Below are 220638 nucleotides of genomic sequence, written 5' to 3'. Positions count from 1 at the left end.
AAATATTCGACTAATACAGGAAAAACGTTTTCGCTGATTAGCTTCTCTTCTGTAAACTGAAAAACATTTTAATGAATTTCATATTAAAGCAAGATTCAACAATCTTGTTCAGCCAAAAAAAGTGAAATAGTTTGAATTTTCTGAATTCAAAATAATTTTTAAGGATTTCATCTCTTTTTTCAAAAACTATTTTTTTTTTGCAAAAATAATATAATTTGCAAAGAAATCGAAATTTTTATTCAAAATGAGAACAGAAAACAAAAAAATGTGGCATTTTTTAACGGAATTTTTCACGGGAATCATCCCCCCCACTTAATCAAATATCGTTGAAATTAAACAGGACTTAATTTGAGAAAATTTATAAATTTCAAGAGTTTCACGCCGTCCGCGAAATCATCAAAATTCACCAACCCTATATTGGTAATAGAGCAAGGGTATTCTGTGTGTGTGTGTGTGTGCAACCAACCAAACGGGACCACGCGGCCGCTTCTTACAAATTGAGTTGTTTCCATGTAATTTTAGATCTACATATCTATACATGCAAATAACTCGCATAGGGACGTGGCGTTACATCGTGCTGCCACCTGGTTTTTTTAAGCGCAAGAGTGGAAAAGTGCTGAGTCATCGTCTAAAAATAGACGGCGTCCTATCTCGCCCAGCAAAATGAAGTCGATAAAGTAGTCGGTTTCGATGAGAAAAAGTGGAAAACGTGGTCAAAAAATAGCGACGCCATCCCCCTATGATTCACGTCTGTTTATACACTGAAACCCCGATGTTTTGACACCAACTGTTGTCAAACGAACGGGGTCACTTTTTAGGTTGGCACCCTCTTTACACAGAGCTCACACTTACTACCAAACGTTTGGTTTGATAGTAAATGTGATTCCCGTGTAAAAAATGACAACTTTTCAGTTTGACTTTTTCAAACCAACGGGGTACAAACTAAAAAAGTGTTAGACGAAAAAGTGACCAACCACCGGGAGTTGAGTGTATGTTGATTAACTCTTCAAAATAACCATTGACAACAATCACCTTCTTCTCAAACACTTTTCTTTCAACATCCGAAAAAAATATCACACATTTGCTTCAATATGAAAAACATCCCGATTTATTGATTGAATTAACACTTTCTCGACAAACAGTCTGACGTCGGGATTCATCTTACAAACCTTACAAGACTACTTCAGCTTATCAGTAACTTAAATAGACCATATTTACACAACGAGCTGCCTCGAACTTCGAAAACAACCCCCACAAAAAAATTAGCACTTCCCCTAGTTCTGGACACCTCGGTCAAAGATGCATCTTGGAGATACACATGCCCTGGGCCGACTTCTTGAACACGTCCGCCAGCTCCATAATCTCCTCCTGGGTCATCGCACTTTGCTTCCGCTTCTTGAACAGCTCATTGTAGTTCAGCTCCAGCTCATCCAGATCGTCATCCGAATCGTCCGAGTCACCACTTCCCGCTTCGTCATCCTCCAAGCTATCGCATCGGGTCATAATCCGGCGCTTCTCGTCCTCCGACAGCATCATCTGGTGCAGGGACTTTTTGTGGCACACCATCTGACTGCTCTCCAGGTTGTACGGATCCACGCGATGGGTCAGTATAAAGTGGCAGTGCAGGTCGTCCTCGTTCATGAACGCTTCGTTGCAAAAGCCGCACCGGAACCGGATCGAGTGGTAGTGTTTGATCCGGTTGTGCGTCATCAGGATCTCGAACGTCGAATACCGCAGCGAGCACAGGTCGCACACGAACTGGATCGAGTCGTTGAATATCTGAGGGTTGGAGGGTTGGACAAGGTTAGTTACGTGTGGGATCAACCCGCTAGTACAAGTCACTACCTCAATTTCCGACATTTTTTGCGCCAACTTAATCAACTTTCTATGAACTTTTAAAGCTTTACTGAAATGTGTCGTCTAACCGTTAAGCGATTCGACCGTCAACTGGTTTCGCTGCACGATCGGTGATTCCGAGGAAAACTTTCATGTCTGATATCAGGCTCATTAGCACCAGTTCGCGAAAAGCTGCGATCCAATCAAATCGCCTTTTTTCGATGCATATTTATATCTCAAACATGTACTGGTCACCTACTGAAGTTCAAGTCAATGCTGGAATATTCCTCCATGATCGCTATCGATCAATATTTGATCAGCTCAAACTCTCTTTACATCGACTGACGGCAGCAAAAAGGTTAAAAATAACCATTCTATTTATAACCTCAAAATCGAACGATCCACTTCCATTCAGTTGACCAAACCAATTATCTTTCATCAATTAACCCACACTCCTCAGTCACAAAATTTACATCACAGCCCTGTGATTTGTGCGGAATCGTCATCAGAGTGTTTTTGTTGTCGCAAGTAATTTGAGCGCTGCAAAATGGCTGTAAACTTTGCGAAAAGAATATCAACCCGCCAGTTTGATCCACGAGGGCGAGATATCGGAGTTGATATCGGGTTTAAGACGATTGGAATAACATGTTGTTGTTGTCATCCGCCGGGGACTTTTGACCCAGTTGATTGTCCCACAAGACGAGCCTTGAAAATGCTGTTTGCAGAGAATTTGCGTCAATTGGGATGGGATGAGATTTTGGCGAAATAATAAATATTTTTATTGGGAAATGCGTCATTAAGTCGGAGAATTTAGCAAAATGATGCTATGAAAATTTTACGCAAAATACAAATTCAAAAAAAATTGCCACATTTGAATATTTGAAAGTGTTTGAAAAAACTGTGAACAAAAAGCATCATAAAAAGCAAAATCTTTTTTTGTGTTCAATTGATTCTGCCCCAACATGAAAAGAAAAAATATAATGACGAACTTTTTCAAACTATTACCCAATTATGATTTTTTTTCGATTCTGATGCATTTCCTATAAAACCAGTCCTCCTATCCAAAATGACAACGTGTCTTTCGATAAACAATTCTATGGTAATGACTTTTTCAACGTGAAAAATGTACACACTAATCGAAAAATTAACGCACAATTTACCCGACGCCGTGCCTTCTGATCAACGTAGACATAGGAAGAGCTTATAAAATCACAAAACAAATAATGTAATCTTAATTAAAGCACAAAAAATATCAATTTCTCAACACGAAACATGAATAATTCTGCAAGGCAAGCGCACTGCCCCACCGTCTACAATCGACTCTAAAAAATTTAAGAAATGAAAATAATAGAAAAAATCTCGGAAACAATATTTAAAAAAAATCGCATAAATTTAAAAAAATCTATGGAATTATAATAAAAAATTGTATCTATAAAATAAATGCAAGAAATTTAAAAAATCGAGGCAAAAAGAAATAAAAAAAAATCAGAACAATATTACAATCGTGAAGACTTCCATCATTGTCATGATTTTTCGTTCAAAGATAGAAATTGAAAGAAATTGAAACAAATTGAAAGAAATTAAAAGAAATTGAAAGAAATTGAAAGAAATTGAAAGAAATTGAAAGAAATTGAAAGAAATTGAAAGAAATTGAAAGAAATTGAAAGAAATTGAAAAAAATTGAAAGAAATTGAAAGAAATTGAAAGAAATTGAAAGAAATTGAAAGAAATTCAAAGAAATTCAAAGAATATCAAAGAAATTGAAAGAAATTGAATGAAATTGAAAGCAATTTAGATAAATGCAAAGAAATTCAAAGAAATACAAAGAAAATCAAAGAATATCAAAGAAATTCAAAGAAATTCAAAAAAATTCAAAGAAATTCAAAGAAATTCAAAAAAAAATCAAAGAAATTCAAAAAAACTAAAAGAAATTCAAAAAAATTCAAAGAAATTCAAAGAAATTCAAAGAAATTCAAAGAAATTCAAAGAAATTCAAAGAAATTCAAAGAAATTCAAAAAAAATTCAAAGAAATTCAAAAAAACTAAAAGAAATTCAAAAAAATTCAAAGAAATTCAAAGAAATTCAAAGAAATTCAAAGAAATTCAAAGAAATTCAAAGAAATTGAAAAAAAGAGAGAAATTGAAAGAAATTGAAAGAAATTGAAAGAAATTGAAAAAAAGAGAGAAATTGAAAGAAATTGAAAGAAATTGAAAGAAATTGAAAGAAATTGAAAGAAATTGAAAGAAATTGAAAGAAATTGAAAGAAATTGAAAGAAATTGAAAGAAACAGAAGAAATTGAAAGAAATTCAAAGAAATTCAAAGAAATTCAAAGAAATTCAAAGAAATTCAAAGAAATTCAAAGAAATTCAAAGAAATTCAAAGAAATTCAAAGAAATTCAAAGAAATTCAAAGAAATTCAAAGAAATTCAAAGAAATTCAAAGAAATTCAAAGAAATTCAAAGAAATTCAAAGAAATTCAAAGAAATTCAAAGAAATTCAAAGAAATTCAAAGAAATTCAAAGAAATTCAAAGAAATTCAAAGAAATTCAAAGAAATTCAAAGAAATTCAAAGAAATTCAAAGAAATTCAAAGAAATTCAAAGAAATTCAAAGAAATTCAAAGAAATTCAAAGAAATTCAAAGAAATTCAAAGAAATTCAAAGAAATTCAAAGAAATTCAAAGAAATTCAAAGAAATTCAAAGAATTTCAAAGAAATTTAAAGAAATTCAAAGAAATTCAAAGAAATTCAAAGAAATTCAAAGAAATTCAAAGAAACTGAAAGAAATTGAACGAAATTGAAATTGAATTTTTCTGGGGGGTACCAAAAGTTGCGTATTTTAATTACGAAAATTTTGTTATTGAAAGAAATTGAAAGAAATTGAAAGAAATTGAAAGAAACAGAAGAAATTGAAAGAAATTGAAAGAAATTGAAAAAAAGAGAGAAATTGAAAGAAATTGAAAGAAATTGAAAGAAATTGAAAGAAATTGAAAGAAATTGAAAGAAATTGAAAGAAATTGAAAGAAATTGAAAGAAATTGAAAGAAACAGAAGAAATTGAAAGAAATTGAAAGATACAGAAGAAATTGAAAGAAATTGAAAGAAATTCAAAAAAATTTAAAGAAATTGAAAGAAATTAAAAAAAATTTAAAGAAATTGAAAGAAATTGAAAGAAATTGAAAGAAATTAAAAGAAATTGAAAGAAATTGAAGGAAATTGAAAGAAATTGAAAGAAACTGAAAGAAATTGAACGAAATTGAAATTGAATTTTTCTGGGGGGTACCAAAAGTTGCGTATTTTAATTACGAAAATTTTGTTATTGAAAGAAATTGAAAGAAACAGAAGAAATTGAAAGAAATTGAAAGAAATTGAAAAAAAGAGAGAAATTGAAAGAAATTGAAAGAAATTGAAAGAAATTGAAAAAAAGAGAGAAATTGAAAGAAATTGAAAAAAATTGAAAGAAATTGAAAGAAATTGAAAGAAATTGAAAGAAATTGAAAGAAACAGAAGAAATTGAAAGAAATTCAAAGAAATTCAAAGAAATTCAAAGAATTTCAAAGAAATTCAAAGAAATTCAAAGAAATTCAAAGAAATTCAAAGAAATTCAAAGAAATTCAAAGAAATTCAAAGAAATTCAAAGAAATTCAAAGAAATTCAAAGAAATTCAAAGAAATTCAAAGAAATTCAAAGAAATTCAAAGAAATTCAAAGAAATTCAAAGAAAATCAAATAAATTCAAAGAAATTCAAAGAAATTCAAAGAAATTCAAAGAAATTCAAAGAAATTCAAAGAAATTCAAAGAAATTCAAAGAAATTCAAAGAAATTCAAAGAAATTCAAAGAATTTCAAAGAAATTTAAAAAAATTCAAAGAAATTCAAAGAAATTCAAAGAAATTCAAAGAAATTCAAAGAAATTCAAAGAAATTCAAAGAAATTCAAAGAAATTCAAAGAAATTCAAAGAAATTCAAAGAAATTCAAAGAAATTCAAAGAAATTCAAAGAAATTCAAAGAAATTCAATAAAAATTTAAAGAAATTGAGAGAAATTAAAAAAAATTTAAAGAAATTGAAAGAAATTGAAAGAAATTTAAAGAAATTGAAAGAAATTGAAAGAAATTTAAAGAAATTGAAAGAAATTGAAAGAAATTGAAAGAAATTAAAAGAAATTGAAAGATATTGAAACAAAAATTAAAAAAAATGAAAGAAATTGAAAAAAATTGAAAGAAATTGAAAGAAATTGAAAGAAATTGAAAGAAATTGAAAGAAATTGAAAGAAATTGAAAGAAATTGAAAGAAATTAAAAGAAATTGAAAGAAATTGATGGAAATTGAAAGAAATTGAAAGAAACTGAAAGAAATTGAACGAAATTGAAATTGAATTTTTCTGGGGGGTACCAAAAGTTGCGTATTTTAATTACGAAAATTTTGTTATTGAAAGAAATTGAAAGAAATTGAAAGAAATTGAAAGAAACAGAAGAAATTGAAAGAAATTGAAAGAAATTGAAAAAAAGAGAGAAATTGAAAGAAATTGAAAGAAATTGAAAGAAATTGAAAGAAACAGAAGAAATTGAAAGAAATTAAAAGAAATTGAAAGAAATTAAAAGAAATTGAAAGAAATTGAAGGAAATTGAAAGAAATTGAAAGAAACTGAAAGAAATTGAACGAAATTGAAATTGAATTTTTCTGGGGGGTACCAAAAGTTGCGTATTTTAATTACGAAAATTTTGTTATTGAAAGAAATTGAAAGAAACAGAAGAAATTGAAAGAAATTGAAAGAAATTGAAAAAAAGAGAGAAATTGAAAGAAATTGAAAGAAATTGAAAGAAATTGAAAGAAATTGAAAGAAACAGAAGAAATTGAAAGAAATTCAAAGAAATTCAAAGAAATTCAAAGAATTTCAAAGAAATTCAAAGAAATTCAAAGAAATTCAAAGAAATTCAAAGAAATTCAAAGAAATTCAAAGAAATTCAAAGAAATTCAAAGAAATTCAAAGAAATTCAAAGAAATTCAAAGAAATTCAAAGAAATTCAAAGAAATTCAAAGAAATTCAAAGAAATTCAAATAAATTCAAAGAAATTCAAAGAAATTCAAAGAAATTCAAAGAAATTCAAAGAAATTCAAAGAAATTCAAAGAAATTCAAAGAAATTCAAAGAAATTCAAAGAAATTCAAAGAAATTCAAAGAATTTCAAAGAAATTTAAAAAAATTCAAAGAAATTCAAAGAAATTCAAAGAAATTCAAAGAAATTCAAAGAAATTCAAAGAAATTCAAAGAAATTCAAAGAAATTCAAAGAAATTCAAAGAAATTCAAAGAAATTCAAAGAAATTCAAAGAAATTCAAAGAAATTCAAAGAAATTCAAAGAAATTCAAAGAAATTCAAAGAAATTCAAAGAAATTCAAAGAAATTCAAAGAAATTCAATAAAAATTTAAAGAAATTGAGAGAAATTAAAAAAAATTTAAAGAAATTGAAAGAAATTGAAAGAAATTTAAAGAAATTGAAAGAAATTGAAAGAAATTTAAAGAAATTGAAAGAAATTGAAAGAAATTGAAAGAAATTAAAAGAAATTGAAAGATATTGAAACAAAAATTAAAAAAAATGAAAGAAATTGAAAAAAATTGAAAGAAATTGAAAGAAATTGAAAGAAATTGAAAGAAATTGAAAGAAATTGAAAGAAATTGAAAGAAATTAAAAGAAATTGAAAGAAATTGATGGAAATTGAAAGAAATTGAAAGAAACTGAAAGAAATTGAACGAAATTGAAATTGAATTTTTCTGGGGGGTACCAAAAGTTGCGTATTTTAATTACGAAAATTTTGTTATTGAAAGAAATTGAAAGAAATTGAAAGAAATTGAAAGAAACAGAAGAAATTGAAAGAAATTGAAAGAAATTGAAAAAAAGAGAGAAATTGAAAGAAATTGAAAGAAATTGAAAGAAATTGAAAGAAACAGAAGAAATTGAAAGAAATTAAAAGAAATTGAAAAAAAGAGAGAAATTGAAAGAAATTGAAAGAAATTGAAAGAAATTGAAAGAAATTGAAAGAAATTGAAAGAAATTGAAAGAAATAAAAAAAAGAAAGAAATTGAAAGAAATTGAAAAAAAATAAAAGAAATTGAAAAAAAATTAAAGAAGTTGATAGAAATTTAAGGATGTTATTTTTTTTTAATCAAATAAATTTAAGAAAAATGAAAGAAATTTAAAGAAATTGTTCAAAAATATAACCTAAAATTTATTAAAAAAGGCCAGCATATTTCATATAAGCATAAGACATCTTGGAAATTCACTATTTCACTGTATCGACTATATTCTTTGGGAGCGTTCTTTTATTACGTAACGCAAAATTTGGGCTTTTTGACCCCTCTCCCCCCCTTCGTAACAAATCGTAACAGATGAGCGACCCCCCCTACCCCCCTGTTACGCGTAACGCAAGGTCTTTTTTGCATTTTTTAAGAATTGTTATATGAAAATTTTGCGTTACGTAACAGAATTTTTCAGCACTCCCCCCCCCTCCCCCTATTTTCGTAACATTTCGTAACAGACACCGACATCCCCTCCCCCCCCCTAACTGCGTTACGTAATAAAAGAACGCTCCCTTTTGGGAATTGAATTTCTGAGGCATATCACCCATATCACACAATCTTTTCTGTTGGTGATTGCCGAAAACATAAACATAAATTTTATCATTTTTAAATCAAATATTTGCTTGATATTAAAAAGCTCTTATTTCTAAAAAAAATAAGGTTGCCTGCGGATGGAGACTACTTTTTTTTTGTTTATTTTAAAAGTAGAAATTTCAAAAAAAAATCGGGGTCTGAATAAAGAAAATAAACATATCAACATATAATCTATTCTACAAAAGTATCAGTTGGACTAAGTGTAAAGAACTGCAAAGTTCATGTAAAAAATCTTGATTTTTCATAAATGCATCCATTTAGATAAACTTTTTGCGCGCCATCTACACGTCATCACGCGAACCCGTACACTCGAGTATCACTTCTTTCGCATCACCCTGTTCTTCTGACAGCCTGCTGTTCGTCGTTCAGCACCACCCTCCGGCAATGTTTTTGTTTTCCTCCCTCGAACCGGCTGACAGCTAGAAATTTGTGACATAACGCGTGCGGGCGCAGAAAAACATGCGAAATTCGGTTCAGCAATTTTAATTTGCAAGTTTTTCAAAGAAATCAAGTGAATTAACCAGTGCTCTACGATGAACAACCTGTGCCGTTCGGTGTCCAAGCTGCCCGCCCATCCGGCGTTCCGGATCGCGACCGGAAAGCGCCTCTTTGCAACGCAAACTGTCCGCCGCCAAAGCACCTCGACGGAATCGAAGGAGAAAATCGTCATTCCGGCGCGAATCGAACGCGGTCCGACGGACATCCTGAACGCCCTGTCCAGCACCGTGGGTTACGATCCGACGGCACCGCACTACAAGTACCACGACGACCCGTACCTGATGCCGATGTCGAACGTGGGCAAGAAGACGTTCGCGATGGCCCAGGAGGCGGGCCGGAAGGCGGCCCGCTGGATCCGGCAGGAGAATGCGAAGCTGTTTCGGGTAATTGAGTCTTTGTTGTTTTGATTTCAAGAGGATGAAGGGGAATTTATTATTTCAGCACCAAGAAGCGGACCCGCCAATACCGGCGTTTGCTCCGACGATGGTTTACACCGAGGAGAGTCAGGTCGAGGAAACGGACCTGCGTCGGTTGATTGAGAACGTAGAGGTGCAGGACGCCATCCTGGTGTACAACCTGTTGAAAAAGAACAACATCGAGGTTGGACAGGAGTTGAAGCAATCGCTGCTGGAGTTGGTTTGCTTCTTCAACCACGAGGAATCGCTGGAGGAGGAGTACATCGAGGAGCGTTGGTTCCGGCAGGGCGTTACGGAGAAGGGACGCCAACGCAAGACGTGGAAGGATTTTGAGCTGGCCGAGCAGCTGTTCCACGAGGTGGAGGAGAAGCGGCCGGAGCATTATTGCGTGCTGATTCGGGGGATGGCCAAGTATTATCAGGTAATTGACAAGTGATTTACTTAAATTTGCCAAGGTTATACTTATATTCTGATTTAAAGAAAATAATTGAAGTCATCTATTCATGAAAGTAGTTTATATTTTTTTTATTTGACTCGGATTGTTATTTTCAGTACAAATATTACTCGAAAAAATTGTTTTTCCATAATTTTTGTAATGGTTCTAAATAATTATTTAAAAAAAATACGCTATTGCAGATGCTGAATCATTTCTAAAAACCATTTGTGATATTTTTTAAAATTTTCATGCTAAACCTCAAAACATAAAATAATAAATTAGTAGGATGAATCGACTGTGGAACCAGAAATATAACATAGGAGCAATTCTCTACGAAATCGGTCTCATTTTTGAATTTTAATTTTGGTATTTTTTAATACGGCTGAAACTTTTTATGGTGCCTTCGGTATGCCCAAAGAAGCCATTTTGCATCATTAGTTTGCCCATATAAGTTTCCGTACAAATTTGGCAGCTGTCCATAGAAAATGATGCATGAAAATTCAAAAATCTGTATCTTTTGAAGGATTTTTTTTATCGATTTGGTGTCTTCGGCAAAATTGTAGGTATGGATAAAGACTACACTGAAAAAAATGATACACGGTAATAAAAATATTGGTTATTTTTAGTTTCACTTTTTGTCACTTAAACTTGATTTGCAAAAAAAAAAACACTATTTTTTTTATGATATGTTTTAGGTGACATTTTATGATTTTATAAATATTTTTTCAAATGTGAATAACTGCGATTATTTTCAAAAAAGTTACCTGAAAATGGGTATAATTTACACTTAATCAAAATTTCATTAAAGTTCTTTTTGATTGCAAATTCGATCGAAAAATACAGTTGAAAATTTTTTGCGACCAATATTTCGATTTTTTGAAAAAATCAGTATTGATTTTTTGCACACTGGAAATTTCTGAAATGTTGGCATTTGAACATTTGAACCTAAAACATATCAAAAAATTAAAAATAGTGTTTTTTTGCAAATCAAGTTTTAGTGACAAAAATTGAAATTAAAAATCACCTTTTTTTACCGTGTATCATTTTTTTCAGTGTAGTCGTATCCATACCTACAACTTTGCCGAAGGCAACAAATCGATCACAAAATTCCTACAAAAGATACAGATATTTGAATTTTTATGAATCATTTTTGTATGGACAGCTACCAAATTTGTTTGGACAAACTAATGATGCAAAATGGCTTCTTTGAGCATACTGAAGGCACCAAAAAAGTTTCAGCCGGATTGAAAAATACAAAAAAATCGAATGATCGAAATCTCAGAGAATTGCTCCAAGTCAAGAATATTTCCTGAGAGTGTAAAGATTTTAATTCAGAATTTAATAGAAAGTCTTTTAAAACAACTGCTATTTTTAAAAGCATGGGAAAAATCTTTAGCGTTCAAAAAATGATCTTCTAGCGATCTTCTTCTTCTTCTCATGTCCATTCGACCTTTAATTTTTTTAGCAAATCTTCAAGTTATTTAAATAAATATTAGCAAACTGGCAAATTCAAGTTAAAAAAATTATGACACATTTAACATTAAAAAAAAACCTTGTTCCTTTCTCAACGTGTTGAGAATTCAGAATTCTAAGTAAAAAAATAATACATGATTAAAATTTTCATAACTTCCGAGTTAAACTGTTTTTTTTTTTTTTACTTTAATTTTAAATTTATAAGAAACATCGTATTATCTTGGAAAGAATATATTCAGAGTGTATCAAGCTTGATCGTAACTTCCACTGGCAAAAAACGCACTTTAATACAAATAATCACTTTTAGGTGGGTACATAGTAAAACAAAAATGGAGCTTTTCTTGGTTTTAAATTATTTCGTTCATCTGAAAATTAAGTTATACAAACTTTCTCGAAAAAAAAAAAGATTTTGTCTAATATTTATAAAAGGTAAATTATTCAACATTACCTACTTCTTTTTGAAATGTTAGAGTCGATTTGAAAAAATCAGAAAATATGAATAATTTTTCTTTATTTAACTTTCGACGTCAATAGACAAAACACTTTGTGATTTAGTTTTAAGCTTTTCTGTTTCTATCCTTTTCCTAAGCAAATTTAGAAGTTTATTTTTTTTTATTTTTCCTTCTCTTGAATAATTCACTGTTAGAATATCCAATTACGTCAAAATGAACTACAGTACAAATCAAAGTTGAAAGGAATTCCAGAACTCTAATAGGGGAAATAAACCCATTTTAAGCCTGATAAGCGGTCTTGTTTGAATGATGTTGGATAATCTGGCGTGTTCCTTGAAATTCAGTAAAACCAAGTACACCAACGAGTAGAGCAACTTTTTGTGAACATTTCTGTTTATTTTCACTTTTATTAAAAGTTATGCTATTCCTTTTACAAGCATTTTAAATAAATATTTCAAAAACGCATTCTAATCAGTCGAGTGCATTGGGCAACGCCCATTTTTCTATTTTAAGCTTAGTTCTTTTTTTCTTCCGAGTCTGCTTCGTGCTGCCAAAATTGATGAAATTTTGAGCGAACACACACGAAAAGTAGCATTTATAGAGAAAGTTTCCTGGCAACACCACAAGCGCTGCTGGTGGTGTTGGTGGCCACCCTTTGTTCTTTATTTGCCTTCGCTTCTCGCTCGGTTTTCTTCAGCCTTCGATTGGAATGGATGGTCAAAATTGAAACGTCAAAAGACTTAGCGCGTTTGTTTTTTGATGGCGCTTGCTAATTATTTACATGTTTCGGGATTATTTTTTAAGTGAGTGACTAACTAATGGGCAAAAGAACATGTTGCCGGTAGTTGGAAGCAATTTTATATCTTAAGCGCTTTGAAATCGTTAGCGCAAGTGAAAAGATATTGATGGCGACTTTCGTTAGGCAGTTAACCTCTGATCTTGCGTGTGGATGTGTGTGCCACCAAAATGATGAGAAATTGTGCATTAAATTTGATCTTTTTGGCCATTAAGTGGCATACATTTGCGTGCTTACTCAAGGCGGTGCTGTTGCTGGTATGTTTACAGCCTAAATAGTATTTTTGGAGCTTTAATCGAGCATCAAACTCTCCATATGACGAAGATAGGTGTTTGATTAGAAAGGGTATATTTCCCCTAGGTTATAAGAAGTACGGAATTGTGAATTGATTATTTACTAATAAAATTAATTGAATGGAATTCTTTTTTTTAACATTGAAAATACGGCTCAGTTGTTCACTTCTATTACGGACTTCAGCTTAGTCTTCATACAGACATTATAAATTGCCTAAATCGGATCTGTGATGCATTATCTGTGGTTATGATTTAGATCTCTTTTTAAGAAATAATATAGACTAAAATCTTCAGAAGCTTTTTAGAATGACTTAAACTAACGTTTCCACTTTCTTTGTTGACAATTAACTTATATTGTTTTGATTCACTAATTCCATTCTCGATGTTTTAAGTAAATGAATATTTGGACTTAAATGAATAATTGAACATTTTGGACTAATGAATATCACACAACTGTGCATTTATTCTAGAGTCAGATCCATACAGCGTCAGTGTTTATTTGGTCGAAGTGTACTAATTCATTGGCAGATCTGATTCTAGTTGTAATGTACGACAAGACTACTGACGGACGTGACAGGACGAGGGCCCAGTTTAGAGGTTTCAACATCAACGATGTGCGGCTGGACCACCCTCCCAAAAAAAAAAAAAAAAAATTCATTGCCTCCTTTTGCGGTGTACTGTTTCCGTCATTTCGTCAATACTTCGCTGCGGTAGAACAAATAATGACGGCTTGTAAATAGTTTTAAGACAAACCTTCAAAAACTACAGAGACAGATCGGGAATAAGAAGTCGTTTGTTTGATGTCCCAAGAGGAAAAGAGACACGACTCGTGGTTGCAACTTTATTTATACTTTTTTTTTCTTTTGTTGGTATTGGTGCGTTTTGATACGATTTTTAGTGGACACGCGAAACAGAAGTTTTTTTTTCTAAGTCAGGTTTTCTTGATTCGTTCAATAGCCAGTGGATTTTGACAGTTATTTGACGGTCAACACAGCCTACTTTAATTTTCAATAAAAATCGTTTCTTTCTCATGACATTTTCAGGTCGAAAAAGCGTGGGCCCTGTACCAGGAGACGATCGAGAAGAAGGTCCTGCTGGACACGACCACGTTCAACAGCCTGCTGCAGATCGCTTCGTTCCTGAAGGAAAGCTACGACATGCGGTGGGATCTGGTGTGCGAGGTGCTGACCACGATGAAGAACCAGGGACTGCGGCCGAACGTGGGCACGTTGAACGCGGTGCTGCAGACCATCACCACGATTGGCGGGTACAACCATCCGCGGAGTTACGCGCTGAAGACGCTGGCGGAGTTCAAGAAGCTGGGGGTTGAGCCTTCGCTCGCGAGTTGGTACTACATGTTGGCGATCTTCTGTCGCGAGCGGGGACCGACGAGTCACATTCTGCACGATATCATGAACGAAATTGAGGGGAAGGAGTTTGGGATTGTTGATCCGAAGGATACGTTCTTCTTCGTGACGGCCATGGACGTCTGCCGGAACCATCTGCACGACAAGGACTTGGCGAAGAGGGTCAACAAGTTGCTTCACCACAAGGACAACTACAACCTGATTGGAGATTCGTACAAGGAATCAATCTACTATCGTCACTTCTTCATGGTTCTGTGCAGCACGGAACCGCTGGAAACCTTCATGGAAACGTACCACCTGCTCGTCCCGAACGTCTACATTCCGGAACCGTCCGTCATCGAAGAAATCCTCAAATCCATCGACGTCAACTGCGCCATCGAGCACGTCCCCCTCCTCTGGTCCCACATGATCCAATTCGACCACACAAACCGCGAGAACCTCCTTCTCCTCCTGCTCCAAATCATGATCACCAACCCCCCGAAAACCCCCGACCTCGTCCAAAAGTTCACCGCCATCGCCTGGGACATGTACACCCGCCTCGAGGAACAATCCGCCCTGGCCGGAACGCGCAACCAAAAGTCGTCGGTCGCCCTCTCCGGAGCCCTGCTCGGCGACATCCTCCTCCTGGTCTGCCGCGGTCGCGAAGAGTTCGAAAAGGCGCAAACCATCTTCGAGAAGCTCAACACCGAGCAGAACTCGATCGTCGGCGATCCCAAGGTCGAAGCGATGCGATCGTTCATCCAGTTCTGCATCGACGAGCGCAAGCCCAGCCTGGCGATCGGGGCGCTGCAGTACTGTGCCGAGAACGGGTTCCCCGAGAGTGCCGAGCTGGGCCGGAACATTGTGCGGTCGCTCACGCTGGACGAGGTGCATTTGGGGAAGATTAAGCGGTTGGTCGGGGCGGAGGTGCTGAAGCCGGTGGAGGAAGTGGCGAAGTAAGTTGGGATTTGAGAGTTGTAATTAGTGGAAAATAAATGAAAACTTCAAATTGCGTCTTATTTTACCCGAAAAAAAAAAAGAAATCCAAGTTGGAGATGCGGGGCATCGATCCCCGTACCTCTCACATGCTAAGCGAGCGCTCTACCATCTGAGCTACATCCCCATAAAATTTTGAAATTGTATCGCACCATCTGATCGTAGAATTAACGTATGTAACGAAAGCATTTAACAAAAAGCACACGCCCAACGTGAGGCTCGAACCCACGACCCTGAGATTAAGAGTCTCATGGTCTACCGACTGAGCTAGCCGGGCAGTTGTGAATGAAAGTAGTTGATCTGATTTTATGAAGCGTACATGATTTTATTTCCAAATTTTCTTAGAATTTCTGTAGATATACTTTTAAAATACATCATGAGAAAAATTAACAAAGCGATATTTTTTTAAAATTTTCAACAGCTTTTTTCATGTGTTTTTATGTTTATTTGGATTAATAATCATTCCAATTTTTTCTCTTCCCGCCATCAGACCCCTAATGTTGATTCATCAATGTTCAATTACAAGTTCTGAATAGAGCAAGGTTCAATCGAAAGTTTTGCAAAACAATTTGTCAGCATAGTAAAAATACAAAAAATGGGTAGGAAATTTATAAAATCCTGTCCAATATACGTGCTCTATTCTTCTTGTTAACTTATTGAACAACATTTGACGAAATTAATCAAATATTTGAATTATCAACTGAATTTGCATTTATTGGCTTTCAAAATCAAAATGAGACTCGCCCCCGGGTGGACTCGAACCACCAACCTTTCGGTTAACAGCCGAACGCGCTAACCGATTGCGGCACGAAGGCGGATGCTTGAAAAATGTTAATTTGTGTCAACATTATTTGTTTCTATAACACTGATACTTCAAAAAACTTCTGAAAAAAAATCTTTACTAGTTAGCAGAGCGTAGTTTCGATCCACGGACCTCTGGGTTATGGGCCCAGCACGCTTCCACTGCGCCACTCTGCTCACATTGGATGAAGTTAGCTTATGAGAATTTTTTGACTTGTCAAAAATCGGTATAATTTCCACTAAACACCGTCAATCGATGAATTGAATTAGGTCAGCGATCTTTTTTTAATTAGTTTTGCCGGTTTTGACTTAAAACAATAAAACGTTTTCCTCATGATCTACAAAAAGAGCTTGCTTCCTAACTTGTGTTTAAGCTACATACAATTACTTCAAAATTAAAAAAAATGCGTTTTGGAAGCTTTGATAAAGATGAGCTGAAAATTTAATATTTTATTTTTTTTTTCATTGGAAAAATTTGTGTGTTTTGAATCATTTTTCAGATTTTTTATATATGCAATGTTAAATGCATGGAACAGATTTCTTCATCAGAGTTCTTGAAAACCATTTTTCTTATTTGATCAATTTCTTATTGGAAGTCATTCAATAGTATAAAGCCGTGACTTTCATCCTTTTTTCGATCGATTCCAATCTAGGATTTTTTTAAATGGGTACTCGCCGAGTTTTTTCTATACGAATAATCCAACCAAATAAATGAATTAATGCAAACAATTTTGTAATTATATGCTGTACTTGTTAAATATTTCTATTTTTTGAAAGCATTTGTATGAATTTTCAAATATTTTATCAATTAGCCTTTGTAATATTTTTTGAAATATATTTGATCCCTCTGTTCTAATAATACTGGTATACCACCCACCCACCCAAAGTTATAGTCCGAGGGGATAGTCCTCCCGAAAAAAAACGTGAGGAAAGTTCTATTTTGCGTGAGTAAAGACCTCTCGCGTGTTCATTCGTTCATTGAAACAGTTCATCCTATGAGTGGCTCATATGGACAAATGACCGCCACTTAGTTACCGAACCATGGTGGCCCATACGGCAAAGGCACGGTTCAACAAGCCGAAGGTCTTGGGTTCGAGTCTCGGTACCGGTACTTTTTTTTGATAGATGAACTTTTTTTGAAAATGAACCCATGAGTAAAGTACTATCGGTAATTTCGAGATTTATCCTCTCCGTCCGCACACAGTACCATTTTACTACCGAACCGTGCTCTTTATCCTCTCGTATGCCGATGCCCAGTTCTGGGTGTAGCAAATATTTAAGAAATTAAAGCCGCATTAATCTTTTATAACATTAAAAAATAAAATAAACAAGAAAACATAAAACAATTGAAAAAACAATCAAAATGATAGAAAAGTGTAGTCAAATGCACAGGAATATTTAAAAAAATAAACTCAATAAAAGATTCCAAGTTTTTGACATCATTGCAATATACACTGAAAAAATCCAACATAGCAAAATTAAATGTTTTTTCACGTGAGTCACTCCAAAAACCAACACGATAACTTCACGTGCTTTTCATTTGAATCTCACGTGCTTTACATGTCAAATTAATGTGAAAATCATTCAGCTCCAGCTGATCGTTCACAAAAAAGAATTCATTCATTATTCGGATGATGTTCACGTGAGATTCAAATGATTTTCACTTAGATTTGCCCCAATCCGCTTGTCCTTTGGTGTTGAAGTGAAAATCACGTGAGATTGAAATGAATTTCACTTTGATTTGCCCCATTTGACTTTTCCTTTGATTGCGAAGTGAAAAACACGTGAGACTCAAATGTACACCCAAAACTGGCAGCGCTAGTCCGAGAGAATGATGGTCTCGAGTCGAGAGAATAGTGGTACCATTCACGGACGCAGAGAACAAAGCTCGAGATGGGCGATAGAACTATTCTCTCAAGGTTCATTTGCAAAAAAAGTTCATCCGTCAAACAAAAAACCAAAAGTGTCGACAACGGGAATCGAACCAGAGACCTTTGACAAACCAATCCAATGACTTAGCTGCCTCGGCAACCACAGCTTGGTGACCAAGGAGAAGTCAGAAGTCGATGTATGACACTTGTTGGAGATTTATTGATTCAACTAACGAATGAACTCATTTGTTATGATGGTGTGAGTTGGTACCATTATTCTATCGATTTTGGCACTGATCCCTCAATAACTTTTGAGAGAACGATTATCTCGACTGTGAATTTTGGGTGTATTTATAAGCCAAGCATTGGAAATTCATATGAGATTTCACGTCAGATCAACGTGTTTTTCATTTGAAATGACAGGTTCGCGCCATGATTTGATTTAAGTGCATTGCACATGAAATTCACATGCTAAGCCGTATGGGGCAGATTCACATGTAAAACATGTGATATTGCTGTGTGCCTTTCTTTCAGTGTAACAAAAGAATGTTAAATGTAGAGAAACTTTAAACAAAAAATGCTGAAAATATGTACATAACATTATGTGCTAAAAATCATTATTTTGTATGGTTCAAATTTTGATTGAAAGCATCATTTGTTAAATAAGCTTAGTCATGTCCACAGAATTTTTGTTGTCGTATGACAATTGTACCTTCAAAGTGTATGAAATGAAATTGAACTTAAATATCTGATAAATTTTACTTACTTTTAAACTTTTAAGATAACCTCGGTTTTAATTCTTGGAAGCGTTGCACCGTACATCTTCGTCATTGAGAATGTTTAAAGAGAAGATCCTCATAAAAGCACTTCCAAGAAGATATTTTTTAACCTTTCCCTTTCCAACAGCAGCAGTTGCCTACCAACCTGCCAAATTCAAATCTGCTTCCCATACTCAAGCTCATTCGCTCAATTCGCGACGGTCCTTCGACTTTTATGGCCCCCTCTCGAAGATCTCGTCCTGGCCATGGGTAGGTATCCGAAATTATGTTTGTTTGTTCAGCGGCAGCAGCAACCCCGGGAGAGAGTGATCGTCACCATGAATGGATGTTCGGTTGGGAAAAACCCCCATTCACCAGAGTGGGCACGCCCCTCGGTACTTGAGATTTCAATTCCGATCGATACCTGGCGCTGGTTCAACGGTTGTGTTTTACCGGGCCAGGTAGGGGCTCGGGATGATAAAAAGTATCGGGGATTGTTGAAACAATGTCATTCATTCATCAATCGTACAAGGTAACACTCAGTTTAGAAGCGAAGGACAGCCAAAAAATGGGAGCAAGCGGTAGTCACGTGGAGAAGTTGATCGCGCGAAGTGTGGAGTTCGATCCGATGTCCTCGTGTTGTCTTCCGACAAAGCACTGCAAGACGGCACAGCACCAGAGCCAAAAGTTTCTCGCGAGGATCAGCCGGATCAAGCAGTTGGACGAGAGTTGTCACATGGAGAAGAAGATATTGAAGCAGAACAAGAACGTCCCGATTGGACGGAGTTCGAGTCCGACCAGGAAGGAGACGTGTTATCACTGTGAGCATCACCATCGGGAACGATGCTGTCTGTACGTCGAAGAGAGCGAATCCTCCGAAGATCTCCTAGTCTACCCACGCTGGAAGAGCTACCTCGAGCACACCGACATCATCCCGGGAGAGTACGACCTGCTCCCAGAAGCCGTTTCAGCCGGAACAACCCCAAACTGGTTCCCAACCGCAACCACCACGATCACCCCAGCGATCCCAACGCACCTCGCAACCCTCCAAAAGACCAACGATTCCCGGCGTTCCCTCCCATCCCTCGATCACAGCCCCTCCCAAGTGTTCTACTATCTAACGGTCCTGGACGAGCTGGACAACGATCTGGAAGTGCCGGCCGAGCAACGCCCAACCCCGTACCAGCTGTACATGCAGCAGCAGCAAATCCATGGCGTTGATGGACAGTTTCCCCACGTGGTCATCTGGACGCCACCAGCGGGGAAGACCTCTACGCCAAGGAAGGTGGCGATCAGGACGAGTCCGGAGACCGTTACGGCAAGTCCGGTGCAACGGGTGGCGCCACCGCCGGTTCTGAGGTCGCTGAAGCCGAAGCAGCTGAATGTGGTTAAATCGTACAAGAGGGTTGGACAGTGATGGGGATGCTACGGGAGAGTAAATGTAAATAGTTCAGGGATTCGGGGTTCAACTCAGAAGATCAATTGGGAATATTTTAAGCTTTCAGAAAGTGTTATTTATTGCTAGCATTTAAAAACTATTTATTCTAAACTAATAAACAAAAAAATAATCAAATGACTACTGGTTTTAATTTTTATTTGACGTGATCAAAACAAAAGAAATCACTCAAGCCAAGATCTAAAGATAACAACTTTTCCGGAAAATGCAAGACGAGTTTTGGTTACCGACCTGTTGTAAACACAAAACTGCAATCAATCATGGTCACGCACTGAAAAAAAAAATAGTTCTCGAAATCGTGAACAAGCGTTCATGAAAATCGAAACCATGAATAAAGTGTTCAAATTGCATAGTACGTTTTCCAACAGTCTAATTTCCTCAAAGCTTGGGATTTTTCAACTTCAACTTCAACTTCAACAAACTGTCCGAACCCAAAGAAATAAAAAAAAATATGTTTTTTTTTTTTCAGAGAATTGTGTACTGGAATGCAGAAATGGCTATCAGGACTTATTTAAAATAATTTTCGTTTGACTAAAAAGCCATTTTGCACTAAAAGTCAATCTACATTTATAATTTTGGCAGCTGTTCACACAAAAACGCTATGTATTTATTCAATACTTCGGGTTAAACGGGGTGACTTTGATAGCCGGGGTGACTTTGATAGGTTTGCATTTTTTCCGCAAAATGAAGAATACAATTAAAAAACGTAAGGAATGGTATGAAATCATACTGACCGTGGTAGAGAAGTGTTCAAAGTACCTCAAAAAGAACTCTTCATTAAATTTTGAAAAGTTCAAAAAGTCAGTTTACTAGAGTTAAGAATATGTTGATGAAAGTCGTTATTTTAAACTTCTCAAAGTGTCATGATTTTTTCAATGAAAACGATTTTGAATCGGAAAACGGAATGCATTTACGGATTCTTTGGACAATTTTCCACTAGGAGAAGGTTAAATAAGTTTGTAAATAATAAATAATATGTGTTTTTGAAATACAATTAAAAAAATCTCCAAATTTATAGGCAATTTCAGTTGAACAAATTTCATGTAAAATATGAAAACTTGTGATTCGTGCTTCGAATTCAGTATAAAATGCTATATAAATCGATGGTTTCATAAACAAAACTGGTTTTAACAAATTTCAGGCAAAATTCCAACTTTATAGCAATTTTACCTAAAATTTATATGTATTTTGTTTAAAAGTTTATAAACTTAGTTAACTAAATATAAACATTGATTTTTTCTTTAAAACTATATCAGCTACTTTAGTGATGGTAAATTTAACGTACAAATAATGTTTGAACATCTAAAATATGATTTTACCAAGAAAAACTATTGATAGTCATATTCACCCCTGAATTTAAACTAAGAATTTTTAACGTAACTATTTTTCTGAACACTGTTGAACAAACTATGTTTTCCAAAATAGTGCATGGACTTTGTGTGGCCTACCCCAGTACATGTTTAAAAAATAATAATCTCGAGAAAACCCTTAACTGTTAGAATATTCCAAAAAAATTAAAAAAGTATAAAAATTGAAATAACGAGCCACGGTATCAACATTTGAATGAAAAAAGTGTTTTAAAATGCATTATACACCTGTCCAGTTGTTTTGCCATCATTAGTTTCCAAAATATCTTAGTATTGACGAAAATTTTATTTTTTGCGAAAAATAAAATTTTTGCGGTGCTGTACATTGGAATTTCATAAAAATTCAAAACATTTTTAAACTAGCCCAAACATGCTAAATATGATTATCAATGCAGAAAAATGCATTTTAGATTGTTTTCAGTTGATTAGACTTCTATTTTCATGGAAATTTTTAAGTTTTCTGGAAAAATATTTTTTTTGCCCACTGATTTTTCAGACCAATGTTGAAGGGAGGGGGGGGGGGGGCGACATAAACTTTGAAAAATATATGCAACGGCCCAATGAAAAAAAAAGACTTAAACAAATTTTACTTTATCTGATTCTGACTACCAATACCACATTTCAATGGAAAATTTGAATGTATTCTCTAATTAAAAAACCTGGTTTGCTAGAGATATAAATATAATGATGCTCAACTGAAAAAAAATCCAAGCCTGGAGGCTTCAGTCTTTTACAAACGTAGTTTTCCCGAACTATTCATTTACAATAATGTTAGAATAATTAGAATAACGTTCTTATCGAGAAAAAATAACATGGGTCATTCCATCTCAACTGTGCACGAAAAAATGCAAATTTGAAAATTACCCTCTCCGATCCTGCTCAAATTTGGCAGAGCTGTTGATACTATCAAAACATGCAAGACTCCCAAATTTCATCCAAATCGGACCACCCCCTCCATTTTTGTACCTCCCCAAAAAATCGACTTTTTGGCGATTTTTGACCAAACCTCCTAGTTTCAAACGGCGATAGCTCAGGACCACAAATCTTAGAAGGTCGGTCTTAGACTCAATTTTGAAGGAAATTGGACGTAGAATCCATTTCCGTGATCAAAATTTTGATTAATTTATTTTTTCTACCTGTATTGCGCAATTGAAAACTTTAAACGGCCGTATCTCAAAACACCCCATGTTATTTTTTTTTATTTGACCTCACCATCGTGTTCCCCGGCCAATTTTACATAAGAATCACTTATCGACAGAAATGAATATGTTTCGTTCCAGAGATATCGAATTTTAAAGTTTTGGGTTTTCGAGATTACCTACATCAGCTTCATTTGCCGCATCTGCTAGAAGCACACAGGCGGGCTGATCAATAACTGCTACCTGGTGTTCTGGGAGATGATTGATTTAATTTATTTTTTAAATTTTACGCAAATATTTATTCAAATGGCAAACATTCTCGTATGTTTGGCAGCTTAAGTCCTCGCTCCTAGTTTCGTCCAATTTACTCATTTTCACTATTTAGACAACAAATTTTGTTCATATTAAATCAATTTTGATCCATTTGATTAAAAGATGATTTTACATTTAATCAAAAAAAAAAAAACTTTATACGTGAGGACAGCAGTTGTATTGTGTTCGGAGGGTGTCGAAATCATCGCATCTAAATTTGGGGAATTAGCCGCTTTGCAGCAGATCAAACTTTGTGATTTTCTTACATTTTTCAGTTTTATACTTTCCAGAAATCCTTTTTCTACTCCTTGTGATCGTCCTTCATTAGAGTACAACGTATCAACAAATTTTATTCATTTTAATTCATATTTTTTACTCAATAAAGTATCGTGCACTTATTGTTCAGTGTTACTAACAAGATTAATTGCATTTTCCTGCTCGCTCCGTCGGAATCCAATTCTGCCCTTTACTGTGTGTCGTTATTGCTCTGTCCTATGGGTTAGCACAGAAATTCACTTCATTTTTTTTGTGAGCAGATACACATTCGCGATTAAACTTCAGTTTCCTACAGTGTTATACAGTTAATTTTTGCCCAATTTGGTAAAAATTATTTATGATGAAATATCATTTCAATAAATGGCCAGGTAGTAGTTATTGAGCAGCCCACCTGTGTGCTTCTAGCAGATGCAGCGAATGAAGCTCATGTAGGCAATCTCGAAAACACACAACTTTAAAATTCGATATCTCTGGAACGAAACATATTCATTTCTGTCGATAAGTGATTCTTATGTAAAATTGGCCAGGAAACACGATGGTGAGGTCAAATTAAAAAAAATAACATGGGGTGTTTTGAGATACGGCCGTTTGAAGTTTTCAATTGCGCAACACAGGTAGAAAAAATAAATTAATCAATATTATCGCAATACAGGTAGAAAAAAAATCAAATTAATGATCACGGAAATGGATTCTACGTCCAATTTCCTTCAAAATTGAGTCTAAGACCGACCTTCTAAGATTTGTGGTTCCTGAGCTATCGCCGTTTGCAACTAGGAGGTTTGGTCAAAAATCGCCAAAAAGTCGATTTTTTGGGGAGGTACAAAAATGGAGGGGGTGGTCCGATCTGGATGAAATTTGGGATTCTTGCATGTTTTGATAGTATCAACAGCTCTGCCAAATTTGAGCAGGCTCGGAGAACGTAATTTTCAAATGCTGTTCCGCTTCAGATGGAATGACCCATATTGATTTCATTCATTTGAAATTTATAGTTTTTTTTTTATTTTCCCGTTTTATCTGCAGAATTCCCAGGTTTTCCCTGTTTCCTCCCGGTGGAATCAAATTCCGTACTTTTTCCAGGTTTTCCTGTTTTTCCCGAAGTGGCCACCTTGTCAAGGGGTAATATTGGTTCCTGATCACGAATCCGAGGATCTCGGACAGATTCAAAATTCTGAATAAACGAATTTTTATCGAAAAATAATGCACAAAAATAGTTTTAAAACCTCTGCCTGTCTTTTTATACTAATGTAAAAACCCTGGGGCAAGTCATTAGAATAGAAATTTCTTAAATTTATCGAATCTGTAATAACCCAGAAGGATATTGCAGGAAAGCAGACAATTACAAAACAATCGTGAAGTTCTCAAGCAACCCCTTTATGTTTATGCATCAACATTAGCCTGTCCCATTTTGAGGTCATGTCGAGGAATTTCAGGTGCTCACTTCTTAAATGATAGATTATGGTGTCAGGAACAATGTTTTCTTAGACAAGAAAAAATAATAAAATACTTTCTCGCACCCCCTAGTCAATTTGCTGAAAAAAGTCACATTTTTGAACAAATTTTCTAAATTCCCTTGGAAACAATACAAAAACTGTTTCGATCTGGTGTGTATTATCTTCAAACGATAGGTTTTTGTCCATAGATTAAGATGCAGATCAATATTGAACCAAAACATAAGTTTTTGGACTCTCCCAGGCGGATTCATGTCGCATTTTTTCGAAACTTTTTTCAGAAATTCTCATTTAATTTAGGGTAGCCTATTTTTCCCAGTAAAACCAATATATGCAACTTGTAGGAAATTTCATGGCAAACATTTTTCCCTCTGAGAAAATGCAATTTCGACACTCCAGAGCCGAGATATTTGAGTTTTAGTGAGAAAAAAAGTGCCAATTTTCAAAATTTCTCAGAATTCAGAAGCAAGGCTTACTAATTACACGATGTTGCAAGCATGTGTCGCAAAGGTCAGGGTATGCTTTCTTATAGTAATTTTGGCCACTGAATCCGAATCTGAAATCAAATTTCTTGTAAACAGTGATGTTTTGGAGCTACACCCTTTTGGAATTTTATTTGCCTGTTTAAATCGCTGCAATTTAAATTGCTTGCAAGTTCGGTCATACTTTTCTCGGTTTTCGTTCCACTTTGATTGATATTTTACTCACAGAGCTGTTTAATGTTTTTTACGTTTCGAAGTTTCGAAAAAATGCGATTTTTTCGACATAAATCCGCCTGGGAGAGTCCAAAAACTTATGTTTTGGTTCAATATTGATAGTGCATCTTAATCTATGGACAAAAACCTATCGTTTGAAGATAATACACACCAGATCGAAACAGTTTTTGTATTGTTTCCAAGCGAATTAAGAAAATTTGTTCAAAAAAGTGACTTTTTTCAGTAAATCGACTAGGGGGTGCGAGAAAGTATTTTATTATTTTTTCTTGTCTAAGAAAACATTGTTCCTGACACCATAATCTATCATTTAAGAAGTGAGCACCTGAAATTCCTCGACATGACCTCAAAATGGGACAGGCTAATCAACATACATAGAACATTTTTTTACTCTATTGAATCACCTTGTAAACTTACAAAAAAACAGGAAATTTAAAAATAAAAAAAATGTATCGATTTGAAACAATGACCTTTGCTTGGTTATTGAAAATTCTTAAACAATATTCAATTTCCCTTCTAATGACATGTCCCACATTTTTTTTTTACAGTTGAGTAACTATCCGAATAGATTAGATTAAGTAATCAGCCGTCCAATTTTACATAAAAGTTCATTTGACACCAAATTTTAGGCTGCAAATTACAGAAAAACGCGTGTTTTACAGTGTTCAAAAATTCAAGGAGTCGAACCGCCGTTCCGTTACCAGATATCGGATAATGTGCCTAGGATTTGTGATCTGGAATCATTTAAAAATAAGATTGATTTAATTATCATCAAACTTTCAATCATCAACCAACAACCCACTCTACCTATCCAACTGGCACCATCCGCCTGTCCCTGGGAAACGCCCAACACAAAAAGTTACTTCCTAAAATTCCCAGCCAGGAAAACCGGAAGATCCTTCAAGTTTGTTTAGTTTTCGGCTGCCGTCATTAACGAGACTCGGCCTAATCCTTTCGAGTGACGCCACCCTTTCCCATGCTTCCTAGAGTAGAGCAGCGAAACTATCTGTAGCTACTTTTATTGCCCACTCCCCCCCCTTCGGAGCTCAAGTCTTGTGAAAACAAACCGCAAACCCGGCGACTCCGGTTGTCAATGAACAGATGGCGGGGAAATCCCCGCGAACGTCTCATTCAGAACGGGGAAAATCACCGGGGTCTGGTTTGGGTTTGTTGTTGTCTCCAGGCATTTCGCCAGGTGGGCTGCTAGAAACGCAAACGCCTGCGCGTCCTACTGGCGGGGAAGAAAACTGGGCATTCAATGTTGTACCTGGCGCTGATGTTGTGGTTTTGAGTTATTGTGAGAGGATAGTTTTGAGATTGAACATTAGTCTTTGATTAAGTTTGAGACGAGAAGGATAAGGTTAGTTAAGATATAGGGGCGGGTGAGGAGACTTGATCAAAGTGTAAATTTGGAAGGTGTAATTCTAGAAGGTTGAATATTACCTCTTTTATGATGTAATTTTACCTCAATTTAGACTGAAAATGCGACATTATACCAGAACAGTGGTAAAATTACACATTTTCAGAAGTAAAATTACACTTTTTTCTTACATAAAAGATGTACCCCTTTCCAGATGTAATATTACCATGATTTTTTTCTGTGTACCACAGTTACCAAAATCAAATTAACAATGCAACTCTTGTTAGCATATCCGGTAACTCTATGTTTTCGAATGCATTGAAATGTTTCCAAAATCGTCAACAAATTGATGATTTTGGAAACATTTCAATGTTTACGAATTCGAAAACATAGAATTACCGGATATGCTTACAGGATTTCTTTCCGTGTAGCCTGTATCTCGTCAGCATGTGGGTAAAAAAAGCTTGTTCCAGAAAGTTGTGCGAAATTGACTCAAACTCATCGTGGAAAAATGTTCGGATTAAGTTACACAATTTTTTTTTTAAATTTCTGCAAACAATTACGCATGAATTCGACGCCAACATTTCAAAAAGCATCATGTACAAACCTTGCGTTTTGAGAAAAACGCATTTGAATGTTGAGCATCATTTTTCAATTCCCATTTTAAAATAAAAGCAAAAAATGATGTTCTAATGATAACACACGATGAAAAACGTTGCTTTTATTGATATTTGATCATCCATATTCAATAAAACATTATTTCCGTCATTATATTTAAGAAAAACAAACATAACTTCTTTTGAATTCACCAACGTCTATATCACCCTTTGTTATGATTCGTTTTTCTTCGTCGAATGTACATGACGCCTTTTGCCAGTGCAGGGGAAGTTTTGTTATGATTCGCTTTTCGTCGGCAAATGTACATGGCGTCTTTTTCATTATGCTTTTTTTCGTCACGAGATTCATGTAGTCTTTTATTTGACAGGTTGACAGGGCTATATAAACAGGCACTGGTGATGCCAGAGATTTTGTTTATGTTACTTTATTTAAAATCATTATTAAACTGACTTTACTGAAGTAACTTTTGCTCAATTTTGGTGGAGAGGTAGCTTATTATGAGTACTTTCAGAATATGCAATAACCCAGAAAGTGTCAAAATGTACATGATGTCTTTTGAAATGTTGCCGTCGAATTGTTTGATAAATCTATCAACTACAAAACCCTCACGCATTTGATGTGGATAATTCTTTACCAACTAACACGAAATCGGGAAAAGTTGCCCCGACACCTCTTCGATTTGCGTAAAACATTGTTCAAAGGGGTAACTTTTGTCCCTGATCACGAATCCGAGGTCCGTTTTTTTTATATCTCGTGACGGAGGGGCGGTACAACCCCTTCAATTTATGAAATGCGAAAAATACATGTTATTCAATAATTTGCAGCTTGAAATAGTGATGAGATGGAAATTTTGTGGCGTCAAAAGGTTTTTGGAAATTTTGAAACAGGTCATTTTAAATGAAATTTAATGTTCTTTTCAAATCTGCAATAACCCAGAAGTTTAATTTTTTTCAACTTTTTCCATTTTAAAATTTTATGTTTTTTTCTAACTTTGCAGGGTTATTTTTTTGAGTAACAATGTTCTAAAAAATTAAAGAGAACATAATCACAAAAATTTCGATATAAAAACATAAGGGATTTGCTTGTAAACATCAAGAGTTATGACGATTTTACGAAAAAAAAGTTTAGGATTAATCAGATTATTTTACAGTCGACTCTGTTTAGATATTGAAGGGACCGTCTAGAGCGGGAGGTTTAAAAATAAAGGACGAAAAAAATGAAACATGCTCCTAAAGGTACTGAAAAATAATTGGCAGAAGGAGTTTTATTGATATCGAAAAGATCAACAACCATCTGTACCACTGAAAGTAGGTTTATTACAATAAGTCTTAAATAATTTTAGTTTTCCATAAGTAAAGTCTTAGGGAAAAAGTAAGTCTTTTTTGTGTCACATTTCATTCCGAAGCCATATTTAGTTGCGGCCTAATATTTTTGTTTTTTTTTAATGTAAATTGAAGACCAATTCTTGAGAAATAAAATTTTGGGTAAAAGTACTACATTTAAACAGTAATTTTGAATGGATATATATATATATATATATATATATATATATATATATATATATATATATATATATATATATATATATATATATATATATATATATATATATATATATATATATATATATATATATATATAATATATATATATATATATATATATATATATATATATATATATATATATATATATATATATATATATATAACAAAATTACACCGAAATAAAAAAAGGACAATTTCAAGTTTTTTTTTTTCATTTGGGTGTAAAAAATATCACATGATTATAGTTACACCCAGGATTAAAAAATCATGAAAAATCTGGCAGACGAAAATCTTACAATTAAACTAAAACTGGGAAGCGGGATATAATTTTTTTTTTCAAAAGTTTGTTGAAATTAAGTTGTTGATGTATTGGCCTCAAAAACGTTGAATATAACATTTTCATCCAAATAAACATTTAACAAATTTGTCTATTTTTTTTATTGAACTAATTCATTTAGATCAAAAAGTAGTTCAAATTTGGTAGAAGATTTTTAATTTGGCAAAATCTGCCAATATCTGGCACAGAAAATGTTGAATCCTTGTTCCGGTTGACACTAAAAAAAATGACTCTCCCAGATTTATTTTTCCACCAGGCAACCTTGGGTACACTCCGTACTCTACGATATGTAATGTATTTAAAGAGTGTCTTATTTTGAATTAAGTTTAGAAACATACATCATCTTTATTATTTTTTTGAATATATTTATTTTAAAATGTTTTTCATATTTTTTTTTTGATTTCTTTAATCCTTTTAAACTGCATATTTTGATGCTTTTTTTGCATTTGGGTAATTCTCTACCAACTCACACGAAATCGGGAAAAGTTGCCCCGACCCCTCTTCGATTTGCGTGAAACTTTGTCCTAAGGGGTAACTTTTGTCCCTGATCACGAATCCGAGGTCCGTTTTTTGATATCTCGTGACGGAGGGGCGGTACGACCCCTTCCATTTTTGAACATGCGAAAAAAGAGGTGTTTTTCAATAATTTGTAGCCTGAGATAGAAATTTGGTGTCAAAGGGACTTTTATGTAAAATTAGACGCCCGATTTGATGGCATACTCAGAATTCCGAAAAAACGTATTTTTCATCGAAAAAAACACAAAAAAAGTTTTAAAAATTCTCCCATTTTCCGTTACTTGACTGTAAAAAATTTTGGAACATGTCATTTTATGGGAAATTTAATGTACTTTTCGAATCTACATTGACCCAGAAGGGTCATTTTTTCATTTAGAACAACATTTTTCATTTTAAAATTTCGTGTTTTTTCTAACTTTGCAGGGTTATTTTTTAGAGTGTAACAATGTTCTACAAAGTTGTAGAACAGACAATTACAAAAATTTTGAGAAAGTTGGTCGTCATCGATCATGGCCGTTCATGGTCACCCGCGACAGACACGGACGACGAAACAAAGAGAAACGCAAAAAGTTACTTTTTCAAAACTTTTTTTCGTAAAATCGCGATAACTCGTGATGTTTATAAGCAAACCCCTTATGTCTATATATCAAAATATTGGTAATTGTCTGCTCTACAACTTTGTAGAACATTGTTACACTCTAAAAAATAACCCTGCAAAGTTAGAAAAAACACGAAATTTTAAAATGAAAAATTTTGTTCTAAATGAAAAAATGACCCTTCTGGGTCAATGTAGATTCGAAAAGTACATTAAATTTCCCATAAAATGACATGTTCCAATATTTTTTAAAGATTGGAATTTTATGCTGGAGATAAATGTTTAAGAAGTTTTTGAATTGATTTACGTGGTATTTTTTAATTTATAAATAGGCCAGGTTTCAAAACTAAAACTATCTCATTTTGTTAATATTACAGGTCAATTTTACCGAGATGATTACCTAATACTGTATTCACTTAGCAACGACATCGTCACCAGAAAGTGCGAACCTGTATGAAATACTGTACCTCCGACGGCTAACTCTTCTGAATACAGGTAGACAACGGTCACCCCGACTCGTAACTGTTCGTGGGCAGGTACATCGCGGTACTATAAAAGCGCACTTTTCCGTTCCAAAATCACCAGTCAAACAAATCGTCCGGTTCAAGTAGCTCGTGCGCATCAAAAACTCTTCTCAAACCATGGGAATAATCCAAACTCGTGACGAAATTCCGTACAACGGACTTCCGGCGCATCGTATGTACGACAGCTGCGTATCGGCGAACGAGGCTTCGTTGATCTTGAAGGAAGCGTCGTATCACGAGGGAATGCCGAACGAATATCCGAGGACGCGACTGTCCCGTTCGCTGAAGAAGACTTGCCGCAGAGATCACACCCTGAACAACACAGCCGTCAACGAGTCGTTCAGCAAGGGCGCCTTTTCCGGAGTGATCGAGCAAGCCGAGGAGGAGTTCTTCATGGAGCAGCTGCTGTTCCGGGTGAGAAAGTATCGCCCGATGGGAAGGAAGTCATCGCCAACGAGGAGAAGGTGCTTCCACTGCGATCATGGACATGCCGCCAAGTGCTGTCTGTACATTGGAGATCGATACGCCGACAAGGATGGTTACGCCCAGTGGAAGCATCACCTGGAGAAAGACCCAATCAGGCTGGGAAGGTTCCCCCGGATTCCGGAAGCGGTTTCGGGAGCAGCAACGCCGATCTGGTTCCCACGGGACTCACCCCGAACCTGGGATGGAATCCGGCGAAGACTCGTCGAGCAGAACAAACCAGCTCCGGCGTTGTCACTTCGGAGGTTCTTCTTCCCCCTGCTGATTCCGGGAAGTCGCGAACGAGTGCTGAACAGATTGATCAAGAAGGCAACCCCGCGTCAGCGGTACTTCAAGAAGCTGCGCGATCAACGAAGGAAGGACGCCTACAAGCCGGTGCTGGTGGTGAGGACGGACAAGGCAAGGATTGAATCGGAGGAGGATGTTTGTGCTCTGGCTGGTGATGATGGGGAGCAAGAACAGTCGGTGTTGGAACCGACTGTGAAGGAGGGAATCGCGTTGATTTTGCAGGCCGTTGAAGTGTTTCAAACGGTGCCTTCTTGAAGGAATGCTGAGATTTGAAATTTGTGTTATTGAACTGACGAAAACGTTTGCACGCACTTGAATTGATATGCGGTTTGAGCTTCGACTTTGATGAAAAAATAATCAAGAAATATTACCAAAAATTGATTTATCAATATTCATTCTTTGGCGAGTGTTTGGAATATAATTTTAAACCAACTTTTGTACTTTTTTGCTTTGCAAAATAAAGATGAAAATTATTTTGACAACTTAAACGCGAATTTATTCAAATTTATGACACTACTCAAGGATTTAATCAGATTCCATCACCAGATGACTTTTTTAAAATGAAAAATTTCAACAAACTATTTTTTGCCTTAAAAAAAAACTTGGCAGTGTTTCGATGTTTTTGAAATAACAATGTTTTAAATTACCCTTTTTGAGATATACAAAAAACGTGTTATAAAGCCACCTAGAAGCGATTATTTTTGTGTAAACATAACTTTTGAACCAGTAGAAGTCATGACCATGCTTGACCACATCGAAAATCTTATTTTCTTTTAACTAATTTCATATCTATAAGGTTTAAACATTTATGGAGAGATTGTGTCATTCTATATAAAGCGATTTTAAGTTGAGTAATGCTTCAGAATTTATGTATCTCAACAAATTTCAAACTGATAACAAATGAAATAGAACAGATTAAAATTTGTCAGAAGTAAATAATATAAAATTCAATAAAATTCAATAAAATCTAACAAGAGAGGCAAAGTTTTTCTTAAAAAATTGCTGATTTTTTTAACAATCGCAAAATGTTTAGTCAGTACCTACCTGTTTTCGATTTGTAACAATTGGAAATGCCGACCTCTTTACAATAATTAAAAATCCTAATAATTACCGTAATAATTATTGTCTTGAAAGGTTTATCAAATCAAAGCATAACCCTAAGTATTTCATTATAATCTCGGTCCATAAGCAATTCACTAAGATTTCGATCATTTGATTTTTTGTGGTATTTTTTAAATCTGGCTGAAACTTTTTTGGTGTCTTCGGTTTGCCCAAAGAAGCCGTTTTGCATCATTAGTTTGCCCATATAATTTCCATACAAATTTGGCAGCACAAAAATGATATTTAAAAATTCAAAAATTTGTATCTTTTGAAGGAATTTTTTGATTAAGTGTTTTCATATTTAAACATTAAAAATCGGACCGTTAGTTGCTGAGATATCGACATTAGAAAATGGTGGGTTGTTTGGGTGAGACTTAAAAAACATAAATTTTCCTCTCTTTAAATCTTTGCATGGCAATATTTTAGCAACTAAAGGTCGTATCAACAAAGTTCAAAAAGATTTTTCTCATCTTTTCAAAAAAAAAAAAAAAATTGTCAAAAGTGGGCAAACAACTTTTTGATTGCAAATTCGATTCTACATCGAAAAATTAAGTTGAAAATTTTTTGCGACCAATACTATGATTTTTTGAAAAAATCAATATTAATTCAAAAAATCATAACTCGGTCAAAAATTTTTTGCACATTCTGGAAATTTCTGAAAAGTTGGCATTAGATGTCCCCTAAAACATATGAGCAATTCTTTACGAAATCGGTCTTTTTTCTTCAGTTTTAATTTTTGTATTTTTTAATCGGACTGAAACTTTTTAGGTGCCTTTGGTTTGCCCAAAGAAGCCATTTTGAATCATTAGTTTGTCCATATACAAATACAAATACAAATTTGGCAGCTGTCCATACAAAAATGATATATGAAAATTCAAAAATCTGTATCTTCTGAAAGAATTTTATGATCGATTTGGTGTCTTCGGCAAAGTTGTAGGTATAGATATCGACTACACTAAAAAAAATGATACACTGTTAAAAAATTTTTGGTGATTTTTTATTTTACTTTTTGTCACTTAAACTTGATTTGCAAAAACCATTATTTTTTATTTTATTTTTATTTTTTGATATGTTTTAGAGGACATCAAATGCCAACTTTTCAAAAATTTCCAGATTGTGCAAAAAATCTTTGAGCGAGTTATGAATTTTTGAATCAACACTGATTTTTTCAAAAAAATCGAAATATTGGTCACATAAATTTTCAACTTTATTTTTCGATGTAAATCACATTTGCAATCAAAAACGACCTTAGTGAAATTTAGATAAAGTGCACCGTTTTCAAGTTTAATCCATTTTAAGGTGACTTTTTTGAAAATAGTCGCAGTTTTTCATTTTTTAAATTTAGTGCCCATGTTTGCCCACATTTGAAAAAAATATTTTTGAAAAGCTGAGAAAATTCTCTACATTTTGCTTTTTTGAACTTTGTTGATACGACCCTTAGTTGCTGAGATATTGCCATGCAAAGGTTTAAAAACAGGAAAATTGATGTTTTCTAAGTCTCACCCAAACAACCCACCATTTTCTAATGTCGATATCTCAGCAACTAATGGTCCGATTTTCAATGTTAAAGTATGAAACAAAAATATGAAACATATGAAAATATTTTCCGATCTTTTCAAAGTTTTTGAACCAAGACTAACATTTTAAAATGGCGTAATATTGAATATTTGGCCCTTTTGAAATGTTAGTGTTGATTTAAAAAAAAATATTGTTTTTAAAAAGATCGAAAAATTTCACGAATGTTTCATATTTTAACATTGAAAATCGGACCATTAGTTGCTAAGATATCGACATTAGAAAATGGTGGGTTGTTTGGGTGAGACTTAGAAAACATCAATTTTCCTGTTTTTTAACCTTTGCATGGCAATATCTTAGCAACTAAGGGTCGTATCAACAAAGTTCAAAAAAGCAAAATATAGAAAATTTTCTCAGCTTTTCAATTTTTTTTTCATAGGTGGGCAAACATGTGCACTGAATTTAAAAAATGAAAAACTGCGACTATTTTCAAAAAAGTCACCAAAAAATGGATTTAACTTGAAAACGGTGCACTTCATCAAAATTTCACTAAAGTACTTTTTGATTGCAAAATCATTTTTACATCGAAAAATGAAGTTGAAAAATTTTTGCGACCAATTTTTCGATTTTTTGAAAAAATCAGTATTGATTCAAAAATTCATAACTCGCTCAAAGATTGACATTTGATGTCCTCTAAAACATATCAAAAAACAAACAAAAAATTAAAAATAGAGTTTTTTTGCAAATCATGTTTTAATGACAAAAAGTTAAATAAAAAATCATCAAAATTTTTTTACCGCGTATAATTTTTTTCAGTGTAGTCCATATCCATACCTACAACTTTGCCGAAGTCACCAAATCGATCAAAAAATTCCTTCAAAAGATACAGATTATTGAATTTTCATACATCATTTTTGTATGGCCAGCTGCCAAATTTGTATGGAAAATTATATGAACAAACTGGTTTCTTTGGGCATACCGAAGGCACCAAAAAAATTTCAGACGGATTAAAAAATACAAAAATTAAAATTAAAAGAAAAAGACCGATTTCGTAGAGAATTGCTCCCATTACACTGCTGCTCTAATCTAGTCCGTCCCAAATGTAAAAACAGCAAGCCGAGAAAACGCAAGACAAATTTGTCCCACCCATAAGGCTACGTGTAAGGATTTCACGAAAAAGTAAAATTTGCTACGGTTTTCTGGAATAAACTACTAAATTTTATATGTTTTTTTCTGATTGTTCACATTAACTCAAAATTGACGAAATTACATATGGGACGGTCTTGATTTGAGCGGCAGTACATCAAACAAACCTCGAATTTTCCATGAAGTATCCAAAAAGAGTAGAAAACATTCGTTTCCGAGAAGAAAGTTGAATAATTACCGAGAGTTGAGATACTTCATTTCCATAGAGCTACTGGCCGACTACAAACAATCTGCACACCCAGAAGAGTCCTCAACGGACAACAAATCCAGGCCAATAAACTCAAACCTTGGACCCGGTGGAATAAGCATCGCCATCATCATCGTTAAACCATGAAAAGCAACTGAGCTTCACTTCCTACTCCAAGCGAAAGTTTATCTGATGGAAAGGATTTCTGCAGATTCCGATTCATTCCGGCGTGGTTGGATATTCCATTTGAAATAGGCCAACTTAAGGGAAGGGTGAAGGGTCAGAGGTCCATTTAGGAGTGCTTTTCTCGTTTTGCCTTCTCATTTGGTAGCTAGAAGGAGATGCTGCTGTTTGAAAATGATGAGGTTTTCCAAGAGCTACACCATCGAAAATGTAAAACCTGGCGATAGAAATAATACAGACCAGAAAAAAAGTTAATTAATGCTAATGGCAGGCCCTTTTAAACGGATGTAAAATATGTTTTTTCGTACTTTTTGTGTTGGGAAAGGGCTCTTCCAAAGGACGAGATGGTCGTGTTTTAGATGGATTTGTAACGATAACAGACAAGAGGGAGGTGACTTAGGGGACAACAATTTCGGATCAAAGTGGACAACTCAATGGAGTTTAAACAGCTGGCATGGCAAGATGCCATCATTTTAAAAATCTCTGAGTTACAATTACTTAGAACTTAGAAGGAATGGCCAATTAAAATCAAAACAAAAAAAAAGTTCTTCTAAAAAAGTCATATAAATCTTTGTTTCATTCAATTCCAACAAATTAAAAAAATACTATGAAAACACTATTCAAAAAGCAAAGGCTCATCTCCCACCTGACGTTGTAATTAAAAAGCACAAACATTCCACCCTTTCCCCTCCCCTTTCTATCCCCCACCAACTTGGATAATATTTTTAATATTTTCACTTTTGAAAGCGCTTTTTTCGCGCAAAATAATAAGCGCATCCCAGCATAAAACGCTTTCATTGTGCATAATTAAATGGCCGCGCGAGTCGAGCTTCGCTTGCAATCTGCTTATGTGAGCCAATTTTCACAAACGCGCACCAAAGTAATAATAATATGTGTGTGCTAAAGGGATAAAAGCAACAGAAAAAAAGAAACCCCTATGATTTTCCACTCATTTTCCCGCGGCAGCAAAAAACAACCTGATGAGTTACCGAGTGCGAATTAAATTGATAAAAACCCGCGCAGAAATGGTGCCATTAATCAGCGGACACGAGAAAAATATTAATTAATTGCAATGTGGAATTTTTGCAACTCAAAACATTTTGAGAGAATGTTTTGCGAATAAATCCATCACTGACCAAACCGACAAAATTCCTGAGCGTCGCATGTGCGTGTGTAATTGGTGGTCAATTCCCAGCAGGTCAATTACAATTTAAACTCAGGTAGACCCCCTTCTGGTAAACATGGTCGTTACGCGATGCTTTTAAGCCAACACAAGGGGGTGAGCAAATAAGCAGAATCGATTTATTGCCCACGCGCGCGACAAGCGTGGGACATCGAGATGGATCAAATTAGGTGAATAGCTGTGATTCTGGATAAAAAACCTTTTTTTAAACCGATACCTACTGCTGAATCTTGTCAAATTTAAATTCCGAATCATTCAAAATTTAAACTTCAAAATAACATTGGTTTATTTATTTATTTTCAGAAAGTTGAACTGTTTGATTTATGTAAATTTGCCAAACTATTTTTAAACAGCAAGTAAAGGTTTTCAACTGTTTTTTTCTTCTTAGTGATTTATCTGATAAATAAAAAAAAAACAAAATCAAATTTACAAAATTCAAGACAAATGAAGATTGACTCAAAATCTTTGAGCATGCACAAAATAAAAAAAAAATGATTTAATATGCAGTAACATATTTTTAAATATTTTTTAATAAAGAAGACAAAAAATTAAAAAAAATACACGATACATAACAATACAACAAAGCTGTTAAACATGTGAAGTTAAGATTTTGGAATTATCGAATGTTATAATGATAAATTATTTGAAAATTATTTAAAAAAAATTTAAATAACGTTTGCAGTACTCCTTTGATTCTTTCTTGAAGCATCAAGCAATCGTTATTTTTAATCAATTCAGTTGAGCTTAGTTATAAAGTACAATATTAAAGTAGTTTGGACAGCATTTATTTAAAAAAAATTGGGATGAGTGTATTTTCATTAGAGTTGGAATTTATTAAACACAACATGGAAAGAAATCAACGATTTTTTTAGAGATTGTTTTTTTCATGATGAATTCAGATTTCCATTTTTTTATTTCATTGGAGTTAACTGAATGGTAATATTTTTTTTTTATTTTATTCGATATTTAATCTCAATCAAAATTTATACAAATAGTTAACAATTCTATGATTTTTTTTATAAAAATTTAATACTACTCAAAATATATTTGACAATTCAATGAAAATATGTTTGATTCAATGAGGGCTTGATGGAAAACAGTTAACAAGTTGTTCGGCCAGGGGCCGACTCCGCGGGGGCCAGAACCACCAACTCACCGATTCCTTCCAGCAGCAGACGAAGCGGACGACCAGCGGACCAGAGTTCGGGCGGTATAAATGAAACACCGGATTCGAGTGCTCCGAGAGGCGACTTGCCTGCTCGGAGGCTTAAGTAGAAAGAGAACGATTTATTTCACTAAACTTAAAACGTAACATTTGTTCTTAAATCTAAGCACTAATCTTCTTCAATCACAGATCGTAAATAAACAAATGTCAAATCTACCCTACGTTGTGTTTGTGTATCAGTGTGGTGACATTTGGTAATTCACCACACTGCTTTGGCGAGGGGCACTTGTTTACACTGAACTAGAGGAGTTAAGGTGGAGTGGCCAATGGTTGGCTGCAACACAAGTGTATTATTAATTGTTTGAAAATCAAAAATCGGAACTACAAATCGAAGATCGACGCAACACTCTATGAAAAAAATTATGAAGTTATCAAAAATTTCAAAATTTCTGACAGTAGCATGACTGTTTCAATGTATAACGTATTTAGTGCTTAAATCTGAATTCTAGTTTTATCCTCCACCTCCTCGACCTCAAGGGACAAATACTTTAAATAAAATTTGTATTAGCCTTAGGTCAAAATTTTTCCAAAAATTCAGGGAGCAAAAAAAAATTGACTTAAATTGGAATTTTAATTGAAAAAGCTTGTAAAATCGGTTGAAAACAATTGGGAATACACTGTACAACACTTAGTTAAGGAGGTATTAGACTACGACAGCGATTCTCATCGGGGGTGCCGGGCCTACTCGACTGTCAAACGCCAAAAAAGTGCGTGTCTTGTCTAGCTTGTTGTTTGTTTGTTTGTTTGTTTGTCATAGTCTAATACCTCCTTTATGCGTTACAATTTAATTGGAACTTTTTTATATTTTATAACTTTTTAAATTTTGGAACCACAGATCGGGAAATGACGTATAAGTTCAAGGAATTTATATTTCAAAAATTTATGAATATTTTGCCATTTTTGATAGAAGCATAACTGTAATGATGAATAAAGTTTCACATCTCCTCTCGTTTTGGTTATGGGCAAATTGATAATACACTCAAACCCCGATGGTTTGACACCAACTGTTGTCAAACGAACGGGGTCACTTTTTAGTTTGACGCCCCTTTTACACGGAGTTCACACACACTGCCAAAGGGTTGTTTTGATAGTGTGAGTGAGTGCCGTGTAAAAAGTGACAGTTCGTCACTTTTTAGTTTGACTTTGTCAAACCAACGGGGTACAAACTAAAAAGTGTCAAACGAAAAAGTGACCAACCACTGGAGGTTGAGTGTATTGATGAAAATTTCAAACCAAGGACGCACTAAAAAAAATATAGTTATTCTTCTTCTATAAAATTTCAAAATATCTTTGAAAGCATAAATATTTTAGTTTAGAAGTTTCTAAAGAAAATTAAGTGGAAAAAGGTAGGAATATAAAAGTACCAAAAATATCCTCAGATTTAAAGTCATTCTCAGCAGAACAAAAATGGTTTTGGTAACAACAATAATTTTGCTGAAATTAAAAAAAAATGAAAGCCAAGCATTCTTGGAAGTTTTTAATTACTTTAACTCAATTTTATATTATTTTTTTGAAGTTAATAAAATAAGTAGAATAAAAATTTAACTGTGATTTTTTTTTCAAATGAAACACTCAAAGTAACCTTACTAATGGTACATTTGACGTTACCAATGAACTTTAAGAAACACAGTGACTATTTAAATTGACTCGGTTTTAACATAATGATTTTTAACGAGACTATTTTTAGGCGTCATCCATAAAGCACGCACGCTCTTAGAGGGGGAGGGGGGGTTACCGTAGGTGTGACAAGATGTGACGAAGGGGGGAGGGGGGTTTGCGAGACTGTGACGTCACGCTAGGTTTTTTTTATGATTGCATAATATTAATTCGAAATGTACACAATTAAATTAAATCCTCTTTTCTAAAATTGTTTGCTTACTATTATTTAGAAGTATCACATTATAATTGATTATATAGTCACATTTTTTTTATTCAGCTGGAACTTCAATATTTTGCAAATTCTTGCTCGATAAAAATAAATGCTTTGAAAGCAGGGTGTTCATAAGAAAACTGCTATAAATGGTTTGAACTTATTAGATACAAAGCTGTGAAAAACAGTTTTCAAGATTTTTTAATACTTGAATGTTATACCAGGTCTTCTAATGTTTAAAAGATACAAAACTGTTATATTATATCGAAATGTTTATTCTAAAAAATGAATAATTTGACACCTTATTTTTTTCATATTGAAATTGACAAAAATACACAAAAAGATATAAAAACTATAAAAAATCCCATCGAAAACAAGGGAGGGGGGGTCTTGCAAAATGTGACGTATTTTTTGAAGGGGGGGTTCAACCTTGCGTGACAAAGTGTGACATAGGGGGGAGAGGGGGGGGTTGGTTAATTTTGGCCGGTTGCGTGACATACTTTATGGATGACGCCTTAAAGCACTAATGAACAAAACTATTTTGAAATCACATACCTTTCCCCTACTAGAAAAAGTCTCCCATCCAGAACCGATCAAAGCTAACAGGTCCTTCGGATCAATTAATTAAGCACAAAATGCCTCCCCTACCTCGTCACACCCAAGCGCCGCATCTCCCTTCCTCTTTTTGTAACAGGACAAAATTTGCTCGTTAAATTGATTGTAATTAATTGTGTTTGAACAGGTACAAGGACCGCGTCCTTGTTTCAAATTGTAGCCTAGGTACTCTCGATTGAAACAAGCACAAAAAATAAAAAGGTTTACAGAAAAGGATTTCCATCAATTGATAATTCGTGCGGTTGCCGAGGCAATGGGGCTTGTCGATTCTCCGTGTGGACAAAAAGTGAACATTCGCTCGTTCAATTATGTGTGTGTGTTTTGTATGTGTGACTGAATTTTCCACTCTGGTGGGGGAATTACAAATTGAATAGATTTGTTAGTTCACGTGGTAGGTCCATGTTATCGGTGGCTTTACAATAACCGCTCACACACTCACGCGTGCAGCTTCTAGTTTCATTGATTGAGGGACATCGGGAGATATGCATGGAGGACATTTTAATTAAAAACAAACTGAATGGATTCGAACTGGTCAGCGGTGGACGTTGTGAAAAGGTCAGCTTGTTTGGTTCAATTTGTTCAAATAATGACTAATTTACGTTCCAGCTAACGATTACTTTACATTTTTAAAATAAGGAGTAGGAGAAACAAACAAAAGACAAAAAAGAATATGACAAAAATGACAAAAATGACAAAAATGACAAAAATGACAAAAATGACAAAAATGACAAAAATGACAAAAATGACAAAAATGACAAAAATGACAAAAATGACAAAAATGACAAAAATGACAAAAATGACAAAAATGACAAAAATGACAAAAATGACAAAAATGACAAAAATGACAAAAATGACAAAAATGACAAAAATGACAAAAATGACAAAAATGACAAAAATGACAAAAATGACAAAAATGACAAAAATGACAAAAATGACAAAAATGACAAAAATGACAAAAATGACAAAAATGACAAAAATGACAAAAATGACAAAAATGACAAAAATGACAAAAATGACAAAAATGACAAAAATGACAAAAATGACAAAAATGACAAAAATGACAAAAATGACAAAAATGACAAAAATGACAAAAATGACAAAAATGACAAAAATGACAAAAATGACAAAAATGACAAAAATGACAAAAATGACAAAAATGACAAAAATGACAAAAATGACAAAAATGACAAAAATGACAAAAATGACAAAAATGACAAAAATGACAAAAATGACAAAAATGACAAAAATGACAAAAATGACAAAAATGACAAAAATGACAAAAATGACAAAAATGACAAAAATGACAAAAATGACAAAAATGACAAAAATGACAAAAATGACAAAAATGACAAAAATGACAAAAATGACAAAAATGACAAAAATGACAAAAATGACAAAAATGACAAAAATGACAAAAATGACAAAAATGACAAAAATGACAAAAATGACAAAAATGACAAAAATGACAAAAATGACAAAAATGACAAAAATGACAAAAATGACAAAAATGACAAAAATGACAAAAATGACAAAAATGACAAAAATGACAAAAATGACAAAAATGACAAAAATGACAAAAATGACAAAAATGACAAAAATGACAAAAATGACAAAAATGACAAAAATGACAAAAATGACAAAAATGACAAAAATGACAAAAATGACAAAAATGACAAAAATGACAAAAATGACAAAAATGACAAAAATGACAAAAATGACAAAAATGACAAAAATGACAAAAATGACAAAAATGACAAAAATGACAAAAATGACAAAAATGACAAAAATGACAAAAATGACAAAAATGACAAAAATGACAAAAATGACAAAAATGACAAAAATGACAAAAATGACAAAAATGACAAAAATGACAAAAATGACAAAAATGACAAAAATGACAAAAATGACAAAAATGACAAAAATGACAAAAATGACAAAAATGACAAAAATGACAAAAATGACAAAAATGACAAAAATGACAAAAATGACAAAAATGACAAAAATGACAAAAATGACAAAAATGACAAAAATGACAAAAATGACAAAAATGACAAAAATGACAAAAATGACAAAAATGACAAAAATGACAAAAATGACAAAAATGACAAAAATGACAAAAATGACAAAAATGACAAAAATGACAAAAATGACAAAAATGACAAAAATGACAAAAATGACAAAAATGACAAAAATGACAAAAATGAAAACGATAAACGATACCAACGTTAAAAAAGAAAAAGCGATTAAACGATAAAAACGATAAAAACGATAAAAACGATAAAAACGATTAAAACGATTAAAACGATAAATACGATAAAAACGATAAAAACGATAAAAACGATGAAAACGATAAAAACGATAAAAACGATTAAAACGATAAAAACGATAAAAACGATGAAAACGTTAATCAGCACGAAAACAGAAAATTATTTGCAGCTATAAAATATTCATTCAATTTTATTACAATTTTTAATGTACAATGCAATTCATTTTTAATAAAATTTCAAAATTTTCTTTGATGTTTTCAATAAATTTGTTTCCTACAATATTGTCTCCACGTGACCAAAAAAAGTAACAAAATAAAACCCAAAACTCTAGCAGGATGTCAACTCCACTTTTCCATCCTTATGCACTTGACAGCTATGTTTTTCCTCCTCTCCAAACTTAAAACGAACTGGAGCACCCACTTATGAGTCACAGCGAGAGAAAGAGAACGCGCGCGGCACACTTTTCCCACTTTGAAGCTAAACCCGGACCGTCGGCGACAAAGATGACGAGAGGAGAAGTGTTTGAAGCAGCATCCAGGAAATTGAATTGAGGAAATTTTCATCCTTTTGCGCTTCGTGGCAATTCTTCCCTTATGGCAGCCACCCCACCACGGATTTTCCTCCCATTCATGCTGCTTGAGGAAATTCAAGTGTTATTTATAGAAGTGGATGGTTTTGAGGGTTCTCAATTATTGATTACAAAATTGAGAAATTTTGTGTTTTAAAAATATTGACATTATTAATTTGGTATACATTTTGGAAAAATATATTCAATATTGTTAGAAACATTAAAATTCTAAAAAAATAACGCAATTCTCTATGGAAAACTCGATTTTTTTTAGTCTCCGTCTATTCTATGTGACAACATTTCACACTGCTTCCATATCCTGTGCAGCAAGATGATGGGCTGGAAGTGACTCGAATGACACATATCGTCATTTTCCCGTGGTGCTTGTTTATCTATTTTTGTCGAGTGGGGAAGTTCTCTTTGCGAGGGATGTGTTTGCCCTTGGGACAGAATTCACAGAGTTTTTTTAATGCTTTTGAAGTGCTGCTCATTTTTTTTCTTCTAGGAATTGCTCTTTTTTAGACTTGAATCTTGAATCTTGAATCTTGAATCTTGAATCTTGAATCTTGAATCTTGAATCTTGAATCTTGAATCTTGAATCTTGAATCTTGAATCTTGAATCTTGAATGTTATTACTTCTTACTTCTTACTTCTTACTTCTTACTTCTTACTTCTTACTTCTTACTTCTTACTTCTTACTTCTTACTTATTACTTCTTACTTCTTACTTCTTACTTCTTACTTCTTACTTCTTACTTCTTACTTCTTACTTCTTACTCCATCCAACAAAGCTGTTTTTTTCTTGAATGAAATTTCCATCTCTCCAAATTCTCTAAAATTTACCAACTCTCTCAGAGAAAATTTTCACCGGCATTTTCACTTCTCCCCAATGTAAACAGAGCCCAAAAACCGGCAAAAACCAGCCGTCACGATTTGTTTTGGCGGCCAAAGGAACATCTGTTTTCCCAAAACTGCTCAAACATTTACATCAAAACATTAGAAAACCCAGAGAGGGAGAGAGCAAAACTCGGGAAAACCACGTGCTTTTTCGGCTTTCCGTCGCGTGAGAGTCGGAAAACTCAGAGAGAGTTGCCATGGAAAACGTCTCCCCCCGCTTTGGAAGGGAAGATTAAATTTCAGCTGCGGGAAATTAGTTTCGTTAGTCTGTTGGCGGACGTGGTCTCGGACGGATCTCGGGTGGAGAAAACTCATCCGCAAAAGTTGGTGGATAATTGGGCCTGCCGGAGGAGAGTCGGGGAGTGTGTTTTGAAATAACGAGACGGAAAAGAGCACGCTTATCAGCGCTGAACCGAAACCGGAGTGACGGGAAAATTTGAAGATTGGACGCACGCGTTCGTGGGAAATGTGGTTCACAGGCTCGGAGTGAGATGTGTTTGTGGGCAGATTAGATGGTGTTATTTTTAACGTTCAGGTGGGAAGTGTTTGCAGAGAGCTTGTGAGTGTTTTATTTTTTTCCTGCGGTGGAAGAGAACTTTTTCGAGGAAAACAAACTGTGGAATGAAGGACTTCCAGGTAGGTTTGAACGAATAGACAGTTTCTTTGAAGGTGGATATTTGCATTTGAGTATATTGAATATTGGTTTTCACGGAAGATGGTTGTTGTTTTCAATCGTTATTCTTTTATTTCTTGAAAATATGATTCCTTTTGGGTGATGATTTGTTTATCACTTAGAGCTTTAATTCTAAATTATTTTAGGTATTGAAATCAATTCAAGGACATTTTCTTCAAAACATTGGAGGAGAGGAATTTAAAATTGCGATTTAATTTCGTCAAGGAATTTTAAGCAACATGTTGGGCATTGGTCATGCAAAAATGATATGTGAATGCTTAAAACAATATATCTTGAAATTGTTATATCTGACCAATGCCTTTGGCAAAAACTAAACGCAAGCAACGCAACTACGCGACTTTCACAAATATTTTACAATTTAGTAACTGTCAGTGGTCATTGGTTTGGGGTGAAATGAAACAGCTTTGAAAATGTTTTGGAAATCTATTTAAATGCATTTCCACTTTTCAAATTCTCTGATACCATTTTAAATGTTATATTTACTAAGAATTTACGAGGGTTATCTTTTTTTACCACTAGTTACCCGTCCAAGTAACATTTTTTTTCCAGGAGTTCTACAAGAGCTCTTCAAGATAGCTACAGCATAGCAGTTTGGACCGCGGTAGGATAAAATTCTGTTCAAAACATCTTCAGGAGTTTGGAAGAGTACTTGAAGAGAGTTTTATCCTACCGCGGTTCAAACTGCTATGCTGTAGCTATCTTGAAGAGCTCTTGTAGAACTCCTGGAAAAAAATGTTACTTGGGCGCACTGCTCTTTGGGTCAGGTCGCAAAAATGAGGATCTTTGGTGTCTTTAGAAGAGGTTGCAACTAGAAAGGAGCAACTTTTGGTCACAATTAGGGTGATTTTGAAAATCTACTTTTCAGGAAAATGTTTGATAAATTTACATAGAAACTCAACATATGAACAAAAACGATATTTTGATACCTTGGCTCAATTTTGAGCGCAGATTCAGATTCAACGGGCAAAATTACAAGAAAAAATATATCGTTGGACAATTTTTTAATTTTGTTAGGGTGGTCCCACACACTTTTCCCTTGTAAATTTGACAGTTTCAAATGAAGATATCTGAAGTTTAAATAAAAATAACCCTGAGATCGTGTAGTGTTTGCATTGCTTGATCTCCCTTTTGAATGCAACCAAAGCACAGTGGGAAAAAAGGGCCCAAAAAATTACCGCAACATGATTTCGCGCAAACCATCGATTGCTATACACCAAAAGCTTCGTTTTTGCACCAGGAACAATAATCCGATGAAAAATCGCACTGCACGGACCGGTGGCCGGAGTAGAGGACACCGGAATATCCGGATTTTTGGAAAAAGTGTCAGATTTATCAAATTGTGAACTGATAAGCTTTCTTCTACCATAAATAGTGATGCAAAACAATCCTAGAATAATATTAAATACCATAGGACCCATCGGAACCGGTTCCACCGATCTCCGGTGGCCACATCCGGAACCGCATTAGGAAACAGTGTTAACCAGTCATGCGACGTATCAAACTTCTTGATTTTGGATGGAGAGTATCCTTAAAATGTATTTTTGCCTCCAGTGACCGGTTCCCAGGTTCTCCTGTGGCCACATCCGAAGATCATATTTGACAAATTCCTGAAACCACTCTTGCGACATATCAAACTTCATGTTTTTAAAAGAGGAGTGTATAACTCATATCCCCATCCAAAATCAAGAAGTTTGATACGTCGCATGACTGGTTAACACTGTTTCCTAATGCGGTTCCGGATGTGGCCAGCGGAGATCGGTGGAACCGGTTCCAATGGGTCCTATGGTATTTAATATTATTCTAGGATTGTTTTGCATCACTATTTATGGTAGAAGAAAGCTTATCAGTTCACATTTTGATAAATCCGGCACTTTTTCCAAAAATCCGGATCTTCCGGTGTCCTCTACTCCGGCCACCGGTCCGTGCAGTGCGATTTTTCATCGGATTATTGTTCCTGGTGCAAAAACGAAGCTTTTGGTGTATAGAAATCGATGGTTTGCGCGAAATCATGTTGCGGTAATTTTTTGGGCCCTTTTTTCCCACTGTGCAAAGGCTTAAAATTTGGCCTGCGCTTTTGGAGGTATTTAAGTTTTAAATTTGAAACTTTTTACTTTTAATTGAGTGAAATTTTTAACCTTAAGTCCCCCATAACTTTTCAAATAAAAATTAGTGTGTCTAAAATGCCCCGAAAATCACTATTCTCTAAAACTTAACCCTGTATTGCTACGGTGAAAAAAAAAACGAGTTTTTGAAGGTTTGCTCAGTGCTTTCTCATAATTTGGCCGTAGAAAGGGTGGATTGCGAGATAAAATGTTTACGTCTTAGACAAAGTTGCTTGGATTGGCAGGCCCAACAACTTTCTAGAAGTCAAAAATCACAAAAATATGTCAAAAGTCAATTTTTCAAAACCACCCTAATCGAGAACCACCATAATTTTCAAACAAACCAAAAGTTGTCTCTTTCCATCTGGACCACTTTGTACTGAAACGGTAATAATAATTGAGAAAGATTCGTTTTGCTGATTTTTAAAATTACTCTTTGTCTCTAAAAAAATGATTTCCGAAAAAGGCGATTTTATGTTTTTATTTGTTTTAGTTCAGAAAGGTTTAACATTATTGACCAAGTAATGTTTTTTTTTAAAGAGTTAATTTTCATAAAAATCTTATAAAAGTTATATTTTTTGGATTGTATGAATATTTGTAAAGTACTTTAGAGAATTTTTTAAATAAATTTTATCAAAATGAGCAAAAATTCTCAAATTTTATATTTTTTTATAATTTAAAATCGGACCATTAGTACTCAAGAAAACGGTGATCAAAAAACAAGTGCAAATTTGACAACACTGAGATAATCATTTTTTTCCTATATTCGTTGCATGGCCATATCCCAGCTACAAAAGGCCGTATTAACAAAGTTCATAAAACCAAAATTGTGGGAATTTTCTAAACTTTTTGATAATATTTATTTCAAAAATGGGCAAACATGGGCAAACAAATGCTATATCTGGAAAATTTTGCTATTTATCAAAATTTCACGGAAGTACTTTTTCATTGCAAATTAGGAAAAAAACAATGTTTGTATTTTTTTTATCAATTTTTTTGGTCAAAGATGCCAATTAGAGCGTCCAATTTCCTGCCCCGGGAATTCCCGAAATTCAAGCGGAAGTATATATTTTCTTAACTCTTTGGTACATTTTTTTTTAGTTTACAAAAAAATAGTGAAATAACTCAATTCAATTTACTGTTCATATTGAACTTATTAGTTCATCTGAAAATTTCGTGTCAAGGTTTATTTTAGATGATATCAATTTCTGAAGCATTCACAACTGGGAATATATATTGTTTACTTGCTTCTTTTTTTGCTATTAAAATGTGTTTTACCGAAGTCATTTATTAGGCTGAATCATAAAAAAATCATTAATATATTACTCAAAAATAAAAACATATTTCTAAAGCTTACTCCAAATATTTGAAAACTTTGAGTTTTGATTGCAAAAAAAATAATTTCAAGTGAAAAAGCAGATTTTTAAGGTAAATTCAATGTTTATCCAGTTGGATTTGTTCTTGAAAAAATATTATGTTTTTTGCATTTAAACTCAATTATCAATATTATTCTTTATCATAGAGACACATTTCAAAGCAATTTTATGGTTTTAGATTCATAGATTCAAACCACCGAAAACACTGTAATTAAAAAATAATACCTACTTCGCAACAAATAAATACTAATCATAAGTATTTGATATTTAGTACGAATTTGGATTTAAAGAATTTAGAAAATTTATATATTTTCTTGAAGTTGTATTTTTTAACAGGCAGTCAATGTATCAATTGATTCTCACACTTATTTTGTTTCTAGTTTCTGTTCTATAAAATTGTGTTGCAAAATATTAACTAGAACCAGGATCAAAAAAATTTTCAATATATTTCAAATTTCCCAGGAATTCCTGGGATTTTTCGGGAAATTTGTTGAAAATTTCCCGATTCCCGGGAATTTTGTAACCCCGGGAAATTGGACGCTCTAATGCCGAATTTAGGTCCCCAGAAACAAAAAATAATAATAAATGTAACATTGAAATAAATTCAATAAGGAAGAGTTTTAAAATTTTAATCAAAAGTTCTTTAAAAATTCATTTAACACTAGTACAATTGGTTTGCAATCATAAGTTTCAATAAAATCTAAATTTATATGAAATGTTTAAAAAATACATTTTCGAAAATTCACAGATTGAAAATATTTTTAAGCGAGCTTAAACATGTAACAAATGATTCTAAATGCAGGGAAATGCACTTTAAATTGTTTTCAGCTGATTGAATCCATAATTTGGTTAAAATTTTAATTATTCTGAAAAAAATATGTCGCTTTGTAAATATATTTTGATTTTAGTTATGACCGATTCTTTCGTGACGGGACAACGTTTGTACGCATTTATTTTAAGTTTTTTTGCTGATAACTTTAAAATCTGTGGAAAAAGGTACCAATATTTATACAAATTTGGAAAGTACATTAAATTTCCAATAAGATTCACTCCAGCAAACATTTAAAAACACAAAGTTTGAGTCAAGAGAGATACAAATGTAGCGTGACGGGACAACATCGTACAATTGGATCATTTTGATTTTTATTCACAAAAGTGAAGAACTCTGCTCTCCTAGTAAGTTTTTGAAAAAACCTTTTTCTACAGTTGTTACTAAAATGAAAAACGAAGATTTTGCTTCCTGGATCACCCAATTTGGTCAAATTTTGTTGAATTGACAGGTACTTCTTTTCGTGACGGGACAACGCAGATATTTTGCAAAAGAGGGTTTTGCTCGCGTTGTCCCGTCACGAAATGAAGCAATTGTGAAAATCTCTACTGACAAGTCAACTTTAACTAATTTGGGGTCGCTGAGCTGGAATATGACTCCTAGAATACTTCAAAGTATTCAGGGAATGTGCAATCCAAGATGGCGGCCAATATGGCGGTGCTAGAATATTCGATATTTTATAAAGAAATGTAACCGGAAATGAACAGATCAAATTCAACTAAGGGTTGCTGAACTCGAATATGAGCCATAGAATATTCCAAAATACTCAGGGAATGTACAATCCAAGATGGCGGCCAATATGGCGAAGCTAGAAAATTTGATTCTTTTTTCAGATGTATAACAGGCAATCAACGGGTCAAATATAATTAATTTGGGGTCGCTGAACTTGAATATGAGCCATAGAATACTCCAAAATACTCAGGGAATGTGCAATCCAAGATGGCGGCCAATATGGCGAAGCTAGAAAATTTAATTGAATTTATTATGCCGCACAGACTGTTCTAATGACTTTAGAATATTCTAAGGCTTATATTCGAGTTCAGCATCCCCAAATTAATTAAATTTGACCTGTTGACAGCCTGTTACATTTCTGTATAAAAATGTCCAATATTCTAGGTTCGCCATCTTGGCCGCCATCTTGAACTTCACATTTCCCGAATACTTTGAAGTATTCAAGAGGTCAGTGATCCCAAATTAGTTAAATTTGACTAGTTGATTAAACTTAAAAATCCTTTTATAGTGGTTTTTCCATTAAGTCGCCATATTAGACGCCATCTTGAATATCTCGCTTCCCTTTGAGATTTAGGAAAATCAACAGGCAAATTTGGATTCTGGAGGGTCGATTTAGTCTAGATCGATCAAAAACTGACCTGTTACACAATTTGCTTCTAGACACGAAAAATGAGCACCTTTTTTGAATTCGTGCCTTGACCAAAAAATTGGCGTGACGGGACAACGCAAACTTGCGTCAGTCGTAACTCTGGTTCCTTTTGACCAATTTTCGATTTTTAATAAGCATTTTAAAGGGTTTTTCGAGTACGAAGAGAATCCAAAATATGATGCAAATCCGATTTCACGAACCATTGCAAACTAAACAATTGTAATTTTTCGTGACGGGACAACGCTTCCATATACCCCCTTTTTAAATGTCCTGTATAATTTTATTCCTACAGAATCTGCTTTTGTCAATAAGAGGGCTTATAAAAGAGTCATTTTACTATAAAATTCCGTTATGAATGATTAAATATCTGCATTCCATCCATTAATTTGAGCAATTATTTAAAAAAGTTGGGAAAATTAAAAATTTCCAGCGTTCATACACTTTACAACTTCTGCTCACAGATATGTTTAGAATAGGAACTTTGGTGTGGAAATATGTTTTTTGTGTAGTTCAAATAGTTGGAAAGCATGGAAAATTATTAGAATCATCCAAAGTTCAACTTGAAAAAATGACTGCTTGGTAAACAAGTGCTAAGAATTGGTCTTATGATTAATCTAGAAATATTTTTTTTAAATAGTTGTTGATGATTTCAGGTAAAAATTTGCAATAAAATATATACAGCACTGAAACTCACAATTGAATTGATGTTAGATGGAACGAGCACATTTTATTAAAATTGATGGCTTTCGAGCTCAAAAATATTTGTGCACAACCAACAAATCACGGTTTAGGCATTCCAATATCATGATTGCACGCTGCCATCCTGAAATCTCCAGCAGCTTTCCATTTCCAATAACGCAAAAATTTCATTGAAATTCATATCTGATAACAGAGTGGTGCACCCCGATGTTTGTGGTTCACATCGTTTTTGAAGCCCAAACCACAGCGCTTGCTTTCGAGCTCACAAAATTGGGTCCACCTCTTTTTAACTGTGGCTGAACTATGTGCTGGAGCCCATACACATCAATCAAAGCACATATCATGCGATGGAATCAAACCAATTTCCTGACGTAAACGAGGTTGCAATAGTGTTCAATCAAGTTTATTTTAGAAACTTTTTATGTCATTCAAAATATCGGGTTTCATCAAAAGTTTAAACATTTATCTAAATTTATTTAACATTTCTTGAAAGATTTAATTGAGATATTATCAAATAATATCAGTAAAACATATTTTCCCAAGCCTTTTCCTAGGAAATGCAATCAACGCCGTAGCACCCCTTTGATAACATAAATTGTCCCGGTTCTTGCTTCCCAGGGGTAACTAATGACCCCAACCGGGTCCTCCCGCTTCCCTGATATCAGAGCCAGAGAACAACAAATCACCAACATTTAATAATTCGTAACCGAGATCCCGCCAATATTGTGCTGCGACCCTGGGATGCAAATGATATCACGCAGCTTCCCCACCAGCAATTGATGCCCGTCCTGGAGTCCTGGAAGTTGTGAAAACATACCACAGGATGGTGTTAGGGGAAGTTGTGGTATTTTATACATAATTCCCATTTTTTTCTGAAATTTAATTTTCAACACAATGTACAAAAACAAAACTAATTTGAAAACTTGAAAAAATATCAAACTTCACCTCAGCATCCCCTTAAACCCGGTTCCAATCGGAAGGTCACACCACTCTCTAACCTACAGCTGCCCTCGCAACCCGGTGGAGTCGAGGTTCCGGTCGATATGGCAACAATAAATTTACTTTCTCTAATGAAATGGAACTGATATACTGGAAATTACTTTTTAAAGTGGTGTGTGCAGAGACCATCCCGGCTGAACGCTGAAGTTGGAGAGTTGGAGTTCACTACTGCACTGACTGTGAAACTTTGCATGTGCGCGTTTTTGCCCCTCACGGAAAAGGGCCCTTGATTGGCTTTGGCCGATGAATGATGATGGGCGAAACGGGGGATGGTAATCGGTGAAGGGATGGTGCTGGGAAAAGTTCGCGCGTTTTCCTGGTCGTTTGGGGGCGCAGCCACACGATGGAAATTGGCTATCGAGTTGAGTCCGTTCAGTCCATCGTTGAAGGTTGGACATGAGCTGGGAGGAATGATCGGACGGTGTGGTAAAAGGATGATTTACTATGAAACTGGAATCATTTTTTGTTATTATTTGAGTTTCTATTTTTTGCAGACAATTTTCTAAAATGCTCTTCCACTTTATAACAAACATTTTTTTCCAGGAGATATAATAAATATTACAAAAAAAAAAACTTTGGGAAAAAGCGAAATTTACACAAGAAAGCTATCAAGTCCAGAACCTTAATTTCAAAATCAATTTCAAACCTCGAGTTTTTATGAACAGTTTAAATTGCAAGAAATCAGCACGAAGAGAGTACCAATGGCAAATCCATTCATCGATTTATATTTTTTAATTGATAAGTCTTTTGGAAAAATAACTTTAAAGCGAGAATAATTCCTCCAAAAAATCGATGACTGTGATAATTTTTCAAATGAGAATATGTTTTCATCCACTTGACATAATATTTAGTTAGTTCATAAATAATCAAGCAGTTGATAGATTAGCCTTGTACAATCATTTTGTGTAAAATTTTGAAGAAAGCATTGTTTTTCGCAACTTTCAGCACTATCTAAGCATTACCTTACTTTAAATTAATTGAAAGTTTTTCAAAATGAACTGAGTTTTTAATATTTTTTACTTACATTTTTAGTTAAAATTTGTATTTGTTTAGGCCGATGCAAATATTTAAAAAAGTTTTTGTCCCTCGGCCCTGGCCAAGGTCAAGGGGGGGGGGGGGGGGGCAAAAAAATAAAAAAAATATAAAAATTTAAATAACAAGCCAAAGTCTTCACATTTAAATGAAAAAAGTGTTTTAAAATGCATTTTACACTAGTTCAGTTGTTTTGCAATCATTAATTTTCAAAAAATCTAAGATCTGACAAAAACAAGAATTGTATCGAAAAAAAAGATTTTGCATCGAAAATTTTCAAAAATCTTAAGATTTTTTAACAAACCCAAACATGCTTAAAATGATTTTAAACGCAGGAGAATGTATTTTAATTTGATTTCAGCTGGTTGCACTTGAATTTTCATTGAAATTTTGAAGTTTATTGCAAAAATATTTTTTTGCCCCCTGATTTTACGGGCCAATTTTGAAGGGGGGGGGGGTGACAAAAACTTTTAAAAATATTTGTACCAGCCTTATTGTTAAAACATCAAATTTATAGAATGCGAGTAAGTTGATGTTGAAAATGTGTTAAAAATTTATTCTTTTAGAATGTACCGTAAAACGGGGATAGACATTGAAAGGTTGACATTTAAATTTGAACCGAATGAACGAAACCATACTCAGCTTTTTAAAGAAACTCATGAAGAAAATTGCATCAAATTTTGAAAAGTTTTCAAAAATTGCTAACCTAAAACAAATGATTTTTTTCATTTATTTGTTAAAATATATTAAAGTTACCGATTAATTATAACTAAACAAGATCAACTTTGTTTTTCAATGCCTATTATAAGTTCGTTATACTTATGTCCTAAAAAATCTTTGCTTTAGTTCTGTTCTATAGAAAATTTTATGTTCAAAACAATCTTACGTGACTTAAAAAATACAAGAAAAAAACAACATTGAACAAATGATGAATTTATTCTGTAGCTGATTGAAAAATAATTTGAAATAAAGTTTCAAAAGTATTTTTTAAAAAGTCGTTATTTCATTTCAATGTTTTTTTGCATTTTTCACGTTCCGAGAATTTCTTTTGAAAATTGGTGTTTTGATGTTATTTTGGTTAAAATTGCAATCTAGAATTTTATCTAGCAATCTACGCCTTCTACGACTAAATTTAAAGAAAACATTCAAGCAAACCTTCAAAAATCAGTTTTATGAACATAGCAATCAGGGTTAAGTTTTAGAGATAAGTGATGTTCGAGGCAATTTCAGTCGAGACGAAAAGTAGCATTTATAGAGAAAATTCTCTGGCATCACTGGCTCACTCCAACAGGCGCTGCACCAGCATGTTTGTGGTGTTGGTGGCCACCCTTTGTTCTTTATTTGCCTTCGCTTCTCGCTGGGTTTTCTTCAGCCTCCGATTGGAATGGGTAGTCAAAATTGAAACGTCAAAAGACTTAACGCGTTTGTTTTTTTGATGGCGCTTGCTAATTATTTACATGTTTTGGGATTATTTTTCAAGTGAGTGACTAACTAATGTGCAAAAGAACATGTTGCCGGTAGATGGAAGCAATTTTATATCTTAAGCGTTTTGAAATCGTTAGCGCAAGTGAAAAGATATTGATGGCGATTTTCGTTAAGCAGTTAACCTCTCATCTTGCGTGTGGATGTGTGTGCCACCAAAATGATGAGAAATGGCCTCGCAAAATAGAAATTATGATCAAAAGTGCATTAAATTTGATCTTTTTGGCCAGTAAATGGCATAAATTTGCGTGCTTACTTGAGACGATGCTGTTGCTGGTAAGTTTATAGCCTAAATAGTATTTTTGGAGCTTTAATCGAGCATCAATCTCTTCATATGACGAAGATAGGTGTTTGATTAGAAAGGGTATATTTCCCCTAGCACTATAAACGCTGAAAAAAAACCCAGGGATATTTTTCTTCAAACTTGAGATATCTTCATAAGGAAATGTCCAAGGGAAATTTGAAATCTGTCCAACTATATGTTTTTCCATGTAATTTAATTTTGCGATCTGGACCACTGTGCAATGTCCTCGGGGATTTAAATAACAGTTTTCAACGAAACTTAATTTTAAAGCTATAGAGTTTTGACTCGACTCGATCGGAAAAAAATATCTTCAGATAATCGAATCTGCTTAAAAATGCTTTTCGTTGTCTTATTTTTGATTGTCAAGCCTAAATATAACCTCAAAACAAGATATTTTAAAATCTAGGATGACGGCCAAAATGGCCGTGATTAAATATTGATAAAATGATTTTTTTATTGTAATAGACAATCAACCATTCAAATTTGACTAAAATCTGACCACAAAACTAAAATTTGATGCTTACACTAAGAAAATAAAAACTAAACATTGTTCATGATTCCATTATTCGAAGTCCCATACAAACCTACGGATTGAAACTTCGGAACTTTTGATAAGAAACTCCGTTCTCAAGATAATGCTTTTGTATGGGTTGCTGTCAAATATGTTTCAAAACGTGTTTTCATAGTGTAATAATTTTAGTAAATATCGTATTTTTCCAAGGTTTTTAAATTTTGTCAATATTTATTTTTGAAAATTATTTTTGTTTTTGCCTTTTTTACTGCTTATTTTTCAAGACCACACAGATTAATAACAGACAAAGAACTTAAAATAAATTGGCCTCACTTTTTCCTTTTCAAAATTATACTTTTTGCATGAACAGTACACTTCTTTTGTTTTGTTTGTTTTTTTAATGTCGTTTAGGCTGAAGAAAATAAAGTAAAATTAAATTATTCAACAGTCTTAAAAATATTTAAAGTAAAATTCGGCGTGTTTGCAATAGCCTTATCATACGTCCATTTGGTTTGGACATAGTTATTTTAAAAATGAGTTAAATTTTTGTTTTTTAAAAGTTGAAGAATGATGAAGCAGATGACGTTTTTTTTTTTAAATTTTCAACATATTTAATTAGCCTTAAATAATTTGTTAGCTATGAAGTGTAATTTTTTGTCGAAAAATATGTTGGACTTTATTTCTTTTTATGACGTTTTTGTGATAATGTTTCTATGACATTTACAAACATTACTGATACCAAAAAAATCTCCCATTTCTCCACCGCCTATCAAACCAATCTCGCACGAGAGTCGTGAAGCCTTCGTTCAACTTCGAACTGGTCTTCACCGGCCAAGTATTCATTTCATGAAGCCCCTCTACATTCCACCGATGTATCTGTACCTACTGCAGTAGCAGCCGGCAGCAACAGGAGCATCGAATCAATCAATTCTCACCCCAAATGGTTCGGTTTCCGCTGCCCTCACGTGGGGTTGATGTGTTTTTCGTTTTGGATGCAAATTGACTGGCTTCTGTGGAAGAAGGTTGGGGCAGTATTGACTTGTTGAGCTTCCTCGCAGTTGGTGAAGGTGTTTTAGGAATTTTTCAAGTTGAAATCGGAAATTTTAGAAATTTTTGTTGGAGGCGTATCTAGGACACTACCCGGTAATCACAAGTAATAACGGGATTGAAAAGTGTCACACAGCTGTTAGGTGCAATGAAAACGTGACATTCTGGCCTCGAGGCAGCAGCGCTGCCACCACGTGGAAGCGGGAATTTTGGAGGAAACTATTTTGCACTGCTTCCGAAATGGCAGAGCTGAAACTTTGCCTCTCAACTGAACCGTACGATACACAGGACCCCGAGATAAAACATGGTGAGACATTCCGAAATTACTTCTGCAATCCAGAAATGTCGTTCTGAACCGCCCTCCTCCCCCCGAAAAAAAAAACCTCGAGCTGGAACAGAAACGTTTGGCACTGAGGTTTTTCGGGTGGTGCTGGTTGAACCCACTCACACACACACACAAACGAAAGGACGAACCCATTCATTCATATTACATTCATTCATTTCGGGGAAAGCTCTTCCATCATATGAATAAATTTCCGTAATGACTGCACATGTGCAACGAGGACCAAGTCTTCGAAATGGTGGTGCAGCAGCTGCACTTTTGACAGTCAGACCCGTTCCGAAATATTTTTGCAGGAATTCAAGGCTTCTACTCCCTTTTCCCTTCTGGAGCCATCACCGGAAGGATGGTGGAACGTTTAGCTTGGAGGGAAATCTGGATACGGAGTACCGTACCTTCAAAGCAGCCACACAGTGCACACATGTGATGATGAATTAAAATTTTAATAGATGTCACACAGATAATAATTACTGCTACGGGTGAGAGACATAGACAGAGTGAGACTGCTGGATTTGGAGCTGCAGTTTTGTGTCCTCGGGGTGATGTTTTCCGGGGGATTGCGATGCAGGTTTTGTGTGCACTGGAAATAAAAGATAGAGAATAGCTTTTTGATGTGTTTCAATAAATAATAAAATTAATGAACAAGAAAAAATAATGTTCTTGTTTAATTCTGCATTTTTTTAAGGATAAAACTTTCGATTCCTATTGACTATACAGTATTTTTTTGCATCTTCGATTCCGTTCATACAAGTCATCCTTCATATAAATTGTAGAGCTGTGATATGATAAAAATCGATAATCTATACCTTGAGCAGGGATTTTATGACTGTCTGGTGACACCAGAGATCACAGATGTACACAGCTTAAAAAGTAGTAATCCAGCTGCGTGTAAAAGGCCTGGGTGTAAAATAAATATTGCATTATTTTATGCAGTTTTATGTGATTTTACACCCTGAAATATGTAGCCCATCAGTATGGGAAACCTACTTGACCGAAATGTCAAGCTCATATATGCATCATCGGTCTGATGGCCGAGTGGGCAACGGCGCCAGTCCTTACTGTTGGTGCAGGGTTTGAATCCCGTCGGTTGCAACTTTTTTTTGTGTTTGCAAAAATTGTACATGCAGTGTGTAATATTTAGTGTTTATTTTGACAAAGGTGATGTGCATGCTTTTGCATGCGATTTTACCATCGGATTTTTTGCTGTGTAGACTGTGGTAAGAAGTATAACGAAAAAATAGATACCCTTTAAAATAAAATTACTGAATTTCATAGTTTTTTTTTTATCACAAAATAGTAGTTTATGCAACAAGTGATTTTTCGGAAAAGTCATTTTGCAAAGTTGAACAAATTTAAAGAGTGGTAAACATATCATATAAGTTCTAAAAATTTTCTCGCTATTATTTTGCGATTGTTTCACCAACTCAAGTATCACTCTTAAAAACAAGTGCTGAAAAGTTGAACTTTTTAGGACTCAAATAAGAGCTATTATTAAGCTAACTCTTTAAAAAATAATGAACTGTACAGCACAAAACCTTAAATTTTTGCTAGATCAAATCACAGCAACTTTAATCAAATCAACAATTTTCAAAAATAGGAAGTGGTTGAGAAATTTTGTATAGTTTGATAATTTTCAAATTTTACCTTTATTATTTTTAACAAAAAAATTACAAAAATTAGTTTCCTTTGCAAATTTCATTTTATAATTAAAAATGTGTTTGGTTTTTGAGTATTTTTATTTTTCCAGGATTTTATTTTATTTTCAAATATTCATTTACAAGAAACAATTCGTTCATTATACATTTTGAGTCTAAAGTTCCCAATTTTTGTGTACCAAACAAATCTTAGAGTGAAAAGTTTGTCGAAAATTTACTATTGGGTTCAACATTTTTTAAAGTCTTACAATTTCTTAGTATCCATAGTACTGATAGTGATGTTATTTTCAAAGCAAATATTGAATTAAATTTTTAAGCGTTGAACTTTCTTTCAGAATTGTAATAAAAAATATGGTATAAATAGTTTAAGTCAATGTTTTTTTTAAAATTATTTACTTGAAGAATAAATCAAGTTGTTTTTAATTTAGATTTGTTTTTCAGAGTATTGTCTACACAGTAAAAAAATCATGGTAGTGTTACATCTGGGAAGGGGTACATCTTTTATGTCAGAAAAAATGTGTAGTTTTATCTCTGAAAATGTGTAATTTTACCACTTTTCTGTTGTAATGCCACTTTTCTAAGTCTAAATTGAAGTAAAATTACAAAATTAAAGAGGTAATATTCAACCTTCCAAAATTACGCCTTCCAAATTTTCATGATATGATGATGATATTTTGAAATATTTTTCATTTCTGTTTTCAATTGTAATAGGTTTTATTTCAATGAGTCTTAAAGGAGCCCAATTTTATTTTATTTAAATAAAGGTTCAACGATAGAATAAATAATGGAATGGCATGTTTTCGATGATATACATATACAACGTAATATGAAAGTTGTTAACGACGATGAAAAGCGGTGAGTAAACGCAAATGTTGGTTTTAATGTAATTTTTTTTCGAAAGATGTTCATTTTTCTGCATTTTAAATGTAATTCATGATGGAAAACTATTTCCACATAATATTATTTCTATAAAGATCTTCAAAAAATCAAACCATTTTAGTTTTTATGCTTTGCTGATCGGACTGCAGGTTGATGAGGCACTCAAAGTTTCAATTTTGTGAAAAATGAGTTTTTCCAAGTGTCCGCTAGTTAGCGCTATTTTTTTGTACTTGGAAACTAATGTGAATACAAAGAATTCTGCTAAAACGCTCAACCAAACCACAATGGAAACTAATGGTTCGGTTTTCAATGAAAAAAATATATATAAATTAATAATAATTTATTTAAAAATTATCTGCTTGTTTTACCTACATCGACGTAGAAATTGAATGGTTTCAAAAAAAAAGTGTTTCAAACTCTTTGCACAAAAATAAATAAATATTAATGGTAAGGCCGTTGCAAATATTTCTCAAAGTTTATGTCACCTTTACCCGACCAGACGGAAATAACTTGGGAATAACATTTTCTGATATTTGAAAATACTAGGCCAATAACATTGTATGTTATTTATAACAAGATTTGTTATTCGCCGTTATGATTTTTTTGTTATTGGATTGTTAACAGACTAATAACATTTTTAGTTATTCTTCGAACAAATCTTTTTTATTATTTTTTGTTATTTTAACAACTAATCCGATCATCCCAATAACAGTTGGAGTTATTCTTCCATAACAAAAAATGTTATTCCCAAGTTGTTTTGGCTTTCATGATAACATAACTGTTATTAAACTCTTATGCAAAAATGGATTTTTCAAGAAGAATCCATAACATGTTTTGTTATTTTAACAGTATTTGTTATTGAAATGGCATGAATTCTGTTATTTCCGTCCGCCCGGGTAAGGCATCCCTTTTCCCTTTTGTACATGTAGGACCTCCTACATTTGAAATCACTGAACAGCGAAAGCTACAATATTTCATGAATAAATGAAAGTTGCTAGTATTTAAAATTGAGGTGAAAAGTCATCGATTGTGATTGGACACTCAATAATATTTTTACTGTACAAAAAAAAAACTGAATAAATATAAATTAAAAGTTTATGTCGCCTCCCTCTTTAAAGTCGGTCTGAATAATCGGGAATGAAAAAATATATTTTTTCGAAAAACTTCAAAAATTTAATGAAATCAAAGTTTAATCAATCGATAACCAGTTAAAATGCATTTTCCTGCGTTTAAAATCATATTTAGCATGTTTGAACTCCTTTGAAGACATTTTAAATTTTCATGAAATACCAATGTACAGTCCCACGAAAAGTATTTTTTTCGAGAAATGCATCAATATTTTGAAAACTAATGATTAGAAAGCAACTGGACGCGTGTAAAATGCATTTTAAAATATTTTTTTTTTCATCCAAATGTTGAAACCTAGGCTTGTAACGGCTAAATGCCGAAAAAAATGATTTTTAAAAATTTCTTTAACTTGAAAACGGTGTATTATAAAATTTTGAAGTATTTTTTGCCTAAATTACCCGGGCAGACGGTAATAACAAAATCCATGCCATTTCAATAACAAATACTGTTAAAATAACAGAATGTGTTATGGAATTTTCTTGAAAACCCCATTTTTGCTTAAGAGTTTAATAACAGTTTATGTTATCATAACAAAAATTGTTAACGGTCTGATATTGGTTGAAAGCCAAAACAACTTTGGAATAACATTTTTTGTTATGGAAGAATACCTCCAACTGTTATTGGGATGATCGGATTAGTTGTTAAAATAACAAAAAATAATGACAAAGATTTGTTCGAAGAATAACTAAAAAGGTTATTAGTCTGTTATCACAATAACAATCCAATAACAAAAAAATCATAACGAAGAATAACAAATCCTGTTATAAATAACGTAAAATGTTATTGGCTTAGTACATTCAAATATCAAAAAATGTTATTCCCAAGTTATTTCCGTCTACTCGGGTAGTGATAATTCAAAAAAATAATTTCGTTTGTATTATGCTACTCAAAATTCTAGTGCAATAAAAACCTGTTTAAGTTCCCCTTAACATATATAAACAATCATAGAATTTTTTTTTTGGGAATTTAGCTTTTGTGATTAAAGGGTTGATTAAAAAAAATTGAGACTATTTTTTCCGTGTACTAATTTCAGTCATAATCTACAACTTTGCGGAAGACACCAAATCGATCGGATAATTCCTTCTAGTATTACAATGTTTGAAACATTCACATGCTCGTTTTGTTGGCTTCTTAAGACAAAACAAATGCATAGAGAATATTTTACCTGGAAAAAAATCAAGAAAAATAAGATTTGTGAAAATAAGACAATTTTTTTCTAATTTTTCACTATTAAATGTTGGACAAAATTTCAGTTCTAGAATTGTTTGTTTATAATTAAGTCAAAATCATTTTGAACTTTAACCATTTTATTTACTGTAATCAAGTTAATAAATTTTGAATTAAGCCTCTTCTCAAAAAATATTTTCCCAAAAAAGTACTTAGCTAGCAATCTGAACATAGACATATGTACCCTCCCTGCAAAGGCTTATGCATTGATCTCAGTTGAAAGTTTCTCCAAATTTCTGAATTGACAATGTTGCATCCTGGAGCAGAACTGTTTAATTGTAATAAAACACTGATTGAATTGAATTGAATAACACAACTAATAGAAATAAAAAAATCTAGGGTTAATAATTGTTAACATCGATTGCAATATGATTTCAATTTAAAAAAAAAAAAATGTAGAAATCATAAATTTCCGTCGTTTTTCAAAATAGTTTCTTTTTCAAGTGATCTTTTATTTTGCTTCAGAAATAAATATCAATTTTGAAATTAATTGTTTCAAATGCATTAGAATCAATAAAAACAGAGAAAATATTTTTTTTCAGTCATAGTTTTTTGTTTCAGTGTTCTTCTATTCTGCCACATTCAGCATCGGATTACCTAAATCTGGTGCCTTTATCCGAATGAGTTTCTGCACAGCGAGTTCATTCTGTATATCACCCAGCCAGATTGGTCGTAATCATTCCAAAAATCCCAAACGAACAAACGATGGTCTTCCACCGAAAAATGTTTGCCCCGCAAAACCAGGTGACAGATAGGATCTTCAAATTAGAAGCCCGGGATATTCGTCCGAGCTCTAATTGAAACCTGCACTGACAGCGCACACACCCACACAGTTGCTGTTGGTCCTTTTTCTGTCCATGTTTTGGGTGGGTGGAATCTGCCAAACCATCGGAGCACATTATGTTAATTGAAACAGTAGCAAAACACAGAGCCGCATCGGTTGGGCTAGAGCAAAAAGTGGGAAAATTTGCCCTCGTTGATCCACATGCGATAGTGGCCGGGGGAATGCACCTCCAGAGTCACAATCGCAATCGGAGAGGAAAAGCCCGAGTGTTTAGCCAGATCAAACATTTGTAATCTCGGGGACGTTTCATTAGGATTTTTGGGGTTTTAAATGGTCGGCTCTGGAAATGGAGAGAGAGAGAAAGAACTGTTTCCATTCATTTGTGTATCCGCTTTGATGGAAATTGTCGTTTGAGTTTGGAAAATTTTCAGTTCGAGATAAAGAGTAGGTGGGTGGAGGATTTTAAATGAGACTTTTTGGGAACATCATCATCGGATTTGGGATGATGGTTCAGTGATTAGAGTGGATTTGGTTCTGGTCACAGAATTGACTTTTTTTAACTTGATAGTTTGAGAACTTATTGAAATTGCTTCCATTTAGTCATAGTTTTAGCATTAAATTTGATAATTTTTTTAACATTGCAGTTTGGAAAATAATTAATTTGTCTTATTTTTTAATTTTTTCAAAGAATTTTGCAACTGAAATTTGTAGGAAATAAGTATTTTCGAATAAATTAAAATTTATGCATAAAATAATTATTCACATTGCGAACATAACAGAACCTTTAACAAAAGAGATTTGCATTTAAAATAAATTGTTCAAAGACTTTCCAAAATTTTAGGGAAATACTTATGTTTTAGAATAGAAAAAAGGTTGTTCTTGAAAATTATAGTCAATAATGATTAGTTATGATTTTTTTTATGTATTTCTGATTAATATTTAGATTCAATAAATGTACTTTAAAAATACTGATTCCAACATTTTTTCAAATTTCAAATTTTGCTTAGCATCACCATGTATTATTGAAGCAATATTCCAAAAAATCGATAGAAAACCATTAAAGCGTATCAAATGAACCCCTTTTAAAGCCACCACCCAGTTAAGACGCTCATAAACCCACAAACACAATAACGATATTGCTAGAGGGCAGGGAAAAGGCGAACCCCCTCCCCCCTTATTCTCAGCCCAAAGATCCTTACCGCAATCAATCATTATCGCTCAAAGTCTGCTTGTCTGCTGATGGCTGCCTCAACAGAAACGGAGTATTCTCGGAGGCTACACAAACACTGGAGCTGTATTTACAGTTGAGCTTACCAGCCCCAGTCGTGAGCTTCGTGGCACTTTCTCCACGTTCTTCGGATCCTGATGTACAATCAAATTTTACCATAGGCAAAAACTCGTCCCCCTTCCCCCACCCCCACAATCAGCTTTTTTCGGGGGGTCTCTCGATAAAATATGATATACCCAGGGAGGAGGACTCCGCTGAATGGGAAATAATAATCCCTTCTTTATGAAGCGCGCAAAACCAACCTTTCGAAAAACCTCAATGAGACACACGACGAGTCGACTTTTCTATGATGGAAAGGAAAAAAAAAAGAAGGAAAAAGCTTTCTCGCGCTCAACCGGAGGCCTCGGAGGCTTCACAGACGGTTTGTCACATCATCATCATTCAAACGCGCTGGGGATGTGACGGATGCCATCTTGGCCCCGGCGATTACGTGGAGCCTGGTGTCCTTTGCTCCAGCGTTGAGGGATATATTATAGAGGAATTCTCTGAAGAACGAGAAAATAAAAAAAATACTTTAGAGTATTTTTTATCTAGATAAAACTTTTTATGACAAGAAAAAATGAAATTTTTTGGGAAATCTTAAGAGATACTGGCTTAATTTTTTAGGTAAACATAAGTAACTGTGCTAATTTTGAACCAAATCGGTTAAGGTGTAAGGGTCATTGAAGTTTGCATGAAAAAATTCGCAAAAATGTATGGAGATAAGCCATAAATAAAAAAAATCCACAATTGGCGTTAAATGTGTCAGATCTATGTCAAGTATGAGATTCCTACTTAAAATTTAATGACAAACAACTTTATCGAAGACCGCAAATCGATCCGAGGTAACCCTGGCGAGTTTTAAGCGATATTGCATGAAACTTTTTTTTTCGTCAACTTTAGATCGTTACCCTTAAACCTTAACCGATTTGGCTTAAAATTTGCAAAGCTCCTTTTTTGCCTAAGGAATCGAGTTAGAAGATATTCCTGATAGCGATTTAAAAAAGGGGCAAAAGGGCAATATTCAAAAATCATGGGGATGGATTTTCTGATTGATTTGGTGTCTACTGCAAATTCAGAACATTTAAGAAAAAAATGTTACACTTTAAAAAACAATACAAATACAATACAAATTTTCAAACAATACAAATTTTTAATTGGATTTTCACAAAACATAAGATTACCTAAAATTACTTCATTTTTATTCTCATTTTTGGAAATGATTTATTAAGATGACAAAAAATGGCATCTTTTGAGCGATGGCAAAAGTTAATCATAATGTATATGGCATTTTTGCCACTTTTTTAAATTATGATTTTGAAAACGTTAAAATACGGGAAAAATATTGGAGCAAACTGGTCCGACTAAAGCTTTTCAATATTTCAATACAATAAAAAAATGCAACTCATCTCAAACAACAAAGTTTCTTAAAAAATCTTGAAAATGCATCTTTTTTAAATTTAATTGCATTTTAACTAACAGGAAAATTGAATAAGAATGAATCATTCTTTTCCGTGTTCGAATAGAAATTGGGTTGAATATATTGTAAACAAGACAATTTTTTTAACGTCGTTTTTTCAGAGTATATCTTTCGAATGTAACTTAAAAAAATGCAATCACTTATTTTAACCAAAATTTTTAGATTCGTTTTCTTTAATGGATGGAATATAAATAGGGCTAGTGATTTTTCGCGGCAAAAAAAACACAAAAATTCGTGGCACACAAAATACACGAACAAATGTTTTTTCTAAGCACTATTTTGAACCGAAAACTGTCTTAAAAAGTAAGTAGTTGTTTAAGATACAAAATCACCTGACATAAAATATTTTTAATTGAAAAAAGACGTTTTGAATTACTTTTGGGAAATTTTGAAGAATTTCCGTCAGTTGAACTTATGATTAAGCTATTTAAGGTTTATTGAGATTTAAAAAAAAACAATTTCAGCAATAGAGAAATTTTCAGTATTTTAATAAAGTTTCGGCAATAAAATTGCTTGTAAATTTGATTCCAATATGTATTTGAAACAAATTGAAAAAAAAATCACAGTCAAAATATTTTTGTGTGTTTCCATGTTCCATATTCACCGTTATCTTTATACATTTTTCAAAGATTAAACATACAATAAGCTGGTGTTGAAAAATGTTATTTTACAATCTTTTTGGAACTCTGTGCAGTATAAAAATTTGGCTGGAAATGTTCAATCATTTAAATTTTGTAGAATATTGTAATGAACAGTATCATAAAAAAAATCTAAATCTGCGTGCAATATTTTTTTATTATTTGAAAACTTATTCCAATGTGCTTGTGAAGTGGTTGAATTTAAAAAATAAAGCTTAAATGCACGGAGAAGCGATATATCAATGCATAAACTTATTTAATTTTTTGTTTCAGGTATCAGATTTTTGCGATTGTTAGTGCATTCCAACGCAATGATGCACCTTAAAATTTAATGTTCAAGACGACCATGGGCGATTTCTGGGTAACCTTTGGAAGAAAAAATAGTCATCGCTAATTTTTAAAATGTCCTATAAAAAAATCTCAGCTTTAAATTGTACATAAATGCATTATTTGAATAGTTTCCTGAATAGTTTTTAAAAAGTTTGCAATAAATAATTAAAGAATATAGAAAACAAAAAAAAATGAAAAATAATTTTTTTAATGAAAAATTTCGGTTTTTGAGGCATCGGAAAACTGAGAAAATTTGCCATAAGACACTTTTGAAACTAGCAATGACTCCTTTATCCTCAAAAGTTAGTTTTAGAAAACAAAACAAGTAGAGCGCTAGGCGTAATCTAAACTAAAGCACTCTCCAGGATCTCTTCCGAATGATTGGCTGCGCTTGATTAGATTGGCTAGGGTTTGATTAAATTAGATATCAGTGTTTTTTTTAATTGAAACTGAAATGCTTCTTTTTCAGAAACAAAAAAAAAGATTGCAATAGTCAACAACATTCAGAAACAGGCTTCATGTTGAGAGCTAATACAAGATAGAAAATTGTATTTAACAAATTTGGAGCACGTAACATTCTACCATTTCAATTAATTCTTTGAAAATTTTTGCTTTGCAGCAAAAAATAAAGAGAATTAATGGCATCTGTGTTCGGAAAATTCATAAGAAAAAACAGGAATCCAAAAATTATTTATAACAAAAATAAAAGTGCAAGGATGTTTTTTTTATGTTTAAACATATTGGAGGTGCTGAGGTATAATGGATTGATTAATGAAATTACTCTTAAAAAAAACTTTTGAAAAGAAATAACCCTTGTGAAAATAACTCTTGCCGCCACCTGGGGTGAATCGGAACTTCAGTCTAATAGGGACGACAGCAGTTTTAAGAGCACTTAAATGTTTTTAGTTTTGAAGTGAATTTACAAATATTGTTCGACTGATTCTGTTTTACAAAGTAACAAAATATGTAAATTTTGATGGTGTTATTTTGGAAGGTTGAATATTGCCTTTTTTCTGATGCAATTTTTTCTCAATTTAGACTGAAAAAATGACATTACACCAGAAACGTGGTAAAATTAAACATTTTCAGAGGTAAAATTACACTTTCTTTTCTGGCATGAAAGATGTACCCCTTCCCAGATGTAATATAAAAATGATTTTTTACTGTGTAGCCGAAACTAATCAGAAAAAAAAACAAATATTGTGCTCAAACATGGTTTAATCTGCTGTCCCGATTCACCCCAGCTTACGGTACACACATTGTTTATTGATTAGATTTTGTACGTTTCAAATACTTTACTAAATACATCAAATACACATAAGCTCATTTTTGCAAGAACCTTCTGATTTTCCAGGGATTTTCAGCACTCAATTTTGTCCTCGTGAAACTGTTCAACGGAAAACACCGTCGAACCATATTCCAAGCAATTGATGCGCAAAGAACGCGCCCAAATTTCGTTCCAATATGGTTCCTTGGTGGTCTGGTCCTAGAAAGGTAGGCCCTTAACGGAACCGTACCGTGGGAACTTTGCCAAAAATCGTACGAATTCTCTTTGTACTTTATTCACCCGTTAGTGAGCTCATCGGAGGAATGCCTTTCGACTCAAAACCTCCTCCCTCTCCTTCACTGACTAACCAGTCGCGAAATTCGCGTTTGATGGAGTTCGCGAAATTTGCGGATAAACCGCGCGCGTTCGACAAAGCAGACTCCCCGAGAAGGGAAAGGCTTTTAAGTGTGCTAGCTTCGTACGGTTCTGTTTGCACGAAGATTACAACCCAGGTTCAGGTATGACGAGTAGAGAATCCCTGTAATACGGTGAGCAAACAGCTGTCTGGTTTCTCGCGATTTTGGGATGTTCCAGGGCTGGAAATCGAGTGGATTGTCAAGTCTAGCGTAAATATGATAGGCGTATCTCTTCACGGCTGGAATGCTTGGTTGAGTTTTTTTTTAATTTGGTGAAACTCAATGTTATGTAATATCATCAGATAAAAATATAATAAAATGTTAAAATATATTTAGTTTTGCTCAAAAATTAATTTTTATTGCTGCTGATTAGGTTATTTCATATGAAATTGTTACTTTTTTCACCCTGCAAAGATTCAAGAACACGAAATAGACATGTTAACCGTTATCAAATAATAAATGCTTTAAGAAGAAGTAAGCAACAAGTATGCATCAAAAATATTGCAAAATATTTTTTTAAATAGTGAGAATCTGCAAATTGGGTGGAAATATGACCTATCCAATTTTTTTAACCTCTTCAAACTAAATCAGAAATTCTCTTTCCAAGAAAATCCAATCCATAAAAATTTGGCCAATAAAATCGGATTTTAACCGGTACTGGTCCCTTTCACAGGCCTTACCTCGTACCATTTTACCCAGATTGGAACTCGATCCGTCGTCTGTCCGTCTCGCCCGAGTCCCGAGACATGGCCGCTCCTCTTCTTGTTTTTCCACCGTTGCGTAAATAATAGATGAGATGAGGGTTGCTCGCTTAGTTGCGGGAGAGTTTCCACTGGCAACACAACCAGTCAAGCCAGTTGGGCTCAGCCAGCGGAACGGGAATCTATGTCAGCATTTCCCGCCATCATCATCGTCTCGGAAGGGAAGAGGGGTGGGGGGAAAACAAGGAAGGAACACCGACAACAGCACCACCGTGAACGGGGAGGGAAATGGGTTTCTTCCATTTCCTTGGCAGGTTCCCTGCTGTTTCCAGAGATTTTTTTTTCCATTTGCAGACGTGGCAGGGAAGTGAAAATATGAAAATCAACAAAAAAAAAAACACTAATTTACAAAAAAAAAATTAAAATGATGATTTGAAATGAAGAGTTCTGTTAAAAACGATTATAAATTACCACAGAAAAATTCCTTGACGAGATTTTCTCACCACAGTCCAATAGGCTGGGGGACGCAGGCTGTCTTTAAAAATAGGATAACGCGCTCCGTGAAGCAACTCAATGTGATCTGACAGTTTGTGCATGAGAAGAGCAGCAGCAGCAGTAGCGTGCGGGCGTAATGTTTATCTATTTGGTTGGGCGAACCACTGACTGCTGGCTGGCTGGCGGGCTGTTGTAGGCTGGCTTGGTTGGTTGCAGGCTGTCGGCATGTTTTCCCCGGAAAACCATCCCGCTCGTGCCGCCGACGGCAATGTTGCGAAGAGGTGCACTGTAAAATAAAACGGTAATGTTTTCATTGTTACAATTGATACAGAAAACTTAAACCATCTTTTATTCTGAAAAATCATAAAAAATAGGAATACTGCGAACAAATATGCTTGCTTTATTTAATTTGAAAGTATTCTAAAAATATTTCAAAAATTATTAACTATCAAAAGCTCCGCAATTTCATGTATTTTGATTAACGCTTAGATGTAATAAAACAAAAGTTTGTTGATTGTTATTATACAAATTAGAGTACAATCCAGACTCGATTATCCGAAGCCTCGATTATCTGAAGTTAAGATTATCCGAAGTTTGACTGTACGTAGGTTTGTAGGATTTCGAAAAATCAAATCTTGACTTTTTTTTGATAAGGTCCTATAAACAAATGTAAACATTGAGTGTATCCCTTTCACACCTTATGTCAAAGTCCATCGGAGTAAGCGGGATACACTCAATGTTTATATTTGTTTATAGGACCTTATCAAAAAAAAGTCAAGAAATCAAGATTAAAAATATATTTATTTGTGTTCTTGAATTTTCCTACTTTTAACATCAAATTCCAATTCTGTGACCCCATTTTTGTCGAATTTTAATGATTGAATACCTAGTAAATTACAAAATGCATCGTTTTACTAATTCATCACCGCTATTTGGCTGCCATCTTGGATCTAAACATTCAAAATCTCTTTAAAGTAGTTTACAATCAAAAATAAGACAACGAAAATGATGCCTTGATTCGATTATCTCGAAGTGTAATTTTTCCAAGGCCTTCAAAAAATCAAGTCTGGTCTGTATATGGAATCTCAATAAGTTTCTAGAGTCCCAATTCTTTAGAAAATGATCAAAGTTTAAGGAAATCAATGTTTTAAAAACGTTTGCAAAAACTTCAAAAAGCACATATTTTAAAACAAAGAATTTGGTTCTTTCGTACCTTAAGTCAAAAACATTAAAAAAGATTTGTCTAGCACATTGCAATCATTTCGTAGTGAAAAAATTCCTTTCATTCTATTTTTCTCAACATTTGCTTCCTAACTTTGTCAACAAACCAAACCAATCGAGTTAGTTTTTTGTGTTAAAAATCAACAAGTAAGCATTCTACAAAGGAAGGTATATTCATTCAATTGCACAATAATGGCATTTTAAAAATGGTTACCACTAGTCAAATTTTCCATGATAATTTAAAATGCATAAATGACAATGCTTTTTTTTTTTGAAGATATTTTTCACATACAAAATTCAATCGTTCAATATGGGTCGTGATTAAAAATGAGCCAAAGAAGTTCCCCCTTAAAATGCTCCGTAATTTATTGATCCTAATTGATGACTAAAAGGATTAGGCTTGTTTGGATGGAAAAAGCCTAAGGGATGATCAAAATAATCATAATTGTATGCAGTCAACTCTGTCAACATTCTGCAAAATATTTTTAATTTGTTAATATTTTGTAAATTGGTCTAGTTATGATCTATGGAAAAGCAACTAGACTCAATAGAGAACTTCTTTTTCAGAAAACATAAATATTAAATTGTTAAAATGAAACAATAACACATAAATATTACTTGATGTTTAAGAATGTTGCTAAATAAGAGTATTATTTCAAATGTTTCTACAAAAGAATGCTTTTGAAATAACATTTATTTCCTCTGAAAATATTTTTAAAATCAGTTTTACCTTTTCTGGCATGGAAAGAATAAGCCATATTTTTTAGTTTTAGATAACAATGTTGTTATCAAGTTCAAGTTCAATCAAATTATAAATAGTTCACAAAATCGAAATTAAAAACAGGTAAATCACAAACACAATGCAGTTTTAATGACCGTTATTGCATATAAAAGACTCATTTAGGCCGTTGCAATTATTTTTTCTAAAAAACCCCTGATTTGAATCATTTTTTTAATTTAATTTTTTTGAAATAGAAGTCTGAACAATTGAAAAAAAAATCAATCTATTTTTTTAGCGTTGATTAATATTTTTAACGGGATTGAAAATATTTAGATTTTTTTTTTGTGAAATTTCGATGTACACCAAAAAGATTTTTTTGCGAAAAAAATGGTGTTTACTTCGATATTTTCAAAATTAATCATTAAGAAACAACTGGACTGCATTTTCAATACTTTTTTTCATGTAAGTAATGAAACCACTTTGGTAAGAGACGAGCAAAACAAGCTTCAAAAATCATTTGCAATGGCCTTGTCGGAAATACAAGAAAAAATATTTTTCTTGCTATATCACAGCGGTTCTCAACCTGGGGTACATGTACCCCTGGGGGTACCTTGAGCGGTCCAGGGGGTACCGGAAGACAAACCCCGTAATGGCGGACATTTGAATAATATCCCAGACAAAATATATGGTTTTCCCACAATTTTTTTTTCGAATTGTTGGCCAAGCTGTGATTTTTAAAAAATCGACAGAACACAAAGCAAATATTTAAATGAGAAAAATCGCTTGCATTCGATAAGAAATTTTATTAATTTAAATAAAGTGTACCGTTTTTTAGATTTTTGTTCATTTGTTTTCTTTAAATTTTTGTCTCATATCTGTAAAAGAAAGAAAGAAACTACCATCTCTTAAAAAATTCAACAGGTTGGTAAAAGATTCTAAACTTTCATTATTTAACATTATTTTTCGACCTGTCTTTTTGTTTTGCCAAAAATTAAACTTAGGAAAAAATGTTTTTATTGTATGTAATGTTACCCAATAAGGTACTTTTTTTTTTATATTTTCTTGGAAAGTATGGATCTCATTTTCAATGTTACAAAAAAAAGTGTGATAAAGTGATTTTTTTAAATTTTTCTATTTCAATTTCAAGATCAAGACTTTTCTTCAAACTTATGAAACAGAACACTTTTTTGGAGTTGTTTAAAAGGTTAAAATGTTCAATGTTCAAAAAAGCAGTACCGTCATCTGCACAGAAAAAAAAATGTAAATTTACCCGACACTGAAACCATGCTTTTATCGTAAACATGCGCAATGTAATTTTGAAATTCAATGTAAAAAGTTGTATAGCATTTAAACAGCCCCAATTTAAAATGAGATTAAACGTAACGCACAAATATCATGTAAATGAATGTTTTGGATTCGCAAAATCTAAAATTTGAAAATATGAAAAGCATGTAATTGCACTTTTGATTTAAAAATTTGAACATTTAAATTAAATACCACTTAAATTTCAATTTGTTTCGCAAATGACAGCTCAAGTAGAAGACGAGAACAAATTTGCTGATGTTTGTTTGTGCGGAGTGGAATAAAGAGGTCAAAGGTAAATAGCTGGATTTAACATTTAAAACAATAATCTAAGCATTTGTTTGTTGACTTTCATATCATTTAGATGGAAGTGGAAGTGTTGGTGATGTTAGAAAACTCATTTGCAAGAATCGTCTGGTGTTCGTCAATATTTCAGAAAATTTGAAATAAGTCTTAGCATCTGATGTAAACAAACAGTTGTACTCAAGGTAAAAGTTATATTCTAGCAAAACAATGTAATTGGGCCAATCTCGAAGTGTAAACAAAGAGTCTATCCTGCTCGTTCCTACACACAAAAAAATATTTCCGAATGTTACATCATTTATGATGTAACACTTTTGCACGTCATTAAACATTTAAATTTAAATGCAATTTGATGTAAATTTGCAACAAATTATACGTAAAAACACGATTTTACGTGTGATTCAACCGTTTACGTCGAATCTCAAGTTTACATCAACTGAGTTTACATATAATTCATTTTTTCCGTGTCGAGTAAATTCACATATTTTTTTCTGTGTAATGTAAACATCAACTGACATGAGCAGGATACTCTTTGTTTACAATTCGATCATTTGCATTGTGTTGCTTGATATGATAAGAGCATTGATTGTCGGGATATTGAATAATTATCAGATTCTGATGTTTTTTTTTAGGAATTTGGAGACAACTCAACTTTAAAAACATGCACCAAATGTAAACAGTCAACTTTCGCAACTCCCCCAGCGTACGTCATACAGTACAAACTTGCGGCCGGATCTCTTCCGGCAAAATCCGGTATCTGGATCGGTATCCGGCGAAATCGTCTTAGAGTTCTCTTCCCGGTGCTATAACATTGGCTTCCGGACGGTCGGTGGTCCTGAGGAAGGCCGACATCAAGAATTGTTGAACCAAAACCAAGCCGTATCGGCCCGGCTGGCCAAGAAACTTCCAAGTAATGAATCCAGATGTTCCCAACGGGTAAATGTTGGTCCTCTATGGCGAGGGGTGGAATTGTTGCCTTGAACAACGTTTTAGATCAGCGGCGCTTCTTCCGCAGCTCCGTCGCTAACCCAACGCAGTTTTACCTGTTTTTAGTTCCGCCGCTGATTCCCTTAGCGATAAGATGTCTTTTTCCGGATCACGACAGCCCTCACTTTGCGTGGTTCTTCCGTGTACTGTTCCGAATAATGGAAAATCTGTAGATAGGCCATGCCGGTTCCTGCCTTGAGCTCGAGACTTTTTTTCCGGTGGGAAGTCGGGAGAAAGCAAACATCACGAAAAGCGGCACTTGCGATAGCAAAATGCTGTGATCGGGTGCCAGCGCCCAATTTTGATAGTTTTAGAAAGATTACTTCAAATCAAGGTAGCCCAACTATTGTTAACACACAACAATCAACGATAAAAATCAAAGCTGCGCTTCTTCGCCACCATGTTTTAAAGGTTTTAAAAAGAATCAAGCCAAGCACGGCACGCTGCGGGAGAGGTAGTAGAAATTGCGAAAATGATGACAAAAAACTTACACGTTTTCGAAGAGTTACTTAGTATACAGCACTCGAACTCGATCTTAAGTCAGTATTTCTCTAGAAACGTGTTCTCTCTGGTGGTTGTCTTGGATACTTAGTTCTCACATTAACCGCAAGAGGGAAGAGGATTTTAGCAAATTACACGTTTCGGATGTTTAACTTTTTAGAGACTGATTGTTACACTTTTATATAGGGTTTTAATGTCATCTTCGGTAGCTTCTTTGCAACCTTCGTGAAACGTGTATGTTGTTGTTTTGGTCGAGTGTTTGGTCTGTTTTAGATTTTGAATTATTTTTTTCTTTCAATTCTTACGTTTTTTTAGGAATTGTAGCATAGAATGATCTTTATCTGATAATGATCAAATTCTAACGTGCCATTTGTGACAACAGGACCACCGGTAAGTAAATCTTTTTTTTATGAATCTCTTCAATTTAAATATGAATATTTTTAAATATTTTCCAGAAAAACGGAATACAAATTAAATCGAAGAGGTCGACCCGATAGTTTCACCGCTGTTCGAAGATGACGGCGTATGCTGGATTTTGAGGAAGCCAGATCTTTCATTGAGCTGTTTAAGAAAGCAAGTGAGTAATTTTGTTAAACTTTGTAAAGTGAGCTCAAATTTACATGAATGTGCTTAAGTACTTACATATTGTACAAAGCAGCAAAGACAGATAAAAGATCACATAAATGCTCTTAGTGAGCTTTTCAACTGAATTTAATTTTCAAATTAATAAAACAAATTTGATTTATTTCAGATGTGACGGGAAAATTCTCCAAATGTCGACTTTTTCATCACTGATTCGTCACTTTAGGCCAATTGTACCAATCGTGGCCTTCAACATCATGCCGGAAGTCTTCTCGTGTAAAATGTTCAACTATTCTATGAGCGACACACTCTCGGCAATCCTTAGCAAGACATATGACGAGCAGTACGGTGGCAATGGTAAGTTTATTATGATATAAAAAAAGAAAATTTAAAACATTTTCCCTCTTCAATAGCCCGACATCGAATCCGTAACGCTGCGGAGCTCAACACACTGCGGGGATTGCTATATCGATCAGATCATCGAACATTGTCAACCTGTTGGACCGACCTCTTTACCAGCTTCTACAACACGAAGGCAATGGCGACGTAGTGTCGACGTTTCACTGTTGATTTCCAGGATCGGCCCGCTGGCCAATTTTACCTTGGTTGTGATCGGCTCAGAACACGGTACGTTCGAATGACGTCTAAGCGGCTCAAGGTGATTGCCGACTCGAAATCCCCTAGGACGTTCAAAGCAAGTGTTACACCAGCCAGCATAAATTTGACCGACCGGTTGAACTATGGTTAAACGATGACGTTACTAATAAAACCGTGAGTAATAGTAGTATGTGATTTCGTTAATTTTCAAAGCAAACTTTGTATAACAATTTAGTCAACAAAATGCTACTTATTCAGAATATGCTCACGACCGAGATGATAGTTTAAGTGACAATACGAAACGATTTTTGCTGCTTTAAACCCGTTGAATTTAGATTCTGATAGACAGTTTTCATAAGCATTGATTTTGAGTTTTGTGTTGAGCACTTGCAAATACACGCTATGTTTAAGTATTTTGCGTGCTTACACAAATCGTAATGCTTTTGAAAATTACATCAGATTCTAGATTCAACGGGGTAAAAAAATTTCAGCTTTGGTAAATTTACGTTGATTTCATCGGAAATTTAAATGATTTCAAGTTCCTTTTCGTTCGGCCCGTTTACGTTGGATGACATGTAAATTTAAAATGAAACTAATTTAAATTAGCATCATTTACGACGTGCACTTTTGGTACATCATAAATGATGTAAATTTACCTAATTTTTTTTTCTGTGTGGGGCGAGACGGGACACATGGGGCGAATTGGAACAGCTGTTTTAGCCTTGTTACTGTACAATATTTGGATATTTTTTAATAGTTTCGGATAGAACCAAATGTCAAGCTTTTAAGTGCTCTAAAAACTGCTGTCCCTATTCATACTGTAGTCCCGATTCGCCCCAGATGACAGTAAAGATATTTTTTAGAGATGCAAAATATTTGATTTTTTTAATTAAAATAATTACAACTCGAGGCAAGAGGAACAATCGCTCGTATGGCCGTATTTTTTACAATTTTGATGTTTCCAGTATGAGAAATTGTTGCTAGCAATTTAATTTATTGATTCTACTACCACACAACCGCCAAAACAACGTAAACGCCGCGAGGCATAAGATTAAATGAAGTTTTTTTTTTTCAAAACCTATGTTTTCTTATGATATTCGAAAAGTACAAATAAGGCTTAGGGTTCGTTTTAAGGCTCATTTTATCAAAATGCAATTTTTCCTGGATCAGTAGTGTCCCTACCAATGATTTGCACCTATTGTAAAGTATGTTTTATCATTTCGTTGTTTTTGTTGAAAGCTTTTAAAAAACCTTGTTTATGTGGGGCAAGTGTACCAAATGGAATTTAAGAATGGAACAAATTACGAATTGCTGCAAAAAACATATTTTATTGGGATATTGATGCATAAAAGTACTTAAAACTGATAAAAAATGTTTAAAAAAAATTCATACAAAATATAGCGATATTATAAAAAATAATCCATTTATCTACAAAAAAAATATTTTTTCGAAAAACAATCAAATTATAAGTAAAATATTATTATTTCAGCTAAAAATGAAAGAAACGTATCAAATACATTTAAACAGATTTTTTCTCCAAAATTTAAGTTTCTCATACAAAAAAATCCGATATTTGGAATTTAAAAGAAACTTCTATAAGTGAAAATATTTCATGTTTAAAAACAAAGGGGTACCAGCAGCTTAAGCAAAACGAAAAGGGGTACCTAGCCAAGAAAAGGTTGATAACCGCTGCTATATCAAGTTCACGAGTAAGGCATACCTATCTTGCATCGATTTCAACAATGCTTTTGAAATCTTGAATTGAAGCTTCTTGAACAAAAATGAGCTTGATATATACAGGGAATCGAAGAACATCAGCCCAGAAAGTAAATAAAGCCTAGAATAAAAAAATCAACAAGAAAATTTTAATTCGAACTTAAAGCAGTTTTCGGATTTTTTTTTCTCTTTTTGGTTGCAGTTTTCATTGTTCTGTTCGTCTTTGTGAATATGGTATGCTGAATATTTAAGATCCAACCTATGATTTAAAAAATTAGAAACAGTTCTTAAGCCCTGAAATTAAAAAAAAATTGGAAACCATAATTCTTAGTGGAATATGTAAATGATACATAACTCTAAATTATTAGGTAATATTTTTTTTCAGGTAATTGTTACTGCGTTGAAAAAATACTAAAACATTGTTTAAAGACGAAACAGACGCGGTTTATTTATTTGTTTGTTGAAATCATAACAGAACATTTATATTGCATTTATATATTAAAACAGTTCTCAAAAGAGTCAACTGAAATGTTTCACGTTTGTAATTGAAAATATGTAAGATTATTTTAGTATTGGTTTGATTTTCCATGTTAGAACTTTAAATCTGTTATTTTTTGGTCTATTGAATCAATAATAATTTCGATATTTAAACTAGATTAACATTTTTAAATTTCAAAAATTATTATTTTCTGATTTGAAAATAAAAAATAATTTTTATGGAAGAGACCGGAAAATTTCACAAAAGTTTAATTTTTAAGCATTTAAATTCGAACCAATATTTTCCGAGGCATCGCATCTAATCCAATCTAATCTAACCCTAGCGCAGCCAGTCTTTCGAGGGCATCCTGGAAAATGCCTTAGGTTGATTAACGCCTAGCATCCTCTTGTCATTATTAACATTTGCAGTGCCCCAATGCAATGAATTGCTTTGAAACATCACACACGTTAAAGCGGCCAGGCCAACTGCGTAAAGTTTACCGCAAAGATGATTCGTTGAAGTGGATTGAGTTTGAGCACGAATGTTCAAACAACAATACAGTTCTGAATCTACAGGGGAGGAAGAAACGTGGGGATCCCCCGCTCACGTTCCTGTTTTTTTAGAGCAATTAATCGTTGGGAGCACCATGCTAAGAAGTTTTGGTGCTCTGGGACCCTCGGGGATGGGACAATGTATTTCCACAAATGCCCTGGACACTATTTGCCGTGGTTATAGCGCCACAACTCGCTCCCAATATTTTCCGAGGCATCGCATATTGAAAAAAATGGTGCATTTTAGGTGACAATGAGAATAGATTTTTTTTTTCAAAATTCAAACTTTTAGAGACTGTGTCTGTGCAATCAGCATCCCAATCAAAAAAGTAAAAAAAAAACAATTGTAGGAAATTTTCCTACATTTTAGAAACTAGTTTGTGCAGGAGTGCTTTTCCTTCAAGATTTTTTTTTTCAAATTGCAAAAAACTGATATAAAAATAAAATTTGAGTTGGGGATGATGACCCATACAATAGAATTTTAATTTGTCGTATATCTTTCAGAAAAATTCATCAATTATTTTTTAATGCTTTGTCAATTTTCATTGGAACAAAAAATCTACCAGTGCATAACATTATTATGTTCCGTTTTCCCACAGCCTCGAGGAGTCGACTGAGTCTGTGAGTCTTGTGCTGTGCTGCTGTACCGTGTAACTGTCTATATCGTCTGTGATTCCACCAGCCATTTCCTGTCTTCTCCAAGTCGCACCACATGAATCCTTTCCCCGACTCTTCAAGTTGTTCCACACTCAAACCCACACCCACCTAGGCCATCTGGCTTCGGTTTCGCCTTCTTGACGGAATTAAGTTTTCATGTTCGAGATAAATTGATACTGACAGCACTAATTGTTTTGTAAACGAAAGGGACGTAATCGGGAGCGGCCTTAGGCATCCAGAAGCGGGCCTGTTTTGCAAAGGAAGGATGCGTGTTCAGGACTCATCAGCGAGTGGGTTGTTTGGGTGGGGTTGACTGATTGACTGAGTGACTGACACTTTTCATTTCACGACAGCCCGATCCGAAACATACACGGAAGTCGACTTTGGGCTTGAAGGCACAATGCTTTTCTGTTAGGTGGGGATAGGGAAGGGAAGAAGTGTGACGCAAGCAGCTGTCTCTCGGAAAAGGTAAGATAAATCATTGTGTTATACATATTCTGACATGACGAGATAGTGGGCTTTGTATGAGAGTGGTGTTTTCTAAAGTATTCTAACAGTGATGACTACAAATTTAGAAACAGCAGTAGTAATAATACAAGAAAAATACAGAATTAAGATTAAGTTTAAAAAATTTCTGTCTGCACTGTTAAAAACACAAACCCACACATTCTTACTCTTCTCAGACTAGGAACAACGTTGTTACAGCCATCAGCCCAAGCAGTCGACCACTCTTCCCGCACTCTAACTACCACATCTTCAGTAGAACTCCCGTGTCCAGACCACCCTGGGCCAGCTGGTCCATGTCCTGTCCAGTCTCGTTTTCCGGAGTGATTATCTTTGTCCGGCGTCCAGGCTAACTTCTGTGGTTGATTTAATGTTGCGTGAATAATTGCTCGAGATGTGGGAGGGTGGGAGTTTGAGTGTATCTGATGAATGGATTGCTTTTCCGTGTAAGTGTTGTACGCAGAAGGGGACGCGGGGGAGGATGCTCCACGTGCGAGTCTTATTTGTTTAGGCGTTCCGGGTTCGTTGAGTTGATCTCTCGAGGCTTTACGGGCCATCATGACCATGTACTAACAATAGAAAGTGTCTTGGGGCAAGGACTTGCTTTGTTTATGGGTCGTCAAAAATGGCTTGTTTATGTATGAATTTACATATTTCGTATCAAATGATGATACTTTAAATTTGGATTTGCTCAATCTTTTAACATTTTTTTTTGACTTGTAATCAAAGCAAAAAGTTTCTACAAAATCAATTTTAAATCCAACAAAAAACTTAAAAATTTCATCAAAATCCCAGCATATCTATTCAAACATTGCCACCCAGGCAATAACGGCTGTTTGCCACGTACAAATATGTGCGTAACTCATCCGTTGTGACATTTGACGTTCTCCTTTGGCGTCCTTTCGGTAGAGGACAAACTTGTCTGCTTGCTAGCTTACTGACTTCGACGGAAGGGTCCTCGCACAAACTCAAAAAGTCAACAGCGTCCGATGTGCAAAGAGGGGGGAAAAAGACATAGACACAGACGCGAACACACAATGCGATTATGAAATTTTACGACCAACTCCGCCGGAAATACCGTCCTCGGTGCTGTCAGTCAGGATATTCTGAGGGTGGTATGCAATATCAAATTGTTCTATGATTTGTTCCCTAAAAACTAAAAACTAAAAACTAAAAACTAAAAACTAAAAACTAAAAACTAAAAACTAAAAACTAAAAACTAAAAACTAAAAACTAAAAACTAAAAACTAAAAACTAAAAACTAAAAACTAAAAACTAAAAACTAAAAACTAAAAACTAAAAACTAAAAACTAAAAACTAAAAACTAAAAACTAAAAACTAAAAACTAAAAACTAAAAACTAAAAACTAAAAACTAAAAACTAAAAACTAAAACTAAAAACTAAAAACTAAAAACTAAAAACTAAAAACTAAAAACTAAAAAACTAAAAACTAAAAACTAAAAACTAAAAACTAAAAACTAAAAACTAAAAACTAAAAACTAAAAACTAAAAACTAAAAACTAAAAACTAAAAACTAAAAACTAAAAACTAAAAACTAAAAACTAAAAACTAAAAACTAAAAACTAAAAACTAAAAACTAAAAACTAAAAACTAAAAACTAAAAACTAAAAACTAAAAACTAAAAACTAAAAACTAAAAACTAAAAACTAAAAACTAAAAACTAAAAACTAAAAACTAAAAACTAAAAACTAAAAACTAAAAACTAAAAACTAAAAACTAAAAACTAAAAACTAAAAACTAAAAACTAAAAACTAAAAACTAAAAACTAAAAACTAAAAACTAAAAACTAAAAACTAAAAACTAAAAACTAAAAACTAAAAACTTAAAACTTTTATTTTGATTTTGATTTTGATTTTGATTTTGATTTTGATTTTGATTTTGATTTTGATTTTGATTTTGATTTTGATTTTGATTTTGATTTTGATTTTGATTTTGATTTTGATTTTGATTTTGATTTTGATTTTGATTTTGATTTTGATTTTGATTTTGATTTTGATTTTGATTTTGATTTTGATTTTGATTTTGATTTTGATTTTGATTTTGATTTTGATTTTGATTTTGATTTTGATTTTGATTTTGATTTTGATTTTGATTTTGATTTTGATTTTGATTTTGATTTTGATTTTGATTTTGATTTTGATTTTGATTTTGATTTTGATTTTGATTTTGATTTTGATTTTGATTTTGATTTTGATTTTGATTTTGATTTTGATTTTGATTTTGATTTTGATTTTGATTTTGATTTTGATTTTGATTTTGATTTTGATTTTGATTTTGATTTTGATTTTGATTTTGATTTTGATTTTGATTTTGATTTTGATTTTGATTTTGATTTTGATTTTGATTTTGATTTTGATTTTGATTTTGATTTTGATTTTGATTTTGATTTTGATTTTGATTTTGATTTTGATTTTGATTTTGATTTTGATTTTGATTTTGATTTTGATTTTGATTTTGATTTTGATTTTGATTTTGATTTTGATTTTGATTTTGATTTTGATTTTGATTTTGATTTTGATTTTGATTTTGATTTTGATTTTGATTTTGATTTTGATTTTGATTTTGATTTTGATTTTGATTTTGATTTGATTTTGATTTTGATTTTGATTTTGATTTTGATTTTGATTTTGATTTTGATTTTGATTTTGATTTTGATTTTGATTTTGATTTTGATTTTGATTTTGATTTTGATTTTGATTTTGATTTTGATTTTGATTTTGATTTTGATTTTGATTTTGATTTTGATTTTGATTTTGATTTTGATTTTGATTTTGATTTTGATTTTGATTTTGATTTTGATTTTGATTTTGATTTTGATTTTTATTTTGATTTTGATTTTGATTTTGATTTTGATTTTGATTTTGATTTTGATTTTGATTTTGATTTTGATTTTGATTTTGATTTTGATTTTGATTTTGATTTTGATTTTGATTTTGATTTTGATTTTGATTTTGATTTTGATTTTGATTTTGATTTTGATTTTGATTTTGATTTTGATTTTGATTTTGATTTTGATTTTGATTTTGATTTTGATTTTGATTTTGATTTTGATTTTGATTTTGATTTTGATTTTGATTTTGATTTTGATTTTGATTTTGATTTTGATTTTGATTTTGATTTTGATTTTGATTTTGATTTTGATTTTGATTTTGATTTTGATTTTGATTTTGATTTTGATTTTGATTTTGATTTTGATTTTGATTTTGATTTTGATTTTGATTTTGATTTTGATTTTGATTTTGATTTTGATTTTGATTTTGATTTTGATTTTGATTTTGATTTTGATTTTGATTTTGATTTTTTAGTCTTTTTAGTGAATACCACCCTTCAGTTCTACCCAAATCACACGCTAAAATCTATTTTCAGCAAATTGATGCACAAACTTTCCGTCGTCACATCACGGACTTCCCCCTGCCTTCGAGCAGACTCAACCGGATGGTCATAAAAAAGCTCTTCTGGTCATAAAAAGTGTTCGAGCTTTTCTTGGTCGTTCTTTTTCGTCCTTGTCGTTACGAATTTCTACGGAAAGTGAAACACGCTTAGCACACGACACAACAAACTGTCCCTCTTCACCCCATCCCAACTCTTGGGGCTAAGCTTCGAAGTTCAACGTGGAGGCACAATGTTTGATAAACTGTTGAAATGAGAAAAAGTTAGATTTATGTTATGACTATGGAAAGAGGTTCGTTTGATTGGAATGGCTCAACTTTTGGAGTGTCCCTAGTGGGTGAAATGTTCAAAATCTGTAGAAAAATATAATATTGAAACCCATTTATGATTATTTTAAAATCTAATTTGAAGTCAGATTTTTGTATAAACAAACTAAAATTCCAAAGTGATATTTTCTACAAATCGGGACCCCAAACAGAACAACGACGATGATGAAGAGCGACACAAAGTTCGGGGGGATTATCATTGGATTTGTCGCACTTTTGACGAGAGAATAACTGAAAGAGAGTTGGGGAGTTGGGCAAAATATCGGATGTGGCTGTGCCAGCTAGGAGGGAAATCCGAGAAAAAAAAAAAACATTTCTCCGATTTGGAGGGGGGTTTCGATTTCATTGTTAGGCCGAGCAGCAGTGTGGATGGTTATAATTCATTTCTGACTCAATGGTGGCAGCAAAGAAGAAATGTTTGAGCGCGCCGCGAATTTGAAGAATGTGCGTTTGGAGCGAATGGGGAGATTTGCTGACTAAGCTTTTGGAGATTTGATGGGGGTTACGGCATAATCGAAAACAAAATTTAATACACGAAGGAAAACTAATTTAAGTTCAGATAATGATTTTGAGGACAAATATGAAAATATCTAAATAGTTTGTTGATTACAGTATTAAAACATATTGAATAAATTAAAAAAAAATTACATTGCCGTAAAAAATCTAAAGCTTTAAACTCTTTATTTTATTTTGAGATTTAACTAAAATCGTTATTTAGAAACGTTGCAGAATTGAATAAAATAATTCTGTTTAATATTTTTTGTTCAAATTTGAAGCTTTTTTTGCTCACAGAACTATAGAATTTCAATGAAAGCAAAAAATCAGATTAAGTGGAGAATTACGTCCTATTTTTTCCCTTTTCAAGATAATCAAATCTCACCAATTTCGAGATCCTCCACCAAAACATCAAATAAATATGTCTTTAATTTCGCCTTATCATCGCCATTTGGAGCAAAACTTTTGCGCTGCCCCCAGAGGCTATTTATATCCATCCCTCGGGTACTTTTATCCAATTTCCTGTTTGTTGGAGGGGGAGGAAGGACACCCCCTTCCACAATGTCCATATCTTATTAGATTATGGTGCAGAACCGGCGAGTTCTCCGGAATGACGCCGCGTTGCCAAGTGATGTAATCGAAAGGAAAATGAATTAAATTGTGTATCGGAGCAATTTGCGAGGACTTTTTTTTTCTGTGCGTAAAAGGAAATTCGAGGGAAGTATTTTTCTATCCCTCTGGATCTAATGACTTGTGGAAAATGAATGCTCTTTTTTTTCCTTCGATGGTCGTTTTTCCAACTGAATGAAACATCGTGTAATGTGATTCGTCTGGACTGGAGTTCAACTAGCTTAACCCTTGACAAGATTGGTAATACTTTTTTGTATTAAGTTTTTGTCATTATGGAAAAAAATATATAATTATGATCGATTAAGTAGATAAAATGCTAAAATATTTCTTTTTTAATAAGAGCAAGCCATATAAAATGATAAAAAGTAAAAAGTTCGAAAAAGCTTAGTTATTGAATTAACTTTTACTTGAAATTATGGCCAGTTCAGGGTTAACACTATCGTAACTTGAGGGGTGGCCTGAACTGGAAAACTGATATCTTTTTTCCACCCCGCAGAGTTTTGTTCGTATCACTGTGGTGAAGAGTATGGTTGTCGAAATCTACACTATAGCATGGGATGCTGCGAAGTGACTCTGCCGCACCACCAGCAGCAGCGAAATTTTCCACCCTTCTTTATTCTGTGGGTGGGGAAAAGGAAGGAAGTGTATAAAAAGGCAGGAAATTCCAGCTCACAAACTCGTGACAATATAACGTCATAAATATCGTTATAAATATAAATTTATGAATAATAAACAATGGCGCATCGAATCTGGACTGGATATGCTTCCCCCTCCATAGGAAAAAAAAAGTACTTGAAATGGGGAAAGAGTGCTTCATGTTGGCTTTGTGGGTGGCTAAAAATTCGTTTTGACTTCCTGATAACACATGACTGCACGAAAACATGACTTATTGGTTAAGCCAAAATTGACATTGAAAATATTCACATTTTCTTATTTAATTAATATTGAACATAATTGCTTTTATGAATACATGATTTTCTTGGTCAACTCAACAATCTCGTCAAACAGTGTGGTTAATAAATTTAAAGCAGCAGAATTTCCCACCCACATATTAATAACCAAATTGATTGATTGACATTTTCGTTCGCATAAAAGGAAAACAACGAAACCAAACACCACACACACCCACTCCCACTCTCACCACCGTCAACGTTGACAAGCCTTCAAAAGTTTTCCTCCGAAAATTTGCCCCCTTTCAAGTGAGATCGGTTTGACAGTCCAAAAAGTTTAATGCATACTGACGATCGCAAAAGAGGGGTTGGGGAAAATTTATTATCTGCAAACAGTGTGCCTGTGTGTTTGTGCCGGAAATTATATTTTCCATTTTAGTCCAGAGTCCCTCTACCCCGCGCGAGACAATCTCAATCGCAAACACGCTGCCCGAACAGGCCGGAAACGTCGAATGCAAATGCAGCTGGGATGCTGAGTGGTGATGCGGCGGCTTTTTTGTTTGAGGTTGATTTACGCGAAAGTTAAACAGTTTGGTTTTTTTTGGTAGAAGTTGCGTGGATATCTGATGGAGTTGTTTGGATATTTTTGGGGAATATTGTGAGAAGGTGCTTTAAAATTGTAATTTTGATTAAAAAAACTACAATTATTTTTGTTCAATTTGTTAAAAAAGTATATAAAACGCTTATTTTAAAGAATATCACGTTTTATAAATAAAGGTTTTTTTTTCACATTGCAGCAATTCTCTTGAATTTCGTAAAACTTTTTATTGTATTTTTTAATTAGTTTTATACTTTGTCCGTCGATTTCTTATGTCCATATAAGCCATTTTGCATCATCAGTTTCTTCATACAAATTTGAGGGCTGCCTTTAGAAAAGTGCTATGAAAACATTCGTAAATCTGTAACTCGAGAAAGGAGGTTTCTGACCGATTTGGTGTCTTCGGCAAAGTTTTAGGTTATGGTTCGGATTATCAAGAGAAAAAAAAACTACTTATTATTAAAAATATCTTTTATCACAAAAAAAGATTTTGACAAACTTTACTTCCTTGGATTTAATTTTTTTACTACAACTTTACCGAATACACCAAATCGGAAAACCTCTTTCTCGAGATACAGATTTTCGAATGTTTTCAAAGCACTTTTTTTTAGAAAGCCCCGTAATTTGTATGTAGACTTGTATGAAGATATCGATGGACAAAGATTCATACCGAAAAATAAAATAATAATAAAATAAGGATTTTTTTTGTGAAATTGTACAGAATTGGTCACCATTTTTTTCTAGGTTAGAATATGGATAGGAATGTTTTAAAGTTGATACACACATGAAACGAAAAGATTTTTTGTGAAAGAATAAGAATATTTTTTTACTAACATGGGTCGAAGCTATCAAGAATTGACTTTAATAAAATTTATGATTGAAATTTGTTATCTTTACAATGTTCAATCAAAAACATTTTTAGTTTAAAAATAAAGTTGGTCAATGTGATTTACTGAATTAAAAATATGGCTTATCAAAATAATTTTATTTGTATAAAAATGTAATCAGAATTCCAGAATAAATCAGAATAAATTTTTATAACGTGTTTAATTTTTGTATTCTTTTTTTATAATTCACAATATTTTTTATAAAAAATACCTCATTAATGTACCGTAAACTGGGGTGACTTTGATAGCTCGGGGTGACATAGATAGGAATTTGATTTGGCTACTAATTTTGATACAACCAATGTAACTGTCGCATTTTTGTATATATGTTTGATAATAAGCTATCCCTTAATGCTAACATACTCAAAATTCTCTAAAATATTTAGATATAAATTTGAAGGGCATTTGAAAAACCTATCAAAGTAATCCCGGGCTATCAAAGTCACCCTAGTTTACGGTATTTAAAAAGCATCAAAATAAAAAAAAACTGCTTGAAAACCACTTTCTTTCATTGGTTAAAGTAAAAGCATTGTTATATTTTTTTTTAATTATGTTTATTGAAATCAGGAGAAAAATTGACAAGATTTTTATTACACAATGGTTTCTATAATATCGTCATCAAATAAAAAAAAAACAGAAAAAACTAAAATCTTTTATGATAGATTTGTGATACAAAATACGTATTTTTTTAAAATCGTAGACTGCTAAAATTTTCATTACTTTCTGTTGATTTCACTTTTACATACAATTTTAGGTAATATTACACTAAAAAAGGAATTAGTCAATCAATTAATACAGCTTCCAATTTTTTTTTTTGAATTTTGACGCAAAGAAAAAATCATTTTCACAAAATTTTAAATCAGCTAAATAAAAAAAGAAAATTTTAGGACACAAGAATTTTATTTTTACATTGAAAATTGAGCCAATGGTTTCTTTTATATGGTCATCTGAAAAAAAAAGAAAAAAAACTAAAATCTTGTATGATAGATTTGTTATAAAAAATGTGTAATTTTTAACATCATCAACTGCTGAAATTTTCAACAGTTTCGGTAAAATTTTACTTTTAACACACAATTTAAAGAAAAATTACTCTTAAAGAGGGAATAAGTAAATCTTTCCCAGTTCCTGAGGGGAACACCCTTGAAGAGTATCGGGGCCGGTATTTACAAAGCGGATTCAGTGGCAGTTTCATTCTCAACTTAATGTTAACATGTTAAGGTTAATGTTAACATTCCATAGGTCGCCTCCCTAAGGTGTCGTGATAAGGTCCAGTTTGTGACGATACACTACCTTCCCTTTACTAAGCAATCGATTCCAGAAGGGAAAAGATCACCAGTTGTGTTGGTCCGAGCCGGGATTTGAACCCCGATCTACTGCTTACGAGGCGGAAGCGTTACCACTGGGCTACGTGGCTCGGTTAAAGAGGGAATAGCCAATGAATTATTATCTCTTCAAAAATTAAACTTTTTTGAATTTTGACACCAAGAAAAAATCATTTTAACAAAATTTAAAATTAAGGCTGTGCAATTCGATCATCTTAGTAAAAAGAAAGAAAAATTTAGGATATTTTTTGCTTTTCTGACAGTATTTTGACAAAATTTCTTCTACATGTTTTAAAGTAGAGGTAAGCAAAAAATAAGAGCAAGTAGCTCAAGATTCTTTTCAAAACTACGGTCTTTTGAAAGAATCAATTTTTAACATTTTGCCTTTTTTTTAGTTTATAAATGTAGTTAATGGAATTTTGAATATATATTGTAGTATGATTTTTTTTTTCGAGAATTTGAATTGTAATTTAATTTTTTTCAATGGTTATAAATAAATGTTTGATCTATCAGAATTGTGTACACGGTATACTTTTTCAAGTATTTAAATTACTTCAAAAAAGAATGATTTTCTCAACAGATAAAAAACTATTAATTACACAACTGATCGTAAAGATAGATTAAAGATATATTACACGAGCACAAATTTGAGCATTTTAAAATGCTTAGCTATATTTTGCAGAAAAGATACTAAATAGCCCGTTTAAACTTTATAAATAATAATAAAATATCAGAAGTTGTTTAATTTTAGCAGAAGTTAACACAATTTTGTTAAATTAACAGCAATTATCTCCAAAATACTAGTTTTAAGTTTGGATGCTTTCCCCTTTCAATAATCAGAACGTTTTGACCTACACCCAACCGGCGGTCGCATGATTGTGATACATGGCGGCATGAAAGTATATCAGAATCTGCATGAAAACGGTCCTCATGCATTTTTTGCGATATAGGTGTATGACATTTTTGCCCGTTACCGACAACTATCGACATTACCGACGGCAGATTGATTGTATTGCAGAAAAAAAATCTTAACAGAACGAGGATTGAACCATCAACTTCTAGGTTGCTGATCCGACACGCTACCACCGCGCCATGGACGCTTGATGAATGTTGATGGACAGAGCGTGAACATAATGTTCTCTCTGGAGTGTTGCTCGGAGACGCGCCTGCATTATATGTGTTGGTGAGAACTGCAGATCGCTGAAATGTTTACACGCGGGCAAAAATGAGCTTACTGCAAAAAATGTTATAAAATGTGACATTTTCTGCAGCAAATCCACTGTTGCAGATTTTGAGATAAATTTTTCGTTTGGGTGTATGGTTCTCAAGCAAATCTTCTCGTGTTTAGTTTTTTTAAAATAATGAATTAAAGTCTCATGAAAAACATGAAAAAATTACACAATTCTTTAAAAAAGGCTTTTCAACAAAATTCAGAAAAAGAGCGAAAGAGCTGTTCAAAAGAGTGGCTCATTTAATGAGCGAGCAAAAACGAGCAGCTACAAAAAAGAGCGATTTTGCCCACCTCTATTTTAAGTTCCCTACACAGAGATAAAAAGTAGAAATTTTTTGTGTAACTTTACCTAAAATAATGTGCAAAAAAAAAATCAACAGAAACTGAAGGAAATTTCACCAATTCCTAATGTAACATTATACATTTTTGTTACTCAATAATTCGTCAGTTGTGTACTATCTTGTGACAACGACCATTAAGTACTTTTCGAGAAAATCGATTTTTTAAGTTTGTTGGTAAATAATTTCAAAATTATGAAAGATAGAGCCAAATTTTTTGAAGCAATCGATTCGTACACTATCGCTTAACAAACGCTCTGAGTTTCAACTAATTTGGTTACACCAGTTAAAAGATACAGTAAATTATGTAAACAAAAATCTGAAAAGCACGTGTCACAAGTGTGTTTCGAAAGTAAAATTGTACTACGTGTCACAAGTGTGCACAGAATTCCCATACAAACTAAAATAAGCTCAAATCAATGGTTTAACCGACTTAATCAGTATATTTTCAAAAACAAAAGATTGCATTGCCTTTAAAAAGTTTGTTTGTACATAAATTTTGGAAAAACTAGAAAAAAAATCCACATTTTCCAACATGTATGACGTGTCACAAGTGTGCACGATCATTTTGACGATAAATTGGTCTATGTCACAAGTGTGTATTGCGATATCCGGGAAACGGAAGCGAGTTTCCAAAATCGGGTTAAAGCATCTTGTAGTGTTTGTTAAGTAGAGCAAAACGTCATCATTAACTCATTTTCGACCAAAATGGTCTATGTCACAAGATAGCACACAGCTGACGAATTGTCTCTATTATCACATTTGAAATTACCATAATTATTTTTTACTATGCATCATTAGTTTTTTAAAACTATTTGGTAACGATTTTCCTATTCCTTGTAATGTTAATGTTATGAAGACAATCTTTGGTCAATGCCTTGAATAGAAAATCTAATGATTGACAATGGATTGAATTAAATTTGAATGATAAGTAATGAAAAACATGTAAAACAATATGGTAACCATTCCTCAATCAACTTTTCGTATTAAATAAAAATATGGGAACAAAATATAATATAATCCTCAATAAAACTGTATAACTAAAACTAATGTTCTATTTGCCACTTATTTAATTAAAACCTCACTTCTAACTCATCATAACTGATAATCTCACCTTCCATAAATTCCCATCCTGCAATAAGCTTCCCTTTTCCACGTGACATCACCCCAGCAAACACCAGCTTCGCCTCCCTTTTCCAAATGTCAAATTAAGATAAGGGCATTTAAAGCATGGTTGCATATTAACCATTTAGTGTGGATACCTACTGTGTGGGTGTGCTGTCATTCAGCAGCTGCTGGCAGACGGGGATTAAAATAAGCATGAGGAACAATGGCCCGCAAATGAACGCAAATGTTTATCAGCCAACAATGGACGGGCAGCAGCACCGAAAGCCATCCCGTTCCCGTCTCCCCCACAAAACGTCGTCATTCAGGGGGCCACACTGCTTTTTGCGTTTGGCAGCAGCCCCTAAATGCAGGCAAACAGCACGGCAGGCAGCACACGAACCCGAATGCGATACGAGATTTGCTGCAAAAGAAGGGGGAAAAAGGGGAGAGGCATTATGATTGCGGCTTGCAGTTAGTGTGTAATTGTGTGCGAGTGTGTGGTTGTGTGTGTGTGATTTAGTGCTGGAGCTTCCTTTGTCGACAGACAGACAGACAAAGTGACAGTCAACCGTTAGCAAAATGATAAAATTTGAGTGTGGCTGTGTGTGTGTGTAAATTTCAGAAGGGATGTCGACGCGATAAACAATGGCACTTTGTTTGCTCAAATAAGATGCTTCCGGTTGATGGTTTAGTGTGAATGTGTGTGTGTTCTCGTTTGTTTTGGCATCATGCGAGTGGGAAAATGGTGCCTGATTATTAGAACAATAATACCTGTGAGGTTACTGCAAATGTTGGTGAAATTCTTGGTGCACACCCAATCAGGCACAGTACGCTAAATTTAGCATTATTTACCTAGAGAGGTCATAACTTGTTGCAAAAATCCTCGCATTTTTTAAAACTTTGATGAATTTAAATAAAATTCATTGAGTAGGTATTAGAGTGAACATGACTCTGTATTTTATGATTATTTTTGTTAAATCAATCAAAATTTTGATTAATGGAGTTGAAAAATTGTCATTTGGATAATTAAATAATTAAATATTCAAATGATTGACATAATATTTAATCTGGAACTTAGAATACATGTATTTTTTGGATCTACTTTGATGGAGATTCTTCATCATCAAATTTGATGATCGATGTTTACTTCCATCTTAAACCCTTTCTGGACTATAGGTGTTAATCTAGCATAGAGAAATATCCAATGTAAATTCTAGATGATATTAAAAAAAATTGGAATTTTATAAAAATTTACAGGGACTTCATTAAATAGTCAAAGAGAGAACACGTTTTTCGAAGAACTTTTTTTTTATGTACAGTTCCAGTTGAAAAACAAAATAGTGCAGAAAATATCCTGGAATCACCCTAACCTTACTCTCTCTACTGCTCAAGTTTTCATCAAGCGCGTTAATGCGTACGAAATGAACTTGAAATGCCAGAGTGCATAATCCTGGCAGCATCAGCTGCAGCAGGTTGCCGCGCCAAACGCAACCTGCACCGTATATAGTTTGAAGAAGTGCAGTGCAAATCTGCCACGAGCTCCACGAGCGTTAAATGAGGCATTCATCCAAACTCCTTCCCCACTCACACGCGCTCATCACGGACGCTTGACTCTAATCCACTTACACACACACACACGCGCGCGTACCCACAGACACACCGACAACGTTGCATAACAGTAATTATAATTATCATCCGCTTTCGCACATTTCTGCCGCCACCCCCCGTTTCACTGTCCCGTGGGGGGTTGGGGGAAAAGAAGGGTTCTTTACATCTCACAAGGACTCCCAAGGGGGTACTCATAATTTCTCCTGCTTCAAACCACTTTAGACTGATTCTCTGGGATTCTGCAAAAAAAAAAAAAATTAACTGACCGCTATAAACCTGTTTGTGGTTTTGCCTACCACCAATTAAAATTAATTTGACATCAAAATGTTTTGGCAGCGTTTCAGGGAAGTCAGGAAAGTCAGGAAACTTAATTAGGGTAGGGTGTCAATGAGACACGGGGAACAATGATAAAATGGCTCTCACAAGTCGTAGTTTCAATCAATCAGGCTCATATTTGGGGGAAAGGTGTTTCTACTGGATACACGTCTGCCTTAATAGTGGCTTTGGTTATGGACGCTCCCTTGAAAAGTTATTCATAAATTTTTGATTCTGGGGTGTAAAAGTAAATTATGGACAATAAATACATTTTCGGTCGTAAGCTGCCATTTACACCAAAACTAATATTTCTTCAAATTTCTTTCGACGTTCTAAAGGGATTGAGTTGGGCTACAATGTCCCTTCATTAGGTTTGGCCAAAATTTAGAATATACCCAGAATCTAGGGCTGTCTCATTGTTCCCCACTCATTTCAGCTCATGGGTAACAATGAGACACTTCGACTTTTCTTCATAAATTAAAATCTATGGAAGTCTTTCAAAACATGAATTGAAAGAGATTTTTAGCAAATTTTTTAGAGTTTTAACTTCATTTAACCAAAAGTACAAAGTTATTTGGTATAAATACATGGATTTTACAAAATTTAAATACTTTTTAGTATAAATTTTGTTAATTAAAGTTTCATGTTGGCTAAATTGCTCTAAAATGTCCAAGGCAAGTCACCTGCAATGGAACAATACAAAAACATGATGTTTTGCTAGAAAAGTATTGATTTTCGTAGAGAGTCTCATTGTTCCCCAGCTGTCTCATTGTTCCTGCCAAGTGCGTCTACAATGAAACAGTTGAATAACTCTGGCTGTAGATGTCGGATCGATCTCATATTTTGGTCAATGTTAGAACACATTAGAAGAAAGAAAACGCAACAAAAAGCGCATCAAAACATCCTGATGAAAAAATTTGAAAAATCGTTGAAAGTTGAAAACCAAAAGTGTCTCATTGATGACTACCCTACCCTACTTAAATCGGACTGAAACAACGATTTCTGAAGATGATGAATCTTTAACGGTGCACATCAACCAGAGCTTTTGCACCAAGAATTTTGTTACAGATATTTTAGTATTTTCGAAACTAGGGGAACTTTCGATATATTTTTTTATTAATCCCCTAAAGTACTGTCTACTAAGAGATTTACAACAGAATTAGCTTATTTTTACAATCAGATTGTTGCAGGATTGGGTCCGTAAGTTTGATTTTGGAATAAGAAGACAACAACTTCCTTGGTTGCTGTGCACCCTTAAAGTTTTACATGTAGAAAGGTTTCGAAAATCAATTTCTTTAAATATTCACAAAGTTTACTTTGCAAATTAAGGTTTAACGTTTTGTAGTTTAATGTGAATTAAGTTAATTTTTAAAGGAACTTACCTTAATTAATCAAGTTCAAATCAGATCAAATTATCGAAATTAAATGAATGCTAAATTTTCAAAGATTTCTTCTTTGAATCAAAAAGTAAAAAAAGCTGAATTTTGTTTTTAAACATTTTGCTAAGTCTTTACCATCTTACTATACTTTCAATACTTCTTCAAATGTACGGATAATTGAAAATTGTCGGAAGAACTTTGTACTGCAAAACGTCAATGAATATTTTCTAATTTTTTGCGAAAAACAAACTTGTTGTGCTAAATTGAAAATATTTAGACAGGGCTCAGTGGTTTATTCTCCAAAGTTTGTATGAAAAAAGAGCGCGATTTGCTCCTTGTGCATATTGCATGGCATTTCTTTCATTTTTTGTAGGTCAGTGATAATTGTTTTCAAAATATCTATGTATTGACAATTTTTAACGAAAAAAAAAAACTGTTTATGGTTCTGTACATCGTAATTCCTCCAAAAAATGTGTTCAATCCAACCTTAATAAATGCATTTAAAAATTGTTTAAATTTGATTAGACTTCTATTTCCATTAAGAAAAGAAATTTAAAAAAATATTTTTCCTTGATTTTTTAGGTTGTAAAATACTTGCAACGGACTTGTTGAAAATCCAAAAAAATGTTAAAAACATTTCAATAAGTCCTTAAAATAAACACTAAAACATCAAACAATTTGTTACGATCCATATCTCGAATAAAATTTCTAAGAGATTAAATTATATCAATGGTTAAGAGCAAAATCTTTGATCCATCCAAAAAAGTGTCAAAATTTCCTTTGATTTTGACAAACAAAAATTGCATTTTTTAGTCAAATGCGTATTATTGCTTGCGTATTTCAAAATTCACAAAAATCCTCATAGTCCCAAAAAAATTGTGTCTGTGAAATATGAATTGACAAAAAATCTAATTGTAAAAAATATTTAACTGGCTGAGAGCAGAATTTTCCAAACCATTAAAATAAAAAAAATAAACTATTAAGAATAAACTTAAAAAAAATGTTATGCTTCAAAATTCCCAAAAAATCTTCAAAGTCTTGAAGACTGAGGATCACTTTTTATGTGAAACATGAAGAGTTTACAAAAGAAAACAAACATTTAAATTTTAAAGGTATCCAACTGGTTTGAGAGCTGAAATTCCAAAATTTAGAAGACCAAAAAAAAAAAAAAACTCTGAAACATTCTATTGAAATTTCCACTATTTTTCAAAGTGAGATTGATTTTTAAGGGGTTTATCAATAATTTTGCATAAGCATAAGCATAAGCATAAGCATAGGTGCCCACCCGCAGTTGCTACTCCGTTATTGACCAGGACCTCCAGAAGTTACATCCACGAGCCGTGGAAGATGAGTGGGAGCTATCTTTCCTCGCTTCGCAACTTCTCAAAGACCCCTATCATGCTGATCAATACCGGCGCCAGCCACGACCAGTGGTAGGGTCACGGGGAAGTGGATGGGAATATTAGTCCGATACTTTAGTGATAGAGACCGCCCAATCGACTGCTTCTCCGACAAAGTATCACATGAGTTTTGAGGGGGTTAGTAGATGGGTATGAGGTCAGGATTCACGAGTGGCAGTGATGTGACCATGAGCATTTTGTTTATCGGTTGAAATTTTAAATCTTAGGCAGCCGGCTGCGGAAAGATAAATAATTGATTATTTAAAAAGTGTGTTTTAATCGAACGCGTGCCAACCGAGCAGTAGCGCTATGGGCTGGACTTATGAATATATTTTTACTGTTTGTACAATTTGAATAACGCGAGCAAATTTCAAAAATAGTAAATAAATGACGCTTTACTCTTCATAAAATCGATAGATTGATGAATTAATACTAAAACTGAACTTGGAATAAATTTTTACGATCATTTACGACGAAAATTATCGCGAAAAACAGGACTGCGCGTCCCCAGAAGCACTGCACTTATGAAGGCATTATTCAATTATTATGCCCAATCACCCCATGCACACAAATAGCGACACAAAAGAGACGAAAATTATCACGAAAAAACAGGACTGCGCGTCCCCAGAAGCACTGCACTTATGAAGGCATTATTCAATTATTATGCCCAATCACCCCATGCACACAAATAGCGACACAAAAGAGACGAAAATTATCACGAAAAAACAGGACTGCGCGTCCCCAGAAGCACTGCACTTATCTTAAGGGGTTTATCAATAATTTTGAAAGAATAACTTTTGAATTTCAAAATTTAATTAAATAAATCTGAAACATTCTTTCAAAATTCGGCAAAAATCAATAAGCATTGAAAACATGAACCTGAAAATTGTAATTAGGGACGATGGATTAGGAAAAAACGATGTTTTCGTAAAGATCAGACAAAAATTTCCCGAAATTTTACAAATTTCCGGAATTTTGGTTTAAAAAAAAACCTAATAAAAACATCATTTGCAAAGGGTTGTGTAGCTTGAAGAACTTCTAACCCTGTTTCGAGATTGAAGTAATGCCATTTGTTTGGAAGATTTTTGAATGTATTCTGAACTATTTTTCATCTAATATAGTAATAATTTGATATATTTTTATTTTATCAAAATATGTTACAACGATTTTTTTTTGTAGATATTTTTCTGACAAAAAAAAAACAAAATATATATTTAACAGTGCATCTTCCTTGAGAACTATTCCCCAGCTCTCGCACACTTGGTCCCAGTTGATGATATTCAATTAAAGTCAAGCTCCGACACCCAACTGCTGCCACATTGAGTGAAGAGAAGGGTTTGCTGCGTCCTTGCGCCACACGTCCCAAAGGATTCTGAAGCGTTCAGTACATATGGAAAGCGCCGAGAGTTTCGTTTCATACAGAACTTGACATATATGATGAAGCAGATAATGAAAACCGCCAATTCAATTTCCACACAACAATGCATGGCAAACGCACATCAGAAAGCATTTAGCTAAATTGAAAGAAGATTGTGTCGTGTGGGACGGGGTTTGCTGTCAGGACTTCGAAGGATCGACGGTCGAGCGAAAGATGAAGGACGATGGTTTGGTTTAATTAAGGCCATCAGCACCCACTCTCACGCTCTTGGTACTTGAGAGCTCGTGTTTGAGGAGTTCTTGAGTGGGGAAGAACAAAAGTCCAACTCGGATCGTTTGGATATCTGCTGGTTCGATGGGTCCAGCAAGAAGCAGGACTTCTCTGGTTCATTTTATGGAATATCGAGGACGATCAGCATAAGGGAGGATGAGGAAGGAAGTGTGTATTTAAATAAGGGAGTGGGGGTTGATGAATGAGTTGTTTTGTGGGGAAGAAGCGTATCTCATACATATGCTAAGGGGACTCAGCATTATGAGTGGATCGTTTATTGAGGCAAATGCTAAGAACTAAGAGTAATTAATTATGATGATAGTTTTTCATGCTTTTGTCGGCAAATATGAGTATGCCTAAAGAGATTGCTTTCGATTGAGATGCATGCATGATAAAAACATTGTTCAAAAACTGCAATTGTGCTAATTGCATGAGTTTTTGCTTCACTTTCCAGATGTCCAGATGTCTCATGATTGAAAAAATATAAATAAATAAATATATATTTCGTGTCATAGTGTGAAACTTGACGTTTTTTTCTGTGATTATTTATGGTATAAATTGCAAATAGAAGTTTGATAAAGTTCCATTTGAAATATCTTTTCAACATCATACAATAACTACCATCAAGCTGTATGACTCATTGCCATAATTTTTTTCACCACCAGGAACAAAGCTTTCCGTACTAGTTCACCCTGAAATCTTTGCTGAATGGCAAAACAACACACTATAAACACATCACAATTTATATGCATAATCATAATTCATTTTTTATGCTTCTCTGGTCGGTATGAAGAGCAGCAGCAAACGATGATTGTTATTGCGATGATGGCGATGAGCAGTTCTCTGGCTGCCATAATGACGATCATGATGATGGTGATGATGTTGTTATATTTTGCCTCTTTCCGTTCCGTTCAGCAGGATTCTTTCAGCATTTTTTTTCAGCATGAGCCACCCAAAAGACAGGCCCGGCTATTATGCTGCCAGCGCATTACACTCACACAAAAGGATGAAGCCAGGGTGGACCACCCCGGAAAGGGAAAACTGGCGAAGTGGAAAATCGCCAGACAAAGCATAATGATTTTGGATATTTTCGTAATGAAATTGATATTAATTATATTAGGATTACGAAAATTGAAATTGGGGGAAGCTTCCTTTTTTATACTCTTGTCTTGTACGATGGTTACTTTCTACACTGTGGGATGAAGCTGGTAGACTGAATGGCAGAGATAGGCGCTGGAACGACATTTTAACGGCTTCCGCGGTCCTTTGGATTTGGTTGGCTTCCTGGAATTTGCCAGACAAAAAATTGATAAATGGAAGGTAAAAATATGCTTCCTGATTTATATCCCGTTTTTTTTTCGAGATTCCTAACAAGTTGATGAAAATGCAGAGTTCGTTTCTTTTCTTTTAAAATGTTAGGAGAAATATTTGATTTTTTCGAATAAAAACTATTTGGAAAATAAATTAAAATATTTAAATGAAATGAAAAAATGGAGACTTGAATTTTTTTTCCAGAATATTGCAAAAAAATAAATAATTTATTGGTGTAGATTTGGCGATTTCGGTATTGTTGTAGGTAATGACATTGACTATCGGAAAAAATATACACGGATAAACGAATTTTCCCGTTCTTTAAATTTACTTTCATCACAATAACTTGATTTTGACAAACTTAACCCCTTTTCGTTTTTTTTTATTTTTCATATGCTTTGGAAAAGTTTAAATTTTTGAGCAATACGGATGCTTATTTCCCGTCAAGTATATATAAAATAATGTTCATAGCAAGAATGAATATAACTTTTATGAATGTATCGAATTATTTGGCCCTGTCAAGAAAAAATAAAATAAATGAAAACAAATTTTGGTTTGTTTTAAGGTTTGGGCACACAAGTTTCAGTTTTCATCATTTAAAATTTTAACAATTAGAGCGTCCAATTTCCCGTCCGGGGAAAAAAATCCTGAGAATTTCCGGGATTTTCCGAAAATAACAAATTTCCCGGGAATTCCCGAAACACATCTTGACACATTTTTTTTCGAATTTACTAAAAAATAAAAATGAAAGAACTTAATTTTATTTAATTCAATTCAATTTTGTGTTCCATTCTGAAAGTTCGTTTGAAAATTTCATGTCAAGGTTTATTTCAAATAATATTAATTGGTGAAGTATTCATAACTAGGAATAGATCTTGTTTATTTGTTGGGCAACAAAAATTACGATATTATGGAATGAAAATAAACTATTATAATTTTGGTAAGATTTTAAACGAAAATTGTTGTTAAATCATTTGAAAATAAGGAACCCATCATTATCAAAATTGAGTATTTTTAGGTTTTTTTATGAATATTGAATTTGTTTCATTAAATGTCTCAAAGAGGGTTGTGCAAGAAAAAATAGGCTAATTTGTTTAAATGTTTTCGAGAAATTATAGCTTGATATTGAAATTTTCTAGAGCACTACAACTACCAAGGGCGTAAGAGGTTCAAATTTAAAAAAAAATGTCGAAATTCTCTATGTTGCTATGAACATTATTTTAACCAAAGTCATTTATTAAGCTGAAAAATAAAAAAAAACTACTTCGTATTTTATAAATGGTGACGTAATATTTGAAAACTTTGAGTTTTGATATCAAACAAATGGTATTTAAAGTGAAAAACAGATTTTTAAGATAAATTCAATGCGCATCTATTTATTCATGAGCTTAACACAAATACTCTCAAGCTTGAGAAAAAGGGGGCAATCCATATAAATTCCCCCTTTTCCTAGGGCTTAGGAGGAGTTTAGGTGTTAAACCAGTAAGATTTGTTCTGAAAAAAAGGTTTGCTATGAAAAACATATTTTTTGCATGATATTTTTTGTCATTTCAACTAAACGTGTCATTACAGTGCTTTAGGCCGTTGCAAATATTTTTTTTCGGCTCTGTCCAAAGTCGGGGAGGGGGGGGGGGGGGGGGGTGGTGGATGAAAGAAGTGTTTTAAAATGCATTTTACACGCGCCCAGTTGCTTTCCAATCATTAGTTTTCAACATATCTTTTTTTTCTCGATAAAAAACTTTTCGTCGGACTGTACATTGGTATTTCATGAAAATTTATAATGTTTTCAAAGGAGTTCAAACATGCTAAATTACAAACGCAAAAAAAAATGCATTTTAACTGGGTTTCAGTTGATTAATCTTTAATTTTTATTTAAATTTTGAAGCTTCAGGTTGGTTTTGTAAAATATTTGCAACGGCCTTATCATATTCTCTTAAACTTTTCACAGAGACATATTCAAACTCATTTTTATGGTTTTGGAGCTTGGATTCATTTTACTCACCGTGATTAGAACAAAAAAAAATGTTTGATATTTTTTGCTCACACAAGCAGTCAAGGCACTTTTTGATATTGACACTTATTGTGACCATTTATGATGCTATTTTATACAATTTTGTTGCAAAATATTCAGAACCGGGATCAGACAATTTTACGATACTTTCAAATTTCCCGGGAATTTTGTAACCCCAGGAAATTGGACACTACACAATCAATAATTTCCATGCTATTATCGATTGAAAATGGAGGACTGAAAAGGTAGCACTTAGAAAAGATCATTTTTCGTTACATTTTATTAAAAATTTTCGCAAAATAAATTTTTATTCCAATTTCAGACCTCTTAAAAATAATTTTTGGATTTTATTTTGGAAAACTTTCGATGCATTCCAAATATTTTTTTTAGTCATATAGCCGTTGCGAACATTTTTTTTTTTTTCAAAAAATTCAAATATTTTTTAACGAGTCCAAACATGCAAATTTGGACTCCTTAAAAAATTGAATTGATTTTCAATTGATAAAATTTTTATTTACTTTAAAAAAATATGTTTTTTGAAAATATATTTTTTGGCCCCCAATTTTTCAAGCCAATTTTACCTTCAAAATATGTGTTACGCAAAATACCAAATTCTAAACTCATATATAACATTGACTGAATTTAATTTTCTAAGGCTCGTTTGTTTTCTTTTTGGAGCATTATGAAAGACTTGATGCCTTTTTAATTTATTTTTTATCTATTAAGTTACGAGAAACTTATTTTATTTGAATCACATTTTATAAAGAATAATGGTTGATTTCATATTCAAGGCACAACAAAGTGCATAATTTCCTTACTTTTAAATGCTTTATGCTGTTCAAAATCTGCTGTTGTTTTTATAGACTGTATTCAAGATTATCACCAGTTAATGGAAATCAACTAGAACTATGAATTATTCAAGCTTGAGAAATTGATTAAATGTATTGATTAATGGTTTTTATGTCAATTCAAAAATATTTTGGGATCTCGGGAATTTCGGGTTTTTTTTAATTGGAACGCCCTAAGGACAGTAGATTATTAAAAAAAAAGGTATCAACGGTCCATCCAAATAAACAGTACAATTGAATGTCGACTTGTGAAAACGTAGAGAATTGATCTTAAGTCTTTCTAAGTTAAAACATCATTAAAAAACGTTATTTGATCCAGTTTTGAATTAAATTGTTTGTTTCTTTAAATTTTTCTAACTATTTTATGGTCTCCTAATTAAGCGCCATCATCCTGTATCGCATGTTCCGTTTTCCCAATTTGCCACCCAAATTGCCACCCAAAACCCGACTTTGTCCTAATTAAGGAAACCGAACCCCATTTACCAAACTTACTGGCCCCCGCTCCAATTGCCCTAAATTCAACCCCCTTTACGTGAATCATGCCGTTGCGTCCTTCTTCGATCATCGGCCGGGGCAACCATTAATTTGTCATAATTACTCCCCTGAAACACTACTAGCCGAGAGAGAGGATGCATTTAATTACAGCTCCACGGTACCGTGCAGCATAATGACCTCTTTCCTCAAACACCCATAAACACACACAGAGAGAGTCACAGCATGCTGTGCCGGCACGTGGACCCCAAAAAGCTTCCTTGGTTTGGCCCGGGCCGAAAGTGCAATTTCTCATCCTTTCGGGCTTCGAAACATGACCGTTCATAAAATCACGTTTCGGCAATAAATACTTGTCGTCGTTTTAAATTTCGGCAAACAACTGGCTGGAGTGACCACTTCAGAGGTGCACTCTGACCGCTTAAGGGAAGCTTACTTTAGTAGATTTTTTTTAATTTGTCTATTATTCCATAATTGTTACAAAAATAACTTATTTTAAGTTTAACATTATAAAAATTTTCGATTTCAAAAATTTGAAAACTAGTCCATCAAGGGTTAACCACTTTTCCGAGGGGCCACTTTGTTTGACCTGTAACTTTTTTTCTTTTTCACTCTGTTGTCCAAAATCTGCTGCAAGCAGCCTCTCAAAAGGACATCCAAAAGTGCTGTCCTTCCCCGTTGGTTTCGGCGTGCCGTCAGCGTAAAGTGGCTGCTCGTAAATTGTTGTAAAATTTAATAAAATCATAATATAATGGGGAATTATGAAGGGGTTTTCCCCACCAACAGTAGCAGCAGCACAGTGGGGTGTGGTTGAAAGGGTGGAAAAAAGGGAAATCGCAGTGGTTGAGAAGGGATTATCATTGATTTTCACATTAATAATGCAGTGGTGTGATCTGCAGCTTTAAATTATATTAATTATCAGAGATGAAAGGGCATTTGGGACGGATTAAATGCTGCCGACTTTTGATTGTATCCTCAAAAGTGTCAGCATTTGTGTGAATGAAAAATTTCAAGTAGTGCATCGTAAATTATTGCTACGAACTTTAGTCATGACTGATTCAAATTTGTTGTAGAGATTTCTCTATATAACAAGTAATTCGATTGTTTCCTCAACCAGAACGAAAACATATTTTCAATCATCAAGAAAGTCACCCCTTTTTATCCCATTAAAAATTTCCATTTTCTTTCTCTCCTCAAAATTTTCAGCATCCAAGAACCAGCACGAGCTCAGTCAGTTTCCGCTCTCTCTAGAAATAGCAACCAATTTGCATTTCGATTCCTTCCATCATCAACAGCAGCATCCAAGTTGCTAAGTGTTACGGTTCACCGGAAATAAGAGAGCTGTGGAATCGAACATGAATACCAAATAGCAGGTAAATATCGAAAAGAGGAAAAGAGTATACTTTTCGTTTGTTTTCAATTACCCCACCATTTACGTCAAGGAGGGGGTTGTGGGCCACTTGTGCGAAACCAATTAATTCCAGGACGTTTTTTTTCTCAAAATTGAAATTTTCTTCCGCTGAAAATAGCTTCTCTTTTCTCAAATGATGCTCGACGTTTTCCAATCACATCCCGGGCAGGCAAATGCGAAAATGGAAAAATACGTAATTTAAACTTTTTTTTTCGCTTCCACTTCCTGCTCATAAAACTCCCTCCCAGGAAGGAAAAAGAGCAAACTGCAATACAAATTTGCCACGCTGGCAAATATTTCTATTTATCGGCGTTCGGCTTGGGGAGTGTTTGCAAACAAGATTTCCACGAACTTTATTCGTGGGATGTTGGAAAACTTTTAAATCTGAAAACTGCCGCCAGAATATTGGTGTTTGGTGCCTGCAACAAAGTTTTTGTTGATTTCCTTCGTGGCTGAAAAGTGCCAAGAGTGAAGAAGAAAAAGAAGAAAAGTTTTACGCACTTTTTATTGGCGGAGATGATTCGATAAGCACTTGTTGGGTGTGTGTGTTTGTGACTATGATGATTCAGAAATTGGACAAAAAAGTTTAGGGACGAATGACTGGTTCGACGAGATGACTGCCAATAAAGTGTCTTGTTTGCATATAAAATTGATGGTTTTGGTAGTACTTGAGAAAAGAAGAATACCGTTTACTTTCATTTTTAAAGGGGGAGGAAATTTCTCGTTACGACGGTTTGTACCGACTTCCTGAAAATGTAATTCCCTTCGAACTCAGAATTATGTTTTTTTTCACGGATTTTCTGATCACAGAACAAAAATCAGAAAACAAAAACAAATTAAACATTAAACATTAAACATTAAACATTAAACATTAAACATTAAACATTAAACATTAAACATTAAACATTAAACATTAAACATTAAACATTAAACATTAAACATTAAACATTAAACATTAAACATTAAACACTAAACATTAAACATTAAACATTAAACATTAAACATTAAACATTAAACATTAAACATTAAACATTAAACATTAAACATTAAACATTAAACATTAAACATTAAACATTAAACATTAAACATTAAACATTAAACATTAAACATTAAACATTAAACATTAAACATTAAACATTAAACATTAAACATTAAACATTAAACATTAAACATTAAACATTAAACATTAAACATTAAACATTAAACATTAAACATTAAACATTAAACATTAAACATTAAACATTAAACATTAAACATTAAACATTAAACATTAAACATTAAACATTAAACATTAAACATTAAACATTAAACATTAAACATTAAACATTAAACATTAAACATTAAACATTAAACATTAAACATTAAACATTTAAACATTAAACATTAAACATTAAACATTAAACATTAAACATTAAACATTAAACATTAAACATTAAACATTAAACATTAAACATTAAACATTAAACATTAAACATTAAACATTAAACATTAAACATTAAACATTAAACATTAAACATTAAACATTAAACATTAAACATTAAACATTAAACATTAAACATTAAACATTAAACATTAAACATTAAACATTAAACATTAAACATTAAACATTAAACATTAAACATTAAACATTAAACATTAAACATTAAACATTAAACATTAAACATTAAACATTAAACATTAAACATTAAACATTAAACATTAAACATTAAACATTAAACATTAAACATTAAACATTAAACATTAAACATTAAACATTAAACATTAAACATTAAACATTAAACATTAAACATTAAACATTAAACATTAAACATTAAACATTAAACATTAAACATTAAACATTAAACATTAAACATTAAACATTAAACATTAAACATTAAACATTAAACATTAAACATTAAACATTAAACATTAAACATTAAACATTAAACATTAAACATTAAACATTAAACATTAAACATTAAACATTAAACATTAAACATTAAACATTAAACATTAAACATTAAACATTAAACATTAAACATTAAACATTAAACATTAAACATTAAACATTAAACATTAAACATTAAACATTAAACATTAAACATTAAACATTAAACATTAAACATTAAACATTAAACATTAAACATTAAACATTAAACATTAAACATTAAACATTAAACATTAAACATTAAACATTAAACATTAAACATTAAACATTAAACATTAAACATTAAACATTAAACATTAAACATTAAACATTAAACATTAAACATTGTATCTGATGAAGCTGATGGAATGATGGAAAATGTTGTTTGAAAAATAAGGGTTTTCAGTTCAGTAGGAAGGAATTCTCTGATCAATTTGGTGTCTTGCGCAAAGTTGTAGGTATAGACGAGGATTATTCAGAAAAAAATTGTACACGGAAAAAAATATTGCTGGCTTACTTTGTTTTTACAAAAACTCAATGTCTCAAAATCAGTATTTTCTTTTATTTTCGTGATTTTTTATATTTTTTCAATTCTCTACGAAATAGGATTTTTTTTGCAATTTTTTATATTTGTATTTTTTAATCCGACTCAAACTTTTTTGGTGCCTTCGATATGCTCTAAGAAGCCATTTTGCATCATTAGTTTGTCCATATAATTTTCCATAAAAACTTGGCAGCTGTCCATACAAAAATGATCTATGAAAATTCAAAAATCTTTATATTTTGAAAGATTTTTTTGATCGTTTTGGAGTCTTCGGCAAAGTTGTAAATATGAATAAGGACTACACTGAAAAAAATGAAACACGTTTAAAAAAAAATGTTGATTTTTTATTTCACTTTTTGTCACTAAAACTTGATTTGCAAAAAAAAGCACTATTTTTATTATGTTTTTTTTTTCATTTTCTGATATGCTTCAGGGAACATCAATTGTCAACTTTTCAGAAATTTCCAGAACGGCCAAAAAATCTTTGACCGAGTTATGAATTTTTTAATCAAAACTGATTTAAAAAAAATCGAAATATTGGTCGCAAAAAATTTTCAACTTTATTTTTCGATGTAAAATCGAATTTGCAATCAAAACATACTCTTGTGAAATTTTGATAAAGTGCACCGTTTTCATGTTATAGCCATTTTTAAGTAAATTTTTTGAAAATATTTGCAATTATTCATTTTTTTTAAATTCGTGCCCATGTTTGCCCAGTATTGAAACAAATATTTTTAAAAATCTGAGAAAATTCTTCATATTTTGCTTTTAAGAACTTTGTTGATACGACCCTTAGTTGCTGAGATATTGCCATGCAAAGATTTACAATTTTAAATTGTATTTTTTTTTGAATCGAGACTAACATTTCAAAAGGGCCAGGCATACAATATTACGCCCATTTGAAATGTTAGTCTTGGTTAAAAAAATTATATTGCTCATGTGTTTTAGGGGATAAAAACCCGCAACTTTTGAGCCATAGACAAGTATGGTAAAAAATTTAGCCGCCGAGTTATGATATTGGAAAAAAATAGTGTTTTCTGGAAAAAATCGGAATTTCACACATAACATTTTGTTGACCTGTTTTTAATATAAAATTGAATTTGTAATCGAAAAGAGAGGCTCATTGTCTGTGGTGGCAACAAGTTTGTTGTGAAGTGTGCTCCGAATTTTTAAATGAATTGGTGGTGAATTTTGCTACGGACAGTGAAAAAAATTGCAGGATCTGTTAAAGAAGAAGTTTTGCAAGCAAGGAAAAGTAAAATTCAAATAGAAATTAAGTAATATGCGTAGAAAATTGCAAAAATAATATTGGCTTGTTAATAATGTTTTGGTTGCCATGACAGGAAAAGCAAGCCAGTTTGTTGATAGCGGTACGCAGAGTCATAGATCGATCACAGCGGTACGCGAGTGCTACGTTTCTTGAGGGCTGAATTGTCATACGAGTGATTGTGGTTTCAAGCAAAACATTGTAATAGGACCGAGGCCGAGATGCGAACAAGGAGTCTATCCTGTTCGTTACTGATGTAAACATCAACTGCGTCAAAGTTGAAAAATCGCTGCGCGTGTGTATTTTTTTTTCTTTTTCAAAATCATAAGGAACATTAATCATTACGGGCACATTGGTGAACGACGAACTCTGCCAATTGATGCCTTTAAATGCTTATTGAATTTGTGAAAATAAAAAAACTGATAAAAAGTGGTTTGACAAGATAGAAGAAAATGGAAAATGTGGTTTCTTGTTTTTCTTGCTTGTTTTTTTATGTGATGAGGCAAAACGGAAGGAGTCGAAAAATTTTGACTGCTCTGAGCCGGTAGCCGTGCTGTTTTTATGCTGATGCCAGGAGGATTTTCAGAGCAGAAAAGCGATCAAACGATCAACGACCGGCCGCGGTGAGAAAGTTCCAATCAGATTTTCTTTGTACAATGAGTTTTTGTGAGTGTGAGTGAGAGTGGGAGCGAAACAGCTATAGCGTAAATTATCTAGATAACTTTTTGGCCTACACAGTGTGCTAAATTTTAAATTTTGCAGGTTAGAATTTTTATCTTGTTTGTTTTTGTTTTCTAGTTTTTCTAGCGTGGTATTGACCAGAGTTGTTCTTTTATGAAATGTTTTTTTCTTTAAAAAAAAGATCGGGTATTTTAAATAAAAACTATATAGAAAACTAATGGAATTTTTAAAGTACTATCTGTATTTTGGTTGGTTTAGCTTAATATGTTTCAAACCCAACGTTAGGCATAAATCCTCATTTGAAAATTTCTGGACTCTAAATAGTAAATTAGTAAATTTAAATGAGCTAGCTTTTTGTATGATTGGCAGAGTGAGTGAATGAATGAAAGAGTATGTAAATACTAATAAACAAATTGGTTACAGCGTTTAACGGTGGCCTTGCGATCGATTTAAAGCAAATTTAGTCCGATAGAATCCGATAAGCAACGCGTTTACGTCGGGCCGGTTTTATTTTTCTCTGGCGTCGCCGTGTTTTATACATACCAGAGCCGTTTTCCTTGTGATTTTTCTACAATTTGAATTAATGTTTTTTGTTTGCCAAGCGTACGAGGAAAACATTTTTAACAAATTCAAATAGTCGTTTCCTTAAAACGCGTCAAAAACATTATCTTAGTCTTAGTAGCATTATAGCTCAGAAATCACGATAACGAGTATTGCTTCCACGCGATTGATTATCAAGTCCTTTTTATAGCTCCGTAGATCATTTGTTATTTACAGGTCACTAATCTAATAAATGTTTAGAATTTGAAACCTCGTCTATGATTCACTCGAACTGAATACATTACGCAGAGTTTATGTATTTTTGTGGTTTTATCTTTCCACAGCCGGCTGTCTAAGATTAAACCATTTTCGTATAAATTGTTAGCATATAAACGGGAATTGTCTCAACAGCAGCATCCGATTGCTTGCCTTGAGAATAAAACATCACCCTATAAACAAAACGTATTGATTCTTGGGTCACATCATCATCTTCTATGATGAATCCTGACCATAACCCTTTCCTACTAACATAATCCCATGTAGAAGTAGTTTTTCCGGCACACGTGGGGGTGTGGATATCGTATAGAACCCACCCTTGGTAGCAACCTGTGCATACTAACATTCCCATCCCGTCCCCTCGAGATCTACAAACTGACATGGCGGGCGCCGTTGGTGGCCAACAACTGTTGCCTATTCGCACCAGCTCTAGTTTTGATGATCTTGATGTTTTATCTTTTCTGCGCATTCATACATGCTGTTGATAAGAGAAACATTACTAGATTGTTAAAGCGTGTGATCGGTTGTGCTGATAGGATATTACGGTCCTGTTCAGCAACGGAGAAGGACAACCATGAGTGGTCTCTCATGCTCATGCTCATGCTCAAAATTGAATTTGTAATCGAAAAGTACTTAATCGATTTTTTGATGAAAATAAAGATAGAAGTTTGATTTCAGCAAAAAATTTGCAGTTTTTCGATTTCTTTTTTATTTTTCTTTGATTTGCCGTATTTAAGCAACCAAAAGTCCATTTTTCAATGGTTCATAGACTTTTTTAGCAAATTTTCGGAAAAATGCAAATATTTCGCTGAAATCAAACTTTTGCTGGCTATATCTTGAGAACGGGTCACATTTTCAAAAATATGTAAAATACTTATCGATTGTAAATTCAATTTTACCTTAAAAATGAGGTAAAAAAAAGTTATGTATATTGATCCTTGCACTGTAACTTGGATTTGGCCCGCACTTTTCTTTCGCACTTTTGACAACAAGAGTTTGAAAAACTAGGCAACCAGTTGTTGTTTATTTACATTTCCAGTCGCATTTTCCACCAAACTGGACTTCCGCACTTCAAAATTGCGATTGACAGCTGAAAAACAAGCGAGTAACCTCGGCTCGCTTTGATCATTTTCTAGGAAATTTTCAATTTCCCAAGCCAGTTTGACAAGTCGCAATAGTGCGATGGATAGCAATAAATTAGTGCGAAGTCCAAGTTAGTGGGAATTGCGCAATATCATTTCGATTTTTCCTATTTTTTTTTTTATCAATTTCGATTTTTTTTCCAAAAATCAATATTATTAAAAAAAAATATAACTCGGTGGCAGAATGTTTGACCATACTTTTCTAAGGCTCATAAGTTGTGGGTTTTTGTCCCCTAAAACATTTTTTAAAAAATATCAAAAATAACAAAATAAGGTTTTTTGAAATTGAGTTTAAAAAAAAGTTATTAAAACATCTGCAATTTTTATCCATGTACCTATTTTTTCTGAATAGTTTTCATCAATACCTACAACTTTGCCGAAGACTTCATTTTATTTCAGAAAATTCCTTGAAAAGTTACAGATTTTCGAATATTTACGTACCATTTTTGTATGGACAGCTGCCAAAATTGTATGGAGAATTGTATGGGTTAACCAATGACACAAAATAGCTTCTTTGGTCTTAGGGAAGGCCTCCTAAAAATTTGAACCAAATCAAAAAATACAAATAAAATCCATTTCCAGTTTTTGTAGAGAGTTGAGCTTAATTCATTGAGATTTCTACGATCAAAAATTCAAAATTTGTTTTTCCTTTACACTTTTCAGTTGGTTTGTTCAAGACACGTGCCTTCAAATCGGTATCTCCAGCGCAACACTCTTTCGATTTCCTTCCTCTATTTCTTTCTCCACCCCCTATTAAGACACCTCCGGCCGGTTGGTGCTGCCACGTGACGCCCTTTTAGGTTAGGGTTTTCCCCTGGAGGGGTGAAAAACACGTGGGTGGTGGGTGGAGGGTGCGCCTACGTGCTTCTAATTGAATTTTAAAAACCTGATTTACTTGTTTATCTGGTGCGTGAGGTTTTATGGGATTTTTGCAACCGGTTGGGGTGAAGTTGATCGAGACTTAATACGGGATGATGGGTGGGATTTGGCTGTGTTGATATCACCAGTTGCTTGCGGCTTAGAATTTGATTGCAGGGGATGATTATGATAATGAAATTGGTTGTCAGGAAGCAAATATCACCTAATTTAGATTGATTCGATAAAATTATGTGATATTTTTAAATAAATAACTTAAAATAAGTGAAAGTTAAAATTGTAGGTAAATTTGACTACATGAAAAATATACTTTTAGCCACTTAAACTAACTTTTCTCAAGTAGGTAAAACCCAAAAAACTTCTCGCGTAAAATCGCCCACTTGAATCAGCTAATTCCAGGAAGCCACAGTCTAGCAAAAAAAAAGCACACACTTTTCCAGTTTTTCCTCCCGGTGAAAACTTTCCAGTTTGCAACATTTTACATCCACCGTGGCAAGTAACCGTTGTAAAACTGCGAATGCAATCCGTTCCAGCACCTTCCCAGCCATGTGCTGCCACCCACGGTTCCGCAAGATTTAACTTTGTTGCCAACTCCGGCGTCGTCCCAAGTTGGAGATTTTAGTTTGTTGCGAAAAACGGCCCCAGATAAAATCGCGCGCGCGGAAACACAAACTTTGACTTATGATTCTGACGCTAAAGGGAGAGGCAGCAGCAGCAGCCAAAGTGGAAGCCAATTTTGTAGCTCACACACCACCCTTGAACACTTAAAAGCTCCCCAGACGTGCGTTGCGCGGAAAAGTTTTGCCCACAGTTTTGGAGTCTCTTCCCGTTGGGGGAGTTGGACCTTCGAGTGCCGATGTGGGGATAAAAAGAGGTTTAGAAAATGTTCGACAAAAACTGTTTAGCATTTTTTTATCAAACCTTTTCAAAGAAATTGGTTTATATTCAATTAATGGTTGTCTTCGTAATAAAAATTACTGCATTTATGGACCCTATCCTGAAACAATAAAAACATGAACAGGATAACTTTAGCTTATATTTTCGAAGCTCATTTTCTATCCGATGCCGAAAGAGGCATTACAGTCCAGACTCCGAATCCAGATATCCGAAGTTCGATTATCCGAAGGTTTGTATGGGACTTTGGATAAATGAATCACGACCATAAATTTCCTAATCGTGTTATTTTATTTTCTTACTATTATCTTCACATTCGAGTTCTGTGACACCATTTTAGTCAGATTTGAATTGTTGGTTGCCTATTAAATTACAACATGCATTTTTTTTCAAGATTTGATCACCGCCATTTTGGCCGCCATGTTGGTTTTAAGAATTCTAAATCACTTTGACGTAGTTAAGGAGTCATACTTAAGCTCGACAATCAAAAATAAGATTGCCAAATAAAATTGTTTGTGATTCGATTATCCGAAGTGAAATTTTTCCGAGGCCTTCGGATAATCGTGTCTGAGCTGTAAACAAATTGTTTTCAATTTTTCAAACAGTAATTTCAAACATTGAAATATAACACATAGTTTCCAAAAATGTTTTGAAAAAATAAAAAAGAATGTTATTATTTTTTTTAATAAAAAAAGCTGTATTGTTCTATTTTTTTATCCAATGCAATTATTTTTCAAAGTTTTTGTCCCTCAGCAAAAAGGCAAAATCAAGATGAGGCAAAAATATTATAAAATCAAATATCAAGCCTCAATGTCAAAATTTTTATTAAACAAATATAAGAAATGCATTAATCAGCAGTAAGGAGCGGATTGGATTGTACATTTAACTGAAATATTTAGGGTCTTCTAAAACGAATTTGCCCTCTGGATTTTTTGGCCGTTTTATAAAACGGGAGACAAAAATTTAAAAAATGCAACAGCCTGAATGTTTTATCAAATTTGTGATCGAACAATACTTCTATTTTTAGGTAAAGCCGTTTTAAATATTATTAATTTTTTATGTCGTTACCGGAAGATTTATGGGCCATTTTTTTCAAAATTAAATTTTATATCAACTTAAAACAATTAGAAGAGCATTTTTTAGCGTTGATAATCATATTTAGCAGGTTTGAGCTTGTTTAAAAATATTTTGTCGTTTTGAAAATTACTATGTTTTTCCTAAAGATTTTTTAAAGATATTTTTTTTTCTTTACGACTTTTGGACTTTTGGAAAATAATGACTAAAAAACAACAGGACTAATAAAAAAACCATTTTTAAACATTTGTTTTTTATTCAAATGATAAAACCATGGCATGTCATATTATTTTTTAAATTAAAAAAAATTTGTAGCTCCCTACCTTAAAAAAGGAGCAGTTTTTATTTTTTGACATTGCCTATATTTTCATGTTTCTGGGAAAAAAAGTTCAAGGTGCTACGAAATCTTCTTACATTAGCATTTTTGAATTTTGTTGCTATCATATGGCCATACAAAGCTAAAACTATGTACAGGAAAAATACATAAGAGCAGTTCTCTAATTTTCTTTAATTTTATGTTTTGTATTTTTTAATCCGGCTGAAATTTTTAAGGTGCCTTCGGTATACCCAAAGAAGTCATTTTACATCATTAGTTTGCCCATATAATTTCCCATACAAATTTGGCAGCTGTCCATACAAAAATGTTACAAGAAAATTCTAAAATCTGTATCTATTGAAGGAATTTTTTGATCGATTTGGTGTCTTCGGCAAAGTTGTAGGTATGGATAAGGACTACTCTGAAAAAAAAATGATACATATAACTTCACATTCTGTAACTAAAATTTTTATTTTATTTTTTTCATTTTCTGATATGTTATAGAGGACATCAAATGCCAACTTTTCAGAAAATTTTAAGCGCGGGCAAAAAGTCTTTGACTGATTGATGAATTTTTGAATCAATACTGATTTTTTTTTAATCGAAACATTTGTCGAATTTTTAAACATAATTTTTTTTATGTCAAATCGAATTTTCAATCAAAATTACTGTAGTTAAATTTTAATAAAGTGCATCGTTTTCAAGTTATAGTTATTTTTTGTAATTTTTCAAAATTGTCACAGTTATTCATTTTTTAAAATTAGTTCCCATGTGTGCCCACCTTTGAAAAAAAAAATTGTAAAGCTTCGAAAATTCTCCATATTTTGCATTTTTGAAATTTGTTGATACGACCCTTAGATTTAAAAACAGGAGAATTCTCGATGTTTTCTAAGTCTCACCCAAACAAACCAACCATTTTCTAACGTCAATACCTCAGCAACTAATGTTCCGATTTTCAATGTTAAAATATTAGAAATAGATTTTCGATCTTTTCAAAAGCAATATTTTCATTTTTTCAAATCATGATTATTATTTCAAAAGGGAGTAATATTGAATGTTTGGCCCTTTTGAAAAGTTAGTCTTGATAAAAAAAAATTATAGCTGTTTTTTTTTAAAGTAGTCTAAACGTCACTATTTTAAAAACCCGATAGTAGGAATCGATTTTCCACACAATTTTACATAAAAGTCTCCATATTGACCATTGTCATAAGTCCAATTCTTATGAAGATACAGCGGCTAAAAAAATGTTGAAAAACAGGGGTTTTGGGCATTTTCGGTCATTTCTGTATGGCAGACTTGATTTTTCAGTCTCGTTATTATTCTACCGAAATGTTCGTAAAATTTCTCATAAAATTGTCTTTGAACACATTTTTTTAATTTTTTAATTGATTTGGCCTGGATTTGCTTCAAATGAAATTATCATTTTACTTATTAAAAATATCAAAAATGACAATCTTTAAACTATTTTTATTTGAGTTATCGAAAACATCCTTTAGAGAAGAAGTCTTAAACTTTCAAATGGACCAAAAAGAATGCTTTTTTGTTTCCCTAAAAAATACAAACATTTGAAAAAGGCTTTTTTTGAATACGTAAAAATGCTCAAACTTTTGAACAAATCGAGCTAGCGACTTCGTTCTTTTGTCAAAAGATGGTTTTTGATTCTTTCAAATATGACCCCAAGACACCAAAATTTGCAAAAAAATAATCAAAAAGTTTAAGAATAAAAAAACTCTTTTGAAGGGTAACCCTAGCACTTTTTATGTAAAATGCTGTAGAATGAACATATTAAGAGATATAAATTTGGTGTCTTGAGCAAAGTTGTTCAGAATGCTTACCCGAAGCTGAAATAGTTTTTTCCTGCTAATTTCACTCCTTCTACTTTAGTAAAATTTAAACACATTTCAAAAATAAATTTATGCAAATTTTGATTGATATGTGAAGAAACTATTTTTAAATAAATTCAAACGTGTGATTTTATTTTAAATACATCAAAATATGGACAAATAATCAGGTGTGTTAAATATGTTGGGTCGCGGACCCTATTATCGTTTATTATTTATCACCCCCCGTCGCACGGGGGGGTGAGTACAAACTAACGTCAAATGTGACAAGTGACGTTCTGTGAGTTTGTTTATGTTTTGATTGTACATTGTAATTTGTGTGAAATAAATTCGTTCTGTTGCGTTTTGACACCCATTGAGACTAGTCGTCTCATCGGGACCAAGAAAGTCGTCGTGTTTTATTTTGTAGTACCGTTCTCCCAGTGGTGTCTTCGTCCGCCGTCGTAATATTCGTTTCGTTTCTTGTTCCGGACGTCCCCGCAGTAATGCACAACGTAGGGGAGTGTACAATCGGGCTGAACAAAATATTTTTTTTAAAGGGTTAGAAAACATTAACCTTAATTTTTAATACCGTAATCAGGGGTTACATTGGGTTTGGGGTGAGATTGGGTTATACACAAAAGCTGAAATGTATATGACCTAATCTCACTCCCCAGACGCAATGTCACCCCTGATGACGATAACTGTTTTTTTTTTAATTTTTATATTTTTAAACAAAATTTTTCAACGCAGCAATTATGTGTAAAAGTGTCTATTTTTTGATAAAAAAATAGTTACCATCACTTACATAATATTTAATTATGCTCCTCCTTCATGAAACTTTAGTTTATTTTTTCCTATGAATTTGACAACATTTTTAAAGGAGTATAAAGATCACAACATAACCGTTTTGAAAAAAAAGGTAATTGAATCTGGTATCAGGGTAATTTTTTAAGACCGTATCGCTTGATAAACATGTGTTATAATTTATTAGAAAATATCAAAACTTTTCAAAACATTTCCTTTTTCAAATGCAAATAATCCTTGTTGAAACATAAAACAAATATCAAGGATAATCTTAATCGTATGATTTTTTAAATTAAATTTAGTTCGTTATTTCGGTTCAATCAAGCTTTCCATTTTTTTTTTTACTTTATTTTGTAATTTTTTTTATGGATTGGTTCTATTCTTGGATCGACTTGAACTTATGTTTGGTTTAACAGCTTGAATTATGAAAATACTAATGATGCAAAATGGCTTCTCGTGACATAGAGAAAGAAATGACTTTGGACAATATCGTTTTTATGTACTATCCAAAATTAATCTTTTAAATTTAAAATCATTAAGAAAAGCAAATTTACGAATAAATCTGCATTTACAAACAAGATTTCAAATTTTGTTTTCTTTTTTGACCACTTCTACAACGGTTAACGGTTACCAGCAGGAACTAGCAAGACAGCAACGCAGAGAGCCAGCGACGTAAAAGTGCAACCAACCGCTGTAGTGTTCGCGGGTGGAATATTTTATTATGTTATACCCAGCTTATTGCACCAGCCTTGGTGTACCGGTAGTGGGAGAACCGGCAGGATTCGCGAGCTGGCGCGCCCAACTTTTAATCTACATTATTCTGATTACTTTGCACTTTTTAGTGATGCTCTAATGCTTTATGGTTGGTGGGCGGGGGTCTGTAATGATAAAGGGCGTGAACGGTTCACTTTTTATGCTCCTCCGAAGGATGGTTCTGGCAAACAAATTAATTAATTTGTTTATGCCAACATGTTGATGATAATTTCCTGCCAAGTCATGAAGGAAGAAAAGTTTTTTTGGATCGTTGTGGACGAGGAACTTAGTGGAATGAGATAATGAATTGGCAAAATGTTTTCAAACTTGGGATTTTACAAATTTTCGTTGATGTAATGCTTTAGATATTAATAAAAACTTTGAAGACCTGGAGAAGAGCTTAGTCCTGAAATTCATAAATTGTTCGGACAAAAGACATAACTCAACGAGGTATGCAGCAAGTAACGTGCAGCAAAACCATTTTTAATTACCATACCGAAACATGCCAAGCCAGCAGCAGCTCCAAATTAATCCTGCTTCATATTTATCTTCCGTGCAAAATTAAATTCCTAGGTTTCTGCTGATCCGAGAGATAACACGAAACGTCCAACCAACGCGTTAGCAACAGTCGTCAGACTTCTTCCGCCGCATTCGACACATATTTCACCTGGGCTCTTCCTGTCTTCCTGTGTGTCCAACCAGCAGCCACCATCTGCAGCTGAAACAGGACACCCTCACCTCCCCCCAACCCAACCTCACAGTTTCATAAACCATTTGGAAATATTATATCTGAGAAAGCTCAGCCCACTATCCTGAGTCGCGTTGAGTTTCCTTCTCCTGGACGACCGACGACGGCGATGGCTTCTTGCAAGGAAGAAGAAGAAGAAGAAGCAACCAAATGAGACCTGCACCTGCCATTACCGGTGATATTACACACGACCGACAAAACGCTTCGTATGCGGCAACCGGGTGCCGGCCTGTTCCTGAGCCCCGGAAACGAAAGGGGCCACTTCCCGTGGCTTGAGCTGGGAAGTTGTGCAGGGTGGTTACTTGAATTGATTTATGGTTTTATGGAGTTGATTTGAAGCTCATCTTATTCAAAATTAAAATTGTAATTTATAGTTTAATTTTTGAACAGAGTTTAAACACTTTTTATAATTCAAATTTTTAGGAATTCAATAATAATAGTAGAAAAAAAATATCACAGATAGCGAACTATTATCACAAGTTGTGCATTTTTATATTTTTTCTCCACAAATGGATCTTATTAGGAATGAATTTCCAGAAAATTTCTTTCTTAAACAATGGCAAACAATTTAACGAACACATTTTTCCATAATTGATTTATGTTTTTAAAACCTGAAGGGTTTTTAAAACCTGATCTCATGAAAACTGAAACATATATTGCCCTGTTTTATTTTCCTATTTTTAATCAAACGGGAAACTATCAAGCTTTATTTTTCAAAATTTTGGAACCTCAGATTGAAAATAGACTATATACTTGATATTTTTAGCAAATTCTTAATTATGCAGCAATTTTTTTTTATCGTAGATAACTGCTGAAACGCCTTTGACATTATACAATACTGACATGAAAACTTATCAATTGATTTATTTCCAATTATATTTATTGAAGTAGATACACGTTTGTAATTTTAATTATTACTAACATTTTTTGTATCTGTTGAACCTTTCCCATTTATAATGTTTTGCCTGATACATTCATTTCATAGTTTAAACTTTTTCATTTATCCATCAAATCAACTCAGCTTAGTTATTGAAAATAAAATCTTATATGATATTTTTAAAGAATAGAAAAAATTAAATTTCATTTTTTATTACTCGGGTCTAAAAGCTATTGGCTCTAAAAGTATAATAAAAAAATAAGTAAATGGTTTAAAACTACATTTTTTAATACAGCTTGAAAATCGTAGAATAAGTTGAATACCCAAAACTGAAGATAATCTTGACAAAAAATTATAACGGGTAAGCAGTTTTATGATAGTAAAGCTGAAAATTGGAAATATTCTGTACACAGTTGTGCTTTGAATTTTAAATCAACTTCAATTCTTTATAGAATGTTATTCAGATTGAATAAGTTTCTTATAAATAAATGTATTATGTTTATTTTTTTATATGTTTAGAAAAGCCTAAAAACTAAATTTTAATATGTCTTTGAAAAAGGTTGATCCGAGCATACGGAAATAACTTGGGAATAACAGTATTTGATTTTTGAAAATACTAGGCCAATAACATTTTATGTTATTTATAACAAGATTTGTTATTCGTTTTGATTTTTTTTTATTGGATTGTTATTGTATAACAGACAAATAACATTTTTAGATTTTCTTCGAACAAATCTTTGTTATTTTTTTATTTTTTATTTTAACAGCTAATCCGATCATCCCAATAACAGTTGGAGGTATTCTTCCATAACAAACAATGTAATTCCAAAGTTGTTTTGGCTTTCAACCAATATTCGACCAATAACAAATTTTTTTATGATAACATAAACTGTAATTAAACCTTTACGCAAAAATGGATTTTTCAAGAAGATTCCATAATATTTTCTGTTATTTTAACAGTATTTGTTTTTGAAATGACATGAATTTTGTTATTACCGTCTGCCTGGGGAACGAAAAACACAAAAAAGAAAAATTAACGGAAACAAAGCGAACTATATTCATTCAATATAATATTTTGTATTTATCACAACAAATCCTGGGCTTTATGCACATTTAGAAAAAAATTGATAATATTTAAAGTTTACCATTTTCTAGATCTGCTTACTATAATTTCAACAATTTTTCTTTAAAAAAGCATATTTATGTTTATAAAAAAAAATGCCATTTTACTATACTCACAATAAAACCATAATTTCTAGACCGAACTAAGTTCTTTTTCAATTTAGGGAAAAACCGAGACAAAATCCAAGATTCAGAAATTCCCGGGAAATCCTGGGATGAATGCACTATGCACTAGGGTGGCTTGAAGTTGTATGGGAAAAATTCAAAATGGACTAATTCAATCAGAACAGGCATTTTCCGGTCCCATTTGGGTTCCCAAACAATCCCCCAAAATTTGGGAGCGATTGGATTTGACCCGGCTTTCCGCAAAGCGATTCAAATTTGTATGGAAATTTGTATGGGAAAACCCTCTTTTTTACATTTTGATTTTTATAATTTTCATTTTTCACTCAATTTAAAAACTAACACCGTAGAATTATAGTCCTGAATGTCCTCTAAAACTTTCCTGAAGAAAGTATGGTCCTATCTTGCTTCTGGAAAAAGATACAGAGTTTTTAAATGAGGCATGTCAAAATAAGTTCTGAAATTTTTATTTCTTGCCAACACTGCCAGTACTTCGGTAGATATTTCGAAATCTTATTTTTTAACGTAATAAGGAAGCAACCTAGCAAAATTGTGTCTTACGAAAATTTATTGTATATGAATGTGGTTTTTGTTTAAAATTATTGACATGCAGGGTGACACATCTACAGGGTGTCAACCAAGCCCTAAGTTCTACTGGACCTTTAAAGCGTTGGTGTCTTAGGAAAAGTTGTTCCAAGAAATTTCGACATGGTTGGAAGACAGGGTGGCACATCTACAGGGTGTCAACCCATTTCTAGCTTCTATTTAAGACCTTTCTGATCACTGTAAAGTGGGCGAAAAAGAGTACAAATCTCAAATTAGACCTGCCACACAAAAGGAGGCTGATCAAAAAATCGTAAAAAGTCAGTTTTTCACATAAAATTACCTGGGGAATTGATTGCACATGATTAAAAAAACTTTGTGGAGGCCTTCCCTATCACCAAAGAAGCCATTTTGTGTTATTGGTTCACCAATACAATTTTGGCAGCTGTTCATACAAAAATAATACGTAAATATTAAAAAAATCTGTAACTTTTCAAGAATTTGTTTTATTGATTTGGTGTTTTCAGCCAAGTTGCTCATTTTTGAGTTTGAAAATTTTCTGGAGAAGTTATGATTTTTTTAAATAGTGATTTATGTTAAAAAAAATCTTGTAATTAAAATTGTTGACCCTCATTTTAATTTTTTATGTTTTTAATCATGCGCATCTGATTCCCGAGGAAATTGTATTTGAAAAACTGTTTAACGAATTATTGTTCAACCTTCTTTTGCGTGGCAGGCCTAATTTGCGATTTGCACCATTTTCGCCCACTTTACAGTGATCAAAAAGGTCTTAAATAGAAGCTATAAATGGGTTGATACCCTGTAGATGTGCCACCCTGTCTTCCAACCATGTCGAAATTTCTTGGAACAACTTTTCCTAAGACACCAACGCTTTAAAGGTTCAGTAGAAGTTAGGGCTTGGTTGACACCCTGTAGATGTGTCACCCTGCATGTCAATAATTTTAAATAAAAGCCACATTCATATACAACAACTTTTCCTAAGACACCATTTTGCTAGGTTGCTTCCTTATTACGTTTAAAAATATGATTTCGAAATATCTACCGAAGTACTGGCAGTGTTGGCAAGAAATATAATTTTCAGCACTTATTTTGAAATGCCTCTTTTAAAAACTCTGTATCTTTTTCCAGAAGCAAGATAGGACCATACTTTCTTCGGGAAAGTTTGAGAGGACATTCAGGGTTATACTTCTACGGTGTTACTTTTTAAATTGAGTGAAAAATGAAAATTAAAAAAATCAAAATGTTAACAAGAGAGTTTTCCCATACAAATTTCAATACAAATTTGAATCGCTTTGCGGAAAGCCGGGTCAAATCAAATCGCTCACAAATTTTGGGGGGTTGTTTGTGGGCCCAAATGGGACCGTAAAATGCCTGGTCTGTAAAATCGATCATGTCGAGCCACCCTACTATGCACCTTTTCAACAAAAAAAAACGGAATATCAATTAATTTATGAATAAAATAAATTCTTAAGTATAACATCCTTTTCCGATCTGTGGTCCCAAAAATTATTGTTCATAATAAAAAATCTTAATGTGTTAATGAAGTTCTGCAGCAGATATTTCGAAATTAAGAACAGCCGGTTAATGGTTTCGTTGCAATATTTAATTTTTGAATCTAAACAGTTAGAACAAAAAATAAATAAAAAAAGTGAATTTTTGACTTTGAAAACGATATAATTTTCGATCTCACTAGGTTTTTTGGCCAAATTTTCCCTAGTTTTTGTTTAATTGCATTTGAAGAACCTTCTGTTACCAAGCGGTTAATGAAAAGGAAATAGTTGCAAGGAACACCAAATCTCTATGAACCAGCCATTCACACAAGTTGTACAATTGTTATTTCGGTAAATAAAATGAATTGAATTGAAAATTGAAAACGATATAATTAAGGTTTTCAATAATTAATAATTGAAAATCAAGTCTAACTTGTAGCATCAAACATGAAATTTCCTTAACAGTGAACTTTATGAAAATTTCTGTAAAGTACTTTTCGATTCGAAATTCGATTTTTCATTTACAATTCCGGAGCCAATAAAAGTTTTTCTTTTCATTAGCTTATTTTTATAAGGTCCTTTTAGGTCCACAACCAAGTTAAAACCGAGGATAAATAAGCCCAAAAAATTGTTAGGGTAAAATTTCAGTTTTTCTCAAAAAAATATTTTTTTCAAAAAATCATAATTTAGCGGCAATGGTATAGGCCATTTACTTTTACTAGGCTCAAAAGACGCGTGTTTTTTTGTCAAAAAAAAAAAGTTATTAATAGATCTGAATTTAAAAAACTTCTTATTGTTGTGAAAATCCATATATTTCCTCATCAATGACTAAACTTTTGCCAAAAACACCAAATCGATCAGAAAATTCCTTCAAAAGACATCTATCAAAATTGTATGGAGATTTGCATGGGAGAATCAATGACACCAATTAGAGCCAGATAAAAATTTACAAAAATCGGCCGATTTCTTAGATAATTGCTTACCATATTTTTAAATTAATGTTTTAATTAAAAAAGATTTACAAAAAATTATTATTATGTTTATCTTATTTTTGAAGATGTAGTATCCTTTTCAATTATTAGTTTTCGAATTTCAATTATAAAATTTTAGATTTACCATTCCCACACCCTGCTCTAACTCGCTGAACACTGAAACAACTGCTGCTCCGGAGGAGGTGAACACGATCCGCATGGTGACGACAGTTAATAATGGATCACCATCATTTGCATGCATCATCATCATTGTCGTCTCAGGCACCACAACCCAGCCCACCCAGCCCACGAGGCCCTTTCTGGAAGTAGCTCGTAGGAGAAACCAGGAAGGGGCCTTCCTGCCAATGGGCTCGGTGTCATGACGATGAGAGCTGAACCCCCGAAAAAGTCGGACGTTTCTTTGGCAGCACTTTCTCCCCCCGGTGCACGTGGCTTGGGCGGGTTTTCCTTCCTTTTTTGTTCGCCCCGTTGGAAGAGGGAGATTTGGATCTGGTCCTTGCCAGACGGAACGAGCTCGCACACAATGGAGCGGAAAATGTATGATTTCGTTGGCTGGAAACGAAGAGAAAGGAAGAGTGTCATAAATGGGAAAAGTTTTTTTCCTCCCCGTTATGAATGGGTGGTGTAAGTGTGACTGTGTGCTCTTGTGAATGTCCGTAGATTTTCGGGAAAGTTTTGTGTCCTCTTTTGTGTGCTTGAATGTTTGTGTGTGATTTGTGAGGAGATTTCGTGTTCCACTTTGATTTGATGGGGGAGGATTATTATTTTGCATTTTCTTCTTGCTAATGATTAAATGGGTGTTTTACATGTGAAATGAGCATTAGAGATGTGCATGATTAGCATTGAGCTTCACTCAGCTTTGATTGAAAAACTTTTTGTAGATTTGAATTTTTAAAGTGATGAATACATAGTTTACTAGAGGCTTTTGACCAAAGTTGACTAGGTTCAGCTTAAAAATTAAATTTGGACAGTATTTAAAGCCAAGAATAAGTATTTGGTAGACATTCTTTGGAGCATGAGATTGGTATTTATTTGCTGGTCAAACAAAACTTAAAATAAGCAAAACGTGTTACTGGAATCCAACTGACACGTTTTAATATTTGTTTATGAGTTATGAGTATTTGCGGTATGGAGGGGTAGTACGACTTCTTCAATTTTCAACGTTCGAAAAAGACGTGTTTTTCGATAATTTGAGTTGATGAAATAATTATATCTTTAGTTTATTAGCTTGAATCGTTTGTTATAAATTGTGTTATTTAAGGAATTTCACAATGATTGCTCCCACTACATGTTCAGAAGAGATTAATTACCAACAAATCGCAACAAATCTTCATTACCACAAAATACTAAACTCACTTAAACCAAATCGTTTTATCCCCTGCCACAATCCAGCTCCTGTCACCAGAGCAAGGACAGCACCATTTGTCCACCAGCTTTCAACTGCTCTTTAGCTGAACATGAACCTTCACCAACCCCCACCAATTCCGTCCAAATCTGCTCCAATTCCGTTTTCCAAAAGGGGATGAAAGAAGTTAGTTCAGAGAATGTCCAGCGCAGAACTACGAATGAAAAAAAAAATCCAGCTGACCCCTCGTTCGTTGATGTGCACTTGCCTTAATGGGCCATATATTTTCAATTTGGTCCGCCCTGTCTGCAACCGCGCTCTTGCTACTTACTGGGATGACCAGACCGGATGTTCCGAACTGGTCAGCCTGCTGCAGGACAGCAATCGTGTCGTTGGGAAATAAAACTAAGTGCAACTACAAAGTGAACAACCGATTTCGACTGCAGCAGGCCTTCCTGCACAATGGTGTCAACGGCAGGGTGGGTTTGAAAATTTAAAAATTTTAAAATAAAAACTTGGAAGTTTTCCAAGCGTTTATCATATTTAGATTTTAATGACTAAACTATCTTTTTTAAATAGAATTTTAAGCTTAAAGCCCACCCTGTGACCTCAAAGTCCCATGAATTTGCCACAAGTGCACAATAATGTTCTGGTGGGACTGACCAAAGCTCCGGAAACCCCCGTTTCGTTCCGGCCGGCCAACCAACGGTAGTGTTGGCCCAACCCCACAGGGGATCTGGTTTATCCCATTTATTTCTTGGCTTTCTCACTTTTGTCTTCCTGTTGTGGACACCCTTGCCCGGGGCCTTGGTCAGTCAGTTGGTAAGTCCTGAACCGGGGGGAAATTTCTCACGTTTGGCCATCAACTCACCCAAGGCTTCTTCTTATATCTTAATTCCTCGTACGATTTCCTCCCTTTTGGGTTTGAAGCTCCGGTCTGGTTTCACCGGTTGATTGCGAGTGGATCTGGTATCTTTTCACCCGTAAACCACCAGGGATTGTCGGGCGTTGCAAAGGGTGGTGGCTTACGGTGAGGTCTATTTTAAGAGTCCATTTAGTTTTATTTGTCTAAAGTGAATGGACTCATTCCCGCGCTGAAGTGATTGAGGAAGGTATTGATAGCTTTTTTCTATTGTTTTGATCAGCTAAAAGAAATCGTTATAATATTTTTGTTTGATCTTCTGCAAATGAAAAAAAAAAACAAAAAATATAAGGTTGTTCTGACCATTAAATTACTCAATGTTAAGTCCATGCATAGTTATCGGCCATCACAACAATATATTGATTTTTATCATTCAAACTTGACACAAATTCCTCATTTTCTTTTTTTTTCTGAGTGGTTCTCTGCATTTTTGCAATTCAACGTTTGTTTTTTTTTTAATTTTCATGAAACTTCGTCTTTATTTTGCCTATTTAAAAAAAAACAAAGCCATTTTGCATAATTATTTTTCCATACCAGTATCAATAAAACTTTGGGAGTTGATCATACAAAATGGGTTTGTAAATTAATGAAATTCTGAATCATAAGAGGGAATTTTCTCATTGATTTGGTATCTTGGGAAAAGTTGTAGGACTTTTCGAGAAAAAAAAAAAGGAACACGGAAAAAACGATTTTTGTATGTAACTTTACTGCCCATAATTGAAAATTCGGTTACTATGCCAAATCAAGTATTCCGAGAAAAGCGCGTTTTTGTGTTTGTCATCAAATATCCGTCAAGGCAATTTCCCATCAGAGTGGCATATTAGCCGTTTGGTTTTTCGCATCGGCAGCCTAGTCTAAACACTATTTCAGTGAAACTCCAGTTTCAGAAGATGCACTGGATCATCCTCTACCACCTGGTGCTAATATCTTGTTTTTGCAAAGAGTGGATTTTAGCCGTTTTTTCAATGGTGGGCAGTTTATATCACTAAATGTTGAACTACGTATTTTTGATTTTTTTTTATTTTTTTTTTTGAGATTAAAAAAAATCGACGAAACGGGGTTTTTTTAAATCACTTGAAAAAGCAAATAGAATTTGGATATCATTTTTATTGGAGAAACCCCAAAGTTTCACAAACGTTTCTTTTTTTTACATTGAAAATCTAACAAATAGTTTCCGATACATCTATCGTCAGTTGAAAATGACAGGCTAATTAGGCGTTTCGAATTCTTTGTGAAGCTTATCTCGGAAAATAATTGCTCGATTGTTTAAGTCTCAGAGGGAAAATTGTTGTAAATTTTCTCATCTTTTAAAAATGCTTTGTTCAGAGGTAGCTTTTCGTCATCAAGAACAGTTGACCCCCTTATGTTGATCATTGTTTACTCAATGAACCTTCAAGTATCGTTGGATTTTTCAGTCCTTTGAAATAGAATGCTTTGATACATATTTTTGTTTTATATTTCGATATCTCCCGAGAGAATCCACTGCATTTTAAGAAAAAAAAAAAAACAAAACAAAAAAAACTTTAACGAATTTGGTAAAGTACTTTTTAATAAAAAATTGAATCAGCTCTTAAAAAAATTAAAACCATTTTTATGATTCAAAAAATTATAGCTCTGGAAGCAGATTTTGCTACAACATACTCTATTGCTTAAAATACAGCATATTAAATATTTTCGAGAATTGAAAATAAAATTTAATAAAAGGTTCAATCAAAGTATGATAGGTACGAAACTAAGGTACAAAATTTAGAAAAAGTACACCTTTCGGAAATTTTTCCTTTAAATTTTCTAAGCAACAAAAAGAAACACGAAAAATTGTTAGATTAACCCTCTACAACCCAACCCCGCCTTCACACGGGCTTCGATTTAAAAAATCGCACAAAAACCCATTTTTCAACAAATTTTTGATCTTTAAAAAGCATTGAAAAGATGAACTCTTAAAATTTAAGAAAATGTATGGGTTGGAAGTTTTACTTGTTTTATGTGACTTTGCCAAAAATATGTAAATATGTAATTTTTTGGGGTCAACTTTGGCTGTGTTTTTACTAACATTTCCAGTATTTTTTCTAGTGTCCCAGACTATGCCTCTACGTATTTTTTTAACAATTTAAATGATAATGGAACCATTTTATAGTAAAAGATAAGAAAAACAAGCCAAAAATTAATTAAAATAAACAAGATTAATGCAAATTAAATTACTAAAAATTAAACAAGAAAAACATAAAACATAAAACAAGAGAAGTCAAGTTTTTCGTAGTACAAAAGTTGTTAAAAATGACCTGCTAAACACGGGAAAAAAAAATTTTCGAAAAAAAATTTGTGCAGTAGAGGGTTAAGTTATCACTCAAAAAGCACTTGATTTATTAAATGCCGCGGTATCAATCACTCAAATTTTAATCAACTTTAGAATGTTGATATCTAACCTACTATTGAGATACCGATACATATTTGAAAGTTGACTACAATTTGAGTAAAAATTATTCTTTTGCCTTTCTTACTAAAGAAAGGTATAGGTTTTACTTTAAGGCTTGCATGAATTTTTATCGGAAAAATCGCCAAAAAATCACACTGCATCGATTTTCGACGCTTCGTCGCCAAGTCGACAAGTTGTCAAGTTGAGCTTCGAATACTGGCGCGAGAATGCTGGTGCATATATTTTGTGGCTCGACTTATACTCGTTTTGTAGTAGCTTGTCTACCGATGTTTCCTACAACATGTAAGATTTCGTAGCTTTTCGGTTTCTTTTGCCGTGTCCGTTTTTGCATAACTTTCCAATGTTTATGCAAAAACTTTTGTGACATAGGACATTCATCCGGCTACAATCAATTTGTTTCCCGTGTGCTCCTTAAATCGCCTAAAAGTAGACTTCATTTGTTTCGCAATTTCGTAAGTTTATTTAACAGGGTTCATTGGATTTCAATAGGAGCTTTCTAAGCTTTTCATCGTTTATATCGTTTTCAAAGTTTTCAATGCTGGCGACGCCAATGGCTTTCTATACCTAAGGTACTCGCGATTGAGTGTGTAGTGGTGCGGTTGTAAAAATGACTATCTCTGACTCTGTCAAGTTCGTAGAAGTTGAATGACTATTGTTGGGGCCGCCCCCCGTTTACCACCTTCGATAGCTCAGGTTCAGTGGTCCATCCGGGGCGGCTTCCAGCATCGAACCGGATTTCGTTGCCACCAGCTACCAGGAACGCAGCACCCTGCTGCAGTACATCTCAACAGGCTCGGTCATCCTTTGACCAGCCCCCACGAGAGCTTCGGGATCTTTCCACCAGTGCTGGCCGACCCAGCACAGTAAAACACGCGTAGTTAATTAAACACGGATTGTTAATACTACGTATATTTGTACTAAATACTAATTACAATAAAGATTGATAAAGAGTGGCAATTAAACGCGGCGGTGCCGCGCCGTTCGCGGCGACCTTCCTGGCCGACGGCCAATTTCAACTTAACACACAGTTCCCTACTGATCTGTTCTGAACCCCAAAAGTGTGATCTGTGGTGAATATATTTGCCCAGCATCCCGTGTCCTAGTGTGTGTTTTAACCCGATCCACTATCGTAGATCGTTATCACCAATTTCTCCATTCCACTGCCGATCATTGTTCGGTCCAGCAGCATCCAACAGATCGAGATCGCAGCACGCATGGTACAGGGTTGTAACCACTAACCTCACAGTCTCAAACAACTATCTTTCCTGCACCGTGCGGCACACGCGGTTCACTTGTACCTCGGTTTTTCTTTACGCCTGCTTTGTTCGGTACGATGGTACGATGAACCAAAATACCAACACACAAAACCGCGGTGTGCGTTGTCACTGACGCATGGGAAGCTTGCTATGCTCGCGTTTGTCATAAACTCTTGTTTGATTAGGAATATATACGATTACACATATTCTTTTGGTGAAAAATGCGTTTTTTATTTCTTTTGGAAAGCATATCATTTATAATACTTGCTTTCATCATAAGACTTTCTTTTGTACTGACGTTATAAATAAACAAAGTCGTTGTTATGAATTTAAAGAAGAAGTTCTACTATTGTTATATTCTTTAGTAAGAAAGGCTCTATCTCACCCCAGGTGGGATTAAATCAGGTTTTTCTACACCCAAAATTCAGAATCGAGATAATCGTTCTCTCAAAATTTATTGAGGGCTCAGTGCCAAAATCGATAGAATAATGGTACCAACTCACACCATCATAACAAATGAGTTCATTCGTTAGTTGAATCAATAAATCTCCAACAAGTGTCATACATCGACTTCTGACTTCTCCTTGGTCACTAAGCTGTGGTGGCCGAGGCAGCTAAGTCATTGGATTGGTTTGTCAAAGGTCTCTGGTTCGATTCCCGTTGTCGACACTTTTGGTTTTTTGTTTGACGGATGAACTTTTTTTGCAAATGAACCTCGAGAGAATAGTTCTATCGCCCATCTCGAGCTGTGTTCTCTGCGTCCGTGAATGGTACCACTATTCTCTCGACTCGAGACCATCATTCTCTCGGACTAGCGCTGCCAGTTTTGGGTGTATCAGTACCACTAAATCAGCAGCCAGGATCAAGTGTTCAAAGCTTCTTAGATAAATTAATGGGAAATTAACTGAACTCCTCGAAAAAAAATGCCAAGCTTGGCAACCACGGACACTACAGCATAAATAGAAAAATTGCAAATTTTAAGCAAAATTAAAATGTAGGTAGATGATTAAACTTCAAAACCGGTGTTATTCAAAATTTCGTAAATACTTATCGATTTAAAATCCGATTTTGAAATGAAATTATTGATTTTTACCTTTTTTTGCTATGTTTTTTTTAGAGATTTTGATATTTCTTACCGAATCGTTCTTACCTATACCTACAACTTTTCTGAAGACATCAAATTCATAAGATATTCCGTTTGCAAGATACTTTTTTTTATGGAAACAGTCAAATTAGTAAGAAAACTTGTTTGGACGAACCAATGATGGCTCTCTGTTAACTAATCTTATAAATTATTTTTTTAAGATCAATACAAAAAAAGATTTCGACCAACGCATTTGAAGGGTCTTCAACGACTTTGTGCTCCAAACAAAAAACGAAGTTCATATACGTTCAAAGCTCTCAAATCAAATTTATAACCATTGTTAACCTACCGAAACGCCGTTAAAAGAACTTTTTTCACCTTCACTTGTTTTCCACCCACGGTCAAGCGCCGGAAGCTCGACCGGGGCCGAGGTCAATAAGCTGAGAATGTGTTCCGCCAATTGATTCCGTTCCGATCGGGTGGTTTTCAACAGAAACCCCGGCAAACGGCAGCAGCCGGACACAATTTCCCCGTGGGGGCCTCCATCCATGGCCACTACCCATTATCCCGGTTGGCCAGTTGCCAAGGGACGTTGTTCGTGATTTTTACACACATTTTTGCCGACATTGGACGATGGTCTGGTCTAGAGCGTGGATGTGTGTGTGTGTTTTTTCCCCTCATAAACATCGTCACTTTAGAAACCCTCCAAAGCTAACCTAATACACAGTGATGGTGGAAAAATCCGTTTGCCTCCCCCTGCACTCAATAAAAGCTCACTTTTCATGGACTTTGATGGAAGCTCGCCGAGGACGCAACAGACTCCAAACTCCGGTGGTCAAGAGTCCACTCGGTGTTGGTGTTGGACGGGAACGAGAGCGGATGATGATGGGTCAGAAGAGTGGAAAAAACTTTGATATAAAATATTGAATTTCATGCGCTGATCAAAAATACAATGAAAAATTCATTTAAACTTTTTTGGTGCCTTTTTCTTTGCCATAACCGCGGGGCATCCGTTGTGTGGCGAGGAAATCCAGAGCAAAGTACGGAAAATTTATTATTTTTAAATTTCATGTTTGAACATTTCGGTTGGCATGCCTACCAAGCAGCATTGCTATAGAAAAAAAAAACTCATTGAAATTTAACAATCTTAGAAACTCAAATAAAAGAACACAATTTTCCATGGAAAAACTTTACATCAAATGCACTCGCCAGTATTGGCTAGGGATGTTCATTGTTTAAAAGTCCCTTCCGGAGCTGTGACCACTAAATTAAGGCATCTCCACTGAGCTGGAAGGGTCTGCTGGTCAATAGTCCTCCCCCTCCTCAACCTTCATCAAGGGATGTTCCATGTTTGCCAACCAGCTATTGTGATGTTGCTGCTGCAAGGACCATTCGTTTGATGTTCCACCAAGTAATAGGAAACTCATTCTTTTCCACATGGCCGTTGGGGCCGCACCTCGTGACGTTGGACGTCAGATGAAAAAAGGATTGCTGGTTGCACCACCTGCAGGCGGCTCCTCATTTGTGCCAAACCAACTCTGGGAGCAACGAGGAAAAAAAGCAACATCAATCAACGGCCAAGCTCTGTTTGGCCAATGGCTTTTCCGAGGTTGCTTCTGCTTTTGCTGGTGAGTTGATCGATCGATGAGTCAACTTAAGCACCCACACTCCACCTAGAAATGGTGGATTCGATGACCGAATCATAGACACAATGTGATTATCTTGGGTGGAGTTGGAGAATGAGACTTGTTTGTTGATTCTGGACGATAATTAAACCATTTGAAATTGGGGTTTCTGGCAATGTTTGAGTTGTGACGTGATGAAGATGAGTTGATGAGATGAAATGAGATAGTTGTGACAAAACAGATTTTGCTTTATAAAATTTCAGAATCCATTAAAATTCAGCAACTGCATAAGTATTTAAAAAAAATTAAAATCATAAAAAATAGGCTAAAAATTTCCCACCGTTATGTTTTTATCCGATGACCCTAGTAAATAATTAATAATTAACATTATTAATTTTCAATTTCAAAATTGATTTTTTTTTGTTAAAAATAGATTTCCCAAAAACTGTATTTTTTATTTTGAAAATTTTTCGGTATGTTTGCCGTACGGTTATAATTTTTTGAAAGAAAAATGTTTTTACGAAAAAAAATAGAAATCTTAAACAAATTTTGTTTGCTTCAGTTTTTAATTTAAAATTGAATCTGCAATCGAAACGTACTGATTTCTCTGATATAATGCATAATTTCCAAGCTTTAGTTTTTTAAAGCTATATTCAGAGTTCTATTAGGACATTTTTTTTTCAATATATCTTTGTCTACTTCTTTAAAATATTTTACTGAAACAGCCTTTAAAAAAATCTTTAAAAAATAAAGATTGAAATGACAAGTCATGGTATTAACATTTTAATAATAAAAATATTTTAAAATGCATGTTTTACCTACCCAGTTTTTTTTTTCAATGATTATCTTTCAAAATATGTAAGTTTGCGTAAAATAAAACTTGTTCAGTACTAGGGGAAATTCTCGTATGTTTGGCAGGTTGGGACTGGGCCATTCGGCAGAAAATTATTCGGCAGAATGACATTCGGCGGAAAGCCGAACGGCAGAAAAACAATCGGCGGAATGGGTCATTCGGCAGAAAAGGTCATTCGGCAGAAAATACGTTTGGCAGAAAAGCTTGTTCGGCATTTGCGCGGCAAAGTGCTTACGGATGGAGGTGGAAGAATCCTCCGATGGGGACGAGTTTCGTTCCGTAAACGGAACGCGGAAGCGGAAGAAGATCAGCGACGGAGTCGTTGGCGGAAATGGCCAAGAGGAGCATCTTCTCAACAACAACAAGTTCAGCCCGCTGGTGAAGAACAACAACAACAATGGTAAACAAGCCGGGAAAGGAGACGTCCCAACGGTACCAGTGGTTCCAGTGGCCAAGAAACCACCACCTCTGGTGGTAAAGAATACGAGCTACGCCAAGCTGAGGAGTGTAATGTCGCCGTGCACAACCAAGCCAAGTTACAAGCTAACTCCGTTTGGGATCAAATTGCTGTGTTCCTCCGAGGAGCGTTTTGAGACCGCGCGGGCCCATTTGATTGCGAACAAAGTGGAGTTCTACACGCACGAGAAACGAAGCGAGCGGCAACTCCGCGTCGTCGTCAGAGGACTTCCACCGGCTTCACCTGAATTCGTCAAGAAGAACCTCAAGGAATCGCAAAACCTGGATGCTATGGAGGTGCACGCCATCAAGAGAAAGGGAGAGTCCGCCTCGTCAGAGGAAACCCCGTACATTGTTACGTTCCCCAAGGGGTACACCAACTTGAAGCAGCTGAGTGAGATCAAGCGCTTGAGGAGATTTCACATCCGGTGGGAGGCCTACCGGAACAAGCGACCGAACGTGACCCAGTGCAGGAACTGCTTGCAGCTGGGTCATGGAACCAGGAACTGTCACCTCAAGGGGAGGTGCAACAACTGTGGGGGTCCCCACAAGACGGACGAGTGCGAAGTCCAGGAAGCCCAGCCAAAGCGGTGTGCCAACTGCTCTGGAGCCCACGAAGCTACGGACCGCAGCTGCCCCAAGCGTGCGGATTTCATCCAGCGGCGCCAGCAGGCGTCGAAACCGAAACCGCCGGCAAAGAAGGCGGAGAAGCAGAATCCAGCAGTTCCGGCGTTCACGCCAGCGGGGTTCCCTCCGCTGCCGGGCGCAGTTCCGGACGGAAAAGTGAAGGATCGCCCTCGACCCGCAGAAAGCAGCCAAGGTGGCTCCCGAGACGGTAGAGCCACGGAGGAGGAAGCCGGGGAGGTGCTCTACAGTTCGGCTGAGCTGTGGGGCATTTTCTCCGAGTACATCGGCAGGTTCAAGACCTGCAAGACCCGCTTGGACCAAGTAACCCTAGTCAGTTACATGATCTCCAAGTATGGAATGTAAGGAGTTGTTTTTGATGTGTTTATTTAATATGTTGATCGATCCTCGGTCCTAACCTGGTCTTAGCACCTAAGAGGACCTAATAAAAATAAGTTTAGAATAAAAAAAAAAAAAAAAGCTTGTTCGGCAGAAAATCAATTGGCAGAATGTCATTAGGCGGAATGGTACAAATGGCAGAATAACTCGTTAGGCCGAATAAGTCGTTTGGCAGAATGTCGTTGAGCGGAATAGTACAAATGGCAGAATAACTCATTGGGCCGAATAAGTCGTTCAGCAGAAAACCATTCGGCAGAAAGCTTTGTTTGGCAGGATCTCTTCTTAGTTGGAAACGTTCGAAAACAATACACAAAACAATAATGAATTAAAAAATCTATTTGTTTAGACTCAAAATCAAAGTACAAAAAGATCACATTTTCGCGGTACTTTTGTACACCTTCCGTCCGTCCATCGTTTGTCGTCCGTGCAACCGTACGACGTCAAAATTCAAAATATCAATATTTTTCGACATTGTTAAGCGGTTTTCTAGCGACGACGCACGGTTTTGTTATTCAGGACCATTGTGGTGTGCTGTAATTTCGGTTTTCAGGTCAATCATACAAAACAAATAACTTGTTCGAGCTTCAGCATTGTCTTGGCGTTTCTCTATTGCGTGATTTCTACTCGAAACTAGGTGTCCACAGGTTTGAAACGGTAAAGGTGAGAACAAGATTATTCGTTTGACGCAGTGGTGGATGCAGCACTTTGCGCCAGTTCGATTTTTCTGTGATCTGTCAGTTGAACAATCTTCAATACTCCGTATTGAACTGATTCGCGTTCGAACAAAACCGTCGAAATTTTTTATATATATAGAAGATTCTGTATTAAATTCAATTTAACGAATTTCAGCACCAAAAGGAATCAGCATGTGCCGGTTGTTACCTTCTTGAAGCCACTGAAAGAATTTTTGATCTAAATCAAATGTGCTTCAAAATTTATAAAATTTTGTGGCACAGTCATTGACGTCCTACTTGGCAGTCATTGATTAATGACGATTTCCATAACTTTTCAAGGAATGGGATAATCGTTACCAAAAAAAACAGCATGTGTAGGGCAATATTCTAAACAACTTGTTGGAGGAATTTTGTCAAAATAATGAAAGCGACGCAAAATTTATATCTTTGAACGAAAAATCATGACAATGATGGAAGTCTTCACGTTAAGATAATCCAAACCTCTCTTTACAAATATTTATCGCTGTCGTGCTGTCTTGTCGTACGACGTATTTGACGTTCCGAGAAAAACGAGTTTTAAAGTTTGATCTTGAATAAACAAAAACGAGAGCACGCAATGTAAACAATAACAATTACGTTATGTTTGGTTGACCATTCTGTGCATTGCCCCGAAGTTTGGCTGAATTTGGTTGCCGGAGTCCCGAAATATAATTGAAAAGGTTTACGGTAGTCGAGCTCGTATCTGTGTCAAACGCTTTCTGACCTGAAATCCCTTTGGCCAATTGGGTCCTAAAATGAAGTTTAAATTTGTGATATTATTGGTCATAACGATAAAGCTTATTTTTCTGAGTACAACGACCGCAAAGGATTTAAAATGGATTTTTAATTCAATTTTTAAAAAACCCTTGAAAATGATATTATATATAAAAAAACAAAATTTTCGTTTTACTTGCTACTGGGACTGATAAGCCGAGAACTAAATTTGAGAATTGATCCACCAGTTAAAAAATTAACTTCACGGTCCTTCTTGACAGCCCGTTCCAAGGGGACCATACTTGATCCATCGAAAAAATGTTGTCTTGTCAATTTTTTTTTTTTTGCATTAAAATGAAAAAAAAAAGTGATCACAAATGGTTTTTTATCGTGTTTTTTACAGTTGTTTGTAACTACTGGTTCGCCGAGGCCTTCCTCAGTACAGGGACTCTACAAAAACACCTCAAGGTCGGCACGCTTATCCACACTAACTTTGACGGATACAGGAAAACACTTAAGCTACTAAACGAAACACCACTTTATTTAACTTTTGTGCACACTTTATTCTCCCACTTTTCTCCTACTAACTTTCCTCCTTCTCCTAACCTCAAAACTGTCCCACTTTCTTATTCTATCTGACCTTTTCTTCTGCTTCTTGGGGCCCCCAGCAGCTCGACGATCTCCCAGCTTCTCCTCCTTCCAGCAATCTCCTCCGGACGACGGTTACGCGACCTCCGGTCGCTTACACGGATCACGGTTCCCGATCCTGGAACTCGGTAGCGGTTGATGCGCGCGGCTTCTGGTGGACCCGTCCGAACGTCCTGTGCTCCTCCCAATATGGTGACGGATTGGGACTTCGGCCGTTGTTGACGGTTGGCCGGAACATTGCCCGTAATCGAGCACCAAGGACGTGGACACATCGGGGTTGTTGGGTTCCACGGGGACATCACGGAAGCGTCCGAAACGTCCGGCTTCGACGGCACTCCGTCGGCCAAGGATGACACTAAGGGTCAAACATTGAGGGGTCCTTTTCACAGGACACATTAGTACTGGGTCACACTTGGTTTTAAGGCGGCAATTACCTGCTGTCCGACAGACTTCTAGGCCGGTCTGTCTGGTTACGGGTCCTTCGGGCAAATAGACCGATTCCCGGTTCTTGACTTCGCAAGTCATCTACGGTATTGCCGCCAACCAGACTTCTGTCAATCCTTGCTACCAATCGGCTACCAAACAGTTACCAACGTCGGTTTCCTTTGTAGACTCCTTCTTGTGGGGTAGCAATCGTGGGGGTATGGAACTGGCTGCGTACTGCTAGGGTGTCTTGGCTTTTGTTTGCCCTAGCCAGTGGGAGTAGTGAAGCTCCGCCCAATAACTCAAGTATATTCCTGCATGCTATTTAACGCGATACAAACAGAGTCACAGTAACGATTGGGTCAGGAATTGCCATCGGTTACATGTTCATAAAAATTTACATAGGGCTTTAGTACCCAATTGTCGCACTTACATCAAATTTCAAGCTGTGTCAAGATAGCACGACAAGTTTGAAACTTCTTTCATATGGAAAATGACAAAAATGCACGAAGTTTTTTTTTGGTTTTTGTGGAATATCTCAGTATTGAAAACGAATTTTGGGGGTCTGTTTCTATAATGGTACGTTCGTTTGAGGGCTAGTTTCGCACTGAGTGCCGCACTCAGAGCTGTCAAAGTGTTTGTTTGAAGAAACTCGCGCTAGTTCCGCACGAGTTTCACCGCCATCTTGGAACTGAAACTCTAGTGCTTTTCAATATATTTTTCAGTTTCATGCGAGTTCCACGCACACTGACAAATGACGTTCGATTGAACCAAAACTGGCACCGACGAGTGCGTCACTCAGTGCCGCACCGGCTCTTTAAACGAACGTACCATAAGTTTACAATAAACTAGCGATTGATTGACTGGGAATAATTTTCACTTGTACTGCACAAAATTTCACAATTCTAATGATAATGGCAAACACGACAATGTAGGTTAGGGTAGAGTAGTCATCAATGAGACACGGGGAACAATGATAAAATGGCTCTCACAAGTAGTAGTTTCAACCAAACAGGCTCATATTTTGGGGAAAGGTGTATATACACGATACACGTCTGCCATAATAGTGGCTTTGGTTATGGAAGCTCCCTTGAAAAGTTATTCATTAATGTTTGATTCTGGGGTGTAAAAGTAAATTATGGACAAAAATTAGTTTTTCGCTCATAGGCAGCCATAAACACCAAAACTAACATTTCTCCAGATTTTTTTTGACGTTTCATAGGGAATGAGTTGGGCTACAATGTCCTTTCATTTGGTTTGGCCAAAATTAAGAATATACCAAGAATCCAGGGCTACCTTATTGTTTCTCACTCCTTTCAGCCCATGGGTAACAATGAGACACTTTGATTTTTCTTCTTTTCAAAATCTATGTAACTAGGGCGATAAAAATCATGGATTTAGCTCAATACTGTTCATTGGTGAAAATCTACTCTTCAATCTGAACAAGAATAGCCGTTTTAGATAGCTTGAAAGATTAGTTTTTGCTCTTTGTTGTGCTTTGGTTTTTAAATGTATCAAAATTTTTAATCCAGTGTGATTCAAATTAAATAAGTCTCTTATAAATACATATTTTTAATTTTTTATATGACATGACCAGAAAAGCTTCAACAATTTTTTAAAATGTCTAAAACAACAAATAAAAAAAACAGCAAATAAAATCATAACAAACAATATTTTACAAATTATCTTAATGTCCCTACCGCCAACTGGAGAAAATCTGGAGTACAAACTGAATAAGTACACGAGATTTCAGAGCAATTAATTTGGAGATCGGTGTACTAATTGTTTTGTTCTGTTTCTGTTTTAACCGAAATCAATCAGAAAAATCAAAACATTATGCAAAAAATAAACTAAAACAGCTGTTCTGATTCGATACATTCGTCTTTGTTGCCAAAGATGTTTCATAAAAAAATATTTAAAATTACTTTTTTTCAATTTAAATTCATGAATATAAAAGTGAAGAGAAAATATTTCAAGCGCTAGGCAATTTACGGCAATTTACGGATCTAACAATTATTCTCTATAAGTAAAATTATGCTTAATATTTTATTTTTATTTTTTAATCGTTGTTCATCTATTTCCACAACAAAATCTGAATTTCCAGACCAAAATTTGATATTTTTACCGATTTCGGGGATTCCCGGGATATAATATAAAAATCCAGGGATTCGGAAATTCCCGGTTTTGGAAAAATCCCGGGAATTTTGTCCCGGGAATTCCCGGGATGGACGCACTATATGTAACTCTTTCAAAATATTAATTGAAAGTGATTTTTGGCAAATTTATTGAGTTTTAACTCCATTTAACAAAAAATATAAAGTTTTTTGGTATAAATATATGGATTTTACAAAATTCTAATACTTTTTGGTATAACTTTTGTTAATTAAAGTTTCAAGTTGGTAAAATTGCTTGAAAATAATTAAGGCAAGTTACCTGCAACGGAACAATACTAAAACATGACATTTTATTAGAAAATAATTGATTTTCGTAGAGTGTCTCATTGTTCCTGCCAAGTGCGTCTATAATGAGACAGTTGAATAACTCGGGCTGTAGACGTAATACCGATGTCATATTTTGGTCAATGTTGGTACACATTAAAAGAAAGTACTGTATGTAAAATAGTAGTTTATGCAACAAGTTGCAAAAAGAGGATTTTTTCAGCACGAGTCGTACATTTATCCAACGAGGTTCACCGAGTTGGATAAATACGAAGAGTGCTGAAAAAATCAAGTTTTGCAACGAGTTCCATACAACATTTTTTGCAATTCCGAAAAACACCCATTGAGTGAAATTTTAAGTCAAATTTTCATGTATCTTGTCAATAAATCGTTTAAATCAAAAAAATGTTGAAAAGTGTTACTTTTCGAAACAAGTGCTGAAAAGTTCAACTTTTCAGCATCCATTTCAGTGCTGAAAAGTAGAACTTTTCAGCATTTATTTTGAAAAGTGTTGCTATTTGATTCTGTTATTTCTGGTACAGAAAAGTAGGCTATTTCGTCGTTCAAGAATGACAGGAAAAGTAAGTAGTTTCACGACGGAATTGCAAAAAAAATATTTACACCCCTTGGGCACTATACACATTTTGTGATGAAACATATAAACAATTAAAAGTTTGACAAAAACCTAGTACTACGTTTTATTCAGAAACTCATGCCGAACATTTTGCTATAAAAAGCTCATGAAAAGATGATTTCCATAAAAAGTTATATAACAAATACTATTACAGAAATAAAAAAAGGTGCAACAAAAGTTTGTACACCTTTCGAAAAATTAACATAAATAAAGTTATTTGTTGATAAATCACCATAATTCCAGTCTCCCAACTCCAAATAGGCATCCTTGACTGATTAAAAAAATAATTTGGATTGAATATCAAGTTTACTACTTACTTAGTATGAAAGTTTAAATAACTCTGGAAATTCTATATAAAACTTATCTAAACTTAGTTTTGCAAACTTTTAATTTAACTGAACGTCAATATATTACCATAGAATTGCTAAATAAACATTCTGGAGTGGGTATAACACCGTTTTGGGAGTCTTTGTATCGATAGAATAGATTTTTCGTTGGAATTTCGTTTAAACCCGAAATTTCGTCGTCGGAAAATCCGCCGGCATCCGAACCGGTCCACGATTCACAAGTCAATCTCTGTGGCATTGGAAAGGGCATACAATTTCCGATCTTTTGATACCCATACATCAAAGTTTTCTATAAAACCCACGTTTTTAAATACTTAGGCAAAAACGTTGTTATGGTTTCGTTTGAGCAATCTGCCAAAAATGTATGGACTTTCGTAATTTTTTTTCTCGTGGATCAAACTGGGCAAAAAGCCCAGGTATTTAAAAACGTGGGTTTTATAGAAAACATAGATGTATGGGTATCAAAAGATCGGAAATTTTATGCCCTTTTAAAGATTTGTCTGGTCACGCCTTTCGTCGGACGGGAAATTGAATGTTGGCCCCCGTCGGACCTACAGGTTAAGTCGTAAGCTCAGTCCAGGTTGTCTCACTGGGTCCTGTCTCGATAAAGTTGCTGGTAGGAAGTTAGACAAAAATGACTTTGTCTGCCAAATAATATTCTGCCTTATGATATATTCTGCTTAATGATCTTTTCTGCCATTTGTTTGTCTGCCTTCTGTACTTTTCTGCCATATGAACCTTTCTGCCTTATGTGCTTTTCTGCCAATCGACGTTCCGCCAAATGACCCTGTCTGCCATTTGACCTTTTCTGCCGAACATTTTTCTGCCATTCGTACTTTTCCGCCGAATGTACTTTCTGCCGAATGTTTGTCTGCCGAATGACCTTTTCTGCCTTCTGGTTGTCTGCCGAACGTCATTCCGCCGACCGTCATTCTGCCGAATGGCCCAGTCCCTGGCAGGTTAAGCACTCGCCCCTATCTCCATCCAATTTGCTGATTATCACAATTTAAACAACTAATTTTATAGAACTTTTGATAGAAACTTGCTTGCTCACTTCTCATTGAGCTATTTATCACTCGATTTCAGCTGAAAACGCTTTTAAATAGGTTTAATTGAATGTCAAAGTTCTGACCTGCCAACATTAGAGGCACGCTGGAATTAGATGCTGTTCCCCTATACATCAGAATTTCACTACTATTCAAAATATTTTTAATCCATGCTCAACATGATTTTAAACACAGGTAAATGGTTTTAAATTAATTTTTCAGTTGATTAGATTTATTTTGCCATAAAAAATTTAAGTTTTCTGAATAAATATTTTTTTGCTTTCTGAAAAATCATGGCCGATTTTGAAGGCGACATAAACTTTGAAAAATATTTCCAATGGCCTAATTAGGCTATACTCTCGAAAAAGGTATCTCGGTATCCATTAGTTGGATTTTCAAGTAGTAAACGAATTATTTGTCAAAATTTCCTATCCCTCAGGTAAAAAATATCTTCATAATTTTATAATTTTGCCTTGAAAATAGTTTAGTTTAGCTAATTTAGTTTGAAAAGTCCGTACGGATTTATCGAAATTTTCAGATTTTAAAGTTCTTAAAATATTTATTTTGGAAGGATCGGAAAATTTCACAAGTATTTTTTTAACATTTAAAATCTTACGAATGGTTGTAGAGCTACCCTCTTTTAAAAATGAGGTCGAATTGAATGACAATTAGAAAAATCTAATTCTATAATTTAGAAAATAAAATATTTGCAAAAATGGTTAATAATTGACACTATTTTGTACATTTTAGACAATTATAATTGTACTTGAAGTGGTTATAAGTTGAAATGTTACATTTCATTAGAAAAACTGTTAAATACTTTGTGTTTGCAGATTTAATTTTCATTAAAACTTGAAGTATTTTTTTTTTAAATCCTTTCTATTTAATCTTTTAAAAATAATATTATTTTTTCAAAAGCCATTACTTGCAGCAAAATTATTATGTGTTATTCTCTATGGATCAAAAACTTCAGTTTTTGTCTCCTTAACATATCGATAAAAAAAATAAAAAAGTGCTCTTTTTGGGAAATAGATTCTTTGTAAACAAAAGATAATTTTTAAATCGGCATTTTTCCGTGTGCCTTTATTTCTAAATTTTTTACTTTTTAATACCTGCAACTTTTCCGAAGACACCAAAACGATCATTTTTAAATATTTAAGTATGTACCAGAAGGCCCCCAAAGTTTGAGTCAAATAAAAAAATATCAAAAAATAAAATACATTAAATCGACCAATTTCGTTTGGGAATTGCTCAGAATGATGCGTCCAAAATACACAAAATATCTGAGGTTTCTTGAAAACAAACAGGTTGACGCCTTTTAGCTGATTATAAAAATTGTGGTATAAAAAATTTCTTATAGTTCAAAAATTTCCAATTTGATTTCCTACCTTTAAAAACTCTGAATTGAGTTGACTGTATATTTTTTTTAATGAAATTAAAAATTCAATGAAAAAACGACAGTAACTTTTGTGATATTTTAAGAAATTTTGAATTTGTTTTTTTATGAATTCCATCACTCTTCCATCTAGACCACAGCCGGGGCACATCAATTTCGAATACAATTTGTGTTACTGCTATGATTTTATTTGTTTGCAAATTAATAATAAATCTTGAAAAGTATCAAATATATTGTAAGGTAATTGCAAATTATATTTCAAGTTTTTTTTTTACAAAAATTTACATTTTCGTTGAAAAAAAATACAACATTGATAATAAACTATTCAAAATAACATTGCATATTGCTTATTTTTGTATTTATAATCAATCAAAGACATTTTGTTTTTTTCCAAATTAAGAATTTTGGTTTTAAAAATTACATAAAATTTTCATAAATTTATTGATATTTCGCAATTTTTTTATAGTAGCACAACTGTTACAAAAGGGCGTAATATTGAATGTTTGGTCTTTTTGAAATGTTAGTCTTGATTTGAAAATTTTGAAAATATTTTTTTCGAAAAGATCGGAAAATTTCACAAATGTTTCATATATTAACATTGAAAATCGGACCATTAGTTGCTGAGATATTGACAATAGAAAATGGTGGGTTGTTTGGGTGAGACTTAGAAAACATCAATTTTCCTGTTTTTAAACCTATGCATTGCAATATCTCAGCAACTAAAGGTCGTATCAACAAAGTCCGAAGAAGCAAAATATAGAGAATTTTCTCAGCTTTTCAAAAATATTTTTTTCAAAAGTGTGCAAACATGTGCACTAATTTTAAAAAATGAAAAACTGCGACTATTTTCAAAAAAGTCACTTAAATATGGCTATTACTTGAAAACGGTGCACTTTATCAAAATTTCACTAAAGTACTTTTTGATTGCAAATTTGATTTTACATCGAAAAATGAAGTTGAAAAATTTTTACGACCAAAATTTCGATTTTTTGAAAAAAATAGTATTGATTAAAAAATTCATAACTCCGTCAATGATTTTTTGCACAGCTTGGAAATTTCTGAAAAGTTGGCATTTTATGTCCTCTAAAACATATCAAAAAATAAAAAAAATAAAAATAGTGTTTTTTTGTAAATCAAGTTTTAGTGATAAAAAGTTAAATAAAAAAATCACCCATTTTTTTTTACCGTGTATTATTTTTTTCCAGTGTAGTCCATGTCCATACCTTCAACTTTGCCGAAGACACCAAATCGATCAAAAAATTCCTTCAAAAGATACAGATTTTTGAATTTTCATACATCATTTTTGTATGGACAGCTGCCAAATTTGTATGGAAAATTATATGGACAAACTAATGATGCAGAATGGCTTCTTTGGGCATACCGAAGGCACCAAAAAAGTTTCAGTCGGATTAAAAAATACAAAAAATAAAATTGAAGAAAAAAGACCGATTTCGTAGAGAATTGCTCACGTAATTTTTGTTTTCAAATACAAAATAAGTGTTTATTTCATTAATTAAGTTTTTTTTACAATTTAATCTTATTCAAAATTTCCATAATTTATTTCCAAACTAAATTTAAACCTGCCAAAATTAACTGCTTTCAGGTTGCTGTAACTTTTACCAAAAATCAAACTCGTTCAACGTGTCACTTTTTCACAAACCCCTCCACCGTTGATTGAAAGCTCGTTCCAAAACGGCTCCAACGTCGCAAACATCATCGACTCCAGGCAGCGGAGGAAAGCTTTTAGGCGTCATTTCAAATTTATAAGCTCCCCTAGCAAAAGCAAAAAAAGGAGAAAAAAACCGTATCGACAAGCGTGGGGGCGGAGAGCACTTTAGATTTGACAGTACTTTTTTTGCTCTTCTATCTAGCTGTAAACCTCCAGTCTATTACGTTTTATTCGGTAGGACAACCTGGTTTGAAGGGGAAATCTGACGCGCCATGGGACTAACTCTAAAAGCACCATTTACCAGATCATATTTTATCCATCGCCAGCAGAAGCTGCAACGTCGGTGGAAAATTGGCGAAAAAGCGAGCAGTTTAAACACGACTTCATACTTAATTTAAATCTGGAACAACTTTTTTTCTATCTCGTTCCCATCATCAGCGCAGCAAATCAACCAAACTTATAATGGCAGCGAGGAGGATTAAACTCATTTCACTCAATTTTATCCTGCATTTTTTATGGACGCAGGGCAGAAGCATTTTGCAGACTTTCTTTGAATGAAAATTCTGAGTGCTACCGTTCGCGCGGAAAGTTGAATGAAGTCCGTCCGTGGAAGGTGAAGCATTTTCCCAAGAAAGACCGTCACTATTGAAAGCTCGTAGCTATCATTAGCTGATGGAGGGGGAAAAAAGCAGGACCAAGAATGAATCTCTCCCAGGATTACGTTTTTCCTTGTGCTATCACCGCGCGCAGACACTGTAAAGTGATACCAACAAGCAATGGCTAAAAAAAAGGAAGGTCCTTGCGTAAGTGGTGCACAGGGGGATAAAATAGCGGAATTCAATCAGGGGAAATAAGACGACTAAAGTTATTAGAGGAAAGTCTCGCCCGGCTTGGACTAGAGTTGAGTGCAGAGAGGAAAAACGACTCTTTGGACTCTAGTGAAGTGGACTCTTCTTTGTGAGCGCTGCCTTAATTGAAAACGCTAGAAGCTAATTACAGAAATGCCAATTGGGTATTAGTCATTGCGCTTTGGTGTGAGGGGTCAGTCGTAATTTCGTACGATGCAGACAGGCGGAAGTGAATCCAAGATGACCGGAATTTTTTTACTATTTGTAGCAAAATAACGGAAATTAAATTAAAACTCTGGAAATTATTTACATTTTATGTTTACATTGGATTTTTCCCATTGTTTTACACTTTCTCTTTTCTAGAAGCATTTCAGAGGAAAAGCGATGAAAAACAACCGCAACCACACATTTTCCTTTCACATAAAGAACATTCCAAACCGAACTCTCCATTCAGCTCGATTGCATCCGAAGCTCAGAAACAATACAATACCCATTCAGATGCAACAATAACGATAAGGACGACAACGATTTCCCCACCAACCGTTCACAAACGCCCACCAAACTTTTGTTCGCAATCAGTAACAAAACCACCCACTCTGTTACTGTGTGACTGTTTGTGTGTGCATTCGTTTTCGTTTGTTACTCCTACAAAAAGTCTCCCCCACCTCATCCCCTGACCAACAATGCAGTTACACTGCTGCTGCTGCACTCGAAATACCGCCGATTGCATTCCTATTTAACGAGTTTCCTCCCTTCCCTCTCCCCTTCTTTTGCCCTCTGGATGCAACGGAAATGAGAAGAAAACGAGCGAAAAAAAAAACTATCCCACGAGCTTCTTCTTTTTCCCCCGCTGCGACTGGGTGGGAAAATCACGATTTTCCAACAGCAGCAGCAAAAAAAAAACGTGAAAACAAAAAGCGATATCCATTACGAGACCAAATCACAAACAGCTGCGGAAAGTACTGCCGATTGCTGAATGCAGTTGCAGCGCAGCCGACCCCGAGACCTCCTTTTCCTCATCTGGGAGAGAAATACACCCATTCAGCTGGGAAAATGAAATTCCTTTTTCCCACTGCACCCACCCACCGGCACAGCTCCACCCTGAAAGGGATTCTGGTAAAATAGGTGCGTGGGTGGTGAGGCTCGTTTCCGATTTTTCCTTTTTAGCGATCCCTTCATGAAATTTTTTAAACGAATTTTTATAGAGGCAAATCAATAGTTAAAATGGTTTATTTAAAAAAATCCAAAATATGTTGAAAATTGGTATTGCCCCATATAATGAACTTTTTGTTTAGCTAAGAATTTTAGGTGATTTTAATAAAAAATCATCCAGATAGTGTCCTAGTAAATCTAATCATTCCACAAATCTGAGGTTGAAAAGTTATTAAATTGTGGATTTTTTTTTAAATGTTCAAAAACAAGTCACCATTATAAATTGAACTTAAACCTTATTATCTTTAAATGACTCGCTGATTTTCTTGAATACAAGAACAGCAATCCCACATGTTGGAGCTCCGTCGCTCAACTGAATCTGGCAGCACTTGTTAAAACCGTTTGACAGGTTGCTTTGACCCAACTTTGGCGTGCAACGGCAACCGTTGCTGCGATCGACTAGGAAGAAGGAGAGGGAGAAAAAGCGCGCGAAAACTGGTGACGTGAGCGCGTGGAGAAAATCTTCTAAGACAGTCTGTTCACACTCGCGGCAGAATCAACAATTAGTTCACTCTAGTGATAAAATTAGTTAATAAATCTAGTTTAGTGAATTCCGCAGTTCTTCTTCTCTCCATCCACGGCCCCGAGAACTATTTCGCTGTCCAAGTCCACTTCCGTCAATCCTTTTTCAACCAGGGCCACGACCGGGCCCGAACACCACATATTCGAAACACCAAAAACTCGGAACAATAAACTTGTTACAATAAAAGATGTTTTGCCAAGGTTGTATAAGAATTATAAAAATATTACTGAATAGTCGTGAATCAACCTGATTTTCAACCCAGCTAAAAGTTGTCCCCTCCATTTGCAAAAACTGTGCACAGAATCAAACACTCAAAAACTGCATTATTTTTTAGAAAAAGAACTTCTTTTCAATTTTTGATAATTAGCATTGTTCTGAGGTGCCAAGAGTATTTAGTTAACCCCTTCCCGCCCAGAGCAAAATCGAGATTTTTACGTTTTTCAATATTACTCGTAACTGGATCGACCAAATTTGATGAAATTTTAATGGTTAACATTCTATATAAACTAATGCAGGTTAATCCAGGTTGAAAAAATGCATGGTTGCAGAGAAATCTTATTTTCAAGACTAAAATAAGTGGTGCTCTGGAATAACCATGGGCGTTAGAGGGTTAAAAAAGTTTATTTAATAATTTGCCTTTTCAAAAACCTTCTTTTTAATAACTTAATCACTTACTTTTTATTATTGGATTAAAGGTTTCAGGCTTTTTCAGTTATATCTCGTTAAAATAGACCAATTTTTTGTATTATTAAAACTGCTTCAGAACTCTGCTTCAGCCAAAAACAGGATAATGTTTTCTTGACCCTCTCCGATTTCAATAAAACTTTTTAGACATGTTATCCTGCGCTTATATAAGCCGTTTTTGTGTAAACGGAGTCAGTTACACTCGATAATTTCGTTTTAACTGGGCTAAGTGTTTAAAATATTGTTGTAACTCGTGATTTAAATATTGCTGTATCTCGAAGCCGTTGCATCGTATAAAAAAGTGGTCCAAGACAAACTTGTAGGAAATTTGACAGGCTTTCTGAAAAAAATACACTGAAACAAAAAAATACAACACTTTTATGAGATTTTTTGATTTTGAAGATTAAAATTCAAACTTAAAGGTGAGCCTATGATTTTTTTTTGATCATTTTTTGTGGAAAGACTCACCAAAAATGTAGGATGGAGCAACTATTCTATAAAAATGTTAAAATCATTTACTGAAACATTTATTTTGAAAAGTTCTCTAAATGTAGAAATTTTCAAAAACCGAGCGCGAGCATCAATTTTCCAGACAATTTTACTTAATAGCCTTCAAATTTACCATTTTCCCAAGTCCAATCCTTCTGAAGTTACAGTGGTTTTAAAAATAAAAATGTTGATAAAACAGAAGTTTCTGCCATTTTTTGTGGTTTTGATTTTTCAGTCTCGAAATATTTTCACCGGAAAGCTCGTCCAATTTCCCATAAGTTTGTTTTTGACCACTTTTCAATATATGTATCTCGTTTTATTATTGATTAAGTTAATTTACTATCCAAGTTACTACCATCCACTGAACTACACTGAAAAAAAATCTGTTTTTAGTTATGAGCTCAAATCTGTGAGCCCATCCCAAGTAACATTTTTTTCCAGGAGTTCTACAAGAGCTCTTCAAGATAGCTACAGCATAGCAGTTTGGACCGCGGTAGGATAAAATTCTCTTCAGAACTTCTTCAGGAGTTTGGAAGAGTACTTGAAGAGAGTTTTATCCTACCGCGGTCCAAACTGCTATGCTGTAGCTATCTTGAAGAGCTCTTGTAGAACTCCTTGAAAAAAAATGTTACTTGGGATACTTCCAATTTAAAAAAAAAAGAAGAAAATTATGATTTAGTGGGAAATACAAACAAATATTTTAATAAAGGTTTAAAATAATCCATAATTAATTAGATTGCTCAAACAATTAAAATCATCCAGCATTTAATTGAAAAATCAACAAACATACAGAAAACACACACACAATGTTTATTATTATGAAATTAAGGTCATTACAAATATTTTTCAAAGATTATGTGGCATTCCTTTTAAAATCAGTCCGAAAAATTACAGATAATTTTGTCTGTTTTTTTAAACTTCAAAATTTTAATGCATATTTAAGTCTTTATCAACTGAAACAATTTGAAATGCCTTGTCCTACATTGAATATCATTGTGTGGGCTCGTTTAATTATATTTAGAAATTGAAATTCTGATATACAGTACCGCACAAGATTTACAGCACCAAAATAATAAAAAACATCGATACAAAGATTTTTCAAAACTTAAAACAACTTGGCTAAGTTTTACTAAGTTTTAGGATTTTTTTTTGTTTTTTTAACATTTGATTCTGTGCATTAATGTAATTTTTAAATTTACACTTATTAAATTTGAACTCTTTGAAGCAAACATTGAAAATTACATCAATTTATCAAAATGTGCCCAAGGTTCGGCTCTTGACCCTTGTATTTTTAGGACCTTGTTGAGAGCATTCTCTTGCTCTTTCACTAGTAAAAGTTGTTCTTTTTCAATAAAATATTACATTTCAAGACTATTCAATCACGCCTACAAATTGCCTGTTCCACAATTGAATCATTTAGATTTTTTTCAGGTTTAGGATGATATTGTGTCCCTTATAATTGTGGAACGCATGAATTTCAAAGATAATAAATAATAATTCAATTCATACCAGTTTTAAAAAGCTTGAGTTTATTTGTTTTTAATGATACAATTATATAAAAATGATTTCCTCGAGAGAACCAAACTTTGTTTTATCTGTAAGCAAAAAATATTTCAGATTTTTCAATGGTCAATTTATTTCTTGGAAAGTGGGACATTGTCTCAGGAACCAGAAAATGGGATCTTAAAGGGTCTCCCGAGCATAAATGTACACTAGGGTGACAATAAAAAAAATCGACATCAGAGATACCCTCTGACTCGATTCCTAATGAAAAAATAAGTATCTGTGCCAATTTTTAGCCAAATCGGTTAAGGCTAAGGGGTCACTTTTCATAGTTGAAGTTTATATGGGGCAAATCACGAAAATGTATGGGGAAAAACATCGTTTCAGTAATTTTCTGCTAGGTGGCGCAGGTCTCGCCCAAAATTGTCCAAGTGTGAGATTCTTGTAGGAAATTTAATTCCCTACAACTTTGTCGAAGGGTGCAAAACGATCCGAGTTGATCCTGATTTTTGGTGATTTTTCTAGAAAAAAATATTTTCTTATATACTTCCTATATACCCCTTGTATACTTTCAAGTATATAAGCCGATTTCGTTTCATCGCATTGCTAATAACTCATCAGGATCAACTCGGATCGTCTTGCACCCTTCTACAAAGTTGTAGGTAATTAAATTTCCTACAAGAATCTCACACTTGGACAATTTTGGGCGAGACCTGCGCCACCTGCTGCAAAAATCCTGAAGCGATGTTTTTTTCCCCATACATTTTTGCGATTTTCCCCATATAAACTTCAACGATGAAAAGCGACCCCTTAGCCTTAACCGATTTGGCTCAAAATTGGCACAGTAACTTGTTTTTGCCTAAAGAATCGATCCAGGGGGTATCTCTTGCGATTTTCCGAAATTTTCAATTTTTCTTGTCACCCTAATGTACACAGACAATATCACATAAAGAAAAGTGCCTTCTCATTTTAGTGAACACAAAAAATGACAAAATGACAAATACTCCTTACAGACTTGACCAATTAGAATGCTCCACCCTTCATTTTGTTGCATTGTTTGAGCCCTATTTCTAATTTTTGAATCTTCAAACTTTGTGTCCCGATTTGTCCCACTTTTTCAGCTAGAGCACTCATATTTGGTTCAGACGGTAGTTATATATGTCCAAAAACCCCTGAAATTTACAGGCTTATTGGTGAAGTCCAAATGACGTCCCTAACAGAGAGGTATGCCTTCTCCACTCTTAAAATTTGTCGAAAGTAATGTGCAGAAAATTTAATTTTATGTAAAATTGTAAAAGAGATATTCCTATATTCCTATGATAATTTGAAAAAAAATGAAAAAAAAAGAACCAATCTTGAAAAAAAAATACCGTAAATATAAAATTCTAGGAATTCTGTAATTTTACACAAAACAATATTTTACAAAGTCCAATTTCACACAGTTCATCCCACAATATCTTCCACGCTCCTCCCTTACCCATCCCGCAGGCAACCATGAATGCTCCCCAACCAAGCATCCACTCGCTCAAGGATGCTTTTCCCACGGATTCCAAAAGCTTCACCGCCGAAAACAAGCTCGGAAAACCATTCACTGCGAACTATTATATTGTCTGTGTCCACCACCCCCTGCTTCCGAACGGGGCTATTTTTTCTCTCCACCACTTTCGAGGACCTCAGAAGAAGCAGCTTTTCCACGAGAGATGAGAGTAGTTTAATTTATCATAAATACTGAATGGGAGATTTATTTTCTTTCTGGAGCACCCTCCTCGTCCAAGCGCGCCCGTTTTTCCAACTATTTCCGGCTTTTGTTTTGTGAATGGACGGAGGTGAAGGTTTTTTTCTGCGTGTAGTACTGCAAGACAAAGTTTTCCCAGGACAGTTCGGAGGGAATTGTTTGGAGCACCCTGCCTGCCGTGGCAGAGATTTTCCTTTCGACTCATTCCTCCGCAGAATGCGAGTTCCGGTTGGTGGGAAATTGTCCAATGCATCGATCCGGTTGGGTAGGGATGGTAATCTCGTGGTTTTTAAACTTTTTGGAGTTTTGTCGAAACAAATTGTTGAGCTTTTTAACAAATATATTTTCATCAAATAAATTCACTATTCCCATCCCTGACCCTTCAAAAACTCGGCATGCCGTCCCCTAATGAAACACGGTTGGAATTAAATTTTAATTTAAGTCTCGTTCATTCATCATCTCTCCGAGAACAAAACAGCAGGAGCCGGCCACCGCCGTACTGCACTCTCGAAAAGTAATGATTTTTAATATTTATACCATCATGTTCCTCGTTCCACGGCGATACTAACTATCAGAACGACGACGAGGATGCTCTCCAAAAACGCCGAGTTTTAGCTACGACTAGCTGAGCCACTTCTTGGTGGGGGTGGCCAGAGCCATAAACTCTCAACGCAAGAACGGAAAAGTTTTTTATGATTTAGAGCTAAATTTTGCTCGAGCGTGCTGCTGTTTGGCACCATCCCCCCCCACTCTTCCCTCAAGTTGGCCAAAAAGCTTTGGCCGGTGGAAAAGTTTTGTCAATAGGGGAGCTTTGCGTACTGGGTTATGAATTTGGTTGATGTTTTATGGCCTTATTTTATGTCTTGATTCTTTGATCGTGCACTTTTGCGAGGATTTTGGCAATTAAATGGTTTCATTTAGCTTGCTTTGTTGACCATCTTGAGATTTAAGAAGTCAAATAAAAAGTTCTGGTTAGGAAATTTCTTCTTTTTATGAAATCTGTCAATAAGACAAATCTGTTAATTTTGTTTTTAAAAGGTCCAATAAACTAAATTTTCAGTTTTAGCTTTTTGGGTGTTTTTGAAACCGCCTTGAGTCAGGGGTATTAAAATCACCTAAAAGGCAAAAACTTAAAATTTGGTTTATTGAACCTTTTCAAAAAACAACTCCAGAAATCTAAACTTCTTCCCTTTTTTACAACAACGTGCCACTGAAAGTCACACCTTTAGTCACAGCAGCAACTCCAGGTTTTCCAGAACGAGAGGGTACAGGATGATGTCCACGTGCCGCAGGGTGGTGGGTGGAAAAACGGAAAGTTTTTACCAGCCCTGCCCTTCTTTGCATGAAAATCTGGATCAGTACACAACAACACGGTCGCAGTTGGGAAAAAGGGGGGAAGACTTGGACTTGTTGAGAACTTTTTACCTTACTCCAAGATGGGGGGAGGTCTGGCTGAGCTCGTGAGAAGTTTGCTGCTGGGCACTAACGAGGCTGACCGTCTTCTGGGGTTGTTTTGGAATTGAGTAGGATTTCCCATAAATCTAGATTGTTTCGTATTTAATGACTCACATATTTAATATAAATTTTAAACTCTTATTAAATATCAATCCAATCTTAAGATCAAGTTCTGCCCTACTCATGTATCACAAATCGCTAAACACCAGAAAAATGGCTTCTACGTGAAGTTTTGCTCAAGTGTAAGCCATAACGTAAGGTACCGAGCAGGAAATGTTGGGAAAATGCCGTTCGGAAGTGAGAAGAATTTGTTTTGCCTCACACCCTCAGCATCCCTCACACCTAAGAACGTTCTTACGAGAGGTGCTCGCACTAGAATGCACGCTTGCACAGAACTTTTTCACCAGAGATTACTATCACCTCCACACCCTCTCCCAGCTTCGTCTTTTAGAGAAATTTTCCTGGAGCAGCACCGCAGTATCATCATAGCGGTAATGATGATGTTTATGATAAAAACTCGGGTAAACAACATCTTGCAAAATGCCGGGGAACCTTTTACAGAATGTCGTAGGCGACCGTAAAGCGACCAGGTTGGCATTAAGATTCTGAGTAGGCGGGGGGAAAAGGAACTCCGGAAATGTGAGGTAATGAAAATAACTCATGTTTCAATATTTGCTTAAACGATGACATTTTGAACACACAGGATCATCAAAGCGATATGGTGATGACGATAATGTTTTTAAAAGCTCTGATGAGTTTGATGGCTAGGAAGTCGACTTAAAGTTGAATATAGCTTGCTAAGTGAAATCCTTGGCTTATCTTTAGAAAGCATCAAATAAAACAAATCATGAGTAGTCAATAGCTTTTGGAATCTCATTAAAGCTGAATTAAAATTTAAAAATAACGAACTATCATTAAAATTTAAAAAATGTTTAAATTTGTATTTAACGGTGCACATCAACCAGGGCTTTTGCACCAAGATTTTTGTTATAGATCTTTTAGTATTTTCAAATCTACGGAAACTAACGATATAATTTTTCATTCATCCCCTAAATTACTATCTACAAAGCGATTTACAACAAAAAATGCCTATTTTCACAATCAGATTATTGCAGGATTGGGTCCGTAAGTTTGATAATTTTGGACTAAGAAGATAACAACTTCCTTGGTTGCTGTGCACCCTTCATGTGAACTTCACTCCAGACATGCATTGCCACTGCACTTGGTTAGCACGCGTGCTATTTTGCGCTATAGAAAAAGCAGTTTACTCCATTTAATGAATGTCTACTCCAAAATGAATCATCAAATCAAGTTATTGTTAAAAACAAGTTTTTTATTTCAGTAATATAGGCGTCATGAAAGAGAAAGATAATTTTGTAAATTTTAGGATTGCCAATGCATTAAAAAAATCATGATGAAATTACTGTTTTAATGCTTTAAACTATTTTTATTTACTCTTATAGCAAACAATTATACATTTCTAATTTATAATGTTTAATCGATGGTGTATTTAATTACTAAATCTTCAATTATTTAATTTGATATGAAATAATTAATTATATAATTTAAATAATATTATAACCAGATTTTTTTTTTTTGATAAGTTTCTTATGGAACCTTTTCTCCAAATATCTTGAGAGTTGAAGCAAAGAATAAAAAATGGCTTTCAAAAGCGGGAGAATTCTAAAGAAATGAAATTTCAAATAATCAACATCAATAGAAATAATGTCCTAAAAAACAAAGTACAGTTCTAATCTAATCTAACACAAACGCAGCCAGTCCGATGACAGCATGCTGGAAAGTCTTGTGATTAGATTACGCCCCAAGCACTTTTATCTTTGGCATTATTAGCAATGCAGTACATCCGAGAATACCCGAAAATGTATTGCAAAAATTTAAATTAAAAAAATATTTTTTATTAATTAAGCGGCCAGCCCTACTGCCTTGTGTTCACCACAGAGAGGATTCTGAGAACGGCTCACATTTCACAGAATCGACAAGGGAGGGAGGATGCGTGGACATACCGTATCAAACGCTCCAGTTTACTATTTTATATGTATAATAACCACTCACCCAATCAAATCTCATAAAAAACGAAGTTCGATTATGTTCATATTTCATTAATTTTGTTATCATATTTAAAGTTAAAAAAAAAATTAATTCGATTCTAAAAACACTTCTGAGCAATTCTTCCAAAAATGAGTTTTATTTTTGAAATTATTTATTTGTATTTTTTTTTATTTGGATGAAACTTGATAACATTTGCATACAATTTTGGCAACCATACAAAATGGCTTTTAAAATATTCGAAAGTCTGTACTATGAACACGGATTTTGTGGTCGTTTTGAAGTTTTTGGCAAACTTGTTTTGATTACACAGAAAAAAATGATGGTAATATTCATCAGGAAATGGTGACAGATTTTGTGGCAAAAAAATGATTAATTTGACCCCAGAAAATGATGAATATTCATCAGTTTTTGATGAATATTCATCAGGTTCACATTTTTACACATTTTTTATGTAATATTACTCAAAAAAGAGGTAATATTCAACCTACCAAATTTTCAACATTCCAAAATTAAACTTTTTTCTTTCTGTGTAGGACAACTCAGAAAACTCGATTTTTTTTAATTCGACTTTTCACATATTAACGTGGATTTCGCAAAATACCCTTAATTGAAAAATCTAATTTTTGATATCGTCACTTGTGTGATACCTCGTGAGTTAACAATAATCATCAGATTTGGCGGTTTTCGAAAAAATAAGTAACCCTGATATAGCCGAATATAAATGTTTAAAGGCCTTTTCAAAACATAGTGGTTATTCAACATATTTTCATTGGCAATTTCAGAAAATTTAACGATAATTTGAATTTTGGAATTGTAAATCATATTTGCTAAGCTATGGTCAATTAAGAATTAAACGCTATTTTCTTATTTCGTTTTTCTTGAGTGATTTTTTTTCTCAAAAACCATTAGACCAATTTTCAAGAAATTGTTTTAAAATTGTATTAAATTATGATCTTTAAAAAAATATTGTGCTTTGTCATGACTTTAACAGGTAAAAAAATGACTTTGTCATTGAAAAAATAATTATTTTTTAGTGGATATAACTCGATATATAAATTTATGTGAAGTACTTTTTGATTACAAATTTGATCTTATAAAACATCTTAAAATAATGTTTAAATATTTGTTAAGCCTTTTTTCACGTTTTTCAAAAAATCATATTTTTTTCGAAAAATTGGCAACACTGCCATATGAATTTTAACCAACTTGTGCCAGCTCAAAGGATGTTATTTTTTTCGAAAATAAGTTTTTTCAAAAATGGTTATTTTGTGCAGTCGAACTTTAAAAAAAGTATAACTAAAAAATTTTTAGTTTTTTGAAGCGATGACTATTTTTTTCTGGGCAGTCCTAAGCAATAGCCACCAAATCGATCATAAATCTGTTCTGAAGATACAGATTTTTTTTTAAATATTTTTTAAGCCTTTTTGTATGCACGGTTGCCAAAATAGTGTGGAAACTTGTATGGATGAACTTATGAAGTCAATGACTTCTTTGGGCATAGAAGAAGTACACACAAAGTTTCATCCAAATCAAAATATTGGTTTTAAATTATTGTTAATTTTTCAAAATTTAAAAAAAGCAGTCTTATTTACATATTCTCAGGAAAGCAAGTAGCCATAAAATGGATTAAGAGCTTGATAATTTAAATGATTTGAAAAAATCATAAAAATAGTGTCTTCGAACTATTTTGAATATTGTTATGTTTTTGTTCTTCTTTTATTTCGGCAATTACTTTTCAAAAGTGGCTTGTTTTTTGTCAACGATTACGCCCTAATAAACATTTTAACGGATTTGATGCAAACTTCAATTTGCTTGGAATAACAAATTAAATTTAAAAATTTAAGCATATTCAAATTGATGAAATTGATCAGATTGTTTTATTTTTTTTTTTCTGCTTTTAATTTCTACAACTTTTATTAATGTTTAGTCCAATGCAATTATTTTTAAAAGTTTTTGTCCCTCAGCTCTGGGTGGGGTCGAAGGGAGTGCAACAAAAATAAAAAAATATATAAAAAATTAAATAACAAGCAATATTTTGACATTTGAACACATGACTGGAAAAGGTGTATTAAAATGAATTTCACACTATTTATGATGTTTTGCAATCATTAGTTTTCAAAAATGCTAGATTTGACGAAAACAAAATTTTAAGCGAAAGCAAACCATTTGCGGTACTGTACGTCGAAAATTTTCAAAAATTCTAAAGATTTTTGAATAAGCCTAAACATGCCAAAAAAAATTCTTAACACAGGGGAATGCATTATAAATTGATTTCAGCTAATTGCACTGAAATTTTTAAATTTACGTTGAAATTTTGAAGTTTAAAAAAAAACCCTTGATTTTTTGGGCCGGTTTTGAAGATGGCAGAGACAAAAACTTTTAAAAATATTTGTACCAGCTTTATCAGTATATTTTTAATGCAATATGACATCAAAATACCTGTTGTTAAATGTTTCAGATGTCTTAAAATCTGTTATTTTTTTTTTGTTTTTGTTAACTGTTCAGTCAAGTAACCTAGCACTACTAATTCAATATTAAAGCATCCAACTCAACACAACTTTTCTCCTCCACCGAACACCAAAACTGCATTAGCAGATTAAACCACACTTTTGCAATTAATCTTGATGATTCCCCGGGATCGCTATCACGGTGTCCCTATCCTACCTTGCCAGCCAGAATAAGAAGAAGAAGAAAAAAGTCGAAACAACCCCTGGACGTCGTCTGACCAAACCCAGCCAACTCCCCAAGCTCATTTATCATCTTCGACTGTGACTTCCTCCTCGGAGAGTGAAGCTTTGGCATCAAAAGAAACCAACGACAAAAGTTCTTCCCGCTGGCTGACTAGATTCGACAGGATGCCTCCTTCCCTTTCCAGGATGGTTTGATGTGTCCAGCGCATCGAGTCTTGCTCGTAACTTTGTAAGCAATCGACGGTCCAGATGTAACAAAAGATAAAAAAGAAGACAGCAGCGTTGCTGGGCCAACAACATCGGTAAACAATCTGATGGACGAGGGCCGGGAAGTTGGTGCTCATGTTTCTTCCTGGAGCAGACCATGAGTTTGAACCAGAGCGTCAGAACATGGCTCGGAGGCCATCCCATCGGACAAGTGATTGATAATTCATCGGTCGAGGTTGGAGAAGTTTTCCCATTTTGTATTGGAGATTGATAGGGTGATACATTTTATGCTATGAAAATCTGCCATAAAATAACACAATTTAGTCAAACGGATATTTTAAGAAGCCAAATTCTGAAAACTTTTGGAATATTCATCAATTTGAACTTATCTCCACTTTTGGAACTATTTTGCATTCTGGACAAAAAGCTCAACATGTTTAACCAAACAGTAAACAAAGCTCTACATTGTCGATTTCTCCCCAAAAAGGATCAGAGATTGTTCACAATCTATCAAAAAGCTGGATCGAAGGAGGGGGCCCAAACTTTGTTCATCCTCGTAACGATGGTCCAGCGTTGTTGTTTCTCTTATTTATGTCCGGAAGGTCCTAGCCCCCTGCAAGAAACCATTCCCGAGAAGCCATGACATGAAAGTTTAAGTGGAAACGACAGTTGGAAAAGCCATAAACCGGAACCGTTACTGCAAGTTAGTTCGTCGTCGTTTATTCTTCTATTTCTTGCTTAAGGAGACGAGGAAAATCGATTGATTTTTCTTGCTCACTTTCGGTGATTAAACTTTTTTCGTCTTCTTCGATTTTTTTGTTGGGTGAAATGGTCCTGCAAAAAAAAAAAAAAACTATGATGCTTGAGGTAAGGGATAAAGGAATTCCCTGGCCACAAAATAATGACATCATAAACCACAACTTGATAGCTGATGGACGTTTGACATTCGTTCATTTATCATGGAGGGTAAGATGATACTGGAGAGATTGGGTGGAAAGATGCAGCTGTAACTGTGGGCAATCTCTTACGAATTTAGCCTGATTTTTTTAAATCATTTTATTTGAAGTTATTCTAAATGATTATTAAAAATCTGTTAAATAATAAAAAATATGAAAAGTCTTCTTGTTTTAGGTTGGAAAACTTTAAGGGAAAAAAATCAGCTCAATTTTTGTATTATAATTTGTCAACTGAAAAAAAGCAATAAAAACATTTCTGTCAAAACATCGAAATTCAATTGTCACCCCGTTAAGTACTCTCGTTTCCAACTCACATCCTCAGGTCCCATAACAACACACACTTGACACTTTCACGCCCAATAAATTCACCAAATGATCGTAATTTGACCAACCGTGACATCGTCCTCATTCCAAGAACCTACTCTCCTTCCGTTCCAAGGACTTTCACTTTCTTTCCTTTCGAGCAAAAAAAGCAGGCCGGATTTCTTCGTCGTTCTGCTCCACCAAGATGTCCCAGACGATGTCACCATAAGCTTAACCCTGGGTGGGAGTGGGTGGATTGACTGAAACCATCCATCCTTGGCCAACCCCCCCCCCCCCAGCCACCAAGAAAATGTGCAAATCTGTCGAAGAGGAAACACAAATCCTCAAACCGCTTGACATCGGACTCGTCGTCTTGGGGGTGTCTAGAGAGGTTAGACAATTCACGACTCCATAAAAATCGTTCGGAGGAATGCTAAACCGCTCGTTACGAGCAGGAGGAAGCTCCGGAGTCGTCGTCGCCCAGGTCGTAATTCCGCTTCCTTTCGCCGTAAAGCGCGCGTTTTATCGCCAGTTCGTGACTAATAAAATTGATTAAATCTAGACCAGTATGAAGTTCGAACATGATCGCGGTTGAAGGGTGTGTGACTTTGTGTGTCCAGGCCATGTGTGAGTGTGAGGTGTGACAGTTTAAAGATGGCGAGACGGACAAATTGGACCGTTGATTGAGATAGGATTAGGGCTGGTTTGAAAGAGTTTATATTCAAAGAGGGATAGCTAAGCACACTATAAGATATCGAGGAAAACAAAATGTGTTCATTGCTAAACTTTAGAACACATTAAAAGATTCAATAAAAAGCACAAGAACGACAATAGAAAAAAAGACACTAGAATGCTTCAATAATATCAATTTTAACGTGAAATTTAGCTGAAATTGATAAAGGCTATGCGACAACCTCAATGCAAATCCAATTTCAATTTTTCGTTATGAATTCAACATAATCGTAGTCGATTTTAACTTAAATATAATATAAAATAAACAAATTTCAAGCTTAATTTTCTAAATTTCAATGCGAAAAGTATCAAAAAATACATCATTAAAGTTTTGTTACTATCAACAAAAAGCAAAATGTCGACGGAGGTAAAGAACTTTTTTTTTCCTTAACATTTACATCTTTCAGATCTGTGGTCTATCTTTTCTCTACAATTTTGCTTTTTTTCGATTTTTTTTTTATGGTGGTGAAATTTTGTCCATGCATTCCCTATGTCAAATGAAGTCATTTTGCATAAATAGTTTTTCTACACAAGTCTTCATACAATTTTGAGTCCTGTTCATACAAATGGGGATTCAAAATTAGTATGTTGAGAAGAAATTTTTTGATCGATTTGGTGTCTTCGACATGTTTCTAGAATATAATTAAGGCTTTTCGGAAAAAAATAGTTACAGGGAAAAACAGAATTTACATTCTGTTAAAAAAAACACACACACACAAAATGTATAAATAATTTTTATCACAAAAAGTTTATTTCCAAAAATTCTTATTTTATATTTTAAAAAGACATTGTCTGAACTATAGTGTATTTTGATGCAAAATCTGGATTAAGAGATATGATTTTTTTAAACATCTAAAATCTGGACGAAAGGCATTAAAAATCAGTTTTTAAAGCAAAATAAAATTTGCAATCTAAAAGTACCTTTTCAACTTATTTTTGATGAAATGTACCGTTTTAAAGCTATAGATTTTTTAAGTATACATTTTCAAATAATTAGTGATAAATAAAAAACCAAATAATTCTTAAAGTAAAATCACCTGTGACAAATATTTTTGAAAATTGAGAAAATTTCCTTTGATTTTTTCTATGGAACATTGAAAATTCGAATCAATGAAAATGATTTTCTCTGTGTGTCACATAATAAGCCTGTAATTTTCAACAGCCGATATCTTGGAAACCATGGCTCCAATTTTCAATGCTAAAAATTTATATTTTTGCAATTTTTTCTGACCTCTTCAATTAAAATAATTTAAAAGTACTAAAATCATGCTTTACTTTTGAAATGGTTTACAAATAGATAATAATTCATATTTCACATTTCAGACCAAATAATATAATTTTCGAAGAATTTTAATTCATAACAGTTCGCATGGTCTTTTTATCTGACAAAATTTTGTTTTTGAATAATTAAACAAGTTTTAAAAGAAACCACATCTCTTTTGTATAGCCTTATTTGGTGTTTTTCTGAATATTTATTGTAGTTTTTATTTATTTATTTAAAATATTGATTAAATTTTTATAAACCCGCAAAAAAGAAATGACGGTTTCCACGCGAAATCGACCAAAAAAATATGATTTTGAACCGGACCATTCCCGATCTTCATAAAACTTGCTGGATCGTTTGTCCTACTCAAAACAACAACTCCTGTGCACTCAGTTTGGTAATTCACAATGGCATTTGAATTTTAGGAACTTTTTTAGTTTTAATTTTTTTGTAATTACGTTTAAATTGAATAAATCATATCTTTCGAAGGAGATGTTCAAAAAAAAACGATCGAAAGTGTGTTTTAACGGAAATCGTGCGCTCTTTTCAATGAAAATATTTCCAAAGGCCTAAACTTTCATTTTCGATCAAAAAACGGCCAAAAATCAAACTTTTTTCGAAAATCAGGCTGAATACACCCTTCGATTCAATTTTTGCCATTACCATTCGAAAGAGCGGACAATTTCCTACTTTTCTTCCATAGACACCAAGTTGGAGCGATAGCGCTTTCGAGTAGTTTTTAAATAAAAACCTTTTTTCGTTTTTTTTTCATTTTTTTCCAAAAAGCTAAATTACATGTTTTATGGCAAATTTTATAACAGATCCCATTTTTAAACATGAAACAAAGTTCTGCTTCCGTGTTTTTGAGTTTTATCTTGAAGTACCGGTTTCAAATACATATAAAAGGAACGAAATTATTACTAAAGATAACCAAACAAGGTGCACTTAAAATAACATTTCCTGAACCACTTTTGTTATGGAAAAAATGTTTATCTCACTTGTCGTTTTTCCTAATTTTTCGGGTTATTAGGGTGGTTCCTGTCGCGTCAGGGCGGTTCAAAGATGACCATTTTGAGTATTTTTTAAATAATCATTGTCAAACGCCGTTTCAACAGAACTCATGCGTATTTTTCCTTGAAAACCTTTCTTTTACAAACCGGATAACTATAGTTGGTTGAAACAATGTCAAGTAAGTCAAGGTTTTTGAAATATGTGTTTTTTTTTTGCAAAATCGCCATAATTCCCATTTTATGGCCCACCCTGACGCGGCAGGAACCACCCAAATGACCTAACAAAAATTATGTATAAAACTATTTTGGGTAGAGAATTCCGAAAATTTGAAGCCGATCCGAGCACTTTAGAGTTAGGCCATGCTGTTTGCGTAGGAAATTGTTGTATTGGAACACCGTAAATACAACATTTTTATTCAACAATACACCTAAGTCCTTAGCAGAATATTGTAATATGTTCAATAATTTGTCAACGTGTTTTTTTCTACAATTTAAATAAGATTAAATCCTACCCAGAATTTTTGATTTGTCAAAAACCACCCTAATGACCCGAAAACTATTGGGAATTATGGCAATTTTGCAAAAAAAAACAACACATATTTCAAAAACCTTGACTTATTTGACATTTTTTCAGCCAACTATAGTTATCCGGTTTGTAAAAGAAAGATTTTCAAGGAAAAATACGCATGAGTTCTGTTGAAACGGCGTTTGACAATGATTATTTTAAAAAATACTCAAAATGGTCATCTTTGAACCGCCCTGACGCGACAGGAACCACCCTAATAACCCGAAAAATTAGGAAAAATTAAACTATTTTGCAGGTATTAACAACACCGACGAGTGAGATAAACATTTTTCCATAACAAAAGTGGTTCAGGAAATGTTATTTTAAGTGCACCTTGTTTGGTTATCTTTAGTAATAATTTCGTTCCTTTTATATGTATTTGAAACCGGTACTTCAAGATAAAACTCAAAAACACGGAAGCAGAACTTTGTTTCATGTTTAAAAATGGGATCTGTTATAAAATTTGCCATAAAACATGTAATTTAGCTTTTTGGAAAAAAATGAAAAAAAAACGAAAAAAGGTTTTTATTTAAAAACTACTCGAAAGCGCTATCGCTCCAACTTGGTGTCTATGGAAGAAAAGTAGGAAATTGTCCGCTCTTTCGAATGGTAATGGCAAAAATTGATTCGAAGGGTGTATTCAGCCTGATTTTCGAAAAAAGTTTGATTTTTGGCCGTTTTTTGATCGAAAATGAAAGTTTAGGCTTTTGGAAATATTTTCATTGAAAAGAGCGCACGATTTCCGTTAAAACACACTTTCGATCGTTTTTTTGAACATCTCCTTCGAAAGATATGATTTATTCAATTTAAACGTAATTACAAAAAAATTAAAACTAAAAAAGTTCCTAAAATTCAAATGCCATTGTGAATTACCAAACTGAGTGCACAGGAGTTGTTGTTTTGAGTAGGACAAACGATCCAGCAAGTTTTATGAAGATCGGGAATGGTCCGGATTTTGAGTGGTCGATTTCGCGTGGAAACCGTCAAATATCCGAAGCAAAAATCTTAAGTTGAGTGTTTTATGGTTTCAGAAAAACAAGTTTTGGAAGTATTTTATACAATCAAATAATTGATTCAGAAAAGCTATCATTTGAAAGTTCTTTAAAAAACTAAAATTTTAAATGTTGTAGATTAAATTCACTGAACATGTTCGCATAAATGTCCCTCATGCCAAAACAACTAGCTGAGGAAAATGCAAGGACATTTTGTCTCACACATAAGGTTACGTGTTAAGCTTTCGCGATAAAAAAAACTGAAGTTTCACTTTATTTCTAAAATAATGTACTGGATATTTCTGGAAGCGCAACTGCAAACTACATACTGCATAAATAACTCAAAAGTTATGAAATTTAAAAATTGGAGCTTTAAAAGTATTGGAAAGAAGAACTCTTGAAATTTAAGCAAAAAAAAAATGAGTTGCAAGCGTGACTTTGCCAATGTTTGAAAAATTCTAGTATTTCTAGGGTCAACTTTGGCTATATTTTTCACCATATTTTTTTTTTAAATAAAGAAAGCTGTAATTTTTGGAAAGCCACAGACCATGCCTCTACGTATAAAAAGTGACCGTAAAACATGAAAAAAACTAAATAGTTAAAAGGTAATGATAAGAGGTAGTAGAATTAGCCAAATACTATCAGAAACGAACATAAATTAAACAAAATAAATTCTAAAAATTAAACTAATTTGCAAAGAACAAAAGTTGCTCAAAATAACCTGAATAAGGGAAAAATAAAAAAAATCATGAAAATTGGGCTTTACAGGATTATAAATTTTAGAAAATGTTAGAAGACATTTAAACACACTAAAATTATACTTAAACGAGGTAGCAGAACTCGATTTTTATTTTGAAAATTATTAACAACAAATTCGATTTTTTTCCATGATCTATTGGATAATCGAAACTCCGTACTTTCCAGAGTTTGTTATTTTAAAAATAACGCTTTATTAAGCTCAGCTTAACTGCCCATAATAAAAGATTCGGCTTTTATGCCAAATCAAGTATTCCGAGAAAAACGCGTTTTTGTGTTCGTCCCCAAAATCTTCGCCACGGCAATTTCAAAGGGGAATAAGATATTAGCCGTATGGTTTTTTGCATCGGCACCCAAAATCAAACAATATTTTAGTGAAATTCAAGTTTCAAAAGATGCGTTGGAAAATGAAGCAAAAATCTCCATTTTGCCAAAAGTATATACAAGCCGTTTTTTCAATGATGGGCAGTTAAGGTGAAACGGGGAGTCACCACAACTCGAATTTTTTTAAGCATCTTTTGGAAAAAACGCCGTAATTTTAACATGTTCTGTCTGTTGCAAACGATAAATATGAAGATCTGTCGAGTTCAGAAACTGATGTAAGTTGAATAGAAGTTGTCCAACATCTGGCGTCCCGTTTCACCTTAACTAGTTTTTTTTCCTGAGAAAAGCACTCGCTAACCAGCTTTCGTCCAAAATACCTTCCTTCTCGTAACTGTGCATCATTTCTACATCCACCAGCTGCTATAATACCATTTCCCCATTTTCCTTCACATTTTCCCCACTCCTCTCTGTCTGAAAATGTCCGAAAAACGACGACATGCTGATGGGCGCGCGATATTTCCAGCTGATGGCGTCAATGTTGGCTGGCTGGCTGCTGATGATGATGAGGACAGTAATGTTGACGTTGATAAATAAGCGACCGACGCCAGCACCCGGGACAGAGTTAATGGAACGAAAAAATAGGATTTACTTGGCTGAAAGGCTGACTGCCGTTGGTGGAGCGTCTGTGTGCTTTTTGTGAGGGGTTTGTTCTCCTTTTTTGAACATATCAATGGAAATATCACTTTGTACGCTACGCTACGCTAAGCACAGTAAAAAAAACTAAAATCAATCACTAGCTAAGTCCCAAAAATGACATTTTACCCTAATTTGCTAATTTTTCCCAACTCACGACCAAAACCAGTGCGGAATTCAAGCAGAAATAGCTGCAACTTTGCTCCAAATTCCCCTCACACAAAAAAAAAGAAGTGTAAAGGGATTTTCTCTCGGCCCCATTCCGGAACACCAGTTTGGGAGAGGTCATAATTTGCCCAGCAGCAACTAGGAGACGGCAGCAGCAGATGATCTTCGACAGGAAAATGTCAGGGAAAACACGAAACGCACACAAAACAGCACTGGCTGATGGCACTAACGGGTCCCATTTGTATGTAGGACATGCGAGCTTACAGAACGTATAATCGTAAAATCTCAACAATACGGTGTTGGTTGTTTTTATTTTTTGCTCTACGGGCTGTAGTGCAGTGGTGCCAGTTTTGCCTTTTTCGAAAAAAAAATTGAATCTAAAACTGTTGACGAATAAAAATTGTAGACAAACTGGCAACACTTCAAGGAATTTAAAATTTCTGTTTTTGTGGTGCTGCAGTGATGCCATTTTCATTTAATTTTTGTTCAAAGGTTGATTGAACTTAATAAAATTATTTAAAAAAAAAGAAATAATATTTAATATATTTGGCAACACTGCCCACCTTCCAATGGTAGACTTCCAGTGAACCAGAACGTCATGCAAAGTGGCAACTTTCTCAAGTCCTAAAGCTGAAGCGAGTGCTTGTACTTTTCCTGCTACAACACTTGTAATGCCATTGTTGTAGCAGCTTCTTCCTTGCGTACTAAAGAGTGTAGCGTAAAAGGTCAGCCCTGGCCCAGGATTAGTACGCCGCCCTAGTCCATGGAGTCCATGTTGTATTCCGGCTGCGAAAATGAAACTTGTTTTGTTCGCAACTAGCAGTTTACAGCGGGGTCCGACGAGGTGAAAGTTGTTTTATGTTGGTAGTTTTATGTTAGTTTAGCTAGTTTTTTTTTTGTCTAGCAATTTGTTTTGTGGGAGATTTTCTGTGAAAGTTGAGCGATAAAGTTGTAGTTAAAATAAAAGCTAAATTGAAATAAAAGCCAACAAAAGAGATAACAAAAAAGACAACAAAAAAACTAAAAAGACAACAAATAAGACAACAAAAAAGACAATAAAAAAGACAACAAAAAAGACAAAAATGACAAAAATGACAAAAATGACAAAAATGACAAAAATGACAAAAATGACAAAAATGACAAAAATGACAAAAATGACAAAAATGACAAAAATGACAAAAATGACAAAAATGACAAAAATGACAAAAATGACAAAAATGACAAAAATGACAAAAATGACAAAAATGACAAAAATGACAAAAATGACAAAAATGACAAAAATGACAAAAATGACAAAAATGACAAAAATGACAAAAATGACAAAAATGACAAAAATGACAAAAATGACAAAAATGACAAAAATGACAAAAATGACAAAAATGACAAAAATGACAAAAATGACAAAAATGACAAAAATGACAAAAATGACAAAAATGACAAAAATGACAAAAATGACAAAATGACAAAAATGACAAAAATGACAAAAATGACAAAAATGACAAAAATGACAAAAATGACAAAAATGACAAAAATGACAAAAATGACAAAAATGACAAAAATGACAAAAATGACAAAAATGACAAAAATGACAAAAATGACAAAAATGACAAAAATGACAAAAATGACAAAAATGACAAAAATGACAAAAATGACAAAAATGACAAAAATGACAAAAATGACAAAAATGACAAAAATGACAAAAATGACAAAAATGACAAAAATGACAAAAATGACAAAAATGACAAAAATGACAAAAATGACAAAAATGACAAAAATGACAAAAATGACAAAAATGACAAAAATGACAAAAATGACAAAAATGACAAAAATGACAAAAATGACAAAAATGACAAAAATGACAAAAATGACAAAAATGACAAAAATGAAAAAAATGACAAAAATGACAAAAATCAAACAAAAATGACAAAAATGACAAAAATGACAAAAATGACAAAAATGACAAAAATGACAAAAATGACAAAAATGACAAAAATGACAAAAATGACAAAAATGACAAAAATGACAAAAATGACAAAAATGACAAAAATGACAAAAATGACAAAAATGACAAAAATGACAAAAATGACAAAAATGACAAAAATGACAAAAATGACAAAAATGACAAAAATGACAAAAATGACAAAAATGACAAAAATGACAAAAATGACAAAAATGACAAAAATGACAAAAATGACAAAAATGACAAAAATGACAAAAATGACAAAAATGACAAAAATGACAAAAATGACAAAAATGACAAAAATGACAAAAATGACAAAAATGACAAAAATGACAAAAATGACAAAAATGACAAAAATGACAAAATTGACAAAAATGACAAAAATGACAAAAATTACAAAAATTACAAAAATTACAAAAATTACAAAAATTACAAAAATTACAAAAATTACAAAAATTACAAAAATTACAAAAATTACAAAAATTACAAAAATTACAAAAATTACAAAAATTACAAAAATTACAAAAATTACAAAAATTACAAAAATTACAAAAATGACAAAAATGACAAAAATGACAAAAATGACAAAAATGACAAAAATGACAAAAATGACAAAAATGACAAAAATGACAAAAATGACAAAAATGACAAAAATGACAAAAATGACAAAAATGACAAAAATGACAAAAATGACAAAAATGACAAAAATGACAAAAATGACAAAAATGACAAAAATGACAAAAATGACAAAAATGACAAAAATGACAAAAATGACAAAAATGACAAAAATGACAAAAATGACAAAAATGACAAAAATGACAAAAATGACAAAAATGACAAAAATGACAAAAATGACAAAAATGACAAAAATGACAAAAATGACAAAAATCAAACAAAAATGACAAAAATGACAAAAATGACAAAAATGACAAAAATGACAAAAATGACAAAAATGACAAAAATGACAAAAATGACAAAAATGAAAAAAATGACAAAAATGACAAAAATCAAACAAAAATGACAAAAATGACAAAAATGACAAAAATGACAAAAATGACAAAAATGACAAAAATGACAAAAATGACAAAAATGACAAAAATGACAAAAATGACAAAAATGACAAAAATGGCATAAATGACAAAAATGACAAAAATGACAAAAATGACAAAATTGACAAAAATGACAAAAATGACAAAAATTACAAAAATTACAAAAATTACAAAAATTACAAAAATTACAAAAATTACAAAAATTACAAAAATTACAAAAATGACAAAAATGACAAAAATGACAAAAATGACAAAAATGACAAAAATGACAAAAATGACAAAAATGACAAAAATGACAAAAATGACAAAAATGACAAAAATGACAAAAATGACAAAAATGACAAAAATGACAAAAATGACAAAAATGACAAAAATGACAAAAATGACAAAAATGACAAAAATGACAAAAATGACAAAAATGACAAAAATGACAAAAATGACAAAAATGACAAAAATGACAAAAATGACAAAAATGACAAAAATGACAAAAATGACAAAAATGACAAAAATGACAAAAATGACAAAAATGACAAAAATGACAAAAATGACAAAAATGACAAAAATGACAAAAATGACAAAAATGACAAAAATGACAAAAATGACAAAAATGACAAAAATGACAAAAATTACAAAAAAATACAAAAAATTTTAAAAAATTTAAAAAAATTTAAAGGAATTTAAAATTTTTAAAAAAATTTAAAAACGAATAACTATAAAAATGGTAAAAATGCTAAAACCGCAAAATACAATAAAAACTTTGTAAAACGAATAAAACGATAAAAATGGTAAAAATGCTGAAAACGATAAAAACTATAGAATCGAAAAAAATCGATAACGATAAAAACGATAAAAAATATGAAAACGATAGAATCGATAAAATCGATAAAAACGTTAATAGTTATAAAAACGATAAAAACGATCAAAACGATCAAAACGATCAAAACGATCAAAACGATCAAAACGATCAAAACGATCAAAACGATCAAAACGATCAAAACGATCAAAACGATCAAAACGATAAAAACGTTAAAGCGATATTACGACAAAAAGACAAATACGTTAAATTAAACATAAACTTTAAAACATCAAATCAGATGCAAAAAAAAAGAGTCTAAATCTTATTCCTGATCCTCCCACACTGTCACTTGTCAGTTAAATTAAATATTTTGACTTTAAAATCAGTGCTGATTCGTTCAACCCAACGATTTTCCCTTCCACCTTCACTAACGTGATTTATCTGCTTTTTTGTTCCCATTTTCAGAATCCCCGGTAGCCTCCCAGGAGCAACAGAGCATTTTAATCCTGACGAATGAGTAACAAAGCAGCAGGTTGTGGCCAAAAACGAATAAATTTTGCCACTGCTCGGAACCTCTTTCCATGTTTTCCGGCCAGTCCAGTGTGTCCAGTTTGCTCGCATGATAGTGAGTAATAAATTAATGAAGATAAAGGAAAGCGACCGGGACCGGGAGTAAGAGCTCAACTCCGGAGGGAATTGGTGGAGGAGCTTCGGCAGGGAAGAAAGATCGTGGTTTTGCAGGAAGGAAAGACACAGAAAAAGTGGTTTAAAACGAATTCAAATAAAAGGAAAAACTCAGAGTGCAGGAAAATCGAAGTGAACAGCGTGAGACCTTTTGTGGCAGGCAAAAGTGTGGAGTTCAGGATAAAAAAGAGAGCGTCCTTTTCAGAGTCACGGAAGCGACCAGGAGCCAACAGTTGAACGGGACTAGAAAAGGATAAAATTGAAATAAAAATAAAATTAAAATAAAAAAGGCAAAGCCACTGCCGCTGTCGTCGTGATGCAGGAAGTGGAATACTTTGGTGATACCTTGACCACCGGTGCCTGCAGTGGTGGCACCGGAAATGGCGTCCACAGGGGGTCGGGGACGACGGGGGGTGGTAAGCATCCGAGGAAATGTAGCTACGATTTACTGGAACACCGCAAGTATAACAAATGTGATGAAAATGTAAATTATACCTCCTCGGTGGCCAACGCCACAGTTGCCGACCTGCCCAGTTCGCCGTCACTGTCGCCGTCGTCGTCCTCGGAAGAGGACAGCCCCTCGCCGACGGAGATGAACAACTGCATCAAGTTTGGCGTGGAGAAGCCGACGCTGGTGAGTTTGGGATATTTTTACTTTTCTGATGATTGAAAAACAAAAATCTTTTAGCTTGTTCGAATACTTGGCCAGATATTTTACCAAAATTGCCGATTGTGCGTCTCTTCCAACTCAACGGAACCATGACATGAAAAGGGCGGATATCGCCCATTAGCAACGATTCCCCCAAACGCTCCCCACAGAATTACAGAGATAAACCCAGCACTTTTTACTCCATATATTTCCGCAGATCAAACGCTTCACCCTCGGCTTCCTACGTTCCACCGAGGACAGTCTGCCCCTGGTGTACCATAAATCATCGCCAACATCACCCACCCAAAAGAAGCTGAACGACATCCTGTCCGAGGACATCTACAATCTGGACCAGATCGTATCGAGCAAATTTGGCGACTCCTGCCGGCAATCCCTTACCACGGCCGCTCCTCAGCTGCGGCCAGAGTACGAGTTCCGGCGGAACCGGTTGATCCGCAAGACGAACAGCGCCAACTCGAGCCCCAAGAAGCGGTTCGTGCCGAACATCGCGGTCAAGCGCACCGACAGTTTGAACAGCATCGAGGACAACGACCTGGACAGTGCCAGCTGGTTCCAGGCCGGGCTGCCGCGGGAGGTCTCGCTGGAGGTGCTCACGCAGCAGCAGCCGGGGGCGTTTCTGGTGCGGAGGAGCACCACCAAGCAGGGATGTTTTGCGCTGTCGTTGCGGGTGCCGCCGCCGGGGCCGAAGGTGGTGCACTATTTGATACTGAAGACGGAGCGGGGGTACAAGATTAAGGTGAGATACATTTCTTTACTATATGATTTCTTGATTTCTAAAAAGCATGGTTTTCAATGATTGTCGTATTTTTAACATTATGATGTTTATGTGCTTTATGAAAATTTACTTTTATAATGTGGTCTCATAGTTCGATTTCTAAAACCAAAGCTATTCCACAGTATCATAGAAAACGCACTCAAGCAATTAGCTATGCAAACTGCCGATTTTGAGCATTTTCATATCTTTTTTTTTTAAATTCCTCTCAAACTTTGGCCTTCTTTATGACTAAAGAAGCCATTTTGTGTCATTGATTCCCCATAAAAGTCTCCTTACAGTTTTGGCAGTTATCTATCAAAAAACATGAACGTATATAATCTAAAATCGATTTCTTTTGACGGAATTTTCTGATGGATTTGGTGTCTTCGACAAAGTTGTATTGAGGAGAACTTTTCAGATTCAGATGCCTCTGAGATATAAAATTTTTTTGGAAAAAGAAAAATCCTAATCAAAAAATGCCATTAATTTGTTCAAATCGAAATGTAACGGTGATATCAGTTTTAAGATAAACATAAATCTAGGGTTTTATTCACAAAAATTATTTTCCCTAAATGAGCACTCAGCTTGCAAAATTTTAACTTAGAAATAAGTACCCTCCCTGCATAGGCTTATGAATTGATCTCAGTTGCAAGGATCTCTAAATCTCTGAATTGTAAAGGTACAATTCTGGAACATAACTGCTAAATTCTTAGAAATGTACTTACCAGAAATTTAAAAAAGTGCAGTTTTTTTTTCGAATTATGTCTACTTATAGTTTAATATATTTAATTAAAAATAAGTCAAATTTTAACCAAAAATAAGGCCAATGCAAATATTTTTTGAAGTTTGGTGTCAACATTTGAATGAAAAAGTGTTTTAGAGTGCATTTTACACCTGCCCAGTTGCTTTGCAATCATTAATTTTCAAAATATCTAAGTATTGAAGATATTTTTTTTCGCCGAAACGCCGCGGTGCTAAACATTGGAATTCCACAAAAATTTAAAATATTTTTTATCGATTTCAGACATGCTTAATATAATTTGAAACGCGGGAAAATGAATTTATATTCGTTGTAAGTTGGAAAAAAATTCTTGCTCCCATATTAAGAATAAGTTTAAAAAGAAAATGCTCCAAATATTTGAGATGCAAATTCAAAATCTAAAAAATCAATTCTTTGGTTAGGTAAAAAAAAGGTTGAAAACAAAATTACTACAGAAAATACAAACTTCTCTGTTTTTTCCATATAAATATTCAAAAACAATCTTTTATTGACACATTCTCCGGCAATGTACACCTTAGGATGAAATTTTGAAAAGCGTGTATGAGCTATTTGGATATTTTTCCTCGACTCTAGACTACTTGAAGCTTCAAAAATCATGGTTTTCATTAATTGATCATTTTAATATCATTTTGTACAAGTTGGTTAGGTTATGCGTGATAAAATCATCGTTTTAAAACATTTTTCTAAAAACTCCTGGTTTTCAGCGAAATAAAATCCAAAAAATATTATTTTGATTGCATTTTGTAAAAGTACTAAACGGAAATGTCATGGGTTTGCAGTTTATCTTAAGTAAAGTATTTTTTCAAACTAGTGTAAGCTTACCATTTTATTGCGTTGCAACGTCACGAAAAAGGGACATTTGTTTATGTCAACAAAAAACTAAACATTCAATCATTTTGATATTTCAGATGCTCTTTGTACTTGGAAAGAGCTTTCAAATGCAATCTAGAGCGACTTAATTGGTTGTCTAGATCCAAAGTTACAACAGGTTTAAGTTTGCGTTGCAACGTCACGAAATTTTAAATCATTTTGGTCACATGGCAAAAAAGGTGTATGCGTAGTTGGTTGTTGAAGATAAAAGGGTACTAAATATTATATATTTGTTATATAATGTTTCCGAGCATATTTACAGAAGAATTGTACATGGGTCATTCACAAATTCCGTCATTTAAGTTTGATGCATCTCGAAAAAAAAGTATTTTATGAAACTTGTTGAACAAATCAAAATAGACCGATGTTCACAAGGGGGGAAAATTCTAAAACTTTCAAAAAAGTAATCACGTGGTTACTGGATGGCCCCTTTATGATAAACTGATTTACGTGAGTGTTTATTCTAATACAACGCAATGATTTTTTTATCCCACACCCTTATGTAAGTCAAATTACAGTGAAATTCATTGAACAATAAAAATCACGTGATTCGATTGTTTTTTTTTCACAAAATTTTGTCACTCTGTTGTAGGACGAACCCTCACTTAAATAAGTTGTTTGCAACGTTTTGTTGTTCACAATTAAAAATGTTATGTTGCGCAGTTAAACAGTTATATTATTTCCTCAAATTTAATTTAAAAAGCACATAAGTCAACAAAATAAGTTACGTTGTTTGCAGATCACCCCTTAGGGGCCATGAACAAACGATATGGGCACTTTATTTATAAATTCAAAATAAGCCCTCCTGAAAACTTGAAGCTCCTCACCTCCCTTCTAAAACTTACACGTTTTTTGTAAGTTGCCCAAAACCATTAAAATATTAAGGGAGCGTTCTTGCATTACGTAACAAAACATTTATATTTTTAGACCCCCTCCACCCCCTGGAAATACATTTCCGATACACTTTTTTTGTATAAATCCTCGAACCCTCCTTCCTCCCCCTTGATATTACGCCGTTACGTAATGCATGGACGTCCCGTTACATGGATAGAGGACGGGAGAGGGGGGGGGTTCCTTCGTGATAATGGAATAATACAAAAAAAAATATTTTGAAAACCCTTTGGAAAACTTCGTAAATCGTACTGCAACTGTGAAAGCAGAATAGGGGGAGGGGGGGGGGGGGGGGGGTCTAACATGGGCAGGCCAATCAATTCACATGTCCTTGTACTGTCTATTAATGTCTTATAATCAAATCTATAATTTCGTGACGTTGCAACGCAACGAAAAACCCTGTTTTCAAAAACAGAGCGTTGCAACGTCACGAAATGTAAGCGGTCTTCAAAAATCGAGGTTTATTTTTTTCGAAAAACTAATGATTGCATTCGATTTGTTGGCCAATTTTACACTAAATATGAAAGAAGAACTCCAAATTTGCCGTTTAACAGAGCAGAGTTAATGGCGAAACATGAATTGGGTCAGGATTGAGAAAAAGTCACGCGTTGCAACGTCACGCTACATATCCCCCTCTCAAAAATAGAATATTCGCTTAAAATAATGTTTCAACATTGTTTCTTATAGGAAATTTAATGTACTTTCCGAATCTGTAATAACATATGTACCTTTTCAATGTAATTTTTGAGTTACAGCCGAAATACTGAAAAAAGAAAAGTCAAAGCGTTGCAACGTCACGGCGGAATGTGTCTATTATTATTTATGGAAAATATGTTAATGCAATTTTAATTTCTCTTCCAAAAATATCTTTTCAAGTCAAGCATAACATGATATACCAATCAAATCAGTAAGGTTGTTGTAATAGTAGTTTATGCAACAAGTTGCAAAAAGAAGATTTTTTCAGCACGTGTCGTACATTTATCCAACGAGGTTTACCGAAAATCAAGGTTTGCAACGAGTTCCATAGAACATTTTTTTGCATTTCTGAAAACACCCATTGAGTGAAATTATAAGTCGAATGTTCATGTATTTTGTCAATAAATCGTTTAAATAAAAAAAAAATGTTGAAAAGTTTTACTTTTCAAAACTAGTGCTGAAAAGTTAAACTTTTCAGCATCCATTGCAGTGCTGAAAAGTAAACTTTTCAGCATTTGTTTTGAAATGTGTTTCTATTCGATTCTGTTATTTTTAGTAGATAAAAGTAGGCTGTTTCGTCACGCGAGAATGACAGGAAAAGTAGGAAGTTTCAAGATGGAATTGCAAAAATACTTTTTAATGTTTATTTCAATCGACTCTGACCGAAGTTTCAAGCAATGGAACTAACTTTTAATTTAAAAATGTGTTAAGAAAATTTTAGTACCAAGAATGTATCGGTCATCGCTAAAATTTGAAATTTATCGCAGTTTTATTGAAAAAAGCTTATTTTTTCCCAATTTCGTAATTTTTTCAATATTTGCGTCGAAAATCCAGTTTTTATTTTCAAAAAATTATATCTCGAAACCCTATATTTATATATAACTCATACATTTTATGTAAAATTTTCCGAGGAATCCGATGAAAATATTTTCTGATATTGGCTCCCTGGTCCCCAGACCTTCAAAACAGCATTTTTAGTTTTCATACGACATCTTCAAATGTCATGATAGATTTTTGAAACTTCAAACTTTTTTTCCTTAAAAACCAAATTAATAACCTTTCATTTGCATCCAAGACAGCAAAATCGGTGGGAATGGCTTGGAATTATGATTTATTTTTTAAATGTGGGTTTTGTGAAAATACACCTTTTTTGGACTACTCTAAGACGGCGTAGTTCAGCATGATGGTCAAACAAAAAAAAAACGGTTTTAATTATTTTAACCAAAGAACACCCAGAAAAATTTTGAACCCAGTCGGAGAACTTTTTTTTCGAATCATGCTATTTTCATAGGAAATTGCAGCAAATTTATAAAAAAATACATATTTTTAAAACTTTTTTTGGTTATTATAGTTAACAATCACTGTTTTTTATGAATCGGCATATTAAATTTAAATCAAAAATCATAATTTAAAATGTTGAATTTTTAACACAGTCTTAAAAGACTTAAAAATCATGGGATCTTGTGAAACATTTCAATTAAATTGCGTTATGTTATTAGTAGTGCGAGTGATTTTTCCCGATTTCGCAAAATCCGCATAATCTGTGAAATTTGTGAATACGGTGAAATTTCAATAAAATTATTTTTTTATTCATTGGAAATTCAAAGTTCTGCTCCAGGCAAACATTGAAGCTCAGAGATTTGATTAAGTTTGTAAAAAAAATTAAACGGAGAAATCCAGAAATAAAAGCATCTCGAAAATTTGTATCCGGGATAAAACGTCATTGATTTTGTAATGCTCTATGATGCCTTTCCACGCATTATTGACGCAGGCTTTCCTAATTTAGTAGTCAATCGAATTTATTATGATCCTCTGCTGTTGCTCTACTCAACAACTGCTTTAATAATAAATAATTAGGAATTCTTTGAGAAAAAAATATGATAATTGGCAGAAAATATGAACTAAAATACTGTTTGACTAACAACAGTTAATGTTGACAAAATCTGATATGAGATATTTTTCTGGCAATTACTTTCTGACATTTTAGTAAAACTTTAAAAGCTTAAAAGTTTACTATTCTTTTGATAATAATGTACAATTTTACAATTTGGAGCTCGTAATTTCTGTATGGAAAGCAATTTTTGTCAGGAATAATATGTTGCGAATTGGAATACAGTCCAGATTCGATTAGCTGAAGTTCTTTTTTAACGCAGTTTTTGAAGAGCCGTAAAATTACCGTGGAATGTTTATGTTCTGTGATTGTAATGCCGCGATTTTTTTGCCATGATAAATCACTAGCTCTAATACCATATCTTTGTTTTAAAATCATTACCATTAAAGTACTCACTGTTACTGTTGCTGTTAATACAGTTTTATTGAAGAAATATTAAATTAAAATCATTTTCTATTTAGTAATAAAATCCTGGGACTTTTGATACTTTCCAAAATTTAGAGAGATGTTCTGAATTAATTTCAAATTACCAAGTTTACAACTTCAACAAACATGACCACATATTTTTTCTATTTTAAAAATCTCCTATTCTACATGACAACACCTTCATATTATTAATCATGTTCCATACACCCACCGTTCTCCACAGGGCTTCACCAAGGAGTTCTCGTCGCTGCGCGCCCTGATAACGCACCACTCGGTGATGCCGGAGATGCTTCCGGTTCCGCTGTCGCTGCCGCGCCCCCAGAACATCCCCCTCAAGTGCAAACGCGTCGACGACTACGACAGCTACAGCACGCTGCACGAGTTCTCCAAGCTGTTCTCCGATCTGGACCTGTGATAGTCCGTGTCAGCGGAAGGAGGGAAAACTTGGCTCTTTTGATGAGTTTGTAAATAGCCACTTTTGTATACACACACACACAAGGACACATGAACGACGCGCAAACACTGGGAAAATGATTTTACACCTGATGAGAAGAAAATAGAAGAAGAGGAAAAGCTGGAGTACCCTTAAGTTGGTACCCGAAATGGCAGTTGGTGTTGTTGTAGTGTATAACTTTACAATCAAAATAAGGAAGAAGAAGGCGAAAACTAATAGTTGTAACACATACACACAAACTACCGTAATCGTTTGATATTGTGATATAGAATTATATATGGAAGGAACATAAATGTGAAACAACCTGGTCATTATTACCAGCAGCTAGGACACGACGCAAACTGGGAAGAAAGAAAATCGGAATTGAAAATAAATGACTTTAAAAGTTGTGTCGAATTGAAAAACTGGCATCATTATCGGAGCTTTTATTTGACGACCAATCACATTTCCCTCAAAGCCAGACTTCGGCCAAGATTGGCGAAATTTTTATTCCACCACTTCCGTGTTCCCTTTGATCGTCAAATTATGGTAAGTACTCTCTTGAGACGACTACGAGAAGGACGACGACGAGAGCCAAGACGATTGATCTTCAGCAAACTAACGACTATTTTATTGCCTTGAGGAACAGAAAAAGAAGATAAAGATCTTGAGTCGAAAGGTATTATGGGGAAAATGGGAGTGATGCCAATCGGAGATATTGAAGACTATTTGTAAAAAGATGTTTTTATTTGATTGAATGAAACGCAGGTGCAGGGGATTTTGAAACTAGTTATTGGTAGGTAAATGAAATTAATTTTATAGAAGTTAGAATAGCACAATTTCACATTGCTGTTAAAATTTAAATAACGTAGCTAAAATAAAAAAAAATCTTATGGTTGAGATAAAAGACGCATCCAAATGCAATAACCAAAACACATTCTTTAAGCATTGAACAATCATAAATTGTAGAAAAAGTATGCAATGTGTATTTTTTTATATTTTTAATTTAGTTTAAAAAACACAGACTGAGGCTTTCAGCAAGGAAAATAATGTTTTTGAAATGGAGCAATTCCAGCAAAAATCAGGATTTTTTCTGGTACTTTTGTACCAGACCCTCTCCATTTTCAATGAAACTTTGTAGACATGTCATCCTAGGCCTATATAAGCCATTTTTGTGTTTATGGAGCCAATAGTACTCGAAAATAACATTTGAGAAGGGTGTAAGGTATTTAAATATTTTTGTATTTTGTAATTTAAAAATTACTGTATCTCGAAGCCGTTGCGCCGTACCAAAAAGTGGTCAAAGACAAACTTGTAGGAAATTGGACGGGCTTTCTGAAAAAAAATACACTGAAACAAAAATACACGCCACATCTATGAGTTTTTTTTATTTTTAAGTCTAAAACTTAGATTGAAAGGTGATGTCAGGATTTTTTCGTTCAAAATTTTTGAGGAAATAGCCTAAAATGTATCCAAAAGACTGATGAAAAGTGCAGGATGGTATGTCCCTCCTAAAAAAATATAAAAATCATTTTCTAAAACTGTTTTTTTGAGATGTGGTCTACTTGTCAAAATTTTTGAAAACCGGTTTTCGATTCTCCAGACAATTTTACATAAAAGTCTCCATATTGACCATTGTCCTATGTTCAATCCTTGGGAAGATACAGCGGTTTTAAAAATAAAAATGTTGAAGAAGTGGGATTTTTGGTGGTTTTTGGCAATTTCTATATGGGTCATTCCATCTGAAGCGGAACAGCATTTTAAAATTACCCTCTCCGATCCTGCTCAAATTTGGCAGGGCTGTTGATACTATCAAAACATGCAAGAATCCGGAATTTCATCCAAATCGGACCACCCCCTCCATTTTTGTACCTCCCCAAAAAATCGACTTTTTGGCGATTTTTGACCAAACCTCCTAGTTTCAAACGACAATAACTCAGGAACCACAAATCTTAGAGGGTCGGTCTTAGACTCAATTTTGAAGGAAATTGGACGTAGAATCCATTTCCGTGATCAAAATTTTGATTAATTTATTTTTTCTACCTGTATTGCGCAATTGAAAACTTTAAACGGCCGTATCTCAAAACACCCCAACTTATTTTTTTTATTTGACCTCACCATCGTGTTCCCCGGCCAATTTTACATAAGAATCACTTATCGGCAAAAATGAATATGTTTCGTTCCAGAGATATCGAATTTTAAAGTTTTGTGTTTTCGAGATTACCTACATCAGCTTCATTCGCCGCATCTGCTAGAAGCACACAGGCGGGCTGATCAATAACTGCTACCTGGCCATTTATTGAAATAATATTTCATCATAAATAATCTTTATCAAATTGGACAAAAATTGACTGTATAACACTGTAGGAAACTGGAGTTGAATCACGAATGTGCTCAAAAACAATGAATGAAGTGAATTTCTGTGCTAACCCATAGGACAGAGCAATAACGCGCACAGTAAAGGGCAGAATTGGATTCCGACGGAGCGAGCAGGAAAATGCAATTAATCTTGTTAGTAACACTGAACTTGACCGAGCCACGTAGCCCAGTGGTAACGCTTCCGCCTCGTAAGCGGTAGATCGGGGTTCAAATCCCGGCTCGGACCAACACAACTGGTGATCTTTTCCCTTCTGGAATTGATTGCTTAGTAAAGGGAAGGTAGTGTATCGTCACAAACTGGACCTTATCACGACACCTTAGGGAGGCGACCTATGGAATGTTAACATTAACCTTAACATGTTAACATTAAGTTGAGAATGAAACTGCCACTGAATCCGCTTTGTAAATGCCGGCCCCGATACTCTTCAAGGGTGTTCCCCTCAGGAACTGGGAAAGATTTACTTTTTTTAGTAACACTGAACAATAAATGCACGATACATTACTGAGTAAAAAATATGAACTAAAATGAATAAAATTTGTTGATACGTTGTACTCTAGTGAAGGACGATCACAAGGAGCAGGAAAAGGATTTATGGAAAGTATAAAACTGAAAAATGTAAGAAAATCACAAAGTTTGATCTGCTGCAAAGCGGCTAATTCCCCTAATTTAGTTGCGATGATTTCGACACCGTCCGAACAACAGTATTTTTTCTTATATCAATCTTGGATTCTTTTAATTAAATGGAGCTGGCTCACAATATAAAAATTGATTTAATATGATCAATCTTTTAAATCATAAATCGGATTTGCCAAATTATGGTAAAGTGTCACTAATAAACTATAATAATAATAATAATAATAATAATAAAGCAGGTTTTGGGGTTTTTGCTGAATGGCACTATTTTGCTACCGCCCATGATGATAAAGGCCCTAGTCATGGCCTTGGAGGTACTCTAAAACAAAAACAACACATAAAATTACCCAATAAATATTCCTTTCACAAAAATAGATTGATCAAGAGAGGGGAACAGCATCTAATTCCAGCGTACCTCTACTGTTGCCATATCAGCGCTTTGGCATTCAATCGAGTGATAAATAGCTCAATAATAAGTGAACAAGCAAGTTTCTATCAAAAGTTTTGCAAAATTTGTTGTTTAAATAGTGCAAATGAGTAAATTGGACGAAACTAGGAGCGAGGACTTAACCTGCCAAACATACTAGAATTTCTAGGTATTAGCTATATGAATAACTATTTGCGTAAAATTATAAAAATATAAATTAAATTAATCATCTCCCAGAACACCAGGTAGCAGTTATTGATCAGCCCGCCTGTGTGCTTCTAGCAGATGCGGCGAATGAAGCTGATGTAGGTAATCTCGAAAACACAAAACTTTAAAATTCGATATCTCTGGAACGAAACATATTCATTTTTGCCGATAAGTGATTCTTATGTAAAATTGGCCGGGGAACACGATGGTGAGGTCAAATAAAAAAAATAAGTTGGGGTGTTTTGAGATACGACCGTTTAAAGTTTTCAATTGCGCAATACAGGTAGAAAAAATAAATTAATCAAAATTTTGATCACGGAAATGGATTCTACGTCCAATTTCCTTCAAAATTGAGTCTAAGACCGACCCTCTAAGATTTGTGGTTCCTGAGTTATTGTCGTTTGAAACTAGGAGGTTTGGTCAAAAATCGCCAAAAAGTCGATTTTTTGGGGAGGTACAAAAATGGAGGGGGTGGTCCGATTTGGATGAAATTCCGGATTCTTGCATGTTTTGATAGTATCAACAGCCCTGCCAAATTTGAGCAGGATCGGAGAGGGTAATTTTCAAATTCGCACTTTTTCGTGCACAGTTGAGATGGAATGACCCATATGACAGACTTGGTTTTTCAGTCTCGTAAATATTTTTACCGGAAAGCTCGTCCAATTTCCCATAAGTTTGCCTTTGACAGCTTTTTGATTTATATCGTATCGCTAAAAATAATATTCTATTTTCAGTTATAAGCAATGTAATTAAGCTTATATCTGTAAGCCCTTACATCCAATTGAAATGCTGCCAAAGGCAAACTTGTGGGAAATCGAAGCTTTCTGGTAAAAATATTTACGAGACTGAAAAACCAAGTCTGTCATATAGAAATTGCCAAAAACCACAAAAAAAAACGTTTTTTTAACATTTTTATTTTAAAAATGGAAATTTCTGAAAAGTAGGCATTTGATGTCCCCTAAAATATATCAGAAAATAAAAAAATAGTGTTTTTTGTAAATCAAGTTTGAGTGACAAAAAGTGAAATTAAATAACATCAAATTTTTTTTTTCGTCAGTCGGTTTCACCGCAGTTAAATTTCTTTGATATTTGAAATTGGAGCAACAGTTTCCATGATATCATCCATTGAAATTTGAGTGCCTCATAGATAGCAAACTTATTTTTCGGGATTTCATTTCTTTGCAAGGCCATATCTTAGCAACCAAATATCGGATCAACAACGTCAAAAAAGAAAAACGATAATAATTTTAACAGGTTGTTGAACTTTTTATTTTTTGAAATTTAAACTATTAATCGGCTGCTCTTGTCGAAAATTCACAAAAGTTTTTTTTGACTCCAACTAGTTTTTTTTTGTAATTTATTTCTTGTGAATTTTCGATTCTTTCTAAAAATCACTATTAAAAAAATATTGGCGAGAAACGTCTGTCATACCTTGAAGCTCAGAATTTGGCCTTTTTTTTACTAAAATATATAAAACAAAGGAAAGAAATCGAAAGATAGAAAATATGTCACAATCAATTGTATGTTATGTTATGTTATTCAAGAAATGACTTATTTTTTCCGTGTACCATTTTTTCCGGATATGCACAACCTTTTATTGACAGCACTCATATTTGTATGGAGAAATCAATGATCTAGATTCGCTTATTTGGACCTAAGGAATCGATGGACAAAGTTTCATTGAAATCACAAAATAAAATAAAAAAACGACTCTAACTTTTTAGATTACTTGATTGGTTTGTATCTGAATTTCAGCAACCAATGAATGGTCCAAATAAAAAAAACTTAACGAATTTGATTTATTTCTTTTGGAATTTATGGTATATAGTATATTTAAAATGTAGAGGAAAACTACCGCAACCCGTTTTTTAATGCTTGTTAACTGTTCAAAAATATTGCAGGGATTTAACTCAATTTTTTTGTCAATTTTAAACCCTATTTTTCCAATGATTTTAAAGAAAAACATTATTTCATTTGATATATATCGATCCTATTAGAAAAGATTGTTGATTTTTGTTCTAAATTGACTAATGAATAAGAAAATTTCAATACTTTTTTGTTCAATTCTGTTATTCAATATAATTTTTTAACTTTGTTAGATAAGAATTTTAAAACCAAAAATAAAAGTTTATAAAATACCTAATCTGGGATGATTTTGATAGGATTTCAATGTTTTTTTCAAATATAATTCAACCGGTAAGATTTTTCTCAGGTTTTATATTTTTTAAACATGTAATGGGCAAGGTTACAAAATGTTCGTGCACGGTATTTCAAAAAAGTTTTTTTAAGTGCTTTAAAAAACCTTTGATAGTCACTGTATTTTTGACAAATTACAGCTTATTAGTGGGCAAATTACCTCAATTATGTTAAATTTGTATTGAATTATTTCTAGTGAAAATTTATTTTGAAGCAATTGCGAAATGTAAACAAGAATTGTTTTATAAAATGGCTTCCAAATACGATAGAAAATATAAATTTTAGCCTTTAAGTACTTTGAAATACAATTTCAAAGCAAATAAGTTTAGTTTAATGTTTGATTTGTTTACAATTTAGAATAATACATTTAGAAAGAAAGTTTTGTTTGAATGATTGACATGATTTTTCGCTCAAAAATAAATATTTGGCTTTTGCACGGATTTATCGATTTGTGTTTTTCTACTCATTGTTTTAAAATATTTTTTGCAGACACATTTTAATGCTGTTTTTTTTCTCCCATGTTAAGTTTTATAATAATGATTCGGCAATGCACTGTAACCCGCATCGTAAAATTTATATCTGAGCGGTTGGCTCAGAAATTCCAAAAAGCGGTTGGCTATTTTTTTTTTTAAATTTTTAATATTGTAAGTTTTTTTTTTCAGTCTAAAGCCGACAACCGTGGTGTAAGGGTAAGCGTGGTTGCCTCTCACCCGGTCGGCTTGGGTTCGATCCCAGACGGTCCCGGTGGCATTTTTTGATACGAGATTTGCCTGATCGGGCCTTCCGTCGGACGTGGAAGTAAATTTTGGCGCCGGTCTAACCTATAGGATTTGTTCGTAAGCTCAGTCCAGGTGTATGAGTCGTCTCCCTGAATCCTGCCTCGGTGGAGTCGCTGGTAGGCAGTTGGACTCACAATCCAAAGGTTGTCAGTTTGAATCCCAGGGTGGATGGAAGCTTATAAGCTATAGGTGTAAAAAGACGTTTGCAATTAACTCAACAATCAAGCTTTCAGACACTTAGTTTCGAGTAGGATTCTTGCAATTGAGATCGCCAAGGCAGTGTTGTAGAGCGAATAGTTTGGTTTTCTGTGGCGATTTAGACTGAAAAAAACATACAATATTAAAAAATATCAAAATTTTGGCTCATCGTAATCTTTTTCAAGTTTTTCACTTTTTAGAAAAAAAAACATCATAAAACATTTTTCTCAACTGACAACTATTATAAATGACAAATCATTCTGAACTACATGCAAATGAAGCCCGCTATGTTTATCAAATTAATCACAATGTTTCTCCCATCCCATACACAATTGAAAAGTTTTCTCTGCAACAAAGTTTTTCAGCTCTGATTTTCAATATCCCCTCACCCGCACTCGCATTCCTATAGCACAAATTACTTCATCCCCTCCTAGGAACAATCATCTGTCCAATCAAACGAAGCTCGCCAGTGAACCCTGACATATCAGGACACAGAAGTGGCCATGGTTATGTGTGCAGTAAGCTCGAGAATGCTGTGGAATAATTGGGTGAGGAATTTTATTTTCCACACTCTGCTCTGCGTTACTGGCAGATGTTCAGGAGGAAGCAGCAGCAGTCAGATTGGAAAGTCAATAACATTCCAATTTGAAGCGCAAGCTTTTTTACACTTTGTATAGGAAAAAAATTAAACTTAATAAAACCCATTTAAATTTAAATCTTGTTTGATACTTTAACAAAAATTGTCTAGAAAATATGAAAAAGTTCAAATTCTGAACTTATTTAGAAGTAACTATCACTGAGTGTACTAAGCTGGACTTTTACTTCATCGAGTCAATCCTGTTCCAGGGAAAGAGATTGAGAGTTGACCCCATTCCCTTATGGTTGGCTGGTTGGTTGGTGGTTGTCATGGGTGCTGGCTGCTGCTGTTCCCTGGTTTATGAGCTTGTCGACGTTGTCCTGCAAACCTCGGAAGGGAGGAAAGCTTCTGAAAGATTCCCCAACGGAAGGACGACGATATGAACTGGATAAAATGCAAAAGTGCTTGTTGAATGGTGAGATCTGCTGCTGGAAATTGTGCTGGAATTTCTCAATTGGATTTCGTAACTCGCTCTTCCCTCATGTCGTCATGACACATTCACGAGATATTAGGATGGGACTGGTTGTCGGTGGATGAATGGATGGATGGATAGATGGATGGTATGTGCTGGCTCGAACTATTCCGAAGAGGTCAATGAAAGAGTTATGTTGGAAGTTCCAATATAGGTTAGGATAAAGAAATGCTTGAGATTTTTCCTAAGGGTTTCACAGGAAATAGTAGAATATTCAACCTGAAATAAAAATAATCGCAAAAACCATTTCCTAATACATATTCTAATTTGAAGAGAAAAAAAAACTCCTTCGAGCCGGATTTGAACCAGCGACCTATGGATTTCTGATCATGCCTGAAGCCACATTCAAATCTACAGTCCACTGCTCTACCATCTGAGCTATCGAAGGCTGCAAAGATCTTATATTTTTGACTATAACACTCTAACCACTGAACCTGTCTTAAATCATGATCATGTCGAACAAAACAGCACTTATAAATAACGATCGTGAATCATAGGGACGTGGCGTTACATCGTGCTGCCATCTGGTTTTTCTAAGTGCAAGAGTGGAAAGTGCTGAGTCATCGTCTAAAAATAGACGGCGTCCTATCTCGCCCAGCAAAATGAAGTCGATAAAGTAGTCAGTTTCGATGAGAAAAAGTGGAAAATGTGGTCTAAAAATAGCGACGCCATCCCCCTATTGCTTCGATGACCATGCTGGTAAACAAAAGTCTCAAGCCAAAACAGAAAAAGGTAGATGAAACGAGTCTTATTTGAACTCAATTCACCTTCGATAGCTCAGTTGGTAGAGCGGTGGACTGTAGCGATTTTTTTTAATTTTTAAGAGCTTTACACATTTCTGGATCTGTGATTCAGGCTTACATTATTTTTGAATTTTGTTGCAAAATTGAAAACTAACTTAAATTGGACGAAAATTTTGTTTTGTCAAATAAAAATAAATTTAATTATTTTTATCATATGAGTCATTTCACCTCAACTGTACATAAAAAAGTATAAATTCAAAATTAACTTAGAAAAGCTCAAATTTGGTAGAGCTATTGATACTACCAAAACATGTAAGTATCCCGAATTTGAACCGAATTTGACCGGCCCATCATTTTTTGGCACACCCCAAAATTTTGAGATTTTTGTCATTTTTCAAAAAACCATGGGCTTTTCGATTTGCGTGAAACTTTGCTCTAAGTGGTTATTTTGGTCCCTGATCACGAATCCGAGGTCAATTTTTCGATATTTCGTGACGGTGGGGCGATACGACCCCTTTCATTTTTCTGGTTGTTTACTAAGACACGTTTTTCAGTTATTTGTAGCTCGCAACCGTGAAGAGATAGAAATTTGGTGTCAAAGGGACTTTTGTGTAAAATTAGAAGCCCGATTTGATAGCGTACTCAAAACTCCGAAAAACGTATTTTTCATCAAAAAAAAAAAAAATAAAAAAAAGTTGTAGAGCAGACAATAACAAAAAAAATGATATATAGACATAAGGGGTTTGCATATTCTTCACGAGCTATCAGAATATTACAAAAAAGTTTTTTGAAAAATTTATGATTTTGACCATTTTTGACCAGTTTGAATGTCAAATCCTAAAACTCAATCGTGTGCTTTTAAATGTATTTTTATCGGAAAGCTCAGCTAATTTTGCATAGAAGGACCCCTTTGACACCAAATTTCTATCTCTTCACGGTTATGAGCTACAAATCACTGAAAAACGTGTCTTAGTAAAAAACCAGAAAAATGAAAGGGGTCGTACCGCCCCACCGTCACGAAATATTGAACGGTTGAAGACTTGCTTACCTATCATCCGTTCAGTGAAGCACACTAATTGCCGTTTGCGATATTACAAACTTTCTCCTCCCTCAGAATCCCTCCCCCTTCTTTGTTGTTGAATAGTAGTTTCTTCGCTTTGAATGTGCTTTCCCTCTTCAGGATTGCCGCTTTGAAAAACGACGATGATGTTTTCTGCAATCGTGCAGCAGCAAAGCAACACTTTTGCACAACATCTCAATACGTCGAAGAAGAAAAATATGCACTTTCAAAGCGAGTCGGATCAAGCCCTAGGAATTATGATCCTGGTGGAAAACCTGTTATAACTTATCCTAGGAGAAACAACTCTTTCCATCAGGCTTTTTTCCACCCTCGGAAAACTCGACAGAGTGCATTAAAACACTACTAAAAAGTAGTAAGCAAAACTTGCTTTTCCCCAGTTGTCGAGAGTTGTACTTCATCTCCAGATCATTGCTCGCTGCTTCAAGTTTGCACCACGGCTTTGCCGGGGAAAATTGGATTGTTGGAAGGGTGGGAAACCTTTTGCGAACAAAATGAGCAAGGAAATACACTTTTTGCAGAGCAGCTGCAGGAATAGTGTTGACAACATTTTCCACCGTGGGGCAGCAGCTTTCCATCTTCGCACCCTAGCTGAAAGGAAAAGTGCAACGGAACAGGATTTTGTGGTGTGGGTTTTTTTTTTTCAACAACAGCAGGTTCTTTTTTTTACGACAGAAAAAGAAGTAAGAGAAATAGGCGAGAAACATTTCCATTGCAGGGTTTTGCGTGAAAAGCTGCAAAAGACAAGTGTCAGAAGTGTTGTGACGAAGTTGGCCCAAGGGTTTCTGACAGTGCAATCAGACGTTTTTTTTTTTTGTTTGCAGCTGCTTCTTCTCTATTCAGACGGAAATGAAACTGATTCAAGGTGACTTTGAGGGGTCGTTTTGTGGGGAAATTTTTCGAAAAATGTTAGAACCGTTTGAGAGTTTAAATTTATTCTTCTTTAATAAGACAGAATATGGACTTTCATGCCTGGAACCTAACAAATAATTAGTAAATGAGCAGTTCTCTACGAAATCGGCCCTTTTTCTTTAATTTTAATTTTTGTATTTTTTAATCCGACTGAAACTTTTTTTGTGCTTTCGGTATGCCCAAAGAAGCCATTTTGCATCATTAGTTTGTCCATATAATTTTCCATACAAATTTGGCAGCTGTCCATACAAAAACGATTTATGAAAATTAAAAATTCTGCGTCTTTTGAAGGAATTTTCTGATCGATTTGGTGTCATCGGTTAAGTTATAGGTATGGATATGGACTACACTTGAAAAAAATTTTTTTTTTATATGTTTTAGAAGACATCAAATGCCAACTTTTCAGAAATTTCCAGGTTGTGCAAAAAATCTTTGAGCGAGTTATGAATTTTTGAATCAATACTGATTTTTTCAAAAAATCGAAATATTGGTCACAAAAAAAAATCAGTTTCATTTTTCGATGTAAAATCAAAGTTGCAATCAAAGTTGCAATCAAAAGTACTTCAGTAAAATTTTGATAAAGTGCACCGTTTTCAAGCTAAGGCCATTTTTAGGTAACGTTTTAGAAAATAGTCACAGTTTTTCATTTTTTTAAAATAAGTGCACATGTTTGCCCAGTTTTGAAAAAATATTTTTGAAACGCTGAGAAAATTCTCCACAATTTGCTTTTTCGAACTGAGCAGTTCTCTAGGATTTCGGTCATTCGATTTTTTTTTGTATTTTTTAATCCGACTGAAACTTTTTTCGTGCCTTGGGTATGCCCAAAGAAGCCATTTTGCATCATTAGTTTGTCCATATAATTTTCCATAAAAATTTCGCAGCTGTCCATATAAAAATGATGTATGAAAATTCAAAAATCTGTATCTTTTGAAGGAATTTTTTGATCGACTTGGTGTCTTCGGCAAAGTTGTAGGTATGGATACGGACTACACTGGAAAAAAATGATACACGGTAAAAAAAATTGGTGATTTTTTATTTAACTTTTTATCACTAAAACTTGATTTGCAAAAAAACACTATTTTTATTTTTTTTTAATTTTTTGATATGTTTTAGAGGACATAAAATGCCAACTTTTCAGAAATTTCCAGGTTGTGCAAAAAAATCATTGACCGATTTATGATTTTTTTAATCAATACTGATTTTTTCAAAAAATCGAAATATTGGTCGCAAAATTTTTTCAACTTCAAATTTCGATGTAAAATCAAATTTGCAATCAAAAAGTACTTTAGTGAAATTTTGATTAAGTGCACCTTTTTCAAGTTAAATCCATATTGAGGTGACTTTTATGAAAATCGTCGCAGTTTTTCATTTTTTTTTAAATTAGTGCACATGTTTGCACACTTTTGGAAATATATTTTTGAAAAGCTGAGAAAATTCTCTATATTTTGCTTCTCCGGACTTTGTTGATACGACCTTCAGTTGCTGAGATATTGCAATGCAAAGGTTTAAAAACAGGAAAATTGATGTTTTCTAAGTCTCGCCCAAACAGCCCACCATTTTTTAATGTCGATATCTCAGCAACTAATGGTCCGATTTTCAATGTTAATATATGAAACATTTGTGAAATTTTCCGATCTTTCCGAAAACATTCAATATTACGCCCTTTTAAAATGTTAGTCTTGATTTGAAAATTTTGAAAATAATGTTTTCGAAAAGATCGGAAAATTTCACAAATGTTTCATATATATACATTGAAAATCGGACCATTAGTTGCTGAGATATCGACATTAAAAAATGGTGGGCTGTTTGGGTGAGACTTAGAAAACATCAATTTTCCTGTTTTTAAACCTTTGCATTGCAATATCTCAGCAACTAAAGGTCGTATCAACAAAGTCCGAAGAAGCAAAATATAGAGAATTTTCTCAGCTTTTCAAAAATATTTTTTTCAAAAGTGTGCAAACATGTGCACTAATTTAAAAAAATGAAAAACTGTGACGATTTTCAAAAAAGTTACCTAAATATGGATTAAACTTGAAAACGGTGCACTTTATCAAAATTTTACTACAGTACTTTTTGATTGCAAATTTAATTTTACATCGAAATATGAAGTTGAAAAAATTTTGCGGCCAATATTTCAATTTTTTGAAAAAATCAGTATTGATTAAAAAATTCATAACTCGGTCAATGATTTTTTGCACAACCTGGAAATTTCTGAAAAGTTGGAATTTTATGTCCTCTAAAACATATCAAAAAATAAAAAAAATTAAAAATAGTGTTTTTTTTTTGCAAATCAAGTGTTAGTGATAAAAAGTTAAATAAAAAAATCACCAATTTTTTTTACCGTGTATCATTTTTTTCCAGTGTAGTCCGTATCCATACCTACAACTTTGCCGAAGACACCAAGTTGATCAAAAAATTCCTTCAAAAGATACAGATTTTTGAATTTTCATACATCATTTTTATATGGACAGCTGCGAAATTTGTATGGAAAATTATATGGACAAACTAATGATGCAAAATGGCTTCTTTGGGCATACCCAAGGCACCAAAAATGTTTCAGTCGGATTAAAAAATACAAAAATTAAAATTGAAGAAAAAAGACCGATTTCGTAGAGAATTGCTCAACTTTGTTGTTACGACCCTCAGTTGCTGAGATATTGCCATGCAAAGGTTTAAAAACATGTAAATTGACGTTTTCTAAGTCTCACCCAAACAACCTACCATTTTCTAACGTCGATATCTCGACAACTAATGGTCCGATTTACAATGTTAAAATATGAAACATTCGTAAAATTTTCTGATCTTTTCAAAAAAAATATTTTTTTTTAAATTTTTAAACAAAGACTAACCTTTTTAAAAGTGCGTAACATTGAATATTTGGCTTTTTTGAAATGATAGTATTTTCGAAAATATTGTTTTCGAAGAGATCGGAAAAATTTCACGAATGTTTCATATTTTAACATTGTAATTCGGACCATTAGTTGCCAAGATAACGTCGTTAGAAAATTGTTGTTTTTTTTTGTGAGACTTAGAAAACATCAATTTTCATGTTTTTAAACCTTTGCATGGCAATTTCTCAGCAACTGAGGGTCGTATCAACAAAGTTCAAAAAAGCAAAATAAAGAGAATTTCTCAGCTTTTCAATTTTTTTTTCACAAGTGGGCAAACATGTGCAATAATTTAAAAAAAAAATGAAAAACTGCGACTTTTTTCAAAAAAATACCTCACAATGGCCTTAATTTGAAAACGTTACACTTTATCAAAATTTCACTGAAGTACTTTTTGATTTCAAATTTGATTTAAAATTGAAAAATGATGTTGACAAATTTTTGCGACCAATACCGACCAAAAAAATTCATATCTCGGTCAAAGATTTTTTTTACAACCTAGAAATTTCTGAAAAGTTGGCATTTGATGATCTCAAAAACATACAAAAAATAGTGTTTTTTTTTTTGCAAATCAAGTTTTAGTGACAAAAAGTTAAATAAAAAGTCATCAAAAATATTTAATCCCGTTTAATTTTTTTTCAGTGTAGTCCATATCCATACCTATAACTTTGCCGAAGACACCAAATCGATCAAAAAATTCCATCAAAAGATACAGAATTTTGAATTTTCATGTATCGTTTTTGTATGGCCAGCTGAAAAAAAATGGTTTGGAAAATTGTATGAACGAACTAATGATGCAAAATGGCTTCTTTGGGCATACCAAAGGAACCATAAAATTTTAGTCGGATTAAAAAATACAAAAATTAAATTTCTTAAAAAAGACCGATTTCATAGAGAATTGCTCTAATATGAAGGAACAAAAATTGATATAAAACGCTAAAATATAACTTTATACATTTTATTTGATACTTTTTATTGTTTTTAACGCATATTATAAATTGCTATGGTTTTTAGAGAAAAATCAAGAAGTATTATTTTTCAGAAGTAAATAAGTAAAAATTTTGCCTGGAGCTCAACTCAGGCTCTTTTGGTTGACTTTATTACTCTTTTGAAGATATCGTAGAAGTTTTTTTTAAAACTATTTTGGTAAATAAATTGGTTAAAATATATACTCTGCTTATAGTCTTATGGGACCATATATAAACTACGTGGACATTTTTTTAAATATCAACCCCCCGCCCCCTTATTGTGGACAATTTCCATACATTTTTTTTGTATGGAGCGTTTTACAGCCAAGGGCTTCCAGCAAGGCCTTAGACTGGCAAATAATTATTAATAGCTTTGATTTTAAGCTGGTAATTTAGTTATTCTTTAATTATTTTGTATTTAAAGTAATTGAAAGTAATTAATGTGAATTTCATAATTGATAAATTAAAATGTTCTTGTGAAACGACCCTGTTCAAATTTCGTTAACAATAAATTGGATCTACTCTTCTTGATGTTGAAAGATGAATAATAAAGATAAATTTTAAAATGACTTCAAACTGATGTTTTGTTCAATATTAAAAAATTTCTAATGATGCATTCGAAATCTCCATAAATTCGTCGGAAATATTTTTTTCAAATTATATGTTGTTAAACGCTAGAAAGGAGGCAAAAATCGAAAAGCTTTTGAAATTCCTAAAAATAGTAGTAATATTGTCTAAAGTTAATCCAAATTTATCTTTCTTGGTGTTCAAATTTGTATTAAGTTGTTTTGGACTGATTTCAAAAATGTAAAATCGATGTGTACTTCATTATCATAAATTTATTTTTTCGTTCAGGTCTGCAGTTAACATTCGCTAATATTCAGAAGCTTTAGTAAGAATCAGCGTTAAAATCGCATTTTCCGCCTTTTTCACTTGTTGATTTTTTTTAAGATATTTTTTTTATTTATATGAAACATTGTCTATTATAATATAATACGTTCTTTATGTTAGTTACACGGCAAAAATGTTTTTTTAAGTTAATTTAGATTGATTTAGAAAATTTCTTGTACCAAAGCTTTAAACCCAAATTTAAAAAATTTTGAGAAAAATAACATTTTTAAAATAATTCATGCATGCAAAATCAAATACGTTTATGTTTGGCTCGACAAATTTAGAAACCTTTTTTTAAAGGCTTAAAAATTTCAATAAAAATATTTAAATTTGCGTAAAATTTCGTCGTACACTACCATTAAAAGTTTTTTTTTTTTTTTTTTGCAAAAATTGTTATATTTTGTCAAAAAATAGTGTTTTGAAAAGTATTGGCTGTCTTTTCATTTAAATGTTTAAATCATGACTATTCGATTTTTCCTTGTTTTTATTTTCAAGTTTAAATTGCGGGAAACACGAAAAATTTTCCTTATTTAATAACCCACGGATAACGGAAACTATTGGTTCAATATTTAATGTATGAACTTCAAACTTTTGTGAAACATTCTGTTCTTTTTAAAAATAATAAGATTTGAAATTCACACTACCCATATTTATAATACTAACATTTTACTGACAAAATTTTGAACAAAAATATACACTTTCAGTTTTTCTCTCGATTGTCAATGTGTTTTGAATTTATAATTTAATTATTGAAAGAACTATCGGATGAGCAATTGACAAAATCATTATCATTCTTTGTATGGAGCCATTTAAAGAAATACTCTAATTTTTGAATTTTTTTATCAGCGTGAAAATTAATTAAGTTAATAAAGTAAATAATCACTTTGACCAAGTGATTTAAGTACATAATTGGCAGACTGCCAAGTAGTAAATGCTTTTGGAAAACCTTGTATATCATTATTTTGCCAGGTTTTCGGAGTTTAAAAAATCACCCGCTTGGTATCTAAACAATATGAGATTTCCTTAAAAAAATAACACCGATCAAATAAAAACTTGATTAGAACTTTATTGAAAAATTTAACGAAACCATTTTTTTAAATAGGAGGAAAATTTAAATTAAAAATAACATTTCAGTTCACTTATGCATTCAATTTCAAATCTCAAACTTCCTCAAACTAAACTGTTTTCCATATCCATTAATTTTGTCAGAAGTACCAATCTGTAAGTAGCAACCAATTGAGAAGCCCCACTTGAAAGCCCATCCCATCTCGGAAAACTCATCAAAGCAGATATTTTCCTTTCATTTCCAAATTTTTCCATTCATCCGGATGCACTTCTTTCCTTTCCTCTCTAGTAAGCAAGCCTGTCTGGGCCACAAAGCCAATGGAAATTTTTCCATTGTTTCATGCTTACACAACCAAGCTTGGGATTGAGATGATCGACAAAACTAAACCATTTGCTAATTGAACAGGTCCATCAAGGAGCCTCTCATCCTCTGTTGGACGATGATGAAGCAACAATTAAAATCAAAACAAACAATCCCCCTTGCCGATGGTTTGTGCAGCACTGACATGTTGACTATCGACAACACGAGAGGAGAATCTTGCCCACTCGAGCAAAAAGAGGACCTTTCCTTTTTCCGAAATTCAGGATGAGTAGTGGTATCACGAGATTCGAGAGAAGTGGTCCACTTCAGATTAATTGAATGGCTTTTTCTCGAGTGTTCCGGTTGAATTTCCACACAGAACTCTGGAGATGGTTGGAATAATGCACTTCACCAGAGCTCCGAGGTTTACTTTAATCATTGATGGTCTATCTGAAGCACCTGGATCTGACTTTTGACCTGGAGGTGAAATCCAGCTGTTCGAACAAAGAGACTGTGAAATTTAATTAAAATCCAACGCGTACTATTCATGGCCCTTCAAACGTCTCCAAAGTTTGTTCAAGTTGTAAGTTGGAAAAGGAACAAAAAAGGAACCCCTTTCCGGGAAAACTTTACCTCGGGTGACATCGACGACTCCACCGTTCCAACATTGTTGCAAATTCAATAACTTCACGTGGTATGCTTTCCTTGAGAGTTACATCAGACAGTTTTCCCATTTCTCAACGGTTCCAAATATGTGAAAAGGAATGTGACTTCGTACCAACGATACCCACTTCCATCTGGGAGATGTTTTCAAATCATAAGTAGCTTATTTTTTCAGGACAACCGTCTGGACGGGACCATCTTCGTCATGTCTTGTGTTGTTATTGTTGTTGTTCACTTGATTTTTTTTCTCCAGAACTTACTTCCTTATGAAAGATAGCTGAAAAAAGAAGGGAAAAAAGATGCTGGCACAAAATAAATATGATAGAAAACGGATGCTGGGTTCCACCGGAAATACAACGTCCTAGACTGAGGGCTAGTCGAATAGTTAGCAATCAAGGGAGAAATTTTCCATCTCTTGATACGCTACTGGATGATGATATTGGGAGAGCTGTGACTTGTGGGAGTTTGGGGTTTAAACGGAATGCTTAAATTTTCTACAATTGGATCCGTCCCATTTTGCAAATAAATAAGATTGAAGCTATTTATTTAAAAAAAAAAAGATTGAACTAATTGAACAAGAAAATTTGGGCTATCACTTAACTAAAAATTCACAAATCATTTGTGTAGTATTTCCACTGAACACTTACTTTCAAATTCAGAGCACTGAAAACCTTTGCATATTTTAATTTTAAGTCAAAGTGACAAGGCTTGTTATTTTTAAATTTCCAATCAAAAAAGACATTTTTTGTATTGATCATAAAATGTCTTATTTGTTTGAAATTTTTAAAATAAAATGAATTTTTAGTTGAGAGATAGCCCAAATTTTATTGTTCAATTAGTTCATTCATTTTTTTGAAAATTTTAATGAAAATTTCACTGAAGTACTTTTTGATTGCAAATTTGACTTTCCATCGAAAAACAAAGTTGAAAAATTTTTGCGACCAATATTTCGATTTTTTGAAAAAAATAGTGTTGATTCGAAAATTCATAACTCGGTCAAAGATTTTTTGCACAACCTGGAAGTTTCTGAAAAGTTGGCATAAGACAAAAAATTAAATTAAAAATCACAATGTTTTTAACCGTGTATAATTTTTTTCAGTGCAGTCCATATCCATACCTATAACTCTCCCGAAGACACCAAATCGATCAAAAAATTTCTTGAAAAGATACAGATTTTTGAATTTTCATGTATCGTTTTTTTGGATAGCTGCCAAATTTGTATGGAAAATTATATGGACAAACTAATGATGCAAAATGGCTTCTATGGGCATACCAAAGGCACCAATAAAGTTTCAGCCGGATTAAAAAATACAAAAAAAATCGATTGACCGAAATCTCAGAGAATTGCTCAATAGAAAAAAATCCATCAATTTGATTCGATCAAATAGGATGTATTAATTAAAATATAATAAACTTGATACAAATTGCCACTACCTCCCTTATGGGTCATTCCACCTGAAGTGTGCAAGAAAAATGCAAATTTGAAAATTACCATCTCCGATTCTGCTCAAATTTGGCAGAGCTGTTGAGACTATCAAAACATGCAAAAATCCCGAATTTCATCCAAATCGGACCAACCCCTCCATTTTTGTACCCTCCCAAAAAATCGACTTTTTGGCGATTTTTTAGCGAAACCCCTATCTTCAAACGACGATAACTCAGGAACCACACATCTTAGAGGGTCGGTCTTAGACTCAATTTTGAAGGAAATTGGACGTAGAATCCATTTCTGTGATCAAAATTTAGATTAAAATATGTTTTCTACCTGTATTGCGCAATTGAAAACTTGAAATGGCCGTATCTCAAAACAGCCCTATTTATTTTTTGAATTTCGCCTCACCATCGTTTTCCCCGTCCGATTTTACATAAGAATCACTTATCGACAGAAAGGAATATGTTTCGTTCCAGAGATATCGAATTTTAAAGTTTTGAGTATTTGAGATTACCTAAATTAGCTACACTCGCCGCCTCTGCTTGAAGCACTCGGGCGCGCTGATGAATAACTGCTACCTGCTTTTATTGAAATAAGATTTCATCCCAAATAATCATTAACAAAATAGGCAAATATTGAATGTACACCACTGTAGGAAACTGCTGTATAATCTTAAATTAAAAAAAGTATACAGTGAATTTGTGTGCTAGCCCAAGAATGGAATTCCCGCAGAGCTAGCAGGAAATTGCATTTGGTCTTGTAAGTAACACTCTCGTGAAGCATGATTAAGGAGGAGGATTTCTGGAAAGTATAAAACTGAAAAATGTAAGTAAATCATAAAGATTTATCTGATTTATTATCTGATTAAGGAGTAGTGCGGTGCCTGTGTGGACGCTCAGTCCTGTTTTTTCGTGTTATTTTCCGTCTCTTTTGTGTCGCTGTTCGAGTGCATGGGATTGGTCATTATAATTAAATTATGGCATCAGTAGTGCGGTGCCTGTGTGGACGCTCAGTCCTGTTTTTCGTGTTATTTTCCGTCTCTTTTATGTCGCTGTTCGAGTGCATGGGGTGATTGGTCATTATAATAAAATAATGGCATCAGTAGTGCGGTGCCTGTGTGGACGCTCAGTCCAGTTTTTTCGTGTTATTTTCCGTCTCTTTTGTGTCGCTGTTCGAGTGCATGGGGTGATTGGTCATTATAATAAAATAATGGCATCAGTAGTGCGGTGCCTGTGTGGACGCGCAGTCCTGTTTTTTTTTCGTGTTATTTTCCGTCTCTTTTATGTCGCTGTTCGAGTGCATGGGGTGATTGGTCATTATAATGAAATAATGGCATCAGTAGTGCGGTGCCTGTGTGGACGCTCAGTCCTGTTTTTTCGTGTTATTTTCCGTCTCTTTTGTGTCGCTGTTCGAGTGCATGGGGTGATTGGTCATTATAATAAAATAATGGCATCAGTAGTGCGGTGCCTGTGTGGACGCGCAGTCCTGTTTTTTTCGTGTTTTTTCTCCGTCTCTTTTATGTCGCTGTTCGAGTGCATGGGGTGATTGGTCATTATAATTAAATAATGGCATCAGTAGTGCGGTGCCAGTGTGGACGCGCAGTCCTGTTTTTTCGTGTTATTTTCCATCTCTTTTGTGTCGCTATTTGTGTACATGGGGTGATTGGATTTCTTCTGATTCGTGTTGTTTTCATCTCTTTTGTGACGCTGTTTGTGTGCATGGGGTGATTGGTCTTCTTCTTCTTCTTTTTTCTATATTTTTAGTTCGCGCGTTCGTTGGCCAATGAGTTTATTTTTGTTCTCTTTACATAGTTTTCGATAGAAACGATCAGAATTCTTTTTTTTTTCGAGACAAGCAAGTCGTATTGCTGGATTAAGTCCTTTCTATATCACCGTTGATCGGAAGGCACGCCGACGAAGAATTTCTGGAGGATCGCGGTCGAATTAATACTATATTTAAAATTCTAGATAGCTATCTTTCGGATTCGATTGTGAGTAGCGGGACTTCGCGGTTACTATGCAACGTATTTTTTGGAGTCTTTTTATATTTTAAATTTATAAGTCCTTCTTTTATCATCGTTGATAGGAAGGCACGCCGCCGGTTAAGTTCGTTTAAGTTATTGTTTTAATTTCACTACAATCGGTTACGTGGTGTCCTGTTTTCTTTTCGTTTATATTCGTTGATCGTAATAATTTATTCCAACTGGCAGCTTTAGTATTAACTCATCTACTATTTTTGACATTTGCTCGCGTTATCTTAATTGTACCAACAGTAAAAATATACTGATAAGTCCAGCCCATAGCACTACCGCTCGGTTGGCACGCGTTCGATTAAAACAAACTTTTTAAATAATCAATTATTTATCTTTCCGCAGCCGGCTGCCTAAGATTTAAAATTTCAACCGATAAACAAAATGCTCATGGTCACATCACTGCCACTCGTGAATCCTGACCTCATACCCATCTACTAATCCCCTCAAAACTCATGTGATACTTTGTCGGAGAAGCAGTCGATTGGGCGGTCTCTATCACTCAAGTATCGGACTAACATTCCCATCCACTTCCCCGTGACCCTACCACTGGTCGTGGCCGGCGCCGGTATTGATCAGCATGATAGGGGCCTTTGAGAAGTTGCGAAGCGAGGAAAGATAGCTCCCACTTATCTTCCACGGCTCGTGGATGTAACTTCTGGAGGTCCTGGTCAATAACGGAGTAGCAACTGCGGGTGGGCACCTATGCTTATGCTTATGCTTATGCTTATGCTTAAGATTTATCTGATTTATTATCTGATTAAGATCAAAATCAGTTGTGTTGATTTCGACACCGTCCGAACAATAATCTTTTTTTTTGTTTGTCAATCATTTAAAAAATCTTGAAAGACGATAAAGCTGCTGTCCACATGTAACAGACTTGAAAAAAAATCATCAATTATTCAGATGAAACTGGCTCACAATATAAAAATCGGTTTAATATGATCAACCTTTCAAACCGTAAGGCAGATATTATGGGGTTTTTGCTGAATGGCACTATTTCGCTACCGCACATGGCAATAGCTCTAGACCCCATGAGAGTTATTTCATCTACCACATCCAGCTCTACATTTGTTCTCACTTCAAATAATTTGATAAAGTGGGAAAAATGAGGAATTCAGAAAAATATAAAAATAAAAGAAAAATGATATTTTTTTGAAAATTGTATTGTAAAAACTCTGTAGCATTTGCAAATAAATATTCAAAGTTCAAATTTTACTTAATATGGTTCAATGACACTGTGATCATGAAAAACAGTGCATTAAAAATTACCCAATAAATATTCCTTAAACAAAAAATAGATTGTTCAAGGTATTGATTATCTCAAAATCGTATAAAATTATAAAAATGATTCATCTTACAGAATACCAGGTAGTAATTATTCATCAGCGTGCCCGAGTGCTTATAGCAGAGGCAGCGAGTGTAGCTAATTTAGGTAATCTCAAATACTCAAAACTTTAAAATTCGATATCTCATGAACGAAACATATTCCTTTCTGTCGATAAGTGATTCTTATGTAAAATCGGACGGGGAATACGATGGTGAGGCGAAATTCAAAAAATAAATAGGGCTGTTTTGAGATACGGCCATTTCAAGTTTTCAATTGCGCAATACAGGTAGAAAACATATTTTAATCTAAATTTTGATCACAGAAATGGATTCTACGTCCAATTTCCTTCAAAATTAAGTTTAAGACCGACCCTCTAAGATTTGTGGTTCCTGAGTTATCGTCGTTTGAAGATAGGGGTTTCGCTCAAAAATCGCCAAAAAGTCGATTTTTTGGGAGGGTACAAAAATGGAGGGGGTGGTCTGATTTGGATGAAATTCTGGATTTTTGCATGTTTTGATAGTCTCAACAGCTCTGCCAAATTTGGGCAGAATCGAAGATGGCTTCAGATGGAATGACCCTTATTTAAAATGAAAATTTAACAAAAAATGTTGGCATTTTGAGTATAAAAAATCAATTACTTTGCAATGTTTTATTGAAAATGTTATTTTCAGATAAAATATATGAAAAATAACTTTCAAATTCATTGGAAAAATGATCTTTTCATTTGGTTTTATTTTATTATTTGAAAGCATTGTTTTTCATCATAGCAATATACTCAGAAGTAATATGTGAATTGGATGAAAAGCTTTCGATTACGATTTTTTAAGTGATCTCAAGATATCATTTTTACAAGCCCGCTTATTTTTAAATGAATTATTTAAAGAGATGATTGTTTTAAGGAATAACATTTTTAAAATAGTTCATCTAAAACGAAATTTACATTATTAACTTTAAGCAAAAAATGCAACATTTTATTTAAAATTACTTGAAATCTCCAAAAAGTCTTGTTAATGCAGTCACAATTTTTTGTTCAAATTTACCGAAATTAGAGGTTTTCAGTTTTCTGATTCGTTAAGCAGTTGACAATTTTCAGGAAAAATTTCCAATGCGGTTAAACCAATTATATTATGTGTAATATAACCTTTTAAATCTTGCTATCAAAAATAATTGAGCCTTTTGTATTTTCCAAAAGCAGAACATTATTCAATCTTCCGGAATAGTAAGTTTAAGTTTCAAATAAAGTTTAAAGATAGTAAATCCCTCTTGAGGATAGTTTTCATCTCTAGTTTTGTCAACATTAATTGCAATAATATTTGCACCATCCTTATTGAACCATAGAAAAATCGATTTCTGTAAAAACTCAATTTGCGTTTAGTTCATTATAAAATGAATTAATGAAAAATACAAGTTAATTTTCGTTAACAAATTATAATTTATAATAATTTAACTTCACTAGATTCTCAGTTGTTTTGATTTATGTGTTTCAGTGATTATCTTAAATTCGATTTCTTTTTTTTTATTCATTACTTTAAAAAGATAGTTTTTCTATTCCAGCTTTTTTTAATATAAACTGGTTGGTATTATTTGTATGACAGATTGCTTGATGAAGCTATAACATTATTTTGAGCGCACAAATAATAATTCGAAAATTGATTCAAACTAACTTTTAATGACCTTGCACCATTTCTAGTCTACGATCTAAAAATCACTGATTTTTATACTTTAAAAATAATTGGAAAGGAAAACTCATGATTTTTTGGAAAATCTTGGGTTTGATGACTTTACTTGTTTTATGTGACTTGTGAATTTGAAAAATGTTTTTGCAGTTTTTTAAGCTTAAAAAAGTTTATTGTTTAGTTTTTTAATAAAAATATTCTCAAAATGACTGAAAGGATAACAAAAGCAGCTAAAAGGCAAATAAAAATAAAAATGATATGAAGTTGCAGAATAAGCCTGTTACTAACAGTAAAAACAGTAACTAAACAAGAATAATTCAAGTAAAAATAATAAAAATTATTGAATACAAACATATCATAAGAGAAGTGAAGTATTTCGTAGAAGGTAGAACATTGGTCGCCCAAATTGTGAGGAAAATATGTTATATCAGAAAAAATGGCCGATACAGGGTTAATAGAAATTAAAAATCACAACTATTGTTCTACAAAAAACTTTACTTTTCTTGGTTAATTTTTAGTAATTTAATTTTCATTTATCTTGTTAAGTTAATTTTTGTTTTTGGTAGTTTTTGGCCTTTTTCACCAACTCCTGTCATTACATTTTGCCTTTAAATTTTTTAGTCACATTTTATTAATTTTTTGCTTGTTTTTCACATTATCCGCTCAAAACGGAACCATTATCATTTAAATTGTTAAAAAATGCTTAGAGGCAATGTCTGGGACATCACAAAAAATTACTGCACACTTATTTTTACTTAAAATATAGGAAATGTTAGTAAAAAAAGCAAAAGTTGACCCCTAAAAAATACATTTTTTAAAACATTGGCAAAAGTCACATAAAACGATGAGTCAAACTTTCAACCATAAAATTTTCTAAAATTGTAAGAGTTTTTCTTTAAAATTATTTTTAAAGATAAAAAAAAAATGGTTGAAAATTGGATTTTTTAGACCGAAGCACGTCTAGAGTTGAGGTTGGGTAGTATAGGGTTAAGATCAAATCAAAGTAAAAAAATAACAGTGCCGTAATAGTTTCGGAAAAATATGGATGAATATTTAAACCAATTTTCAGATAAACCTTAAATTTTTAAAATAAGGGCTTCATAATCCTTGCAACAATTTCAGCAATTATAAATAAAATTTCAACGAAATTACAAAGCGAGTTTTTTAAAAGAAAATTTTAATAAATTTGTGATTCAATTTTTCGGAAAACATAAAAATGAAAAACAATTTAAAAAATAATGCTTGAAAATGTCGCTCAACTACCCCAACAACCCCTACCCATAAGCAGTTAAAGAATCCAGATCGAGACAACCCAGCAAACAATTCCAGAACGAGCTCTTCTTTACTGTGCCAGCAAAAGGAAATCGGTTCTAGCCGGCCATTGTTGTTGTTGTTTTTGTTGTTGCCGCTGCCCAAGTCGACTCCTTTTTTCCGGATATCCTACGGCTGGGTTATTCCAGGAATGTTACGATGAACAGCTCGAGACGACGGTGTGCTGAGCTTCGATAGAGGAATTAAACCTAACTACATTTCCTGTAAGTGGGATTGAGCAGATCTCAGATTCAAACGCCGCCTCTAGGTCTCTGAACTACTGAAGATGACTATAATCTGGTGGAGAAGGTAGAGCTATCCCTTTCTCGGGGAGGAACCGCTTCATGTCTGTTCCACTCTGTGTTATCTTCATATTGTTCCGGAGCCTATTCTGAGGATTCGAACGTCTGGAATTTTGCGTCCTGAAAGGCTGTTGTATGGGCTCGTAACCAATAACGGAATAGTTCTGCTGCAGGCCCGGAAGCCATTTCCGAGACCGAGAGCTGACAGATCTATAATAACGTTGTACGCTGGGCCTCGTTGCCAGTAATGTGGTTTGCAGGGCCCGGGTTGCCATCAAAGCTATACGGGAGGGAAAAATTAAATCTGTCAATCAGATTGAGGTTGACGGTAGTAATTAGTATGTCGCCTTTGAAGTTTACCCACAGCCGCAGCTGCGGTCTTTGATTGGGCCCTGTTGAATTTGGTCACCGGTAATTACAAGCGCTGGAATCGACAATCAGCCCACGGGCTTTGAAGTTTACTGAATTCGGTTTGAAAATTCTGGTTTCAAAAGCTCAATTTTCCATCAGCAGTACTGAAATGATTTCATCCGTTGGCCAAGAGTGCTCAAAAAATATGGCTCAACAAGTGCAAAAGTGGCCGAATCAAATTGGCCCAGCTCTCTATTCAATTTGCGTGCATGAAATGCTCTCGAGGATCGGCTCGTCAAATTTGGGCAGAGCATTTTCATTTTAGACGAACCCCCTCAGGATATACGCACTTGCATGAAGAGTGGATGAGTTCAGCAGGCTGAATGGTGTAACACCGCAAAATAATCGAACAATGTGGGCTGCGGTTGGGGCAACATAAAGTTGGGAAGGCAAATTGGCCGAAATTGAGGATTAACCCTTCAGGGTAGAAGTTTAGCTGTAGATTCATCGGAAGGCATAATCAAAACCAAAATGGACGCTTAAGGGTTAAACCAAACTCACGTTGAAGTTCAGTGGTCAGTGTTGAGATAATTAATAATTAATAATTAATAATTAACAATTAACAATTAACAATTAATAATAAACAATTAACAAATAACAATTAACAATTAACAATTAACAATTAACAATTAACAATTAACAATTAACAATTAACAATTAACAATTAACAATTAACAATTAACAATTAACAATTAACAATTAACAATTAACAATTAACAATTAACAATTAACAATTAACAATTAACAATTAACAATTAACAATTAACAATTAACAATTAACAATTAACAATTAACAATTAACAATTAACAATTAACAATTAACAATTAACAATTAACAATTAACAATTAACAATTAACAATTAACAATTAACAATTAACAATTAACAATTAACAATTAACAATTAACAATTAACAATTAACAATTAACAATTAACAATTAACAATTAACAATTAACAATTAACAATTAACAATTAACAATTAACAATTAACAATTAACAATTAACAATTAACAATTAACAATTAACAATTAACAATTAACAATTAACAATTAACAATTAACAATTAACAATTAACAATTAACAATTAACAATTAACAATTAACAATTAACAATTAACAATTAACAATTAACAATTAACAATTAACAATTAACAATTAACAATTAACAATTAACAATTAACAATTAACAATTAACAATTAACAATTAACAATTAACAATTAACAATTAACAATTAACAATTAACAATTAACAATTAACAATTAACAATTAACAATTAACAATTAACAATTAACAATTAACAATTAACAATTAACAATTAACAATTAACAATTAACAATTAACAATTAACAATTAACAATTAACAATTAACAATTAACAATTAACAATTAACAATTAACAATTAACAATTAACAATTAACAATTAACAATTAACAATTAACAATTAACAATTAACAATTAACAATTAACAATTAACAATTAACAATTAACAATTAACAATTAACAATTAACAATTAACAATTAACAATTAACAATTAACAATTAACAATTAACAATTAACAATTAACAATTAACAATTAACAATTAACAATTAACAATTAACAATTAACAATTAACAATTAACAATTAACAATTAATAATTAACAATTAACAATTAACAATTAACAATTAACAATTAACAATTAACAATTAACAATTAACAATTAACAATTAACAATTAACAATTAACAATTAACAATTAACAATTAACAATTAACAATTAACAATTAACAATTAACAATTAACAATTAACAATTAACAATTAACAATTAACAATTAACAATTAACAATTAACAATTAACAATTAACAATTAACAATTAACAATTAACAATTAACAATTAACAATTAACAATTAACAATTAACAATTAACAATTAACAATTAACAACTAACAATTAACAATTAACAATCAACAGAAACTCTTTATCTTAACTCTTTACTTTTAGCTTTTAATTATGGAAACTTATTTCCCAAATATATCATCACAAAAAAAAGCAAACAAATTTATTACTCTACTGCCCACTTTGAAAGCAAAAGTCCAAAAATATGGATCTCAATAAGAGTGCAAAACTTTACCCAACTCCACTCTCCTCATCCAACAACCGTAAGAGCACCCTCACTGCGTGGACTTTGATGAGTGGACCAAAGTTTCCAGCCATAAAGTAATAATCTCTACCGAACGGTTCTAGTTGGTCTTGCCTTCATTTTTGGACGATTTCAGAACTGGCCCCCCTTCAAACGTGGTCGATTAATGAATGTTGTTATGATGTTATAAAAACCACTAAGGCAAAATATTAATTACAACCATTAACAGTGTGATGATTTCACCGGGTGAAACTTCCACCGATCCGTACACTTGAAAACAATACAGCCTCCCCCCGCGACTCGGTTCGGAAAAGTCAAGTGGAAAACTTTGGAAAATGAGCGCGCCCCGAAAACTTCGCGAGCCCATTTTCCAAAAGCTTTCGCGTCATCTCCGTGCGCTTTTCCCCCTGGCGCAGTTCAATTCTGGTTTTGCTGGGAGGCCGCCTGAATGCACCGAGGTAAAGTTTAAAAAAACAAACTTTGCTACCTTCTGTTTGGTTTTCTACAAACAGAGGCGCAGCGCAGGGAAAGAGTTACGATTTGGTGAAACTTACCATGACTAAACGTAGGCAAAGAGCTGGGAAGTTTGTGCTGTGTTATGGTTTATTCTGCTGAATGTAATTAATACTTTTGTGGCTGTAATTTTAATTATGCTCCTGTTTCGTGCAGGGAAATCATCTGGGGTTATTCTTTGTTTGCATGTGGTTCCAGAAACTTTTTTTTTCTTGTAGTTCATATTGTTCAGCTTGTAAGTTCAACTAACATTTCTTCTTCCAGTTCTTTATCGTGTGAAATTATCTGCCATACTTTAATTTATTAAATTTTTCCCAAGTTTCTTTGTCTCACGTTTCAGATACGATGACAGATAAATAACGGCTTTTTAAGCATTTTTTTAATCAAAATCATCAACATAGAGCTGTTTTCAAAAACATAATCATTACTTAAAAACATCGATTAATTTTGAACAACTTCGATATCTTGAAATCAGTGAGCGGAACTGTATGCAACACTTTTCATTGAAATATTTCTGAAATATTTCGACGCAACAATTCGTTACTTCTATCGCTCTAAAGATGGCGCACTGTGCGATATTTCACCCCCTGGAGGTGAATAGTGCAAGCAGACAAATTAACATGTTGCACAAGAGTGGTGGGTTGCCGTGCAACGTGAAATATGTCACATCACTACCACGCTATGAAACATGTTCAATACGGCACCGGCCAAAGGCAAGAGCAGGTGCAGGAAATATTTCAAGTTTATCTGATATTTTTATTTCATGCTTTTTGCCTTCCTCACCTCACTGACGCAAGGCTATAAAATCACTCGAAAATTGAACTTCTTAAATGTACATTCTAGATATACCTTCACGTATACATATCGACTCAGAATCAAATTATGAACAAATGTCTGTGGGAATGTGTGTAGACATGATTTTTTTTCCACACGATTTTCTCAGAACTGGCGATTTTGGCCGGATCAGCCATATTCGATTCGTTTTGGGGTCACATAAGACCCTGTTAAAATTTATTCTGTTTTGTAAAGTATTTCAAAAGTTATGCTAAGAAAAAGATTTTTGTATCTACAAAAAAGGGTGATTTTTTGTATAACCTCAAAAGGCCGGGTTTGTTTACGTGTTTAGATGCGAAGCGCCCGGTTGCCACATTGCTTCAAATGAGAGTCTGCATGTTTTCTGGAAAAGTCTGTATCAGGTATATATTTTTCATAAACTTTTTTTCATTATTACTTAGTAGGGTATTTTAACCATTAGTGGACCCCCTAGTAGAGCCGAAGCACATTTTTCACAAATTTTCAATATTTTAAGCACTTTTTCATAACCCTTTGAACAAAACAATGGAATCTAGAGTGTTTTGAACCATTTTGAGTATTTGTTTCATCAGTTTTTTGTTTTTGAGCAGAAAAATAGCCATTTGAAAAAAAAGTTTTTTTTGCCTGTTATGGACCCCCTTTTCCTATAGTGGACCCGGGTCCATAATCCGATTATGGACCCGGGTCCACTATAGGCAAACTGTTATTTTTATACCTAATTTAACCGATATTTGATGTTTTGATGCATTGTGTAGGTCTAATGATAGATATAATGAATAAAAGATGGATTTTGCTCACTTTTCATCATGAACAAATATGTTTTGTTAACAAATTTGGCTTTAAACAACAAAAAAACCAAACAGACATTTAAACACATTTATTTCCGAAAAAGATCAGAGAAAACGTTTCAAAAACCACTGTAAACATAAAATAATTTTAAAAAAGTAATTTTGATGCACATTTTTTCATATTAAATACATAAATGGTTGACCAAAACTAAACAATAGATTTGTTTACAGTTGCTGATAAAACCACGCATGTTTATTCAAAAAAAATAATTGTAATTGATTTATTATTATAAAATATCATTTCAAACTGCAACTATGATGCTTCTGTTAAGTACCATTAACTAAAGTTTTGATTAATTATAAATTCTTTCGGCTTCAGCATATTTGGTACTTTTAACATGAAAACATCTATATTTATACTCATAATTGAAAAAAATATGCGTTTAGGTTGATTACAACAAGCATTTATTGTATATTTAAGACAAACTTTTGCTTAAATACACAGTTTTCTTTATTTTTGTAAGTTAAATTAACAGGGGTCCACTTTTGGAAAAGTTTAGATTTTCTTGTCCTATATTGGACCCCCCAAATTTTTGCTCGAAAATGAGCAGTTCTTCGCTTTATTTAAGTAAAGTTTCTTAAACTTACATTATTTCGACCTGCTGAAGTTGAATAATCAGTCAAAAAATGATTGGATAGTTAATTCAATCATTAAATATAAATGCAGTTTTGTTGTGAAAATGCTAGTGGCCATGGCTGATTTCAGATGTCGAACTCAAAACACTTATTTTGGCTGAAAGGACACGTCAATGTCAGCCAACATTGTTTTAAATTATGCTGAACATGCCAAATAAAAGATTTGAAGACAAAAACACGCTTGAAATTGTGATTTTATTGATTTTTTCATCAAAAACACTTCAGAGGGTCCACTATAGGAAAGGGGTCCACTAATGGATAACGTACCCTAAATGTGAGGAAGGCACCAACCATCTAATGGTGGTTTAAGAAACTTTTTTGTAAAGAATCCTATTTTAATTGTTATTTTTAATTTTTTAATATTTTTCCAATGCAATGAAGTCAGGTCCGTTCTTTTTAAAACTGTAAGAAAGTTTGTGTGTTGAGAGAAAAATCACCCGAATGCTGTTCAAAAAATCATAAAAAATCTATCGTTGATTATAATGAAACACTTTTACCTTCATTTAAAAGTTTGTCTTTCAATCTTTCGAATGATATATCGAACGACTGCAATATTACTAAAAAAACATTGACTCTTAAAATTCACATATTTGGAACACTTTTTTCTCACAGATGTAAACAAACATTGGCCCTGGGTAATTCTCTACCAACTCACACGAAATCGGGAAAAGTTGCCCCGACCCCTCTTCGATTTGCGTGAAACTTTGTCCTAAGGGGTAACTTTTGTCCCTGATCACGAATCCGAGGTCCGTTTTTTGATATCTCGTGACGGAGGGGTGGTACGACCCCTTCCATTTTTGAACATGCGAAAAAAGAGGTGTTTTTCAATAATTTGCAGCCTGAAACGGTGATGAGATAGAAATTTGGTGTCAAAGGAACTTTTATGTAAAATTAGACGCCCGATTTGATGGCGTACTCAGAATTCCGAAAAAACGTATTTTTCATCGAAAAAAACACTAAAAAATTTTGAAAAATTCTCCCATTTTCCGTTATTCGACTGTAAAAATTTTTGGAACATGTCATTTTATGGGAAATTCAATGTACTTTTCGAATCTACATTGAACCAGAAGGGTCATTTTTTCATTTAGAACAAAATTTTTCATTTTAAAATTTCGTGTTTTTACTAACTTTGCAGGGTTATTTTTTAGAGTGTAACAATGTTGTACAAAGTTGTAGAGCAGACAATTACAAAAATTTTAATATATAGACATAAGGGGTTTGCTTATAAACATTACGAGTTATCGCGATTTTACGATTTTTTTTAGAAAAAGTTACTTTTTGCGTTTCTCTTTGTTTCGTCGTCCATGTCTGTCGCGGGTGACCATGAACGGCCATGATCGATGACGACCAACATTTTCTAATTCAATAATTATTGCCAAATTACCACAAAGTGTTCCAAGTTTGTGAGTGTATCGAATATGTGGGAGGACAGTACATAATTTTGTTTTGTTTAATCCATGTTTTTTTAAGTTCAATAATTTAAGAACTTCCTTTAAAATCTAATTTTGAAACCGCTGTTTTAATTGTTTGGCTCTTTATCATTCATAAATAGATAAAAAATATTTGAGCAATTCAAGCTCAAGTCATGAAGTTTTCTAGTACTTTTGTAACCGACCCTCTTTGATTTCAATTAAACTTGGTAGACTTGTTATCCTAGGCCTATATTAGCTATTTTTGTGTATATGGAGCCAATTGTACTCAAAAATAACATTTGAGAAGGGCGTAAGTTATTTAAATATTTTTGTATTTTGTAATTACTGTACCTCGAAGCCTTTGCATCGTATCAAAAAGTGGTCAAAGACAAAGTTGTAGGAAATTGGACGGGCTATCTGAAAAAATACACTGAAATAAAAATTCACGCAACATCTAAGAGATTTTTTGATTTTAAAGTTCAAAAGTCAAATTTGAAGGTGATGTCACGATTTTTTTTAGTCCAAAATTTTTGAGGAAAAAGGCTAAGATTTTGAAAAAAGACTGACGAAAAATGCAGGATGGTATTTTCTCCTTAAAAAAATACAAAAATCTTTTACTAAAACTGGTTCTTTGAAAGTGATCTTAACGTCAAAATTTTTAAAAACTGATGGCCAGACAATTTTACATAAAAGTCTCCATATTGACCATTGTCCTAAAATGTCGAAAAAATAGTTTTGTTTTGGTGTTTTTCAGACAGACTTGATTTTTCAGTCTCGTAAATATTTTTACCGGAAAGCTCGTCCAATTTCCCATTAATTTGCTTTTTGTAGCTTTTCAATTGGATGTATGGGCAAACAGATATAAGCTGAAATACATTGCTCATAACTGAAAATAGAATATTTTTTTCAGTGAGGTAGAAACCTAAATAGTAAATAAGCTTACGCAAATATTAAAACGAGTCAAATTTACAAAAAGTTCTACGGATCGTTCTGGACATTCGGTGGTCGATTCTGCATGCAAAAATAGGTCAAACCCATCCGCCTTTGGGTTTCAAATTTTGGACCTCGTATGAATATCGAACTCTAAATAAATTCAATCAATCTGAGTACAAGCTTTCCAATTCACCTTCAAATATATGATTTGAGTTTTAAAAGTTCGAGATATTTGCATGGCATTCCAAGCAAAGCCTAAAACAGCCCCAGACAAAATCTCCCATATTTCTACGCCTCAAAACGCAACACTCGATCCCCACTTGTCACTTGATGGAGCAGGCCCAAATAAAGCACCCCTAATGACTACCAATTTGTTCGCATTTTTGGAGGCCTGAAACCAAGCCCCGGGTCCCCCTTCGACTCGACCTTTTTTCGGTGGGGGTATAATGTTATCAAAATTAGGTGCTATCGGAGCGTCCATTTGTCAGAGTGGCCAGCGATCGTCTAGCGAGCGATGGCAGCTTCAACTCTCAAATGTCTGGAAGTGGCGTGGACCTTTCCCCATCCCCCGAAGGAAGATGGCATCTCCATCACGACCTCCTCAGCTCCAGAAAGCGACCGTCGAAGGTGTTGTTGAACACTTGTTCAGATGGGGCTTCCGCGATTACCGGCTCCGCCGGTGGAGGTGTATCACATTTCAATTCACAGTTGAAAATCTCCTTCCCTCAAAAATGACTTGGATCAAACGTCAAAAAGGGGGGAGAAACGCCCTCGGACTGAAAGTTTTGAAACTGGTGACTGACCTTGATTTGCACTTGGTTTTCTCTGTTCGAAGAAATGCGTTCGAGCGGAACCGACTCAGGTTCATTTTTATCGACGACTTGGCCGGAAGAATGTCTGGAATTGTTGGAATCGGGTGTGTCCCCATATGGGATTGTTTCAGCTGGTTCTTGGTTCAGGCGGGTGACTCTCATCCGCATATTGTTCTTGATTTATGGCTAATGAGTTATTATTTCTCGAGCCGGTATTGAACTCGACTTGAAGAAGAGCAGTCGGGAAGTGCGGTTTTGTGAACACGACTGCTCGGGGAGCTTGGGTTATGGTTATTTTTAAAGGGGGAGTGTCTGAAAGTAAGGGCGCACCTATTTGTTCTGAGCTTGATGTTTGGTTAAAAAAGAAGAAATCATATAAAGTTTCTCTTATCTATTATTAAGTTCTGGTAAGAATAGATGTCAGAAACAGTAAAATAATTGGTTCAAGTCACTATTTGTTTCGTGAAATAAATAAATAAGAGAGACATTTTAAAACAAAGCTAAACATATTTTTCAGATTGATGCAAAGCACAACAATGAATAATTGTTACTCCCATGGATCTGATGGAGCCAAGTAAATTTCCAAACTACTTATTTTCATGGAAAAGTAATTTTTCCAGAAGTAGATTTTTGATACATAATTTCGAATATGTCATTTTATTATGATAAAGTTAGCTTTTTAAAGTTGATTTTCGATGGCTTATAGCTCTGTGTATGAATCTTTGAAGGCAAGAATTTCACTTTTGTGTTCTTGACTGCAGTCCAAACGTGCCAAATAAAATTACGATCACAACTAGAGGGTGACGAGCGGGAATTCCCGGGAAAAATTACCCGGGAAATTGACCATTTTTGGAGCTCTCGATTCCCGGGAAATTCGGTCGAGACTCCCGTGAAATTTAAACTTATAAATATCGAAGCAAATTATATAAACTAATCAGAAAAATATTTGAAAAAATCAAAATTGTTCAGAACACTGAATGTCCAATGTTCGATATTCAAGTTCGAATAAACCAATGTTTCTTTAATCTTCTTATTCAGAAAGTGTAAAAGTTAACTTGTCAAAAATTCCAATAACTATAATCTTGAGAAGCCAAGAAAAGGTGGCCCCAAAATTTACCTTAAACATTATTTTGCAGTTACACCCCAGATATGAAATCAAATGTTTTATTTTCAAATATTATTTTTTCTAATTATTTTTAAAAGGTAAAAGCTTTTTCAAGTGAAGTTCTATTTATCTTCTCTTGAGCATAGCAATCCAATCTAGTTTTTTGTGAACATTTGGGTTTTCCTGATAAGGCTGGTACAAATATTTGTAAAAGTTTTTGTCACCCCCCCCCCCCCCCCCCTTCAAAATTGGCCCGAAAAATCAGGGGGCAAAAATTATTTTTACAATAAACTTCAAAATTTCAATGAAAATTCAAGTGCAACCAGCTGAAATCAAATAAAAATACATTCTTCTGCGTTTTAAATCATTTTAAGCATGTTTGGGTTTATTAAAAAATCTCAAGATTTTTTGAAAATTTTCGATGCAAAATTGTTTTTTTCGATACAATTTTTTTTTGTCAGATCTTAGATTTTTTGAAAACTAATGATTGCAAAACAACTGAACTAGTGTAAAATGCATTTTAAAACACTTTTTTCATTTAAATGTGAAGACTATGGCTTGTTATTTATTTTTTTTTAATTTTTTGCCCCCCCCCCTTGACCTCGGCCAGGGCCGAGGGACAAAAGCTTTTTTAAATATTTGCATCGGCCTAACTGTAAATATTTCTTCAATGAATTTTTAATGTTGAACTTGAAAATTACAAAAAAAACAATTTAATTTGTTGTTTTGAGTCGTTGTTTATCATATTGCAAAATTCCCATAATGGGAAGCTATATTAGTTATTTTCTTTAAAATCTAATAACAAGTTTGTGAACCTTTTGAAAAATCACTCAGTGCGAAACTAGAATTTTGAGTCTTAAAAAACTCAAGAAACGATTTTGTTTTTTTGCAGATTCAGAAAAAAAAATCAAAAGTTTTATATAGTTCCTCAAAACAATGAGGCTGCTTAAATTAACGTTTCATAGAATTAGTATGAATTAACAGTTACTGAATTCATTTAAAAGAAACAAATTTATTACTTTTCATTTTAAATTTTTGACACTGTTGGCGTAGTAAAAAACTCTCGGGTCCCGGGATTGCCAAGTTCAACTCTCGATTCCCGGGAAATTGAAAATCTCGAGAATCGTCATCCTCTAATCACAACAAAAATTGGAATGAATTTGGAATCAGAATCCTAACGATTTTTTTTAAATCAATATCTAAAAACAATTCTAAATTTATCTAAAATATATTTTCCAATTTCATTTTTCATATTGTCTAAAGATTTTTTTATTGTTTTGAAACATTGTGTGTTGTATTTCAACCTAGAGATAGTTCAAAACAACTAAGAAAAACTATTTTAACAGAAGAATTTGAATTCAAGTTGAGATGTATCCAAATTTCTTTGATTAAAATTTTCACATTTAACTGTATTTTAATTGAGCCATTTCAAATTTTCAGAAAAACTTTGAAAGATTTTTTTTATCGAGGTAAGGCCATTGCAAATATTTTCAAAGTTTACGTCACCCCCTTCAATATTGATTAGAAAAATCAGAGTACACATTTTTTCCAAGGATCTTAATTTTTCTTAGATAAATTAAAAGTGCAATCCAGTGAAAACAATTTAAAATATAAATCCCTGCATCGACAATCACTTCGAGCATATTAAAAAAAATAAAGTTAGTAAAATTTTGATAAAAAAAAAAAAATATATTTTTATTTTTGAATCCGCCTGAAACTTTTTTGGTGCCTTCGGTATCATTTTTTTCCAGTGTAGTCCGTATCCATACCTACAACTTTGTTGAATACACCAAATCGATCAAAAAAATCCTTCAAAAGATACCGATTTTTGAATTTTCTTGCATCATTGTTGTATGGCCAGCTGCCAAATTTGTATGGAAATTATATGGACAAACTAATGATGCAAAATGGCTTCTTTGGGCATACCGAAGGCACCAAAAAAGTTTCAGTCGGATTTAAAAATACAAAAAAAATCGGATGTCTTAAATCTGAGAGAAATGCTCTCCTTTTCTTAGATTTTATGAAATTAGCTTTGTGAAATATCTGTACTGATGTACAATGAATTGTACAACACTTTTTCAGTGAAATGTTGAAACCATGGTAAGGGACTATCCATAAACCACGTGGGCACGTTTTTTTCAGTATACCAACCCTGCCCCATGGACCTATGTCCATTCAAAAAATATATGGATCGTGGAAAATTTTAAACGTTTTCAAATCTTCTAAAAAAATCATTAATGGAGGAAAAATATTCATGAAAACTTTTATATTGGTTGCCCTTCAATCTTTGTTAAAAATGGAGATTTTTTTTTAAATATTGTTCAGAATATTTTTAGAGCTATGTTTAATCTTTTGTAGCCAACGATTCAGGTTTTTTCATGTGTAGGGTAGGGTAGTCATCAATGAGACACTTTTGGTTTTCAACTTTCAACGATTTTTGTATTTTTTTCATCAGCATGTTTTAATGAGCTTGTTGTTGCATTTTCTTTCTTTTAATGTGTTCTAACATTGACAAAAATATGAGATCGATCTGACGTCTACAGCCAGAGTTATTCAACTGTCTCATTGTAGACGCATTTGGCAGGAACAATGAGACAGCTGGGGAACAATGAGACACTCTTCAAAAATCAATACTTTTTTAGTAAAACATCATGTTTTTATATTGTTCCATTGCAGGAGACTTGCTTTGTACATTTTCGAACAATTTTGTCAACATGAAAATTTAATTAATAAAAGTTATACTAAAAAGTATTTAAATTTCGTAAAATCCATATATTTTACGAAATAACTTTATATTTTTGGTTAAATGAAGTTCAAACTCAATAAATATGCCAAAAATCACTTCCAATTCATGTTTTGAAAGATTTCCATAGATTTTGGAAAGTTTATTGAAGAAAAATCAAAGTGTCTCATTGTTCCCCATGGGCTGAAAAGAGTGGGGAACAATGAGACAGCTCTGGATTCTGGGTATATTCTAATTTTTGGTCAAACCTAATAAAAGGACATTGTAGCCCAACTCATGCCCTGTAAAATGACGAAAGAAATTTGGAGAAATATTAGTTTTTAAGTTAATGGTAGCCTATGAGCGAAAATGTAATTTTTAGTCAAAATTTACTTTTGCACCCCAGAATCAAACATGTATGAATAACTTTGCAAGGGAGCGTCCATAACCAAAGTCACTTTTAAGGCAGACGTGTATCTAGTAGACACGCCTTTCCCCCAAATATGAGCCAGATTGTTTAAAACTACGTCTTGTGAGAGCCATTTTATCATTGTTCCCCGTGTCTCATTGATGACTACTCTACCCTACCTCATTTCGACGAAATTTTGTTCCATTATGTCATTTTCCAACTAAACAAGGCTGTTATCAATTCAACTTAAAGTTTTTGTCCTTCGGCGCTGGTCAAATATGAGTAAAGGGGTAAAAATTAATTTAAAATTTCATGCCTGATTCCAAAGGTTTTTAAAGTACACAAATAAGTGTTTCAGCTGCTTACAACGACTGCAAGCCGAACATTCATCTGATGTTAAGATTACAAAGTTTTGGTTAGGGATAAAATTCATAAATTGACATTTTACAATGCATTTAAAATAATTTACAATCGATAAAAAAAACATTAAAAATTTCATTTGAAGTTAAAAGTTATTTCTAACTACCACATTTTTTTAAAGAAATTTAGAAAATGAAATTAAAATTCAAATATTTCGTTGAACTTTTATTGATAATCATTTCACGGCAGTTTAATTTAAAAACTATCCAGCAATCAACAATATCTCACGAAATTTTCCCAAGCTTCTCAACTTCCGTACTTACGTAGTCGCTCCTGATGACGTCTGCGCGGGTGAAAGCTCCTATCAAATCTCACAAGTCGAAATTCAAACCAGTAAAGTTTAGTGCTGCGCGATTCGCAATCACACCCCACCCCCATAAAATGACACCTACCCACTCAGATCCTGAAGGTTTGAGACTCAATTTCTTCTACGCCAGGCCGTGCTCTCGCCACCAATTATGACTTAATTAGCTGATACATCGGATCCGATTTCAATTTTCCGCGTACCTGACCGCGTTGAAACTTCGCCTCAAAGGCCAGCAATTAAAGCTCATTTGCGTACGATGCCCAATTAAGATATCACACTTGCAGCCAGCAGCCCCAAAAAAGGAGTAGTCCCCGAGTCCGCTGGGTCAGGGAACAAAAAATGAGCCAAAATATCGATTACAATAAAGATTCATTAATCAAAATATCTTCTTTCACCCTTTCTCTGCTGGTTGGAAAGTAAAACAAGTCGTGCCGAAGAAGAACCGGAGCCGAAGCTTTTTATTCGATTTTCGCCAACTTGACGACGACGACGCCCGGAGGCCCCCAAAAACATAACCCCAGCGAAAAAAGAAATTAACAATTTACGTTTTCATCAGATAAAACCCATAAACATGGGACACGATTATGCCCAATTTGTTGTGACCGCGTTCATCTCCTCTGAGAGGGGTTGGGGAGGAGTAGGGGGGACACACCAGGATGAAGATCCACGGGGCCTGGGGCCAAAGTGATTGATTTCCAACCTCCTCCAGCGACCAACTTGTGGCCTTATTTGAGAGAAACAAGAAACCTGTTAATAATTATCAGCTATTTAATGATCACCTATCGCCTACGCGGAGGTGGGGGAAACGGGCCGACGCCGAAGCTCGCGATATTAATTTCATAATGAATTTTTAATGAGCCGCGCGTGTGCGAGAGCTGTTAAGCTGCTCTTTTGGAGATTTGATTCAGTTTTTTTTTCGTTTTGGTTTAGTTGGATTTGATCAGGTGGGCTGGATTTGAATGAATTTGTAATTCGAATTCAAGTTATGAATGGTGAATGGAAAAGTTAAAAATATTGAAAGATGCTAATTTATGATATTTGGACTTATTGTAAAAGAAAATAATAATAATAAAAATTGTGCATTCTGTAAAATTTCAGCTTGATTCTCGTTCCACTTGTTCAACCATGTTCTCTGTTGAACAACCTGCACTCATTTTGGCACTGGTCCAATGAATATTTCATGAGACAACCACCCTGGCATCCAAACAACTCAGGGACGACCTGCACCTAATTAGCACGATTCGATTTTCCTTGTAGCACTCATTAACGCCTCGCTTCGTGAAAGGGAACCTGCTCCAGAATTCCCAAGTCCCCCCTCCAAGTCCGCAAGTCATGCAAAGTTTCTCAGGTGCATCCATTCCGTCCAGCGTCCCTCGATCCAATCAGGCTTGTCGTCGTGGCCTGGAAAGTGATCTCGTGCATCCCATCCTCGTGTGGCCTTGCCCGGGGTTCGGCACTTGTTCACCCGTTGAAATCTCACGCTTTGATTGTGTCTTGCACCCCCACAACAACAGCAACAACAACAAGGACCATAACGTCTTATTTATTTAATTAAAACGACCTGCTTTCGAGAGACGGTGGAGACGGTCAAGTGAAGACCCGCTCCGTTGGAACCGTATCTGTCCTTGTACCAGCCTCGATGGACATAGGACCGTGTGGAGTTTTTGCTCTTCAGCGAACAAGCAGCCGAGATTGGACGCCAAATCAATTCGCCTCAATCAGAACATGGTCCGTGTGGACCACTAGCGACGGTTTGTTGCGCCAAATCTCCCGGACAAGTCTCGAGACATTATTAATTCATCCACTTCGTCATTTTAATTAGGAATACACGGTGTTGTCGTCGTCGTCGTGGCATTCGGAAGGGGGTGCGATAACACATTCGTTCCGCGAGTGACTTTTTATTTTGGCGTGACCGAAAATTGGTCAACCCTGGGCTAGCCTTTTGATTTTGAACAAAAACAAAAACAAAAACAAAAACAAAAACAAAAACAAAAACAAAAACAAAAACAAAAACAAAAACAAAAACAAAAACAAAAACAAAAACAAAAACAAAAACAAAAACAAAAACAAAAACAAAAACAAAAACAAAAACAAAAACAAAAACAAAAACAAAAACAAAAACAAAAACAAAAACAAAAACAAAAACAAAAACAAAAACAAAAACAAAAACAAAAACAAAAACAAAAACAAAAACAAAAACAAAAACAAAAACAAAAACAAAAACAAAAACAAAAACAAAAACAAAAACAAAAACAAAAACAAAAACAAAAACAAAAACAAAAACAAAAACAAAAACAAAAACAAAAACAAAAACAAAAACAAAAACAAAAACAAAAACAAAAACAAAAACAAAAACAAAAACAAAAACAAAAACAAAAACAAAAACAAAAACAAAAACAAAAACAAAAACAAAAACAAAAACAAAACAAAAACAAAAACAAAAACAAAAACAAAAACAAAAACAAAAACAAAAACAAAAACAAAAACAAAAACAAAAACAAAAACAAAAACAAAAACAAAAACAAAAACAAAAACAAAAACAAAAACAAAAACAAAAACAAAAACAAAAACAAAAACAAAAACAAAAACAAAAACAAAAACAAAAACAAAAACAAAAACAAAAACAAAAACAAAAACAAAAACAAAAACAAAAACAAAAACAAAAACAAAAACAAAAACAAAAACAAAAACAAAAACAAAAACAAAAACAAAAACAAAAACAAAAACAAAAACAAAAACAAAAACAAAAACAAAAACAAAAACAAAAACAAAAACAAAAACAAAAACAAAAACAAAAACAAAAACAAAAACAAAAACAAAAACAAAAACAAAAACAAAAACAAAAACAAAAACAAAAACAAAAACAAAAACAAAAACAAAAACAAAAACAAAAACAAAAACAAAACAAAAACAAAACAAAAACAAAAACAAAAACAAAAACAAAAACAAAAACAAAAACAAAAACAAAAACAAAAACAAAAACAAAAACAAAAACAAAAACAAAAACAAAAACAAAAACAAAAACAAAAACAAAAACAAAAACAAAAACAAAAACAAAAACAAAAACAAAAACAAAAACAAAAACAAAAACAAAAACAAAAACAAAAACAAAAACAAAAACAAAAACAAAAACAAAAACAAAAACAAAAACAAAAACAAAAACAAAAACAAAAACAAAAACAAAAACAAAACAAAAACAAAAACAAAAACAAAAACAAAAACAAAAACAAAAACAAAAACAAAAACAAAAACAAAAACAAAAACAAAAACAAAAACAAAAACAAAAACAAAAACAAAAACAAAAACAAAAACAAAAACAAAACAAAAACAAAAACAAAAAAAAAAACAAAAACAAAAACAAAAACAAAAACAAAAACAAAAACAAAAACAAAAACAAAAACAAAAACAAAAACAAAAACAAAAACAAAAACAAAAACAAAAACAAAAACAAAAACAAAAACAAAAACAAAAACAAAAACAAAAACAAAAACAAAAACAAAAACAAAAACAAAAACAAAAACAAAAACAAAAACAAAAACAAAAACAAAAACAAAAACAAAAACAAAAACAAAAACAAAAACAAAAACAAAAACAAAAACAAAAACAAAAACAAAAACAAAAACAAAAACAAAAACAAAAACAAAAACAAAAACAAAAACAAAAACAAAAACAAAAACAAAAACAAAACAAAAACAAAAACAAAAACAAAAACAAAAACAAAAACAAAAACAAAAACAAAAACAAAAACAAAAACAAAAACAAAAACAAAAACAAAAACAAAAACAAAAACAAAAACAAAAACAAAAACAAAAACAAAAACAAAAACAAAAACAAAAACAAAAACAAAAACAAAAACAAAACAAACAAAAACAAAAACAAAAACAAAAACAAAAACAAAAACAAAAACAAAAACAAAAACAAAAACAAAAACAAAAACAAAAACAAAAACAAAAACAAAAACAAAAACAAAAACAAAAACAAAAACAAAAACAAAAACAAAAACAAAAACAAAAACAAAAACAAAAACAAAAACAAAAACAAAAACAAAAACAAAAACAAAAACAAAAACAAAAACAAAAACAAAAACAAAAACAAAAACAAAAACAAAAACAAAAACAAAAACAAAAACAAAAACAAAAACAAAAACAAAACAAAAACAAAAACAAAAACAAAAACAAAAACAAAAACAAAAACAAAAACAAAAACAAAAACAAAAACAAAAACAAAAACAAAAACAAAAACAAAAACAAAAACAAAAACAAAAACAAAAACAAAAACAAAAACAAAAACAAAAACAAAAACAAAAACAAAAACAAAAACAAAAACAAAAACAAAAACAAAAACAAAAACAAAAACAAAAACAAAAACAAAAACAAACACAAAAACCAAAACAAAAACAAAAACAAAAACAAAAACAAAAACAAAAACAAAAACAAAAACAAAAACAAAAACAAAAACAAAAACAAAAACAAAAACAAAAACAAAAACAAAAACAAAAACAAAAACAAAAACAAAAACAAAAACAAAAACAAAAACAAAAACAAAAACAAAAACAAAAACAAAAACAAAAACAAAAACAAAAACAAAAACAAAAACAAAAACAAAAACAAAAACAAAAACAAAAACAAAAACAAAAACAAAAACAAAAACAAAAACAAAAACAAAAACAAAAACAAAGACAAAAACGGTTTTTTGTATTTTTGAATCTGTTTATCTTTGAAAAAAATTCTAGAATTCAAATAAACTGACTGTCAACTGCTCCCCCGAGGGTTCCTCCACTGACATGCACTGATTTACGTGACCACAAGCGATGCCAGATTTTTTTTGCTCCTTGTCATCTCATCCAATATCGCCCCAACCAGCAGTGGAGGACATCGCGACGACTTGTTCAAACATTTTTGTGAAAGAGTTTGCAGCAAAGTTAGTTTCGTTCGTCGTACCCCGCTATCAACGGCTCCCGATAGAGCGGCTCCACGGTCATCGTGTCGTCGTCTGGACGGGTTGAGACGGACTCTGTGTGTGGTCCAACGCCGAATCAGGTTTGATTTGAATTTCGATTGATTCAATTAATCATGTTTGGCGCTGTCTTCGTGGACAGCAGCAGCAGGTTGATTGAGATGAACGATTTTGGGAAATGGGACATGTTTTGGGAAGTTGTTTTGAAGTTGTTCTGGAGTTGATGATTCATCAACAGATTTTAAACAGTTTTTGTCTGTTTTTAGTAAAAAGTAAGATCTTCTTCTCATCGAAAAATCCCACCCAATAAGCTCTCCCCAATCTGGAGTCATCAATTCATTCACTCCACAAAGCAAACTACTCCCACGCAATCTCAGGATGGAAAGTGCAACATAAAAACATGCAAAACTACACCGACTCAGGCCACGACATCCACGTCGGGTGAGGGAGTAAGGCACTTAGACTAGCTTCGAAGGGGGAAGGAACAGTTCGATGACTTTCGTTCATTC

The 220638-nt window shown here is 33.6% G+C and overlaps 5 protein-coding genes and 5 non-coding genes across 11 annotated transcripts; 3 read left to right on the top strand and 7 right to left on the bottom strand.

Annotated features, from left to right (window-relative positions):
• Positions 1–1080: 1080 nt before the first annotated feature.
• LOC120419016 (uncharacterized) lies at positions 1081–1976 on the bottom strand. Of its 2 annotated transcripts, none has more exons than XM_039581583.2 (2): positions 1846–1976; positions 1081–1779 (listed from the first exon to the last, which is right to left on the bottom strand). In XM_039581583.2, the coding sequence occupies exons 1-2, from the start codon at positions 1858–1860 to the stop codon at positions 1294–1296; spliced, it is 501 nt and encodes a 166-aa protein (XP_039437517.1). In that variant the 5' UTR covers positions 1861–1976; the 3' UTR covers positions 1081–1293. The 2 variants fall into 2 exon arrangements, with proteins under 2 accessions (XP_039437517.1, XP_039437518.1); XM_039581584.2 differs by having other exon boundaries at positions 1859–1950.
• A 6939-nt stretch (positions 1977–8915) lies between these two features.
• On the top strand, positions 8916–15225 carry LOC120419018 (protein PTCD3 homolog, mitochondrial). The gene is made up of 3 exons (XM_039581585.2): positions 8916–9387; positions 9446–9841; positions 13914–15225. The coding sequence occupies exons 1-3, from the start codon at positions 9040–9042 to the stop codon at positions 15174–15176; spliced, it is 2007 nt and encodes a 668-aa protein (XP_039437519.1). The 5' UTR covers positions 8916–9039; the 3' UTR covers positions 15177–15225.
• A 41-nt stretch (positions 15226–15266) lies between these two features.
• Trnaa-agc (transfer RNA alanine (anticodon AGC)) lies at positions 15267–15339 on the bottom strand. Its single transcript has one exon. It is a non-coding gene; the product is annotated as a tRNA-Ala (tRNA).
• A 77-nt stretch (positions 15340–15416) lies between these two features.
• Positions 15417–15489, bottom strand: Trnak-cuu (transfer RNA lysine (anticodon CUU)). The gene has a single exon. It is a non-coding gene; the product is annotated as a tRNA-Lys (tRNA).
• Positions 15490–15953: 464 nt separating this feature from the next.
• On the bottom strand, positions 15954–16027 carry Trnan-guu (transfer RNA asparagine (anticodon GUU)). The gene has a single exon. It is a non-coding gene; the product is annotated as a tRNA-Asn (tRNA).
• Positions 16028–16118: 91 nt separating this feature from the next.
• Trnam-cau (transfer RNA methionine (anticodon CAU)) lies at positions 16119–16190 on the bottom strand. The gene has a single exon. It is a non-coding gene; the product is annotated as a tRNA-Met (tRNA).
• Positions 16191–44788: 28598 nt separating this feature from the next.
• LOC120419019 (EGFR adapter protein-like) lies at positions 44789–176624 on the top strand. The gene is made up of 5 exons (XM_039581586.2): positions 44789–45073; positions 103071–103237; positions 168563–169415; positions 169648–170187; positions 175984–176624. The coding sequence occupies exons 3-5, from the start codon at positions 169098–169100 to the stop codon at positions 176173–176175; spliced, it is 1050 nt and encodes a 349-aa protein (XP_039437520.1). The 5' UTR covers positions 44789–45073; positions 103071–103237; positions 168563–169097; the 3' UTR covers positions 176176–176624.
• Positions 74788–75893, top strand: LOC120419012 (uncharacterized). The gene is made up of 4 exons (XM_039581578.1): positions 74788–74925; positions 74991–75112; positions 75287–75474; positions 75531–75893. Exons 3-4 carry the CDS (start codon positions 75309–75311, stop codon positions 75665–75667), a joined length of 303 nt encoding a protein of 100 aa, XP_039437512.1. The 5' UTR covers positions 74788–74925; positions 74991–75112; positions 75287–75308; the 3' UTR covers positions 75668–75893.
• Positions 134953–135961, bottom strand: LOC120419020 (uncharacterized). Its single transcript, XM_039581588.2, has 2 exons — positions 135595–135961; positions 134953–135539 (listed from the first exon to the last, which is right to left on the bottom strand). The coding sequence occupies exon 2, from the start codon at positions 135457–135459 to the stop codon at positions 135139–135141; it is 321 nt and encodes a 106-aa protein (XP_039437522.1). The 5' UTR covers positions 135460–135539; positions 135595–135961; the 3' UTR covers positions 134953–135138.
• Positions 176625–184407: 7783 nt separating the features above from the next.
• Positions 184408–184510, bottom strand: Trnay-gua (transfer RNA tyrosine (anticodon GUA)). Its single transcript has 2 exons — positions 184474–184510; positions 184408–184443 (listed from the first exon to the last, which is right to left on the bottom strand). It is a non-coding gene; the product is annotated as a tRNA-Tyr (tRNA).
• Between the last annotated feature and the right edge of the window lie 36128 nt (positions 184511–220638).

The sequence above is a fragment of the Culex pipiens genome, chromosome 2 (genome assembly GCF_016801865.2).
Source record: "Culex pipiens pallens isolate TS chromosome 2, TS_CPP_V2, whole genome shotgun sequence".
Taxonomy (NCBI): Eukaryota; Metazoa; Arthropoda; class Insecta; order Diptera; family Culicidae; genus Culex; species Culex pipiens.
The sequence above is the reverse complement of the archived record's forward strand: the minus strand, read 5'-3'. Positions and strand labels throughout refer to the sequence as shown.

Coding starts and splice junctions, on each gene's coding strand:
- LOC120419018 (XM_039581585.2), top strand. CDS start 9,040: ATGAACAACCTGTGCCGTTCGGTGTCCAAGCTGCCCGCCCATCCGGCG. Junction 9,388..9,445: donor AGAATGCGAAGCTGTTTCGG/GTAATTGAGTCT, acceptor TTATTATTTCAG/CACCAAGAAGCGGACCCGCC. Junction 9,842..13,913: donor GGATGGCCAAGTATTATCAG/GTAATTGACAAG, acceptor TGACATTTTCAG/GTCGAAAAAGCGTGGGCCCT.
- LOC120419012 (XM_039581578.1), top strand. CDS start 75,309: ATGTCGACTTTTTCATCACTGATTCGTCACTTTAGGCCAATTGTACCA. Junction 75,475..75,530: donor CGAGCAGTACGGTGGCAATG/GTAAGTTTATTA, acceptor CCTCTTCAATAG/CCCGACATCGAATCCGTAAC.
- LOC120419020 (XM_039581588.2), bottom strand. CDS start 135,459: ATGTCCCCGTGGAACCCAACAACCCCGATGTGTCCACGTCCTTGGTGC.
- LOC120419019 (XM_039581586.2), top strand. CDS start 169,098: ATGCAGGAAGTGGAATACTTTGGTGATACCTTGACCACCGGTGCCTGC. Junction 169,416..169,647: donor GCGTGGAGAAGCCGACGCTG/GTGAGTTTGGGA, acceptor ATATTTCCGCAG/ATCAAACGCTTCACCCTCGG. Junction 170,188..175,983: donor AGCGGGGGTACAAGATTAAG/GTGAGATACATT, acceptor CGTTCTCCACAG/GGCTTCACCAAGGAGTTCTC.